Source organism: Phyllobates terribilis, unplaced genomic scaffold (genome assembly GCF_046119375.1).
Source record: "Phyllobates terribilis strain yellow unplaced genomic scaffold, ASM4611937v1 Scaffold_3__8_contigs__length_932513732, whole genome shotgun sequence".
Lineage (NCBI taxonomy): Eukaryota > Metazoa > Chordata > Amphibia > Anura > Dendrobatidae > Phyllobates > Phyllobates terribilis.
The window spans coordinates 1,899,510-2,111,260 of NW_027362763.1; the positions used below are offsets into that span (position 1 = coordinate 1,899,510).

The window sequence follows — 211,751 nt, forward strand, 5'->3', positions numbered from 1 at the left end:
AATGCTGGGTACCTTAAGGATTTTTGGTATAGTGGTGAGAAAACCTGCCTTCCAAGCAGTTGACCTGCGATTGATTCCTGGTCAATGCAATACTTATGTGGGGGTTTTTTTCCTGGCACGTCTTACTTTTTACTAATAATTTCGTATTATTAGTGCAGAAAATGTAAGAAAAAAACTTGGCTTCTGTAAGTGTTGGTGGTATAGTGGTGAGTGTAGCAGCTTCCAAGCAGTTGACCCGGGTTCGATTCCCGGCCAACGCATGAATTGTTTTTCACATTTGGTGATGTTTTTATTCTGTTTTAATTTTTCGTGTTAAGGCTCATGCTCTTCTTTCTTCTTAGAGTTTAGCAACCACGAAAATGAGAAAAAAATTGAAGAGAATATTTCTTAGCTTTTTTTCAACTGTCTCATCTAACTGATCTTCTGCTTTTCAGTTGTTGATTAAACACTTTGTAGGGTTAGTCTCCAATATGAAAGCAATGTCAGGGTTGGCATTGGTGTTATGCTGGTGGGTGTAGTTGCTTTTAAAACAATAGGCCATAGTTTAATTCTTGAAGAACTCATTGTTTTTTTGCATTTGGTGGTGTTTGGACTCTTTTTCACTTTCTGTGCTAAGGCTTATGCTTTTATTTCTTTCTTGGTAACACTTTAGCTACCTTAGTTGGCAAAAAGCAAAGCTAATTGAGAGAATTTGTAGGCAGAGGTGGAAAAGCTACATAACTGATTCCAAAAACTCCTCTGTCTTTAGAGTTACTGTTAAAAATGCCAAAAATGGCAGAGGTCTTTAGGGGTATTTTGGTGCTCGTGCTGACACTTTGTAATCTTTTTGAGCTAAGGCTCATAGTGTACTTTCTTTCTTGGTAAGAGTTTAGTTACCTTATTGGCAAAAAAGTGAAAATAATTGAGAGAATTGTAAGAATTGGTGGAAAAGCTCCATAGCTGATTCACAAGAATTCATCTTTGAGTTTTGGACAATGCTTTGCCTTGTTTTTAAACTTTTTAGTAATTGGCTCTTTCAAGACATATTCAGTCCTCCTTTTTTTAAGTAAAACTTTAGCAGATTTAACAGCCAAAATCCCAAACCAGTCAAGTTGGTTCTTGCATTGGTGGTATAGTGGTGAGCATAGCTGCTTCCCAAGCAGTTAACCCGGGTTCGATTTCCAGCCAATGCAATAATTATGTAGTTTTATATCTGGCATATCATACATTTTACAAGCTATTTTGTAATGTTAGTGCAGAAAATGTAAAAAAAAAAGCTGACCCTGTAAGCATTGGTGGTATAGTGGTGAGCATAGCTGCCTTCCAGGCAGTTGACCCACGTTCAATTCCCGGCCAATACAAAACATCGGTGTTTTTTTTTTCAGGAACGTCATACTTTTTACTAACAATTTTGTAGGGTTAGTGCAGAAAATGTGAAAAAAATGCTGGGTACCTTAAGCATTTTTGGTATAGTGGTGAGCAAACCTGCCTTCCAAGCAGTTGACCTGCGATTGATTCCTGGTCAATGCAATACTTATGTGGGTTTTTTTTTCCTGGCACGTCTTACTTTTTACTAACAATTTCGTATTGTTAGTGCAGAAAATGTAAGAAAAAAACATGGCTTCTGTAAATGTTGGTGGTATAGTGGTGAGAATCGTTGCCTTCCAAGTAGTTGACCCGAGTTCGATTCTCAGCCAACGCATGAATTGTTTTTCACATTTGGTGATGCTTTTAGTCTGTTTTAATTTTTCGTGTTAAGTCTCAGGCTCTTCTTTCTTCTTAGAGTTTAGCAACCACGAAAATGAGAAAAAAATTGAAGAGAATATTTCTTAGCTTTTTTTCAACTGTCTCATCTAACTGATCTTCTGCTCTTCAGTTGTTGATTAAACACTTTGTAGGGTTAGTCTCCAACATGAAAGCAATGTCAGGGTTGGCACTTGTGTTATGCTGGTGGGTGTAGTTGCTTTTAAAACAATAGGCCATAATTTAATTTTTGAAGAACTCATTGTTTTTTTGCATTTGGTGGTGTTTGGACTCTTTTTCACTTTCTGTGCTAAGGCTTATGCTTTTATTTCTTTCTTGGTAACACTTTAGCTACCTTAGTTGGCAAAAAGCAAAGCTAATTGAGAGAATTTGTAGGCAGAGATGGAAAAACTACATAACTGATTCCAAAAACTCCTCTGTCTTTAGAGTTAGTGTTAAAAATGCCAAAAATGGCAGAGGTCTTTAGGGGTATTTTGGTGCTGGTGCTGACTCTTTGTAATCTTTTTGAGCTAAGGCTCATAGTGTACTTTCTTTCTTGGTAAGAGTTTAGTTACCTTATTGGCAAAAAAGTGAAAATAATTTAGAGAAATTTAAGAATTGGTGGAAAAGCTCCATAGCTGATTCACAAGAATTCATCTTTGAGTTTTGGACAATGCTTTGCCTTGTTTTTAAACTTTTTAGTAATTGGCTCTTTCAAGACATATTCAGTCCTCCTTTTTTAAGTAAAACTTTAGCAGATTTAACAGCCAGAATCCCAAACCAGTCAAGTGGGTTCATGCATTGGTGGTATAGTGGTGAGCATAGCTGCTTCCCAAGCAGTTGACCCGGGTTTGATTTCCAGCCAATGCAATACTTATGTAGTTTTATTTCTGGCATATCATACATTTTACAAACTATTTTGTAATGTTAGTGCAGAAAATGTAAAAAAAACAGCTGACCCTGTTAGCATTGGTGGTATAGTGGTGAGCATAGCTGCATTCCAAGCAGTTGATCTGGGTTCAATTCCCGGCCAATACAAAACATCGTTTGTTTTTTTTCAGGCACGTCATACTTTTTACTAACAATTTTGTAGGGTTAGTGCCGAAAATGTGAAAAAAATGCTGGGTACCTTATGCATTTTTGGTATAGTGGTGAGCAAACCTGCCTTCCAAGCAGTTGACCTGCGATTGATTCCTGGTCAATGCAATACTTATGTGGGTTTTTTTTTCCTGGCACGTCTTACTTTTTACTAATAAATTTTGTATTGTTAGTGCAGAAAATGTAAGAAAAAAACATGGCTTCTGTAAGTGTTGGTGGTATAGTGGTGAGCGTAGCTGCCTTCCAAGCAGTTGACCTGGGTTTGATTCCTGGCCAACGCATGAATTGTTTTTCACATTTGGTGATGCTTTTAGTCTGTTTTAATTTTTCGTGTTAAGGCTCATGCTATTCTTTCTTCTTAGAGTTTAGCAACCACGAAAATGAGAAAAAAATTGAAGAGAATATTTCTTAGATTTTTTTCAACTGTCTCATCTAACTGATCTTCTGCTCTTCAGTTGTTGATTAAATACTTTGTACGGTTAGTCTCCAATACGAAAGCAATGTCAGGGTTGGCATTGGTGTTATGCTGGTGGGTGTAGTTGCTTTTAAAACAATAGGCCATAGTTTAATTCTTGAAGAACTCATTGTTTTTTTGCATTTGGTGGTGTTTGAAATCTTTTTCACTTTCTGTGCTAAGGCTTATGCTTTTATTTCTTTCTTGGTAACACTTTAGCTACCTTAGTGGGCAGAAAGCAAAGCTAATTGAGAGAATTTGTAGGCAGAGGTGGAAAAGCTACATAACTGATTTGAAAAACTCCTATGTCTTTAGAATTAGTGCCAAAAATGACAGAGGGCTTTAGGGGGAATTTGGTGCTGCTGTTGACTCTTTGTAATCTGTTTGAGATAAGGCTCATAGTGTACTTTCTTTCTTGGTAAGAGTTTAGTTACCTTATTGGCAAAAAAGTGAAAATAATTGAGAGAATTGTAAGAATTGGTGGAAAAGCTCCATAGCTGATTCACAAGAATTCATCTTTGAGTTTTGGACAATGCTTTGCCTTGTTTTTAAACTTTTTAGTAATTGGCTCTTTCAAGACATATTCAGTCCTCCTTTTTTTAAGTAAAACTTTAGCAGATTTAACAGCCGTAATCCCAAACCAGTCAAGTTGGTTCATGCATTCGTGGTATAGTGGTGAGCATAGCTGCGTCTCAAGCTGTTGACCCGGGTTCAATTCCCGGCCAATGCAATTATTATGTAGTTTTATTTCTGGCATATCATACATTTTACAAACTATTTTGTAATGTTAGTACAGAAAATGTAAAAAAAAAAGCTGATCCTGTAAGCATTGGTGGTATAGTGGTGAGCATAGCTGCCTTCCAAGCGGTTGACCCGGGTTCAATTCCTGGCCTATACAAAACATCGGTGTTTTTTTTTTCAGGCATGTCATAATTTTTACTAACAATTTTGTAGGGTTAGTGCAGAAAATGTGAAAAAAATGCTGGGTACCTTAAGCATTTTTGGTATAGTGGTGAGCAAACCTGCCTTCCAAGCAGTTGACCTGTGATTGATTCCTGGTCAATGCAATACTTATGTGGGGTTTTTTTTCCTGGCACGTCTTACTTTTTACTAATAATTTCGTATTGTTAGTGCAGAAAATGTAAGAAAAAAACATGGCTTCGGTAAATGTTGGTGGTATAGTGGTGAGAATCGCTACCTTCCAAGTAGTTGACCCGAGTTTGATTCTCAGCCAACGCATAAATTGTTTTTCACATTTGGTGATGCTTTAAGTCTGTTTTAATTTTTCGTGTTAAGTCTCAGGCCCTTCTTTCTTCTTAGAGTTTAGCAACCACGAAAATGAGAAAAAAATTGAAGAGAATATTTCTTAGCTTTTTTTCAACTGTCTCATCTAACTGATCTTCTGCTCTTCAGTTGTTGATTAAACATTTTGTAGGGTTACTCTCCAATATGAAAGCAATGTCAGGGTTGGCATTGGTGTTATGCTGGTGGGTGCAGTTGCTTTTAAAACAATAGGCCATAGTTTAATTCTTGAAGAACTCATTGTTTTTTGCATTTTTTGGTGTTTGGACTCTTTTTCACTTTCTGTGCTAAGGCTTATGCTTTTATTTCTTTCTTGGTAACACTTTAGCTACCTTAGTTGGCAAAATGCAAAGCTAATTGAGTGAATTTGTAGGCAGAGGTGGAAAAGCTACATAACTGATTCCAAAAACTCCTCTGTCTTTAGAGTTAGTGTTAAAAATGCCAAAAATGGCAGAGGTCTTTAGGGGTTAATTGGTGCTGGTGCTGACTCTTTGTAATCTTTTTGAGCTAAGGCTCATAGTGTACTTTCTTTCTTGGTAAGAGTTTAGTTACCTTATTGGCAAAAAAGTGAAAATAATTGAGAGAATTGTAAGAATTGGTGGAAAAGCTACATAGCTGATTCACAAGAATTCATCTTTGAGTTTTGGACAATGCTTTGCCTTGTTTTTAAACTTTTTACTAATTGGCTCTTTCAAGACATATTCAGTCCTCCTTTTTTAAGTAAAACTTTAGCAGATTTAACAGCCATAATCCCAAACCAGTCAAGTGGGTTCATGCATTGGTGGTATAGTGGTGAGCATAGCTGTTTCCCAAGCAGTTGACCCGTGTTCGATTCCTGGCCAATGCAATACTTATGTAGTTTTATTTCTAACATATCATACATTTTACAAACTATTTTGTAATGTTAGTGCAGAAAATGTAAAAAAAAAAGCTGGTCCTGTAAGCATTGGTGGTATAGTGGTGAGCATATCTGCCTTCCAAGCAGTTGACCCAGGTTCGATTTCTGGCCAAAGCAAAACATGGGTGTGTTTTTTTTTCAGGCACGTCATAATTTTTACTAACAATTTTGTAGGGTTAGTGCAGAAAATGTGAAAAAAATGCTGGGTACCTTAAGCATTTTTGGTATAGTGGTGAGCAAACCTGCCTTCCAAGCAGTTGACCTGCGATTGATTCCTGGTCAATGCAATGCTTATGTAGTTTTATTTCTAACATATCATACATTTTACAAACTATTTTGTAATGTTAGTGCAGAAAATGTAAAAAAAAAAGCTGGTCCTGTAAGAATTGGTGGTATAGTGGTGAGCATAGCTGCCTTTCAAGCAGTTAACCTGGGTTTGGTTCCGGGCCAATGTAAAACATGGGTGTGTTTTTTTTCCTGGCACGTCTTACTTTTTACTAATAATTTCGTATTGTTAGTGCAGAAAATATAAGAAAAAAACATGGCTTCTGTAAGTGTTGGTGGTATAGTGGTGAGCATAGCTGCCTTCCAAGCAGTTGACCTGGGTTTGATTCCCAGCCACCGCATGAATTGTTTTTCACATTTGGTGATGCTTTTATTCTGTTTTAATTTTTCGTGTTACGTCTCAGGCTCTTCTTTCTTCTTAGAGTTTAGCAACCACGAAAATGAGAAAAAAATTGAAGAGAATATTTCTTAGCTTTTTTTCAACTGTCTCATCTAACTGATCTTCTGCTCTTCAGTTGTTGATTAAACACTTTGTAGGGTTAGTCTCCAGTATGAAAGCAATGTCAGGGTTGGCATTGGTGTTATGCTGGTGGGTGTAGTTGCTTTTAAAACAATAGGCCATAGTTTAATTCTTGAAGAACTCATTGTTTTTTTGCATTTGGTGGTGTTTGGAATCTTTTTCACTTTCTGTGCTAAGGCTTATGCTTTTATTTCTTTCTTGGTAACACTTTAGCTACCTTAGTGGGCAAAAAGCAAAGCTAATTGAGAGAATTTGTAGGCAGAGGTGGAAAAGCTACATAACTGATTCCAAAAACTCCTCTGTCTTTAGAGTTAGTGTTAAAAATGCCAAAAATGGCAGAGGTCTTTAGGGGTTTATTTGGTGCTGCTGTTGACTCTTTGTAATCTTTTTGAGCAAAGGCTCATAGTGTACTTTCTTTCTTGGTAAGAGTTTAGTTACCTTATTGGCAAAAAGGTGAAAATAATTGAGAGAATTGTAAGAATTGGTGGAAAAGCTACATAGCTGATTCACAAGAATTCATCTTTGAGTTTTGGACAATGCTTTGCCTTGTTTTTAAACTTTTTAGTAATTGGCTCTTTCAAGACATATTCAGTCCTCCTTTTTTATAGTAAAACTTTAGCAGATTTAACAGCCAAAAGCCTAAACCAGTCAAGTGGGTTCGTGCATTGGTGGTATAGTGGAGAGCGTAGCTGCTTCCCAAGCAGTTGACCCAGGTTGTATTCCCGGCCAATGCAATACTTATGTAGTTTTATTTCTGGCATATCATACATTTTACAAACTATTTTGTAATGTTAGTGCAGAAAATGTTAAAAAAAAGGAGATCCTGTTAGCATTGGTGGTATAGTGGTGAGCATAGCTGCCTTTCAAGCAGCTGACCAGGGTTCGATTCCAGGCCAATGCCAAACAGGGGTGTGTTTTTTTTTCTGGCACGTCATACTTTTTGCTAACAATTTCGTAGTGTAAGGGCCCCGTCACACTAAGCGATGCAGCAGCGATCCCGACAACGATACGACCTGTCAGGGATCGTTGCTGCATCGCTAATACATCGCTGGTGAGCTGTCAAACAGGCAGGCTCACCAGCGATCAGGGGAGCAGCGATATCGTGGAAAGAATCGTTCCACGATGTCCTGCTCCCGTTACCAGCCTGCTGCAAGCAGGAGCAGGCTGGTAACTATGGTAAACATCGGGTTACTAAGTGCGCGTGTGCCCCTAGTAACCCGATGTTTACCATAGTTACCAGCCAGATCGTTGGTCCCGCTGGTCACACACAGCGATGTGTGCTGGCCAGCGGGAGGCCAACGACCAAAAAATGGTCCAGGACACTTTGCAACGATCAGCGACCTCACAGCAGGGGCCTGATCGTTGCAAAGTGTCACACACAGCGACATCGCTGGTGAGGTCGCTGGTGAGTCACCAAAACCGTGACTCAGCAGCGATATCGCTAGCGATATCGCTATGTGAGACGGGGGCTTTAGTGCAGAAAAGGTAAAACAAAAAAAACGGGTCCCATAAATCTTGGTGGTATAGTGGTGAGCATAGCTGCATTCCATGCAGTTGACCCGTGTTTGATACCCAGCCAATGCAATACTTATGTGGGTTTTTATTCTGGCACGTCGTAATTTTTACTAACAATTTTGTAGGGTTAGTGCAGAAAATGTGAAAAAAATGCTGGGTACCTTAAGCATTTTTGGTATAGTGGTGAGCAAACCTGCCTTCCAAGCAGTTGACCTGCGATTGATTCTTGATCAATGCAATACTTATGTGTGGGTTTTTTCCTGGCACGTCTTACTTTTTACTAATAATTTCATATTGTTAGTGCAGAAAATATAAGAAAAAAACATGTCTTTTGTAAGTGTTGGTGGTATAGTGGTGAGCATAGCTGCCTTCCAAGCAGTTGACCCGTGTTTGATTCCCAGCCACCGCATGAATTGTTTTTCACATTTGGTGATGCTTTTATTCTGTTTTAATTTTTCGTGTTAAGGCTCATGCTATTCTTTCTTCTTAGAGTTTAGCAACCACGAAAATGAGAAAAAAATTGAAGAGAATATTTCTTAGCTTTTTTTCAACTGTCTCATCTAACTGATCTTCTGCTCTTCAGTTGTTGATTAAATACTTTGTAGGGTTAGTCTCCAATATGAAAGCAATGTCAGGGTTGGCATTGGTGTTATGCTGGTGGGTGTAGTTGCTTTTAAAACAATAGGCCATAGTTTAATTCTTGAAGAACTCATTGTTTTTTTGCATTTGGTGGTGTTTGGAATCTTTTTCACTTTCTGTGCTAAGGCTTATGCTTTTATTTCTTTCTTGGTAACACTTTAGCTACCTTAGTGGGCAGAAAGCAAAGCTAATTGAGAGAATTTGTAGGCAGAGATGGAAAAGCTACATAACTGATTCCAAAAACTCCTCTGTCTTTAGAGTTAGTGTTAAAAATGCCAAAAATGGCAGAGGTCTTTAGGGGGAATTTGGTGCTGCTGTTGACTCTTTGTAATCTGTTTGAGCTAAGGCTCATAATGTTCTTTCTTTCTTGGTAAGAGTTTAGTTACCTTATTGGCAAAAAAGTGAAAATAATTGAGAGAATTGTAAGAATTGGTGGAAAAGCTCCATAGCTGATTCACAAGTATTCATCTTTGAGTTTTGGACAATGCTTTGCCTTGTTTTTAAACTTTTTATTAATTGGCTCTTTCAAGACATATTCAGTCCTCCTTTTTTCCAGTAAAACTTTAGCAGATTTAACAGCCAAAAGGCCAAACCAGTCAAGCGGGTTCATGCATTGGTGGTATAATGGTGAGCATAACTGCTTCCCAAGCAGTTGATCCGTGTTTGATTCCCAGCCAATGCAATACTTATGTAGTTTTAATTCTGTCATATCATACATTTTACAAACTATTTTGTAATGTTAGTGCAGAAAATGTAAAAAAAAAGCAGATCCTGTAAGAATTGGTGGTATAGTGGTGAGCATAGTTGCCTTCCAAGCTAGTTGACCTGGGGTCGATTTCCGGCCATTGCATTACATAGGTGTTTTTTTTTTTCTGGCACGTCATACTTTTGCTAACAATTTCGTAGTGTTAGTGCAGAAAAGGTAAAACAAAAAAATTGGGTGCCATAAATCTTCGTGATATTATTATTATTATTATTATTATTTATTATTATAGCGCCATTTATTCCATGGCGCTTTACATGTGATAGGGATATACATAACAAAAGCATTTACATAATCTTAACAAAACGAGTCAGCGACTGGTACAGGAGGAGCAAGGACCCTGCCCGTGAGGGCTCACATTCTAGAAGGGATGGGTGAGGATACAGTAGGTGAGGGTAGAGCTGGTCATGCAGTGGTGTTTACTGCAAGTTGTAGGCTTGTCAGAAGAGGTAGGTCTTCAGGTTCCATTTGAAGGTTTCCACAGTCGGTGAGAGTCTGATATGTTGAAGTAGAGAGTTCCAGAGTAGGGGGGAAGCATGGGAGAAATCTTGTATACAATTGTGGGAGGAGGAGATAAGAGGGGAGTAGAGAAGGAGATCTTGTGAGGATTGGAGGTTGCGTGCAGGTAAGTACCGGGAGACTAGGTCACAGATGTATGGGGGAGACAGGTTGTGGATGGCTTTGTATGCCATGGTTAGGGATTTGAACTGAATTCTCTGGGCAATGGGGAGCCAGTGAAGGGATTGACAGAGAGGAGAGGCCGGGGAATAGTAGGGGGACAGGTGGATTAGTCAAGCAGCAGAGTTTAGGATAGATTGAAGAGGCGCAAGAGAGTTGGAAGGGAGGCCACAGAGCAGGAGGTTGCAGTAGTCGAGGCAGGATATGATGATGGTATGCACTAGTGTTTTTGATGAGGAATGCACGGATCCGGGAGATGTTTTTGAGTTGGAGTCGGCAGGAGGTGGAAAGGGCTTGGATATGTGGCATAGTGGTGAGCATAGCTGCATTACATGCTGTTGACCCATGTTCAATACTCAGCCAATGCAATAGTGATGTGGGTTTTTGTTCTGGCACATCATAATTTTTACTAACAATTTTGTAGGGTTAGTGCAGAAAATGTGAAAAAAATGATGGGTATCTTAAGCATTTTTGGTATAGTGGTGAGCAAACCTGCCTTCCAAGCAGTTGACCTGCGATTGGTTCCTGTCCAATGCAATACTTATGTTTTTTTTTTCCTGGCACGTCTTACTTTTTACTAATAATTTCGTATTGTTAGTGCAGAAAATGTAAGAAAAAAACATGGCTTCTGTAAGTGTTGGTGGTGTAGTGGTGAGCATAGGTGCCTTCCAAGCAGTTGACCCGTGTTCAATACCAAGCCAATGCAATACTTATGTGGGTTTTGTTTCTGGCACGTTATAAATTTTACTAACAATTTCGTAGGGTTAGTGCAGAAAATGTGAAAAAAATGCTGGGTACCTTAAACATTTTTGGTATAGTGGTGAGCAAACCTGCCATCCAAGCAGTTGTCCTGCGATTGACTCCTGGTCAATGCAATACTTATGTGGGTTTTTTTCCTGGCACATCTTACTTTTTACTAATAATTTCATATTGTTAGTGCAGAAAATGTAAGAAAAAAACACGGCTCCTGTAAGTGTTGGTGGTATAGTGGTGAGCATAGCTGCCTTCCAAGCAGTTGACCTGGGTTCGATTCCCGGCCAACGCATGAATTGTTTTTCACATTTGGTGATGCTTTTATTCAGTTTTAACTTTTCGTGTTAAGGCTCATGCTCTTCTTTCTTCTTATAATTTAACAACCACGAAAATGAGAAAAAAATTGAAGAGAATATTTCTTAGCTTTTTTTCAACTGTCTCATCTAACTGATCTTCTGCTCTTCAGTTGTTGATTAAATACTTTGTAGGGTTAGTCTCCAATATGAAAGCAATGTCAGGGTTGGCATTGGTGTTATGCTGGTGGGTGTAGTTGCTTTTAAAACAATAGGCCATAGTTTAATTCTTGAAGAACTCATTGTTTTTTTGCATTTAGTGGTGTTTGGAATCTTTTTCACTTTCTGTGCTAAGGCTTATGCTTTTATTTCTTTCTTGGTAACACTTTAGCTACCTTAGTGGGCAAAAAGCAAAGCTAATTGAGAGAATTTGTAGGCAGAGGTGGAAAAGCTACGTAACTGATTCCAAAAACTCCTCTGTCTTTAGAGTCTTTAGAGTTAGTGTTAAAAATGCAAAAAATGGCAGAGGTCTTTAGGGGTAATTTGGTGCTGGTGTTGACTCTTCGTAATCTTTTTGAGCTAAGGCTCATAGTGTACTTTCTTTCTTGGTAAGAGTTTAGTTACTTTATTGGCAAAAAAGCGAAAATAATTGAGAGAATTTTACTCGAACATGATCCTGGCTGCTGCATACAGGATGAATTGGAGAGGGGCGATCTTAGTTCGAGGGAGACTGATTAGTAGAGAGTAGCAATAGTCTAGATGAAAATGAATTAGATTGACAATAAGAGATTTTTCAGAATCAATGAGAAAAAAGTTTTATTTCTAGAGATGTTTTTAAGGTGTACATGACATGAGCAAGCGAGTGATCAGTTGTATTGGGTAAAAGAAAAATCTGAATCAAATATGTTCCCAAGACAGCGGGCATGTTGCTAGCGATTAATGGTAGAACCAGACTCGGATTTGGCAATATCGGGCATAGATAGTTTAGTGGAGAGAGGAGACACAAGGAGTTCAGTTTTTCTAAGATTCCATTTTAGATAGAGAGAGGACATATTGTTATAGACAGCGGAAATAATCACTGGTATTTTGTAGTAATGCAGGGATGATGTCAAGACACAGAAATGTTACTGAAAACCGAATCTACCTATGATTCTTCCAATAGAGGCAGTATATAAGGCGAGGAAAGGAGGATATAGGACTAATCTTTGAAGATCCCCGGCAGTAAAACAAAGAGGAGAGGAAGAGCAGCCAGCAAAAGATAGAAACTTTCTTGCATAATAATGCCTGCTTTCGTCTCTTGCTAATTGATTAATCATTTAACAATGTTAATTGGTGCTTGATCCTAGCAGATGCTTGCTATATATTTAGATATAGCTTAGGGGTAGCACATGTGCAAAATATTTCTAAGTGCAATATTCTCAAAGTGCATTGCAGTTTAACATGGCAGTTCGACAGGGCAAGGGACAGGTAAGCACTGCCAGATACTCAAGTAGACATGCTTCCATTTCAGTTCTAGTATATTATTTATTTTCCATATTTCTTTGCTTCATCTATGTTCTAACTGATACTTTCATCACATCGATCGCCCTTTTACACATTCTGTGGACTCTCTCCACATCAGTCCCTCTCTTCTCTCCTTTCTTATGTACAATGCCCAGGCCCTACTGAGATTTTGCATTCTCTCCAAACCATCCATTACCACCATACAGTGCACAAAACACTCCCATAAATTACTCAACCACCTGCTCTTTCTCTTTTTTTCTCCGTCTCCTAGTTGCTGGTGACATCTTCCCTAACCCCAGCCCTCCTTCCACTAGTATTTATAACTCTTTCCTGCAGCATATAGATATCCTACTAATCTTATTAACATTCATTGTTCGCTTTTTTCTTTATCATTTATCTATGCCCTCTGGAACTCACAGTCACCGTGCAACAAACTCCCCCTATAGCAACGACTTCTTCCTTTCGCATTACTTTATTCTCATGGCTCTCACTGAAACTTGGATCCAGCAGTCAGACAACACCACAACTGCTGCTCTCTCATATAATTTTCACACATACCCCGACCTGACAGCAGACAAGGTAGAAGTAGTGGTCTGCTCCTTTCATCACAACGTGCTTTACAGATTATCCTCTCTGTACTCTTGCTTATGTTATCTTCCTTACTTAAAATTGCGTAAAAAACATATGGTACTTTGCAGACATTTGGGTCAAAATAATTACTTGTCAAACCATTATCAGGTTACTGTGATGACTGGTGTGGGATACATCCTTTCACACACATAAAATCTATGGGAGACTGCCAACCTTGGCTAACCACTCATTTTTGGTTCATTCCAATCTCAGGGATATTTGAGGAGTTTTTCCTAGAATTGATATTTAGAGAATAGGGATGATGTCCTTTGTCACTTGTATCAGAGTACTCGGCACTCAAAATTATGCACAAAATTGATGCAAATTTTTTTTTTATTTCATTATTTCATGAAGCAATCCAAAGTGAATGTGACGTTTCGTCCTTATACACTCAGGCCTTTATCAAACACTATGACGCAAAAATAAAATAGAATCAAATTAATTATCAATTGTATGATATGCAGTCTATTAAAATGTCATTGCAATCCTTGCAAAATTATTTATCAAAATATATTCATAATAATTTATATTATAATAATTTATCATATCAATGCTGCTCCAATCAATTACATTCCACATAAATAACAAATATATAGTTACCATGACTTTATTGGACGATATCTCTTTAAATCCCTTGGGTTGCAGTTGTGATTCAGACATAAGATGAATGTCCAGCTGGAGAGTAAAGACAAGCAAAGAAAAGACAAGGGGATGGGGGGGGGGGCACAACAGAAATCAGAAAAGGACAGAAAAAAATCTATACATACATATATACATCCATATACAGTACATATGAATCCAGAGAACATTTAGATTTATGGGAATGTCCAAGGTATTTATGGGAATTTCCAAGGGATTTATGGGAATGTCCAAGGGATTTAAACAAGGGACCTCATACCTCCAACTTCTGAGTCATGTTCCCTCCACCACATCTGTACCTTAGGTCGTGTTATACTTAACTGAAACCAGGGATTGATGACCCATCCGACTAGAGTCAATGAAGCAGGTAAATCACGGGGCACATCCTTTCCCCAAAATTTAGATGGAGTCCATTTTCTCATTGTGTATGAAGTTTAGTGTTAATACCTCCCGTGGCTCCAGAGGTAAGGCTAACTGCGGCATAGTCCTTGCAGATACTGGGCTGTGTGTGCAAATCCAACAGTCCTTGAGCTTTTCTCCTTCCATGCTCTTTATAGGAAAAGCATGATGTCAAATAAGTTTGTTGTCCCAGTCCATAGTTAAAACTTTATCCAGAGTCTCTGTAGGGTGCAATAATCCTGCTACTCCCAGCAGGGTGATTGAAAGGACAGTCCTTCTGCCGACTTTTTTGCAATGACTGACATGGATCTAGGTGGGCCTTGCCTCAAGCTACTCTGAGGTGGATGTGGTCAGCTGGGCTCTGAATGGGCTGTCAAATCGTGGATCTAGGCTCTTTCTCACGTGTCTGCGTATGACCACCCAATCACCTGGATTCAACTGATGCACATCTGTATTTGCATTAGGATCGGGAGTGGATGAAAACACATGTTTATGCATCACATCAAGTCTTTTATGCAAGGCCTGGACATAGGCTGTCATAGTACCGTGTTGCATTTGTAGCACCTGTGGCAAGTACAGACCCATCATTGGGACACTTCCAAACAGGACTTCGAAAGGAGACAGCTTTGTCTTTCTATTTTGAGTGTGTCTGACTGAAAAAAGTGCAAGAGGCAAGCGCTCTACCTAGTTCTCTCCTGTGTCTGCCATGGCCTTTTCAATTTTTAGTTTAAGTGTCCTATTTAACCTTTCCACTTTCTCACTGCTTTGTGACTTATATGGGTGTGAAATGATTGATTTACTCCCAGGGCCTGCATAACTTCCTTCATTATTTCTCCAGTGAAGTGTGTTCCCCTGTCACTCTCTATGGTTTCTAGGACGCCATATCTGCAGCTCAGTTCTTTCATCAGTTTGTCTGCAGTCATTTTAGCATTGGCAAATTTTACTGGATAAGCTTCTGGCCAGCCAGAGAAGAGATCTACACATACCAGGACCAGGGGCGGACCTACCGCCAGTGCTGCCGGGGCAGTTGCCCCGGGGCCCGGCGGTGCAAGGGGGCCCTTGCTGGGTTGTTAACTTTCAGCGATCAAATTTTGTGTGTGCTTTCACCTTGATTATGCCAACCTGGACTGGTAACTAGTGTTGAGCCACCCCCGTAGTGTTCGAGTTCGGTTCGGTTCGTTAAACACCCGTGTGTTCGCCGAACTGTTCGTCGAACTGTTCGTCGAACACCTTCGAACACCGTTAAAACCAATGGCAGGCAAACAAAAACACATAGAAACACATAGAAAACACCTTCAAAGGTGTCCAAAAGCTGACAAACTGCTCAGAAGACATAACTAACACATGGAAAAGTGACAAGTACATATAGTCATGCGAAAATAAAAGAGGTGGAGGAGTAAAAGGAGGGGGAGACACAGATATAGGCATGTCATGCCCTTCTAAAATCCAAAAAGTGAGAAGCCGACACGGCCAGTCCGCTCCTGCCCGTGCCACCTCCGTGTCGCCGGGTTTGTGCCAGAGCCGCGGTGAACCCTGACGGCCAGCCCCCCTCTCCCAATACTGGTGCCTGTCCGCTGGTGGGTCGAGCGAGCCCCCCTGTGGTGGAGGCAGCTCTAAGCTTTTTAATTTAAATTGTCTCTCTAATTTGAATGAATACACTTTAAATCCATTTACAAGGATCTATTGGAGGGCAAGTCTCATGCCAGCAGCCGCGGTAATTCCAGCTCCAGTAGCGTCCACTAAAGCTGCTGCAGTTAAAAAGCTTTTATAAGGATCGAGCTCGGCTGTCCACCGCAAGGCATCCTACTGCCAGTCCCAGCCCCTATGCCTTGGGGTGCCTCCTGATGCTCTTCACTAAGTATCCCATGGTCCCGAAGCATTTCCTTTGAAAAAATTAAGTGTCTAAACTACAGGTGGTGTAGCTTGCTTAATAGCCGGGATAATCCGCTGACTAGCAGACACTGCTACTAGGCACAAAGTATTTCCTGGGCTAGATGCAGTTAAAAATTTGTAATTAGATACTCTCGTTGGATGCTGAGAAAGCATTCCATAGAGTCTCCTGGCACGCCATATATGATTCTCTTAAAAAGCTTGGGGTAGGGGTCTAGGGGACCCTTTTATAGCCAAAATCACGGCCCTGTATCGCAATACGTCACCTAGGCTGAAGATAAATGGAACTGTAGCACCCTGAGGGCTCGGTTGCTACAGACGTATTGCACCTCACCCAGAGGTGTGATATCTCACTCTCAGGTAAGGATGGAGTGTGGATCAGGACCCGACACCTGCATGCATTACACCACATTGCCGTGGGGCAGGGCGACCAATATGCCCCTGAGATGGGCACGACAGTCCCTGTCCCTGGCTGGAGTGGGGGGAGGGAACACTGAGGAAGGGGAAGCCTGTAGTGCAGGAGCAGGGAGGAAGCAGTTCCTGGGTGCATTGAGAAGGGAGTATAAAAGGTGGGCACCATCTTAGTTCAGTGCAGAGAAGTCTGAGTAGAAGTGGCAGGGAGCAGGGGCTCTGCATGAGCTCTGCTCCGGAGGCGGGCCTAGTAACAGAGGCCCAGGCCTGGAAGAGGGAGAAGGAAGGAAGAGGAGCGGAGAAGGCTCCAGGAACGAGGAATGAAGGGATCCCAGGGGTGCGGACGGGCGAGTCACCACCGCACGCCCGAATCCACCTGCGTGGAGGGGTCAGGCCAAAGGGGGAGACCGGTCCCCGAACTAGTGGAGGCAGGAAACGACCCTCAGCTAGAAACCGGAGGCTCTGACATTTTATGTGGCGCAGCCCCTCGCTACACCCGCTAGGAAGGCACCACATAGGGTCAGGGAAACTGGCGCCAAGTTTACCAAGAGGAGGCCCGAGGCAGCCGGACAGAAGTGTTGGTAAGAAAGGCCAGACAAAGGACACACAAAGGGGGTCCTGTGAAGTGCTCCAAAGTTATCTGGGAGTTGTCTGAGCCCCTCACCTGGTGAGCACAGTACGACGTGGGCAGCCGTTACCTGCAGACGTGGTCTGGATAATAAGAACTGTGAGTAAAGGCCCTGGACTGCATCACTGACTCCGTGTCGTTACTGCTGCTGCCCTGCACCATCACCCCCATCCTCCGCATACACTTCCCTGAGGCTATACTCCTCCCGTGGGGAGTTATGCTACGCTCTGCTGCACCCACAACACCAGCCTCAGCGGTCTGCCCTGTAGCGGCGGTTCACTCTGACCGCAATCCACGGGTGGCGTAGTCGGACATTTAAACATCAAAACCACATAAATAGTTCCGCCACAGGTTTGACCACCCTGAGCCACGGAACCGGGTCGCCGCCACGAAGACTACAACCACCAGCATCCACCAAAAAGGGTCCGGCTCCGGGTGTCCCAAGGCCCAGGGGGTGCGTCAGAACATTTTCATCACCTTTCACAATCACCAATGGGACAAGGCAGGGATGTCCTCTGTCCCCTCTCTTATACATCCTAGTGACGGAGCACCTGCTCTCATCAATTCGCCATAACCCCAATATTAGGTGGATTGAGGTGGGAGGCACCGAGTACAAGTGCTCTCTATTTGTTGATGATGTCCTAGTATATATCACTCAATCACATATATCCATCCCTGCTGTTATGGCTGAAATAGATCACTTTGTTACATGGTAAAATTTTAAAATCAATGCAGCGAAGTCTGAGGCCCTCGATGTCTCCCTCCCCAAATCCATATAGGATTCCATCCAGTCCAACTTTCCCTTTGCCTGGCCCTCACAGGGTATCAAATACTTAGGAATTCCTATTCATAGAGACCTCTCCCATCTATGTTATCTTAATTTTGGGCCCTTTATTGAACAATTCTATACAGACCACGGTTGGCAAGTTAGAACTGTAAGATTCACTACGTGAACCACTGGTGTTTTGTGGAAAAGCACATGTACACTGCGTTCCAAATTATTATGCAAAAAGTGTTTAGGAGTGATAAGGGAAGAATTTGTTTGTTTGTCAGTTAAACTCATTGATGGTGATGTGTGTCAGGGCTCTTTATATCACTGTAAGCAATTGCAGACACCTGTGCTAATTAGTTTGGCAGGTGTGTCCAATGAAAGGCAAGACTACTTAAGAAGGCTCTCTCACATTATTAAGCAGCCTACATTTTCTGCCAAAATGGGAAAGAAAAAGGATGTGTCGGCTGCTGAGAAGCAACAAATTGTGGAGTGTTTAGGTCAAGGCATGACTACAATCAACATTGTGCGATGATCAGGATGAAGTGTCTTGGCAATCAAGAAGTATGTAGCTGATTCACAGTACACACGTGTGCGTGCTGATAAGGGCAAATTGAGGACTCTTTCCTACAGGCAATTACGTCAGGTTAAAAGAGCAGCGGCAAGAAAGCCTTGTCATAGCAGCAGACAAGTTTTTGAAGCTGCTGGTGCCTCCAACGTCCCCCGAACAACAAGATGCAGGGTCCTTCAGAGGTTTGCAGCTGTGCATACGCCATCCTGTCGACCTCCTCTATCCACTTCACACAAGCAGAAACGGCTCCAGTGGGCCAAACATTACATGAAGACTGATTTCAAAACTGTTTTGTTCACGGATGAGTGCCGTGCAGCGCTCGATGGTCCAGATGGATGGAGTGGAGGATGGCTGGTTGATGGACACCCCACGCAAACACGGCTACAGCGCCAACAAGGAGGAGGTGGAGTAATGTTTTGGGCTGGAATCATGGGGAGAGAGATTGTCGGCCCCTTTAGGATCCCTGAAGGCGCTAAAGATGAGCTCCATAATGTATGTGGATTTTCTCAAACAGCACTTCCTGCCATGGTTCAAGAAGAAGAACCGTGTATTTCACAGCAAGATCATTTTTCTGCATGATAATGCACCATCTCATGCTGCACATAAAACATCTGCATCTCTGGCTGATATGGGCATAAAAGGGGACAAACTTATGGTGTGACCCCCATGCTCCCCTGACCTCTACCCCATTCAGAACCTTTGGAGCATCATTAAAAGGAGTGTCTATGATGGCGGGAGGCAGTTCTCATCTAAGCAACAGATCTGGGAGGGTATTCTGTCCTCATGCAAAACAATTGAAGCAGAAACCTTCCAAAACCTGACAAATTCAATGGACGAGAGAGTTCAGAAGCTCCTTTTGAACAAGGGGTCCTATGTGAAAATGTAACATCACCTACAATAAAGTTTTGAGTTGAAAACTGTTTGAGTTCAGTTTCTAACAACCTGCTAATGCTTATAATTTCAAAAATGACCATTTTTTTGGTCTTTATTAAAATGAAAAGGTTGATCGAAAAGTTTGGGGGATCTAAGAGTGTGGCAACCCAGTAGTCATGATTACTTCGAATTCTGACAATATGAGGGTCATGCTGCAGGTAGTGCAGCAAGAAGGCACTTATGTGTCTTGCGCATCTCGGAGCCCCAAAATTATTTTCCGGGCTAGATGCAGCTAAAAATTATTTTTAATTTTAAATCTGGTGGAGCTTATTATAGATGGCCTAATAGGATCAGTGCTGCACACTGCTACAAAGCCCAAATTATTTTCCAGTCAAGATACAGATAAACATGATTAGTAATTTGAAAGCTTAAAACGGTTGGTAGGGTGATTTTAACCAATCATCAAGCTTTTACTCTCCCCAGGATGACACAGGGGTAGAAAAGTCATTTCGGATCCATGATTTGTTCATCTTTATGAACGTGAGTCTGTCTACATTATCAGTGGAGAGCCGCGTGCGCTTATCTGTCAGCACACCACCAGCAGCGCTGAACACACGTTCAGACAGAACGCTGGCTGCGGGGCATGACAAGATCTCCAAGGCGTAAGTGGCTAGCTCCGGCCATTTATCCAGATTGGAAGCCCAAAAAGAGCAAGGGTCCAGTGACACAGTCGTGGCTTCAATGTTTACTTGGAGATACTCCTGTACCATCGTCTCTAGGCGTTGACTATGTGTCAGACTTCTTGTCTCCTGTGGCCTTGCAAAGGATGGGCTAAAAAAGTGGTGAAATGATTCCGCAAAATTGATGTTACCAGCAGATACTGTGGTTCTGTTACGGTTTGAGTGCTGAACACTTGACGGTCCCACGGTTGGCAAGTTGGAACTGTGAGATTCACTACGTGCACCACTGGTATTTTGTGGAAAAGCACATGTAAGATTCTGCAACAGTCTCTGCTGATACTCCTGCATGCGTGCATCCCTTTCTATGGCAGGAATAATTTCTGCAAATTTACTTTTGTACCGGGGATCTAACAGTGTGGCAACCCAGTAGTCAGGATTATTTCTAATTCTCACAATTCGAGGGTCATGTTGCAGGTAGTGCAGCAAGAAGGCACTCATGTGTGTTGCGCATCCAGGAGCACCAAGTCCCTGTTGTGTTGGTGGCGAGGTAACAATCATGCTTCCTTCCTCTGTCCTCTCCCCCCAACCTCGCACAACAGAAATGTGATCAAGGTCTCCCTCATCTGATGAGTCTTCCATCAGTTCGTCCTCCACTTCTTCCTGGGCTCCTGCACCTTCCTCACTAGTTTGGCTGCTACCATGCGCCCTGGTAAAACCATCTCCCCCACCCTCACATGCCTGCCGCCTTGGTGCTGCCGACCGTCTGAACCTTGCAGATGTTAGCCCTTCCGCATACAACTCCTCCTCCTCTACTTCCTCCACCTCCTCTTGTGCCACCACCTGACTCCGAATTCTGTTTAACATGTGCTCCAACATGTAAATCACCGGAATAGTCATGCTGATAATGGCATCGTCAGCACTAAACATCTTCGTCGCCATTTCAAAACTGTGCAGAAGGGTGCATAGGTCCCTGATCTGAGACCACTCCTCCAGCGTGATTTGCCCCACCTCTGAATCTCGTTGACCCAGGCTATACGTCAGAACGTATTGCACCAGGGCTTGTCGGTGCTGCCACAGTCGCTGCAACATGTGCAGAGTTGAATTCCACCGGGTAGGCACATCGCATATTAGCCGGTGAAGTGGCAGGCCCAACGACTTCTGTAGAGATGTAAGTCGCTGAGCTGCAGGATGCGAATGGCGGACGTGAGCACACAGCGACCGTGCCCTCTGCAGAAGGCCATCTAGTCTGGGATAGTGGGCTAAAAATTGCTGGACAACCAGGTTCAACACGTGAGCCATACAAGGCACGTGTGTGACATTGCCCCGGCGAAGGGCCGCACCCAGGTTTGCAGCATTGTCGCACACGGCCTTCCCTGGTTTCAGGTCCAGTGGAGACAACCATTCATGAAATTGGTTCTCCAGAGCTGACCACAACTCCTCAGCTGTGTGACTCACATTTCCCAGACATTTCAATGTAAAAACCGCCTGATGACGTTGAGCCCTACTGCCAGCATAGTAAGGAGGTGTGCAGGATCCCTTCTGCGCAGTTAGAAAGCTTGTGGCATGACCAGACAGGCTTTGGGTGCAGGTGGAAGACCGAGAGGAGGTTGAGGAGGCAGAAGCAGTGGAGGAACTTTGACATAAAGAGGATTGACGCACAACTCGTGGGGACGGCAAGACTTGGACAGCAGCCCCTTGTCCTGCTGTCACCATAGTTACCCAGTGCCCAGTCAGCGACATGTAACGCCCCTGTCCATGCCTACTCGTCCAAGTGTCTGTGGTGAAATGCACCCTGTCACACACAGAGTTTCTCAAAGAAGCGGTGATGTTGTGTGTGACATGCTGGTGGAGCGCAGGCACACCTTTCTTTGAGAAGTAGTGCCGACTGGGCATCTGGTACTGGGGCACTGCGACGGACATAAGGTCTCGAAAATCCTCTGTGTCCACCAAGCGGAATGGCAGCATTTCTGTAGCCAAGAGCTTGCAGATGGTGAAATTCAACCTCTTAGCTTTCTCATGGCTAGGAGGAAATGGTCTTTTACTTGTCCACATCTGAGGGACCGAGGGCTGGCTATTGTGCTTAGACGGGGTTGATAAGGGTGTCCCCGGCAAACTGCCGGTCTGTGAGGAAGATGCAGGCGGACATGTTAGGTTGCCTTGATCCAAAGGTGGTGCTATCGATGTCGGACAGCGCTCAACACCAGCTGGTGTTACCACCTCCAAAGAAAATGATGACCTGCCAATCACGCTGGCTGTTGCGGGTAAAGAGGTGGCAGGTCTGCGCCCCAAAACAGGTGTGACTGCTGTCCCCCCAGTCACAGAGGATGAAGAGGCTGCGGATGCACAAGATATGGCAGACGGTGGTTGGCCCGGCCGGCTAGGCCGCATTGTAGCACACTGAGCTTCCCACTGCAACTTATGCTTCATGTCCATGTGCCGGTTCATGCATGAAGTACTCAAACTATGTATTTTTTGGCCTCTACTTAGCTTTTGCTGACAAATGTTACAGATAACACGAGTTGGGTCATCTTTATCGATCTGAAAAAATGCCCAGGCTATGCAAGGCTTAGCACCCATGCGACCTGAAGAGCCACCACGACTTGTGGTGAGAGGCAGAGTTGTGTTTGAGGATGCAGTTGTTGACGTGCTTCCAGTACTACGTTTCTGTCCAGGAATGCACAACCTGACCTCGTCGTCACTAGCATCTTCCTCCACCTCCTCTGCTGACCTCATCTCTTGGCTGACTGTGGGTTGACAGTAAGTGGGATCTCCAACCTCATCATCATCACCCTGTGTGTTATCACACCCGTCGTCCTCAGAGCCAACCTGTTCCTGCCCTGACAAAAAACTAAAGTTGTCGCTCCAATCAGGTATTTGAGTCTTATCATCGTCTTCCTCATTGTCTCCACCAACAGGAGTTACAGTTTGGGAATGAGGGTCTACATTATGGTCAGAACCTTCTGCGTCTGGTCCTGGATCCGACTCATAAAGATTCTGGGCATCAGTGCAGATCATTTCCTCGTCTGGATTCACAGAAGCGCTGGAGTCGACCTCTGATTCCCAGGCTACAGTATGAGTAAACAGCTCTGCAGACTCAACCATCTGTTCTACCTCATACTCAGACGGGCAGCTGGAGATTTGGGAGTTGTGAGGAAGCAAGTGCGATTTGGGTGACACCTTTGAGGACTGGAGTATTTGTGATGTTGAAGTTGATGTGGAGGAGAGCCCACTTAAAGGAGCACTTGATATCCGTTGAAGCACCTGCTGTTTTTGTGCCTCATCTGGAATTTGTAGCGATTGGCGTGGCCGTAAGAAAGGGATCTTATCACATTGTCCGCTAAAAGAAGTAGACATTTTAGTTTGGCTGGAAGATGGTCTTTCTTCTGCAGATGTTACTGTTGCTTTAACACCTACCCCACGGACACAACCTTTTTTCCCCTTCCCAACACGCCTATTCCCCTTTCCACCAGCAGCAGGCCTTTTTCCACTCATTTTGGTGGTTAACTAATTCACAACTCTGGAGTTGTTTGCACAAAAAAACAATGGATGGTAACCGAGCAGAGCTGAGTGGCCAAACTGTGGTATTAGGCCAAAACTATTGGCTGGGTTAGATGCAGAAAAAAATTATATTCAATTTGCAACCTGATGGAGGTCAGTATAGATGGACTAATACAACAAGTCCCACACACAGCTAGAAGCCCAATATTTTTTCAGAGGTAGATGCAGAAAAAAATATATTCAGTTTGCAACCTGATGGAGGTCAGTATAGATGGACTAATACAACAAGTCCCACACACAGCTAGAAGCCCAATATTTTTTCAGAGGTAGATGCAGAAAAAAATTATATTCAGTTTGCAACCTGATGGAGGTCAGTATAGATGGACTAATACAACAAGTCCCACACACAGCTAGAAGCCCAATATTTTTTCAGAGGTAGATGCAGAAAAAAATTGTATTCAGTTTGCAACCTGATGGAGGTCAGTATAGATGGATTAATAGAACAAGACCCACACACAGCTAGAAGCCCAATATTTTTTCAGAGGTAGATGCAGAAAAAAATATATTCAGTTTGCAACCTGATGGAGGTCAGTAGAGATGGACTAATACAAGAAGTCCCACACACAGCTAGAAGCCCAAATATTTTTTCAGAGGTACTGTAGATGCAGATAAAAATTATTTTGAATTTGCAACCTGATGGAGGTCAGTATAGATGGACTAATAGAGAAAGTCCGACACACTGCTAGAAGGCCAAATATTTTTTCAGAGGTACTGTAGATGCAGATAAAAATTATTTTTAATTTGCAACCTGATGGAGGTCAGTATAGATGGACTAATAGAGAAAGTCCGACACACTACTAGAAGGCCAAATATTTTTTCAGAGCTAGATGCAGAAAAAAATTATATTCAGTTTGCAACCTGATGGAGGTCAGTATAGATGGACTAATACAACAAGTCCCACACACAGCTAGAAGCCCAAATATTTTTTCAGAGGTACTGTAGATGCAGATAAAAATTATTTTGAATTTGCAACCTGATGGAGGTCAGTATAGATGGACTAATAGAGAAAGTCCGACACACTGCTAGAAGGCCAAATATTTTTTCAGAGCTAAATGCAGAAAAAAATTAGATTCAGTTTGCAACCTCATGGAGGTCAGTATAGATGGACTAATAGAATGATGCTATGCCCAAAAGATTTTACTTCACTAGGTGCAGTAAAAAAATTGGTATTCTATACACAGGTGGTATATCTTGCAACACAGATAGGCTACTCCACTGACTAACACACTCTGCAATAGGCCAAAAAGGATTAGCTTTGCTAGATTCAGCCAAATGCTGTGAAAAAAACTTGCACAGCACTGGCACAGACCTGCCTGGCAAAAACTGATAGGAACTGATGTAACCTAGTCCTGAAAAGGACCTCTTACCCAGTGACTGTCCCCGTCACTAGTCGTGACTGCCTGCCCGCCTTCCCTGGGAGCCACCCGCTTCCTTACAAGGACTGCCCCTTTGCATAGTTGCTCAGAGGTTCCACCTCCCAGACCCGTTACACAGAGATTTTCTTACATCAGCTCGGAAGCCCATTAAAAATGCAGAACTGGTGAAACAATTAATGGAGGCATTGATGTTACCAGTAGAGATGAGCGTTGTTCTACTCGAACTGTTCGCCAATCTCAAATTCGAGCTGTTTTGGGCGGTGTTCGAGCCGTTCGGCGAACACGAACAATTTGAGAAAAATTCGGCTGTTCGAGGTTATGTTCGATAACTGTTCGTGCACCAAAATCATAACTGGATTTTTTCTCAGTAATGATGAAAATTAATGTTAATTCGCAGTTTGAGTGTACAGCGGGGTGGGGGGAGGGGCAGGGGATGGATCTCTGCAGGAACAATGAAGATCTCCATTTTTTTTTCTCTTTCCCGCATTTACAGTGGGGAGGTGCAATCTGTCAGCCTATCAGCAGCGCACACACGGAGCGAAGTGCTTTTTTTCACACAAGCAAGGGCATGTGTCATTGGCAGTGTATGTCACATGTTCTTGCCCTATAAGACCAAGCCATTTTCCCCGTCGCCACCATTTTCTCACTGCTGCAGCTGCGTGTTAGACGGCACCGCTGTTGCTGTGTGCGCTATACCTTGTTAATTTCAAGCCAATTTTCGCACAAATCTACAGATAGCTTGGGAGTAGGGAATAGTTGTGTTTGCAGTCCTTTTAAGGACTAGGTTACAGCATTTCCTACGACTTTTATCAGGCAGGTCTGTGCTCTTAAATAGATAGATTGTGGGAGTAAAGACTAATTGTAATTGCAGTCCTTTTCAGGACTAGGTTACATCAGTTCCTATCAGTTTTTGCCAGGCAGGTCTGTGCCAGTGCTGTGCAAGTTTTTTTCACAGCATTTGGCTGAATCTAGCAAAGCTAATCCTTTTTGGCCTATTGCAGAGTGTGTTAGTCAGTGGAGTAGCCTATCTGTGTTGCAAGATATACCACCTGTGTATAGAATACCATTTTTTTTACTGCACCTAGTGAAGTAAAATCTTTTGGGCATAGCATCATTCTATTAGTCCATCTATACTGACCTCCATCAGGTTGCAAATTGAATATAATTTTTTTCTGCATCTAGCTCTGAAAAAATATTGGGCTTCTAGCTGTGTGTGGGACTTGTTGTATTAGTCCATCTATACTGACCTCCATCAGGTTGCAAACTGAATATAATTTTTTTCTGCATATACCTCTGAAAAAATATTTGGCCTTCTAGCAGTGTGTGGGTCTCATTGTATTAGGCCATCTATACCAAGCTCCACCAGCTTTTCAATTAATAATAATTTTTCGCTGCATCTAGCCCTGAAAATAATTTTTCTTCCCAATAGTGGTAGCAATAGAAATATGGGGCGCGCTCCTGGCTTACAAAAATATACGCTTCATAACAAAAAACACCAGCTTAGCGCACTGCATTAATAAGATGGCATCATCGTCTCTCCCAGTGCTAGGCCTACTACGCAGGCTAGCATTCCTGTGCCTAAAACACAATGTATGGGTCCGCGCTAGCCACTATGCTGAGGGGTCTAAAACTGCTGCTAACGCTTTATAACGATTCAATTGGCAGATTTTCACAGAGCTCTTCCACAATGCCCACCCATCGGGACAACAGTTGCCCACCTTCCCTATGGGATCTAGTGGCGAATAGTTGATGCCATTAATCAGAGCGTCAGTTGCCCCGTCGACGTGGCAAGCATACGGTAAGGCATGGGAAGAGTGGACACGACTAGTAGCAGGCAGACGGGTTGACCAATGTGAGCAAGCCAGATCACAAGTCACCATAGAATTTCTCCACCAGCTAATGATGAGGGGCATATCAGGGGCGTCAGCGCAGCGGTGTCTGACCGGAGTAGCATTTCACTTCCAGCTACTGAATTGGGGAGATGTGACAAAGATTCATCATCAGACAATCCATAAAAGGGTGGAAAAGGGGTCAGCCAAGTCAGGAGTGTAGACGTCCCGTCCCGTGTCACTAAAACTGATTTCTCACATCATATCCCTAACACCATTAACATGACACTCACAATTTGAAGCAACACTACTGTCTACTGCATTTGTGATCACCTTCTTTGGGGCGCTATGCATAAGCGAATTAGTCCCTCAATCCAAAATTAGCACCAGTGGAGGCTTATTACACCAGGACGTAGTCATAGCCAATAATGCAATACGTCTACGCATACACAAATCAAAAATGGTTCCAGCGGGCAGGGGCACTTGGGTACTTCTACAACCCACAAACGGTACACTGAGTCGGGTAACAATAGTAAAACCATATCTAACCATCAGATCACAAAGTAATTTGTTCCTATCACACATTGATGGGACGCCATTAGCAAGATACCAGTTCCAAGCTATATTTAATAAATGCATAACATCGGCAGGGAACCACCCCAAAGATTACGGGACACACTCATTCCGCATAGGCGCGGCCACAGAAGCAGCAAGAGCAGGACTGTCAGAAACGGAAGTTCAGAGGATAGAGAGATGGTGATCCACGTGTTTGGCAAGATACATGAGACCGGACTTGTTATCCTAACGTGGTTTGTTTCTTTTACAGGTGACGCTAAGCCAACAGTGTGGGTGATAGGCCACTCGTATATATATTGGGCAGATTAAAGGGCGAAAGTCCGCCCAGGCGGGAGGAAATTAGAGTTTCATAACACATATTTCAACTGGAGAGGTATTAGAGGCCTGCTATGGCCACAGGTACTAATGGAGGTAATCAAGGTAGGGAGAGAGGCAAGATGTCTGGTCATCTTAGTTATACAGGCCGGGGGAAACAACCTAGGTCATCACAAGAGCGCATAACTAATGGCAATAATGAAACTAGACACTGAGCACTTCAGAGAATTTTTCACAAAACTAGCGATAGTAGGGTCAGAGATTGTGCCGATAGCGGTATGGCAAGGTGCGCGAGACATCACGGCCATCGAACGGACAAGGCGGGTAATAAATATTCGGATGGCAAAATTTAGAAGAGACAGAGGCGGTGTAGTGGTACGACACCGACAACTGGAAGGAGATAAAGCAGGCCTCATACGGCCCGACGGTGTTCACTTAATGGATATTGGACTGGACATATTCCTGTCAGGACTCCAGGACGGAGTGGAACAAGCGTTAAGAGTGATGGGTGGGGGTCAGAGTCCTGCATACGAGTACGCAGGATCCTCCGTGGCCTGGAAATAGAAAGGACATGTTGGAGAGTTACACTTGTTGGCCAAGTTGCCGGAGTGGAGACCCAGGGCATGCTGCAACAAGCTGAATTATTTTAGAAATAAAATGTCTTTCTAATGGAATGAGTATAAAGAGTTAATAAAGCTGTGACCGATCCTCACCCATCCAGTTGTAAGAGTTACATTATTGTATTGTCAAGGAAAGGGGGGTGGTAGGGGGGCTGAGCGTCTGGGTTTGGTTGGGGGTCCCCACAGTCTGCCTAGGCTAGATGCATTTAAAAATTCTTATTAGATACACAGGCGGTGCAGCTTGCTTCGCAGCTGGGCTACTACGCCCAAAGTATTGCCTAGGCTAGATGCAGTTAAAAATTCTACGCTGACTAGCAGACACTGAAGATTTGGAGCAGACCTCTGAGTAAACAGCTCTTCAGACTCAATCATCTGTGTTACCCCAAGCCATAGTGTATGTAGTTTCTTACAGTTAAAATGGGGGGGGAGCGAACCAACCCACCTGGAATTGACGATGCCAACGTCACATAAGACACAGCAAGGGGACTCCAAAAAGAGTTTCCATTTTTTCCCAAAATTGTGGCACAGACACCACTTAACCCTAGAACGCATACCTGGGGCCTCGCAGTCCCGCCCTGTTAATTGTTTTCTATTTTCTGCAAGATTACTTTAGTTAGAATTTTGAAACTCTAGGTATTCTTCATGTATATAGTTGTTTGTCATTTGAGTTTGAGTTATTCAATGTTATTTGCACACGGGCATAAAAGGCCCCAGGTATATGAAAGTGTAGATTTTTATGGTCATGCGTTCTAGGGTTAAGTGGCATTAATTGCCCCACAGTTGCTTAAAACGGTTGGTGAGGTGATATTACCAAATCCTCAAGATTTTAGCCTCCCAAGGATAACACAGGATTAGAAAAGTCCTTGCGAATCCATGATTTGTTCATCTTTATGAACGTGAGTCTGTCTACATTCTCAGTGGACAGCCGCGTGCGCTTATCTGTCAGCACACCATCAGCAGCGCTGAACACACGTTCAGAGAGAACACTGGCTGCAGGGCATGACAAGATCTCCAAGGCGTGAGTGGCGAGCTCCGGCCATTTTTCAAGATTGGAATACCAAAATGAGCAAGGGTCCAGTGACACAGTCATGGCTTCGATGTTCACTTGGAGATACTCCTGCACCATCCTCTCTAGGCATTGACTATGTGTCAGACTTCTTGTCTCCTGTGGCCTTGCAAAGGATGGTCTAAAAAAGTGGTGAAACGATTTCACAAAATTGCTGTTACCAGCAGATACTGTGTTACTGTTACGGTTTGAGTGATGAAGACTCGACAGTCCCGCGGTTGGCAAGTTAGAACTGTGAGATTCACTTCGTGCACCACTGGTGTTTTGTGGAAAAGCACATATAAGATTCTGCAACAGCATCTGCAGATACTCCTGCATGCGTCAATCCCTTTTTATGGCAGGAATTATTTCGGCAAATTTACTTTTGTACCGGGGATCTAAGAGTGTGGCAACCCAGTAGTCGAGATTACTTCGAATTCTGCAATCTGAGGGTCATGTTGCAGGTAGTGCAGCAAGAAGGCACTCATGTGTCTTGCGCATCCAGGAGGACCAAGTCCTTGTTGTGTTGGTAGCGAGGTAAGAATCATGCTTTTTTCCTCTGCCCTCTCCCCCCAACCTCGCACAACAGAAATGTGATCAAGGTCTCCCTCATCTGATGAGTCTTCCATGCCCATCGCCAGTTCATCCTCCACTTCTTCCTCAGCTCCTGCACTTTCCTCAACAGTTTGGCTGCTACCATGCACCCTGTTTAATCCCTCTCCCCCACCCTACCATGCCTGCCTCCTTGGTGCTGCCAACCATCTGGACCTTGGAGATGTTATCCCTTCCGCATACGACTCCTCCTCTACTTCCTCCACCTCCTCTTGTCCGACCACCTGACTCTGAATTCTGTTTAATGTGTGCTCCAGCATGTAAATCACCGGAATAGTTATGCTGATAATGGCATCGTCGTCAGCACTAAACATCTTCGTCGCCATTTCAAAACTGTGCAGAAAGGTGTGTGGCGCCCCTGAGGGTGCAGTCACCACAAAGTTACTGCATCTCACCCAGAGGTGTGGTATCTCACCCTCAGGTAAGGAAGGCGTATGGCTCGGGACCCTAACACCTGCATCCAACACATACCCGCAGTGGGGTTAGGGCGAGATTGCTCCTAAGGGAGAGCACAGTCCCAGGTCCCTAGCTGGTGGGAGGATCCTATGTAGTGGGTGCTTAGGGGAGCAGCTTAGGGGAGCACATGACAGGGCGATTATAAATAGGAAGCCATCTTAGAAAGAGCAAGCCAGTCAGAGGAGGAAAAGTGACAGGAGCAGAGGCTCGGCATGAGCTCTGCTCCGGAGGCGGGCCTAGCCTGGGAGGCCCAGGACTGAAGGAGAGAAGAGAGGAGTGGGAGCAGGAAGGCTCCAGGAACCGAAGGGACCCTAGGGCTACGGGCCGTGCAGAAGGCCACCTGTACTCCCGCTGCTACCAGGAGGTAGAGGGGTCAGGCCAGATAAGGGGAACCGGTCCCTCAACTAGAGGAGAAACAGCAAGGCTCAACTAGAAACCGGAGGCTGCAGCATTTCATGTACTGCAGGCAAAAGTCCACACCAGTCTCACTAAGAAGGTAGCCACATAGGACCCAGGGGACGGAACACAAGTCGCCCGCCAAGGCCCGAGGATACCGGATAGAAGTGTCACTGGGTGTGAGGTGCAGGGAGAAGGCCAGAGAAAGGACACACAGAAGGGGGTCCTGCTAAGTACTCCAGAGCTATCTGGGGGTGGACTGAGCCCCTCACTGAGTACGCACAGCACGACGGGTGAGATAGCTCTGGTACCTGTAATCTGGACTGCAACAACTGTGAGTAAAGATCTTGGGACTGCATCACACGGACTCTGTGTTCATTACTGACTCCCTGCATTACAACCACCATCATCCACCCACACTGCCCTGAAGCTACACTCTTCCTGTGGTGAGTAATAATACCATTGCAGCAAAACCACCAGCTTCAGAGGACTGTTCCGCAGCGGCGGCCCCTTTGGCCGCACTCCACAGGTGGCGTAGTCGGACATTATAAAATCCATATATACAAATTACCGTTGGAATGACCGCCCTGGGTCATGGACTGGGTCACCGCCACAGTGACTACAACCCCCAGCGTCTACCGGCCCGGCTCCGGGTACCCCACGGCCCAGGGGGCGCGTCAACTTCATAGGTCCCTGATCTGAGACCACTCCTGCTGTGTGATTTGCCCCACCTCTGGATCTCGTTGGCCCAGGCTATACGTCAGAAAGTATTGTACCAGGGCTTGTCGGTGCTGCCACAGTCGCTGCAACATGTGCAGAGTTGAATTCCACCGTGTCGGCACATCGCATTTCAGCCGGTGAACTGGCAGGCCCAACGACTTCTGTAGAGATGTAAGTCGCTGAGCTGCGGGATGCGAACGGCGGAAGTGAGCACACAGCGACCGTGCCCTCTGCAGAAGGCCATCTAGTCCGGGATAGTGGGCTAAAAATTTATGGACAACCAGGTTCAACACGTGAGCCATACAAGGCACGTGTGTAACATTGCCCCGGCGAAGGGCCGCACCCAGGTTTGCAGCATTGTCGCACACGGCCTTCCCTGGTTGCAGGTCCAGTGGAGACAACCATTCATGAAACTGGGTCTCCAGAGCTGACCACAAGTCCTCAGCTGTGTGACTCACATTTCCCAGACATTTCAAAGTAAACACTGATGCCGTTGAGCCCTGCTGCCAGCATAGTAAGGAGGTGCGCAGTTAGAAAGCGGGTGGCATTACCAGACAGGCTTTGGGTGCAGGTGGAGGACCGAGAGGAGGTTGAGGAGGCAGAAGCAGTGGAGGAACTTCTAGATAAAGAGGATTGATGTACAACTCGCGGGGACGGCAAGACTTGGACAGCAGCCCCTTGTCCTGCTGTCACCATAGTTACCCAGTGCCCTGTCAGCGACATGTAACGCCCCTGTCCATGCCTACTCGTCCAAGTGTCTGTGGTGAAATGCACCCTGTCGCACACAGAGTTTCTCAAAGAAGCGGTGATGTTGTGTGCGACATGCTGGTGGAGCGCAGGCACACCTTTCTTTGAGAAGTAGTGCCGACTGGGCATCTGGTACTGGGGCACTGCGACGGACATAAGGTCTCAAAAATCCACTGTGTCCTCCAGGTGGAAAGGCAGCATTTCTGTAGCCAACAGCTTGCAGATGGTGAAATTCAACCTCTTAGCTTTCTCATGGCTAGGAGGAAATGGTCTTTTACTTGTCCACATCTGAGGGACCGAGGGCTGGCTGTTGTGCTTTGACGGGGTTGAGTAGGGTGTCCCTGGCAAACTGCCGGTCTGTGAGGAAGATGCAGGCGGACATGTTAGGTTGCCTTGATCCAAAGGTGGTGCTCTCGATGTCAGAGAGCTCTCAACACCAGCTGGTGTTTCCACTTCCCAATGAACTGACGATCTGCCAATCACACTGGCTGTTGCAGGTAAAGAGGTGGCAGGTCTGCGTCCAAAAACATGTGTGACTGCTGTCCCCCCAGTCACAGAGGATGAAGAGGCCGCGGATGCACAAGATGGGGCAGACGGTGGTTGGCCCAGCCTGCTAGGCCGCATTGTAGCACAGTGAGCTTCCCACTGCAACTTATGCTTCATATCCATGTGACGGTACATGCATGAAGTACTCAAACTATGGATTTTTTGGCCTCTACTTAGCTTTTGGTGACAAATATTACAGATAACACGAGTTGGGTCATCCTTATCGATCTGAATAAATGCCCAGGCTATGCAAGGCTTAGAGCCCATGCGACCTGAAGAGCCACTACGACTTGTGGTCAGAGGCGGAGTTGTGGTTGAGGATGCAGTTGTTGACGTGCTTCCAGTACTCCGTCTCTGTCCAGGAAGGCGCAACCTAACCTCGTCGTCAATAGCATCTGTGACGCCCCGCTGCGCTTGGTATCACAGATCCTAGAAATGTGTATTGATGGAATCCTCCACAAGAGGCCCCCATAAACATTCACACATCTCCACCTTCCACCTCAGACTAGCAGAGGGAGCCCGTTAGGGATATAAATAGGGAAGGTGGAGCTAGGCAGTCCAGTTCCTCTGAAGAGTTCCTGCAGTAGAGAAGCCTAAGAGAGGTCAGTCTGCAGTGGAGCTCAGTCTAGTCTAGAGAACTCAGTTAATAGTTCAGCAGTGGAGCACGAGGCTCCTGCTAGCTAGATTCAGGGAGCCCAGATAGAGCTTAAGGTGTGCCAGCGTCATAAGATCGGTGAAGCGCGGCAAGCTGCCGTTAGTGTGTATAGCCTATTGAGGGCCCGAGTAGGCCGAAGGCGAGTGGCGATTTAGTACATAAGGGGCAGAGGAGCTTAACCAGCTCACCCCGAAGCATTTACCGGACACCGGATTCGAGCTTACCGGGATCTCTATGACCCAGTAAGGCATAAAAGGAATCCCTGGAGAACTACAAGTCCCAGGATCGCTAAGGTGCTGATACGTAACAGAGCCAGGAGACGCTTAGGCCCCGCATACTGGGAGCGTGAACTTCAAGAGAAGGCCCTACCACAAGGTCAGCCAGCGCAGGACAGAGACAAAGTTAGGCCTAGCTCCAGGCAGGTCAGAAACTTACTGCGCAGAGGCATGAAACAGGAGGCCCTACACCCGCTCATTGGGGAGTATCCTGATATGCACTCTTCACCCTACAGTGCTCCAGGATGTGCCTGAATTTCCTCCAGTAAAAGGTACTGAAGTGATTACCGTGTCCGTTTCCGTTCTTGCTCTGACCCAGCTGGGTCTCGCCTGTCCTGCATTCCCCCTGCATACGCTGCCCTGAGACCTAGCTCCACCTGTGGGGAGCTATACCATCGAGCTGCCTTATCACGGGCCTCAGTGGACTGCTGCAGCGCTGGTGCTTCTCACCAGATACCACAGGTGGTGTCACAAACTCTTATAAAATTAACAATTATCCACCCTTTTAAAGAGTGACCCCAGGGTACGGGCCAGGGAGCCGACCACCGCGACATCCCAAAGGCCAGGCAAAGGCCCGGGTGACCTCATCGACTGGCTGACTGTGGGTTGACAGTAAGTGGGATCTCCAACCTTGTCATCATCACCCTGTGTGTTATCACACCCGTCGTCCTCAAAGCCAACCTCTTCCTGCCCTGACCGAAAAGTCAAGTTGTCGCTCCAATCAGGTATTTGAGTCTCATCATCGTCTTCATCATTGTCTCCACCAACAGGAGTTACAGTTTGGGAACGAGGGTCTACATTATGCTCAGAACCTTCTTCATCTGGTCCTGGATCGGACTTATAAAGATTCTGGGCATCAGTGCAGATCATTTCCTCGTCTGGATTAACAGAAGCTCTGGAGCAGACCTCCGTTTCCCAGGCTATAGTATGAGTAAACAGCTGTGCAGACTCAACCATCTGTGTTACCCCATACTCAGACGGACAGCTGGAGACTTGGGAGCTGTGAGGAAGCAAGTGCGATTGGGGTGACACCTCTGAGGACTGGAGTATTTGTGATGTTGAAGTTGAGGTGGAGGAGAGCCCACTTGAAGGAGCACTTGATATCCGCTGAAGCACCTGCTGTTTTTGTGCCTCATCTGGAATTTGTAGCGATGGGCGTGTCCGTAACAAAGGGATCGTATCACATTGTCCACGAAAAGAAGTCGACATGTTAGTTTGGCTGGAAGATGGTCTTTCTTCTGCAGATGTTACTCCCCCCCCCACCGCGGGGGGCTCGACCCACCAGCGGACAGGCACCAGTATTAGGAGAGGGGGGCTGGCCGTCAGGGTCCACCGCGACTCTGGCACAAACCCGGCGACACGGAGGTGGCACGGGCAGGAAAGGACTGGCCGTGTCGGCTTCTCACTTTTTGGATTTTAGAAGGGCATGACATGCCTATATCTGTGTCTCCCCCTCCTTTTACTCCTCCACCTCTTTTATTTTCGCATGACTATATGTACTTGTCACTTTTCCATGTGTTAGTTAAGTCTTCTGAGCAGTTTGTCAGCTTTTGGACACCTTTGAAGGTGTTTTCTATGTGTTTCTATGTGTTTTTGTTTGCCTGCCATTGGTTTTAACGGTGTTCGAAGGTGTTCGATGAACAGTTCGACGAACAGTTCGGCGAACACACGGGTGTTCGACAAACCGAACCGAACTCGAACACTACGGGGGTGGATCAACACTACTCACTATGCAAGACCGCAAACTTGTTCATCAGTCCAGTCTGCTAGCCTGGCTTCTTTCCAAGCAGTCTGTCTCTGTTCTGGCTGCTTAGGGCGGCGGCCTGGTCACTTCCTGCTTCTTGTAGCTGCTGTGGGCACACGCATAATGCGTCCTCAGCCTATTGCTGTCAGTCATTGGATATTTAAACCAGCTCCACATACAAACTGGTGCCTGAGCAACTTTAACATTCAGTGTGCTTCTAGACTCTGAATGTGCCAGATCCTGTTCTGTTTTTCCCTGCTTGTCTGCCTTCCTGGAGGCTGTATTTCCAGGCCTGTCTGAACACGCTCCTAGCCAGTTCGTTTCTGCCTCTGGGGGCCGTATACCCAGGCTCGTTCCTGTATTTCGCTGCAGTAACAGTTCCTGTCTGAACTGTCTCCTAACCTGTTACTTGTTTTGTCTCTATGTCCGTTTCCTCCCTTTTTCTGCAGTGTCTGAACCAGCGCTTGGCTATACCTAGGCTCGTTCCTGTATTCTGTTGCAGTAACAGTTCCTGTCTGAACTGTCTCCTAACCTGTTACTTGTTTTGTCTCTATATTCGTTTCTTCCCTTTTGCTGCAGTGTCTGAACCAGCACTTGGCTTTACCTAGGCTCGTTCCTGTATTTCGTTGCAGTAACAGTTCCTGTCTGAACTGTCTCCTAACCTGTTACTTGTTTTGTCTCTATGTCCGTTTCCTCCCTTTTGCTGCAGTGTCTGATCCAGCACTTGGCTTTACCTAGGCTCGTTCCTGTATTTCGTTGCAGTACAGTTCTTGTTAGAACTGTTTCCTGGCCTCTTACTTGTTTTGGCTCTGTGTCCGTTTTCTCTCTTTTTCTGCAGAGTCTGCACCTGCATCTAACTCCTACTCGTTCTCGCTGTACTTCTGTTTGTGAGTTTGGAGTCCACTCGCTACTTCTTTGAAAGTACCTTGTATGTATCTGGTTCTGCCTTTCCTTTCCAGTCTGTTCCGTGTGAACAGAGCCCTGTCCCCTCTGCTCTGTCTTTGCTCACCGCTTTGGCGGTTTATCTCTGCTCTGCCTTACTTACTGCTCTAGCGGTTTCTGCCTGCTCTGCTCAGCCTTGTCCACCACACTTGCGGTTTCGTTCTGCTCAGCCTTGTCCACCGCAACTGCGTTTTCGTTCTGCTCAGCCTTTTCCACCGCACTTGCGGTTTCGCTCTGCTCAGCCCTGTCCACCGCACTTGCGGTTTCGCTCTGCTCATTCCTGTCCACCGCACTTGCGGTTTCGCTCTGCTTAGCCCTGTCCACAGCACTTGCGATTTCGCTCTGCTCAGCCCTGTCCACCGCACTTGCGGATTCGCTCTGCTCAGCCCTGTCCACCGCCCTTGCGGTTTTGCTCTGCTCAGCCCTGTCCACCGCACTTGCGGTTTCGCTCTGCTCTGCCTTGTCCATCGCACTTGCGGTTTCGCTCTGCTCAGCCCTGTCCACCGCACTTGCGGTTTCGCTCTGCTCAGCCCTGTCCACCGCACTTGCGGTTTTGCTCTGCTCAGCCCTGTCCACCGCACTTGCAGTTTCACTCTGCTCAGTCCTGTCCACCGCACTTGCGGTTTTGCTCTGCTCAGCCCTGTCCACCGCACTTGCGGTTTCGCTCTGCTCTGCCTTGTCCATCGCACTTGCGGTTTCGCTCTGCTCAGCCCTGTCCACCGCACTTGCGGTTTCGCTCTGCTCAGCCCTGTCCACCGCACTTGCGGTTTTGCTCTGCTCAGCCCTGTCCACCGCACTTGCAGTTTCACTCTGCTCAGTCCTGTCCACCGCACTTGCGGTTTCGCTCTGCTCAGCCTTGTTCACCGCATCTGTGGTTTCGCTTTACACTGCTTGATTACCGCATCTGCGGCTCTGAACTCGTCTCCTAGTCTATACTGGACCCTGCCCAGCCTGTGCTCTAACCTGCCTGTTCCTGTATTCCCTGGTGTGGGTCAACAGCCGTGTCCGGGGTCTGACCTGGAGTCGCCCCTGGTCCCTCTGCTCGGTTCCTCCCTGGTGCACAGGCGTCGTATGCCGTCGTGCGACCTTGGTCGGATCGGGTAGATACTTAGTTATGCCCCTCCAGGCACTCTCCAGTTGATGGTCCAGTGAGATCACTAAACATGCACACGCCAGCCAGTTCGGGCATGTGCATAACAGTTTGCTCAGGCCATGGTTCCTGTTGAGCCCCACGGCCCTTCGCTCTCTGAGACATTTTGAATCTGTTTCCAGCGAATACGTGCATTAAAAATAAATAAATAAAAATTTTATTTTTTTTTTCTCTAACTATGGCCCAGGCGATGTATGCACTAGTTCAAATGGAGCTTTCTGCACTCGTTCCTGCGGATCCGCCACGGTACTATGGGGATCCTAAACAAAGCTGTGCATTTGTGGAGCAATGCATGCTGGATTTCAAGTTCTACCCTCTCTATTTTCCTACCGATTGGTCTAAAGTGGCATTTATGTTATCCTACCTAGCGGGTGATGACTTGAAATGGGTCACCCCCCTATGGGAAGCATGGGATCCTATAGTCCTTGACCTGCAGGCCTTCCTGGTGGCCTTTCTAATGGTCTTGGACAACCCTAATCCTGGGGACTCTGCTGAAGTTGCCCTTCCCAGTGTCCCGGAGCAGCCCCGATGGGTGATGTGTGTGGGTAGCGCAACAGTTCTCCTGCCCGAAGAAACTGCTGCCCTCCCAGAAACCAGACTGAAGATGGTCCCTGAGCAGGAACTCTCCATCTTTAATGAATCTGGCGATACGTCCATCGAGGCGGAGGATACACCAAAGTCTCTGCACCCCTCTAACCTGGCGGAGGACCTCCAGTTGCCTCCTGAATCCTCCGGGGTGCTACTTGTTAACGAATGGAGAGAGACTTTCCTACACCCTGTACCGGATACCTCGCCCACTACATCCAGTGAGCTTGACCAAGTGTACTCTGAAACAGTGGTTACCCCCGAGTCTCTGCACCCCTCCAACCAGGCAGAGGACCTCCAGTTGCCTCCTGAATCCTTCGGGGTACTGCCTGTTAACGAATGGAGAGAGACTTTCTTACACCCTGTACCGGATACCTCGCCCACTTCTTCCAGTGAATTTGACCAAGTGTACTCCGAAGCAGTGGTTACCCCCGAGTCCCTGCACCCCTCAGGCCAGGCAGAGGATCTCCATTTGTTTCCTGTATTCCCCGGGGTGCTACCTGGTAACAATTGCAGTGAGACTTTCTTACACCCTGTACCTGGTACTGCGCCTACTTCATCTAGTAAGCTTGGCAAAATGTACTTCGAAGCAGTAATGACCCCCGAGTCTCCGCACCCCTCTAACCAGACGGAGGACCTCCAGTTGTCTCCAGAATCTACCGGGGTGTTATCTGATAATAAATGGACAGAGACTTTCCTGTTTGCTGTTCCTGGTACTTCACCCACTTCATCTGTTGCTGAGGATGGCTTGATGGGAGGAAGCATCCTAGTTACCAAGATGATGAGACCAGTTTTGTTTCCTCTAGTGGACAGAAGAGGTAATCCGCTTGAAGAGAAGGATTGGTCTCCCAATTCTCTGTGGAACACTCTTGCAGGCTTAAAGAAGAGGGGGGCGTAAGGGGGGGGGTACTGTAACATACCTGGTGGCAGGCTTGCATGGTGCACCATCTCTCACTATGCAAGACCGCAAACTTGTTCATCAGTCCAATCTGCTAGCCTGGCTTCTTTCCAAGCTGTCTGTCTCTGTTCTGGCTGCTTAGGGCGGCGGCCCGGTCACTTCCTGTTTCTTGTAGCTGCTGTGGGCACACCCCTAATTCGTCCTCAGCCTATTGCTGTCAGTCATTGGATATTTAAACCAGCTCCACATACAAACTGGTGCCTGAGCAACTTTAACAGTCAGTGTGCTTCTAGACTCTGAATGTGCCAGGTCCTGTTCTGTTTTTCCCTGCTTGTCTGCCTTCCTGGAGGCTGTATTTTCAGGCCTGTCTGAACACGCTCCTAGCCTGTTCGTTTCTGCCTCTGGGGGCCATATACCCAGGCTCGTTCCTGTATTTCGCTGCAGTAACAGTTCCTGTCTGAACTGTCTCCTAACCTGTTACTTGTTTTGTCTCTATGTCCGTTTCCTCCCTTTTTCTGCAGTGTCTGAACCAGCGCTTGGCTATACCTAGGCTCGTTCCTGTATTCTGTTGCAGTAACAGTTCCTGTCTGAACTGTCTCCTAACCTGTTACTTGTTTTGTCTCTATGTTTGTTTCTTCCCTTTTGCTGCTGTGTCTGAACCAGCACTTGGCTTTACCTAGGCTCGTTCCTGTATTTCGTGGCAGTAACAGTTCCTGTCTGAACTGTCTCCTAACCTGTTACTTGTTTTGTCTCTATGTCCGTTTCCTCCCTTTTTCTGCAGTGTCTGAACCAGCGCTTGGCTATACCTAGGCTCGTTCCTGTATTCTGTTGCAGTAACAGTTCCTGTCTGAACTGTCTCTTAACCTGTTACTTGTTTTGTCTCTATGTTTGTTTCTTCCCTTTTGCTGCTGTGTCTGAACCAGCACTTGGCTTTACCTAGGCTCGTTCCTGTATTTCGTTGCAGTAACAGTTCCTGTCTGAACTGTCTCCTAACCTGTTACTTGTTTTGTCTCTATGTCCGTTTCCTCCCTTTTGCTGCAGTGTCTGAAGCAGCAATTGGCTTTACCTAGGCTCGTTCCTGTATTTCGTTGCAGTACAGTTCTTGTCTGAACTGTTTCCTGGCCTCTTACTTGTTTTGTCTCTGTGTCCGTTTTCTCTCTTTTTCTGCAGAGTCTGAACCTGCACCTAACTCCTACTCGTTGTCGCTGTACTTCTGTTTGTGAGTTTGGAGTCCACTTTCTACTTCTTTGCAAGTACCTTGTATGTATCTGGTTCTGCCTTTCCTTTCCAGTCTGTTCCGTGTGAACAGAGCCCTGTCCCCTCTGCTCTGTCTTTGCTCACCGCTTTGGCGGTTTATCTCTGCTCTGCCTTACTTACCGCTCTGGTGGTTTCTGCCTGCTCTGCTCAGCCTTGTCCACCGCACTTGCGGTTTCGTTCTGCTCAGCCTTGTCCGCCTCATCTGTGGTTTCGTTCTGCTCAAACTTGTCCACCGCACTTGGGGTTTCGCTCTGCTCAGCCCTGTCCACCGCACTTGCGGTTTCGCTCTGCTCAGCCCTGTCCACCGCACTTGAGGTTTTGCTCTGCTCAGCCCTGTCCACTGCACTTGCGGTTTCGCTCTGCTCAGCCCTGTCCATCGCACTTGCGGTTTCGCTCTGCTCTGCCTTGTCCACCGCACTTGCGGTTTCGCTCTGCTCTGCCTTGTCCACCGCCTCTGCAGTTTCGCTCTGCTCAGCCCTGTCCACCGCACTTGTGGTTTCGCTCTGCTCAGCCTTGTCCACCGCATCTGTGGTTTCGCTCTGCTCAGCTTTGTTCACCGCATCTGCGGTTTCGCTTTACTCTGCTTGATTACCACATCTGCGGCTCTGAACTCGTCTCCTATTCTGTACTGGACCCTACCCAGCCTTTGCTCTAACCTTCCTCTTCCTCTATTCCCCGGTGTGGGTCAACATCCGTGTCCGGGGTCTGACCTGGAGTCGCACCTGGTCCCTCTGCTCGGTTCCTCCCTGGTGCACAGGCGTCGTATGCCGTCGTGCGACCTTGGTCGGATCGGGTAGATACTTAGTTACGCCCCTCCAGGCACTCTCCGGTTCATGGTCCAGTGGGATTACTAAACACGCACACGCCAGTCAGTACGGGCATGTGCATAACTCAGTGATTGGCTGGCCGCACAGTGTCATCAGGTGTATATCAGACCTGGCGCCGCCTTGCTCGTCACAGTCACTCCGGATCAGACAGAGTAGGGAGAGGTGCTGCTGAGCTAAGGAGAGATTTGCTTGTTTTTAGTTAGCGCAGGTGTACCAAACTATATTAGAGACACGTATCCATCTCAACAAACAGTCCTTCTGAGGACTAATCCATCGGCAGAGATATCAGACAGGCAGTGTTTATAGGCAGGCAGGGTATATAGCAGACTGCAGAGCACAAAGGACAAGAGGCTCCATCCCAGTTCTGTCTGCTGCTGCTGTTAGATATTTCTAGACAAAGGCCCAGGTCTCAGGGGCCAGGAATAATTTTTTTGGGATCTTAATCCTCATTATTTGCTTATAAAGCAATCCAGAGAACACAGTTTTTCTGTGCCATTTGCTTGTTGGCACTGCAGAATGCAGCCAGGTCCTTTCCATATTACAGCGCTAGAAATCCAGCTATTTAAAACGGTGTTTTCTCTGTCACACGGATCACATATACGTTTTCAGAAAATGCTGCCATTTCTGGCCTCCATTTAAAAAAAAATGTCAATGTGCCAGTGAAGCGATTGACACCATATTGCTGTTCAAAATAGTTACCTACAGACCAGGTATTTAAAACTGTGTTTTCTCCTTCACACGGATCACATATACGTTTTCAGAAAATACTGCCCTTTCTGACTTCCATTAAAATGAGTTTCAGTGTGTCAGTGAAGCAATTGACACCAGATTGCTGTTCATAATAGTTACCTACAGACCAGGTGTTTAAAACTGTGTTTTCTCCGTCACACGGATCACATATACGTTTTCAGAAAATACTGCCATTTCTGGCCTCCATTAAAATTTTGTTTCAGTGTGCCAGTGAAGCAATTGACACCAGATTGCTGTTCAAAATAGTTACCAACAGTCCAGGTATTTAAAACTGTGCTTTCTCCGTCACACGGATCACATATAAGTTTTCATAAAATACTGCCATTTCTGACCTCCATTAAAAATTTGTTTCAGTGTGTCAGTGAAGCAATTGACACAAGATTGCAAATCAAAATAGTTACCTGCAGGCCAGGTATTTAAAACTGTGTTATCTCCGTCACACGGATCACATATACGTTTTCAAAAAATACTGCCATTTCTGGCCTCCATTGAAGATTTGTTTCAGTGTGCCAGTAAAGCAATTGACACCAGATTGCTGTTCAAAATAGTTGCCTACAGACCAGGTGTTTAAAACTGTGTTTTCTCTGTCACACGGATCACATATACGTTTTCACAAAATACTGCCATTTCTGACCTCCATTAAAAATTTGTTTCAGTGTGTCAGGGAAGCAATTGACACAAGATTGCAAATCAAAATAGTTACCTACAGGCCAGTTATTTAAAACTGTGTTTTCTCTGTCACACGGATCACATATACGTTTTCACAAAATACTGCCATTTCTGACCTCCATTAAAAATTTGTTTCAGTGTGTCAGTGAAGCAATTGACACCAGTTTGCTGTTCAAAATAGTTGCCTACAGGCCAGGTATTTAAAACTGTGGTTTGTCCGTCACACGGATAACATATAGGTTTGCTCCAAATTCAGTCATTTGTTGTGAGCTTGGAATATATTGTCCTCCATTTAAAATTGGCAAGGCACGTGGCAAGGGACGGGGAACTGGACGTGATGGTGATGATGGTGCATGCAGAAGCCGAGGCCGTGGGAAAGATGAAATTGTGCCACAACAAACACCCACATCTTCTTGCTCGACCTTCCTGTCCCAATTAATAGGGGACCGCAGAACACCACTATTGAACACAAAGCAGTGTGAAAAGGTTGTTGGTTGGATAGCAGATAATGCTTCCAGTCACTTAGCCACCACCACCACCTTGTCTTCCACACGGTCAAGTCTCAGTAGCTATGAGTCTGGACCGCATATTCCTTACCCTGATCCTCCTTCCTCCCACCATGCCGAGAGCCCAGAGACAACTGATCCCACAATTGGACACTCTGAAGAGCTGTTCACTTTTCCATTAATAGATTCGGGTCTCTCGCCCGGTCCACTTGAAGTGGGGCAAGAGGAGATCGCATGTAGCAATGCCCAAATATTTGAGCAGCCACGGTCACACATAGACGACGGTGGGAAAGCGTAACAAGAGGTGGATGATGATGAGGCACAATTGCAGAAAGTCAGGAAGAGGACCAGAGTGCGGAAGTGGAAGACGAGGTGGTGGATGATATAGTAACTGACACAACCTAGCAGGAAGACATGCAGAGTGAGGAGAGCAGCACACAGAGGGAGGAAGGCAGAGCACCCCAACAGGCAGGCAGAAGCAGTGTGGTGGCCGCAGAAACAAGGCAGGCAACCGTTCCCCGTAACTCCAGCATGAAGGAAGTTGCTAGTACAACTGTTAGGTCTTCCCGAGTCTGATTGATTTTTAAAGACTCTGCCGATAACCCCAAAAAGGCCATTTGCACCACCTGTCAGGCCAGCATCAGCAGGGGTGGCAAAACGACCAGCCTGACCACCACCAGCATGATCAGGCACAAGGCAGCAAAGCACCCGACTTTGTGGGTCGAACCCCAGGGTCCAGGAACAGTGTCTGCGTGTGGCACCATTGCTTCTTCCTCTGTTGTGCATGCAAGAAAATCCCCTGTCCATGGTGCATGCGAAAATGCATCCTGCCCTACACCTGTCACTGCACACTCTCAAGTAGCAGCATCAGGAAGCACGTCCACGTCCTTGTCCAAGTGCAGCGTTCAGTTGTCCATACCGCAGTCTTTGAAATGCATGTGCAAATACTCAGCCAACGCACCACATGCCACAGTGCTAAATTCCCACATTTCACGACTGCTTGCGCTCGAAATGTTGCCTTTTAGGCTCGTGGAGACGGAAGCATTCCGCAACCTGATGGCGGCAGTCGTCCCTCGGTACTCGGTCCCCAGCCGCCACCATTTCTTTTGGTGTGCCATCCCAGCATTACACAAGCACGTGTCCCAAAACATTAGCTGTGCCCTCAACAACGCAGTTACTGGGAAAGTCCACCTAAGTGCTTGTGGGCAGGGATGGTACATCTCGCTGACGGCACACTGGGTTAACATAGTGGAAGCCGGGACCCAGTTAGACCTTGGGACGGAACACGTCCTCCTGACGCCAAGGATTGTGGGCCCTAGGTCAATCAGGGTTGCCCCCACAGTCTACACCTCCTGCACTTCATCCTCCTCAGCCTCCTCCTCCTCTTCAGCCTCCATCTCCAAAATGACCACATCAGTCACAAGCTGGAAGCACTGCAGCCCTGCCTCGGCCAAGCGGCAACAGGCTGTGCTGAAGCTAATATGCATAGGTGACAAACCGCACAATGCTGAAGAGTTGTGGACAGCTCTGAAAGAGAAGGCAGATCTGTGGCTCACACCACTGAACCTACAGCCAGGCATGGTTGTGTGTGACAATGGCCGGAACCTGGTGGTGGCTCTGAGGCGAGGCGAGCTCACACACGTACCATGCCTGGCCCATATGCTTAACCTCGTTGTTCAGCTGTTTCTCAAATCCTACCAGGAGCTGCCGGATCTGCTTGTTAAAATACGCTGCCTGTGTGTCCATTTTAGAAATTCACCTACAGCTTTCGCTTCCCTTGCCGTGTTTCAGCAGCGTTTGTAGCTTCTGGCTCACAGACTGATATGTGATGTCCCCACGCATTGGAACTCTGCACTGCAGATGTTGGGAAGTATTTGTGAGCAGAAGAGGGCAGTTGTTGCGTACCAGCATCAACAAGGCCGTCAGTATTCAGTTCAGACTCCACACGTAAGACCTCAGGAGTGGACATGGATGTCAGACATATGTACCATCCTCCAAAACTTTGAGGACTCCACCAAGATGGTGAGCGGCGATGATGCCATAATTAGCGTCACCATCCCGATTCTCTGTCTTCTGAAATGCTCTCTGCTCACAATCAAAGAGGATGCATTGCAGGCGGAGCACGATGAGATGGAGTAAGGAACCATGCAGGGTAATTACACACAGCCCAGCCTCATCTCATCCTAACGTGGATTGGGTGACAATGAGGAAGAGGAGGAGGAGGAAGAACAGGAGCTAGTTTCATGCGATATAGACAGTTCTACCTGCACAACTGTCATACAGTCTGTTCAGCGTGGATGGCCAGAGGACAGAGAGGAAGAGGAGGAGGAGAGCATGGTCAGTCTTCCACTTCGTGAGGACACGGAAGTCTTGCCTGTTAGCAGTCTGGCACGCATGGCTGAGTTTATGCTACGCTGCCTTTCCCATGATCCTCGCGCTCTCAAAATTTTGGGTGACAGTCATTACTGGTTGGTGACACTTCTAGACCCACGCTACAAGGAGAACTTTATATCTCTTATTCCTGAGGTTGACAGGTCTACAAAAATGGGGCTGTACCAGAAGGCTCTTGTTGCGAGACTATTAAAAAAATTCCCATCTGAAAACGCTGGTGGCAGAGGGCACAGTTCGTTGGTCAACCAAGGAGTACAGGCGAGAGAGACACAAATGCAATCCAGCAGAGGCAGGGGAACACTGTCAAAGTTCTGGGACAGTTTTCTCAGACCCTCCCATTGCACAGGCCCTGAGGTGCAGGGTACTCTCACAAGGAGTGAAAAGTTTGGGAAGATGCTGAGAGATTACCTTGCCAACTGTACCAACGTCCTCCGTGATTCCTCTATGCCTTTTAATTATTGGGTATTCAAGCTAGATACGTGGTATGAACTGGCTCTCTACGCCTTAGAGGTCCTGGGCTGCCCTGCCGCCAGCGTTTTATCAGAGCGGGTTTTTAGTGCCACTGGTGGAAATATAACTGATAAGCATATCCACCTGTCAACTGAAAATGCTGACAGGCTGACTATTATTAAAATGAACAAGGGCTGGATTGGACCAGACTTCTCAACACCACTGAATGATAGCAGCGTAACCTAAACTCAAATCCAGTGTCATTTTTTGGGAGGTGTGTTCCCATGCACCTCTTCACACACACATGGGTATACGCTTCCTGATTTTGGCTATTTGCTCTTGTCCTCCTCCTTCTCCTCATCCACATCCTCCAGCACCATATCACCAGGGTGATCGTGGTCTGTGATGTAAAACCCACATCATTTTTTTAAAAGGTGTTTATGATGCCTGTAAAAAAAAAATTATACAGTATGTTCATGCACACCCCCCAGGGGTAAATGTTTGTCAGCCCATACACTTACTGCATGGGCATTCCAAGTATACGAGACCTGCTCCTTTCTAATGGGAACATTTTTTTATGAGACCCTCTAAGTCTCTTCCAAGAGGCATTGGAGTGCCTCCCATATTTTGGCTGCCCTTGCATTCACTGAATAGGACAACACTTTGGGAGACCCTCTGTTTTCTAATGGGAGTTTGTCGTTACTGTGGGTCTGCTCTATGTGTCTTTAAATTCGTGGGGTTTTCTTAAAATTGGTCAGCCATTGGACTCACTGCATACCCTGTAACTGTATAGCAGACCCTCTCCTTTCTAATGGGAATTTGTGGTTACTGTGGCCCTGCTCTATGTGTCTTTAAATTCTTAGTGGAGTTTTTCCTAAAATTGGTCAGCCATTGGACTCACTGTATACCCTTTAACTGTTTAGCAGACTTTCTCCTTTCTAATGGGAATTTGTGGTTACTGTGGCCCTGCTCTATGTGTCTTTTAATTCTTTGTGGGGTTTTTCCTAAAATTGGTCAGTCGTTGGACTCACTGCATACCCTTTAACTGTTTAGCAGACTTTCTCCTTTCTAATGGGAATTTGTCATTACTGTGGCCCTGCTCTATGTGTCTTTAAATTCTTACTGGGGTTTTTCCTAAAATTGGTCAGCCGTTGGACTCACTGCATACCCTATAACTGTATAGCAGACCCTCTCCTTTCTAATGGGAATTTGTGGTTACTGTGGCCCTGCTCTATGTGTCTTTAAATTCTTTGTGGGGTTTTTCCTAAAATTGGTCAGTCGTTGGACTCACTGCATACCCTTTAACTGTTTAGCAGACTTTCTCCTTTCTAATGGGAATTTGTCATTACTGTGGCCCTGCTCTATGTGTCTTTAAATTCTTACTGGGGTTTTTCCTAAAATTGGTCAGCCGTTGGACTCACTGCATACCCTATAACTGTATAGCAGACCCTCTCCTTTCTAATGGGAATTTGTCATTACTGTGGCCCTGCTCTTTGTGTCTTTTAATTCTTAGTGGGGTTTTTCTTAAATTTGGTCAGCCATTGGACTCACTGCATACCCTATAACTGTATAGCAGACCCTCTCCTTCCTAATGGGAACATATCATACTTGTTACTGTAGCCCAGCTCAATGTATCTTTAAATTCTTAGTGAGGTTTTTCCTAAATTTGGTCAGCCATTGGACTCACTGCATACCCTATAACTATATAGCAGACTCTCTCCTTTCTAATGGGAATTTGTGGTTACTGCGGTCCTGCTCTATGTGTCTTTAAATTCTTAGTGGTGTTTTTCCTAAAAATTGTCAGCCGTTGGACTCACTGCATATGACGCGCCCCCTGGGCCAGTGCTGTAGTGCGGCGCGCGTGCGCGCGGGGAATACCCGGAGCCGGATCCGATGGGGGTAGTAGTCTTCGTGTGGCGGTGACCCGGTCCATGCCCAGGGTGGTCAAACTAAGTGGCAGTTATTGGTATGATGGTATTAGTGTCCGACTACGCCACCCGTTGAATGCGGCTATGAAGCCGCCGCTGCAGGGCAGTCCGCTGAGGCCGGTGGTACGGATGTGCAGCGTGGATGGTATAACCCCCAACGGGAGGGGTATGGCCTCAGGGCAGAGGATGAGGTTGATGTTGGGAGTGATGGTGTGGATGTCCCAGCACTAATGGTGCGATAAGGAAGCACGGAGACGCGAGGGTACAGTTCAGGGTCTTTACTGATGGTACAAGGCAAATTCCCTCGGGAGTACTGGCTAGTAGTTGGGGCCTGGTTAGTCTGCGAGTAAGCCGGAGTTCCCCTGGCCAGGTGGAGTTGTAGGCCTTCCCGTTAGTCTGTACCCTTCCTGGCTACCCTGCTTTCGGCGGTTACAAGTAGCCCACGTCCCTGGGTATACCGTGTGGTGCTCACCCGTATGGCTGGTGACCTGGGGCCTCCTGTTAGCCTCCGCTCCGGGATGGCGGTGCTGGTCCCTTCGTTGTGACTGAGCCTCCGGGCTTTTATGGCCAGAGGACCTGGAATCCCCTGCCGGATGGATTCTGCTGCTGGGTATATCTTAGTCCCCACAGCCTCGGACTCCTGTGTCCGGTTTTAGTACCTTCTCCCAGGGCGAGCTCTGCACAGCTCCAGCCCCTGGCGCTTCTCCTTGGCTCCTACAGAGCTCCTGATGTCTATCTGTCCCTGTTTCTGCGTGTCCAGACCAGACTCCGTCTCTGTCTGGAACTCCTCTCTCCTAACCCTGCCTCAGCCCCAGTTTATGTAGGGGAAGTTCTTCCCCTCCCAGGACTGGGCAGGAGGTGTGGCATGCTTAGGATTCCTGCCCAGGAGACCTCCCACCTGCTCACAGACGTAATATTGCTATTACTGTGGAAACCAGACCCCTGGGGTGCCACATTCCCCCCTAGTGAAATTTAGTACTCCCGGACTAAACATATTTTTGAAAACATAACAGGGTATAAACAATAACAATTAAATACATGAGATGGTCACGGCGTGTCCGTAACCGGGAAGCAATAAGGGTGTCCATTTCACCAAAGAACAGGGAGCTGTAACCAGGTAGGGGTCTGTACTGCCCCGAGTCTTTAACAGTCTGTAGTTCATTCCTGGGTTACGCTCCAAACATATTTACAACAGAGTTCCGGTTACTCACTGTCCATAACCTGTCAGTCCATATAAAGAAATGTGTAACTGAAAAACATAATTAGCAACGGCTACAACAAAACAGGTAAACGTAAAATAGTTAAAGCAATTACAATTAGCCAACTTAGATTCTCCAACGTACGGGCATCTGGCCTCTGGTAACCCTAGTGGACCTACGGAGCTCACTAACTGGTCCTGCACTACAGGGTGTAGGAGATGTTATGGGCAGGCTGGGCAGCTTTCTGCGCACTCTTTGGCTCACTAAGGGCACGGCAGGCTCACTACTAGCAGAGGGTTGATCCTCCTGTACTGCTGGTGTGGACTCTTCTGCCTCTTGGGCCGGCTGCTCTTCCAGCTCTACTTGTTCTTCTGTAGGCACTTGCGGGGCTGGCTGGAGAAAGGTGAGGACGGGTACCACAACAGCACCGTTTACTTGTGTCCAAGACCGGGGGAAGTCTCCGAGTACAGTCCTGATCATTTCTTCCCTTACCTCTGCGGGTCGAGGGTTTTCTTGATCTTCTTCTTCAGGGTTTTGCAGCTGCTCGGGACACTTCTTCAGGTGGTCTCTGGAGACAACGGCTGTGGTTTCTCCTCCATCCTTACTGATCACGCAAATCTTTGGGTTCTCATGGCTTGATGGCAGTACGGTGTACGGGTCCTTCTCCCACTGGTCGTCCAACTTGTGGAGCCGTCTTTTCCTCTTCAAGACCTGCTCTCCAGGTACCAGGGGAACAGCGGGAGCATACTGATTATAAGCCCTCTCTTGCCTTTCTCTAGCTTGAGACAGACTTCGCTCCACGCTCTCCTGCACTTTCCGTTACTGCTGCTGCCGTCCTGTATCCCAGTCTGCCTCTGGCGAGGTGTCCTCGGGCGTCAGGACTCCCATATCCAGGTCGATAGGCAGCTTACCAGGCCTCGCTCTCATTAGGTAAGCCGGGGTACAGTTGGTAGAACCTACAGGGATGTGGTTGTATAGGTCCACCAGATCAGGCAGCTTCTCAGGCCACAGACTGCGTTCTTCCAGGGGCAATGTTTTCAGGAGGTCTATCACCACCTGGTTCATCTTCTCGCAGAGTCCATTAGTATGTGGGTGATAGGGCGTTGTTCTAATCTTCGTGCAGCCATACAGGTTGCAGAACTCCTGGAAGACTTTCGCTTCAAAGGCTGGCCCTTGGTCTGTCAGCACTTGGTCCGGGTACCCGTGTGGACGGCAGAAGTGCTGCTGGAAGGCTCTAGCTGCTGTTTGAGCCGTTAAGTCCTTGACCGGGACCACCACCAGGAACCGGGAGTAATGATCTACGATTGTGAGGGCGTAGACATACCCAGATCTGCTTGGAGCCAGTTTCACATGGTCCAGGGCTACCAGTTCCAGTGGCTGTCGGGTGATGATGGGCTGCAAGGGAGTCTTCTGGCTGGCACGGTCCTTCCTTCTTAGGTGGCACGGTCCACAGTCTCTGCACCACCTCTCGATGGCTCCTCTCATGCCTACCCAGTAGAACCGTTCACGCAATAAGAACTCCAGCTTCTTCCACCCGAAATGTCCTGCTCCGTTGTGGTACGCCTCCAGAATCATAGCCGCGTCTCGTCTGGGGACCACTACCTGCCAGGTCAACTCATGCGTTCGAGAGTTAACCATTCTCCGGCACAACTTCTCCCTGTAGAGGAACAGCCTACTTTTCTCCTTCCACAGTTGCTTAGTCTCCTCTGGGGCGTCTGGGTCCAGACTGGCATCGGCTTGGGTCAGCATTTCCTTCACCAGACGGACTGCGGGATCACTGTCTTGCGTCTCCGCCCAGTTGTAGTGGGGCAAGGGATTGAACGTCGCGGAGCGCCTGCCCTTCACACGGTGGGAATACAGGGTAATCCAATGACGGTGGAACGCAGGGAGCTCAACTTCTTCCAGATCTTCTGGATCTTCCCCTACGTCCGGTAAGTTCGGCATTCAAGACAGGGCATCCGCGTTGGCATTGGAGCGTCCTGCCCGGTATTTGATGGTGAATATTTGATGGGTTCATGCATTGGTGGTATAGTGGTGAGCATAGCTGCTTTCTAACCAGTTGACCCGGGTTTGATTCCCGGCCAATGCAATACTTATGTAGTTTTATTTCTGGCATATCATACATTTTACAAACTATTTTGTAATGTTAGTGCAGAAAATGTAAAAAAAAAGCTGATCCTGTAAGCATTGGTGGTATAGTGGTGAGCATAACTGCCTTCCAAGCAGTTGACCCAGGTTCGATTCCTGACCAATGCAAAACATGGGTGTGTTTTTTTTTCAGGCACGTCATAATTTTTACTAACAATTTTGTAGGGTTAGTGCAGAAAATGTGAAAAAAATGCTGGGTACCTTAAGCATTTTTGGTATAGTGGTGAGCAAACCTGCCTTCCAAGCAGTTGACCTGCGATTGATTCCTGGTCAATGCAATACTTATGTGGGGGTTTTTTTCCTGGCACGTCTTACGTTTTACTAATAATTTCGTATTGTTAGTGCAGAAAATGTAAGAAAAAAACATGGCTTCTGTAAGTGTTGGTGGTATAGTGGTGAGAATCGCTGCCTTCCAAGTATTTGACCCGAGTTCGATTCTCAGCCAACGTGTGAATTGTTTTTCACATTTGGTGATGCTTTTAGTCTGTTTTAATTTTTCGTGTTAATTCTCAGGCTCTTCTTTCTTCTTAGAGTTTAGCAACCACGAAAATGAGAAAAAAATTGAAGAGAATATTTCTTAGCTTTTTTTCAACTGTCTCATCTAACTGATCTTCTGCTCTTCAGTTGTTGATTAAACACTTTGTAGGGTTAGTCTCCAATACGAAATCAATGTCAGGGTTGGCATTGGTGTTATGCTGGTGGGTGTAGTTGCTTTTAAAACAATAGGCCATAGTTTAATTCTTGAAGAACGCAATGTTTTTTTTGCATTTGGTGGTGTTTGGACTCTTTTTCACTTTCTGTGCTAAGGCTTATGCTTTTATTTCTTTCTTGGTAACACTTTAGCTACCTTAGTTGGCAAAAAGCAAAGCTAATTGAGAGAATTTGTAGGCAGAGGTGGAAAAGCTACATAACTGATTCCAAAAACTCCTCTGTCTTTAGAGTTAGTGTTAAAAATGCCAAAAATGGCAGAGGTCTTTAGGGGTAATTTGGTGCTGGTGCTGACTCTTTGTAATCTTTTTGAGCTAAGGCTCATAGTGTACTTTCTTTCTTGGTAAGAGTTTAGTTACCTTATTGGCAAAAAAGTGAAAATAATTGAGAGAATTGTAAGAATTGGTGGAAAAGCTCCATAGCTGATTCACAAGAATTCATCTTTGAGTTTTGGACAATGCTTTGCCTTGTTTTTAAACTTTTCAGTAATTGGCTCTTTCAAGACATATTCAGTCCTCCTTTTTTAAGTAAAACTTTAGCAGATTTAACAGCCATAATCCCAAACCAGTCAAGTTTGTTCATGCATTGGTGGTATAGTGGTGAGCATAGCTGCTTCCCAAGCAGTTGACCCGGGTTCGATTTCCAGCCAATGCAATACTTATGTAGTTTTATTTCTGGCATATCATACATTTTACAAACTATTTTGTAATGTTAGTGCAGAAAATGTAAAAAAAAAAGCTGACCCTATAAGCATTGGTGGTATAGTGGTGAGCATAGCTGCCTTCCAAACAGTTGACCTGGGTTCAATTCCCGGCCAATACTAAACATTGGTGTTTTTTTTTTCAGGCACGTCATACTTTTTACTAACAATTTTGTAGGGTTAGTGCAGAAAATGTGAAAAAAATGCTGGGTACCTAAAGCATTTTTGGTATAGTGGTGAGCAAACCTGCCTTCCAAGCAGTTGACCTGCGATTAATTCCTGGTCAATGCAATACTTATGTGGGTTTTTTTTTTCAGGCACGTCATACTTTTTACTAACAATTTTGTAGGGTTAGTGCAGAAAATGTGAAAAAAATGCTGGGTACCTTAAGCATTTTTGGTATAGTGGTGAGCAAACCTGCCTTCCAAGCAGTTGACCTGCGATTGATTCCTGGTCAATGCAATACTTATGTGGGGGGTTTTTTCTTGGCACGTCTTACTTTTTACTAATAATTTCGTATTGATAGTGCAGAAAATGTAAGAAAAAAACATGGCTTCTGTAAGTGTTGGTGGTATAGTGGTGAGAATCGCTGCCTTCCAAGTAGTTGACCCGAGTTTGATTCTCAGCCAATGTATGAATTGTTTTTCACATTTGGTGATGCTTTTAGTCTGTTTTAATTTTTCGTGTTAAGTCTCAGGCTCTTCTTTCTTCTTAGAGTTTAGCAACCACGAAAATGAGAAAAAAAATGAAGAGAATATTTCTTAGCTTTTTTTCAACTGTCTCATCTAACTGATCTTCTGCTCTTCAGTTGTTGATTAAACACTTTGTAGGGTTAGTCTCCAATATGAAAGCAATGTCAGGGTTGGCATTGGTGTTATGCTGGTGGGTGTAGTTGCTTTTAAAACAATAGGCCATAGTTTAATTCTTGAAGAACTCATTGTTTTTTTGCATTTGGTGGTGTTTGGACTCTTTTTCACTTTCTGTGCTAAGGCTTATGCTTTTATTTCTTTCTTGGTAACACTTTAGCTACCTTAGTTGGCAAAAAGCAAAGCTAATTGAGAGAATTTGTAGGCAGAGGTGGAAAAGCTACATAACTGATTCCAAAAACTCCCCTGTCTTTAGAGTTAGTGTTAAAAATGCCAAAAATGGCAGAGGTCTTTAGGGGTAATTTGGTGCTGGTGCTGACTCTTTGTAATCTTTTTGAGCTAAGGTTCATAGTGTACTTTCTTTCTTGGTAAGAGTTTAGTTACCTTATTGGCAAAAAAGTGAAGATGATTGAGAGAATTGTAAGAATTGGTGGAAAAGCTCCATAGCTGATTCACAAGAATTCATCTTTGAGTTTTGGACAATGCTTTGCCTTGTTTTTAAACTTTTTAGTAATTGGCTCTTTCAAGACATATTCAGTCCTCCTTTTTTTAAGTAAAACTTTAGCAGATTTAACAGCCATAATCCCAAACCAGTCAAGCTGGTTCATGCATTGGTGGTATAGTGGTGAGCATAGCAGCTTCCCAAGCAGTTGACACGGTTTCGATTCCCAGCCAATGCAGTACTTATGTAGTTTTATTTCTGGCATATCATACATTTTACAAACTATTTTGTAATGTTAGTGCAGAAAATGTAAAAAAAAAAGCTGACCCTGTAAGCATTGGTGGTATAGTGGTGAGCATAGCTGCCTTCCAAGCTGTTGACCCGGGTTCAATTCCCGGCCAATACAAAACATCGGTGTTTTTTTTTTCAGGCACGTCATACTTTTTACTAACAATTTTGAAGGGTTAGTGCAGAAAATTTGAAAAAAATGCTGGGTACCTTAAGCATTTTTGGTATAGTGGTGAGCAAACCTGCCTTCCAAGCAGTTGACCTGCGATTGATTCCTGGTCAATGCAATACTTATGTGGGGTTTTTTTTTTCAGGCACGTCATACTTTTTACTAACAATTTTGTAGGGTTAGTGCAGAAAATGTGAAAAAAATGCTGGGTACCTTAAGCATTTTTGGTATAGTGGTGAGCAAACCTGCCTTCCAAGCAGTTGACCTGCGATTGATTCCTGGTCAATGCAATACTTATGTGGGGGGGTTTTTCTTGGCACGTCTTACTTTTTACTAATAATTTCGTATTGATAGTGCAGAAAATGTAAGAAAAAAACATGGCTTCTGTAAGTGTTGGTGGTATAGTGGTGAGAATCGCTGCCTTCCAAGTAGTTGACCCGAGTTTGATTCTCAGCCAATGTATGAATTGTTTTTCACATTTGGTGATGCTTTTAGTCTGTTTTAATTTTTCGTGATAAGTCTCAGGCTCTTCTTTCTTCTTAGAGTTTAGAAACCACGAAAATGAGAAAAAAAATGAAGAGAATATTTCTTAGCTTTTTTTCAACTGTCTCATCTAACTGATCTTCTGCTCTTCAGTTGTTGATTAAACACTTTGTAGGGTTAGTCTCCAATATGAAAGCAATGTCAGGGTTCGCATTGGTGTTATGCTGGTGGGTGTAGTTGCTTTTAAAACAATAGGCCATAGTTTAATTCTTGAAGAACTCATTGTTTTTTTGCATTTGGTGGTGTTTGGAATCTTTTTCACTTTCTGTGCTAAGGCTTATGCTTTTATTTCTTTCTTGGTAACACTTTAGCTACCTTAGTTGGCAAAAAGCAAAGCTAATTGAGAGAATTTGTAGGCAGAGGTGGAAAAGCTACATAACTGATTCCAAAAACTCCCCTGTCTTTAGAGTTAGTGTTAAAAATGCCAAAAATGGCAGAGGTCTTTAGGGGTAATTTGGTGCTGGTGCTGACTCTTTGTAATCTTTTTGAGCTAAGGCTCATAGTGTACTTTCTTTCTTGGTAAGAGTTTAGTTACCTTATTGGCAAAAAAGTGAAGATGATTGAGAGAATTGTAAGAATTGGTGGAAAAGCTCCATAGTTGATTCACAAGAATTCATCTTTGAGTTTTGGACAATGCTTTGCCTTGTTTTTAAACTTTTTAGTAATTGGCTCTTTCAAGACATATTCAGTCCTCCTTTTTTTAAGTAAAACTTTAGCAGATTTAACAGCCATAATCCCAAACCAGTCAAGTTGGTTCATACATTGGTGGTATAGTGGTGAGCATAGCAGCTTCCCAAGCAGTTGACACGGTTTCGATTCCCAGCCAATGCAATACTTATGTAGTTTTATTTCTGGCATATCATACATTTTACAAACTATTTTGTAATGTTAGTGCAGAAAATGTAAAAAAAAAAGCTGACCCTGTAAGCATTGGTGGTATAGTGGTGAGCATAGCTGTCTTCCAAGCAGTTGACCCGGGTTCAATTCCCGGCCAATACAAAACATCGGTGTTTTTTTTTTTCAGTCACGTCATACTTTTTACTAACAATTTTGAAGGGTTAGTGCAGAAAATGTGAAAAAAACGCTGGGTACCTTAAGCATTTTTGGTACAGTGGTGAGCAAACCTGCCTTCCAAGCAGTTGACCTGCGATTGATTCCTGGTCAATGCAATACTTTTGTGGGGTTTTTTTTCCTGGCACGTCTTACTTTTTACTAATAATTTTGTATTGTTACTGCAGAAAATGTAAGAAAAAAACATGGCTTCTGTAAGTGTTGGTGGTGAAGTGGTGAGCATAGCTGCCTTCCAAGCAGTTGACCCAGGTTCGATTCCTGGCCAACGCAGGAATTGTTTTTAACATTTGGTGATGCTTTTAGTCTGTTTTAATTTTTCGTGTTAAGACTCATGCTCTTCTTTCTTCTTAGAGTTTAGCAACCACGAAAATGAGAAAAAAATTGAAGAGAATATTTCTTAGCTTTTTTTCAACTGTCTCATCTAACTGATCTTCTGCTCTTCAGTTGTTGATTAAATACTTTGTAGGGTTAGTCTCCAATATGAAAGCAATGTCAGGGTTGGCATTGGTGTTATGCTGGTGGGTGTAGTTGCTTTTAAAACAATAGGCCATAGTTTAATTCTTGAAGTACTCATTGTTTTTTTGCATTTGGTGGTGTTTGGACTCTTTTTCACTTTCTGTGCTAAGGCTTATGCTTTTATTTCTTTCTTGGTAACACTTTAGCTACCTTGGTGGGCAGAAAGCAAAGCTAATTGAGAGAATTTGTAGGCAGAGGTGGAAAAGCTACATAACTGATTCCAAAAACTCCTCTGTCTTTAGAGTTAGTGTTAAAAATGCCAAAAATGGCAGAGGTCTTTAGGGGTAATTTGGTGCTGCTGTTGACTCTTTGTAATCTGTTTGAGCTAAGGCTCATAGTGTACTTTCTTTCTTGGTAAGAGTTTAGTTACCTTATTGGCAAAAAAGTGAAAATAATTGAGAGAATTGTAAGAATTGGTGGAAAAGCTCCATAGCTGATTCACAAGAATTCATCTTTGAGTTTTGGACAATGCTTTGCCTTGTTTTTAAACTTTTTAGTAATTGGCTCTTTCAAGACATATTCAGTCCTCCTTTTTTTAAGTAAAACTTTAGCAGATTTAACAGCCATAATCCCAAACCAGACAAGTTGGTTCATGCATTGGTGGTATAGTGGTGGTTATAGTGGTGAGCATAGCTGCTTCCCAAGCAGTTGACCCGGGTTCGATTCCCGGCCAATGCAATACTTATGTAGTTTTATTTCTGGCATATCATACATTTTACAAACTATTTTGTAATGTTAGTGCAGAAAATGTAAAAAAAAAAGCTGACCCTGTAAGCATTGGTGGTATAGTGGTGAGCATAGCTGCCTTCCAAGCAGTTGACCTGGGTTCATTTCCCAGCCAATACAAAACATCGGTGTTTTTATTTTTCAGGCACGTCATACTTTTTACTAACAATTTTGTAGGGTTAGTGCAGAAAATGTGAAAAAAATGCTGGGTACTTTAAGCATTTTTGGTATAGTGGTGAGCAAACCTGCCTTCCAAGCAGTTGGCCAGCGATTGATTCCTGGTCAATGCAATACTTATGTGGGTTTTTTTTTCCTGGCACGTCTTACTTTTTACTAATAATTTCGTATTGTTAGTGCAGAAAATGTAAGAAAAAAACATGGTTTCTGTAAGTGTTGGTGGTATAGTGGTGAGAACTGCTGCCTTCCAAGTAGTTGATCCGAGTTCGATTCTCAGCCAACGCATGAATTGTTTTTCACATTTGGTGATGCTTTTAGTCTGTTTTAATTTTTCGTGTTAAGTCTCAGGCTCTTCTTTCTTCTTAGAGTTTAGCAACCACGAAAATGAGAAAAAAATTGAAGAGAATATTTCTTAGCTTTTTTTCAACTGTCTCATCTAACTGATCTTCTGCTCTTCAGTTGTTGATTAAACACTTTGTAGGGTTAGTCTCCAGTATGAAAGCAATGTCAGGGTTGGCATTGGTGTTATGCTGGTGGGTGTAGTTGGTTTTAAAACAATAGGCCATAGTTTAATTCTTGAAGAACTCATTGTTTTTTTGCATTTGGTGGTGTTTGGACTCTTTTTCACTTTCTGTGCTAAGGCTTATGCTTTTATTTCTTTCTTGGTAACACTTTAGCTACCTTAGTTGGCAAAAAGCAAAGCTAATTGAGAGAATTTGTAGGCATAGGTGGAAAAGCTACATAACTGATTCCAAAAACTCCTCTGTCTTTAGAGTTAGTGTTAAAAATGCCAAAAATGGCAGAGGTCTTTAGGGGTTTTTTGGTGCTGGTGCTGACTCTTTGTAATCTTTTTGAGCTAAGGCTCATAGTGTAATTTCTTTCTTGGTAAGAGTTTAGTTACCTTATTGGCAAAAAGTGAAATTAATTGAGAGAATTGTAAGAATTGGTGGAAAAGCTCCATAGCTGATTCACAAGAATTCATCTTTGAGTTTTGGACAATGCTTTGCCTTGTTTTTAAACTTTTTAGTAATTGGCTCTTTCAAGACATATTCAGTCCTCCTTTTTTTAAGTAAAACTTTAGCAGATTTAACAGCCATAATCCCAAACCAGTCAAGTTGGTTCATGCATTGGTGGTATAGTGGTGAGCATAGCTGCTTCCCAAGCAGTTGACCCGGGTTCGATTCCCGGCCAATGCAATACTTATGTAGTTTTATTTCTGGCATATCATACATTTTACAAACTATTTTGTAATGTTAGTGCAGAAAATGTAAGAAAAAAAGCTGATCCTGTAAGCATTGGTGGTATAGTGGTGAGCATAGCTGCCTTCCAAGCAGTTGACCCAGGTTCGATTTCTGGCTAATGCAAAACATTGGTGTGTTTTTTTTTCAGGCACATCATAATTTTTACTAACAATTTTGTAGGGTTAGTGCAGAAAATGTGAAAAAAATGCTGGGTACCTTAAGCATTTTTGGTATAGTGGTGAGTAAACCTGCCTTCCAAGCAGTTGACCTGCGATTGATTCCTGTTCAGTGCAATACTTATGTGGGGGGTTTTTTCCTGGCACGTCTTACTTTTTACTAATAATTTCGTATTATTAGTGCAGAAAATGTAAGAAAAAAACATGGCTTCTGTAAGTGTTGGTGGTATAGTGGTGAGAATCGCTGCCTTCCAAGTAGTTGACCTGAGTTTGATTCTCAGCCAACGCATGAATTGTTTTTCACATTTGGTGATGCTTTTAGTCTGCTTTAATTTTTTGTGTTAAGTCTCATGCTCTTCTTTCTTCTTAGAGTTTAGCAACCACGAAAATGAGAAAAACATTGAAGAGAATATTTCTTAGATTTTTTTCAACTGTCTCATCTAACTGATCTTCTGCTCTTCAGTTGTTGATTAAATACTTTGTATGGTTTGTCTCCAATATGAAAGCAATGTCAGGGTTGGCATTGGTGTTATGCTGGTGGGTGTAGTTGCTTTTAAAACAATAGGCCATAGTTTAATTCTTAAAGAACTCATTGTTTTTTTGCATTTGGTGGTGTTTGGAATCTTTTTCACTTTCTGTGCTAAGGCTTATGCTTTTATTTCTTTCTTGGTAACACTTTAGCTACCTTAGTGGGCAGAAAGCAAAGCTAATTGAGAGAATTTGTAGGCAGAGGTGGAACAGCTACATAACTGATTCCAAAAACTCCTCTGTCTTTAGAGTTAGTGTTAAAAATGCCAAAAATGGCATTAAGGGGTAATTTGGTGCTGGTGCTGACTCTTTGTAATCTTTTTGAGCTAAGACTCATAGTGTACTTTCTTTCTTGGTAAGAGTTTAGTTACCTTATTGGCAAAAAAGTGAAAATAATTGAGAGAATTGTAAGAATTGGTGGAAAAGCTCCATAGCTGATTCACAAGAATTCATCTTTGAGGTTTGGACAATGCTTTGCCTTGTTTTTAAACTTTTTAGTAATTGGCTCTTTCAAGACATATTCAGTCCTCCTTTTTTAAGTAAAACTTTAGCAGATTTAACAGCCAAAATCCCAAACCAGTCAAGTGGGTTCATTCATTGGTGGTATAGTGGTGAGCATAGCTGCTTCCAAGCAGTTGACCTGGGTTCAATTTCCAGCCAATGCAATACTTATGTAGTTTTATTTCTGGCATATCATACATTTTACAAACTATTTTGTAATGTTAGTGCAGAAAATGTAAAAAAAAAAGCTGACCCTGTAAGCATTGGTGGTATAGTGGTAAGCATTGCTGCCTTCCAAGCAGTTGACCCTCGTTCAATTCCCGGGCAATACAGAACATTGGTGTTTTTTTTTTTCAGGCATGTCATACTTTTTACTAACAATTTTGTAGGGTTAGTGCAGAAAATGTGAAAAAAATGCTGGGTACCTTAAGCATTTTTGGTATAGTGGTGAGCAAACCTGCCTTCCAAGCAGTTGACCTGCGATTGATTCCTGGTCAATGCAATACTTAAGTGGGTTTTTTTTTCCTGGCTCGTCTTACTTTTTACTAATAATTTCGTATTGTTAGTGCAGAAAATGTAAGAAAAAAACATGACTTCTGTAAGTGTTGGTGGTATAGTGGTGAGAATCGCTGCCTTCCAAGTAGTTGACCCGAGTTCGATTCTCAGCCAACGCATGAAATGTTTTTCACATTTGGTGATGCTTTTAGTCTCTTTTAATTTTTCGTGTTAAGTCTCAGGCTCTTCTTTCTTCTTAGAGTTTAGCAACCACGAAAATGAGAAAAAAATTGAAGAGAATATTTCTTAGCTTTTTTTCAACTGTCTCATCTAACTGATCTTCTGCTCTTCAGTTGTTGATTAAATACTTTGTAGGGTTTGTCTCCAATATGAAAGCAATGTCAGGGTTGGCATTGGTGTTATTCTGGTGGGTGTAGTTGCTTTTAAAACAATAGGCCATAGTTTAATTCTTGAAGAACTCATTGTTTTTTTGCATTTGGTGGTGTTTGGACTCTTTTTCACTTTCTGTGCTAAGGCTTATGCTTTTATTTCTTTCTTGGTAACACTTTAGCTACCTTAGTGGGCAAAAAGCAAAGCTAATTGAGAGAATTTGTAGGCAGAGGTGGAAAAGCTACATAACTGATTCCAAAAACTCCTCTGTCTTTAGCGTTAGTGTTAAAAATGCCAAAAATGGCAGAGATCTTTAGGGGGAATTTGGTGCTGCTGTTCACTCTTTGTAATCTGTTTGACCTAAGGCTCATAGTGTACTTTCTTTCTTGGTAAGAGTTTAGTTACCTTATTGGCAAAAAAGTGAAAATAATTGAGAGAATTGTAAGAATTGGCGGAAAAGCTCCATAGCTGATTCACAAGAATTCATCTTTGAGTTTTGGACAATGCTTTGCCTTGTTTTTAAACTTTTTAGTATTTGGCTCTCTCAAGACATATTCAGTCCTCCTTTTTTTTAAGTAAAACTTTAGCAGATTTAACAGACATAGTCCCAAACCAGTCAAGTTGGTTCATGCATTGGTGGTATAGTGGTGAGCATAGCTGCTTCCCAAGCAGTTGACCCGGGTTTGATTCCCAGCCAATGCAATACTTATGTAGTTTTATTTCTGGCATATCATACATTTTACAAACTATTTTGTAATGTTAGTGCAGAAAATGTAAAAAAAAAAGCTGATCCTGTAAGCATTGGTGGTATAGTGGTGAGCATAGCTGCCTTCCAAGCAGTTGACCCGGGTTTGATTACTGGCCAATGTAAAACATGGGTGTGTTTTTTTTTCAGGCACGTCATAATTTTTACTAACAATTTTGAAGAGTTAGTGCAGAAAATGTGAAAAAAATGCTGGGTACCTTAAGCATTTTTGGTATAGTGGTGAGCAAACCTGCCTTCCAAGCAGTTGACCTGCGATTAATTCCTGGTCAATGCAATACTTATGTGGGTTTTTTTTTCCTGGCACGTCTTACTTTTTACTAATAATTTCGTATTGTTAGTGCAGAAAATGTAAGAAAAAAACATGGCTTCTGTAAGTGTTGGTGGTATAGTGGTGAGAATCGCTTCCTTCCAAGTAGTTGACCCGGGTTCGATTCCTGGCCAACGCATGAAAACGCATGAATTGTTTTTCACATTTGGTGATGCTTTTAGTCTCTTTTAATTTTTCGTGTTAAGTCTCAGGCTCTTCTTTCTTCTTAGAGTTTAGCAACCACGAAAATGAGAAAAAAATTGAAGAGAATATTTCTTAGATTTTTTTCAACTGTCTCATCTAACTGATCTTCTGCTCTTCAGTAGAGATGAGCGTTGTTCTACTTTAACTGTTCGCCAATCTCAAATTCGAGCTGTTTTGGGCAGTGTTTGAGCCGTTCGGCGAACACGAACAATTTGAGAAACATTCGGCTGTTCGAGGTTATGTTCGATAACTGTTCGTGCACCAAAATCATAACTGGATTTTTTCTCAGTAATGATGAAAATTAATGTTAATACGCAGTTTGAGTGTACAGCGGGGTGGGGGGAGGGGCAGGGGATGGATCTCTGCAGGAACAATGAAGATCTCCATTTTTTTTTCTCTTTCCCGCATTTGCAGTGGGGAGGTGCAATCTGTCAGCCCATCAGCAGCGCACACACGGAGCGAAGTGCTTTTTTTCACACAAGCAAGGGCATGTGTCATTGGCAGTGTATGTCACATGTCCTTGCCCTATAAGACCAAGCCATTTTCCCCGTCGCCACCATTTTCTCACTGCTGCAGCTGCGTGTTAGACGGCACCGCTCTTGCTGTGTGCGCTATACCTTGTTAATTTCAAGCCAATTTTCACACAAATCTACAGATAGCTTGGGAGTAGGGAATAGTTGTGATTGCAGTCCTTGTAAGGACTAGGTTACAGCATTTCCTACGACTTTTATCAGGCAGGTCTGTGCTCTTAAATAGATAGATTGTGGGAGTAAAGACTAATTGTAATTGGAGTCCTTTTCAGGACTAGGTTACATCAGTTCCTATCAGTTTTTGCCAGGCAGGTCTGTGCCAGTGCTGTGCAAGTTTTTTTCACAGCATTTGGCTGAATCTAGCAAAGCTAATCCTTTTTGGCCTATTGCAGAGTGTGTTAGTCAGTGGAGTAGCCTATCTGTGTTGCAAGATATACCACCTGTGTATAGAATACCAATTTTTTTACTGCACCTAGTGAAGTAAAATCTTTTGGGCATAGCATCATTCTATTAGTCCATCTATACTGACCTCCATCAGGTTGCAAATTGAATATAATTTTTTTCTGCATCTAGCTCTGAAAAAATATTGGGCTTCTAGCTGTGTGTGGGACTTGTTGTATTAGTCCATCTATACTGACCTCCATCAGGTTGCAAACTGCATATATTTTTTTCTTCATCTACCTCTGAAAAAATATTGGGCTTCTAGCTGTGTGTGGGACTTGTTCTATTAATCCATCTATACAGACCTCCATCAGGTTGCAAACTGAATATATTTTTTTCTGCATCTACCTCTGAAAAAATATTGGGCTTCTAGCTGTGTGTGGGACTTGTTCTATTAATCCATCTATACAGACCTCCATCAGGTTGCAAACTGAATATATTTTTTTCTGCATCTACCTCTGAAAAAATATTGGGCTTCTAGCTGTGTGTGGGACTTGTTCTATTAATCCATCTATACAGACCTCCATCAGGTTGCAAACTGAATATATTTTTTTCTGCATCTACCTCTGAAAAAATATTGGGCTTCTAGCTGTGTGTGGGACTTGTTCTATTAATCCATCTATACAGACCTCCATCAGGTTGCAAACTGAATATATTTTTTTCTGCATCTACCTCTGAAAAAATATTGGGCTTCTAGCTGTGTGTGGGACTTGTTCTATTAATCCATCTATACAGACCTCCATCAGGTTGCAAACTGAATATATTTTTTTCTGCATCTACCTCTGAAAAAATATTGGGCTTCTAGCTGTGTGTGGGACTTGTTCTATTAATCCATCTATACAGACCTCCATCAGGTTGCAAACTGAATATATTTTTTTCTGCATCTACCTCTGAAAAAATATTGGGCTTCTAGCTGTGTGTGGGACTTGTTGTATTAGTCCATCTATACTGACCTCCATCAGGTTGCAAACTGAATATATTTTTTTCTGCATCTACCTCTGAAAAAATATTGGGCTTCTAGCTGTGTGTGGGACTTGTTGTATTAGTTCATCTATACTGACCTCCATCAGGTTGCAAACTGAATATATTTTTTTCTGCATCTACCTCGGAAAAAATATTGGGCTTCTAGCTGTGTGTGGGACTTGTTCTATTAATCCATCTATACAGACCTCCATCAGGTTGCAAACTGAATATATTTTTTTCTGCATCTACCTCTGAAAAAATATTGGGCTTCTAGCTGTGTGTGGGACTTGTTCTATTAATCCATCTATACAGACCTCCATCAGGTTGCAAACTGAATATATTTTTTTCTGCATCTACCTCTGAAAAAATATTGGGCTTCTAGCTGTGTGTGGGACTTGTTCTATTAATCCATCTATACAGACCTCCATCAGGTTGCAAACTGAATATATTTTTTTCTGCATCTACCTCTGAAAAAATATTGGGCTTCTAGCTGTGTGTGGGACTTTCTCTATTAGTCCATCTATACTGACCTCCATCAGGTTGCAAATTAAAAATAATTTTTTTCTGCATCTACCTCTGAAAAAATATTGGGCTTCTAGCTGTGTGTGGGACTTTCTCTATTAGTCCATCTATACTGACCTCCATCTGGTTGCAAATTAAAAATAATTTTTATCTGCATCTAGCTCTGAAAAAATATTTGGCCTTCTAGCAGTGTGTGGGACTTTCTCTATTAGTCCATCTATACTGATCTCCATCAGGTTGCAAATTAAAAATAATTTTTTTCTGCATCTACCTCTGAAAAAATATTGGGCTTCTAGCTGTGTGTGGGACTTTCTCTATTAGTCCATCTATACTGACCTCCATCAGGTTGCAAATTAAAAATAATTTTTATCTGCATCTAGCTCTGAAAAAATATTTGGCCTTCTAGCAGTATGTGGGACTTTCTCTATTAGTCCATCTATACTGACCTCCATCAGGTTGCAAATTGAATATAATTTTTTTCTGCATCTAACCCAGCCAATAGTTTTGGCCTAATACCACAGTTTGGCCACTCAGCTCTGCTCGGTTCCCATCCATTGTTTTTTTGTGCAAACAACTCCAGAGTTGTTAATTAGTTAACCACCAAAATGAGTGGAAAAAGGCCTGCTGCTGGTGGAAAGGGGAATAGGCGTGTTGGGAAGGGGAAAAAAGGTTGTGTCCGTGGGGTAGGTGTTAAAGCAACAGTAACATCTGCAGAAGAAAGACCATCTTCCAGCCAAACTAAAATGTCTACTTCTTTTAGCGGACAATGTGATAAGATCCCTTTCTTACGGCCACGCCAATTGCTACAAATTCCAGATGAGGCACAAAAACAGCAGGTGCTTCAACGGATATCAATTGCTCCTTTAAGTGGGCTCTCCTCCACATCAACTTCAACATCACAAATACTCCAGTCCTCAAAGGTGTCACCCCAATCGCACTTGCTTCCTCACAGCTCCCAAATCTCCAGCTGCCCGTCTGAGTATGAGGTAGAACAGATGGTTGAGTCTGCAGAGCTGTTTACTCATACTATAGCCTGGGAATCAGAGGTCGACTCCAGCGCTTCTGTGAATCCAGACGAGGAAATGATCTGCACTGATGCCCAGAATCTTTATGAGTCGGATCCAGGACCAGACGCAGAAGGTTCTGACCATAATGTAGACCCTCATTCCCAAACTGTAACTCCTGTTGGTGGAGACAATGAGGAAGACGATGATAAGACTCAAATACCTGATTGGAGCGACAACTTTAGTTTTTTGTCAGGGCAGGAACAGGTTGGCTCTGAGGACGACGGGTGTGATAACGCACAGATGATGATGAGGTTGGAGATCCCACTTACTGTGAACCCACAGTCAGCCAAGAGATGAGGTCAGCAGAGGAGGTGGAGGAAAATGCTAGTGACGACGAGGTCAGGTTGCGCCTTCCTGGACAGAGACGTAGTACTGGAAGCACGTCAACAACTGCATCCTCAAACACAACTCTGCCTCTCACCACAAGTCGTGGTGGCTCTTCAGGTCGCATGGGTGCTAAGCCTTGCATACCCTGGGCATTTTTTCAGATCGATAAAGATGACCCAACTCGTGTTATCTGTAACATTTGTCAGCAAAAGCTAAGTAGAGGCCAAAAAATACATAGTTTGAGTACTTCATGCATGAACCGGCACATGGACATGAAGCATAAGTTGCAGTGGGAAGCTCAGTGTGCTACAATGCGGCCTAGCCGGCCGGGCCAACCACCGTCTGCCATATCTTGTGCATCCGCGGCCTCTTCATCCTCTGTGACTGGGGGGACAGCAGTCACACCTATTTTGGGGCGCACACCTGCCACCTCTTTACCCGCAACAGCCAGCGTGATTGGCAGGTCATCATTTTCTTTGGAGGTGGTAACACCAGCTGGTGTTGAGCGCTGTCCGACATCGATAGCACCACCTTTGTATCAAGGCAACCTAACATGTCCGCCTGCATCTTCCTCACAGACCGGCAGTTTGCCGGGGACACCCTTATCAACCCCGTCTAAGCACAATAGCCAGCCCTCGGTCCCTCAGATGTGGACAAGTAAAAGACCATTTCCTCCTAGCCATGAGAAAGCTAAGAGGTTGAATTTCACCATCTGCAAGCTCTTGGCTACAGAAATGCTGCCTTTCCGCCTGGTGGACACAGAGGATTTTCGAGACCTTATGTCCGTCGCAGTGCCCCAATACCAGATGCCCAGTCGGCACTACTTCTCAAAGAAAGGTGTGCCTGCGCTCCACCAGCATGTCGCACACAACATCACCGCTTCTTTGAGAAACTCTGTGTGTGACAGGGTGCATTTCACCACAGACACTTGGACGAGTGGGCATGGACAGGGGCGTTACATGTCGCTGACTGGGCACTGGGTAACTATGGTGACAGCAGGACAAGGGGCTGCTGTCCAAGTCTTGCCGTCCCCACGAGTTGTGCGTCAATCCTCTTTATGTCAAAGTTCCTCCACTGCTTCTGCCTCCTCAACCTCCTCTCGGTCTTCCACCTGCACCCAAAGCCTGTCTGGTCATGCCACAAGCTTTCTAACTGCGCAGAAGGGATCCTGCACACCTCCTTACTATGCTGGCAGTAGGGCTCAACGTCATCAGGCGGTTTTTACATTGAAATGTCTGGGAAATGTGAGTCACACAGCTGAGGAGTTGTGGTCAGCTCTGGAGAACCAATTTCATGAATGGTTGTCTCCACTGGACCTGAAACCAGGGAAGGCCGTGTGCGACAATGCTGCAAACCTGGGTGCGGCCCTTCGCCGGGGCAATGTCACACACGTGCCTTGTATGGCTCACGTGTTGAACCTGGTTGTCCAGCAATTTTTAGCCCACTATCCCAGACAAGATGGCCTTCTGCAGAGGGCACGGTCGCTGTGTGCTCACTTCCGCCATTCGCATCCCGCAGCTCAGCGACTTACATCTCTACAGAAGTCATTGGGCCTGCCACTTCACCGGCTAAAATGCGATGTGCCTACCCGGTGGAATTCAACTCTGCACATGTTGCAGCGACTGTGGCAGCACCGACAAGCCCTGGTGCAATACGTTCTGACGTATAGCCTGGGCCAACGAGATCCAGAGGTGGGGCAAATCACGCTGGAGGAGTGGTCTCAGATCAGGGACCTATGCACCCTTCTGCACAGTTTTGAAATGGCGACGAAGATGTTTAGTGCTGACGATGCCATTATCAGCATGACTATTCCGGTGATTTACATGCTGGAGCACATGTTAAACAGAATTCGGAGACAGGTGGTGGCAAAAGAGGAGGTGGAGGAAGTAGAGGAGGAGGAGTTGTATGCGGAAGGGCTAACATCTGCAAGGTCCAGACGGTCGGCAGCACCGAGGCGGCAGGCATGTGAGGGTGGGGGAGATGGTTTTACCAGGGCGCATGGTAGCAGCCAAACTAGTGAGGAAGGTGCAGGAGCCCAGGAAGAAGTGGAGAACGAACTGATGGAAGACTCATCAGATGAGGGAGACCTTGATCACATTTTTGTTGTGCGAGGTTGGGGGGAGAGGACAGAGGAAGGAAGCATGATTGTTACCTCGCCACCAACACAACAGGGACTTGGTGCTCCTGGATGCGCAACACACATGAGTGCCTTCTTGCTGCACTACCTGCAACATGACCCTCGAATTGTGAGAATTAGAAATAATCCTGACTACTGGGTTGCCACACTGTTAGATCCCCGGTACAAAAGTAAATTTGCAGAAATTATTCCTGCCATAGAAAGGGATGCACGCATGCAGGAGTATCAGCAGAGACTGTTGCAGAATCTTACATGTGCTTTTCCACAAAATACCAGTGGTGCACATAGTGAATCTCACAGTTCCAACTTGCCAACCGTGGGACCGTCAAGTGTTCAGCACTCAAACCGTAACAGAACCACAGTATCTGCTGGTAACATCAATTTTGCGGAATCATTTCACCACTTTTTTAGCCCATCCTTTGCAAGGCCACAGGAGACAAGAAGTCTGACACATAGTCAACGCCTAGAGACGATGGTACAGGAGTATCTCCAAGTAAACATTGAAGCCACGACTGTGTCACTGGACCCTTGCTCTTTTTGGGCTTCCAATCTGGATAAATGGCCGGAGCTAGCCACTTACGCCTTGGAGATCTTGTCATGCCCCGCAGCCAGCGTTCTGTCTGAACGTGTGTTCAGCGCTGCTGGTGGTGTGCTGACAGATAAGTGCACGCGGCTCTCCACTGATAATGTAGACAGACTCACGTTCATAAAGATGAACAAATCATGGATCCGAAACGACTTTTCTACCCCTGTGTCATCCTGGGGAGAGTAAAAGCTTGATGATTGGTTAAAATCACCCTACCAACCGTTTTAAGCTTTCAAATTACTAATCATGTTTATCTGTATCTTGGCTGGAAAATAATTTGGGCTTTGTAGCAGTGTGCAGCACTGATCCTATTAGGCCATCTATACTAAAGCTTCACCAGATTTAAAATTAATAATAATTTTTAGCTGCATCTAGCCCGGAAAATAATTTTGGGGCTCCGAGATGCGCAAGACACATAAGTGCCTTCTTGCTGCACTACCTGCAGCATGACCCTCATATTGTCAGAATTCGAAGTAATCATGACTACTGGGTTGCCACACTCTTAGATCCCCCAAACTTTTCGATCAACCTTTTCATTTTAATAAAGACCAAAAAAATGGTCATTTTTGAAATTATAAGCATTAGCAGGTTGTTAGAAACTGAAATCAAACAGTTTTCAACGCAAAACTTTATTCTAGGTGATGTTACATTTTCACATAGGACCCCTTGTTCGAAAGGAGCTTCTGAACTCTCTCGTCCATTGAATTTGTCAGGTTTTGGATGGTTTCTGCTTCAATTGTTTTGCATGAGGACAGAATACCCTCCCAGAGCTGTTGCTTAGATGTGAACTGCCTCCCGCCATCATAGACACTCCTTTTAATGATGCTCCAAAGGTTCTGAATGGGGTAGAGGTCAGGGGAGCATGGGGGTCACACCATAAGTTTGTCCCCTTTTATGCCCATATCAGCCAGAGATGCAGATGTTTTATGTGCAGCATGAGATGGTGCATTATCATGCAGAAAAATGATCTTGCTGTGAAATACACGGTTCTTCTTCTTGAACCATGGCAGGAAGTGCTGTTTGAGAAAAATCCACATACATTATGGAGTTCATCTTTAGCGCCTTCAGGGATCCTAAAGGGGCCGACAATCTCTCTCCCCATGATTCCAGCCCAAAACATTACTCCACCTCCTCCTTGTTGGCGCTGTAGCCGTGTTTGCGTGGGGTGTCCATCAACCAGCCATCCTCCACTCCATCCATCTGGACCATCGAGCGCTGCACGGCACTCATCCGTGAACAAAACAGTTTTGAAATCAGTCTTCATGTAATGTTTGGCCCACTGGAGCCGTTTCTGCTTGTGTGAAGTGGATAGAGGAGGTCGACAGGATGGCGTATGCACAGCTGCAAACCTCTGAAGGACCCTGCATCTTGTTGTTCTGGGGACGTTGGAGGCACAAGCAGCTTCAAAAACTTGTCTTCTGCTATGACAAGGCTTTTTTGCCGCTGCTCTTTCAACCTGACGTAATTGCCTGTAGGAAAGAGTCCTCAATTTGCCCTTATCAGCACGCACACGTGTGTACTGTGAATCAGCTACATACTTCTTGATTGCCAAGACACTTCATCCTGATCATCGCACAATGTTGATTGTAGTCATGCCTTGACCTAAACACTCCACAATTTGTTGCTTCTCAGCAGCCGACACATCCTTTTTCTTTCCCATTTTGGCAGAAAATGTAGGCTGCTTAATAATGTGAGAGAGCCTTCTTAAGTAGTCTTGCCTTTCATTGGACACACCTGCCAAACTAATTAGCACAGGTGTCTGCAATTGCTTACAGTGATATAAAGAGCCCTGACACGCATCACCATCAATGAGTTTAACTGACAAACAAACAAATTCTTCCCTTATCACTCCTAAACACTTTTTGCATAATAATTTGGAACACAGTGTACATGTGCTTTTCCACAAAACACCAGTGGTTCACGTAGTGAATCTTACAGTTCTAACTTGCCAACCGTTGTCTGTATGGAGTTGTTCAATAAAGGGCCCAAAATTAAGATAACATAGATGGGAGAGGTCTCTATGAATAGGAATTCCTAAGTATTTGATACCCTGTGAGGGCCAGGCAAAGGGAAAGTTGGACTGGATGGAATCCTATATGGATTTGGGGAGGGAGACATCGAGGGCCTCAGACTTCGCTGCATTGATTTTAAAATTTGACCATGTAACAAAGTGATCTATTTCAGCCATAACAGCATGGATGGATATATGTGATTGAGTGATATATACTAGGACATCATCAGCAAATAGAGAGCACTTGTACTCGGTGCCTCCCACCTCAATCCACCTAATATTGGGGTTATGGCGAATTGATGAGAGCAGGTGCTCCGTCACTAGGATGTATAAGAGAGGGGACAGAGGACATCCCTGCCTTGTCCCATTGGTGATTGTGAAAGGTGATGAAAATGTTCTGATGCACCCCCTGGGCCTTGGGACACCCGAAGCCGGACCCTTTTTGGTGTATGCTGGTGGTTGTAGTCTTCGTGGCGGCGACCCGGTTCCGTGGCTCAGGGTGGTCAAACCAGTGGCGGAACTATTTATGTGGTTTTGATGTTTAAATGTCCGACTACGCCACCCGTGGATTGCGGTCAGAGTGAACTGCCGCTACAGGGCAGACTGCTGAGGCTGGTGTTGTGGGTGCAGCAGAGCGTAGCATAACTCCCCATGGGAGGAGTATAGCCTCAGGGCAGTGTATGCGGAGGATGGGGGTGATGGTGCAGGGCAGCAGCAGTAACGACACGGAGTCAGTGATGCAGTTCAGGGCCTTTACTCACAGTTCTTATTATCCAGACCACGTCTGCAGGTAACGGCTGCCCACGTCGTACTGTGCTCACCAGGTGAGGGGCTCAGACAACTCCCAGATAACTTTGGAGTGCTTCACAGGACCCCCTTTGTGTGTCCTTTGTCTGGCCTTTCTTACCAACACTTCTGTCCGGCTGCCTCGGGCCTCCTCTTGGTAAACTTGGCGCCAGTTTCCCTGACCCTATGTGGTGCCTTCCTAGCGGGTGTAGCGAGGGGCTGCGCCACATAAAATGTCAGAGCCTCCGGTTTCTAGCTGAGGGTCGTTTCCTGCCTCCACTAGTTCGGGGACCGGTCTCCCCCTTTGGCCTGACCCCTCCACGCAGGTGGATTCGGGCGTGCGGTGGCGACTCGCCCGTCCGCACCACTGGGATCCCTTCATTCCTCGTTCCTGGAGCCTTCTCCGCTCCTCCTCCTTCCTTCTCCCTCTTCCAGGCCTGGGCCTCTGTTACTAGGCCTGCCTCCGGAGCAGAGCTCATGCAGAGCCCCTGCTCCCTTCCACTTCTGCTCAGACTTCTCTGCACTGAACTAAGATGGTGCCCACCTTTTATACTCCCTTCTCAATGCACCCAGGAACTGCTTCCTCCCTGCTCCTGCACTACAGGGTTCCCCTTCCTCAGTGTTCCCTCCCCCCACTCCAGCCAGGGACAGGGACTGTCGTGCCCATCTCAGGGGCATATTGGTCGCCCTGCCCCACGGCAATGTGGTGTAATGCATGCAGGTGTCGGGTCCTGATCCACACTCCATCCTTACCTGAGAGTGAGATATCACACCTCTGGGTGAGGTGCAATACCTCTGTAGCAACCGAGCCCTCAGGGTGCTACAGTTCCATTTATCTTCAGCCTAGGTGACGTATTGTGATACAGGGCCGTGATTTTGGCTATAAAAGGGTCCCCTAGACCCCTACCCCAAGCTTTTTAAGAGAATCATATATGGCGTGCCAGGAGACTCTATGAAATGCTTTCTCAGCATCCAACAAGAGTATCTAATTACAAATTTTTAACTGCATCTAGCCCAGGAAATACTTTGTGCCTAGTAGCAGTGTCTGCTAGTCAGCGGATTATCCCGGCTGTTAAGCAAGCTACACCACCTGTAGTTTGGACACTTAATTTTTTCAAAGGAAATGCTTCGGGACCACGGGATACTCAGTGAAGAGCATCAGGAGGCACCCCAAGGCATAGGGGCTGGGACTGGCAGTAGGATGCCTTGCGGTGGACAGCCGAGCTCGATCCTTATAAAAGCTTTTTAATTGCAGCAGCTTTAGTGGACGCTACTGGAGCTGGAATTACGCGGCTGCTGGCATGAGACTTGCCCTCCAATAGATCCTGGTAATTGGATTTAAAGTGTATTCATTCAAATTAGAGAGACAATTTAAATTAAAAAGCTTAGAGCTGCCTCCACCACAGGGGGGCTCGCTCGACCCACCAGCAGACAGGCACCAGTATTGGGAGAGGGGGGCTGGCCATCAGGGTTCACCGCGGCTCTGGCACAAACCCGGCGACACGGAGGTGGCACGGGCAGGAGCGGACTGGCCGTGTCGGCTTCTCACTTTTTGGATTTTAAAAGGGCATGACATGCCTATATCTGTGTCTCCCCCTCCTTTTACTCCTATACCTCTTGTATTTTCGCATGACTATATGTACTTGTCACTTTTCCATGTGTTTGTTATGTCTTCTGAGCAGTTTGTCAGCTTTTGGACACCTTTGAAGGTGTTTTCTATGTGTTTCTATGTGTTTTTGTTTGCCTGCCATTGGTTTTAATGGTGTTCGAAGGTGTTCGACGAACACACGGGTGTTCGACGAACCGAACCGAACTCGAACACTACGGGGGTGGCTCAACACTACTCTTCAGTTGTTGATTAAACACTTTGTAGGGTTAGTCTCCAATATGAAAGCAATGTCAGGGTTGGCATTGGTGTTATGCTGGTGGGTGTAGTTGCTTTTAAAACAATAGGCCATAGTTTAATTCTTGAAGAACTCATTGTTTTTTTGCATTTGGTGGTGTTTGGAATCTTTTTCACTTTCTGTGCTAAGGCTTATGCTTTTATTTCTTTCTTGGTAACACTTTAGCTACCTTAGTGGGCAGAAAGCAAAGGTAATTGAGAGAATTTGTAGGCAGAGGTGGAAAAGCTACATAACTGATTCCAAAAACTCCTCTGTCTTTAGAGTTAGTGTTAAAAATGCCAAAAATGGCAGAGGTCTTTAGGGGGAATTTGGTGCTGCTGTAGACTCTTTGAAATCTGTTGGAGCTAAGGCTCATAGTGTACTTTCTTTCTTGGTAAGAGTTTAGTTACCTTATTGGCAAAAAAGTGAAAATAATTGAGAGAAATGTAAGAATTGGTGGAAAAGCTACATAGCTGATTCACAAGAATTCATCTTTGAATTTTGGACAATGGTTTGCCTTGTTTTTAAACTTTTTAGTAATTGGCTCTTTCAAGACATATTCAGTCCTCCTTTTTTAAGTAAAACTTTAGCAGATTTAACAGCCAAAATCCCAAACCAGTCAAGTGGGTTCATGCATTGGTGGTATAGTGGTGAGCATAGCTGCTTCCCAAGCAGTAGACCCAGGTTTGATTTCCAGCCAATGCAATACTTATGTAGTTTTATTTCTGGCATATCATACATTTTACAAACTATTTTGTAATGTTAGTGCAGAAAATGTAAAAAAAAAAGCTGACCCTGTAAGCATTGGTGGTATAGTGGTGAGCATAGCTGCCTTCCAAGCAGTTGACCTGGGTTCAATTCCCAGCCAATGCATAACATTGGTGTTTTTTTTTTTCAGGCATGTCATACTTTTTACTAACAATTTTCTAGGGTTAGTGCAGAAAATGTGAAAAAAATGCTGGGTACCTTAAGTATTTTTGGTATAGTGGTGAGCAAACCTGCCTTCCAAGCAGTTGACCTGCGATTGATTCCTGGTCAATGCAATACTTATGTGGGTTTTTTTTTCCTGGCACGTCTTATTTTTACTAATAATTTCGTATTGTTAGTGCAGAAAATGTAAGAAAAAAACATGGTTTCTGTAAGTGTTGGTGGTATAGTGATGAGAATCGCTGCCTTCCAAGTAGTTGACCCGAGTTTGATTCTCAGCCAACGCATGAATTGTTTTTCACATTTGGTGATGCTTTTAGTCTGTTTTAATTTTTCGTGTTAAGTCTCAGGCTCTTCTTTCTTCTTAGAGTTTAGCAACCACGAAAATGAGAAAAAAATTGAAGAGAATATTTCTTAGCTTTTTTTCAACTGTCTCATCTAACTGATCTTCTGCTCTTCAGTTGTTGATTAAACACTTTGTAGGGTTAGTCTCCAATATGAAAGCAATGTCAGGGTTGGCATTGGTGTTATGCTGGTGGGTGTAGTTGCTTTTAAAACAATAGGCCATAGTTTAATTCTTGAAGAACTCATTGTTTTTTTGCATTTGGTGGTGTTTGGACTCTTTTTCACTTTCTGTGCTAAGGCTTATGCTTTTATTTCTTTCTTGGTAACACTTTAGCTACCTTAGTTGGCAAAAAGCAAAGCTAATTGAGAGAATTTGTAGGCAGAGGTGGAAAAGCTACATAACTGATTCCAAAAACTCCTCTGTCTTTAGAGTTAGTGTTAAAAATGCCAAAAATGGCAGAGGTCTTTACGGGTAATTTGTTGCGGGTGCTGACTCTTTGTAATCTTTTTGAGCTAAGGCTCATAGTGTACTTTCTTTCTTGGTAAGAGTTTAGCTACCTTATTGGCAAAAAAGTGAAAATAATTGAGAGAATTGTAAGAATTGGTGGAAAAGCTCCATAGCTGATTCACAAGAATTCATCTTTGAGTTTTGGACAATGGTTTGCCTTGTTTTTAAACTTTTTAGTAATTGGCTCTTTCAAGACATATTCAGTCCTCCATTTTTTAAGTAAAACTTTAGCAGATTTAACAGCTATAATCCCAAACCATTCAAGTTGGTTCATGCATTGGTGGTATAGTGGTGAGCATAGCTGCTTCCCAAGCAGTAGACCCGGGTTTGATTCCCGGCCAATGCAATACTTATGTAGTTTTATTTCTGGCTTATCATACATTTTACAAACTATTTTGTAATGTTAGTGCAGAAAATGTAAAAAAAAAAAGCTGATCCTGTAAGCATTGGTGGTATAGTGGTGAGCATAGCTGCTTTCCAAGCAGTTGACCCGGGTTCGATTCCTGGCCAATGCAAAACATGGGTGTGTTTTTTTTTCAGGCACGTCATAATTTTTACTAACAATTTTGTAGGGTTAGTGCAGAAAATGTGAAAAAAATGCTGGGTACCTTAAGCATTTTTGGTATAGTGGTGAGCAAACCTGCCTTCCAAGCAGTTGACCTGCGATTGATTCCTGGTCAATGCAATACTTATGTGGGTTTTTTTTCCCTGGCACGTCTTACTTTTTACTAATAATTTTGTATTGTTAGTGCAGAAAATGTAAGGAAAAAACATGGCTTCTGTAAGTGTTGGTGTTATCGTGGTGAGCATAGCTGCCTTCCAAGCAGTTGACCCTGGTTCGCTTCCCGGCCAAAGCATGAATTGTTTTTCACATTTGGTGATGCTTTTAGTCTGTTTTAATTTTTCTTGTTAAGGCTCATGCTCTTCTTTCTTCTTAGAGTTTAGCAACCACGAAAATGAGAAAAAAATTGAAGAGAATATTTCTTAGATTTTTTTCAACTGTCTCATCTAACTGATCTTCTGTTCTTCAGTTGTTGATTAAATACTTTGTAGGGTTAGTCTCCAATATGAAAGCAATGTCAGGGTTGGCAATGGTGTTATGCTGGTGGGTGTAGTTGCTTTTAAAACTATAGGCCATAGTTTAATTCTTGAAGAACTCATTGTTTTTTGCATTTGGTGGTGTTTGGAATCTTTTTCACTTTCTGTGCTAAGGCTTATGCTTTTATTTCTTTCTTGGTAACACTTTAGCTACCTTAGTGGGCAGAAAGCAAAGCTAATTGAGAGAATTTGTAGGCAGAGGTGGAAAAGCTACATAACTGATTCCAAAAACTCCTCTGTCTTTAGAGTTAGTGTTAAAAATGCCAAAAATGGCAAAGGTCTTTAGGGGGAATTTGGTGCTGCTGTTGACTCTTTGTAATATGTTTGAGCTAAGGCTCATAGTGTACTTTCTTTCTTGGTAAGAGTTTAGTTACCTTATTGGCAAAAAAGTGAAAATAATTGAGAGAAATGTAAGAATTGGTGGAAAAGCTACATAGCTGATTCACAAGAATTCATCTTTGAGTTTTGGACAATGCTTTGTCTTGTTTTTAAACTTTTTAGTAATTGGCTCTTTCAAGTCCTCCTTTTTTAAGTAAATCTTTAGCACATTTAACAGCCATAATCCCAAACTAGTCAAGTGGGTTCATGCATTGGTGGTATAGTGGTGAGCATAGCTGCTTCCCAAGCAGTTGACCTGGGTTCGATTTCCAGCCAATGCAATACTTATGTAGTTTTATTTCTGGCATACCATACATTTTACAAACTATTTTGTAATGTTAGTGCAGAAAATGTAAAAAAAAACATGGCTTCTGTAAGTGTTGGTGGTATAGTGGTGAGCATAGCTGCCTTCCAAGCAGTTGACCTGGGTTCAATTCCCAGCCAATGCATGAATTGTTTTTCACATTTGGTGATGCGTTTAGTCTGTTTTAATTTTTCGTGTTAAGGATCATGCTCTTCTGTCATCTTAGAGTTTAGCAACCACGAAAATGAGAAAAAAATTGAAGAGTATATTTCTCAGATTTTTTTCAACTGTCTCATCTAACTGATCTTCTGCTCTTCAGTTGTTGATTAAATACTTTGTAGGGTTAGTCTTCAATACGAAAGTATTGTCAGGGTTGGCATTGGTGTTATGCTGGTGGGTGTAGTTGCTTTTAAAACAATAGGCCATAGTTTAATTCTTGAAGAACTCATTGTTTATTTGTATTTGGTGGTGTTTGGACTCTTTTTCACTTTCTGTGCTAAGGCTTATGCTTTTATTTCTTTCTTGGTAACACTTTAGCTACCTTAGTGGGCAGAAAGCAAAGCTAATTGAGAGAATTTGTAGGCAGAGGTGGAAAAGCTACATAACTCATTCCAAAAACTCCTCTGTCTTTAGAGTTAGTGTTAAAAATGCCAAAAATGGCAGAGGTCTTTAGGGGGAATTTGGTGCTGCTGTTGACTCTTTGTAATCTGTTTGAGCTAAGGCTCATAGTGTACTTTCTTTCTTGGTAAGAGTTTAGCTACCTTATTGGCAAAAAAGTGAAAATAATTGAGAGAAATGTAAGAATTGGTGGAAAAGCTATATAGCTGATTCACAAGAATTCATCTTTGAGTTTTGGACAATGCTTTGCCTTGTTTTCAAACTTTTTAGTAATTGGCTCTTTCAAGACATATTCAGTCCTCCTTTTTTAAGTAAAACTTTAGCAGATTTAACAGCCAAAATTCCGATCCAGTCAAGTGGGTTCATGCATTGGTGGTATAGTGGTGAGCATAGCTGCTTCCCAAGCAGTTGACCCGTGTTCGATTTCCAGCCAATGCAATACTTATGTAGCTTTATTTCTGTCATATCATACATTTTACAAACTATTTTGTAATGTTAGTGCAGAAAATGTAAAAAAAAAAGCTGACCCTGTAAGCATTGGTGGTATAGTGGTGAGCATAGCTGCCTTCCAAGCAGTTGACCTGGGTTCAATTCCCAGCCAATACCAAACATCGGTGTTTTTTTTTTTCGGTCACGCCATACTTTTTACTAACAATTTTGTAGGGTTAGTGCAGAAAATGTGAAAAAAATGCTGGGTACCTTAAGCATTTTTGGTATAGTGGTGAGCAAACCTGCCTTCCAAGCAGTTGACCTGCGATTGATTCCTGGTCAATGCAATACTTATGTGGGGGTTTTTTTTCCTGGTACGTCTTACTTTTTACTAATAATTTCGTATTGTTAGTGCAGAAAAAGTAAGAAAAAAACATGGCTGCTGTAAGTGTTGGTGGTATAGTGGTGAGAATCGCTGCCTTCCAAGTAGTTGACCCGAGTTCGATTCTCAGCCAACGCATGAATTGTTTTTCACATTTGGTGATGCTTTTAGTCTGTTTTAATTTTCGTGTTAAGTCTCAGGCTCTTCTTTCTTCTTAGAGTTTAGCAACCACGAAAATGAGAAAAAAATTGAAGAGAATATTTCTTAGCTTTTTTTCAACTGTCTCATCTAACTGATCTTCTGCTCTTCAGTTGTTGATTAAACACTTTGTAGGGTTAGTCTCCAATATGAAAGCAATGTCAGGGTTGGCATTGGTGTTATGCTGGTGGGTGTAGTTGCTTTTAAAACAATAGGCCATAGTTTAATTCTTGAAGAACTCATTGTTTTTTTGCATTTGGTGGTGTTTGGACTCTTTTTCACTTTCTGTGCTAAGGCTTATGCTTTTATTTCTTTCTTGGTAACACTTTAGCTACCTTAGTTGGCAAAAAGCAAAGCTAATTGAGAGAATTTGTAGGCAGAGGTGGAAAAGCTACATAACTGATTCCAAAAACTCCTCTGTCTTTAGAGTTAGTGTTAAAAATGCCAAAAATGGCAGAGGTCTTTAGGGGGAATTTGGTGCTGCTGTTGACTCTTTGTAATCTGTTTGAGCTAAGGCTCATAGTGTACTTTCTTTCTTGGTAAGAGTTTAGTTACCTTATTGGCAAAAAATTGAAAATAATTGAGAGAAATGTAAGAATTGGTGGAATAGCTACATAGCTGATTCACCAGAATTCATCTTTGAGTTTTGGACAATGCTTTGCCTTGTTTTTAAACTTTTTAGTAATTGGCTCTTTCAAGACCTATTCAGTCCTCCTTTTTTAAGTAAAACTTTAGCAGATTTAACAGCCAAAATCCCAAACCAGTCAAGTGGGTTCATGCATTGGTGGTATAGTGGTGAGCATAGCTGCTTCCCAAGCAGTTGACCCGGGTTTGATTTCCAGCCAATGCAGTACTTATGTAGTTTTATTTCTGGCATATCACACATTTTACAAACTATTTTGTAATGTTAGTACAGAAAATGTAAAAAAAAAAGCTGACCCTGTAAGTATTGGTGGTATAGTGGTGAGCATAGCTGCCTTCCAAGCAGTTGACCCGAGTTCGATTCCTGGCCAATGCAAAACATGGGTGTGTTTTTTTTTCAGGCACGTCATAATTTTTACTAACAATTTTGTAGGGTTAGTGCAGAAAATGTGAAAAAAATGCTGGGTACCTTAAGCATTTTTGGTATAGTGGTGAGCAAACCTGCCTTCCAAGCAGTTGACCTGCGATTGATTCCTGGTTAATGCAATACTTATGTGGGTATTTTTTTCCTGGCACGTCTTACTTTTTACTAATAATTTTGTATTGTTAGTGCAGAAAATGTAAGAAAAAAACATGGCTTCTGTAAGTGTTGGTGGTATAGTGGTGAGAATCGCTGCCTTCCAAGTAGTTGACCCGAGTTCGATTCTCAGCCAACACATGAATTGTTTTTCACATTTGGTGATGCTTTTAGTCTGTTTTAATTTTTAGTGTTAAGTCTCAGGCTCTTCTTTCTTCTTAGAGTTTAGCAACCACGAAAATGAGAAAAAAATTGAAGAGAATATTTCTTAGCTTTTTTTCAACTGTCTCATCTAACTGATCTTCTGCTCTTCAGTTGTTGATTAAACACTTTGTAGGGTTAGTCTCCAGTATGAAAGCAATGTCAGGGTTGGCATTGGTGTTATGCTGGTGGGTGTAGTTGCTTTTAAAACAATAGGCCATAGTTTAATTCTTGAAGAACTCATTGTTTTTTTGCATTTTGTGGTGTTTGGACTCTTTTTCACTTTCTGTGCTAAGACTTATGCTTTTATTTCTTTCTTTGTAACACTTTAGCTACCTTAGTTGGCAAAAAGCAAAGCTAATTGAGAGTATTTGTAGGCAGAGGTGGAAAAGCTACAGAACTGATTCCTAAAACTCCTCTGTCTTTAGAGTTAGTGTTAAAAGTGCCAAAAATGGCAGAGGTTTTTAGGGGGAATTTGGTGCTGCTGTTGACTCTTTGTAATCTGTTTGAGCTAAGGCTCATAGTGTACTTTCTTTCTTGGTAAGAGTTTAGTTACCTTATTGGCAAAAAAGTGAAAATAATTGAGAGAAATGTAAGAATTGGTGTAAAAGCTACATAGCTGATTCACAAGAATTCATCTTTGAGTTTTGGACAATGCTTTGCCTTGTTTTTTATCTTTTTAGTAATTGGCTCTTTCAAGACATATTCAGTCCTTCTTTTTTAAGTAAAACTTTAGCAGATTTAACAGCCAAAATCCCAAACCAGTCAAGTGGGTTCATGCATTGGTGGTATAGTGGTGAGCATAGCTGCTTCCCAAGCAGTTGACCCGGGTTCGATTTCCAGTCAATGCAATACTTATGTAGTTTTATTTCTGGCATATCATACATTTTACAAACTATTTTGTAATGTTAGTGCAGAAAATGTAAAAAAAAAAGCTGACCCTGTAAGCATTGGTGGTATAAGGGTGAGCATAGCTGCCTTCCAAGCAGTTGACCTGGGTTCAATTCCCAGCCAATGCTAAACATCGGGTTTTTTTTTTTTTCAGGCACGTCATACTTTTTACTAACAATTTTGTAGGGTTAGTGCAGAAAATGTGAAAAAAATGCTGGGTACCTTAAGCATTTTTGGTATAGTGGTGAGCAAACCTGCCTTCCAAGCAGTTGACCTGCGATTGATTCCTGGTCAATGCAATACTTTTGTGGGGTTTTTTTTCCTGGCACGTCTTACTTTTTACTAATAATTTTGTATTGTTAGTGCAGAAAATGTAAGAAAAAAACATGGCTTCTGTAAGTGTTGGTGGTATAGTGGTGAGCATAGCTGCCTTCCAAGCAGTTGACCCGGGTTCAATTCCCAGCCAATGCATGAATTGTTTTTCACATTTGGTGATGCGTTTAGTCTGTTTTAATTTTTCGTGTTAAGGATCATGCTCTTCTGTCATCTTAGAGTTTAGCAACCACGAAAATGAGAAAAAAATTGAAGAGTATATTTCTTAGATTTTTTTCAACTGTCTCATCTAACTGATCTTCTGCTCTTCAGTTGTTGATTAAATACTTTGTAGGGTTAGTCTTCAATACGAAAGTATTGTCAGGGTTGGCATTGGTGTTATGCTGGTGGGTGTAGTTGCTTTTAAAACAATAGGCCATAGTTTAATTCTTGAAGAACTCATTGTTTATTTGTATTTGGTGGTGTTTGGACTCTTTTTCACTTTCTGTGCTAAGGCTTATGCTTTTATTTCTTTCTTGGTAACACTTTAGCTACCTTAGTGGGCAGAAAGCAAAGCTAATTGAGAGAATTTGTAGGCAGAGGTGGAAAAGCTACATAACTCATTCCAAAAACTCCTCTGTCTTTAGAGTTAGTGTTAAAAATGCCAAAAATGGCAGAGGTCTTTAGGGGGAATTTGGTGCTGCTGTTGACTCTTTGTAATCTGTTTGAGCTAAGGCTCATAGTGTACTTTCTTTCTTGGTAAGAGTTTAGCTACCTTATTGGCAAAAAAGTGAAAATAATTGAGAGAAATGTAAGAATTGGTGGAAAAGCTATATAGCTGATTCACAAGAATTCATCTTTGAGTTTTGGACAATGCTTTGCCTTGTTTTCAAACTTTTTAGTAATTGGCTCTTTCAAGACATATTCAGTCCTTCTTTTTTAAGTAAAACTTTAGCAGATTTAACAGCCAAAATCCCAAACCAGTCAAGTGGGTTCATGCATTGGTGGTATAGTGGTGAGCATAGCTGCTTCCCAAGCAGTTGACCCGGGTTCGATTTCCAGTCAATGCAATACTTATGTAGTTTTATTTCTGGCATATCATACATTTTACAAACTATTTTGTAATGTTAGTGCACAAAATGTAAAAAAAAAAGCTGACCCTGTAAGCATTGGTGGTATAATGGTGAGCATAGCTGCCTTCCAAGCAGTTGACCCGGATTCAATTCCTGGCCAATACAAAACATCATTGTTTTTTTTTTTCAGGCACGTCATACTTTTTACTAACAATTTTGTAGGGTTAGTGCAGAAAATGTGAAAAAAATGCTGGGTACCTTAAGCATTTTTGGTATAGTGGTGAGCAAACCTGCCTTCCAAGCAGTTGACCTGTGATTGATTCCTGGTCAATGCTATACTTATGTGGGGTTTTTTTTCCTGGCACGTCTTACTTTTTACTAATAATTTTGTATTGTTAGTGCAGAAAATGTAAGAAAAAAACATGGCTTCTGTAAGTGTTGGTGGTATAGTGGTGAGAATCGCTGCCTTTCAAGTAGTTGACCCGAGTTCGATTCTCAGCCAACGCATGAATTGTTTTTCACATTTGGTGATGCTTTTAGTCTGTTTTAATTTTTCGTGTTAAGTCTCAGGCTCTTCTTTCTTCTTAGAGTTTAGCAACCACGAAAATGAGAAAAAAATTGAAGAGAATATTTCTTAGCTTTTTTTCAACTGTCTCATCTAACTGATCTTCTGCTCTTCAGTTGTTGATTAAACACTTTGTAGGGTTAGTCTCCAATATGAAAGCAATGTCAGGGTTGGCATTGGTGTTATGCTGGTGGGTGTAGTTGCTTTTAAAACAATAGGCCATAGTTTAATTCTTGAAGAACTCATTGTTTTTTTGCATTTGGTGGTGTTTGGACTCTTTTTCACTTTCTGTGCTAAGGCTTATGCTTTTATTTCTTTCTTGGTAACACTTTAGCTACCTTAGTGGGCAAAAAGCAAAGCTAATTGAGAGAATTTGTAGGCAGAGGTGGAAAAGCTACATAACTGATTCCAAAAACTCCTCTGTCTTTAGAGTTAGTGTTAAAAATGCCAAAAATGGCAGAGGTCTTTAGGGGTAATTTGGTGCTGCTGTTGACTTTTTGTAATCTCTTTGAGCTAAGGCTCATAGTGTACTTTCTTTCTTGGTAAGAGTTTAGTTACCTTATTGGCAAAAAAGTGAAAATAATTGAGAGAAATGTAACAATTGGTGGAAAAGCTACATAGCTGATTCACAAGAATTCATCTTTGAGTTTTGGACAATGCTTTGCCTTGTTTTTAAACTTTTTAGTAATTGGCTCTTTCAAGACATATTCAGTCCTCCTTTTTTTAAGTTAAACATTAGCAGATTTAACAGCCAAAATCCCAAGCCAGTAAAGTGGGTTCATGCATTGGTGGTATAGTGGTGAGCATAGCTGCTTCCCAAGCAGTTGACCCGGGTTCGATTTCCAGCCAATGCAATACTTATGTAGTTTTATTTCTGGCATATCATACATTTTACAAACTATTTTGTAATGTTAGTGCAGAAAATGTAAAAAAAAAAGCTGATCCTGTAAGCATTGGTGGTATAGTGGTGAGCATAGCTGCCTTCCAAGCAATTGACCCGGGTTCGATTCCTGGCCAATGCAAAACATGAGTGTGATTTTTTTTCAGGCACGTCATAATTTTTACTAACAATTTTGTAGGCTTAGTGCAGAAAATGTGAAAAAAATGCTGGGTACCTTAAGCATTTTTGGTATAGTGGTGAGCAAACCTGCCTTCCAAGCAGTTGACCTGCGATTGATTCCTGGTCAATGCAATACTTATGTGGGTTTTTTTTTCCTGGCACGTTTTACATTTTACTAATAATTTTGTATTGTTAGTGCAGAAAATGTAAGAAAAAAACATGGCTTCTGTAAGTGTTGGTGGTATAGTGGTGAGCATAGCTGCCTTCCAAGCAGTTGACCCGGGTTTGATTCCCGGCCAACGCATGAATTGTTTTTCACATTTGGTGATGCTTTTAGTCTGTTTTAATTTTTCGTGTTAAGGCTCATGCTCTTCTTTCTCCTTAGAGTTTAGCAACCACGAAAATGAGAAAAAAATTGAAGAGAATATTTCTTAGATTTTTTTCAACTGTCTCATCTAACTGATCTTCTGCTCTTCAGTTGTTGATTAAATATTTGTAGGGTTAGTCTCCAATACGAAAGCAATGTCAGGGTTGGCATTGGTGTTATGGTGGTGGGTGTACGTGCTTTTAAAACAATAGGCCATAGTTTAATTCTTGAAGAACTCATTGTTTTTTTGCATTTGGTGGTGTTTGGAATCTTTTTCACTTTCTGTGCTAAGGCTTATGCTTTTATTTCTTTCTTGGTAACACTTTAGCTACCTTAGTGGGCAGAAAGCAAAGCTAATTGAGAGAATTTGTAGGCAGAGGTGGAAAAGCTACATAACTGATTCCAAAAACTCCTCTGTCTTTAGAGTTAGTGTTAAAAATGCCAAAAATGGCAGAGGTCTTTAGGGGGAATTTGGTGCTGCTGTTGTCTCTTTGTAATCTGTTTGAGCTAAGGCTCATAGTGTACTTTCTTTCTTGGTAAGAGTTTAGTTACCTTATTGGCAAAAAAGTGAAAATAATTGAGAGAAATGTAAGAATTGGTGGAAAAGCTACATAGCTGATTCACAAGAATTCATCTTTGAGTTTTGGACAATGCTTTGCCTTGTTTTTAAAATTTTTAGTAATTGGCTCTTTCAAGACATATTCAGTCCTCCTTTTTTAAGTAAAACTTTAGCAGATTTAACAGCCAAAATCCCAAACCAGTCAAGTGGGTTCATGCATTGGTGGTATAGTGGTGAGCCTAGCTGCTTCCCTAGCAGTTGACCCGGGTTCGAATTCCAGCCAATGCTATACTTATGTAGTTTTATTTCTGGCATATCATACATTTTACAAACTATTTTGTAATGTTAGTGCAGAAAATGTAAAAAAAAAAAGCTGACCCTGTAAGCATTGGTGGTATAGTGGTGGTATAGTGGTGAGCATAGCTGCCTTCCAAGCAGTTGACCCAGGTTCTATTCCCGGCCAATATAAAACATTGGTGTTTTTTTTTTCAGGCACGTCATACTTTTTACTAACAATTTTGTAGGGTTAGTGCAGAAAATGTGAAAAAAATGCTGGGTACCTTAAGCATTTTTGGTATAGTGGTGAGCAAACCTGCCTTCCAAGCAGTTGACCTGCGATTGATTCCTGGTCAATGCAATACTTTTGTGGGTTTTTTTTTCCTGGCAAGTCTTACTTTTTACTAATAATTTTGTATTGTTAGTGCATAAAATGTAAGAAAAAAACATGGCTTCTGTAAGTGTTGGTGGTATAGTGGTGAGAATCGCTGCCTTCCAAGTAGTTGACCCGAGTTCGATTCTCAGCCAACGCATGAATTGCTTTTCACATTTGGTGATGCTTTTAGTCTGTTTTAGTTTTTCGTGTTCAGTCTCAGGCTCTTCTTTCTTCTTAGAGTTTAGCAACCACGAAAATGAGAAAAAAATTGAAGAGAATATTTCTTAGCTTTTTTTCAACTGTCTCATCTAACAGATCTTCTGCTCTTCAGTTGTTGATTAAACACTTTGTAGGGTTAGTCTCCAATATGAAAGCAATGTCAGGGTTGGCATTGGTGTTATGCTGGTGGGTGTAGTTTCTTTTAAAACAATAGGCAATAGTTTAATTCTTGAAGAACTCATTGTTTTTTTGCATTTGGTGGTGTTTGGACTCTTTTTCACGTTCTGTGCTTAGGCTTATGCTTTTATTTCTTTCTTGGTAACACTTTAGCTACCTTAGTTGGCAAAAAGCAAAGCTAATTGAGAGAATTTGTAGGCAGAGGTGGAAAAGCTACATAACTGATTCCAAAAACTCCTCTGTCTTTAGAGTTAGTGTTAAAAATGCCAAAAATGGCAAAGGTCTTTAGGGGTAATTTGGTGCTGGTGCTGATGCTTTGTAATCTGTTTGAGCTAAGGCTCATAGTGTACTTTCTTTCTTGGTAAGAGTTTAGTTACCTTATTGGCAAAAAAGTGAAAATAATTGAGAGAATTGTAAGAATTGGGGGAAAAGCTATATAGCTGATTCACAAGAATTCATCTTTGAGTTTTGGACAATGCTTTCCCTTGTTTTTAAACTTTTTAGTAATTGGCTCTTTCAAGACATATTCAATCCTCCTTTTTTAAGTAAAACTTTAGCAGATTTAACCGCCAAAATCCCAAACCAGTTAAGTGGGTTCATGCATTGGTGGTATAGTGGTGAGCATAGCTGCTTCCCAAGCAGTCGACCCGGGTTCGATTTCCAGCCAATGCAATACTTATGTAGTTTTATTTCTGGCATATCATACCTTTTACAAACTATTTTGTAATGTTAGTGCAGAAAATGTAAAAAAAAAAAGCTGACCTTGTAAGCATTGGTGGTATAATGGTGAGCATAGCTGCCTTCCAAGCAGTTGACCCGGTTTCAATTCCCGGCCAATACAAAACATCGGTGTTTTATTTTTTCAGGCACATCATACTTTTTACTAACAATTTTGTAGGGTTAGTGCAGAAAATGTGAAAAAAATGCTGGGTACCTTAAGCATTTTTGGTGTAGTGGTGAGCAAACCTGCCTTCCAAGCAGTTGACCTGCGATTGATTCCTGGTCAATGCAATACTTATGCGCGAGTTTTTTTCCTGGCACGTCTTACTTTTTACTAATAATTTTGTATTGTTAGTGCAGAAAATGTAAGAAAAAAACATGGCTTCTGTAAGTGTTGGTGGTATAGTGGTGAGCATAGCTGCCTTCCAAGCATTTGACCAGGGTTCGATTCCTGGCCAACGCATGAATTGTTTTTCACATTTGGTGATGCTTTTAGTCTGTTTTAATTTTTTGTTAAGTCTCATGCTCTTCTTTCTTCTTAGAGTTTAGCAACCACGAAAATGAGAAAAAAATTGAAGAGAATATTTCTTAGATTTTTTTCAACTGTCTCATCTAACTGATCTTCTGCTCTTCAGTTGTTTATTAAATACTTTGTAGGGTTAGTATCCAATACGAAAGCAATGTCAGGGTTGGCATTGGTGTTATGCTGGTGGGTGTAGTTGCTTTTAAAACAATAGGCCATAGTTTAATTCTTGAAGAACTCATTGTTTTTTTGCATTTGGTGGTGTTTGGAATCTTTTTCACTTTCTGTGCTAAGGCTTATGCTTTTATTTCTTTCTTGGTAACACTTTAGCTACCTTAGTGGGCAGAAAGCAAAGCTAATTGAGAGAATTTGTAGGCAGAGGTGGAAAAGCTACATAACTGATTCCAAAAACTCCTCTGTCTTTAGAGTTAGTGTTAAAAATGCCAAAAATAGCAGAGGTCTTTAGGCGGAATTTGGTGCTGCTGTTGACTCTTTGTAATCTGTTGGAGCTAAGGCTCATAGTGTACTTTCTTTCTTGGTAAGAGTTTAGTTACCTTATTGGCAAAAAAGTGAAAATAATTGAGAGAATTGTAAGAATTGGTGGAAAAGCTACATAGCTGATTCACAAGAATTCATCTTTGAGTTTTGGACAATGCTTTGCCTTGTTTTTAAACTTTTTAGTAATTGGCTCTTTCAAGACATATTCAGTCCTCCTTGTTCTAAGTAAAACTTTAGCAGATTTAACGGCCATAATCCCAAACCAGTCAAGTTGGTTCATGCATTGGTGGTATAGTGGTGAGCATATCTGCTTCCCAAGCAGTTGACCCGGGTTTGATTCCTGGCCAATGCAATACTTATGTAGTTTTATTTCTGGCATATCATATATTTTACAAACTATTTTGTAATGTTAGTGCAGAAAATGTAAAAAAAAAAGCTGATCCTGTAAGCATTGGTGGTATAGTGGTGAGCATAGCTGCCTTCCAAGCAGTTGACCCGGGTTCGATTCCTGGCCAATGCAAAACATAGGTGTGTTTTTTTTTCAGGCACGTCATAATTTTTACTAACAATTTTGCAGGGTTAGTGCAGAAAATGTGAAAAAAATGTTGGGTACCTTAAGCATTTTTGGTATAGTGGTGAGCAAACCTGCCTTCCAAGCAGTTGACCTGCGATTGATTCCTGGTCAATGCAATACTTATGTGGGGTTTTTTTTCCTGGCACGTCTTACTTTTTACTAATAATTTCGTATTGTTAGTGCAGAAAATGTAAGAAAAAAACATGGCTTCTGTAAGTGTTGGTGGTATAGTGGTGAGAATCGCTGCCTTCCAAGTAGTTGACCCGAGCTCGATTCTCAGCCAACGCATGAATTGTTTATCACATTTGGTGATGCTTTTAGTCTGTTTTAATTTTTCGTGTTAAGTCTCAGGCTCTTCTTTCTTCTTAGAGTTTAGCAACCACGAAAATGAGAAAAAAATTGAAGAGAATATTTCTTAGCTTTTTTTCAACTGTCTTATCTAACTGATCTTCTGCTCTTCAGTTGTTGATTAAACAGTTTGTAGGGTTAGTCTCCAGTATGAAAGCAATGTCAGGGTTGGCATTGGTGTTATGGTGGTGGGTGTAGTTGCTTTTAAAACAATAGGCCATAGTTTAATTCTTGAAGAACTCATTGTTTTTTTGCATTTGGTGGTGTTTGGACTCTTTTTCACTTTCTGTGCTAAGGCTTATGCTTTTATTTCTTTCTTGCTAACACTTTAGCTACCTTAGTTGGCAAAAAGCAAAGCTAATTGAGAGAATTTGTAGGCAGAGGTGGAAAAGCTACATAACTGATTCCAAAAACTCCTCTGTCTTTAGAGTTAGTGTTAAAAATGCTAAAAATGGCAGAGGTCTTTAGGGGTAATTTGGTGCTGGTGCTGACTCTTTGTAATCTTTTTGAGCTAAGGCTCATAGTGTACTTTCTTTCTTGGTAAGAGTTTAGTTACCTTATTGGCAAAAAAGTGAAAATAATTGAGAGAATTGTAAGAATTGGTGGAAAAGCTCCATAGCTGATTCACAAGAATTCATCTTTGAGTTTTGGACAATGCTTTGCCTTGTTTTTAAACTTTTTAGTAATTGGCTCTTTCAAGACATATTCAGTCCTCCTTTTTTTAAGTAAAACTTTAGCAGATTTAACAGCCATAATCCCAAACTAGTCAAGTGGGTTCATGCATTGGTGGTATAGTGGTGAGCATAGCTGCTTCCCAAGCAGATGACCCGGGTTCGATTCCCGGCCAATGCAGTACTTATGTGGTTTTATTTCTGGCATATCATACATTTTACAAACTATTTTGTAATGTTAGTGCAGAAAATGTAAAAAAAAAAGCTGACCCTGTAAGCATTGGTGGTATAGTGGTGAGCATAGCAGCCTTCCAAGCAGTTGACCCGGGTTCAATTCCCGGCCAATACAAAACATCGATGTTTTTTTTTTTTCAGGCACGTCATACTTTTTACTAACAATTTTGTAGGGTTAGTGCAGAAAATCTGAAAAAAATGCTGGGTACCTTAAGCATTTTTGGTATAGTGGTGAGCAAACCTGCCTTCCAACAGTTGACCTGCGATAGATTCCTGGTCAATGCAATACTTATGTGGGTTTTTTTTTCCTGGCACGTCTTACTTTTTACTAATAATTTTGTATTGTTAGTGCAGAAAATGTAAGAAAAAAACATGGCTTCTGTAAGTGTTGGTGGTATAGTGGTGAGCATATCTGCCTTCCAAGCAGTTGACCTGGGTTCGATTCCCGGCCAACGCATGAATTGTTTTTCACATTTGGTGATGCTTTTAGTCTGTTTTAATTTTTCGTGTTAAGGCTCATGCTCTTCTTTCTTCTTAGAGTTTAGCAACCACGAAAATGAGAAAAAAATTGAAGAGAATATTTCTTAGATTTTTTTCAATTGTCTCATCTAACTGATCTTCTGCTCTTCAGTTGTTGATTAAATACTTTGTAGGGTTAGTCTCCAATACGAAAGCAATGTCAGGGTTGGCATTGGTGTTATGCTGGTGGGTGTAGTTGCTTTTAAAACAATAGGCCATAGTTTAATTCTTGAAGAACTCATTGTTTTTTTCCATTTGGTGGTGTTTGGAATCTTTTTCACTTTCTGTGCTAAGGCTTATGCTTTTATTTCTTTCTTGGTAACACTTTAGCTACCTTAGTGGGCAGAAAGCAAAGCTAATTGAGAGAATTTGTAGGCAGAGGTGGAAAAGCTACATAACTGATTCCAAAAACTCCTCTGTCTTTAGAGTTAGTGTTAAAAATGCCAAAAATGGCAGAGGTTTTTAGGGGGAATTTGGTGCTGCTGTTGACTCTTTGTAATCTGTTTGAGCTAAGGCTCATAGTGTACTTTCTTTCTTGGTAAGAGTTTAGTTACCTTATTGGCAAAAAAGTGAAAATAATTGAGAGAAATGTAAGAATTGGTGGAAAAGCTGCATAGCTGATTCACAAGAATTCATCTTTGAGTTTTGGACAATGCTTTGCCTTGTTTTTAAACTTTTTAGTAATTGGCTCTTTCAAGACATATTCAGTCCTCCTTTTTTTAAGTAAAACTTTAGCAGATTTAACAGCCAAAATCCCAAACCAGTCAAGTGGGTTCATGCATTGGTGGTATAGTGGTGAGCATTGCTGCTTCCCAAGCAGTTGACCCAGGTTCAATTTCCAGCCAATGCAATACTTATGCAGTTTTATTTCTGGCATATCATACATTTTACAAACTATTTTGTAATGTTAGTGCAGAAAATGTAAAAAAAAAAAGCTGACCCTGTAAGCATTGGTGGTATAGTGGTGAGCATAGCTGCCTTCCAAGCAGTTGACCCGGGTTCAATTCCCGGCCAATACAAAACATCGGTGTTTTTTTTTTTCAGGCACGTCATACTTTTTACTAACAATTTTGTAGGTTTAGTGCAGAAAATGTGAAAAAAATGCTGGGTACCTTAAGCATTTTTGGTATAGTGGTGAGCAAACCTGCCTTCCAAGCAGTTGACCTGCGATTGATTCCTGGTCAATGCAATACTTATGTGGGGGTTTTTTTCCTGGCACGTCTTACTTTTTACTAATAATTTCGTATTGTTAGTGCAGAAAATGTAAGAAAAATCATGGCTTCTGTAATTGTTGGTGGTATAGTGGTGAGAATCGCTGCCTTCCAAGTAGTTGACTCGAGCTCGATTCTCAGCCAATGCATGAATTGTTTATCACATTTGGTGATGCTTTTAGTCTGTTTTAATTTTTCGTGTTAAGTCTCAGGCTCTTCTTTCTTCTTAGAGTTTAGCAACCACGAAAATGAGAAAAAAATTGAAGAGAATATTTCTTAGCTTTTTTTCAACTGTCTCATCTAACTGATCTTCTGCTCTTCAGTTGTTGATTAAACACTTTGTAGGGTTAGTCTCCAATACGAAAGCAAAGTCAGGGTTGGCATTGGTGTTATGTTGGTGGGTGTAGTTGCTTTTAAAACAATAGGCCATAGTTTAATTCTTGAAGAACTCATTGTTTTTTTGCATTTGGTGGTGTTTGGACTCTTTTTCACTTTCTGTGCTAAGGCTTATGCTTTTATTTCTTTCTTGGTAAGAGTTTAGTTACCTTATTGGCAAAAAAGTGAAAATAATTGAGAAAAATGTAAGAATTGTTGGAAAAGCTACATAGCTGATTCACAAGAATTCATCTTTGAGTTTTGGACAATGCTTTGCCTTGTTTTTAAACTTTTTAGTAATTGGCTCTTTCAAGACATATTCAGTCCTCCTTTTTTTAAGTAAAACTTTAGCAGATTTAACAGCCAAAATCTCAAGCCAGTCAAGTGGGTTCATGCATTGGTGGTATAGTGGTGAGCATAGCTGCTTCCCAAGCAGTTGACCTGGGTTCGATTCCCGGCCAATGCAATAATTATGTAGCTTTATTTCTGGCATATCATACATTTTACAAGCTATTTTGTAATGTTAGTGCAGAAAATGTAAAAAAAAAAGCTGACCCTGTAAGCATTGGTGGTATAGTGGTGAGCATAGCTGCCTTCCAAATAGTTGACCTGGGTTCATTTCCCGGCCAATACAAAACATCGGTGTTTTTTTTTTTCAGGCACGTTCTACTTTTTACTAACAATTTTGTAGGGTTAGTGCAGAAAATGTGAAAAAAATGCTGGGTACCTTAAGCATTTTTGGTATAGTGGTGAGCAAACCTGCCTTCCAAGCAGTTGACCTGCGATTGATTCCTGGTCAATGCAATACTTATGTGGGTTTTTTTTTCCTGGCACGTCTTACGTTTTACTAATAATTTCGTATTGTTAGTGCAGAAAATGTAAGAAAAAAACATGGCTTCTGTAAGTGTTGGTGGTATAGTGGTGAGAATCGCTGCCTTAAAAGTACTTGACCCGAGTTCGATTCTCAGCCAACGCATGAATTGTTTTTCACATTTGGTGATGCTTTTAGTCTGTTTTAATTTTTCGTGTTAAGTCTCAGGCTCGTCTTTCTTCTTAGAGTTTAGCAACCACGAAAATGAGAAAAAAATTGAAGAGAATATTTCTTAGCTTTTATTCAACTGTCTCATCTAACTGATCTTCTGCTCTTCAGTTGTTGATTAAAAACTTTGTAGGGTTAGACTCCAATACGAAAGCAATGTCAGGGTTGGCATTGGTGTTATGCTGGTGGGTGTAGTTGCTTTTAAAACAAATGGCCATAGTTTAATTCTTGAAGAACTCATTGTTTTTTTGCATTTGGTGGTGTTTGGAATCTTTTTCACTTTCTGTGCTAAGGCTTATGCTTTTATTTCTTTCTTGGTAACACTTTAGCTACCTTAGTTGGCAAAAAGCAAAGCTAATTGAGAGAATTTGTAGGCAGAGGTGGAAAAGCTACATAACTGATTCCAAAAACTCCTCTGTATTTAGAGTTAGTGTTAAAAATGCCAAAAATGGCAGAGGTCTTTAGGGGTAATTTGGTGCTGGTGCTGACTCTTTGTAATCTTTTTGAGCTAAGGCTCATAGTGTACTTTCTTTCTTGGTAAGAGTTTAGTTACCTTATTGGCAAAAAAGTGAAAATAATTGAGAGAATTGTAAGAATTGGTGGAAAAGCTCCATAGCTGATTCACAAGAATTCATCTTTGAGTTTTGGACAATGCTTTGCCTTGTTTTTAAACTTTTTAGTAATTGTCTCTTTCAAGACATATTCAGTCCTCCTTTTTTTAAGTAAAACTTTAGCAGATTTAACAGCCATAATCCCAAACCAGTCAAGTTGTTTCATCCATTGGTGGTATAGTGGTGAGCATAGCTGCTTCCCAAGCAGTTGACCCGGGTTCGATTCCCGGCCAATGCAATACTTATGTAGTTTTATTTCTGGCATATCATACATTTTACAAACTATTTTGTAATGTTAGTGCAGAAAATTTTAAAAAAAAAAGCTGATCCTGTAAGCATTGGTGGTATAGTGGTGAGCATAGCTGCCTTCCAAGCAATTGACCAGGGTTCGATTCCTGGCCAATGCAAAACATGGGTGTGTTTTTTTTTCAGGCACGTCATAATTTTTACTAACAATTTTGTAGGGTTAGTGCAGAAAATGTGAAAAAAATGCTGGGTACCTTAAGCATTTTTGGTATAGTGGTGAGCAAACCTGCCTTCCAAGCAGTTGACCTGCGATTGATTCCTGGTCAATGCAATACTTATGTGGGGTTTTTTTTCCTGGCACGTGTTACTTTTTACTAATAATTTCGTATTGTTAGTGCAGAAAATGTAAGAAAAAAACATGTCTTCTGTAAGTGTTGGTGGTATAATGGTGAGTATAGCTGCCTTCCAAGCAGTTGACCCGAGTTTGATTCCTGGCCAACGCATGAATTGTTTTTCACATTTGGTGATGCTTTTAGTCTGTTTTAATTTTTCGTGTTAAGGCTCATGCTCTTCTTTCTTCTTAGAGTTTAGCAACCACGAAAATGAGAAAAAAATTGAAGAGAATATTTCTTAGATTTTTTTCAACTGTCTCATCTAACTGATCTTCTGCTCTTCAGTTGTTGATTAAAAACTTTGTAGGGTTAGACTCCAATACGAAAGCAATGTCAGGGTTGGCATTGGTGTTATGCTGGTGGGTGTAGTTGCTTTTAAAACAATAGGCCATAGTTTAATTCTTGAAGAACTCATTGTTTTTTTGCATTTGGTGGTGTTTGGAATCTTTTTCACTTTCTGTGCTAAGGCTTATGCTTTTATTTCTTTCTTGGTAACACTTTAGCTACCTTAGTGGGCAGAAAGCAAAGGTAATTGAGAGAATTTGTAGGCAGAGGTGGAAAAGCTACATAACTGATTCCAAAAACTCCTCTGTCTTTAGAGTTAGTGTTAAAAATGCCAAAAATGGCAGAGATCTTTAGGGGTAATTTGGTGCTGCTGTAGACTCTTTGTAATCTGTTGGAGCTAAGGCTCATAGTGTACTTTCTTTCTTGGTAAGAGTTTAGTTACCTTATTGGCAAAAAAGTGAAAATAATTGAGAGAATTGTAAGAATTGGTGGAAAAGCTCCATAGCTGATTCACAAGAATTCATCTTTGAGTTTTGGACAATGCTTTGCCTTGTTTTTAAAGTTTTTAGTAATTGGCTCTTTCAAGACATATTCAGTCCTCCTTTTTTTAAGTAAAACTTTAGCAGATTTAACAGCCATAATCCCAAACCAGTCAAGTTGTTTCATCCATTGGTGGTATAGTGGTGAGCATAGCTGCTTCCCAAGCAGTTGACCCGGGTTCGATTCCCGGCCAATGCAATACTTATGTAGTTTTATTTCTGGCATATCATACATTTTACAAACTATTTTGTAATGTTAGTGCAGAAAATTTAAAAAAAAAAAGCTGATCCTGTAAGCATTGGTGGTATAGTGGTGAGCATAGCTGCCTTCCAAGCAATTGACCAGGGTTCGATTCCTGGCCAATGCAAAACATGGGTGTGTTTTTTTTTCAGGCACGTCATAATTTTTACTAACAATTTTGTAGGGTTAGTGCAGAAAATGTGAAAAAAATGCTGGGTACCTTAAGCATTTTTGGTATAGTGGTGAGCAAACCTGCCTTCCAAGCAGTTGACCTGCGATTGATTCCTGGTCAATGCAATACTTATGTGGGGTTTTTTTTCCTGGCACGTGTTACTTTTTACTAATAATTTCATATTGTTAGTGCAGAAAATGTAAGAAAAAAACATGGCTTCTGTAAGTGTTGGTGGTATAATGGTGAGTATAGCTGCCTTCCAAGCAGTTGACCCGAGTTCGATTCCCGGCCAACGCATGAATTGTTTTTCACATTTGGTGATGCTTTTAGTCTGTTTTAATTTTTCGTGTTAAGGCTCATGCTCTTCTTTCTTCTTAGAGTTTAGCAACCACGAAAATGAGAAAAAAATTGAAGAGAATATTTCTTAGATTTTTTTCAACTGTCTCATCTAACTGATCTTCTGCTCTTCAGTTGTTGATTAAAAACTTTGTAGGGTTAGTCTCCAATACGAAAGCAATGTCAGGGTTGGCATTGGTGTTATGCTGGTGGGTGTAGTTGCTTTTAAAACAATAGGCCATAGTTTAATTCTTGAAGAACTCATTGTTTTTTTGCATTTGGTGGTGTTTGGAATCTTTTTCACTTTCTGTGCTAAGGCTTATGCTTTTATTTCTTTCTTGGTAACACTTTAGCTACCTTAGTGGGCAGAAAGCAAAGGTAATTGAGAGAATTTGTAGGCAGAGGTGGAAAAGCTACATAACTGATTCCAAAAACTCCTCTGTCTTTAGAGTTAGTGTTAAAAATGCCAAAAATGGCAGAGATCTTTAGGGGTAATTTGGTGCTGCTGTAGACTCTTTGTAATCTGTTGGAGCTAAGGCTCATAGTGTACTTTCTTTCTTTGTAAGAGTTTAGTTACCTTATTGGCAAAAAAGTGAAAATAATTGAGAGAATTGTAAGAATTGGTGGAAAAGCTCCATAGCTGATTCACAAGAATTCATCTTTGAGTTTTGGACAATGCTTTGCCTTGTTTTTAAAGTTTTTAGTAATTGGCTCTTTCAAGACATATTCAGTCCTCCTTTTTTTAAGTAACACTTTAGCAGATTTAACAGCCATAATCCCAAACCAGTCAATTGGGTTCATGTATTGGTGGTATAGTGGTGAGCATAGCTACTTCCCAAGCAGTTGACCCGGGTTCGATTCCCGGCCAATGCAATACTTATGTAGTTTTATTTCTGGCATATCATACGTTTTACAAACTATTTTGTAATGTTAGTGCAGAAAATGTAAAAAAAAAAGCTGATACTGTAAGCATTGGTGGTATAATGGTGAGCATAGCTGCCTTCCAAGCAGTTGACCTGGGTTCGATTCCTGGCCAGTGCAAAACATAGGTGTGTTTTTTTTTTAGGCACGTCATAATTTTTACTAACAATTTTGCAGGGTTAGTGCAGAAAATGTGAAAAAAATGCTGGGTACCTTAAGCATTTTTGGTATAGTGGTGAGCAAACCTGCCTTCCAAGCAGTTGACCTGCGATTGATTCCTGGTCAATGCAATACTTATGTGGGTTTTTTTTTCCTGGCACCTCTTACGTTTTACTAATAATTTTGTATTGTTAGTGCAGAAAATGTAAGAAAAAAACATGGCTTCTGTTAGTGTTGGTGGTATAGTGGTGAGCATAGCTGCCTTCCAAGCAGTTGATCCGGGTTCGATTCCCGGCCAACGCATGAATCGTTTTTCACATGTGGTGATGCTTTTAGTCTGTTTTAATTTTTCGTGTTAAGGCTCATGCTCTTCTTTCTTCTTAGAGTTTAGCAACCACGAAAATGAGAAAAAAATTGAAGAGAATATTTCTTAGATTTTTTTCAACTGTCTCATCTAACTGATCTTCTGCTCTTCAGTTGTTGATTAAATACTTTGTAGGGTTAGTCTCCAATACGAAAGCAATGTCAGGGTTGGCATTGGTGTTATGCTGGTGGGTGTAGTTGCTTTTAAAACAATAGGCCGTAGTTTAATTCTTGAAGAACTCATTGTTTTTTTGCATTTGGTGGTGTTTGTACTCTTTTTCACTTTCTGTGCTAAGGCTTATGCTTTTATATCTTTCTTGGTAACACTTTAGCTTCCTTAGTTGGCAAAAAGCAAAGCTAATTGAGAGAATTTGTAGGCAGAGGTGGAAAAGCTACATAACTGATTCCAAAAACTCCTCTGTCTTTAGAGTTAGTGTTAAAAATGCCAAAAAATGGCAGAGGTCTTTAGGGGGAATTTGGTGCTGGTGCTGACTCTTTGTAATCTTTTTGAGCTAAGGCTCATAGTGTACTTTCTTTCTTGGTAAGAGTTTAGTTACCTTATTGGCAAAAAAGTGAAAATAATTGAGAGAATTGTAAGAATTGGTGGAAAAGCTCCATAGCTGATTCACAAGAATTCATCTTTGAGTTTTGGACAATGCTTTGCCTTGTTTTTAAACTTTTTAGTAATTGGCTCTTTCAAGACATATTCAGTCCTCCTTTTTTTAAGTAAAACTTTAGCAGATTTAACAGCCATAATCCCAAACCAGTCAAGTTGGTTCATCCATTGGTTGTGTAGTGGTGAGCATAGCTGCTTTCCAACCAGTTGACCCGGGTTCAATTCCCGGCCAATGCAATACTTATGTAGCTTTATTTCTGGCATATCATACATTTTACAAACTATTTTGTAATGTTAGTGCAGAAAATGTAAGAAAAAAACTGATCCTGTAAGTATTGGTGGTATAGTGGTGAGCATAGCTGCCTTCCAAGCAGTTGACCCGGGTTCGATTCCTGGCCAATGCAAAACTTGGGTGTGATTTTCTTTCAGGCACGTCATAATTTTTACTAACAATTTTGATGGGTTAGTGCAGAAAATGTGAAAAAAATGCTGGGTACCTTAAGCATTTTTGGTATAGTGGTGAGCAAACCTGCCTTCCAAGCAGTTAACCTGCGATTGATTCCTGGTCAATGCAATACTTCTGTGGGTTTTTTTTTCCTGGCACGTCTTACTTTTTACTAATAATTTTGTATTGTTAGTGCAGAAAATGTAAGAAAAAAACATGGCTACTGTAAGTGTTGGTGGTATAGTGGTGAGCATAGCTGCCTTCTAAGCAGTTGACCTGGGTTTGATTCCCAGCCAACGCATGAATTGTTTTTCACATTTGGTGATGCTTTTAGTCTGTTTTAATTTTTCGTATTAAGGCTCATGCTCTTCTGTCATCTTAGAGTTTAGCAACCACGAAAATGAGAAAAAAATTGAAGAGAATATTTCTTAGATTTTTTTCAACTGTCTCATCTAACTGATCTTCTGCTCTTCAGTTGTTGATTAAATACTTTGTAGGGTTAGTCTCCAATACGAAAGCAATGTCAGGGTTGGCATTGGTGTTATGCTGGTGGGTGTAGTTGCTTTTAAAACAATAGGCCATAGTTTAATTCTTGAAGAACTCATAGTTTTTTTGCATTTGGTGGTGTTTGGAATCTTTTTCACTTTCTGTGCTAAGGCTTATGCTTTTATTTCTTTCTTGGTAACACTTTAGCTACGTTAGTGGGCAGAAAGCAAAGCTAATTGAGAGAATTTGTAGGCAGAGGTGGAAAAGCTACATAACTGATTCCAAAAACTCCTCTGTCTTTAGAGTTAGTGTTAAAAATGCCAAAAATGGCAGAGGTCTTTAGGAGGAATTTGGTGCTGCTGTTGACTCTTTGTAATCTGTTTGAGCTAAGGCTCATAGTGTACTTTCTTTCTTGGTAAGAGTTTAGTTACCTTATTGGCAAAAAAGTGAAAATAATTGAGAGAAATGTAAGAATTGGTGGAAAAGCTACATAGCTGATTCACAAGAATTCATCTTTGAGTTTTGGACAATGCTTTGCCTTGTTTTTAAACTTTTTAGTAATTGGCTCTTTCAAGACATATTCAGTCCTCCTTTTTTTAAGTAAAACTTTAGCAGATTTAACAGCCATAATCCCAAACCTGTTAAATTGGTTCATGCATTGGTGGTATAGTGGTGAGCATAGCTGCTTCCCAAGCAGTTGACCTGGGTTCAATTCCCGGCCAATGCAATACTTAAGTAGTTTTATTTCTGGCATATCATACATTTTACAAACTATTTTGTAATGTTAGTGCAGAAAATGTTAAAAAAAAAGCTGATCCGGTATGCATTGGTGGTATAGTGGTGAGCATAGCTGCCTTCCAAGCAGTTGACCCGGGTTTGATTCCTGGCCAATGCAAAACATAGGTGTGTTTTTTTTTCAGGCACGTTATAATTTTTACTAACAATTTTGTAGGGTTAGTGCAGAAAATGTGAAAAAAATGCTGGGTACCTTAAGCATTTTTGGTATAGTGGTGAGCAAACCTGCCTTCCAAGCAGTTGACCTGCGATTGATTCCTGGTCAAGGCAATACTTATGTGGGGTTTTTTTTCCTGGCACGTCTTACTTTTTACTAATAATTTTGTATTGTTAGTGCAGAAAATGTAAGAAAAAAACATGGTTACTGTAAGTGTGGGTGGTATAGTGGTGAGCATAGCTGACCTCCAAGCAGTTGACCCGGGTTCGATTCCCGGCCAACGCATGAATTGTTTCTCACATTTGGTGATGCTTTTAGTCTGTTTTAATTTTTCGTGTTAAGGCTCATGCTCTTCTTTCTTCTTAGAGTTTAGCAACCACGAAAATGAGAAAAAAATTGAAGAGAATATTTCTTAAATTTTTTTCAACTGTCTCATCTAACTGATCTTCTGCTCTTCAGTTGTTGATTAAACACTTTGTAGGGTTAGTCTCCAATATGAAAGCAATGTCAGGGTTGGCATTGGTGTTATGCTGGTGGGTGTAGTTGCTTTTAAAACAATAGGCCATAGTTTAATTCTTGAAGAACTCATTGTTTTTTTGCATTTGGTGGTGTTTGGAATCTTTTTCACTTTCTGTGCTAAGGCTTATGCTTTATTTCTTTCTTGGTAACACTTTAGCTACCTTAGTGGGCAGAAAGCAAAGCTAATTGAGAAAATTTGTAGGCAGAGGTGGAAAAGCTACATAACTGACTCCAAAAACTCCTCTGTCTTTAGAGTTAGTGTTAAAAATGCCAAAAATGGCAGAGGTCTTTAGGGGGAATTTGGTGCTGCTGTTGACTCTTTGTAATCTGTTTGAGCTAAGGCTCATAGTGTACTTTCTTTCTTGGTAAGAGTTTAGTTACCTTATTGGCAAAAAAGTGAAAATAATTGAGAGAAATGTAAGAATTGGTGTAAAACCTACATAGCTGATTCACAAGAATTCATCTTTGAGTTTTGGACAATGCTTTGCCTTGTTTTTAAACTTTTTAGTAATTGGCTCTTTCAAAACATATTCAGTCCTCCTTTTTTAAGTAAAACTTTAGCAGATTTAACAGCCAAAATCCCAAACCAGTCAAGTGGGTTCATGCATTGGTGGTATAGTGGTGAGCATAGCTGCTTCCTAAGCAGGTGACCCGGGTTCGATTTCCAGCCAATGCAATACTTATGTAGTTTATTTCTGGCATATCATACATTTTACAAACTATTTTGTAATGTTAGTGCAGAAAATGTAAAAAAAAAAGCTGACCCTGTAAGCATTGGTGTTATAGTGGTGAGCATAGCTGCCTTCCAAGCAGTTGACCCGGGTATGATTCCTGGCCAATGCAAAACATGGGTGTGTTTTTTTTTCAGGCACGTCATACTTTTTACTAACAATTTTGTAGGGTTAGTGCAGAAAATGTGAAAAAAATGCTGGGTACCTTAAGCATTTTTGGTATAGTGGTGAGCAAACCTGCCTTCCAAGCAGTTGACCTGCGATTGATTCCTGGTCAATGCAATACTTATGTGGGGTTTTTTTTCCTGGCACGTCTTACTTTTTACTAATAATTTTGTATTGTTAGTGCAGAAAATGTAAGAAAAAAACAAGGTTTCTTTAAGTGTTGGTGGTATAGTGGTGAGCATAGCTGCCTTCAAAGCAGTTGACCCGGGTTCGATTCCCGGCCAACGCATGAATTGTTTTTCACATTTGGTGATGTTTTAGTCTGTTTTAATTTTTCGTGTTAAAGCTCATGCTCTTCTTTCTTCTTAGAGTTTAGCAACCACGAAAATGAGAAAAAAATTGAAGAGAATATTTCTTATCTTTTTTCAACTGTCTCATCTAACTGATCTTCTGCTCTTCAGTTGTTGATTAAACACTTTGTAGGGTTAGTCTCCAATATGAAAGCAATGTCAGGGTTGGCATTGGTGTTATGCTGGTGGGTGTAGTTGCTTTTAAAACAATAGGCCATAGTTTAATTCTTGAAGAACTCATTGTTTTTTTGCATTTGGTGGTGTTTGAAATCTTTTTCACTTTCTGTGCTAAGGCTTATGCTTTTATTTCTTTCTTGGTAACACTTTAGCTACCTTAGTTGGCAAAAAGCAAAGCGAATTGAGAGAATTTGTAGGCAGAGGTGGAAAAGCTACATAACTGATTCCAAAAACTCCTCTGTCTTTAGAGTTAGTGTTAAAAATGCCAAAAATGGCAGAGGTCTTTAGGGTTAATTTGGTGCTGGTGCTGACTCTTTGTAATATTTTTGAGCTAAGGCTCATAGTGTACTTTCTTTCTTGGTAAGAGTTTAGTTACCTTATTGGCAAAAAAGTGAAAATAATTGAGAGAATTGTAAGAATTGGTGGAAAAGCTCCATAGCTGATTCACAAGAATTCATCTTTGAGTTTTGGACAATGCTTTGCCTTGTTTTTAAACTTTTTAGTAATTGGCTCTTTCAAGACATATTCAGTCCTCCTTTTTTTAAGTAAAACTTTAGCAGAGTTAACAGCCATAATCCCAAACCAGTCAAGTTGGTTCATGCATTGGTGGTATAGTGGTGAGCATAGCTGCTTCCCAAGCAGTTGACCCGGGTTCGATTCCCGGCCAATGCAATACTCATGTAGTTTTATTTCTGGCATATTATACATTTTACAAACTATTTTGTAATGTTAGTGCAGAAAATGTATAAAAAAAATCTGATCCTGTAAGCATTGGTGGTATAGAGGTGAGCATAGCTGCCTTCCAAGCAGTTGACCCGGGTTCGATTCCTGGCCAATGCAAAACATGGGTGTGTTTTTTTTTCAGGCACGTCATACTTTTTACTAACAATTTTGTAGGGTTAGTGCAGAAAATGTGAAAAAGGTGCTGGGTACCTTAAGCATTTTTGGTATAGTGGTGAGCAAACCTGCCTTCCAAGCAGTTGACCTGCGATTGATTCCTGGTCAATGCAATACCTATGTGGGGTTTTTTTTCCTGGCACGTCTTACTTTTTACTAATAATTTTGTATTGTTAGTGCAGAAAATGTAAGAAAAAAACATGGCTTCTGTAAGTGTTGGTGGTATAGTGGTGAGCATAGCTGCCTTCCACGTAATTGACTCGGGTTCGATTCCTGGCCAACGCATGAATTGTTTTTCACATTTGGTGATGCTTTTAGTCTGTTTTAATTTTTCGTGTTAAGGTTCATGCTCTTCTTTCTTCTTAGAGTTTAGCAACCACGAAAATGAGAAAAAAATTGAAGAGAATATTTCTTAGATTTTTTTCAACTGTCTCATCTAACTGATCTTCTGCTCTTCAGTTCTTGATTAAATACTTTGTAGGGTTTGTCTCCAATATGAAAGCAATGTCAGGGTTGGCATTGGTGTTATGCTGGTGGGTGTAGTTGCTTTTAAAACAATAGGCCATAGTTTAATTCTTGAAGAACTCATTGTTTTTTTGCATTTGGTGGTGTTTGGAATCTTTTTCACTTTCTGTGCTAAGGCTTATGCTTTTATTTCTTTCTTGGTAACACTTTAGCTACCTTAGTGGGCAGAAAGCAAAGCTAATTGAGAGAATTTGTAGGCAGAGGTGGAAAAGCTACATAACTGATTCCAAAAACTCCTCTGTCTTTAGAGTTAGTGTTAAAAATGCCAAAAATGGCAGAGGTCTTTAGGGGGAATTTGGCGCTGCTGTTGACTCTTTGTAATCTGTTTGAGCTAAGGCTCATAGTGTACTTTCTTTCTTGGTAAGAGTTTAATTACCTTATTGGCAAAAAAGTGAAAATAATTGAGAGAAATGTAAGAATTGGTGGAAAAGCTCCATAGCTGATTCACAAGAATTCATCTTTGAGTTTTGGACAATGCTTTGCCTTGTTTTTAAACTTTTTAGTAATTGGCTCTTTCAAGACATATTCAGTCCTCCTTTTTTAAGTAAAACTTTAGCAGATTTAACAGCCAAAATCCCAAACCAGTCAAGTGGGTTCATGCATTGGTGGTATAGTGGTGAGCATAGCTGCTTCCCAAGCAGTTGACCCAGGTTCTATTTCCAGCCAATGCAATACTTATGTAGTTTTATTTCTGGCATATCATACATTTTACAAACTATTTTGTAATGTTAGTGCAGAAAATGTAAAAAAAAAAGTTGACCTTGTAAGCATTGGTGGTGTAGTGGTGAGCATAGCTGCCTTCCAAGCAGTTGACCTGGGTTCAATTCCCGGCCAATACAAAACATCGGTGTTTCTTTTTTTCAGGCACGTCATACTTTTTACTAACAATTTTGTAGGGTTAGTGCAGAAAATGTGAAAAAAATGCTGGGTACCTTAAGCATTTTTGGTATAGTGGTGAGCAAACCTGCCTTCCAAGCAGTTGACCTGCGATTGATTCCTGGTCAATGCAATACTTATGTGGGGTTTTTTTTCCTGGCACGTCTTACTTTTTACTAATAATTTCGTATTGTTAGTGCAGAAAATGTAAGAAAAAAACATGGCTTCTGTAAGTGTTGGTGGTATAGTGGTGAGAATTGCCGCCTTCTAAGTAGTTGACCCGAGTTCGATTCTCAGCCAACGCATGAATTGTTTTTCACATTTGGTGATGCTTTTAGACTGTTTTAATTTTTCGTGTTAAGTCTCAGGCTCTTCTTTCTTCTTAGAGTTTAGTAACCACGAAAATGAGAAAAAAATTGAAGAGAATATTTCTTACCTTTTTTTCAACTGTCTCATCTAACTGATCTTCTGCTCTTCAGTTGTTGATTAAACACTTTGTAGGGTTAGTCTCCAATATGAAAGCAATGTCAGGGTTGGCTTTGGTGTTATGCTGGTGGGTGTAGTTGCTTTTAAAACAATAGGCCATAGTTTAATTCTTGAAGAACTCATTGTTTTTTTGCATTTGGTGGTGTTTGGACTCTTTTTCACTTTCTGTGCTAAGGCTTATGCTTTTATTTCTTTCTTGGTAACACTTTAGCTACCTTAGTTGGCAAAAAGCAAAGCTAATTGAGAGAATTTGTAGGCAGAGGTGGAAAAGCTACATAACTGATTCCAAAAACTCCTCTGTCTTCAGAGTTAGTGTTAAAAATGCCAAAAATGGCAGAGGTCTTTAGGTGTAATTTGGTGCTGGTGCTGACTCTTTGTAATCTTTTTGAGGTAAGGCTCATAGTGTACTTTCTTTCTTGGTAAGAGTTTAGTTACCTTATTGGCAAAAAAGTGAAAATAATTGAGAGAATTGTAAGAATTGGTGGAAAAGCTCCATAGCTGATTCACAAGAATTCATCTTTGAGTTTTGGACAATGCTTTGCCTTGTTTTTAAACTTTTTAGTAATTGGCTCTTTCAAGACATATTCAGTCCTCCTTTTTTTAAGTAAAACTTTAGCAGATTTAACAGCCATAATCCCAAACCAGTCAAGTGGGTTCATGCATTGGTGGTATAGTGGTGAGCATAGCTGCTTTCCAAGCAGTTGACCCGGGTTCGATTCTCAGCCAATGCAATACTTATGTAGTTTTATTTCTGGCATATCATACATTTTACAAACTATTTTGTAATATTAGTGCAGAAAATGTAAAAAAAAAAGCTGATCCTGTAAGCATTGGTGGTATAGTGGTGAGCATAGCTGTCTTCCAGGCATTTGACCCGGGTTCGATTCCTGGCCAATGCAAAACATGGGTGTGTTTTTTTTTCAGGCACGTCATACTTTTTACTAACAATTTTGTAGGGTTAGTGCAGAAAATGTGAAAAAAATGCTGGGTACCTTAAGCATTTTTGGTATAGTGGTGAGCAAACCTGCCTTCCAAGCAGTTGACCTGCGATTGATTTCTGGTCAATGCAATTCCTATGTGGGGTTTTTTTTCCTGGCACGTCTTACTTTTTACTAATAATTTTGTATTGTTAGTGCAGAAAATGTAAGAAAAAAACATGGCTTCTGTAAGTGTTGGTGGTATACTGGTGAGCATATCTGCCTTCCATGTAATTGACCCGGGTTCGATTCCTGGCCAACGCATGAATTGTTTTTCACATTTGGTGATGCTTTTAGTCTGTTTTAATTTTTCGTGTTAAGGTTCATGCTCTTCTTTCTTCTTAGAGTTTAGCAACCACGAAAATGAGAAAAAAATTGAAGAGAATATTTCTTAGCTTTTTTTCAACTGTCTCATCTAACTGATCTTCTGCTCTTCAGTTGTTGATTAAATACTTTGTAGGGTTAGTCTCCAATACGAAAGCAATGTCAGGGTTGGCATTGGTGTTATGCTGGTGGGTGTAGTTGCTTTTAAAACAATAGGCCATAGTTTAATTCTTGAAGAACTCATTGTTTTTTTGCATTTGGTGGTGTTAGGAATCTTTTTCACTTTCTGTGCTAAGGCTTATGCTTTTATTTCTTTCTTGGTAACACTTTAGCTACCTTATTGGGCAGAAAGCAAAGCTAATTGAGAGAATTTGTAGGCAGAGGTGGAAAAGCTACATAACTGATTCCAAAAACTCCTCTTTCTTTAGAGTTAGTGTTAAAAATGCCAAAAATGGCAGAGGTCTTTAGGGGGAATTTGGTGCTGGTGTTGACTCTTTGTAATCTGTTTGAGCTAAGGCTCATAGTGTACTTTCTTTCTTGGTAAGAGTTTAGTTACCTTATTGGCAAAAAAGTGAAAATAATTGAGAGAAATGTAAGAATTGGTGGAAAAGCTACATAGCTGATTCACAAGAATTCATCTTTGAGTTTTGGACAATGCTTTGCCTTGTTTTTAAACTTTTTAGTAATTGGCTCTTTCAAGACATATTCAGTCCTCCTTTTTTTAAGTAAAACTTTAGCAGATTTAACAGCCATAATCCCAAACCAGTCAAGTTGGTCCATGCATTGGTGGTATAGTGGTGAGCATAGCTGCTTCCCAAGCAGTTGACCTGGGTTCGATTCCCGGCCAATGCAATACTTATGTAGTTTTATTTCTGGCATATCATACATTTTACAAACTATTTTGTAATGTTAGTGCAGAAAATGTCAAAAAAAAAGCTGATCCTGTAAGCATTGTTGGTATAGTGTTGAGCATAGCTGCCTTCCAAGCACTTGACCCGGGTTCGATTCCTGGCCAATGCAAAACATGGGTGTGTTTTTTTTTCAGGCACGTCATAATTTTTACTAACAATTTTGTAGGGTTAGTGCAGAAAATGTGAAAGAAATGCTGGGTACCTTAAGCATTTTTGGTATAGTGGTGAGCAAACCTGCCTTCCAAGCAGTTGACCTGCGATTGATTCCTGGTCGATGCAATACTTATGTGGCTTTTTTTTTCCTGGCACGTCTTACTTTTTACTAATAATTTTGTATTGTAAGTGCAGAAAATGTAAGAAAAAACCATGGCTTCTGTAAGTGTTGGTGGTATAGTGGTGAGAGTCGCTGCCTTCCAAGTACTTGACGCGAGTTCGATTCTCAGCCAACGCGTAAATTGTTTTACACATTTGGTGATGCTTTTAGTCTGTTTTAATTTTTCGCGTTAAGTCTCAGGCCCTTCTTTCTTCTTAGAGTTTAGCAACCACGAAAATGAGAAAAAAATTGAAGAGAATATTTCGTAGCTTTTTTTCAACTGTCTCATCTAACTGATCTTCTGCTCTTCAGTTGTTGATTAAACACTTTGTAGGGTTAGTCTCCAATATGAAAGCAATGTCAGGGTTGGCATTGGTGTTATGCTGGTGGGTGTAATTGCTTTTAAAACAATAGGCCATAGTTTAATTCTTGAAGAACTCATTGTTTTTTGCATTTGGTGGTGTTTGGACTCTTTTTCACTTTCTGTGCTAAGGCTTATGCTTTTATTTCTTTCTTGGTAACACTTTAGCTACCTTAGTTGGCAAAAAGCAAAGCTAATTGAGAGAATTTGTAGGCAGAGGTGGAAAAGCTACATAACTGATTTCAAAAACTCCTCTGTCTTTAGAGTTAGTGTTAAAAATGCCAAAAATGGCAGAGATCTTTAGGGGTAATTTGGTGATGGTGCTGACTCTTTGTAATCTTTTTGAGCTAAGGCTCATAGTGTACTTTCGTTCTTGGTAAGAGTTTAGTTACCTTATTGGCAAAAAATTGAAAATAATTGAGAGAATTGTAAGAATTGGTGGAAAAGCTCCATAGCTGATTCACAAGAATTCATCTTTGAGTTTTGGACAATGCTTTGCCTTGTTTTTAAACTTTTTAGTAATTGGCTCTTTCAAGACATATTCAGTCCTCCTTTTTTTAAGTAAAACTTTAGCAGATTTAACAGCCATAATCCCAAACCAGTCAAGTTGGTTCATGCATTGGTGGTATAGTGGTGAGCATAGCTGTTTCCCAAGCAGTTGACCCAGGTTCGATTCCCAGCCAATGCAATACTTATGTAGTTTTATTTCTGGCATATCATACATTTTACAAACTATTTTGTAATGTTAGTGCAGAAAATGTAAAAAAAAAAGCTGATCCTGTAAGTATTGGTGGTATAGTGATGAACATAGCTGTCTTCCAAGCAGTTGACCCGGGTTCAATTACTGGCCAATACAAAACATCGGTGTTTTTTTTTTTTCAGGCACGTCATACTTTTTACTAACAATTTTGTAGGGTTAGTGCAGAAAATGTGAAAAAAATGCTGGGTACCTTAAGCATTTTTGGTATAGTGGTGAGCAAACCTGCCTTCCAAGCAGTTGACCTGCGATTGATTCCTGGTCAATGCAATACTTATGTGGGTTTTTTTTTACTGGCACGTCTTACGTTTTACTAATAATTTCGTATTGTTAGTGCAGAAAATGTAAGAAAAAAACATGGCTTCTGTAAGTGTTGGTGGTATAGTGGTGAGAATCGCTGCCTTCCAAATATTTGACACGAGTTTGATTCTCAGCCAACGCATGAATTGTTTTTCACATTTGGTGATGCTTTTAGTCTGTTTTAATTTTTCGTGTTAAGTCTCAGGCTCTTCTTTCTTCTTAGAGTTTAGCAACCACGAAAATGAGAAAAAAATTGAAGAGAATATTTCTTAGCTTTTTTTCAACTGTCTCATCTAACTGATCTTCTGCTCTTCAGTTGTTGATTAAACACTTTGTAGGGTTAGTCTCCAAAACGAAAGCAATGTCAGGGTTGGCATTGGTGTTATGCTGGTGGGTGTAGTTGCTTTTAAAACAATAGGCCATAGTTTAATTCTTGAAGAACTCATAGTTTTTTTGCATTTGGTGGTGTTTGGAATCTTTTTCACTTTCTGTGCTAAAGCTTATGCTTTTATTTCTTTCTTGGTAAGACTTTAGCTACCTTAGTTGGCAAAAAGCAAAGCTAATTGAGAGAATTTGTAGGCAGAGGTGGAAAAGCTACATAACTGATTCCAAAAACTCCTCTGTCTTTAGAGTTAGTGTTAAAAATGCCAAAAATAGCAGAGGTCTTTAGGGGTAATTTGGTGCTGGTGCTGACTCTTTGTAATCTGTTTGAGCTAAGGCTCATAGTGTACTTTCTTTCTTGGTAAGAGTTTAGATACCTTATTGGCAAAAAAGTGAAAATAATTGAGAGAAATGTAAGAATTGGTGGAAAAGCTACATAGCTGATTCACAAGAATTCATCTTTGAGTTTTGGACAATGCTTTGCCTTGTTTTTAAACTTTTTAGTAATTGGCTCTTTCAAGACATATTCAGTCCTCCTTTTTTAAGTAAAACTTTAGCAGATTTAACAGCCATAATCCCAAACCAGTCAAGTTGGTTCATGCATTGGTGGTATAGTGGTGAGCATAGCTGCTTCCCAAGCAGTTGACCCCGGTTAGATTCCCGGCCAATGCAATACTTAAGTAGTTTTATTTCTGGCATATCATACATTTTACAAACTATTTTGTAATGTTAGTGCAGAAAATGTAAAAAAAAAAGCTGACCCTGTAAGCATTGGTGGTATAGTGGTGAGCAAAGCTTCCTTCCAAGCAGTTGACCCGGGTTCAATTCCCGGCCAACACAAAACATGGGTGTATTTTTTTTTCAGGCACGTCATACTTTTTACTAACAATTTTGTAGGGTTAGTGCAGAAAATGTGAAAAAAAATGCTGGGTACCTTAAGCATTTTTGGTATAGTGGTGAGCAAACCTGCCTTCCAAGCAGTTGACCTGCGATTGATTCCTGGTCAATGCAATACTTATGTGGGTTTTTTTTTACTGGCACGTCTTACTTTTTACTAATAATTTCGTATTGTTAGTGCAGAAAATGTAAGAAAAAAAGATGGATTCTGTAAGTGTTGGTGGTATAGTGGTGAGAATCGCTGCCTTCCAAGTAGTTGACCCGAGTTCGATTCTCAGCCAACGCATGAATTGTTTTTCACATTTGGTGATGCTTTTAGTCTGTTTTAATTTTTCGTGTTAAGTCTCAGGCTCTTCTTTCTTCTTAGAGTTTAGCAACCACGAAAATGAGAAAAAAATTGAAGAGAATATTTCTTAGCTTTTTTTCAACTGTCTCATCTAACTGATCTTCTGCTCTTCAGTTGTTGATTAAACACTTTGTAGGGTTAGTCTCCAATATGAAAGCAATGTCAGGGTTGGCATTGGTGTTATGCTGGTGGGTGTAGTTGCTTTTAAAACAATAGGCCATAGTTTAATTCTTGAAGAACTCATTGTTTTTTTGCATTTGGTGGTGTTTGGACTCTTGTTCACTTTCTCTGCTAAGGCTTATGCTTTTATTTCTTTCTTGGTAACACTTTAGCTACCTTAGTTGGCAAAAAGCAAAGCTAATTGAGAGAATTTGTAGGCAGAGGTGGAAAAGCTACATAACCGATTCCAAAAACTCCTCTGTCTTTAGAGTTAGTGTTAAAAATGCCAAAAATGGCAGAGGTCTTTAGGGGTAATTTGGTGCTGGTGCTGACTCTTTGTAATCTTTTTGAGCTAAGGCTCATAGTGTACTTTCTTTCTTGGTAAGAGTTTAGTTACCTTATTGGCAAAAAAGTGAAAATAATTGAGAGAATTGTAAGAATTGGTGGAAAAGCTCCATAGCTGATTCACAAGAATTCATCTTTGAGTTTTGGACAATGCTTGCCTTGTTTTTAAACTTTTTAGTAATTGGCTCTTTCAAGACATATTCAGTCCTCCTTTTTTAAGTGAAACTTTAGCAGATTTAACAGCCATAGTTCCAAACCAGTCAAGTTGGTTCATGCATTGGTGGTATAGTGGTGAGTTATAGCTGCTTCCCAAGCAGTTGACCTGGGCTCGATTCCCGGCCAATGCAATACTTATGTAGTTTTATTTCTGGCATATCATACATTTTACAAACTATTTTGTAATGTTAGTGCAGAAAATGTAAAAAAAAAAGCTGATCCTGTAAGCATTGGTGGTATAGTAGTGAGCATAGCTGCCTTCCAAGCAGTTGACCCGGGTTCGATTCCTGGGCAATACAAAACATCGGTGTTTTTTTTTTTCAGGCACGTCATACTTTTTACTAACAATTTTGTAGGGTTAGTGCAGTAAATGTGAAAAAAATGCTGGGTACCTTAAGCATTTTTGTATAGTGGTGAGCATAGCTGCCTTCCAAGCAGTTGACCAGGGTTCGATTCCTGGCCAACGCATGAATTGTTTTTAACATTTGGTGATGCTTTTAGTCTGTTTTAATTTTTCGTGTTAAGGCTCATGCTCTTCTTTCTTCTTAGAGTTTAGCAACCACGAAAATGAGAAAAAAATTGAAGAGAATATTTCTTAGCTTTTTTTCAACTGTCTCATCTAACTGATCTTCTGCTCTTCAGTTGTTGATTAAATACTTTATAGGGTTAGTCTCCAATACGAAAACAATGTCAGGGTTGGCATTGGTGTTATGCTGTTTGGTGTAGTTGCTTTTAAAACAATAGGCCATAGTTTAATTCTTGAAGAACTCATTGTTTTTTTGCATTTGGTGGTGTTTGGAATCTTTTTCACTTTCTGTGCTAAGGCTTATGCTTTTATTTCTTTCTTGGTAACACTTTAGCTACCTTAGTGGGCAGAAAGCAAAGCTAATTGAGAGAATTTGTAGGCAGAGGTGGAAAAGCTACATAACTGATTCCAAAAACTCCTCTGTCTTTAGAGTTAGTGTTAAAAATGCCAAAAATGGCAGAGGTCTTTAGGGGTAATTTGGTGCTGGTGCTGACTGTTTGTAATCTTTTTGAGCTAAGGCTCATAGTGTACTTTCTTTCTTGGTAAGAGTTTAGTTACCTTATTAGCAAAAAAGTGAAAATAATTGAGAGAATTGTAATAATTGGTGGAAAAGCTCCATAGCTCATTCACAAGAATTTATCTTTGAGTTTTGGACAATGCTTTTCCTTGTTTCTAAACTTTTTAGTAATTGGCTCTTTCAAGACATATTCAGTCCTCCTTTTTTTAAGTAAAACTTTAGCAGATTTAACAGCCATAATTCCAAACCAGTCAAGTTGGTTCATGCATTGGTGGTATAGTGGTGAGCATAGCTGCTTCCCAAGCAGTTGACCTGGATTCGAATCCCGGCCAATGCAATACTTATGTAGTTTTATTTCTGGCATATCATACATTTTACAAACTATTTTGTAATGTTAGTGCAGAAAATGTAAAAAAAAAAGCTGAACCTGTAAGCATTGGTGGTATAGAGGTGAGCATAGCTGCCTTCCATGCAGTTGACCCGTGTTCAATTCCCAGCCAATACAAAACAACGGTGTTTTTTTTTTTCAGGCAAGTCATACTTTTTACTAACAATTTTGTAGGGTTAGTGCAGAAAATGTGAAAAAAATGCTGGGTACCTTAAGCATTTTTGTTATAGTGGTGAGCAAACCTGCCTTCCAAGCAGTTGACCTGCGATTGATTCCTGGTCAATGCAATACTTATGCGGGGTTTTTTTTCCTGGCACGTCTTACTTTTTACTAATAATTTCGTATTGTTAGTGCAGAAAATGTAAGAAAAAAACATGGCTTCTGTAAGTGTTGGTGGTATAGTGGTGAGAATCGCTGCCTTCCAAGTAGCTGACCCGAATTCGATTCTCAGCCAACGCATGAATATTTTATCACATTTGGTGATGCTTTTAGTCTGTTTTAATTTTTCGTGTTAAGTCTCAGGCTCTTCTTTCTTCTTAGAGTTTAGCAACCACGAAAATGAGAAAAAAATTGAAGAGAATATTTCTTAGCTTTTTTTCAACTGTCTCATCTAACTGATCTTCTGCTCTTCAGTTGTTGATTAAACAGTTTGTAGGGTTAGTCTCCAATATGAAAGCAATGTCAAGGTTGGCATTGGTGTCATGCTGGTGGGTGTAGTTGCTTTTAAAACAATAGGCCTTAGTTTAATTCTTGAAGAACTCATTGTTTTTTTGCATTTGGTGGTGTTTGGACTCTTTTTCACTTTCTGTGCTAAGGCTTATGCTTTTATTTCTTTCTTGGTAACACTTTAGCTACCTTAGTTGGCAAAAAGCAAAGCTAATTGAGAGAATTTGTAGGCAGAGGTGGAAAAGCTACATAACTGATTCCAAAAACTCCTCTGTCTTTAGAGTTAGTGTTAAAAATGCTAAAAATGGCAGAGGTCTTTAGGGGTAATTTGGTGCTGGTGCTGACTCTTTGTAATCTTTTTGAGCTAAGGCTCATAGAGTACTTTCTTTCTTGGTAAGAGTTTAGTTACCTTATTGCAAAAAAAAAGTGAAAATAATTGAGAGAATTGTAAGAATTGGTGGAAAAGCTCCATAGCTGATTCACAAGAATTCATCTTTGAGTTTTGGACAATGCTTTGCCTTGTTTTTAAACTTTTTAGTAATTGGCTCTTTCAAGACATATTCAGTCCTCCTTTTTTAAGTAAAACTTTAGCAGATTTAACAGCCAAAATCCCAAACCAGTCAAGTGGGTTCATGCATTGGTGGTATAGTGGTGAGCATTGCTGCTTCCCAAACAGTTGACCCAGGTTCGATTTCCAGCCAATGCAATACTTATGTAGTTTTATTTCTGGCATATCATACATTTTACAAACTATTTTGTAATGTTAGTGCAGAAAATGTAAAAAAAAAGCTGACTCTATAAGCATTGGTGGTATAGTGGTGAGCATAGCTGCCTTCCAAGCAGTTGACCTGGGTTCAATTCCTGGCCAATACAAAACATCAGTGTTTTTTTTTTTCAGGCACATCATACTTTTTACTAACAATTTTGTAGGGTTAGTGCAGAAAATGTGAAAAAAATGCTGGGTACCTTAAGCATTTTTGGTATAGTGGTGAGCAAACCTGCCTTCCAAGCAGTTGACCTGCGATTGATTCCTGGTCAATGCAATACTTATGTGGGGTTTTTTTTCCTGGCACGTCTTACTTTTTACTAATAATTTCGTATTGTTAGTGCAGAAAATGTAAGAAAAAAACATGGCTTCTGTAAGTGTTGGTGGTATAGTGGTGAGAATCGCTGTCTTCCAAGTAGTTGACCCGAGTTCGATTCTCAGCCAACGCATGAATTGTTTTTCACATTTGGTGATGCTTTTAGTCTGTTTTAATTTTTCGTGTTAAGTCTCAGGCTCTTCTTTCTTCTTAGAGTTTAGCAACCACGAAAATGAGAAAAAAATTGAAGAGAATATTTCTTAGCTTTTTTTCAACTGTCTCATCTAACTGATCTTCTGCTCTTCAGTTGTTGATTAAACACTTTGTAGGGTTAGTCTCCAATACGAAAGCAATGTCAGGGTTGGCATTGGTGTTATGCTGGTGGGTGTAGTTGCTTTTAAAACAATAGGCCATAGTTTAATTCTTGAAGAACTCATTGTTTTTTTGCATTTGGTGGTGTTTGGACTCTTTTTCACTTTCTGTGCTAAGGCTTATGCTTTTATTTCTTTCTTGGTAACACTTTAGCTACCTTAGTTGGCAAAAAGCAAAGCTAATTGAGAGAATTTGTAGGCAGAGGTGGAAAAGCTACATAACTGATTCCAAAAACTCCTCTGTCTTTAGAGTTAGTGTTAAAAATGCCAAAAATGGCAGAGGTCTTTAGGGGTAATTTGGTGCTGGTGCTGACTGTTTGTAATCTTTTTGAGCTAAGGCTCATAGTGTACTTTCTTTCTTGGTAAGAGTTTAGTTACCTTATTAGCAAAAAAGTGAAAATAATTGAGAGAATTGTAATAATTGGTGGAAAAGCTCCATAGCTGATTCACAAGAATTTATCTTTGAGTTTTGGACAATGCTTTTCCTTGTTTCTAAACTTTTTAGTAATTGGCTCTTTCAAGACATATTCAGTCCTCCTTTTTTTAAGTAAAACTTTAGCAGATTTAACAGCCATAATTCCAAACCAGTCAAGCTGGTTCATGCATTGGTGGTATAGTGGTGAGCATAGCTGCTTCCCAAGCAGTTGACCTGGATTCGAATCCCGGCCAATGCAATACTTATGTAGTTTTATTTCTGGCATATCATACATTTTACAAACTATTTTGTAATGTTAGTGCAGAAAATGTAAAAAAAAAAGCTGAACCTGTAAGCATTGGTGGTATAGTGGTGAGCATAGCTGCCTTCCAAGCAGTTGACCCGTGTTCAATTCCCAGCCAATACAAAACATCGGTGTTTTTTTTTTTCAGGCACGTCATACTTTTTACTAACAATTTTGTAGGGTTAGTGCAGAAAATGTGAAAAAAATGCTGGGTATCTTAAGCATTTTTGGTATAGTGGTGAGCAAACCTGCCTTCCAAGCAGTTGACCTGCGATTGATTCCTGGTCAATGCAATACTTATGCGGGGTTTTTTTTCCTGGCACGTCTTACTTTTTACTAATAATTTCGTGTTGTTAGTGCAGAAAATGTAAGAAAAAAACATGCCTTCTGTAAGTGTTGGTGGTATAGTGGTGAGAATCGCTGCCTTCCAAGTAGTTGACCCGAATTCGATTCTCAGCCAGCGCATGAATATTTTATCAAATTTGGTGATGCTTTTAGTCTGTTTTAATTTTTCGTTTTAAGTCTCAGGCTCTTCTTTCTTCTTAGAGTTTAGCAACCACGAAAATGAGAAAAAAATTGAAGAGAATATTTCTTAGCTTTTTTTCAACTGTCTCATCTAACTGATCTTCTGCTCTTCAGTTGTTGATTAAACAGTTTGTAGGGTTAGTCTCCAATATGAAAGCAATGTCAAGGTTGGCATTGGTGTCATGCTGGTGGGTGTAGTTGCTTTTAAAACAATAGGCCTTAGTTTAATTCTTGAAGAACTCATTGTTTTTTTGCATTTGGTGGTGTTTGGACTCTTTTTCACTTTCTGTGCTAAGGCTTATGCTTTTATTTCTTTCTTGGTAACACTTTAGCTACCTTAGTTGGCAAAAAGCAAAGCTAATTGAGAGAATTTGTAGGCAGAGGTGGAAAAGCTACATAACTGATTCCAAAAACTCCTCTGTCTTTAGAGTTAGTGTTAAAAATGCTAAAAATGGCAGAGGTCTTTAGGGGTAATTTGGTGCTGGTGCTGACTCTTTGTAATCTTTTTGAGCTAAGGCTCATAGTGTACTTTCTTTCTTGGTAAGAGTTTAGTTACCTTATTGCAAAAAAAAAGTGAAAATAATTGAGAGAATTGTAAGAATTGGTGGAAAAGCTCCATAGCTGATTCACAAGAATTCATCTTTGAGTTTTGGACAATGCTTTGCCTTGTTTTTAAACTTTTTAGTATTTGGCTCCTTCAAGGCATATTCAGTCCTCCTTTTTTTAAGTAAAACTTTAGCAGATTTAACAGCCATAATCCCAAACCAGTCAAGTTGGTTCATGCATTGGTGGTATAGTGGTGAGCATAGCTGCTTCCCAAGCAGTTGACCCGGGTTCGATTCCCAGCCAATGCAATACTTATGTAGTTTTATTTCTGGCATATCATACATTTTACAAACGATTTTGTAATGTTAGTGCAGAAAATGTAAAAAAAAAAGCTGACCCTGTAAGCATTGGTGGTATAGTGGTGAGCATAGCTGCCTTCCAAGCAGTTGACCTGGGTTCAATTCCCAGCCAATACAAAACATCAGTGTTTTTTTTTTTCAGGCACGTCATACTTTTTACTAACAATTTTGTAGGGTTAGTGCAGAAAATGTGAAAAAAATGCTGGGTACCTTAAGCATTTTTGGTATAGTGGTGAGCAAACCTGCCTTCCAAGCAGTTGACCTGCGATTGATTCCTGGTCAATGCAATACTTATGTGGGTTTTTTTTTCCTGGCACGTCTTACTTTTTACTAATAATTTCGTATTGTTAGTGCAGAAAATGTAAGAAAAAAACATGGCTTCTGTAAGTGTTGGTGGTATAGTGGTGAGAATCGTTGCTTTCCAAGTAGTTGACCCGAGTTTGATTCTCAGCCAACGCATGAATTGATTTTCACATTTGGTGATGCTTTTAGTCTGTTTTAATTTTTCGTGTTAAGTCTCAGGTTCTTCTTTCTTCTTAGAGTTTAGCAACCACGAAAATGAGAAAAAAATTGAAGAGAATATTTCTTAGCTTTTTTTCAACTGTCTCATCTAACTGATCTTCTGCTCTTCAGTTGTTGATTAAACACTTTGTAGGGTTAGTCTCCCATATGAAAGCATTGTCAGGGTTGGCATTGGTGTTATGCTGGTGGGTGTAGTTGCTTTTAAAACAATAGGCCATAGTTTAATTCTTGAAGAGCTCATTGTTTTTTTGCATTTGGTGGTGTTTGGACTCTTTTTCACTTTCTGTGCTAAGGCTTATGCTTTTATTTCTTTCTTGGTAACACGTTAGCTACCTTAGTTGGCAAAAAGCCAAGCTAATTGAGAGAATTTGTAGGCAGAGGTTTAAAAGCTACATAACTGATTCCAAAAACTCCTCTGTCTTTAGAGTTAGTGTTAAAAATGGCAGAGGTCTTTAGGGGTAATTTGGTGCTGGTGCTGACTCTTTGTAATCTTTTTGAGCTAAGGCTCATAGTGTACTTTCTTTCTTGGTAAGAGTTTAGTTACCTTATTGGCAAAAAAGTGAAAATAATTGAGAGAATTGTAAGAATTGGCGGAAAAGCTCCATAGCTGATTCACAAGAATTCATCTTTGAGTTTTGGACAATGCTTTGCCTTGTTTTTAAACTTTTTAGTATTTGGCTCTTTCAAGACATATTCAGTCCTCCTTTTTTTAAGTAAAACTTTAGCAGATTTAACAGCCATAATCCCAAACCAGTCAAGTTGGTTCATGCATTGGTGGTATAGTGGTGAGCATAGCTGCTTCCCAAGCAGTTGGCCCGGGTTCGATTCCCAGCCAATGCAATACTTATGTAGTTTTATTTCTGGCATATCATACATTTTACAAACTATTTTGTAATGTTAGTGCAGAAAATGTAAAAAAAAAAGCTGATCCTGTAAGCATTGGTGGTATAGTGGTGAGCATAGCTGCCTTCCAAGTAGTTGACCCGGGTTTGATTCCTGGCCAATGCAAAACATGAGTGTGTTTTTTTTTCAGGCACGTCATAATTTTTACTAACAATTTTGAAGGGTTAGTGCAGAAAATGTGAAAAAAATGCTGGGTACCTTAAGCATTTTTGGTATAGTGGTGAGCAAACCTGCCTTCCAAGCAGTTGACCTGCGATTAATTCCTGGTCAATGCAATACTTATATGGGTTTTTTTTTCCTGGCACGTCTTACTTTTTACTAATCATTTCGTATTGTTAGTGCAGAAAATGTAAGAAAAAAACATGGCTTCTGTAAGTGTTGGTGGTATAGTGGTGAGAATCGCTGCCTTCCAAGTAATTGACCCGGGTTTGATTCCTGGCCAACGCATGAATTGTTTTTCACATTTGGTGATGCTTTTAGTCTGTTTTAATTATTCGTGTTAAGTGTCAGGCTCTTCTTTCTTCTTAGAGTTTAGCAACCACGAAAATGAGAAAAAAATTGAAGAGAATATTTATTAGATTTTTTTCAACTGTCTCATCTAACTGATCTTCTGCTCTTCAGTAGAGATGAGCGTTGTTCTACTCGAACTGTTCGCCAATCTCAAATTCGAGCTGTTTTGGGCGGTGTTCGAGCCGTTCGGCGAACACGAACAATTTGAGAAAAATTCGGCTGTTCGAGGTTATGTTCGATAACTGTTCGTGCACCAAAATCATAACTGGATTTTTTCTCAGTAATGATGAAAATTAATGTTAATACGCAGTTTGAGTGTACAGCGGGGTGGGGGGAGGGGCAGGGGATGGATCTCTGCAGGAACAATGAAGATCTCCATTTTTTTTTCTCTTTCCCGCATTTGCAGTGGGGAGGTGCAATCTGTCAGCCCATCAGCAGCGCACACACGGAGCGAAGTGCTTTTTTTCACACAAGCAAGGGCATGTGTCATTGGCAGTGTATGTCACATGTCCTTGCCCTATAAGACCAAGCCATTTTCCCCGTCGCCACCATTTTCTCACTGCTGCAGCTGCGTGTTAGACGGCACCGCTGTTGCTGTGTGCACTATACCTTGTTAATTTCAAGCCAATTTTCGCACAAATATACAGATAGCTTGGGAGTAGGGAATAGTTGTGATTGCAGTCCTTTTAAGGACTAGGTTACAGCATTTCCTACGACTTTTATCAGGCAGGTCTGTGCTCTTAAATAGATAGATTGTGGGAGTAAAGACTAATTGTAATTGGAGTCCTTTTCAGGACTAGGTTACATCAGTTCCTATCAGTTTTTGCCAGGCAGGTCTGTGCCAGTGCTGTGCAAGTTTTTTTCACAGCATTTGGCTGAATCTAGCAAAGCTAATCCTTCTTGGCCTATTGCAGAGTGTGTTAGTCAGTGGAGTAGCCTATCTGTGTTGCAAGATATACCACCTGTGTATAGAATACCAATTTTTTTACTGCACCTAGTGAAGTAAAATCTTTTGGGCATAGCATCATTCTATTAGTCCATCTATACTGACCTCCATCAGGTTGCAAATTGAATATAATTTTTTTCTGCATCTAGCTCTGAAAAAATTTTGGGCTTCTAGCTGTGTGTGGGACTTGTTGTATTAGTCCATCTATACTGACCTCCATCAGGTTGCAAACTGCATATATTTTTTTCTTCATCTACCTCTGAAAAAATATTGGGCTTCTAGCTGTGTGTGGGACTTGTTCTATTAATCCATCTATACAGACCTCCATCAGGTTGCAAACTGAATATATTTTTTCTGCATCTACCTCTGAAAAAATATTGGGCTTCTAGCTGTGTGTGGGACTTGTTCTATTAATCCATCTATACAGACCTCCATCAGGTTGCAAACTGAATATATTTTTTTCTGCATCTACCTCTGAAAAAATATTGGGCTTCTAGCTGTGTGTGGGACTTGTTCTATTAATCCATCTATACAGACCTCCATCAGGTTGCAAACTGAATATATTTTTTTCTGCATCTACCTCTGAAAAAATATTGGGCTTCTAGCTGTGTGTGGGACTTGTTCTATTAATCCATCTATACAGACCTCCATCAGGTTGCAAACTGAATATATTTTTTTCTGCATCTACCTCTGAAAAAATATTGGGCTTCTAGCTGTGTGTGGGACTTGTTCTATTAATCCATCTATACAGACCTCCATCAGGTTGCAAACTGAATATATTTTTTTCTGCATCTACCTCTGAAAAAATATTGTTCTTCTAGCTGTGTGTGGGACTTGTTGTATTAGTCCATCTATACTGACCTCCATCAGGTTGCAAACTGAATATATTTTTTTCTGCATCTACCTCTGAAAAAATATTGGGCTTCTAGCTGTGTGTGGGACTTGTTCTATTAATCCATCTATACAGACCTCCGTCAGGTTGCAAACTGAATATATTTTTTTCTGCATCTACCTCTGAAAAAATATTGAGCTTCTAGCTGTGTGTGGGACTTGTTCTATTAATCCATCTATACAGACCTCCATCAGGTTGCAAACTGAATATTTTTTTTTCTGCATCTACCTCTGAAAAAATATTGGGCTTCTAGCTGTGTGTGGGACTTGTTCTATTAATCCATCTATACAGACCTCCATCAGGTTGCAAACTGAATATATTTTTTTCTGCATCTACCTCTGAAAAAATATTGGGCTTCTAGCTGTGTGTGGGACTTGTTCTATTAATCCATCTATACAGACCTCCATCAGGTTGCAAACTGAATATATTTTTTTCTGCATCTACCTCTGAAAAAATATTGGGCTTCTAGCTGTGTGTGGGACTTGTTCTATTAATCCATCTATACAGACCTCCATCAGGTTGCAAACTGAATATATTTTTTTCTGCATCTACCTCTGAAAAAATATTGGGCTTCTAGCTGTGTGTGGGACTTGTTCTATTAATCCATCTATACAGACCTCCATCAGGTTGCAAACTGAATATATTTTTTTCTGCATCTACCTCTGAAAAAATATTGGGCTTCTAGCTGTTTGTGGGACTTTCTCTATTAGTCCATCTATACTGATCTCCATCAGGTTGCAAATTAAAAATAATTTTTTTCTGCATCTACCTCTGAAAAAATATTGGGCTTCTAGCTGTGTGTGGGACTTTCTCTATTAGTCCATCTATACTGACCTCCATCAGGTTGCAAATTAAAAATAATTTTTATCTGCATCTAGCTCTGAAAAAATATTTGGCCTTCTAGCAGTGTGTGGGACTTTCTCTATTAGTCCATCTATACTGATCTCCATCAGGTTGCAAATTAAAAATAATTTTTTTCTGCATCTACCTCTGAAAAAATATTGGGCTTCTAGCTGTGTGTGGGACTTTCTCTATTAGTCCATCTATACTGACCTCCATCAGGTTGCAAATTGAATATAATTTTTTTCTGCATCTAACCCAGCCAATAGTTTTGGCCTAATACCACAGTTTGGCCACTCAGCTCTGCTCGGTTCCCATCCATTGTTTTTTTGTGCAAACAACTCCAGAGTTGTGAATTAGTTAACCACCAAAATGAGTGGAAAAAGGCCTGCTGCTGGTGGAAAGGGGAATAGGCGTGTTGGGAAGGGGAAAAAAGGTTGTGTCCGTGGGGTAGGTGTTAAAGCAACAGTAACATCTGCAGAAGAAAGACCATCTTCCAGCCAAACTAAAATGTCTACTTCTTTTAGCGGACAATGTGATAAGATCCCTTTCTTACGGCCACGCCAATTGCTACAAATTCCAGATGAGGCACAAAAACAGCAGGTGCTTCAACGGATATCAAGTGCTCCTTTAAGTGGGCTCTCCTCCACATCAACTTCAACATCACAAATACTCCAGTCCTCAAAGGTGTCACCCCAATCGCACTTGCTTCCTCACAGCTCCCAAATCTCCAGCTGCCCGTCTGAGTATGAGGTAGAACAGATGGTTGAGTCTGCAGAGCTGTTTACTCATACTATAGCCTGGGAATCAGAGGTCGACTCCAGCGCTTCTGTGAATCCAGACGAGGAAATGATCTGCACTGATGCCCAGAATCTTTATGAGTCAGATCCAGGACCAGACGCAGAAGGTTCTGACCATAATGTAGACCCTCATTCCCAAACTGTAACTCCTGTTGGTGGAGACAATGAGGAAGACGATGATAAGACTCAAATACCTGATTGGAGCGACAACTTTAGTTTTTTGTCAGGGCAGGAACAGGTTGGCTCTGAGGACGACGGGTGTGATAACGCACAGGGTGATGATGATGAGGTTGGAGATCCCACTTACTGTCAACCCACAGTCAGCCAAGAGATGAGGTCAGCAGAGGAGGTGGAGGAAGATGCTAGTGACGACGAGGTCAGGTTGCGCCTTCCTGGACAGAGACGTAGTACTGGAAGCACGTCAACAACTGCATCCTCAAACACAACTCTGCCTCTCACCACAAGTCGTGGTGGCTCTTCAGGTCGCATGGGTGCTAAGCCTTGCATAGCCTGGGCATTTTTTCAGATCGATAAAGATGACCCAACTCGTGTTATCTGTAACATTTGTCAGCAAAAGCTAAGTAGAGGCCAAAAAATACATAGTTTGAGTACTTCATGCATGAACCGGCACATGGACATGAAGCATAAGTTGCAGTGGGAAGCTCAGTGTGCTACAATGCGGCCTAGCCGGCCGGGCCAACCACCGTCTCCCATATCTTGTGCATCCGCGGCCTCTTCATCCTCTGTGACTGGGGGGACAGCAGTCACACCTGTTTTGGGGCGCACACCTGCCACCTCTTTACCCGCAACAGCCAGCGTGATTGGCAGGTCATCATTTTCTTTGGAGGTGGTAACACCAGCTGGTGTTGAGCGCTGTCCGACATCGATAGCACCACCTTTGGATCAAGGCAACCTAACATGTCCGCCTGCATCTTCCTCACAGACCGGCAGTTTGCCGGGGACACCCTTATCAACCCCGTCTAAGCACAATAGCCAGCCCTCGGTCCCTCAGATGTGGACAAGTAAAAGACCATTTCCTCCTAGCCATGAGAAAGCTAAGAGGTTGAATTTCACCATCTGCAAGCTCTTGGCTACAGAAATGCTGCCTTTCCGCCTGGTGGACACAGAGGATTTTCGAGACCTTATGTCCGTCGCAGTGCCCCAGTACCAGATGCCCAGTCGGCACTACTTCTCAAAGAAAGGTGTGCCTGCGCTCCACCAGCATGTCGCACACAACATCACCGCTTCTTTGAGAAACTCTGTGTGTGACAGGGTGCATTTCACCACAGACACTTGGACGAGTAGGCATGGACAGGAGCGTTACATGTCGCTGACTGGGCACTGGGTAACTATGGTGACAGCAGGACAAGGGGCTGCTGTCCAAGTCTTGCCGTCCCCACGAGTTGTGCGTCAATCCTCTTTATGTCAAAGTTCCTCCACTGCTTCTGCCTCCTCAACCTCCTCTCGGTCTTCCACCTGCACCCAAAGCCTGTCTGGTCATGCCACAAGCTTTCTAACTGCGCAGAAGGGATCCTGCACACCTCCTTACTATGCTGGCAGTAGGGCTCAACGTCATCAGGCGGTTTTTACATTGAAATGTCTGGGAAATTTGAGTCACACAGCTGAGGAGTTGTGGTCAGCTCTGGAGAACCAATTTCATGAATGGTTGTCTCCACTGAACCTGAAACAAGGGAAGGCCGTGTGCGACAATGCTGCAAACCTGGGTGCGGGCCTTCGTCTGGGCAATGTCACACACGTGCCTTGTATGGCTCACGTGTTGAACCTGGTTGTCCAGCAATTTTTAGCCCACTATCCCACACTAGATGGCCTTCTGCAGAGGGCACGGTCGCTGTGTGCTCACTTTCGCCGTTCGCAGCCCGCAGCTCAGCGACTTACATCTCTACAGAAGTCGTTGGGCCTGCCACTTCACCGGCTAAAATGCGATGTGCCTACCCGGTGGAATTCAACTCTGCACATGTTGCAGCGACTGTGGCAGCACCGACAAGCCCTGGTGCAATACGTTCTGACGTATAGCCTGGGCCAACGAGATCCAGAGGTGGGGCAAATCACGCTGGAGGAGTGGTCTCAGATCAGGGACCTATGCACCCTTCTGCACAGTTTTGAAATGGCGACGAAGATGTTTAGTGCTGACGATGCCATTATCAGCATGACTATTCCGGTGATTTACATGCTGGAGCACATGTTAAACAGAATTCGGAGTCAGGTGGTGGCACAAGAGGAGGTGGAGGAAGTAGAGGAGGAGGAGTTGTATGCGGAAGGGCTAACATCTGCAAGGTCCAGACGGTCGGCAGCACCAAGGCGGCAGGCATGTGAGGGTGGGGGAGATGGTTTTACCAGGGCGAATAGTAGCAGCCAAACTAGTGAGGAAGGTGCAGGAGCCCAGGAAGAAGTGGAGGACGAACTGATGGAAGACTCATCAGATGAGGGAGACACTTGATCACATTTTTGTTGTGCGAGGTTGGGGGGAGAGGACAGAGGAAGGAAGCATGATTGTTACCTCGCCACCAACACAACAGGGACTTGGTGCTCCTGGATGCTCAACACACATGAGTGCCTTCTTGCTGCACTACCTGCAACATGACCCTCAAATTGTGAGAATTAGAAATAATCCTGACTACTGGGTTGCCACACTGTTAGATCCCCGGTACAAAAGTAAATTTGCAGAAATTATTCCTGCCATAGAAAGGGATGCACGCATGCAGGAGTATCAGCAGAGACTGTTGCAGAATCTTACATGTGCTTTTCCACAAAATACCAGTGGTGCACGTAGTGAATCTCACAGTTCCAACTTGCCAACCGTGGGACCGTCAAGTGTTCAGCACTCAAACTGTAACAGAACCACAGTATCTGCTGGTAACATCAATTTTGCGGAATCATTTCACCACTTTTTTAGCCCATCCTTTGCAAGGCCACAGGAGACAAGAAGTCTGACACATAGTCAACGCCTAGAGACGATGGTACAGGAGTATCTCCAAGTAAACATTGAAGCCACGACTGTGTCACTGGACCCTGGCTCTTTTTGGGCTTCCAATCTGGATAAATGGCCGGAGCTAGCCACTTACGCCTTGGAGATCTTGTCATGCCCCGCAGCCAGCGTTCTGTCTGAACGTGTGTTCAGCGCTGCTGGTGGTGTGCTGACAGATAAGCGCACGCGGCTCTCCACTGATAATGTAGACAGACTCACGTTCATAAAGATGAACAAATCATGGATCCGAAACGACTTTTCTACCCCTGTGTCATCCTGGGGAGAGTAAAAGCTTGATGATTGGTTAAAATCACCCTACCAACCGTTTTAAGCTTTCAAATTACTAATCATGTTTATCTGTATCTTGGCTGGAAAATAATTTGGGCTTTGTAGCAGTGTGCAGCACTGATCCTATTAGGCCATCTATACTAAAGCTTCACCAGATTTAAAATTAATAATAATTTTTAGCTGCATCTAGCCTGGAAAATAATTTTGGGGCTCCGAGATGCGCAAGACACATAAGTGCCTTCTTGCTGCACTACCTGCAGCATGACCCTCATATTGTCAGAATTCGAAGTAATCATGACTACTGGGTTGCCACACTCTTAGATCCCCCAAACTTTTCGATCAACCTTTTCATTTTAATAAAGACCAAAAAAATGGTCATTTTTGAAATTATAAGCATTAGCAGGTTGTTAGAAACTGAAATCAAACAGTTTTCAACTCAAAACTTTATTCTAGGTGATGTTACATTTTCACATAGGACCCCTTGTTCGAAAGGAGCTTCTGAACTCTCTCGTCCATTGAATTTGTCAGGTTTTGGATGGTTTCTGCTTCAATTGTTTTGCATGAGGACAGAATACCCTCCCAGAGCTGTTGCTTAGATGTGAACTGCCTCCCGCCATCATAGACACTCCTTTTAATGATGCTCCAAAGGTTCTGAATGGGGTAGAGGTCAGGGGAGCATGGGGGTCACACCATAAGTTTGTCCCCTTTTATGCCCATATCAGCCAGAGATGCAGATGTTTTATGTGCAGCATGAGATGGTGCATTATCATGCAGAAAAATGATCTTGCTGTGAAATACACGGTTCTTCTTCTTGAACCATGGCAGGAAGTGCTGTTTGAGAAAATCCACATACATTATGGAGTTCATCTTTAGCGCCTTCAGGGATCCTAAAGGGGCCGACAATCTCTCTCCCCATGATTCCAGCCCAAAACATTACTCCACCTCCTCCTTGTTGGCGCTGTAGCCGTGTTTGCGTGGGGTGTCCATCAACCAGCCATCCTCCACTCCATCCATCTGGACCATCGAGCGCTGCACGGCACTCATCCGTGAACAAAACAGTTTTGAAATCAGTCTTCATGTAATGTTTGGCCCACTGGAGCCGTTTCTGCTTGTGTGAAGTGGATAGAGGAGGTCGACAGGATGGCGTATGCACAGCTGCAAACCTCTGAAGGACCCTGCATCTTGTTGTTCGGGGGACGTTGGAGGCACAAGCAGCTTCAAAAACTTGTCTGCTGCTATGACAAGGCATTTTTGCCGCTGCTCTTTCAACCTGATGTAATTGCCTGTAGGAAAGAGTCCTCAATTTGCCCTTATCAGCACGCACACATGTGTACTGTGAATCAGCTACATACTTCTTGATTGCCAAGACACTTCATCCTGATCATCGCACAATGTTGATTGTAGTCATGCCTTGACCTAAACACTCCACAATTTGTTGCTTCTCAGCAGCCGACACATCCTTTTTCTTTTCCATTTTGGCAGAAAATGTAGGCTGCTTAATAATGTAAGAGAGCCTTCTTAAGTAGTCTTGCCTTTCATTGGACACACCTGCCAAACTAATTAGCACAGGTGTCTGCAATTGCTTACAGTGATATAAAGAGCCCTGACACACATCACCATCAATGAGTTTAACTGACAAACAAACAAATTCTTCCCTTATCACTCCTAAACACTTTTTGCATAATAATTTGGAACACAGTGTACATGTGCTTTTCCACAAAACACCAGTGGTTCACGTAGTGAATCTTACAGTTCTAACTTGCCAACCGTGGTCTGTATGGAGTTGTTCAATAAAGGGCCCAAAATTAAGATAACATAGATGGGAGAGGTCTCTATGAATAGGAATTCCTAAGTATTTGATACCCTGTGAGGGCCAGGCAAAGGGAAAGTTGGACTGGATGGAATCCTATATGGAATCCTATATGGATTTGGGGAGGGAGACATCGAGGGCCTCAGACTTCGCTGCATTGATTTTAAAATTTGACCATGTAACAAAGTGATCTATTTCAGCCATAGCAGCATGGATGGATATATGTGATTGAGTGATATATACTAGGACATCATCAGCAAATAGAGAGCACTTGTACTCGGTGCCTCCCACCTCAATCCACCTAATATTGGGGTTATGGCGAATTGATGAGAGCAGGTGCTCCGTCACTAGGATCTATAAGAGAGGGGACAGAGGACATCCCTGCCTTGTCCCATTGGTGATTGTGAAAGGTGATGAAAATGTTCTGATGCACCCCCTGGGCCTTGGGACACCCGAAGCCGGACCCTTTTTGGTGGATGCTGGTGGTTGTAGTCTTCGTGGCGGCGACCCGGTTCCGTGGCTCAGGGTGGTCAAACCAGTGGCGGAACTATTTATGTGGTTTTGATGTTTAAATGTCCGACTACGCCACCCGTGGATTGCGGTCAGAGTGAACTGCCGCTACAGGGCAGACCACTGAGGCTGGTGTTGTGGGTGCAGCAGAGCGTAGCATAACTCCCCACGGGAGGAGTATAGCCTCAGGGCAGTGTATGCGGAGGATGGGGGTGATGGTGCAGGGCAGCAGCAGTAACGACACGGAGTCAGTGATGCAGTTCAGGGCCTTTACTCACAGTTCTTATTATCCAGACCACGTCTGCAGGTAACGGCTGCCCACGTCGTACTGTGCTCACCAGGTGAGGGGCTCAGACAACTCCCAGATAACTTTGGAGCACTTCACAGGACCCCCTTTGTGTGTCCTTTGTCTGGCCTTTCTTACCAACACTTCTGTCCGGCTGCCTCGGGCCTCCTCTTGGTAAACTTGGCGCCAGTTTCCCTGACCCTATGTGGTGCCTTCCTAGCGGGTGTAGAGAGGGGCTGCGCCACATAAAATGTCAGAGCCTCCGGTTTCTAGCTGAGGGTCGTTTCCTGCCTCCACTAGTTCGGGGACCGGTTTCCCCCTTTGGCCTGACCCCTCCATGCAGGTGGATTCGGGCGTGAGGTGGCGACTCGCCCGTCCGCACCCCTGGGATCCCTTCATTCCTCGTTCCTGGAGCCTTCTCCGCTCCTCTTCCTTCCTTCTCCCTCTTCCAGGCCTGGGCCTCTGTTACTCATGCAGAGCCCCTGCTCCCTGCCACTTCTGCTCAGACTTCTCTGCACTGAACTAAGATGGTGCCCACCTTTTATACTCCCTTCTCAATGCACCCAGGAACTGCTTCCTCCCTGCTCCTGCACTACAGGGTTCCCCTTCCTCAGTGCTCCCTCCCCCCACTCCAGCCAGGGACAGGGACTGTCGTGCCCATCTCAGGGGCATATTGGTCGCCCTGCCCCACGGCAATGTGGTGTAATGCATGCAGGTGTCGGGTCCTGATCCACACTCCATCCTTACCTGAGAGTGAGATATCACACCTCTGGGTGAGGTGCAATACCTCTGTAGCAACCGAGCCCTCAGGGTGCTACAGTTCCATTTATCTTCAGCCTAGGTGACGTATTGTGATACAGGGCCGTGATTTTGGCTATAAAATGGTCCCCTAGACCCCTACCCCAAGCTTTTTAAGAGAATCATATATGGCGTGCCAGGAGACTCTATGGAATGCTTTCTCAGCATCCAACGAGAGTATCTAATTACAAATTTTTAACTGCATCTAGCCCAGGAAATACTTTGTGCCTAGTAGCAGTGTCTGCTAGTCAGCAGATTATCCCGGCTGTTAAGCAAGCTACACCACCTGTAGTTTGGACACTTAATTTTTTCAAAGGAAATGCTTCGGGACCACGGGATACTCAGTGAAGAGCATCAGGAGGCACCCCAAGGCATAGGGGATGGGACTGGCAGTAGGGTGCCTTGCGGTGGACAGCCGAGCTCGATCCTTATAAAAGCTTTTTAACTGCAGCAGCTTTAGTGGACGCTACTGGAGCTGGAATTACGCGGCTGCTGGCATTAGACTTGCCCTCCAATAGATCCTTGTAAATGGATTTAAAGTGTATTCATTCAAATTAGAGAGACAATTTAAATTAAAAAGCTTAGAGCTGCCTCCACCACAGGGGGGCTCGCTCGACCCACCAGCGGACAGGCACCAGTATTGGGAGAGGGGGGCTGGCCATCAGGGTTCACCGCGGCTCTGGCACAAACCCGGCGACACGGAGGTGGCACGGGCAGGAGCGGACTGGCCGTGTCGGCTTCTCACTTTTTGGATTTTAGAAGGGCATGACATGCCTATATCTGTGTCTCCCCCTCCTTTTACTCCTCCACCTCTTTTATTTTCGCATGACTATATGTACTTGTCACTTTTCCATGTGTTAGTTATGTCTTCTGAGCAGTTTGTCAGCTTTTGGACACCTTTGAAGGTGTTTTCTATGTGTTTCTATGTGTTTTTGTTTGCCTGCCATTGGTTTTAACGGTGTTCGACGGTGTTCTAAAGTGTTCGACGAACAGTTCGGCGAACACACGGGTGTTCGACGAACCGAACCGAACTCGAACACTATGGGGGTGGCTCAACACTACTCTTCAGTTGTTGATTAAACACTTTGTAGGGTTAGTCTCCAATATGAAAGCAATGTCAGGGTTGGCATTGGTGTTATGCTGGTGGGTGTAGTTGCTTTTAAAACAATAGGCCATAGTTTAATTCTTGAAGAACTCATTGTTTTTTTCCATTTGGTGGTGTTTGGAATCTTTTTCACTTTCTGTGCTAAGGCTTATGCTTTTATTTCTTTCTTGGTAACACTTTAGCTACCTTAGTGGGCAGAAAGCAAAGCTAATTGAGAGAATTTGTAGGCAGAGGTGGAAAAGCTACATAACTGATTCCAAAAACTCCTCTGTCTTTAGAGTTAGTGTTAAAAATGCCAAAAATGGCAGAGGTCTTTAGGGGGAATTTGGTGCTGCTGTTGACTCTTTGTAATCTGTTTGAGCTAAGGCTCATAGTGTACTTTCTTTCTTGGTAAGAGTTTAGTTACCTTATTGTCAAAAAAGTGAAACTAATTGAGAGAATTGTAAGAATTGGTGGAAAAGCTCCATAGTTGATTCACAAGAATTCATCTTTGAGTTTTGGACAATGCTTTGCCTTGTTTTTAAACTTTTTAGTAATTGGCTCTTTCAAGACATATTCAGTCCTCCTTTTTCTAAGTAAAACTTTAGCAGATTTAACGGCCATAATCCCAAACCAGTCAAGTTGGTTCATGCATTGGTGGTATAGTGGTGAGCATAGCTGCTTCCCAAGCAGTTGACCCGGGTTCGATTCCCGGCCAATGCAATACTTATGTAGTTTTATTTCTGGCATATCATACATTTTACAAACTATTTTGTAATGTTAGTGCAGAAAATGTAAAAAAAGCTGATCCTGTAAGCATTGGTGGTATAGTGGTGAGCATAGCTGCCTTCCAAGCAGTTGACCCGGGTTCGATTCCCGGCCAATGCAAAACATGGGTGTGTTTTTTTTTCAGGCACGTCATAATTTTTACTAACAATTTTGTAGGGTTAGTGCAGAAAATGTGAAAAAAATGCTTTGTACCTTAAGCATTTTTGGTATAGTGGTGAGCAAACCTGCCTTCCAAGCAGTTGACCTGCGATTGATTCCTGGTCAATGCAATACTTATGTGGGTTTTTTTTCCTGGCACGTCTTACTTTTTACTAATAATTTTGTATTGTTAGTGCAGAAAATGTAAGAAAAAAACATGGCTTCTGTAAGTGTTGGTGGCATAGTGGTGAGCATAGCTGCCTTCCAAGCAGTTGACCCGGGTTCAATTCCTGGCCAACGCATGAATTGTTTTTCACATTTGGTGATGCTTTTAGTCTGTTTTAATTTTTCGTGTTAAGGCTCATGCTCTTCTTTCTTCTTAGAGTTTAGCAACCACGAAAATGAGAAAAATATTGAAGAGAATATTTCTTAGATTTTTTTCAACTGTCTCATCTAACTGATCTTCTGCTCTTCAGTTGTTGATTAAATACTTTGTAGGGTTAGTCTCCAATACGAAAGCAATGTGAGGGTTGGCATTGGTGTTATGCTGGTGGGTGTAGTTGCTTTTAAAACAATAGGCCATAGTTTAATTCTTGAAGAACTCATTGTTTTTTTCCATTTGGTGGTGTTTGGAATCTTTTTCACTTTCTGTGCTAAGGCTTATGCTTTTATTTCTTTCTTGGTAACACTTTAGCTACCTTAGTGGGCAGAAAGCAAAGCTAATTGAGAGAATTTGTAGGCAGAGGTGGAAAAGCTACATAACTGATTCCAAAAACTCCTCTGTCTTTAGAGTTAGTGTTAAAAATGCCAAAAATGGCAGAGGTCTTTAGGGGGAATTTGGTGCTGCTTTTGACTCTTTGTAATCTGTTTGAGCTAAGGCTCATAGTGTACTTTCTTTCTTGGTAAGAGTTTAGTTACCTTATTGCAAAAAAGTGAAAATAATTGAGAGAATTGTAAGAATTGGTGGAAAAGCTCCATAGCTGATTCACAAGAATTCATCTTTGAGTTTTGGACAATGCTTTGCCTTGTTTTTAAACTTTTTAGTAATTGGCTCTTTCAAGACATATTCAGTCCTCCTTTTTCTAAGTAAAACTTTAGCAGATTTAACGGCCATTATCCCAAACCAGTCAAGTTGGTTCATGCATTGGTGGTATAGTGGTGAGCATAGCTGCTTTCCAAGCAGTTAACCTGGGTTTGATTCCCGGCCAATGCAATAATTATGTAGTTTTATTTCTGGCATATCATACATTTTACAAACTATTTTGTAATGTTAGTGCAGAAAATGTAAAAAAAAAAGCTGATCCTGTAAGCATTGGTGGTATAGTGGTGAGCATAGCTGCCTTCCAAGCAGTTGACCCGGGTTCGATTCCCGGCCAATGCAAAACATGGGTGTGTTTTTTTTTCAGGCACGTCATAATTTTTACTACCAATTTTGTAGGGTTAGTGCAGAAAATGTGAAAAAAATGCTGGGTACCTTAAGCATTTTTGGTATAGTGGTGAGCAAACCTGCCTTCCAAGCAGTTGACCTGCGATTGATTCCTGGTCAATGCAATACTTATGTGGGTTTTTTTTTTCCTGGCACGTCTTACTTTTTACTAATAATTTTGTATTGTTAGTGCAGAAAATGTAAGAAAAAAACATGGCTTCTGTAAGTGTTGGTGGTATAGTGGTGAGCATAGCTGCCTTCCAAGCGGTTGACCCGGGTTCAATTCCTGGCCAATGCATGAATTGTTTTTCACATTTGGTGATGCTCTTAGTCTGTTTTAATTTTTCGTGTTAAGGCTCATGCTCTTCTTTCTTCTTAGAGTTTAGCAACCACGAAAATGAGAAAAAAATTGAAGAGAACATTTCTTAGATTTTTTTCAACTGTCTCATCTAACTGATCTTCTGCTCTTCAGTTGTTGATTAAATACTTTGTAGGGTTAGTCTCCAATACGAAAGCAATGTCAGGGTTGGCATTGGTGTTATGCTGGTAGGTGTAGTTGCTTTTAAAACAATAGGCCATAGTTTAATTCTTGAAGAACTCATTGTTTTTTTCCATTTGGTGGTGTTTGGAATCTTTTTCACTTTCTGTGCTAAGGCTTATGCTTTTATTTCTTTCTTGGTAACACTTTAGCTACCTTAGTAGGCAGAAAGCAAAGCTAATTGAGAGAATTTGTAGGCAGAGGTGGAAAAGCTACATAACTGATTCCAAAAACTCCTCTGTCTTTAGAGTTAGTGTTAAAAATGCCAAAAATGGCAGAGGTCTTTAGGGGGAATTTGGTGCTGCTGTTGACTCTTTGTAATCTGTTTGAGCTAAGGCTCATAGTGTACTTTCTTTCTTGGTAAGAGTTTAGTTACCTTATTGTCAAAAAAGTGAAACTAATTGAGAGAATTGTAAGAATTGGTGGAAAAGCTCCATAGCTGATTCACAAGAATTCATCTTTGAGTTTTGGACAATGCTTTGCCTTGTTTTTAAACTTTTTAGTAATTGGCTCTTTCAAGACATATTCAGTCCTCCTTTTTCTAAGTAAAACTTTAGCAGATTTAACGGCCATAATCCCAAACCAGTCAAGTTGGTTCATGCATTGGTGGTATAGTGGTGAGCATAGCTGCTTCCCAAGCAGTTGACCCAGGTTCGATTCCCGGCCAATGCAATACTTATGTAGTTTTTATTTTTTCCTGGCACGTCTTACTTTTTACTAATAATTTTGTATTGTTAGTGCAGAAAATGTAAGAAAAAAACATGGCTTCTGTAAGTGATGGTGGTATAGTGGTGAGCATAGCTGCCTTCCAAGCAGTTGACCCGGATTCAATTCCTGGCCAACGCATGAATTGTTTTTCACATTTGGTGATGCTTTTAGTCTGTTTTAATTTTTCGTGTTAAGGCTCATGCTCTTCTTTCTTCTTAGAGTTTAGCAACCACGAAAATGAGAAAAATATTGAAGAGAATATTTCTTAGATTTTTTTCAACTGTCTCATCTAACTGATCTTCTGCTCTTCAGTTGTTGATTAAATACTTTGTAGGGTTAGTCTCCAATACGAAAGCAATGTGAGGGTTGGCATTGGTGTTATGCTGGTGGGTGTAGTTGCTTTTAAAACAATAGGCCATAGTTTAATTCTTGAAGAACTCATTGTTTTTTTCCATTTGGTGGTGTTTGGAATCTTTTTCACTTTCTGTGCTAAGGCTTATGCTTTTATTTCTTTCTTGGTAACACTTTAGCTACCTTAGTGGGCAGAAAGCAAAGCTAATTGAGAGAATTTGTAGGCAGAGGTGGAAAAGCTACATAACTGATTCCAAAAACTCCTCTGTCTTTAGAGTTAGTGTTAAAAATGCCAAAAATGGCAGAGGTCTTTAGGGGGAATTTGGTGCTGCTTTTGACTCTTTGTAATCTGTTTGAGCTAAGGCTCATAGTGTACTTTCTTTCTTGGTAAGAGTTTAGTTACCTTATTGCAAAAAAGTGAAAATAATTGAGAGAATTGTAAGAATTGGTGGAAAAGCTCCATAGCTGATTCACAAGAATTCATCTTTGAGTTTTGGACAATGCTTTGCCTTGTTTTTAAACTTTTTAGTAATTGGCTCTTTCAAGACATATTCAGTCCTCCTTTTTCTAAGTAAAACTTTAGCAGATTTAACGGCCATAATCCCAAACCAGTCAAGTTGGTTCATGCATTGGTGGTATAGTGGTGAGCATAGCTGCTTCCCAAGCAGTTAACCTGGGTTTGATTCCCGGCCAATGCAATAATTATGTAGTTTTATTTCTGGCATATCATACATTTTACAAACTATTTTGTAATGTTAGTGCAGAAAATGTAAAAAAAAAAGCTGATCCTGTAAGCATTGGTGGTATAGTGGTGAGCATAGCTGCCTTCCAAGCAGTTGACCCGGGTTCGATTCCCGGCCAATGCAAAACGTGGGTGTGTTTTTTTTTCAGGCACGTCATAATTTTTACTAACAATTTTGTAGGGTTAGTGCAGAAAATGTGAAAAAAATGCTGGGTACCTTAACCATTTTTGGTATAGTGGTGAGCAAACCTGCCTTCCAAGCAGTTGACCTGCGATTGATTCCTGGTCAATGCAATACTTATGTGGGTTTTTTTTTTCCTGGCACGTCTTACTTTTGACTAATAATTTTGTATTGTTAGTGCAGAAAATGTAAGAAAAAAACATGGCTTCTGTAAGTGTTGGTGGTATAGTGATGAGCATAGCTGCCTTCCAAGCAGTTGACCAGGGTTCAATTCCTGGCCAATGCATGAATTGTTTTTCACATTTGGTGATGCTTTTAGTCTGTTTTAATTTTTCGTGTTAAGGCTCATGCTCTTCTTTCTTCTTAGAGTTTAGCAACCACGAAAATGAGAAAAAAATTGAAGAGAATATTTCTTAGATTTTTTTCAACTGTCTCATCTAACTGATCTTCTGCTCTTCAGTTGTTGATTAAATACTTTGTAGGGTTAGTCTCCAATACGAAAGCAATGTCAGGGTTGGCATTGGTGTTATGCTGGTGGGTGTAGTTGCTTTTAAAACAATAGGCCATAGTTTAATTCTTGAAGAACTCATTGTTTTTTTCCATTTGGTGGTGTTTGGAATCTTTTTCACTTTCTGTGCTAAGGCTTATGCTTTTATTTCTTTCTTGGTAACACTTTAGCTACCTTAGTGGGCAGAAAGCAAAGCTAATTGAGAGAATTTGTATGCAGAGGTGGAAAAGCTACATAACTGATTCCAAAAACTCCTCTGTCTTTAGAGTTAGTGTTAAAAATGCCAAAAATGGCAGAGGTCTTTAGGGGGAATTTGGTGCTGCTGTTGACTCTTTGTAATCTGTTTGAGCTAAGGCTCATAGTGTACTTTCTTTCTTGGTAAGAGTTTAGTTACCTTATTGTCAAAAAAGTGAAACTAATTGAGAGAATTGTAAGAATTGGTGGAAAAGCTCCATAGCTGATTCACAAGAATTCATCTTTGAGTTTTGGACAATGCTTTGCCTTGTTTTTAAACTTTTTAGTAATTTGCTCTTTCAAGACATATTCAGTCCTCCTTTTTCTAAGTAAAACTTTAGCAGATTTAACGGCCATAATCCCAAACCAGTCAAGTTGGTTCATGCATTGGTGGTATAGTGGTGAGTCATAGCTGCTTCCCAAGCAGTTGACCCGGGTTCGATTCCCGGCCAATGCAATACTTATGTAGTTTTATTTCTGGCATATCATACATTTTACAAACTATTTTGTAATGTTAGTGCAGAAAATGTAAAAAAAAAAGCTGATCCTGTAAGCATTGGTGGTGTAGTGGTGAGCATAGCTGCCTTCCAAGCAGTTGACCCGGGTTCGATTCCCGGCCAATGCAAAACATGGGTGTGTTTTTTTTTCAGGCACGTCATAATTTTTACTAACAATTTTGTAGGGTTAGTGCAGAAAATGTGAAAAAAATGCTGGGTACCTTAAGCATTTTTGGTATAGTGGTGAGCAAACCTGCCTTCCAAGCAGTTGACCTGCGATTGATTCCTGGTCAATGCAATACTTATGTGGGTTTTTTTTTTCCTGGCACGTCTTACTTTTTACTAATAATTTTGTATTGTTAGTGCAGAAAATGTAAGAAAAAAACATGGCTTCTGTAAGTGTTGGTGGTATAGTGGTGAGCATAGCTGCCTTCCAAGTAGTTGAACCGAGTTCGATTCTCAGCCAACGCATGAATTATTTTTCATATTTAGTGATGCTTTTAGTCTGTTTTAATTTTTCGTGTTAAGGCTCATGCTCTTCTTTCTTCTTAGAGTTTAGCAACCACGAAAATGAGAAAAAAATTGAAGAGAATATTTCTTAGATTTTTTTCAACTGTCTCATCTAACTGATCTTCTGCTCTTCAGTTGTTGATTAAATACTTTGTAGGGTTAGTCTCCAATACGAAAGCAATGTCAGGGTTGGCATTGGTGTTATGCTGGTGGGTGTAGTTGCTTTTAAAACAATAGGCCATAGTTTAATTCTTGAAGAACTCATTGTTTTTTTGCATTTGGTGGTGTTTGGAATCTTTTTCACTTTCTGTGCTAAGGCATATGCTTTTATTTCTTTCTTGGTAACACTTTAGCTACCTTAGTGGGCAGAAAGCAAAGCTAATTGAGAGAATTTGTAGGCAGCGGTGGAAAAGCTACATAACTGATTCCAAAAACTCCTCTGTCTTTAGAGTTAGTGTTAAAAATGCCAAAAATGGCAGAGGTCTTTAGGGGGAATTTGGTGCTGCTTTTGACTCTTTGTAATCTGTTTGAGCTAAGGCTCATAGTGTACTTTCTTTCTTGGTAAGAGTTTAGATACCTTATTGCAAAAAAGTGAAAATAACTGAGAGAATTGTAAGAATTGGTGGAAAAGCTACATAGCTGATTCACAAGAATTCATCTTTGAGTTTTGGACAATGCTTTGCCTTGTTTTTAAACTTTTTCGTAATTGGCTCTTTCAAGACATATTCAGTCCTCCTTTTTCTAAGTAAAACTTTAGCAGATTTAACAGCCATAATCCCAAACCAGTCAAGTTGGTTCTTGCATTGGTGGTATAGTGGTGAGCATAGCTGCTTCCCAAGCAGTTGACCCGGATTCTATTCCCGGCCAATGCAATACTTATGTAGTTTTATTTCTGGCATATCATACATTTTACAAACTATTTTGTAATGTTAGTGCAGAAAATGTAAAAAAAAAGCTGATCCTGTAAGCATTGGTGGTATAGTGGTGAGCATAGCTGCTTCCCAAGCAGTTGACCCGGGTTCGATTTCCAGCCAACGCAATACTTATGTAGTTTTATTTCTGGCATATCATACATTTTACAAACTATTTTGTAATGTTAGTGCAGAAAATGTAAAAAAAAAAGCTGACCATGTAAGCATTGGTGGTATAGTGGTGAGCATAGCTGCCTTCCAAGCAGTTGACCCGGGTTCAATTCCCTGCCTATAAAAAACATGTGTGTTTTTTTTTTTCAGGCACGTCATACTTTTTACTAACAATTTTGTAGGGTTAGTGCAAAAAATGTGAAAAAAATGCTGGGTACCTTAAGCATTTTTGGTATAGTGGTGAGCAAACCTTCCCTCCAAGCAGTTGACCTGCGATTGATTCCTGGTCAATGCAATACTTATGTGGGGGTTTTTTTCCTGGCACGTCTTACTTTTTACTAATAATTTCGTATTGTTAGTGCAGAAAATGTAAGAAAAAAACATGGCTTCTGTAAGTGTTGGTGGTATAGTGGTGAGCATAGCTGCCTTCCAAGTAGTTGATCCAAGTTTGATTCTCAGCCAACGCTTGAATTGTTTTTCACATTTGGTGATGCTTTTAGTCTGTTTTAATTTTTCGTGTTAAGTCTCAGGCTCTTCTTTCTTCTTAGAGTTTAGCAACCACGAAAATGAGAAAAAAATTGAAGAGAATATTTCTTAGCTTTTTTTCAACTGTCTCATCTAACTGATCTTCTGCTCTTCAGTTGTTGATTAAACACTTTGTAAGGTTAGTCTCCAATATAAAAGCAATGTCAGGGTTGGCATTGGTGTTATGCTGGTGGGTGTAGTTGCTTTTAAAACAATAGGCCATAGTTTAATTCTTGAAGAACTCATTGTTTTTTTGCATTTGGTGGTGTTTGGACTCTTTTTCACTTTCTGTGCTAAGGCTTATACTTTTATTTCTTTCTTGGTAACACTTTAGCTACCTTAGTGGGCAGAAAGCAAAGCTAATTGAGAGAATTTGTAGGCAGAGGTGGAAAAGCTACATAACTGATTCCAAAAACTCCTCTGTCTTTAGAGTTAGTGTTAAAAATGCCAAAAATGGCAGAGGTCTTTAGGGGTAATTTGGTGCTGGTGCAGACTCTTTGTAATCTTTTTGAGCTAAGGATCATAGTGTACTTTCTTTCTTGGTAAGAGTTTAGTTACCTTATTGGTAAAAAAGTGAAAATAATTGAGAGAATTGTAAGAATTGGTGGAAAAGCTCCATAGCTGATTCACAAGAATTCATCTCTGAGTTTTGGACAATGCTTTGCCTTGTTTTTAAACTTTTTAGTAATTGGCTCTTTCAAGACATATTCAGTTCTCCTTTTTTTAAGTAAAACTTTAGTAGATTTAACAGCCATAATCCCAAATCCCTCAAGTTTGTTCATGCATTGGTGGTATAGTGGAGAGCATAGTTGCTTCCCAAGCAGTTAACCTGGGTTCGATTCCCGGCCAATGCAATACATATGTAGTTTTATTTCTGGCATATCATACATTTTACAAACTATTTTGTAATGTTAGTGCAGAAAATGTAAAAAAAAAAGCTGATCCTGTAAGCATTGGTGGTATAGTGGTGAGCATAGCTGCCTTCCAAGCAGTTGACCCGGGTTCGATTCCTGGCCAATGCAAAACATGGGTGTGTTTTTTTTTCAGGCACGTCATAATTTTTACTAACAATTTTGTAGGGTTAGTGCAGAAAATGTGAAAAAAATGCTGGGTACCTTAAGCATTTTTGGTATAGTGGTGAGCAAACCTGCCTTCCAAGCAGTTGACCTGCGATTGATTCCTGGTCAATGCAATACTTATGTGGGTTTTTTTTTCCTGGCACGTCTTACTTTTTACTAATAATTTTGTATTGTTAGTGCAGAAAATGTAAGAAAAAAACATGACTTCTGAAAGTGTTGGTGGTATAGTGGTCAGCATATCTGCCTTGCAAGCATTTGACCCGGGTTCAATTCCCTGCCAACGCATGAATTGTTTTTCACATTTGGTGATGCTTTTAGTCTGTTTTAATTTTTCGTGTTAAGGCTCATGCTCCTCTTTCTTCTTAGAGTTTAGCAACCACGAAAATGAGAAAAAAATTGAAGAGAATATTTCTTAGATTTTTTTCAACTGTCTCATCTAACTGATCTTCTGCTGTTCAGTTGTTGATTAAATACTTTGTAGGGTTAGTCTCCAATACGAAAGCAATGTCAGGGTTGGCATTGGTGTTATGCTGGTGGGTGTAGTTGCTTTTTAAACAATAGGCCATAGTTTAATTCTTGAAGAACTCATTGTTTTTTGCATTTGGTGGTGTTTGGAATCTTTTTCACTTTCTGTGCTAAGGCTTATGCTTTAATTTCTTTCTTGGTAACACTTTAGCTACCTTAGTGGGCAGAAAGCAAAGCTAATTGAGAGAATTTGTAGGCAGAGGTGGAAAAGCTACATAACTGATTCCAAAAACTCCTCTGTCTTTAGAGTTAGTGTTAAAAATGCCAAAAATGGCAGAGGTCTTTAGGGGGAATTTGGTGCTGCTGTTGACTCTTTGTAATCTGTTTGAGCTAAGGCTCATAGTGTACTTTCTTTCTTGGTAAGAGTTTAGTTATCTTATTGGCAAAAAAGTGAAAATAATTGAGAGAAATGTAAGAATTGGTGGAAAAGCTCCATAGCTGATTCACAAGAATTCATCTTTGAGTTTTGGACAATGCTTTGCCTTGTTTTTAAACTTTTTAGTAATTGGCTCTTTCAAGACATATTCAGTCCTCCTTTTTTAAGTAAAACTTTAGCAGATTTAACAGCCAAAATCCCAAACCAGTCAAGTGGGTTCATGCATTGGTGGTATAGTGGTGAGCATAGCTGCTTCCTAACCAGTTGACCCGGGTTTGATTCCCGGCCATTGCAATACTTATGTAGATTTATTTCTGGCATATCATACATTTTACAAACTATTTTGTAATGTTAGTGCAGAAAATGTAAAAAAAAAAGCTGGTCTTGTAAGCATTGGTGGTATAGTGGTGAGCATAGCTGCCTTCCAAGCAGTTGACTCGGGTTTAATTCCCTGCCAATACAAAACATCGGTGTTTTTTTTTTCAGGCACGTCATACTTTTTACTAACAATTTTGTAGGGTTAGTGCAGAAAATGTGAAAAAAATGCTGGGTACCTTAAGCATTTTTGGTATAGTGGTGAGCAAACCTGCCCTCCAAGCAGTTGACCTGCGATTGATTCCTGGTCAATGCAATACTTATGTGGGGGTTTTTTTCCTGGCACGTCTTACTTTTTACTAATAATTTCGTATTGCTAGTGCAGAAAATGTAAGAAAAAAACATGGCTTCTGTAAGTGTTGGTGGTATAGTGGTGAGAATCGCTGCTTTCCAAGTAGTTGATCCAAGTTCGATTCTCAGCCAACGCATGAATTGTTTTTCACATTTGGTGATGCTTTTAGTCTGTTTTAATTTTTCGTGTTAAGTCTCAGGCTCTTCTTTCTTCTTAGAGTTTAGCAACCACGAAAATGAGAAAAAATTTGAAGAGAATATTTCTTAGCTTTTTTTCAACTGTCTCATCTAACTGATCTTCTGCTCTTCAGTTGTTGATTAAACACTTTGTAAGGTTAGTCTCCAATATAAAAGCAATGTCAGGGTTGGCATTGGTGTTATGCTGGTGGGTGTAGTTGCTTTTAAAACAATAGGCCATAGTTTAATTCTTGAAGAACTCATTGTTTTTTTGCATTTGGTGGTGTTTGGAATCTTTTTCACTTTCTGTGCTAAGGCTTATGCTTTGATTTCTTTCTTGGTAACACTTTAGCTAACTTAGTGGGCAGAAAGCAAAGCTAATTGAGAGAATTTGTAGGCAGAGGTGGAAAAGCTACATAACTGATTCCAAAATCTACTCTGTCTTTAGAGTTAGTGTTAAAAATGCCAAAAATGGCAGAGGTCTTTAGGGGTAATTTGGTGCTGGTGCTGACTCTTTGTAATCTTTTTGAGCTAAGGCTCATAGTGTACTTTCTTTCTTGGTAAGAGTTTAGTTACCTTATTGGCAAAAAAGTGAAAATAATTGAGAGAATTGTAAGAATTGGTGGAAAAGCTCCATAGCTGATTCACAAGAATTCATCTTTGAGTTTTGGAAAATGCTTTGCCTTGTTTTTAAACTTTTTAGTAATTGGCTCTTTCAAGACATATTCAGTCCTCCTTTTTTTAAGTAAAACTTTAGCAGATTTAACAGCCATAATCCCAAACCAGTCAAGTTGGTTCATGCATTGGTGGTATAGTGGTGAGCATAGCTGCTTCCCAAGCAGTTGACCTGGGTTCGATTCCCGGCCAATGCAATACTTATGTAGTTTTATTTCTGGCATAACATACATTTTACAAACTATTTTGTAATGTTAGTGCAGAAAATGTAAAAAAAAAGCTGATCCTGTAAGCATTGGTGGTATAGTGGTGAGCATAGCTGCCTTCCAAGCAGTTGACCCGGGTTCAATTCCCAGCCAATACGAAACATCGGTGGTTTTTTTTTTCAGGCACGTCATACTTTTTACTAACAATTTTGTAGGGTTAGTGCAGAAAATGTGAAAAAAATGCTGGGTACCTTAAGCATTTTTGGTATAGTGGTGAGCAAACCTGCCTTCCAAGCAGTTGACCTGCGATTGATTCCTGGTCAATGCAATACTTATGTGGGGGTTTTTTTCCTGGCACGTCTTACTTTTTACTAATAATTTCGTATTGTTAGTGCAGAAAATGTAAGAAAAAAACATGGCTTCTGTAAGTGTTGGTGGTATAGTGGTGAGCATAGCTGCCTTCCAAGTAGTTGACCCGAGTTTGATTCTCAGCCAACGCATGAATTGTCTTTCACATTTGGTGATGCTTTTAGTCTGTTTTAATTTTTCGTGTTAAGGCACATGCTCTTCTTTCTTCTTAGAGTTTAGCAACCACGAAAATGAGAAAAAAATTGAAGAGAATATTTCTTAGATTTTTTTCAACTGTCTCATCTAACTGATCTTCTGCTCTTCAGTTGTTGATTAAATACTTTGTAGGGTTAGTCTCCAATACGAAAGCAATGTCAGGGTTGGCATTGGTGTTATGCTGGTGGGTGTAGTTGCTTTTAAAACAATAGGCCATAGTTTAATTCTTTAAGAACTCATTGTTTTTTTGCATTTGGTGGTGTTTGGACTCTTTTTCACTTTCTGTGTTAAGGCTTATGCTTTTATTTCTTTCTTGGTAACACTTTAGCTACCTTAGTTGGCAAAAAGCAAAGCTAATTGAGAGAATTTGTAGGCAGAGGTGGAAAAGCTACATAACTGATTCCAAAAACTCCTCTGTCTTTAGAGTTAGTGTTAAAAATGCCAAAAATGGCAGAGGTCTTTAGGGGTAATTTGGTGCTGGTGCTGACTCTTTGTAATCTTTTTGAGCTAAGGCTCATAGTGTACTTTCTTTCTTGGTAAGAGTTTAGTTACCTTATTGGCAAAAAAGTGAAAATAATTGAGAGAATTGCAAGAATTGGTGGAAAAGCTCCATAGCTGATTCACAAGAATTTATCTTTGAGTTTTGGACAATGCTTTGCCTTGTTTTTAAACTTTTCAGTAATTGGCTCTTTCAAGACATATTCAGTCCTCCTTTTTTTAAGTAAAACTTTAGCAGATTTAACAGCCATAATCCCAAACCAGTCAAGTTGGTTCATGCTTTGGTGGTATTGTGGTGAGCATAGCTGCTTCCCAAGCAGTTGACCTGGGTTTGATTTCCAGCCAATGCAATACTTATGTAGCTTTATTTCTGGCATATCATACATTTTACAAACCATTTTGTAATGTTAATGCAGAAAATGTAAAAAAAAAAACTGACCCTATAAGCATTGGTGGTATAGTGGTGAGCATAGCTGCCTTCCAAGCAGTTGACCTGGGTTCAATTCCCGGCCAATACTAAACATTGGTGTTTTTTTTTTCAGGCACGTCATACTTTTTACTAACAATTTTGTAGGGTTAGTGCAGAAAATGTGAAAAAAATGCTGGGTACCTTAAGCATTTTTGGTATAGTGGTGAGCAAACCTGCCTTCCAAGCAGTTGACCTGCGATTGATTCTTGGTCAATGCAATACTTATGTGGGTTTTTTTTTCCTGGCACGTCTTACTTTTTACTAATAATTTCGTATTGATAGTGCAGAAAATGTAAGAAAAAAACATGGCTTCTGTAAGTGTTGGTGGTATAGTGGTGAGAATCGCTGCCTTCCAAGTAGTTGACCCGAGTTTGATTCTCAGCCAATGTATGAATTGTTTTTCACATTTGGTGATGCTTTTAGTCTGTTTTAATTTTTCGTGTTAAGTCTCAGGCTCTTCTTTCTTCTTAGAGTTTAGCAACCACGAAAATGAGAAAAAAAATGAAGAGAATATTTCTTAGCTTTTTTTCAACTGTCTCATCTAACTGATCTTCTGCTCTTCAGTTGTTGATTAAACACTTTGTAGGGTTAGTCTCCAATATGAAAGCAATGTCAGGGTTGGCATTGGTGTTATGCTGGTGGGTGTAGTTGCTTTTAAAACAATAGGCCATAGTTTAATTCTTGAAGAACTCATTGTTTTTTTGCATTTGGTGGTGTTTGGACTCTTTTTCACTTTCTGTGCTAAGGCTTATGCTTTTATTTCTTTCTTGGTAACACTTTAGCTACCTTAGTTAGCAAAAAGCAAAGCTAATTGAGAGAATTTGTAGGCAGAGATGGAAAAGCTACATAACTGATTCCAAAAACTCCTCTGTCTTTAGAGTTAGTGTTAAAAATGCCAAAAATGGCTGAGGTCTTTAGGGGTAATTTGATGCTGGTGCTGACTCTTTGTAATCTTTTTGAGCTAAGGCTCATAGTGTACTTTCTTCCTTGGTAAGAGTTTAGTTACCTTATTGGCAAAAAAGTGAAAATAATTGAGAGAATTGTAAGAATTGGTGGAAAAGCTCCATAGCTGATTCACAAGAATTCATCTTTGAGTTTTGGACAATGGTTTGCCTTGTTTTTAAACTTTTTAGTAATTGGCTCTTTCAAGACATATTCAGTCCTCCTTTTTTTAAGTAAAACTTTAGCAGATTTAACAGCCATAATCCCAAACCAGTCAAGCTGGTTCATGCATTGGTGGTATAGTGGTGAGCATAGTTGCTTCCCAAGCAGTTGACCCGGGTTCGATTCCCGGCCAATGGAATACTTATGTAGTTTTATTTCTGGCATATCATACATTTTACAAACTATTTTGTAATGTTAGTGCAGAAAATGTAAAAAAAAAAGCTGATCCTGTAAGTATTGGTGGTATAGTGGTGAGCATAGCTGCCTTCCAAGCAGTTGACCCAGGTTCGATTCCTGGCCAATGCAAAACATAGGTGTGTTTTTTTTTCAGGCACGTCATAATTTTTACTAACAATTTTGTAGGGTTAGTGCAGAAAATGTGAAAAAAATGCTGGGTACCTTAAGCATTTTTGGTATAGTGGTGAGCAAACCTGCCTTCCAAGCAGTTGACCTGCGATTGATTCCTTGTCAATGCAATACTTATGTGGGTTTTTTTTTCCTGGCACGTCTTACTTTTTACTAATAATTTTGTATTGTTAGTGCAGAAAATGTAAGAAAAAAACATGGCTTCTGTAAGTGTTGGTGGTATAGTGGTGAGCATAGCTGCCTTCCAAGCAGTTGACCCGGGTTCAATTCCCGGCCAACGTATGAATTGTTTTTCACATTTGGTGATGCTTTTAGTCTGTGTTAATTTTTCGTGTTATGGCTCATGCTCTTCTTTCTTCTTGGAGTTTAGCAACCACGAAAATGAGAAAAAATTGAAGAGAATATTTCTTAGCTTTTTTTCAACTGTCTCATCTAACTGATCTTCTGCTCTTCAGTTGTTGATTAAACACTTTGTAGGGTTAGTCTCCAATACGAAATCAATGTCAGGGTTGGCATTGGTGTTATGCTGGTGGGTGTAGTTGCTTTTAAAACAATAGGCCATAGTTTAATTCTTGAAGAACTCAATGTTTTTTTGCATTTGGTGGTGTTTGGACTCTTTTTCACTTTCTGTGCTAAGGCTTATGCTTTTATTTCTTTCTTGGTAACACTTTAACTACCTTAGTTGGCAAAAAGCAAAGCTAATTGAGAGAATTTGTAGGCAGAGGTGGAAAAGCTACATAACTGATTCCAAAAACTCCTCTGTCTTTAGAGTTAGTGTTAAAAATGCCAAAAATGGCAGAGGTCTTTAGGGGTAATTTGGTGCTGGTTCTGACTCTTTGTAATCTTTTTGAGCTAAGGCTCATAGTGTACTTTCTTTCTTGGTAAGAGTTTAGTTACCTTATTGGCAAAAAAGTGAAAATAATTGAGAGAATTGCAAGAATTGGTGGAAAAGCTCCATAGCTGATTCACAAGAATTCATCTTTGAGTTTTGGACAATGCTTTGCCTTGTTTTTAAACTTTTCAGCAATTGGCTCTTTCAAGACATATTCAGTCCTCCATTTTTTAAGTAAAACTTTAGCAGATTTAACAGCCATAATCCCAAACCAGTCAAGTTGGTTCATGCTTTGGTGGTATTGTGGTGAGCATAGCTGCTTCCCAAGCAGTTGACCTGGGTTTGATTTCCAGCCAATGCAATACTTATGTAGCTTTATTTCTGGCATATCATACATTTTACAAACTATTTTGTAATGGTAATGCAGAAAATGTAAAAAAAAAAGCTGACCCTATAAGCATTGGTGGTATAGTGGTGAGCATAGCTGCCTTCCAAGCAGTTGACCTGGGTTCAATTCCCGGCCAATACTAAACATTGGTGTTTTTTTTTTCAGGCACGTCATACTTTTTACTAACAATTTTGTAGGGTTAGTGCAAAAAATGTGAAAAAAATGCTGGGTACCTTAAGCATTTTTGGTATAGTGGTGAGCAAACCTGCCTTCCAAGCAGTTGACCTGCGATTGATTCTTGGTCAATGCAATACTTATGTGGGGGGTTTTTTCTTGGCACGTCTTACTTTTTACTAATAATTTCATATTGATAGTGCAGAAAATGTAAGAAAAAAACATGGCTTCTGTAAGTGTTGGTGGTATAGTGGTGAGAATCGCTGCCTTCCAAGTAGTTGACCCGAGTTTGATTCTCAGCCAATGTATGAATTGTTTTTCACATTTGGTGATGCTTTTAGTCTGTTTTAATTTTTCGTGTTAAGTCTCAGGCTCTTCTTTCTTCTTAGAGTTTAGCAACCACGAAAATGAGAAAAAAAATGAAGAGAATATTTCTTAGCTTTTTTTCAACTGTCTCATCTAACTGATCTTCTGCTCTTCAGTTGTTGATTAAACACTTTGTAGGGTTAGTCTCCAATATGAAAGCAATGTCAGGGTTGGCATTGGTGTTATGCTGGTGGGTGTAGTTGCTTTTAAAACAATAGGCCATAGTTTAATTCTTGAAGAACTCATTGTTTTTTTGCATTTGGTGGTGTTTGGACTCTTTTTCACTTTCTGTGCTAAGGCTTATGCTTTTATTTCTTTCTTGGTAACACTTTAGCTACCTTAGTTAGCAAAAAGCAAAGCTAATTGAGAGAATTTGTAGGCAGAGATGGAAAAGCTACATAACTGATTCCAAAAACTCCTCTGTCTTTAGAGTTAGTGTTAAAAATGCCAAAAATGGCTGAGGTCTTTAGGGGTAATTTGGTGCTGGTTCTGACTCTTTGTAATCTTTTTGAGCTAAGGCTCATAGTGTACTTTCTTTCTTGGTAAGAGTTTAGTTACCTTATTGGCAAAAAAGTGAAAATAATTGAGAGAATTGCATGAATTGGTGGAAAAGCTCCATAGCTGATTCACAAGAATTCATCTTTGAGTTTTGGACAATGCTTTGCCTTGTTTTTAAACTTTTCAGTAATTGGCTCTTTCAAGACATATTCAGTCCTCCCTTTTTTTAAGTAAAACTTTAGCAGATTTAACAGCCATAATCCCAAACCAGTCAAGTTGGTTCATACTTTGGTGGTATTGTGGTGAGCAAAGCTGCTTCCCAAGCAGTTGACCTGGGTTTGATTTCCAGCCAATGCAATACTTATGTAGCTTTATTTCTGGCATATCATACATTTTACAAACTATTTTGTAATGTTAATGCAGAAAAAGTAAAAAAAAAAGCTGACCCTGTAAGCATTGGTGGTATAGTGGTGAGCATAGCTGCCTTCCAAGCAGTTGACCTGGGTTCAATTCCCGGCCAATACTAAACATTGGTGTTTTTTTTTTCAGGCACGTCATACTTTTTACTAACAATTTTGTAGGGTTAGTGCAGAAAATGTGAAAAAAATGCTGGGTACCTTAAGCATTTTTTGTATAGTGGTGAGCAAACCTGCCTTCCAAGCAGTTGACCTGCGATTGATTCCTGGTCAATGCAATACTTATGTGGGGGGTTTTTTCTTGGCACGTCTTACTTTTTACTAATAATTTTGTATTGATAGTGCAGAAAATGTAAGAAAAAAACATGGCTTCTGTAAGTGTTGGTGGTATAGTGGTGAGAATCGCTGCCTTCCAAGTAGTTGACCTGAGTTTGATTCTCAGCGAATGTATGAATTGTTTTTCACATTTGGTGATGCTTTTAGTCTGTTTTAATTTTTCGTGATAAGTCTCAGGCTCTTCTTTCTTCTTAGAGTTTAGAAACCACGAAAATGAGAAAAAAAATGAAGAGAATATTTCTTAGCTTTTTTTCAACTGTCTCATCTAACTGATCTTCTGCTCTTCAGTTGTTGATTAAACACTTTGTAGGGTTAGTCTCCAATATGAAAGCAATGTCAGGGTTGGCATTGGTGTTATGCTGGTGGGTGTAGTTGCTTTTAAAACAATAGGCCATAGTTTAATTCTTGAAGAACTCATTGTTTTTTTGCATTTGGTGGTGTTTGGACTCTTTTTCACTTTCTGTGCTAAGGCTTATGCTTTTATTTCTTTCTTGGTAACACTTTAGCTACCTTAGTTGGCAAAAAGCAAAGCTAATTGAGAGAATTTGTAGGCAGAGGTGGAAAAGCTACATAACTGATTCCAAAAACTCCCCTGTCTTTAGAGTTAGTGTTAAAAATGCCAAAAATGGCTGAGGTCTTTAGGGGTAATTTGGTGCTGGTTCTGACTCTTTGTAATCTTTTTGAGCTAAGGCTCATAGTGTACTTTCTTTCTTGGTAAGAGTTTAGTTACCTTATTGGCAAAAAAGTGAAAATAATTGAGAGAATTGCATGAATTGGTGGAAAAGCTCCATAGCTGATTCACAAGAATTCATCTTTGAGTTTTGGACAATGCTTTGCCTTGTTTTTAAACTTTTCAGTAATTGGCTCTTTCAAGACATATTCAGTCCTCCCTTTTTTTAAGTAAAACTTTAGCAGATTTAACAGCCATAATCCCAAACCAGTCAAGTTGGTTCATGCTTTGGTGGTATTGTGGTGAGCAAAGCTGCTTCCCAAGCAGTTGACCTGGGTTTGATTTCCAGCCAATGCAATACTTATGTAGCTTTATTTCTGGCATATCATACATTTTACAAACTATTTTGTAATGTTAATGCAGAAAAAGTAAAAAAAAAAGCTGACCCTGTAAGCATTGGTGGTATAGTGGTGAGCATAGCTGCCTTCCAAGCAGTTGACCTGGGTTCAATTCCCGGCCAATACTAAACATTGGTGTTTTTTTTTTTCAGGCACGTCATACTTTTTACTAACAATTTTGTAGGGTTAGTGCAGAAAATGTGAAAAAAATGCTGGGTACCTTAAGCATTTTTTGTATAGTGGTGAGCAAACCTGCCTTCCAAGCAGTTGACCTGCGATTGATTCCTGGTCAATGCAATACTTATGTGGGGGGTTTTTTCTTGGCACGTCTTACTTTTTACTAATAATTTTGTATTGATAGTGCAGAAAATGTAAGAAAAAAACATGGCTTCTGTAAGTGTTGGTGGTATAGTGGTGAGAATCGCTGCCTTCCAAGTAGTTGACCTGAGTTTGATTCTCAGCGAATGTATGAATTGTTTTTCACATTTGGTGATGCTTTTAGTCTGTTTTAATTTTTCGTGATAAGTCTCAGGCTCTTCTTTCTTCTTAGAGTTTAGAAACCACGAAAATGAGAAAAAAAATGAAGAGAATATTTCTTAGCTTTTTTTCAACTGTCTCATCTAACTGATCTTCTGCTCTTCAGTTGCTGATTAAACACTTTGTAGGGTTAGTCTCCAATATGAAAGCAATGTCAGGGTTGGCATTGGTGTTATGCTGGTGGGTGTAGTTGCTTTTAAAACAATAGGCCATAGTTTAATTCTTGAAGAACTCATTGTTTTTTTGCATTTGGTGGTGTTTGGACTCTTTTTCACTTTCTGTGCTAAGGCTTATGCTTTTATTTCTTTCTTGGTAACACTTTAGCTACCTTAGTTGGCAAAAAGCAAAGCTAATTGAGAGAATTTGTAGGCAGAGGTGGAAAAGCTACATAACTGATTCCAAAAACTCCCCTGTCTTTAGAGTTAGTGTTAAAAATGCCAAAAATGGCAGAGGTCTTTAGGGGTAATTTGGTGCTGGTGCTGACTCTTTGTAATCTTTTTGAGCTAAGGCTCATAGTGTACTTTCTTTCTTGGTAAGAGTTTAGTTACCTTATTGGCAAAAAAGTGAAGATGATTGAGAGAATTGTAAGAATTGGTGGAAAAGCTCCATAGCTGATTCACAAGAATTCATCTTTGAGTTTTGGACAATGCTTTGCCTTGTTTTTAAACTTTTTAGTAATTGGCTCTTTCAAGACATATTCAGTCCTCCTTTTTTTAAGTAAAACTTTAGCAGATTTAACAGCCATAATCCCAAACCAGTCAAGTTGGTTCATGCATTGGTGGTATAGTGGTGAGCAAAGCTGCTTCCCAAGCAGTTGACCTGGGTTTGATTTCCAGCCAATGCAATACTTATGTAGCTTTATTTCTGGCATATCATACATTTTACAAACTATTTTGTAATGTTAATGCAGAAAAAGTAAAAAAAAAAGCTGACCCTATAAGCATTGGTGGTATAGTGGTGAGCATAGCTGCCTTCCAAGCAGTTGACCTGGGTTCAATTCCCGGCCAATACTAAACATTGGTGTTTTTTTTTTCAGGCACGTCATACTTTTTACTAACAATTTTGTAGGGTTAGTGCAGAAAATGTGAAAAAAATGCTGGGTACCTTAAGCATTTTTTGTATAGTGGTGAGCAAACCTGCCTTCCAAGCAGTTGACCTGCGATTGATTCCTGGTCAATGCAATACTTATGTGGGGGGTTTTTTCTTGGCACGTCTTACTTTTTACTAATAATTTTGTATTGATAGTGCAGAAAATGTAAGAAAAAAACATGGCTTCTGTAAGTGTTGGTGGTATAGTGGTGAGAATCGCTGCCTTCCAAGTAGTTGACCTGAGTTTGATTCTCAGCGAATGTATGAATTGTTTTTCACATTTGGTGATGCTTTTAGTCTGTTTTAATTTTTCGTGATAAGTCTCAGGCTCTTCTTTCTTCTTAGAGTTTAGAAACCACGAAAATGAGAAAAAAAATGAAGAGAATATTTCTTAGCTTTTTTTCAACTGTCTCATCTAACTGATCTTCTGCTCTTCAGTTGTTGATTAAACACTTTGTAGGGTTAGTCTCCAATATGAAAGCAATGTCAGGGTTGGCATTGGTGTTATGCTGGTGGGTGTAGTTGCTTTTAAAACAATAGGCCATAGTTTAATTCTTGAAGAACTCATTGTTTTTTTGCATTTGGTGGTGTTTGGACTCTTTTTCACTTTCTGTGCTAAGGCTTATGCTTTTATTTCTTTCTTGGTAACACTTTAGCTACCTTAGTTGGCAAAAAGCAAAGCTAATTGAGAGAATTTGTAGGCAGAGGTGGAAAAGCTACATAACTGATTCCAAAAACTCCCCTGTCTTTAGAGTTAGTGTTAAAAATGCCAAAAATGGCAGAGGTCTTTAGGGGTAATTTGGTGCTGGTGCTGACTCTTTGTAATCTTTTTGAGCTAAGGCTCATAGTGTACTTTCTTTCTTGGTAAGAGTTTAGTTACCTTATTGGCAAAAAAGTGAAGATGATTGAGAGAATTGTAAGAATTGGTGGAAAAGCTCCATAGCTGATTCACAAGAATTCATCTTTGAGTTTTGGACAATGCTTTGCCTTGTTTTTAAACTTTTTAGTAATTGGCTCTTTCAAGACATATTCAGTCCTCCTTTTTTTAAGTAAAACTTTAGCAGATTTAACAGCCATAATCCCAAACCAGTCAAGTTGGTTCATGCATTTTTGGTATAGTGGTGAGCATAGCAGCTTCCCAAGCAGTTGACACGGTTTCGATTCCCAGCCAATGCAATACTTATGTAGTTTTATTTCTGGCATATTATACATTTTACAAACTATTTTGTAATGTTAGTGCAGAAAATGTAAAAAAAATAGCTGACCCTGTAAGCATTGGTGGTATAGTGGTGAGCATAGCTGCCTTCCAAGCAGTTGACCCGGGTTCAATTCCCGGCCAATACAAAACATCGGTGTTTTTTTTTTTCAGTCACGTCATACTTTTTACTAACAATTTTGAAGGGTTAGTGCAGAAAATTTGAAAAAAATGCTGGGTACCTTAAGCATTTTTGGTATAGTGGTGAGCAAACCTGCCTTCCAAGCAGTTGACCTGCGATTGATTCCTGGTCAATGCAATACTTATGTGGGTTTTTTTTTTTCAGGCACGTCATACTTTTTACTAACAATTTTGTAGGGTTAGTGCAGAAAATGTGAAAAAAACGCTGGGTACCTTAAGCATTTTTGGTATAGTGGTGAGCAAACCTGCCTTCCAAGCAGTTGACCTGCGATTGATTCCTGGTCAATGCAATGCTTATGTGGGGGGTTTTTTCTTGGCACGTCTTACTTATTACTAATAATTTCGTATTGATAGTGCAGAAAATGTAAGAAAAAAACATGGCTTCTGTAAGTGTTGGTGGTATAGTGGTGAGAATCGTTGCCTTCCAAGTAGTTGACCTGAGTATGATTCTCAGCCAATGTATGAATTGTTTTTCACATTTGGTGATGCTTTTAGTCTGTTTTAATTTTTCGTGTTAAGTCTCAGGCTCTTCTTTCTTCTTAGAGTTTAGCAACCACGAAAATGAGAAAAAAAATGAAGAGAATATTTCTTCGCCTTTTTTCAACTGTCTCATCTAACTGATCTTCTGCTCTTCAGTTGTTGATTAAATACTTTGTAGGGTTAGTCTCCAATACGAAAGCAATGTCAGGGTTGGCATTGGTGTTATGCTGGTGGGTGTAGTTGCTTTTAAAACAATAGGCCATAGTTTAATTCTTGAAGAACTCATTGTTTTTTTGCATTTGGTGGTGTTTGGACTCTTTTTCACTTTCTGTGCTAAGGCTTATGCTTTTATTTCTTTCTTGGTAACACTTTAGCTACCTTAGTTGGCAAAAAGCAAAGCTAATTGAGAGAATTTGTAGGCAGAGGTGGAAAAGCTACATAACTGATTCCAAAAACTCCCCTGTCTTTAGAGTTAGTGTTAAAAATGCCAAATATGGCAGAGGTCTTTAGGGGTAATTTGGTGCTGGTGCTGACTCTTTGTAATCTTTTTGAGCTAAGTCTCATAGTGTACTTTCTTTCTTGGTAAGAGTTTAGTTATCTTATTGGCAAAAAAGTGAAGATGATTGAGAGAATTGTAAGAATTGGTGGAAAAGCTCCATAGCTGACTCACAAGAATTCATCTTTGAGTTTTGGACAATGCTTTGCCTTGTTTTTAAACTTTTTAGTAATTGGCTCTTTCAAGACATATTCAGTCCTCCTTTTTTTAAGTAAAACTTTAGCAGATTTAACAGCCATAATCCCAAACCAGTCAAGTTGGTTCATGCATTGTTGGTATAGTGGTGAGCATAGCAGCTTCCCAAGCAGTTGACACGGTTTCGATTCCCAGCCAATGCAATACTTATGTAGTTTTATTTCTGGTATATCATACATTTTACAAACTATTTTGTAATGTTAGTGCAGAAAATGTAAAAAAAAAAGCTGACCCTGTAAGCATTGGTGGTATAGTGGTGAGCATAGCTGCCTTCCAAGCAGTTGACCCGGGTTCAATTCCCGGCCAATACAAAATAGGGTGTGTTTTTTTCAGGCACGTCATACTTTTTACTAACAATTTTGAAGGGTTAGTGCAGAAAATGTGAAAAAAATGCTGGGTACCTTAAGCATTTTTGGTATAGTGGTGAGCAAACCTGCCTTCCAAGCAGTTGACCTGCGATTGATTCCTGGTCAATGCAATACTTATGTGGGGGTTTTTTTCCTGGCACGTCTTACTTTTTACTAATAATTTCGTATTGTTAGTGCAGAAAATGTAAGAAAAAAACATGGCTTCTGTAAGTGTTGGTGGTATAGTGGTGAGAACTGCTGCCTTCCAAGTAGTTGACCCAAGTTCGATTCTCAGCTAACGCATGAATTGTTTTTCACATTTGGTGATGCTTTTAGTCTGTTTTAATTTTTCGTGTTAATTCTTAGGCTCTTCTTTCTTCTTAGAGTTTAGCAACCACGAAAATTAGAAAAAAATTGAAGAGAATATTTCTTAGCTTTTTTTCAACTGTCTCATCTAACTGATCTTCTGCTCTTCAGTTGTTGATTAAACACTTTGTAGGGTTAGTCTCCAATATGAAAGCAATGTTAGGGTTGGCATTGGTGTTATGCTGGTGGGTGTAGTTGGTTTTAAAACAATAGGCCATAGTTTAATTCTTGAAGAACTCATTGTTTTTTTGCATTTGGTGGTGTTTGGACTCTTTTTCACTTTCTGTGCTAAGGCTTATGCTTTTATTTCTTTCTTGGTAACACTTTAGCTACCTTAGTTGGCAAAAAGCAAAGCTAATTGAGAGAATTTGTAGGCATAGGTGGAAAAGCTACATAACTGATTCCAAAAACTCCTCTGTCTTTAGAGTTAGTGTTAAAAATGCCAAAAATGGCATTAAGGGGTAATTTGGTGCTGGTGCTGACTCTTTGTAATCTTTTTGAGCTAAGACTCATAGTGTACTTTCTTTCTTGGTAAGAGTTTAGTTACCTTATTGGCAAAAAAGTGAAAATAATTGAGAGAATTGTAAGAATTGGTGGAAAAGCTCCATAGCTGATTCACAAGAATTCATCTTTGAGGTTTGGACAATGCTTTGCCTTGTTTTTAAACTTTTTAGTAATTGGCTCTTTCAAGACATATTCAGTCCTCCTTTTTTAAGTAAAACTTTAGCAGATTTAACAGCCAAAATCCCAAACCAGTCAAGTGGGTTCATTCATTGGTGGTATAGTGGTGGAAAAGCTCCATAGATGATTCACAAGAATTCATCTTTGAGGTTTGGACAATGCTTTGCCTTGTTTTTAAACTTTTTAGTAATTGGCTCTTTCAAGACATATTCAGTCCTCCTTTTTTAAGTAAAACTTTAGCAGATTTAACAGCCAAAATCCCAAACCAGTCAAGTGGGTTCATTCATTGGTGGTATAGTGGTGAGCATAGTTGCTTCCCAAGCAGTTGACCCGTGTTCGATTTCCAGCCAATGCAATACTTATGTAGTTTTATTTCTGGCATATCATACATTTTACAAACTATTTTGTAATGTTAGTTCAGAAAATGTAAAAAAAAAAGCTGACCCTGTAAGCATTGGTGGTATAGTGGTGAGCATTGCTGCCTTCCAAGCAGTTGACCCTGGTTCAATTCCCGGGCAATACAAAACATTGGTGTTTTTTTTTTTCAGGCATGTCATACTTTTTACTAACAATTTTGTAGGGTTAGTGCAGAAAATGTGAAAAAAATGCTGGGTACCTTAAGCATTTTTGGTATAGTGGTGAGCAAACCTGCCTTCCAAGCAGTTGACCTGCGATTGATTCCTGGTCAATGCAATACTTATGTGGGTTTTTTTTTCCTGGCTCGTCTTACTTTTTACTAATAATTTCGTATTGTTAGTGCAGAAAATGTAAGAAAAAAACATGGCTTCGGTAAGTGTTGGTGGTATAGTGGTGAGAATCGCTGCCTTCCAAGTAGTTGACCCGAGTTCGATTCTCAGCCAACGCATGAAATGTTTTTCACATTTGGTGATGCTTTTAGTCTCTTTTAATTTTTCGTGTTAAGTCTCAGGCTCTTCTTTCTTCTTAGAGTTTAGCAACCACGAAAATGAGAAAAAAATTGAAGAGAATATTTCTTAGCTTTTTTTCAACTGTCTCATCTAACTGATCTTCTGCTCTTCAGTTGTTGATTAAATACTTTGTAGGGTTTGTCTCCAATATGAAAGCAATGTCAGGGTTGGCATTGGTGTTATGCTGGTGGGTGTAGTTGCTTTTAAAACAATAGGCCATAGTTTAATTCTTGAAGAACTCATTGTTTTTTTGCATTTGGTGGTGTTTGGACTCTTTTTCACTTTCTGTGCTAAGGCTTATGCTTTTATTTCTTTCTTGGTAACACTTTAGCTACCTTAGTGGGCAAAAAGCAAAGCTAATTGAGAGAATTTGTAGGCAGAGGTGGAAAATCTACATAACTGATTCCAAAAACTCCTCTGTCTTTAGCGTTAGTGTTAAAAATGCCAAAAATGGCAGAGATCTTTAGGGGGAATTTGGTGCTGCTGTTCACTCTTTGTAATCTGTTTGACCTAAGGCTCATAGTGTACTTTCTTTCTTGGTAAGAGTTTAGTTACCTTATTGGCAAAAAAGTGAAAATAATTGAGAGAATTGTAAGAATTGGCGGAAAAGCTCCATAGCTGATTCACAAGAATTCATCTTTGAGTTTTGGACAATGCTTTGCCTTGTTTTTAAACTTTTTAGTATTTGGCTCTTTCAAGACATATTCAGTCCTCCGTTTTTTTAAGTAAAACTTTAGCAGATTTAACAGACATGATCCCAAACCAGTCAAGCTGGTTCATGCATTGGTGGTATAGTGGTGAGCATAGCTGCTTCCCAAGCAGTTGACCCGGGTTTGATTCCCAGCCAATGCAATTCTTATGTAGTTTTATTTCTGGCATATCATACATTTTACAAACTATTTTGTAATGTTAGTGCAGAAAATGTAAAAAAAAAAGCTGATCCTGTAAGCATTGGTGGTATAGTGGTGAGCATAGCTGCCTTCCAAGCAGTTGACCCGGGTTTGATTACTGGCCAATGTAAAACATGGGTGTGTTTTTTTTTCAGGCACGTCATAATTTTTACTAACAATTTTGAAGGGTTAGTGCAGAAAATGTGAAAAAAATGCTGGGTACCTTAAGCATTTTTGGTATAGTGGTGAGCAAACCTGCCTTCCAAGCAGTTGACCTGCGATTAATTCCTGGTCAATGCAATACTTATGTGGGTTTTTTTTTCCTGGCACGTCTTACTTTTTACTAATAATTTCGTATTGTTAGTGCAGAAAATGTAAGAAAAAAACATGGCTTCTGTAAGTGTTGGTGGTATAGTGGTGAGAATCGCTTCCTTCCAAGTAGTTGACCCGGGTTTGATTCCTGGCCAACGCATGAAAACGCATGAATTGTTTTTCACATTTGGTGATGCTTTTAGTCTCTTTTAATTTTTCGTGTTAAGTCTCAGGCTCTTCTTTCTTCTTAGAATTTAGCAACCACGAAAATGAGAAAAAAATTGAAGAGAATATTTCTTAGATTTTTTTCAACTGTCTCATCTAACTGATCTTCTGCTCTTCAGTAGAGATGAGCGTTGTTCTACTCGAACTGTTCGTCAATCTCAAATTCGAGCTGTTTTGGGCAGTGTTTGAGCCGTTCGGCGAACACGAACAATTTGAGAAAAATTCGGCTGTTCGAGGTTATGTTCGATAACTGTTCGTGCACCAAAATCATAACTGGATTTTTTCTCAGTAATGATGAAAATTAATGTTAATACGCAGTTTGAGTGTACAGCGGGGTGGGGGGAGGGGCAGGGGATGGATCTCTGCAGGAACAATGAAGATCTCCATTTTTTTTTCTCTTTCCCGCATTTGCAGTGGGGAGGTGCAATCTGTCAGCCCATCAGCAGCGCATACACGGAGCGAAGTGCTTTTTTTCACACAAGCAAGGGCATGTGTCATTGGCAGTGTATGTCACATGTCCTTGCCCTATAAGACCAAGCCATTTTCCCCGTCGCCACCATTTTCTCACTGCTGCAGCTGCGTGTTAGACGGCACCGCTCTTGCTGTGTGCGCTATACCTTGTTAATTTCAAGCCAATTTTCGCACAAATCTACAGATAGCTTGGGAGTAGGGAATAGTTGTGATTGCAGTCCTTGTAAGGACTAGGTTACAGCATTTCCTACGACTTTTATCAGGCAGGTCTGTGCTCTTAAATAGATAGATTGTGGGAGTAAAGACTAATTGTAATTGGAGTCCTTTTCAGGACTAGGTTACATCAGTTCCTATCAGTTTTTGCCAGGCAGGTCTGTGCCAGTGCTGTACAAGTTTTTTTCACAGCATTTGGCTGAATCTAGCAAAGCTAATCCTTTTTGGCCTATTACAGAGTGTGTTAGTCAGTGGAGTAGCCTATCTGTATTGCAAGATATACCACCTGTGTATAGAATACCAATTTTTTTACTGCACCTAGTGAAGTAAAATCTTTTGGGCATAGCATCATTCTATTAGTCCATCTATACTGACCTCCATCAGGTTGCAAATTGAATATAATTTTTTTCTGCATCTAGCTCTGAAAAAATATTGGGCTTCTAGCTGTGTGTGGGACTTGTTGTATTAGTCCATCTATACTGACCTCCATCAGGTTGCAAACTGCATATATTTTTTTCTTCATCTACCTCTGAAAAAATATTGGGCTTCTAGCTGTGTGTGGGACTTGTTCTATTAATCCATCTATACAGACCTCCATCAGGTTGCAAACTGAATATATTTTTTTCTGCATCTACCTCTGAAAAAATATTTGGCTTCTAGCTGTGTGTGGGACTTGTTCTATTAATCCATCTATACAGACCTCCATCAGGTTGCAAACTGAATATATTTTTTTCTGCATCTACCTCTGAAAAAATATTGGGCTTCTAGCTGTGTGTGGGACTTGTTCTATTAATCCATCTATACAGACCTCCATCAGGTTGCAAACTGAATATATTTTTTTCTGCATCTACCTCTGAAAAAATATTGGGCTTCTAGCTGTGTGTGGGACTTGTTCTATTAATCCATCTATACAGACCTCCATCAGGTTGCAAACTGAATATATTTTTTTCTGCATCTACCTCTGAAAAAATATTGGGCTTCTAGCTGTGTGTGGGACTTGTTCTATTAATCCATCTATACAGACCTCCATCAGGTTGCAAACTGAATATATTTTTTTCTGCATCTACCTCTGAAAAAATATTGGGCTTCTAGCTGTGTGTGGGACTTGTTCTATTAATCCATCTATACAGACCTCCATCAGGTTGCAAACTGAATATATTTTTTTCTGCATCTACCTCTGAAAAAATATTGGGCTTCTAGCTGTGTGTGGGACTTGTTCTATTAATCCATCTATACAGACCTCCATCAGGTTGCAAACTGAATATATTTTTTTCTGCATCTACCTCTGAAAAAATATTGGGCTTCTAGCTGTGTGTGGGACTTGTTGTATTAGTCCATCTATACTGACCTCCATCAGGTTGCAAACTGAATATATTTTTTTCTGCATCTACCTCTGAAAAAATATTGGGCTTCTAGCTGTGTGTGGGACTTGTTGTATTAGTCCATCTATACTGACCTCCATCAGGTTGCAAACTGAATATATTTTTTTCTGCATCTACCTCTGAAAAAATATTGGGCTTCTAGCTGTGTGTGGGACTTGTTCTATTAATCCATCTATACAGACCTCCATCAGGTTGCAAACTGAATATATTTTTTTCTGCATCTACCTCTGAAAAAATATTGGGCTTCTAGCTGTGTGTGGGACTTGTTCTATTAATCCATCTATACAGACCTCCATCAGGTTGCAAACTGAATATATTTTTTTCTGCATCTACCTCTGAAAAAATATTGGGCTTCTAGCTGTGTGTGGGACTTTCTCTATTAGTCCATCTATACTGACCTCCATCAGGTTGCAAATTAAAAATAATTTTTTTCTGCATCTACCTCTGAAAAAATATTGGGCTTCTAGCTGTGTGTGGGACTTTCTCTATTAGTCCATCTATACTGACCTCCATCAGGTTGCAAATTAAAAATAATTTTTATCTGCATCTAGCTCTGAAAAAATATTTGGCCTTCTAGCAGTGTGTGGGACTTTCTCTATTAGTCCATCTATACTGATCTCCATCAGGTTGCAAATTAAAAATAATTTTTTTCTGCATCTACCTCTGAAAAAATATTGGGCTTCTAGCTGTGTGTGGGACTTTCTCTATTAGTCCATCTATACTGACCTCCATCAGGTTGCAAATTAAAAATAATTTTTATCTGCATCTAGCTCTGAAAAAATATTTGGCCTTCTAGCAGTATGTGGGACTTTCTCTATTAGTCCATCTATACTGACCTCCATCAGGTTGCAAATTGAATATAATTTTTTTCTGCATCTAACCCAGCCAATAGTTTTGGCCTAATACCACAGTTTGGCCACTCAGCTCTGCTCGGTTCCCATCCATTGTTTTTTTGTGCAAACAACTCCAGAGTTGTTAATTAGTTAACCACCAAAATGAGTGGAAAAAGGCCTGCTGCTGGTGGAAAGGGGAATAGGCGTGTTGGGAAGGGGAAAAAAGGTTGTGTCCGTGGGGTAGGTGTTAAAGCAACAGTAACATCTGCAGAAGAAAGACCATCTTCCAGCCAAACTAAAATGTCTACTTCTTTTAGCGGACAATGTGATAAGATCCCTTTCTTACGGCCACGCCAATTGCTACAAATTCCAGATGAGGCACAAAAACAGCAGGTGCTTCAACGGATATCAATTGCTCCTTTAAGTGGGCTCTCCTCCACATCAACTTCAACATCACAAATACTCCAGTCCTCAAAGGTGTCACCCCAATCGCACTTGCTTCCTCACAGCTCCCAAATCTCCAGCTGCCCGTCTGAGTATGAGGTAGAACAGATGGTTGAGTCTGCAGAGCTGTTTACTCATACTATAGCCTGGGAATCAGAGGTCGACTCCAGCGCTTCTGTGAATCCAGACGAGGAAATGATCTGCACTGATGCCCAGAATCTTTATGAGTCGGATCCAGGACCAGACGCAGAAGGTTCTGACCATAATGTAGACCCTCATTCCCAAACTGTAACTCCTGTTGGTGGAGACAATGAGGAAGACGATGATAAGACTCAAATACCTGATTGGAGCGACAACTTTAGTTTTTTGTCAGGGCAGGAACAGGTTGGCTCTGAGGACGACGGGTGTGATAACGCACAGGGTGATGATGATGAGGTTGGAGATCCCACTTACTGTCAACCCACAGTCAGCCAAGAGATGAGGTCAGCAGAGGAGGTGGAGGAAGATGCTAGTGACGACGAGGTCAGGTTGCGCCTTCCTGGACAGAGACGTAGTACTGGAAGCACGTCAACAACTGCATCCTCAAACACAACTCTGCCTCTCACCACAAGTCGTGGTGGCTCTTCAGGTCGCATGGGTGCTAAGCCTTGCATACCCTGGGCATTTTTTCAGATCGATAAAGATGACCCAACTCGTGTTATCTGTAACATTTGTCAGCAAAAGCTAAGTAGAGGCCAAAAAATACATAGTTTGAGTACTTCATGCATGAACCGGCACATGGACATGAAGCATAAGTTGCAGTGGGAAGCTCAGTGTGCTACAATGCGGCCTAGCCGGCCGGGCCAACCACCGTCTGCCATATCTTGTGCATCCGCGGCCTCTTCATCCTCTGTGACTGGGGGGACAGCAGTCACACCTATTTTGGGGCGCACACCTGCCACCTCTTTACCCGCAACAGCCAGCGTGATTGGCAGGTCATCATTTTCTTTGGAGGTGGTAACACCAGCTGGTGTTGAGCGCTGTCCGACATCGATAGCACCACCTTTGTATCAAGGCAACCTAACATGTCCGCCTGCATCTTCCTCACAGACCGGCAGTTTGCCGGGGACACCCTTATCAACCCCGTCTAAGCACAATAGCCAGCCCTCGGTCCCTCAGATGTGGACAAGTAAAAGACCATTTCCTCCTAGCCATGAGAAAGCTAAGAGGTTGAATTTCACCATCTGCAAGCTCTTGGCTACAGAAATGCTGCCTTTCCGCCTGGTGGACACAGAGGATTTTCGAGACCTTATGTCCGTCGCAGTGCCCCAATACCAGATGCCCAGTCGGCACTACTTCTCAAAGAAAGGTGTGCCTGCGCTCCACCAGCATGTCGCACACAACATCACCGCTTCTTTGAGAAACTCTGTGTGTGACAGGGTGCATTTCACCACAGACACTTGGACGAGTAGGCATGGACAGGGGCGTTACATGTCGCTGACTGGGCACTGGGTAACTATGGTGACAGCAGGACAAGGGGCTGCTGTCCAAGTCTTGCCGTCCCCACGAGTTGTGCGTCAATCCTCTTTATGTCAAAGTTCCTCCACTGCTTCTGCCTCCTCAACCTCCTCTCGGTCTTCCACCTGCACCCAAAGCCTGTCTGGTCATGCCACAAGCTTTCTAACTGCGCAGAAGGGATCCTGCACACCTCCTTACTATGCTGGCAGTAGGGCTCAACGTCATCAGGCGGTTTTTACATTGAAATGTCTGGGAAATGTGAGTCACACAGCTGAGGAGTTGTGGTCAGCTCTGGAGAACCAATTTCATGAATGGTTGTCTCCACTGGACCTGAAACCAGGGAAGGCTGTGTGCGACAATGCTGCAAACCTGGGTGCGGCCCTTCGCCGGGGCAATGTCACACACGTGCCTTGTATGGCTCACGTGTTGAACCTGGTTGTCCAGCAATTTTTAGCCCACTATCCCAGACTAGATGGCCTTCTGCAGAGGGCACGGTCGCTGTGTGCTCACTTCCGCCATTCGCATCCCGCAGCTCAGCGACTTACATCTCTACAGAAGTCGTTGGGCCTGCCACTTCACCGGCTAAAATGCGATGTGCCTACCCGGTGGAATTCAACTCTGCACATGTTGCAGCGACTGTGGCAGCACCGACAAGCCCTGGTGCAATACGTTCTGACGTATAGCCTGGGCCAACGAGATCCAGAGGTGGGGCAAATCACGCTGGAGGAGTGGTCTCAGATCAGGGACCTATGCACCCTTCTGCACAGTTTTGAAATGGCGACGAAGATGTTTAGTGCTGACGATGCCATTATCAGCATGACTATTCCGGTGATTTACATGCTGGAGCACATGTTAAACAGAATTCGGAGACAGGTGGTGGCAAAAGAGGAGGTGGAGGAAGTAGAGGAGGAGGAGTTGTATGCGGAAGGGCTAACATCTGCAAGGTCCAGACGGTCGGCAGCACCGAGGCGGCAGGCATGTGAGGGTGGGGGAGATGGTTTTACCAGGGCACATGGTAGCAGCCAAACTAGTGAGGAAGGTGCAGGAGCCCAGGAAGAAGTGGAGAACGAACTGATGGAAGACTCATCAGATGAGGGAGACCTTGATCACATTTTTGTTGTGCGAGGTTGGGGGGAGAGGACAGAGGAAGGAAGCATGATTGTTACCTCGCCACCAACACAACAGGGACTTGGTGCTCCTGGATGCGCAACACACATGAGTGCCTTCTTGCTGCACTACCTGCAACATGACCCTCGAATTGTGAGAATTAGAAATAATCCTGACTACTGGGTTGCCACACTGTTAGATCCCCGGTACAAAAGTAAATTTGCAGAAATTATTCCTGCCATAGAAAGGGATGCACGCATGCAGGAGTATCAGCAGAGACTGTTGCAGAATCTTACATGTGCTTTTCCACAAAATACCAGTGGTGCACGTAGTGAATCTCACAGTTCCAACTTGCCAACCGTGGGACCGTCAAGTGTTCAGCACTCAAACCGTAACAGAACCACAGTATCTGCTGGTAACATCAATTTTGCGGAATCATTTCACCACTTTTTTAGCCCATCCTTTGCAAGGCCACAGGAGACAAGAAGTCTGACACATAGTCAACGCCTAGAGACGATGGTACAGGAGTATCTCCAAGTAAACATTGAAGCCACGACTGTGTCACTGGACCCTTGCTCTTTTTGGGCTTCCAATCTGGATAAATGGCCGGAGCTAGCCACTTACGCCTTGGAGATCTTGTCATGCCCCGCAGCCAGCGTTCTGTCTGAACGTGTGTTCAGCGCTGCTGGTGGTGTGCTGACAGATAAGTGCACGCGGCTCTCCACTGATAATGTAGACAGACTCACGTTCATAAAGATGAACAAATCATGGATCCGAAACGACTTTTCTACCCCTGTGTCATCCTGGGGAGAGTAAAAGCTTGATGATTGGTTAAAATCACCCTACCAACCGTTTTAAGCTTTCAAATTACTAATCATGTTTATCTGTATCTTGGCTGGAAAATAATTTGGGCTTTGTAGCAGTGTGCAGCACTGATCCTATTAGGCCATCTATACTAAAGCTTCACCAGATTTAAAATTAATAATAATTTTTAGCTGCATCTAGCCCGGAAAATAATTTTGGGGCTCCGAGATGCGCAAGACACATAAGTGCCTTCTTGCTGCACTACCTGCAGCATGACCCTCATATTGTCAGAATTCGAAGTAATCATGACTACTGGGTTGCCACACTCTTAGATCCCCCAAACTTTTCGATCAACCTTTTCATTTTAATAAAGACCAAAAAAATGGTCATTTTTGAAATTATAAGCATTAGCAGGTTGTTAGAAACTGAAATCAAACAGTTTTCAACTCAAAACTTTATTCTAGGTGATGTTACATTTTCACATAGGACCCCTTGTTCGAAAGGAGCTTCTGAACTCTCTCGTCCATTGAATTTGTCAGGTTTTGGATGGTTTCTGCTTCAATTGTTTTGCATGAGGACAGAATACCCTCCCAGAGCTGTTGCTTAGATGTGAACTGCCTCCCGCCATCATAGACACTCCTTTTAATGATGCTCCAAAGGTTCTGAATGGGGTAGAGGTCAGGGGAGCATGGGGGTCACACCATAAGTTTGTCCCCTTTTATGCCCATATCAGCCAGAGATGCAGATGTTTTATGTGCAGCATGAGATGGTGCATTATCATGCAGAAAAATGATCTTGCTGTGAAATACACGGTTCTTCTTCTTGAACCATGGCAGGAAGTGCTGTTTGAGAAAAATCCACATACATTATGGAGTTCATCTTTAGCGCCTTCAGGGATCCTAAAGGGGCCGACAATCTCTCTTCCCATGATTCCAGCCCAAAACATTACTCCACCTCCTCCTTCTTGGCGCTGTAGCCGTGTTTGCGTGGGGTGTCCATCAACCAGCCATCCTCCACTCCATCCATCTGGACCATCGAGCGCTGCACGGCACTCATCCGTGAACAAAACAGTTTTGAAATCAGTCTTCATGTAATGTTTGGCCCACTGGAGCCGTTTCTGCTTGTGTGAAGTGGATAGAGGAGGTCGACAGGATGGCGTATGCACAGCTGCAAACCTCTGAAGGACCCTGCATCTTGTTGTTCTGGGGACGTTGGAGGCACAAGCAGCTTCAAAAACTTGTCTGCTGCTATGACAAGGCTTTTTTGCCGCTGCTCTTTCACCTGACGTAATTGCCTGTAGGAAAGAGTCCTCAATTTGCCCTTATCAGCACGCACACGTGTGTACTGTGAATCAGCTACATACTTCTTGATTGCCAAGACACTTCATCCTGATCATCGCACAATGTTGATTGTAGTCATGCCTTGACCTAAACACTCCACAATTTGTTGCTTCTCAGCAGCCGACACATCCTTTTTCTTTCCCATTTTGGCAGAAAATGTAGGCTGCTTAATAATGTGAGAGAGCCTTCTTAAGTAGTCTTGCCTTTCATTGGACACACCTGCCAAACTAATTAGCACAGGTGTCTGCAATTGCTTACAGTGATATAAAGAGCCCTGACACGCATCACCATCAATGAGTTTAACTGACAAACAAACAAATTCTTCCCTTATCACTCCTAAACACTTTTTGCATAATAATTTGGAACACAGTGTACATGTGCTTTTCCACAAAACACCAGTGGTTCACGTAGTGAATCTTACAGTTCTAACTTGCCAACCGTGGTCTGTATGGAGTTGTTCAATAAAGGGCCCAAAATTAAGATAACATAGATGGGAGAGGTCTCTATGAATAGGAATTCCTAAGTATTTGATACCCTGTGAGGGCCAGGCAAAGGGAAAGTTGGACTGGATGGAATCCTATATGGATTTGGGGAGGGAGACATCGAGGGCCTCAGACTTCTCTGCATTGATTTTAAAATTTGACCATGTAACAAAGTGATCTATTTCAGCCATAACAGCATGGATGGATATATGTGATTGAGTGATATATACTAGGACATCATCAGCAAATAGAGAGCACTTGTACTCGGTGCCTCCCACCTCAATCCACCTAATATTGGGGTTATGGCGAATTGATGAGAGCAGGTGCTCCGTCACTAGGATGTATAAGAGAGGGGACAGAGGACATCCCTGCCTTGTCCCATTGGTGATTGTGAAAGGTGATGAAAATGTTCTGATGCACCCCCTGGGCCTTGGGACACCCGAAGCCGGACCCTTTTTGGTGGATGCTGGTGGTTGTAGTCTTCGTGGCGGCGACCCGGTTCCGTGGCTCAGGGTGGTCAAACCAGTGGCGGAACTATTTATGTGGTTTTGATGTTTAAATGTCCGACTACGCCACCCGTGGATTGCGGTCAGAGTGAACTGCCGCTACAGGGCAGACTGCTGAGGCTGGTGTTGTGGGTGCAGCAGAGCGTAGCATAACTCCCCACGGGAGGAGTATAGCCTCAGGGCAGTGTATGCGGAGGATGGGGGTGATGGTGCAGGGCAGCAGCAGTAATGACACGGAGTCAGTGATGCAGTTCAGGGCCTTTACTCACAGTTCTTATTATCCAGACCACGTCTGCAGGTAACGGCTGCCCACGTCGTACTGTGCTCACCAGGTGAGGGGCTCAGACAACTCCCAGATAACTTTGGAGCGCTTCACAGGACCCCCTTTGTGTGTCCTTTGTCTGGCCTTTCTTACCAACACTTCTGTCCGGCTGCCTCGGGCCTCCTCTTGGTAAACTTGGCGCCAGTTTCCCTGACCCTATGTGGTGCCTTCCTAGCGGGTGTAGCGAGGGGCTGCGCCACATAAAATGTCAGAGCCTCCGGTTTCTAGCTGAGGGTCGTTTCCTGCCTCCACTAGTTCGGGGACCGGTCTCCCCCTTTGGCCTGACCCCTCCACGCAGGTGGATTCGGGCGTGCGGTGGCGACTCGCCCGTCCGCACCACTGGGATCCCTTCATTCCTCGTTCCTGGAGCCTTCTCCGCTTCTCCTCCTTCCTTCTCCCTCTTCCAGGCCTGGGCCTCTGTTACTAGGCCCGCCTCCGGAGCAGAGCTCATGCAGAGCCCCTGCTCCCTGCCACTTCTGCTCAGACTTCTCTGCACTGAACTAAGATGGTGCCCACCTTTTATACTCCCTTCTCAATGCACCCAGGAACTGCTTCCTCCCTGCTCCTGCACTACAGGGTTCCCCTTCCTCAGTGTTCCCTCCCCCCACTCCAGCCAGGGACAGGGACTGTCGTGCCCATCTCAGGGGCATATTGGTCGCCCTGCCCCACGGCATTATGGTGTAATGCATGCAGGTGTCGGGTCCTGATCCACACTCCATCCTTACCTGAGAGTGAGATATCACACCTCTGGGTGAGGTGCAATACCTCTGTAGCAACCGAGCCCTCAGGGTGCTACAGTTCCATTTATCTTCAGCCTAGGTGACGTATTGTGATACAGGGCCGTGATTTTGGCTATAAAAGGGTCCCCTAGACCCCTACCCCAAGCTTTTTAAGAGAATCATATATGGCGTGCCAGGAGACTCTATGGAATGCTTTCTCAGCATCCAACGAGAGTATCTAATTACAAATTTTTAACTGCATCTAGCCCAGGAAATACTTTGTGCCTAGTAGCAGTGTCTGCTAGTCAGCGGATTATCCCGGCTGTTAAGCAAGCTACACCACCTGTAGTTTGGACACTTAATTTTTTCAAAGGAAATGCTTCGGGACCACGGGATACTCAGTGAAGAGCATCAGGAGGCACCCCAAGGCATAGGGGCTGGGACTGGCAGTAGGATGCCTTGCGGTGGACAGCCGAGCTCGATCCTTATAAAAGCTTTTTAACTGCAGCAGCTTTAGTGGACGCTACTGGAGCTGGAATTACGCGGCTGCTGGCATGAGACTTGCCCTCCAATAGATCCTGGTAAATGGATTTAAAGTGTATTCATTCAAATTAGAGAGACAATTTAAATTAAAAAGCTTAGAGCTGCCTCCACCACAGGGGGGCTCGCTCGACCCACCAGCAGACAGGCACCAGTATTGGGAGAGGGGGGCTGGCCATCAGGGTTCACCGCGGCTCTGGCACAAACCCGGCGACACGGAGGTGGCACGGGCAGGAGCGGACTGGCCGTGTCGGCTTCTCACTTTTTGGATTTTAGAAGGGCATGACATGCCTATATCTGTGTCTCCCCCTCCTTTTACTCCTCCACCTCTTGTATTTTCGCATGACTATATGTACTTGTCACTTTTCCATGTGTTTGTTATGTCTTCTGAGCAGTTTGTCAGCTTTTGGACACCTTTGAAGGTGTTTTCTATGTGTTTCTATGTGTTTTTGTTTGCCTGCCATTGGTTTTAATGGTGTTCGAAGGTGTTCGACGAACAGTTCGGCGAACACACGGGTGTTCGACGAACCGAACCGAACTCGAACACTACGGGGGTGGCTCAACACTACTCTTCAGTTGTTGATTAAACACTTTGTAGGGTTAGTCTCCAATATGAAAGCAATGTCAGGGTTGGCATTGGTGTTATGCTGGTGGGTGTAGTTGCTTTTAAAACAATAGGCCATAGTTTAATTCTTGAAGAACTCATTGTTTTTTTGCATTTGGTGGTGTTTGGACTCTTTTTCACTTTCTGTGCTAAGGCTTATGCTTTTATTTCTTTCTTGGTAACACTTTAGCTACCTTAGTTGGCAAAAAGCAAAGCTAATTGAGAGAATTTGTAGGCAGAGGTGGAAAAGCTACATAACTGATTCCAAAAACTCCTCTGTCTTTAGAGTTAGTGTTAAAAATGCCAAAAATGGCAGAGGTCTTTAGGGGTAATTTGGTGCTGGTGCTGACCCTTTGTAGTCTTTTTGAGCTAAGGCTCATAGTGTACTTTCTTTCTTGGTAAGAGTTTAGTTACCTTATTGGCAAAAAAGTGAAAATAATTGAGAGAATTGTAAGAATTGGTGGAAAAGCTCCATAGCTGATTCACAAGAATTCATCTTTGAGTTTTGGACAATGCTTTGCCTTGTTTTTAAACTTTTTAGTAATTGGCTCTTTCAAGACATATTCAGTCCTACTTTTTTAAGTAAAAGTTTAGCAGATTTAACAGCCATAATCCCAAACCAGTCAAGTTGGTTCATGCATTGGTGGTATAGTGGTGAGCATAGCTGCTTCCCAAGCAGTTGACCCGGGTTCGATTCGCGGCCAATGCAATACTTATATAGTTTTATTTCTGGCATATCATACATTTTACAAACTATTTTGTAATGTTAGTGCAGAAAATGTACAAAAAAAAGCTGACCCTGTAAGCATTGGTGGTATAGTGGTGAGCATAGCTGCCTCCCAAGCAGTTGACCCGGGTTCGATTCCCGGCCAATACAAAACACCGGTGTTTTTTTTTTTCAGGCACGTCATACTTTTTACTAACAATTTTGTAGGGTTAGTGCAGAAAATGTGAAAAAAATGCTGGGTACCTTATGCATTTTTGGTATAGTGGTGAGCAAACCTGCCTTCCAAGCAGTTGACCTGCGATTGATTCCTGGTCAATACAATACTTATGTGGGTTTTTTTTTCCTGGCACGTCTTACTTTTTACTAATAATTTCGTATTGTTAGTGCAGAAAATGTAAGAAAAAAACATGGCTTCTGTAAGTGTTGGTGGTATAGTGGTGGGAATCGCTGCCTTCCAAGTAGTTGACCCGAGTTCGATTCTCAGCTAACGCATGAATTGTTTTTCACATTTAGTGATGCTTTTAGTCTGTTTTAATTTTTCGTGTTAAGTCTCAGGCTCTTCTTTCTTCTTAGAGTTTAGCAACCACGAAAATGAGAAAAAAATTGAAGAGAATATTTCTTAGCTTTTTTTCAACTGTCTCATCTAACTGATCTTCTGCTCTTCAGTTGTTGATTAAACACTTTGTAGGGTTAGTCTCCAATACAAAAGCAATGTCAGGGTTGGCATTGGTGTTATACTGGTGGGTGTAGTTGCTTTTAAAACAATAGGCCATAGTTTAATTCTTGAAGAACTCATTGTTTTTTTGCATTTGGTGGTGTTTGGACTCTTTTTCACTTTCTGTGCTAAGGCTTATGCTTTTATTTCTTTCTTGGTAACACTTTTGCTACCTTAGTTGGCAGAAAGCAAAGCTAATTGAGAGAATTTGTAGGCAGAAGTGGAAAAGCTACATAACTGATTCCAAAAACTCCTCTGTCTTTAGAGTTAGTGTTAAAAATGCCAAAAATGGCAGAGGTCTTTAGGGGTAATTTGGTGCTGGTGCTGACACTTTGTAATCTTTTTGAGCTAAGGCTCATAGTGTACTTTCTTTCTTGGTAAGAGTTTAGTTACCTTATTGGCAAAAAAGTGAAAATAATTGAGAGAATTGTAAGAATTGGTGGAAAAGCTCCATAGCTGATTCACAAGAATTCATCTTTGAGTTTTGGACAATGCTTTGCCTTGTTTTTAAACTTTTTAGTAATTGGCTCTTTCAAGACATACTCAGTCCTCCTTTTTTAAGTAAAACTTTAGCAGATTTAACAGCCAAAATCCCAAACCAGTCAAGTGGGTTCATGCATTGGTGGTATAGTGGTGAGCATAACTGCTTCCCAAGCAGTTGACCCGGGTTTGATTTCCAGCCAATGCAATACTTATGTAGTTTTATTTCTGGCATATCATACATTTTACAAACTATTTTGTAATGTTAGTGCAGAAAATGTAAAAAAAAAAGCTGACCCTGTAAGCATTGGTGGTATAGTGGTGAGCATAGCTGCCTTCCAAGCAGTTGATCTGGGTTCAATTCCCGGCCAATACATAACATGGTTGTTTTTTTTTTTTCAGGCACGTCATAATTTTTACTAACAATTTTGTAGGGTTAGTGCAGAAAATGTGAAAAAAATGCTGGGTACCTTAAGCATTTTTGGTATAGTGGTGAGCAAACCTGCCTTCCAAGCAGTTGACCTGCGATTGATTCCTGGCCAATGCAATACTTATGTGGATTTTTTTTTTCCTGGCACGTCTTACTTTTTACTAATAATTTTGTATTGTTAGTGCAGAAAATGTAAGAAAAAAACATGGCTTCTGTAAGTGTTGGTGGTATAGTGGTGAGCATAGCTGCCTTCCAAGCTGTTGACCCAGGTTCAATTCCTGGCCAACGCATGAATTGTTTTTCACATTTGGTGATGCTTTTAGTCTGTTTTAATTTTTCGTGTTAAGGCTCATGCTCTTCTTTCTTCTTAGAGTTGAGCAACCACGAAAATGAGAAAAAAATTGAAGAGAATATTTCTTAGATTTTTTTCAACTGTCTCATCTAACTGATCTTCTGCTCTTCAGTTGTTGATTAAATACTTTGTAGGGTTAGTCTCCAATACGAAAGCAATGTCAGGGTTGGCATTGGTGTTATGCTGGTGGGTGTAGTTGCTTTTAAAACAATAGGCCATAGTTTAATTCTTGAAGAACTCATTGTTTTTTTTCCATTTGGTGGTGTTTGGAATCTTTTTCACTTTCTGTGCTAAGGCTTATGCTTTTATTTCTTTCTTGGTAACACTTTAGCTACCTTAGTGGGCAGAAAGCAAAGCTAATTGAGAGAATTTGTAGGCAGAGGTGGAAAAGCTACATAACTGATTCCAAAAACTCCTCTGTCTTTAGAGTTAGTGTTAAAAATGCCAAAAATGGCAGAGGTCTTTAGGGGGAATTTGGTGCTGCTGTTGACTCTTTGTAATCTGTTTGAGCTAAGGCTCATAGTGTACTTTCTTTCTTGGTAAGAGTTTAGTTACCTTATTGTCAAAAAAGTGAAACTAATTGAGAGAATTGTAAGAATTGGTGGAAAAGCTCCATAGCTGATTCACAAGAATTAATCTTTGAGTTTTGGACAAAGCTTTTCCTTCTTTTTAAACTTTTAGTAATTGGCTTTTTCAAGACATATTCAGTCCTCCTTTTTTTAAGTAAAACTTTAGCAGATTTAACAGCCATAATCCCAAACCAGTCAAGTTGGTTCATGCATTGGTGGTAAAGTGGTGAGCATAGCTGCTTCCCAAGCAGTTGACCCGGATTCTATTCCCGGCCAATGCAATACTTATGTAGTTTTATTTCTGGCATATCATACATTTTGCAAACTATTTTGTAATGTTAGTGCAGAAAATGTAAAAAAAAAGCTGATCCTGTAAGCATTGGTGGTATAGTGGTGAGCATAGCTGCCTTCCAAGCAGTTGACCCGGGTTCGATTCCTGGCCAATGCAAAACATGGGTGTGTTTTTTATTCAGGCACGTCATAATGTTTACTAACAATTTTGTAGGGTTAGTGCAGAAAATGTGAAAAAAATGTTGGGTACCTTAAGCATTTTTGGTATAGTGGTGAGCAAACCTGCCTTCCAAGCAGTTGACCTGCGATTGATTCCTGGTCAATGCAATACTTATGTGGGTTTTTTTTTTCCTGGCACGTCTTACTTTTTACTAATAATTTTGTATTGTTAGTGCAGAAAATGTAAGAAAAAAACATGGCTTCTGTAAGTGTTGGTGGTATAGTGGTTAGAATAGCTGCCTTCCAAGCTGTTGACCCGGGTTTGATTCCCGGCCAATGCATGAATTGTTTTTCACATTTGGTGATGCTTTTAGTCTGTTTTAATTTTTCGTGTTAAGGCTCATGCTCTTCTTTCTTCTTAGAGTTTAGCAACCACGAAAATGAGAAAAAAATTGAAGAGAATATTTCTTAGATTTTTTTCAACTGTCTCATTTAACTGATCTTCTGCTTTTGAGTTGTTGATTAAATACTTTGTAGGGTTAGTCTCCAATACGAAAGCAATGTCAGGGTTGGCATTGGTGTTATGCTGGTGGGTGTAGTTGCTTTTAAAACAATAGGCCATAGTTTAATTCTTGAAGAACTCATTGTTTTTTTCCATTTGGTGGTGTTTGGAATCTTTTTCACTTTCTGTGCTAAGGCTTATGCTTTTATTTCTTTCTTGGTAACACTTTAGCTACCTTAGTGGGCAGAAAGCAAAGCTAATTGAGAGAATTTGTAGGCAGAGGTGGAAAAGCTACATAACTGATTCCAAAAACTCCTCTGTCTTTAGAGTTAGTGTTAAAATTGCCAAAAATGGCAGAGGTCTTTAGGGGGAATTTGGTGCTGCTGTTGACTCATTGTAATCTGTTTGAGCTAAGGCTCATAGTGTACTTTCTTTCTTGGTAAGAGTTTAGTTACCTTATTGTCAAAAAAGTGAAACTAATTGAGAGAATTGTAAGAATTGGTGGAAAAGCTCCATAGATGATTCACAAGAATTCATCTTTGAGTTTTGGACAAAGCTTTTCCTTGTTTTTAAACTTTTTAGTAATTGGCTCTTTCAAGACATATTCAGTCCTCCTTTTTTTTAAGTTAAACTTTAGCAGATTTAACAGCCATAATCCCAAACCAGTCAAGTTGGTTCATGCATTGGTGGTATAGTGGTGAGCATAGCTGCTTCCCAAGCAGTTGACCCGGATTCTATTCCCGGCCAATGCAATACTTATGTAATTTTATTTCTGGCATATCATACATTTTACAAACTATTTTGTAATGTTAGTGCAGAAAATGTATAAAAAAAGCTGATCCTGTAAGCATTGGTGGTATAGTGGTGAGCATATCTGCCTTCCAAGCAGTTGACCCGGGTTCGATTCCCGGCCAATGCAAAACATGGGTGTGTTTTTTATTCAGGCACGTCATAATTTTTACTAACAATTTTGTAGGGTTAGTGCAGAAAATGTGAAAAAAATGCTGGGTACCTTAAGCATTTTTGGTATAGTGGTGAGCAAACCTGCCTTCCAAGCAGTTGACCTGCGATTGATTCCTGGTCAATGCAATACTTATGTGGGTTTTTTTTTTCCTGGTACGTCTTACTTTTTACTAATAATTTTGTATTGTTAGTGCAGAAAATGTAAGAAAAAAACATGGCTTCTGTAAGTGTTGTTGGTATAGTGGTGAGCATAGCTGCCTTCCAAACAGTTGACCCGGGTTCAATTCCTGGCCAACGCATGAATTGTTTTTCACATTTGGTGATGCTTTTAGTCTGTTTTAATTTTTCGTGTTAAGGCTCATGCTCTTCTTTCTTCTTAGAGTTTAGCAACCACGAAAATGAGAAAAAAATTGAAGAGAATATTTCTTAGATTTTTTTCAACTGTCTCATCTAACTGATCTTCTGCTCTTCAGTTGTTGATTAAATACTTTGTAGGGTTAGTTTCCAATACGAAAGCAATGTCAGGGTTGGCATTGTTGTTATGCTGGTGGGTGTAGTTGCTTTTAAAACAGTAGGCCATAGTTTAATTCTTGAAGAACTCATTGTTTTTTTCCATTTGGTGGTGTTTGGAATCTTTTTCACTTTCTGTGCTAAGGCTTATGCTTTTATTTCTTTCTTGGTAACACTTTAGCTACCTTAGTGGGCAGAAAGCAAAGCTAATTGAGAGAATTTGTAGGCAGAGGTGGAAAAGCTACATAACTGATTCCAAAAACTCCTCTGTCTTTAGAGTTAGTGTTAAAAATGCCAAAAATGGCAGAGGTCTTTAGGGGGAATTTGGTGCTGCTGTTGACTCTTTGTAATCTGTTTGAGCTAAGGCTCATAGTGTACTTTCTTTCTTGGTAAGAGTTTAGTTACCTTATTGCAAAAAAGTGAAACTAATTAAGAGAATTGTAAGAATTGGTGGAAAAGCTCCATAGCTGATTCACAAGAATTCATCTTTGAGTTTTGGACAATGCTTTGCCTTGTTTTTAAACTTTTTAGTAATTGGCTCTTTCAAGACATATTCAGTCCTCCTTTTTCTAAGTAAAACTTTAGCAGATTTAACGGCCATAATCCCAAACCAGTCAAGTTGGTTCATGCATTGGTGGTATAGTGGTGAGCATAGCTGCTTCCCAAGCAGTTGACCCGGGTTCGATTCCCGGCCAATGCAATACTTATGTAGTTTTATTTCTGGCATATCATACATTTTACAAACTATTTTGTAATGTTAGTGCAGAAAATGTAAAAAAAAAAGCTGATCCTGTAAGCATTGGTGGTATAGTGGTGAGCATAGCTGCCTTCCAAGCAGTTGACCCGGGTTCGATTCCCGGCCAATGCAAAACATGGGTGTGTTTTTTTTTTCAGGCACGTCATAATTTTTACTAACAATTTTGTAGGGTTAGTGCAAAAAATGTGAAAAAAATGCTGGGTACCTTAAGCATTTTTGGTATAGTGGTGAGCAAACCTGCCTTCCAAGCAGTTGACCTGCGATTGATTCCTGGTCAATGCAATACTTATGTGGGTTTTTTTTTTCCTGGCACGTCTTACTTTTTACTAATAATTTTGTATTGTTAGTGCAGAAAATGTAAGAAAAAAACATGGCTTCTGTAAGTGTTGGTGGTATAGTGGTGAGCATAGCTGCCTTCCAAGCTGTTGACCCAGGTTCGATTCCTGGCCAACGCATGAATTGTTTTTCACATTTGGTGATGCTTTTAGTCTGTTTTAATTTTTCGTGTTAAGGCTCATGCTCTTCTTTCTTCTTAGAGTTTAGCAACCACGAAAATGAGAAAAAAATTGAAGAGAATATTTCTTAAATTTTTTTCAACTGTCTCATCTAACTGATCTTCTGCTCTTCAGTTGTTGTTTAAATACTTTGTAGGGTTAGTCTCCAATACGAAAGCAATGTCAGGGTGGGCATTGGTGTTATGCTGGTGGGTGTAGTTGCTTTTAAAACAATAGGCTATAGTTTAATTCTTGAAGAACTCATTGTTTTTTTGCATTTGGTGGTGTTTGGAATCTTTTTCACTTTCTGTGCTAAGGCTTATGCTTTTATTTCTTTCTTGGTAACACTTTAGCTACCTTAGTGGGCAGAAAGCAAAGCTAATTGAGAGAATTTGTAGGCAGAGGTGGAAAAGCTACATAACTGATTCCAAAAACTCCTCTGTCTTTAGAGTTAGTGTTAAAAATGCCAAAAATGGCAGAGGTGTTTAGGGGGAATTTGGTGCTGCTGTTGACTCTTTGTAATCTGTTTGAGCTGAGGCTCATAGTGTACTTTCTTTCTTGGTAAGAGTTTAGTTACCTTATTGTCAAAAAAGTGAAACTAATTGAGAGAATTGTAAGAATTGGTGGAAAAGCTCCATAGCTGATTCACAAGAATTCATCTTTGAGTTTTGGACAATGCTTTGCCTTGTTTTTAAACTTTTTAGTAATTGGCTCTTTCAAGACATATTCAGTCCTCCTTTTTCTAAGTAAAACTTTAGCAGATTTAACGGCCATAATCCCAAACCAGTCAAGTTGGTTCATGCATTGGTGGTATAGTGGTGAGCATAGCTGCTTCCCAAGCAGTTGACCCGGGTTCGATTCCCGGCCAATGCAATACTTATGTAGTTTTATTTCTGGCATATCATACATTTTACAAACTATTTTGTAATGTTAGTGCAGAAAATGTAAAAAAAAAAGCTGATCCTGTAAGCATTGGTGGTATAGTGGTGAGCATAGCTGCCTTCCAAGCAGTTGACCTGGGTTCTATTCCCGGCCAATGCAAAACATGGGTGTGTTTTTTTTTCAGGCACGTCATAATTTTTACTAACAATTTTGTAGGGTTAGTGCAGAAAATGTGAAAAAAATGCTGGGTACCTTAAGCATTTTTGGTATAGTGGTGAGCAAACCTGCCTTCCAAGCAGTTGACCTGCGATTGATTCCTGGTCAATGCAATACTTATGTGGGTTTTTTTTTCCTGGCACGTCTTACTTTTTACTAATAATTTTGTATTGTTAGTGCAGAAAATGTAAGAAAAAAACATGGCTTCTGTAAGTGTTGGTGGTATAGTGGTGAGCATAGCTGCCTTCCAAACAGTTGACCCGGGTTCAAATCCTGGCCAACGCATGAATTGTTTTTCACATTTGGTGATGCTTTTAGTCTGTTTTAATTTTTCGGGTTAAGGCTCATGCTCTTCTTTCCTCTTAGAGTTTAGCAACCACGAAAATGAGAAAAAAATTGAAGAGAATATTTCTTAGATTTTTTTCAACTGTCTCATCTAACTGATCTTCTGCTTTTCAGTTGTTGATTAAATACTTTGTAGGGTTAGTCTCCAATACGAAAGCAATGTCAGGGTTGGCATTGGTGTTATGCTGGTGGGTGTAGTTGCTTTTAAAACAATAGGCCATAGTTTAATTCTTGAAGAACTCATTGTTTTTTTCCATTTGGTGGTGTTTGGAATCTTTTTCACTTTCTGTGCTAAGGCTTATGCTTTTATTTCTTTCTTGGTAACACTTTAGCTACCTTAGTGGGCAGAAAGCAAAGCTAATTGAGAGAATTTGTAGGCAGAGGTGGAAAAGCTACATAACTGATTCCAAAAACTCCTCTGTCTTTAGAGTTAGTGTTAAAATTGCCAAAAATGGCAGAGGTCTTTAGGGGGAATTTGGTGCTGCTGTTGACTCATTGTAATCTGTTTGAGCTAAGGCTCATAGTGTACTTTCTTTCTTGGTAAGAGTTTAGTTACCTTATTGTCAAAAAAGTGAAACTAATTGAGAGAATTGTAAGAATTGGTGGAAAAGCTCCATAGATGATTCACAAGAATTCATCTTTGAGTTTTGGACAAAGCTTTTCCTTGTTTTTAAACTTTTTAGTAATTGGCTCTTTCAAGACATATTCAGTCCTCCTTTTTTTTAAGTTAAACTTTAGCAGATTTAACAGCCATAATCCCAAACCAGTCAAGTTGGTTCATGCATTGGTGGTATAGTGGTGAGCATAGCTGCTTCCCAAGCAGTTGACCCGGATTCTATTCCCGGCCAATGCAATACTTATGTAATTTTATCTCTGGCATATCATACATTTTACAAACTATTTTGTAATGTTAGTGCAGAAAATGTATAAAAAAAGCTGATCCTGTAAGCATTGGTGGTATAGTGGTGAGCATATCTGCCTTCCAAGCAGTTGACCCGGGTTCGATTCCCGGCCAATGCAAAACATGGGTGTGTTTTTTATTCAGGCACGTCATAATTTTTACTAACAATTTTGTAGGGTTAGTGCAGAAAATGTGAAAAAAATGCTGGGTACCTTAAGCATTTTTGGTATAGTGGTGAGCAAACCTGCCTTCCAAGCAGTTGACCTGCGATTGATTCCTGGTCAATGCAATACTTATGTGGGTTTTTTTTTTCCTGGCACGTCTTACTTTTTACTAATAATTTTGTATTGTTAGTGCAGAAAATGTAAGAAAAAAACATGGCTTCTGTAAGTGTTGGTGGTATAGTGGTGAGCATAGCTGCCTTCCAAGTAGTTGAACTGAGTTCGATTCTCAGCCAACGCATGAATTCTTTTTCATATTTAGTGATGCTTTTAGTCTGTTTTAATTTTTCGTGTTAAGGCTCATGCTCTTCTTTCTTCTTAGAGTTTAGCAACCACGAAAATGAGAAAAAAATTGAAGAGAATATTTCTTAGATTTTTTTCAACTGTCTCATCTAACTGATCTTCTGCTCTTCAGTTGTTGATTAAATACTTTGTAGGGTTAGTCTCCAATACGAAAGCAATGTGAGGGTTGGCATTGGTGTTATGCTGGTGGGTGTAGTTGCTTTTAAAACAATAGGCCATAGTTTAATTCTTGAAGAACTCATTGTTTTTTTGCATTTGGTGGTGTTTGGAATCTTTTTCACTTTCTGTGCTAAGGCTTATGCTTTTATTTCTATCTTGGTAACACTTTAGCTACCTTAGTGGGCAGAAAGCAAAGCTAATTGAGAGAATTTGTAGGCAGAGGTGGAAAAGCTACATAACTGATTCCAAAAACTCCTGTCTTTAGAGTTAGTGTTAAAAATGCCAAAAATGGCAGAGGTCTTTAGGGGGAATTTGGTGCTGCTTTTGACTCTTTGTAATCTGTTTGAGCTAAGGCTCATAGTGTACTTTCTTTCTTGGTAAGAGTTTAGTTACCTTATTGCAAAAAAGTGAAAATAATTGAGAGAATTGTAAGAATTGGTGGAAAAGCTCCATAGCTGATTCACAAGAATTCATCTTTGAGTTTTGGACAATGCTTTGCCTTGTTTTTAAACTTTTTAGTAATTGGCTCTTTCAAGACATATTCAGTCCTCCTTTTTCTAAGTAAAACTTTAGCAGATTTAACGGCCATAATCCCAAACCAGTCAAGTTGGTTCATGCATTGGTGGTATAGTGGTGAGCATAGCTGCTTCCCAAGCAGTTGACCCGGGTTCTATTCCCGGCCAATGCAATACTTATGTAGTTTTATTTCTGGCATATCATACATTTTACAAACTATTTTGTAATGATAGTGCAGAAAATGTAAAAAAAAAAGCTGATCCTGTAAGCATTGGTGGTATAGTGGTGAGCATAGCTGCCTTCCAAGCAGTTGACCCGGGTTCGATTCCCGGCCAATGCAAAACATGGGTGTGTTTTTTTTTCAGGCACGTCATAATTTTTACTAACAATTTTGTAGGGTTAGTGCAGAAAATGTGAAAAAAATGCTGGGTACCTTAAGCATTTTTGGTATAGTGGTGAGCAAACCTGCCTTCCAAGCAGTTGACCTGCAATTGATTCCTGGTCAATGCAATACTTATGTGGGTTTTTTTTTTCCTGGCATGTCTTACTTTTTACTAATAATTTTGTATTGTTAGTGCAGAAAATGTAAGAAAAAAACATGGCTTCTGTAAGTGTTGGTGGTATAGTGGTGAGCATAGCTGCCTTCCAAGCTGTTGGCCCGGGTTCGATTCCTGGCCAACGCCTGAATTGTTTTTCACATTTGGTGATGCTTTTAGTCTGTTTTAATTTTTCGTGTTAAGGCTCATGCTCTTCTTTCTTCTTAGAGTTTAGCAACCACGAAAATGAGAAAAAAATTGAAGAGAATATTTCTTAGATTTTTTTCAACTGTCTCATCTAACTGATCTTCTGCTTTTCAGTTGTTGATTAAATACTTTGTAGGGTTAGTCTCCAATACGAAAGCAATGTCAGGGTTGGCATTGGTGTTATGCTGGTGGGTGTAGTTGCTTTTAAAACAATAGGCCATAGTTTAATTCTTGAAGAACTCATTGTTTTTTTCCATTTGGTGGTGTTTGGAATCTTTTTCACTTTCTGTGCTAAGGCTTATGCTTTTATTTCTTTCTTGGTAACACTTTAGCTACCTTAGTGGGCAGAAAGCAAAGCTAATTGAGAGAATTTGTAGGCAGAGGTGGAAAAGCTACATAACTGATTCCAAAAACTCCTCTGTCTTTAGAGTTAGTGTTAAAAATGCCAAAAATGGCAGAGGTGTTTAGGGGGAATTTGGTGCTGCTGTTCACTCTTTGTAATCTGTTTGAGCTAAGGCTCATAGTGTACTTTCTTTCTTGGTAAGAGTTTAGTTACCTTATTGTCAAAAAAGTGAAACTAATTGAGAGAATTGTAAGAATTGGTGGAAAAGCTCCATAGCTGATTCACAAGAATTCATCTCTGAGTTTTGGACAATGCTTTGCCTTGTTTTTAAACTTTTTAGTAATTGGCTCTTTCAAGACATATTCAGTCCTCCTTTTTCTAAGTAAAACTTTAGCAGATTTAACGGCCATAATCCCAAACCAGTCAAGTTGGTTCATGCATTGGTGGTATAGTGGTGAGCATAGCTGCTTCCCAAGCAGTTGACCCGGGTTCGATTCCCGGCCAATGCAATACTTAAGAAGTTTTATTTCTGGCATATCATACATTTTACAAACTATTTTGTAATGTTAGTGCAGAAAATGTAAAAAAAAAAGCTGATCCTGTAAGCATTGGTGGTATAGTGGTGAGCATGTCTGCCTTCCAAGCAGTTGACCCGGGTTCGATTCCTGGCCAATGCAAAACATAGGTGTGTTTTTTTTTCAGGCACGTCATAATTTTTACTAACAATTTTGCAGGGTTAGTGCAGAAAATGTGAAAAAAATGCTGGGTACCTTAAGCATTTTTGGTATAGTGGTGAGCAAACCTGCCTTCCAAGCAGTTGACCTGCGATTGATTCCTGGTCAATGCAATACTTATGTGGGTTTTTTTTTCCTGGCACGTCTTACTTTTTACTAATAATTTTGTATTGTTAGTGCAGAAAATGTAAGAAAAAAACATGGCTTCTGTAAGTGTTGGTGGTATAGTGGTGAGCATAGCTGCCTTCCAAGCTGTTGACCCGGGTACGATTCCTGGCCAACGCATGAATTGTTTTTCCCATTTAGTGATGCTTTTAGTCTGTTTTAATTTTTCGTGTTAAGGCTCATGCTCTTCTTTCTTCTTAGAGTTTAGCAACCACGAAAATGAGAAAAAAATTGAAGAGAATATTTCTTAGATTTTTTTCAACTGTCTCATCTAACTGATCTTCTGCTCTTCAGTTGTTGATTAAATACTTTGTAGGGTTAGTCTCCAATACGAAAGCAATGTGAGGGTTGGCATTGGTGTTATGCTGGTGGGTGTAGTTGCTTTTAAAACAATAGGCCATAGTTTAATTCTTGAAGAACTCATTGTTTTTTTGCATTTGGTGGTGTTTGGAATCTTTTTCACTTTCTGTGCTAAGGCTTATGCTTTTATTTCTTTCTTGGTAACACTTTAGCTACCTTAGTGGGCAGAAAGCAAAGCTAATTGAGAGAATTTGTAGGCAGAGGTGGAAAAGCTACATAACTGATTCCAAAAACTCCTCTGTCTTTAGAGTTAGTGTTAAAAATGCCAAAAATGGCAGAGGTCTTTAGGGGGAATTTGGTGCTGCTTTTGACTCTTTGTAATCTGTTTGAGCTAAGGCTCATAGTGTACTTTCTTTCTTGGCAAGAGTTTAGTTACCTTATTGCAAAAAAGTGAAAATAATTGAGAGAATTGTAAGAATTGGTGGAAAAGCTCCATAGCTGATTCACAAGAATTCATCTTTGAGTTTTGGACAATGCTTTGCCTTGTTTTTAAACTTTTTAGTAATTGGCTCTTTCAAGACATATTTAGTCCTCCTTTTTCTAAGTAAAACTTTAGCAGATTTAACGGCCATAATCCCAAACCAGTCAAGTTGGTTCCTGCATTGGTGGTATAGTGGTGAGCATAGCTGCTTCCCAAGCAGTTGACCCGGGTTCGATTCCCGGCCAATGCAATACTTATGTAGTTTTATTTCTGGCATATCATACATTTTACAAACTATTTTGTAATGTTAGTGCAGAAAATGTAAAAAAAAAAGCTGATCCTGTAAGCATTGGTGGTATAGTGGTGAGCATAGCTGCCTTCCAAGCAGTTGACCCGGGTTCGATTCCCGGCCAATGCAAAACATGGGTGTGTTTTTTTTTCAGGCACGTCATAATTTTTACTAACAATTTTGTAGGGTTAGTGCAGAAAATGTGAAAAAAATGCTGGGTACCTTAAGCATTTTTGGTATAGTGGTGAGCAAACCTGCCTTCCAAGCAGTTGACCTGCGATTGATTCCTGGTCAATGCAATACTTATGTGGGTTTTTTTGTCCTGGCACGTCTTACTTTTTACTAATAATTTTGTATTGTTAGTGCAGAAAATGTAAGAAAAAAACATGGCTTCTGTAAGTGTTGGTGGTATAGTGGTGAGCATAGCTGCCTTCCAAGCTGTTGACCCGGGTTCGATTCCTGGCCAATGCATGAATTGTTTTTCACATTTGGTGATGCTTTTAGTCTGTTTTAATTTTTCGTGTTAAGGCTCATGCTCTTCTTTCTTCTTAGAGTTTAGCAACCACGAAAATGAGAAAAAAATTGAAGAGAATATTTCTTAGATTTTTTTCAACTGTCTCATCTAACTGATCTTCTGTTCTTCAGTTGTTGATTAAACACTTTGTAGGGTTAGTCTCCAATATGAAAGCAATGTCAGGGTTGGCATTGGTGTTATGCTGGTGGGTGTAGTTGCTTTTAAAACAATAGGCCATAGTTTAATTCTTGAAGAACTCATTGTTTTTTTGCATTTGGTGGTGTTTGGACTCTTTTTCACTTTTTGTGCTAAGGCTTATGCTTTTATTTCTTTCTTGGTAACACTTTAGCTACCTTAGTTGGCAAAAAGCAAAGCTAATTGAGAGAATTTGTAGGCATAGGTGGAAAAGCTACATAACTGATTCCAAAAACTCCTCTGTCTTTAGAGTTAGTGTTAAAAATGCCAAAAATGGCAGAGTTCTTTAGGGGGAATTTGGTGCTGGTGCTGACTCTTTGTAATCTGTTTGAGCTAAGGCTCATAGTGTACTTTCTTTCTTGGTAAGAGTTTAGTTACCTTATTGTCAAAAAAGTGAAACTAATTGAGAGAATTGTAAGAATTGGTGGAAAAGCTCCATAGCTGATTCACAAGAATTCATCTCTGAGTTTTGGACAATGCTTTGCCTTGTTTTTAAACTTTTTAGTAATTGGCTCTTTCAAGACATATTCAGTCCTCCTTTTTCTAAGGAAAACTTTAGCAGATTTAACGGCCATAATCCCAAACCAGTCAAGTTGGTTCATGCATTGGTGGTATAGTGGTGAGCATATCTGCTTCCCAAGCAGTTGACCCGGGTTCGATTCCCGGCCAATGCAATACTTATGTAGTTTTATTTCTGGCATATCATACATTTTACAAACAATTTTGTAATGTTAGTGCAGAAAATGTAAAAAAAAAGCTGATCCTGTAAGCATTGGTGGTATAGTGGTGAGCATAGCTGCCTTCCAAGCTGTTGACCCAGGTTCAATAACTGGCCAATGCATGAATTTTTTTTCACATTTGGTGATGCTTTTAGTCTGTTTTAATTTTTCGTGTTAAGGCTCATGCTCTTCTTTCTTCTTAGAGTTTAGAACATCGGTGTTTTTTTTTTTTCAGGCACGTCAAACTTTTTACTAACAATTTTGTAGGGTTAGTGCAGAAAATGTGAAAAAAATGCTCGGTACCTTAAGCATTTTTGGTATAGTGGTGAGCAAACCTGCCTTCCAAGCAGTTGACCTGCGATTGATTCCTGGTCAATGCAATACTTATGTGTTTTTTTTTTTCCTGGCACGTCTTACTTTTTACTAATAATTTCGCATTGTTAGTGCAGAAAATGTAAGAAAAAAACATGGCTTCTGTAAGTGTTGGTGGTATAGTGGTGAGAATCGCTGCCTTCCAAGTAGTTGACCCGCGTTTGATTCCCGGCCAACGCATGAATTGTTTTTCACATTTGGTGATGCTTTTAGTCTGTTTTAATTTTTCGTGTTAAGTCTCAGGCTCTTCTCTCTTCTTTGAGTTTAGCAACCACGAAAATGAGAAAAAAATTGAAGAGAATATTTCTTAGATTTTTTTCAACTGTCTCATCTAACTGATCTTCTGTTCTTCAGTTGTTGATTAAACACTTTGTAGGGTTAGTCTCCAATATGAAAGCAATGTCAGGGTTGGCATTGGTGTTATGCTGGTGGGTGTAGTTGCTTTTAAAACAATAGGCCATAGTTTAATTCTTGAAGAACTCATTGTTTTTTTGCATTTGGTGGTGTTTGGACTCTTTTTCACTTTTTGTGCTAAGGCTTATGCTTTTATTTCTTTCTTGGTAACACTTTAGCTACCTTAGTGGGCAGAAAGCAAAGCTAATTGAGAGAATTTGTAGGCAGAGGTGGAAAAGCTACATAACTGATTCCAAAAACTCCTCTGTCTTTAGAGTTAGTGTTAAAAATGCCAAAAATGGCAGAGGTCTTTAGGGGGAATTTGGTGCTGCTTTTGACTCTTTGTAATCTGTTTGAGCTAAGGCTCATAGTGTACTTTCTTTCTTGGTAAGAGTTTAGTTACCTTATTGCAAAAAAGTGAAAATAATTGAGAGAATTGTAAGAATTCGTGGAAAAGCTCCATAGCTGATTCACAAGAATTCATCTTTGAGTTTTGGACAATGCTTTGCCTTGTTTTTAAACTTTTTAGTAATTGGCTCTTTCAAGACATATTTAGTCCTCCTTTTTCTAAGTAAAACTTTAGCAGATTTAACGGCCATAATCCCAAACCAGTCGAGTTGGTTCCTGCATTGGTGGTATAGTGGTGAGCATAGCTGCTTCCCAAGCAGTTGACCCGGGTTCGATTCCCGGCCAATGCAATACTTATGTAGTTTTATTTCTGGCATATCATACATTTTACAAACTATTTTGTAATGTTAGTGCAGAAAATGTAAAAAAAAAAGCTGATCCTGTAAGCATTGGTGGTACAGTGGTGAGCATAGCTGCCTTCCAAGCAGTTGACCCGGGTTCGATTCCCGGCCAATGCAAAACATGGGTGTGTTTTTTTTTCAGGCACGTCATAATTTTTACTAACAATTTTGTAGGGTTAGTGCAGAAAATGTGAAAAAAATGCTGGGTACCTTAAGCATTTTTGGTATAGTGGTGAGCAAACCTGCCTTCCAAGCAGTTGACCTGCGATTGATTCCTGGTCAATGCAATACTTATGTGGGTTTTTTTGTCCTGGCACGTCTTACTTTTTACTAATAATTTTGTATTGTTAGTGCAGAAAATGTAAGAAAAAAACATGGCTTCTGTAAGTGTTGGTGGTATAGTGGTGAGCATAGCTGCCTTCCAAGCTGTTGACCCGGGTTCGATTCCTGGCCAATGCATGAATTGTTTTTCACATTTGGTGATGCTTTTAGTCTGTTTTAATTTTTCGTGTTAAGGCTCATGCTCTTCTTTCTTCTTAGAGTTTAGCAACCACGAAAATGAGAAAAAAATTGAAGAGAATATTTCTTAGATTTTTTTCAACTGTCTCATCTAACTGATCTTCTGCTCTTCAGTTGTTGATTAAATACTTTGTAGGGTTAGTCTCCAATACGAAAGCAATGTCAGGGTTGGCATTGGTGTTATGCTGGTGGGTGTAGTTGCTTTTAAAACAATAGGCCATAGTTTAATTCTTGAAGAACTCATTGTTTTTTTCCATTTGGTGGTGTTTGGAATCTTTTTCACTTTCTGTGCTAAGGCTTATGCTTTTATTTCTTTCTTGGTAACACTTTAGCTACCTTAGTGGGCAGAAAGCAAAGCTAATTGAGAGAATTTGTAGGCAGAGGTGGAAAAGCTACATAACTGATTCCAAAAACTCCTCTGTCTTTAGAGTTAGTGTTAAAAATGCCAAAAATGGCAGAGGTCTTTAGGGGGAATTTGGTGCTGCTGTTGACTCTTTGTAATCTGTTTGAGCTAAGGCTCATAGTGTACTTTCTTTCTTGGTAAGAGTTTAGTTACCTTATTGGCAAAAAAGTGAAAATAATTGAGAGAAATGTAAGAATTGGTGGAAAAGCTCCATAGCTGATTCACAAGAATTCATCTTTGAGTTTTGGACAATGCTTTGCCTTGTTTTTAAACTTTTTAGTAATTGGCTCTTTCAAGACATATTCAGTCCTACTTTTTTAAGTAAAATTTTAGCAGATTTAACAGCCAAAATCCCAAACCAGTCAAGTGGGTTCATGCATTGGTGGTATAGTGGTGAGCATAGCTGCTTCCTAACCAGTTGACCCGGGTTTGATTCCCGGCCAATGCAATACTTATGTAGTTTTATTTCTGGCATATCATACATTTTACAAACTATTTTGTAATGTTAGTGCAGAAAATGTAAAAAAAAAAAGCTGACCCTGTAAGCATTGGTGGTATAGTGGTGAGCATAGCTGCCTTCCAAGCAGTTGACCCGGGTTCAATTCCCGGCCAATACAAAACATCGGTGTTTTTTTTTTTTCAGGCACGTCAAACTTTTTACTAACAATTTTGTAGGGTTAGTGCAGAAAATGTGAAAAAAATGCTCGGTACCTTAAGCATTTTTGGTATAGTGGTGAGCAAACCTGCCTTCCAAGCAGTTGACCTGCGATTGATTCCTGGTCAATGCAATACTTATGTGTTTTTTTTTTTCCTGGCACGTCTTACTTTTTACTAATAATTTCGCATTGTTAGTGCAGAAAATGTAAGAAAAAAACATGGCTTCTGTAAGTGTTGGTGGTATAGTGGTGAGAATCGCTGCCTTCCAAGTAGTTGACCCGCGTTTGATTCCCGGCCAACGCATGAATTGTTTTTCACATTTGGTGATGCTTTTAGTCTGTTTTAATTTTTCGTGTTAAGTCTCAGGCTCTTCTCTCTTCTTTGAGTTTAGCAACCACGAAAATGAGAAAAAAATTGAAGAGAATATTTCTTAGATTTTTTTCAACTGTCTCATCTAACTGATCTTCTGTTCTTCAGTTGTTGATTAAACACTTTGTAGGGTTAGTCTCCAATATGAAAGCAATGTCAGGGTTGGCATTGGTGTTATGCTGGTGGGTGTAGTTGCTTTTAAAACAATAGGCCATAGTTTAATTCTTGAAGAACTCATTGTTTTTTTGCATTTGGTGGTGTTTGGACTCTTTTTCACTTTTTGTGCTAAGGCTTATGCTTTTATTTCTTTCTTGGTAACACTTTAGCTACCTTAGTTGGCAAAAAGCAAAGCTAATTGAGAGAATTTGTAGGCATAGGTGGAAAAGCTACATAACTGATTCCAAAAACTCCTCTGTCTTTAGAGTTAGTGTTAAAAATGCCAAAAATGGCAGAGTTCTTTAGGGGGAATTTGGTGCTGGTGCTGACTCTTTGTAATCTGTTTGAGCTAAGGCTCATAGTGTACTTTCTTTCTTGGTAAGAGTTTAGTTACCTTATTGTCAAAAAAGTGAAACTAATTGAGAGAATTGTAAGAATTGGTGGAAAAGCTCCATAGCTGATTCACAAGAATTCATCTCTGAGTTTTGGACAATGCTTTGCCTTGTTTTTAAACTTTTTAGTAATTGGCTCTTTCAAGACATATTCAGTCCTCCTTTTTCTAAGTAAAACGTTAGCAGATTTAACGGCCATAATCCCAAACCAGTCAAGTTGGTTCCTGCATTGGTGGTATAGTGGTGAGCATATCTGCTTCCCAAGCAGTTGACCCGGGTTTGATTCCCGGCCAATGCAATACTTATGTAGTTTTATTTCTGGCATATCATACATTTTACAAACTATTTTGTAATGTTAGTGCAGAAAATGTAAAAAAAAAGCTGATCCTGTAAGCATTGGTGGTATAGTGGTGAGCATAGCTGCCTTCCAAGCTGTTGACCCAGGTTTGATAACTGGCCAATGCATGAATTGTTTTTCACATTTGGTGATGCTTTTAGTCTGTTTTAATTTTTCGTGTTAAGGTTCATGCTCTTCTTTCTTCTTAGAGTTTAGCAACCACGAAAATGAGAAAAAAATTGAAGAGAATATTTCTTAGATTTTTTTCAACTGTCTCATCTAACTGATCTTCTGCTCTTCAGTTGTTGATTAAATACTTTGTAGGGTTAGTCTCCAATACGAAAGCAATGTCAGGGTTGGCATTGGTGTTATGCTGGTGGGTGTAGTTGCTTTTAAAACAATAGGCCATAGTTTAATTCTTGAAGAACTCATTGTTTTTTTCCATTTGGTGGTGTTTGGAATCTTTTTCACTTTCTGTGCTAAGGCTTATGCTTTTATTTCTTTCTTGGTAACACTTTAGCTACCTTAGTGGGCAGAAAGCAAAGCTAATTGAGAGAATTTGTAGGCAGAGGTGGAAAAGCTGCATAACTGATTCCAAAAACTCCTTTGTCTTTAGAGTTAGTGTTAAAAATGCCAAAAATGGCAGAGGTCTTTAGGGGGAATTTGGTGCTGCTGTTGACTCTTTGTAATTTGTTTGAGCTAAGGCTCATAGTGTACTTTCTTTCTTGGTAAGAGTTTAGTGACCTTATTGGCAAAAAAGTGAAAATAATTGAGAGAAATGTAAGAATTGGTGGAAAAGCTCCATAGCTGATTCACAAGAATTCATCTTTGAGTTTTGGACAATGCTTTGCCTTGTTTTTAAACTTTTTAGTAATTGGCTCTTTCAAGACATATTCAGTCCTCCTTTTTTAAGTAAAACTTTAGCAGATTTAACAGCCAAAATCCCAAACCAGTCAAGTGGGTTCATGCATTGGTGGTATAGTGGTGAGCATAGCTGCTTCTTAACCAGTTGACCCGGGTTTGATTCCCGGCCAATGCAATACTTATGTAGTTTTATTTCTGGCATATCATACATTTTACAAACTATTTTGTAATGTTAGTGCAGAAAATGTAAAAAAAAAAAGCTGACCCTGTAAGCATTGGTGGTATAGTGGTGAGCATAGCTGCCTTCCAAGCAGTTGACCCGGGTTCAATTCCCAGCCAATATAAAACATCGGTGTTTTTTTTTTTTCAGGCACGTCAAACTTTTTACTAACAATTTTGTAGGGTTAGTGCAGAAAATGTGAAAAAAATGCTCGGTACCTTAAGCATTTTTGGTATAGTGGTGAGCAAACCTGCCTTCCAAGCAGTTGACCTGCGATTGATTCCTGGTCAATGCAATACTTATGTGGTTTTTTTTTTCCTGGCACGTCTTACTTTTTACTAATAATTTCGCATTGTTAGTGCAGAAAATGTAAGAAAAAAACATGGCTTCTGTAAGTGTTGGTGGTATAGTGGTGAGCATAGCTGCCTTCCAAGCTGTTGACCCGGGTTCGATTCCTGGCCAACGCATGAATTGTTTTTCACATTTAGTGATGCTTTTAGTCTGTTTTAATTTTTCGTGTTAAGGCTCATGCTCTTCTTTCTTCTTAGAGTTTAGCAACCACGAAAATGAGAAAAAAATTGAAGAGAATATTTCTTAGATTTTTTTCAACTGTCTCATCTAACTGATCTTCTGTTCTTCAGTTGTTGATTAAATACTTTGTAGGGTTAGTCTCCAATACGAAATCAATGTGAGGGTTGGCATTGGTGTTATGCTGGTGGGTGTAGTTGCTTTTAAAACAATAGGCCATAGTTTAATTCTTGAAGAACTCATTGTTTTTTTGCATTTGGTGGTGTTTGGAATCTTTTTCACTTTCTGTGCTAAGGTTTATGCTTTTATTTCTTTCTTGGTAACACTTTAGCTACCTTAGTGGGCAGAAAGCAAAGCTAATTGAGAGAATTTGTAGGCAGAGGTGGAAAAGCTACATAACTGATTCCAAAAACTCCTCTGTCTTTAGAGTTAGTGTTAAAAATGCCAAAAATGGCAGAGGTCTTTAGGGGGAATTTGGTGCTGCTTTTGACTCTTTGTAATCTGTTTGAGCTAAGGCTCATAGTGTACTTTCTTTCTTGGTAAGAGTTTAGTTACCTTATTGCAAAAAAGTGAAAATAATTGAGAGAATTGTAAGAATTGGTGGAAAAGCTCCATAGCTGATTCACAAGAATTCATCTCTGAGTTTTGGACAATGTTTTGCCTTGTTTTTAAACTTTTTAGTAATTGGCTCTTTCAAGACATATTCAGTCCTCCTTTTTCTAAGTAAAACTTTAGCAGATTTAACGGCCATAATCCCAAACCAGTCAAGTTGGTTCATGCATTTGTGGTATAGTGGTGAGCATAGCTGCTTCCCAAGCAGTTGACCCGGGTTTGATTCCCGGCCAATGCAATACTTATGTAGTTTTATTTCTGGCATATCATACATTTTACAAACTATTTTGTAATGTTAGTGCAGAAAATGTAAAAAAAAAATCTCATCCTGTAAGCATTGGTGGTATAGTGGTGAGCATAGCTGCCTTCCAAGCAGTTGACCCGGGTTCGATTCCTGGCCAATGCAAAACATAGGTGTGTTTTTTTTTCAGGCACGTCATAATTTTTACTAACAATTTTGCAGGGTTAGTGCAGAAAATGTGAAAAAAATGCTGGGTACCTTAAGCATTTTTGGTATAGTGGTGAGCAAACCTGCCTTCCAAGCAGTTGACCTGCGATTGATTCCTGGTCAATGCAATACTTATGTGGGTTTTTTTGTCCTGGCACGTCTTACTTTTTACTAATAATTTTGTATTGTTAGTGCAGAAAATGTAAGAAAAAAACATGGCTTCTGTACGTGTTGGTGGTATAGTGGTGAGCATAGCTGCCTTCCAAGCTGTTGACCCAGGTTCGATAACTGGCCAATGCATGAATTGTTTTTCACATTTGGTGATGCTTTTAGTCTGTTTTAATTTTTCGTGTTAAGGCTCATGCTCTTCTTTCTTCTTAGAGTTTAGCAACCACGAAAATGAGAAAAAAATTGAAGAGAATATTTCTTAGATTTTTTTCAACTGTCTCATCTAACTGATCTTCTGCTCTTCAGTTGTTGATTAAATACTTTGTAGGGTTAGTCTCCAATACGAAATCAATGTCAGGGTTGGCATTGGTGTTATGCTGGTGGGTGTAGTTGCTTTTAAAACAATAGGCCATAGTTTAATTCTTGAAGAACTCATTGTTTTTTTCCATTTGGTGGTGTTTGGAATCTTTTTCACTTTCTGTGCTAAGGCTTATGCTTTTATTTCTTTCTTGGTAACACTTTAGCTACCTTAGTGGGCAGAAAGCAAAGCTAATTGAGAGAATTTGTAGGCAGAGGTGGAAAAGCTGCATAACTGATTCCAAAAACTCCTTTGTCTTTAGAGTTAGTGTTAAAAATGCCAAAAATGGCAGAGGTCTTTAGGGGGAATTTGGTGCTGCTGTTGACTCTTTGTAATTTGTTTGAGCTAAGGCTCATAGTGTACTTTCTTTCTTGGTAAGAGTTTAGTGACCTTATTGGCAAAAAAGTGAAAATAATTGAGAGAAATGTAAGAATTGGTGGAAAAGCTCCATAGCTGATTCACAAGAATTCATCTTTGAGTTTTGGACAATGCTTTGCCTTGTTTTTAAACTTTTTAGTAATTGGCTCTTTCAAGACATATTCAGTCCTCCTTTTTTAAGTAAAACTTTAGCAGATTTAACAGCCAAAATCTCAAACCAGTCAAGTGGGTTCATGCATTGGTGGTATAGTGGTGAGCATAGCTGCTTCTTAACCAGTTGACCCGGGTTTGATTCCCGGCCAATGCAATACTTATGTAGTTTTATTTCTGGCATATCATACATTTTACAAACTATTTTGTAATGTTAGTGCAGAAAATGTAAAAAAAAAAAGCTGACCCTGTAAGCATTGGTGGTATAGTGGTGAGCACAGCTGCCTTCCAAGCAGTTGACCCGGGTTCAATTCCCAGCCAATATAAAACATCGGTGTTTTTTTTTTTTCAGGCACGTCAAACTTTTTACTAACAATTTTGTAGGGTTAGTGCAGAAAATGTGAAAAAAATGCTCGGTACCTTAAGCATTTTTGGTATAGTGGTGAGCAAACCTGCCTTCCAAGCAGTTGACCTGCGATTGATTCCTGGTCAATGCAATACTTATGTGGTTTTTTTTTTCCTGGCACGTCTTACTTTTTACTAATAATTTCGCATTGTTAGTGCAGAAAATGTAAGAAAAAAACATGGCTTCTGTAAGTGTTGGTGGTATAGTGGTGAGCATAGCTGCCTTCCAAGCTGTTGACCCGGGTTCGATTCCTGGCCAACACATGAATTGTTTTTCACATTTAGTGATGCTTTTAGTCTGTTTTAATTTTTCGTGTTAAGGCTCATGCTCTTCTTTCTTCTTAGAGTTTAGCAACCACGAAAATGAGAAAAAAATTGAAGAGAATATTTCTTAGATTTTTTTCAACTGTCTCATCTAACTGATCTTCTGTTCTTCAGTTGTTGATTAAATACTTTGTAGGGTTAGTCTCCAATACGAAATCAATGTGAGGGTTGGCATTGGTGTTATGCTGGTGGGTGTAGTTGCTTTTAAAACAATAGGCCATAGTTTAATTCTTGAAGAACTCATTGTTTTTTTGCATTTGGTGGTGTTTGGAATCTTTTTCACTTTCTGTGCTAAGGTTTATGCTTTTATTTCTTTCTTGGTAACACTTTAGCTACCTTAGTGGGCAGAAAGCAAAGCTAATTGAGAGAATTTGTAGGCAGAGGTGGAAAAGCTACATAACTGATTCCAAAAACTCCTCTGTCTTTAGAGTTAGTGTTAAAAATGCCAAAAATGGCAGAGGTCTTTAGGGGGAATTTGGTGCTGCTTTTGACTCTTTGTAATCTGTTTGAGCTAAGGCTCATAGTGTACTTTCTTTCTTGGTAAGAGTTTAGTTACCTTATTGCAAAAAAGTGAAAATAATTGAGAGAATTGTAAGAATTGGTGGAAAAGCTCCATAGCTGATTCACAAGAATTCATCTCTGAGTTTTGGACAATGTTTTGCCTTGTTTTTAAACTTTTTAGTAATTGGCTCTTTCAAGACATATTCAGTCCTCCTTTTTCTAAGTAAAACTTTAGCAGATTTAACGGCCATAATCCCAAACCAGTCAAGTTGGTTCATGCATTTGTGGTATAGTGGTGAGCATAGCTGCTTCCCAAGCAGTTGACCCGGGTTCGATTCCCGGCCAATGCAATACTTATGTAGTTTTATTTCTGGCATATCATACATTTTACAAACTAATTTGTAATGTTAGTGCAGAAAATGTAAAAAAAAAATCTCATCCTTTAAGCATTGGTGGTATAGTGGTGAGCATAGCTGCCTTCCAAGCAGTTGACCCGGGTTCGATTCCTGGCCAATGCAAAACATAGGTGTGTTTTTTTTTCAGGCACGTCATAATTTTTACTAACAATTTTGCAGGGTTAGTGCAGAAAATGTGAAAAAAATGCTGGGTACCTTAAGCATTTTTGGTATAGTGGTGAGCAAACCTGCCTTCCAAGCAGTTGACCTGCGATTGATTCCTGGTCAATGCAATACTTATGTGGGTTTTTTTGTCCTGGCACGTCTTACTTTTTACTAATAATTTTGTATTGTTAGTGCAGAAAATGTAAGAAAAAAACATGGCTTCTGTAAGTGTTGGTGGTATAGTGGTGAGCATAGCTGCCTTCCAAGCTGTTGACCCGGGTTCGATTCCTGGCCAATGCATGAATTGTTTTTCACATTTGGTGATGCTTTTAGTCTGTTTTAATTTTTCGTGTTAAGGCTCATGCTCTTCTTTCTTCTTAGAGTTTAGCAACCACGAAAATGAGAAAAAAATTGAAGAGAATATTTCTTAGATTTTTTCCAACTGTCTCATCTAACTGATCTTCTGCTCTTCAGTTGTTGATTAAATACTTTGTAGGGTTAGTCTCCAATACGAAAGGAATGTCAGGGTTGGCATTGGTGTTATGCTGGTGGGTGTAGTTGCTTTTAAAACAATAGGCCATAGTTTAATTCTTGAAGAACTCATTGTTTTTTTCCATTTGGTGGTGTTTGGAATCTTTTTCACTTTCTGTGCTAAGGCTTATGCTTTTATTTCTTTCTTGGTAACACTTTAGCTACCTTAGTGGGCAGAAAGCAAAGCTAATTGAGAGAATTTGTAGGCAGAGGTGGAAAAGCTACATAACTGATTCCAAAAACTCCTCTGTCTTTAGAGTTAGTGTTAAAAATGCCAAAAATGGCAGAGGTCTTTAGGGGGAATTTGGTGCTGCTGTTGACTCTTTGTAATCTGTTTGAGCTAAGGCTCATAGTGTACTTTCTTTCTTGGTAAGAGTTTAGTTACCTTATTGGCAAAAAAGTGAAAATAATTGAGAGAAATGTAAGAATTGGTGGAAAAGCTCCATGGCTGATTCACAAGAATTCATCTTTGAGTTTTGGACAATGCTTTTCCTTGTTTTTAAACTTTTTAGTAATTGGCTCTTTCAAGACATATTCAGTTCTCCTTTTTTAAGTAAAACTTTAGCAGATTTAACAGCCAAAATCCCAAACCAGTCAAGTGGGTTCATGCTTTGGTGGTATAGTGGTGAGCATAGCTGCTTCGTAACCAGTTGACCCGGGTTTGATTCCCTGCCAATGCAATACTTATGTAGTTTTATTTCTGGCATATCATACATTTTACAAACTATTTTGTAATGTTAGTGCAGAAAATGTAAAAAAAAAAAGCTGACTCTGTAAGCATTGGTGGTATAGTGGTGAGCATAGCTGCCTTCCAAGCAGTTGACCTGGGTTCAATTCCCGGCCAATACAAAACATTGGTGTTTTTTTTTTTTCAGGCACGTCATACTTTTTACTAACAATTTTGTAGGGTTAGTGCAGAAAATGTGAAAAAAATGCTCGGTACCTTAAGCATTTTTGGTATAGTGGTGAGCAAACCTGCCTTCCAAGCAGTTGACCTGCGATTGATTCCTGGTCAATGCAATACTTATGTGGTTTTTTTTTTCCTGGCACGTCTTACTTTTTACTAATAATTTCGCATTGTTAGTGCAGAAAATGTAAGAAAAAAACATGGCTTCTGTAGGTGTTGGTGGTATAGTGGTGAGAATCGCTGCCTTCCAAGTAATTGACCCGCGTTTGATTCCCGGCCAACGCATGAGTTGTTTTTCACATTTGGTGATGCTTTTAGTCTGTTTTAATTTTTCGTGTTAAGTCTCAGGCTCTTCTTTCTTCTTTGAGTTTAGCAACCACGAAAATGAGAAAAAAATTGAAGAGAATATTTCTTAGATTTTTTTCAACTGTCTCATCTAACTGATCTTCTGTTCTTCAGTTGTTGATTAAACACTTTGTATGGTTAGTCTCCAATATGAAAGCAATGTCAGGGTTGGCATTGGTGTTATGCTGGTGGGTGTAGTTGCTTTTAAAACAATAGGCCATAGTTTAATTCTTGAAGAACTCATTGTTTTTTTGCATTTGGTGGTGTTTGGACTCTTTTTCACTTTTTGTGCTAAGGCTTATGCTTTTATTTCTTTCTTGGTAACACTTTAGCTACCTTAGTTGGCAAAAAGCAAAGCTAATTGAGAGAATTTGTAGGCATAGGTGGAAAAGCTACATAACTGATTCCAAAAACTCCTCTGTTTTTAGAGTTAGTGTTAAAAATGCCAAAAATGGCAGAGTTCTTTAGGGGTAATTTGGTGCTGGTGCTGACTCTTTGTAATCGTTTTTAGCTAAGGCTCATAGTGTACTTTCTTTCTTGGTAAGAGTTTAGTTACCTTATTGTCAAAAAAGTGAAACTAATTGAGAGAATTGTAAGAATTGGTGGAAAAGCTCCATAGCTGATTCACAAGAATTCATCTTTGAGTTTTGGACAAAGCTTTTCCTTGTTTTTAAACTTTTTAGTAATTGGCTCTTTCAAGACATATTCAGTCCTCCTTTCTTTAAGTAAAACTTTAGCAGATTTAACAGCCATAATCCCAAACCAGTCAAGTTGGTTCATGCATTGGTGGTATAGTGGTGAGCATAGCTGCTTCCCAAGCAGTTGACCCGGATTCTATTCCCGGCTAATGCAATACTTATGTAGTTTTATTTCTGGCATATCATACATTTTACAAACTATTTTGTAATGTTAGTGCAGAAAATGTAAAAAAAAAGCTGATCCTGTAAGCATTGGTGGTATAGTTGTGAGCATAGCTGCCTTCCAAGCAGTTGACCCGGGTTCGATTCCCGGCCAATGCAAAACAGGGGTGTGTTTTTTATTCAGGCACGTCATAATTTTTACTAACAATTTTGTAGGGTTAGTGCAGAAAATGTGAAAAAAATGCTGGGTACCTTAAGCATTTTTGGTATAGTGGTGAGCAAACCTGCCTTCCAAGCAGTTGACCTGCGATTGATTCCTGGTCAATGCAATACTTATGTGGGTTTTTTTTTTCCTGGCACGTCTTACTTTTTACTAATAATTTCGTATTGTTAGTGCAGAAAATGTAAGAAAAAAACATGGCTTCTGTAAGTGTTGGTGGTATAGTGGTGAGAATCGCTGCCTTCCAAGTAATTGACCCGAGCTCGATTCTCAGCCAACGCATGAATTGTTTATCACATTTGGTGATGCTTTTAGTCTGTTTTAATTTTTCGTGTTAAGTCTCAGGCTCTTCTTTCTTCTTAGAGTTTAGCAACCACGAAAATGAGAAAAAAATTGAAGAGAATATTTCTTAGCTTTTTTTCAACTGTCTTATCTAACTGATCTTCTGCTCTTCAGTTGTTGATTAAACAGTTTGTAGGGTTAGTCTCCAGTATGAAAGCAATGTCAGGGTTGGCATTGGTGTTATGCTGGTGGGTGTAGTTGCTTTTAAAACAATAGGCCATAGTTTAATTCTTGAAGAACTCATTGTTTTTTTGCATTTGGTGGTGTTTGGACTCTTTTTCACATTCTGTGCTAAGGCTTATGCTTTTATTTCTTTCTTGGTAACACTTTAGCTACCTTAGTTGGCAAAAAGCAAAGCTAATTGAGAGAATTTGTAGGCAGAGGTGGAAAAGCTACATAACTGATTCCAAAAACTCCTCTGTCTTTAGAGTTAGTGTTAAAAATGCCAAAAATGGCAGAGGTCTTTAGGGGGAATTTGGTGCTGCTGTTGACTTTTTGTAATCTGTTTGAGCTAAGGCTCATAGTGTACTTTCTTTCTTGGTAAGAGTTTAGTTACCTTATTGGCAAAAAAGTGAAAATAATTGAGAAAAATGTAAGAATTGTTGGAAAAGCTACATAGCTGATTCACAAGGATTCATCTTTGAGTTTTGGACAATGCTTTGCCTTGTTTTTAAACTTTTTAGTAATTGGCTCTTTCAAGACATATTCAGTCCTCCTTTTTTTAAGTAAAACTTTAGCAGATTTAACAGCCAAAATCTCAAGCCAGTTAAGTGGGTTCATGCATTGGTGGTATAGTGGTGAGCATAGCTGCTTCCCAAGCAGTTGACCCAGGTTCGATTTCCAGCCAATGCAATACTTATGTAGTTTTTTTTCTGGCATATCATACATTTTACAAACTATTTTGTAATGTTAGTGCAGAAAATGTAAAAAAAAAAGCTGACCCTGTAAGCATTGGTGGTATAGTGGTGAGCATAGCTGCCTTCCAAGCAGTTGACCCGGGTTCGATTCTTGGCCAATGCAAAACATGGGTGTGTTTTTTTTTCAGGCAAGTCATAATTTTTACTAACAATTTTGTAGGGTTAGTGCAGAAAATGTGAAAAAAATGCTGGGTACCTTAAGCATTTTTGGTATAGTGGTGAGCAAACCTGCCTTCCAAGCAGTTGACCTGCGATTGATTCCTGGTCAATGCAATACTTATGTGGGTTTTTTTTTCCTGGCACGTCTTACTTTTTACTAATAATTTTGTATTGTTAGTGCAGAAAATGTAAGAAAAAAACATGGCTTCTGTAAGTGTTGGTGGTATAGTGGTGAGAATCGCTGCCTTCCAAGTAGTTGACCCGAGTTTGATTCTCAGCCAACGCATGAATTGTTTTTCACATTTAGTGATGCTTTTAGTCTGTTTTAATTTTTCGTGTTAAGTCTCAGGCTCTTCTTTCTTCTTAGAGTTTAGCAACCACGAAAATGAGAAAAAAATTGAAGAGAATATTTCTTAGCTTTTTTTCAACTGTCTCATCTAACTGATCTTCTGCTCTTCAGTTGTTGATTAAACACTTTGTAGGGTTAGTCTCCAATATGAAAGCAATGTCAGGGTTGGCATTGGTGTTATGCTGGTGGGTGTAGTTGCTTTTAAAACAATAGGCCATAGTTTAATTCTTGAAGAACTCATTGTTTTTTTGCATTTGGTGGTGTTTGGACTCTTTTTCACTTTCTGTGCTAAGGCTTATGCTTTTATTTCTTTCTTGGTAACACTTTAGCTACCTTAGTTGGCAGAAAGCAAAGCTAATTGAGAGAATTTGTAGGCAGAGGTGGAAAAGCTACATAACTGATTCCAAAAACTCCTCTGTCTTTAGAGTTAGTGTTAAAAATGCCAAAAATGGCAGAGGTCTTTAGGGGTAATTTGGTGCTGGTGCTGACTCTTTGTAATCTTTTTGAGCTAAGGCTCATAGTGTACTTTCTTTCTTGGTAAGAGTTTAGTTACCTTATTGGCAAAAAAGTGAAAATAATTGAGAGAAATGTAAGAATTGGTGGAAAAGCTACATAGCTGATTCACAAGAATTCATCTTTGAGTTTTGGACAATGCTTTTCCTTGTTTTTAAAATTTTTAGTAATTGGCTCTTTCAAGACATATTCAGTCCTCCTTTTTTAAGTAAAACTTTAGCAGATTTAACAGCCATAATCTCAAACCAGTCAAGTTGGTTCATGCATTGGTGGTATAGTGGTGAGCATAGCTGCTTCCCAAGCAGTTGACCCGGGTTCGATTTCCAGCCAATGCAATACTTATGTAGTTTTATTTCTGGCATATCATACATTTTACAAACTATTTTGTAATGTTAGTGCAGAAAATGTAAAAAAAAAAGCTGACCCTGTAAGCATTGGTGGTATAGTGGTGAGCATAGCTGCCTTCCAAGCAGTTGACCCAGGTTCAATTCCCGGCCAATACAGAACATCGGTGTGTTTTTTTTTCAGGCAAGTCATAATTTTTACTAACAATTTTGTAGGGTTAGTGCAGAAAATGTGAAAAAAATGCTGGGTACCTTAAGCATTTTTGGTATAGTGGTGAGCAAACCTGCCTTCCAAGCAGTTGACCTGCGATTGATTCCTGGTCAATGCAATACTTATGTGGGTTTTTTTTTCCTGGCACGTCTTACGTTTTACTAATAATTTCGTATTGTTAGTGCAGAAAATGTAAGAAAAAATTATGGCTTCTGTAAGTGTTGGTGATGTAGTGGTGAGAATCACTGCCTTCCAAGTAGTTTGACCTGAGTTCAATTCTCAGCCAACGCATGAATTGTTTTTCACATTTGGTGATGCTTTTAGTCTGTTTTAATTTTTCGTGTTAAGTCTCAGGCTCGTCTTTCTTCTTAGAGTTTAGCAACCACGAAAATGAGAAAAAAATTGAAGAGAATATTTCTTAGCTTTTATTCAACTGTCTCATCTAACTGATCTTCTGCTCTTCAGTTGTTGATTAAAAACTTTGTATGGTTAGTCTCCAATATGAAAGCAATGTCAGGGTTGGCATTGGTGTTATGCTGGTGGGTGTAGTTGCTTTTAAAACAAATGGCCATAGTTTAATTCTTGAAGAACTCATTGTTTTTTTGCATTTGGTGGTGTTTGGTCTCTTTTTCACTTTCTGTGCTAAGGCTTATGCTTTTATTTCTTTCTTGGTAACACTTTAGCTACCTTAGTTGGCAAAAAGCAAAGCTAATTGAGAGAATTTGTAGGCAGAGGTGGAAAAGCTACATAACTGATTCCAAAAACTCCTCTGTATTTAGAGTTAGTGTTAAAAATGCCAAAAATGGCAGAGGTCTTTAGGGGTAATTTGGTGCTGGTGCTGACTCTTTGTAATCTTTTTGAGCTAAGGCTCATAGTGTACTTTCTTTCTTGGTAAGAGTTTAGTTACCTTATTGGCAAAAAAGTGAAAATAATTGAGAGAATTGTAAGAATTGGTGGAAAAGCTCCATAGCTGATTCACAAGAATTCATCTTTGAGTTTTGGACAATGCTTTGCCTTGTTTTTAAACTTTTTAGTAATTGGCTCTTTCAAGACATATTCAGTCCTCCTTTTTTTTAAGTAAAACTTTAGCAGATTTAACAGCCATAATCCCAAACCAGTCAAGCTGTTTCATCCATTGGTGGTATAGTGGTGAGCATAGCTGCTTCCCAAGCAATTGACCCGGGTTCGATTCCCGGCCAATGCAATACTTATGTAGTTTTATTTCTGGCATATCATACATTTTACAAACTATTTTGTAATGTTAGTGCAGAAAATTTTAAAAAAAAAGCTGATCCTGTAAGCATTGGTGGTATAGTGGTGAGCATAGCTGCCTTCCAAGCAATTGACCAGGGTTCGATTCCTGGCCAATGCAAAACATGGGTGTGTTTTTTTTTCAGGCACGTCATAATTTTTACTAACAATTTTGTAGGGTTAGTGCAGAAAATGTGAAAAAAATGCTGGGTACCTTAAGCATTTTTGGTATAGTGGTGAGCAAACCTGCCTTCCAAGCAGTTGACCTGCGATTGATTCCTGGTCAATGCAATACTTATGTGGGGTTTTTTTTCCTGGCACGTGTTACTTTTTACTAATAATTTCGTATTGTTAGTGCAGAAAATGTAAGAAAAAAACATGTCTTCTGTAAGTGTTGGTGGTATAATGGTGAGTATAGCTGCCTTCTAAGCAGTTGACCCGAGTTCGATTCCCGGCCAACGCATGAATTGTTTTTCACATTTGGTGATGCTTTTAGTCTGTTTTAATTTTTCGTGTTAAGGCTCATGCTCTTCTTTCTTCTTAGAGTTTAGCAACCACGAAAATGAGAAAAAAATTGAAGAGAATATTTCTTAGATTTTTTTCAACTGTCTCATCTAACTGATCTTCTGCTCTTCAGTTGTTGATTAAAAACTTTGTAGGGTTAGACTCCAATACGAAAGCAATGTCAGGGTTGGCATTGGTGTTATGCTGGTGGGTGTAGTTGCTTTTAAAACAATAGGCCATAGTTTAATTCTTGAAGAACTCATTGTTTTTTTGCATTTGGTGGTGTTTGGAATCTTTTTCACTTTCTGTGCTAAGGCTTATGCTTTTATTTCTTTCTTGGTAACACTTTAGCTACCTTAGTGGGCAGAAAGCAAAGGTAATTGAGAGAATTTGTAGGCAGAGGTGGAAAAGCTACATAACTGATTCCAAAAACTCCTCTGTCTTTAGAGTTAGTGTTAAAAATGCCAAAAATGGCAGAGATCTTTAGGGGGAATTTGGTGCTGCTGTAGACTCTTTGTAATATGTTTGAGCTAAGGCTCATAGTGTACTTTCTTTCTTGGTAAGAGTTTAGTTACCTTATTGGCAAAAAAGTGAAAATAATTGAGAGAATTGTAAAAATTGGTGGAAAAGCTCCATAGCTGATTCACAAGAATTCATCTTTGAGTTTTGGACAATGCTTTGCCTTGTTTTTAAACTTTTTAGTAATTGGCTCTTTCAAGACATATTCAGTCCTCCTTTTTTTAAGTAACACTTTAGCAGATTTAACAGCCATAATCCCAAACCAGTCAATTGGGTTCATGTATTGGTGGTATAGCGGTGAGCATAGCTACTTCCCAAGCAGTTGACCCGGGTTCGATTCCCGGCCAATGCAATACTTATGTAGTTTTATTTCTGGCATATCATACATTTTACAAACTATTTTGTAATGTTAGTGCAGAAAATGTAAAAAAAAAAGCTGATCCTGTAAGAATTGGTGGTATAGTGGTGAGCATAGCAGCCTTCCAAGCAGTTGACCTGGGTTCGATTCCTGGCCAGTGCAAAACATAGGTGTGTTTTTTTTTAGGCACGTCATAATTTTTACTAACAATTTTGCAGGGTTAGTGCAGAAAATGTGAAAAAAATGCTGGGTACCTTAAGCATTTTTGGTATAGTGGTGAGCAAACCTGCCTTCCAAGCAGTTGACCTGCGATTGATTCCTGGTCAATGCAATACTTATGTGGGGTTTTTTTTCCTGGCACCTCTTACGTTTTACTAATAATTTTGTATTGTTAGTGCAGAAAATGTAAGAAAAAAACATGGCTTCTGTAAGTGTTGGTGGTATAGTGGTGAGCATATCTGCCTTCCAAGCAGTTGATCCGGGTTCGATTCCCGGCCAACGCATGAATTGTTTTTCACATTTGGTGATGCTTTTAGTCTGTTTTAATTTTTCGTGTTAAGTCTCAGGCTCTTCTTTCTTCTTAGAGTTTAGCAACCACGAAAATGAGAAAAAAATTTAAGAGAATATTTCTTAGATTTTTTTCAACTGTCTCATCTAACTGATCTTCTGCTCTTCAGTTGTTGATTAAACACTTTGTAGAGTTAGTCTCCAATACGAAAGCAATGTCAGGGTTGGCATTGGTGTTATGCTGGTGGGTGTAGTTGCTTTTAAAACAATAGGCCATAGTTTAATTCTTGAAGAACTCATTGTTTTTTTGCATTTGGTGGTGTTTGGAATCTTTTTCACTTTCTGTGCTAAGGCTTATGCTTTTATTTCTTTCTTGGTAACACTTTAGCTACCTTAGTTGGCAAAAAGCAAAGCTAATTGAGAGAATTTGTAGGCAGAGGTGGAAAAGCTACATAACTGATTCCAAAAACTCCTCTGTCTTTAGAGTTAGTGTTAAAAATGCCAAAAATGGCAGAGGTCTTTAGGGGGAATTTGGTGCTGCTGTTGACTTTTTGTAATCTGTTTGAGCTAAGGCTCATAGTGTACTTTCTTTCTTGGTAAGAGTTTAGTTACCTTATTGGCAAAAAAGTGAAAATAATTGAGAAAAATGTAAGAATTGTTGGAAAAGCTACATAGCTGATTCACAAGAATTCATCTTTGAGTTTTGGACAATGCTTTGCCTTGTTTTTAAACTTATTAGTAATTGGCTCTTTCAAGACATATTCAGTCCTCCTTTTTTTAAGTAAAACTTTAGCAGATTTAACAGCCAAAATCTCAAGCCAGTCAAGTGGGTTCATGCATTGGTGGTATAGTGGTGAGCATAGCTGCTTCCCAAGCAGTTGACCCGGGTTCGATTTCCAGCCAATGCAATGCTTATGTAGTTTTATTTCTGGCATATCATACATTTTACAAACTATTTTGTAATGTTAGTGCAGAAAATGTAAAAAAAAAAGCTGATCCTGTAAGCATTGGTGGTATAATGGTGAGCATAGCTGCCTTCCAAGCAGTTGACCCGGGTTCGATTCTTGGCCAATGCAAAACATGGGTGTGTTTTTTTTTCAGGCAAGTAATAATTTTTACTAACAATTTTGTAGGGTTAGTGCAGAAAATGTGAAAAAAATGCTGGGTACCTTAAGCATTTTTGGTATAGTGGTGAGCAAACCTGCCTTCCAAGCAGTTGACCTGCGATTGATTCCTGGTCAATGCAATACTTATGTGGGTTTTTTTTTCCTGGCACGTCTTACTTTTTACTAATAATTTTGTATTGTTAGTGCAGAAAATGTAAGAAAAAAACATGGCTTCTGTAAGTGTTGGTGGTATAGTGGTGAGAATCGCTGCTTTCCAAGTAGTTGACTCGAGTTTGATTCTCAGCCAACGCATGAATTGTTTTTCACATTTGCTGATGCTTTTAGTCTGTTTTAATTTTTCGTGTTAAGTCTCAGGCTCTTCTTTCTTCTTAGAGTTTAGCAACCACGAAAATGAGAAAAAAATTGAAGAGAATATTTCTTAGCTTTTTTTCAACTGTCTCATCTAACTGATCTTCTGCTCTTCAGTTGTTGATTAAACACTTTGTAGGGTTAGTCTCCAATATGAAAGCAATGTCAGGGTTGGCATTGGTGTTATGCTGGTGGGTGTAGTTGCTTTTAAAACAATAGGCCATAGTTTAATTCTTGAAGAACTCATTGTTTTTTTGCATTTGGTGGTGTTTGGACTCTTTTTCACTTTCTGTGCTAAGGCTTATGCTTTTATTTCTTTCTTGGTAACACTTTAGCTACCTTAGTTGGCAGAAAGCAAAGCTAATTGAGAGAATTTGTAGGCAGAGGTGGAAAAGCTACATAACTGATTCCAAAAACTCCTCTGTCTTTAGAGTTAGTGTTAAAAATGCCAAAAATGGCAGAGGTCTTTAGGGGTAATTTGGTGCTGGTGCTGACTCTTTGTAATCTTTTTGAGCTAAGGCTCATAGTGTACTTTCTTTCTTGGTAAGAGTTTAGTTACCTTATTGGCAAAAAAGTGAAAATAATTGAGAGAATTGTAAGAATTGGTGGAAAAGCTCCATAGCTGATTCACAAGAATTCATCTTTGAGTTTTGGACAATGCTTTGCCTTGTTTTTAAACTTTTTAGTAATTGGCTCTTTCAAGACATATTCAGTCCTCCTTTTTTAAGTAAAACTTTAGCAGATTTAACAGCCAAAATCCCAAACCAGTCAAGTGGGTTCATGCATTGGTGGTATAGTGGTGAGCATAGCTGCTTCCCAAGCAGTTGACCCGGGTTCGATTCCCGGCCAATGCAATACTTATGTAGTTTTATTTCTGGCATATCATACATTTTACAAACTATTTTGTAATGTTAGTGCAGAAAATGTAAAAAAAAAAGGTGACCCTGTAAGCATTGGTGGTATAGTGGTGAGCATAGCTGCCTTCCAAGCAGTTGACCTGGGTTGAATTCCCAGCCAATACAAAACATCGGTGTTTTTTTTTTTCAGGCACGTCATACTTTTTACTAACAATTTTGTAGGGTTAGTGCAGAAAATGTGAAAAAAATGCTGGGTACCTTAAGCATTTTTGGTATAGTGGTGAGCAAACCTGCCTTCCAAGCAGTTGACCTGCGATTGATTCCTGGTCAATGCAATACTTATGTGGGTTTTTTTTTCCTGGCACGTCTTACTTTTTACTAATAATTTCGTATTGTTAGTACAGAAAATGTAAGAAAAAAACATGGCTTCTGTAAGTGTTGGTGGTATAGTGGTGAGAATCGTTGCTTTCCAAGTAGTTGACCCGAGTTTGATTCTCAGCCAAGGCATGAATTGATTTTCACATTTGGTGATGCTTTTAGTCTGTTTTAATTTTTCGTGTTAAGTCTCAGGTTCTTCTTTCTTCTTAGAGTTTAGCAACCACGAAAATGAGAAAAAAATTGAAGAGAATATTTCGTAGCTTTTTTTCAACTGTCTCATCTAACTGATGTTCTGCTCTTCAGTTGTTGATTAAACACTTTGTAGGGTTAGTCTCCCATATGAAAGCATTGTCAGGGTTGGCATTGGTGTTATGCTGGTGGGTGTAGTTGCTTTTAAAACAATAGGCCATAGTTTAATTCTTGAAGAACTCATTGTTTTTTTGCATTTGGTGGTGTTTGGAATCTTTTTCACTTTCTGTGCTAAGGCTTATGCTTTTATTTCTTTCTTGGTAACACTTTAGCTACCTTAGTTGGCAAAAAGCAAAGCTAATTGAGAGAATTTGTAGGCAGAGGTGGAAAAGCTACATAACTGATTCCAAAAACTCCTCTGTCTTTAGAGTTAGTGTTAAAAATGGCAGAGGTCTTTAGGGGTAATTTGGTGCTGGTGCTGACTCTTTGTAATCTTTTTGAGCTAAGGCTCATAGTGTACTTTCTTTCTTGGTAAGAGTTTAGTTACCTTATTGGCAAAAAAGTGAAAATAATTGAGAGAATTGTAAGAATTGGCGGAAAAGCTCCATAGCTGATTCACAAAAATTCATCTTTGAGTTTTGGACAATGCTTTGCCTTGTTTTTAAACTTTTTAGTATTTGGCTCTTTCAAGACATATTCAGTCCTCCTTTTTTTAAGTAAAACTTTAGCAGAGTTAACAGCCATAATCCCAAACCAGTCAAGTTGGTTCATGCATTGGTGGTATAGTGGTGAGCATAGCTGCTTCCCAAGCAGTTGGCCAGGGGTCGATTCCCAGCCAATGCAATACTTATGTAGTTTTATTTCTGGCATATCATACATTTTACAAACTATTTTGTAATGTTAGTGCAGAAAATGTAAAAAAAAAAGCTGATCCTGTAAGCATTGGTGGTATAGTGGTGAGCATAGCTGCCTTCCAAGCAGTTGACCCGGTTTGATTCCTGGCCAATGCTAAACATGGGTGTGTTTTTTTTTCAGGCACGTCATAATTTTTACTAACAATTTTGAAGGGTTAGTGCAGAAAATGTGAAAAAAATGCTGGGTACCTTAAGCATTTTTGGTATAGTGGTGAGCAAACCTGCCTTCCAAGCAGTTGACCTGCGATTAATTCCTGGTCAATGCAATACTTATATGGGTTTTTTTTTCCTGGCACGTCTTACTTTTTACTAATAATTTCGTATTGTTAGTGCAGAAAATGTGCGAAAAAAACATGGCTTCTGTAAGTGTTGGTGGTATAGTGGTGAGAATCGCTGCCTTCCAAGTAATTGACCCGGGTTTGATTCCTGACCAACGCATGAGTTGTTTTTCACATTTGGTGATGCTTTTAGTCTGTTTTAATTATTCGTGTTAAGTCTCAGGCTCTTCTTTCTTCTTAGAGTTTAGCAACCACGAAAATGAGAAAAAAATTGAAGAGAATATTTCTTAGATTTTTTTCAACTGTCTCATCTAACTGATCTTCTGCTCTTCAGTAGAGATGAGCGTTGTTCTACTCGAAATGTTCGCCAATCTCAAATTCGAGCTGTTTTGGGCGGTGTTCGAGCCGTTTGGCGAACACGAACAATTTGAGAAAAATTCGGCTGTTCGAGGTTATGTTCGATAACTGTTCGTGCACCAAAATCATAACTGGATTTTTTCTCAGTAATGATGAAAATTAATGTTAATACGCAGTTTGAGTGTACAGCGGGGTGGGGGGAGGGGCAGGGGATGGATCTCTGCAGGAACAATGAAGATCTCCATTTTTTTTTCTCTTTCCCGCATTTGCAGTGGGGAGGTGCAATCTGTCAGCCCATCAGCAGCGCACACACGGAGCGAAGTGCTTTTTTTCACACAAGCAAGGGCATGTGTCATTGGCAGTGTATGTCACATGTCCTTGCCCTATAAGACCAAGCCATTTTCCCCGTCGCCACCATTTTCTCACTGCTGCAGCTGCGTGTTAGACGGCACCGCTGTTGCTGTGTGCACTATACCTTGTTAATTTCAAGCCAATTTTCGCACAAATATACAGATAGCTTGGGAGTAGGGAATAGTTGTGATTGCAGTCCTTTTAAGGACTAGGTTACAGCATTTCCTACGACTTTTATCAGGCAGGTCTGTGCTCTTAAATAGATAGATTGTGGGAGTAAAGACTAATTGTAATTGGAGTCCTTTTCAGGACTAGGTTACATCAGTTCCTATCAGTTTTTGCCAGGCAGGTCTGTGCCAGTGCTGTGCAAGTTTTTTTCACAGCATTTGGCTGAATCTAGCAAAGCTAATCCTTCTTGGCCTATTGCAGAGTGTGTTAGTCAGTGGAGTAGCCTATCTGTGTTGCAAGATATACCAACTGTGTATAGAATACCAATTTTTTTACTGCACCTAGTGAAGTAAAATCTTTTGGGCATAGCATCATTCTATTAGTCCATCTATACTGACCTCCATCAGGTTGCAAATTGAATATAATTTTTTTCTGCATCTAGCTCTGAAAAAATATTGGGCTTCTAGCTGTGTGTGGGACTTGTTGTATTAGTCCATCTATACTGACCTCCATCAGGTTGCAAACTGCATATATTTTTTTCTTCATCTACCTCTGAAAAAATTTGGGCTTCTAGCTGTGTGTGGGACTTGTTCTATTAATCCATCTATACAGACCTCCATCAGGTTGCAAACTGAATATATTTTTTCTGCATCTATCTCTGAAAAAATATTGGGCTTCTAGCTGTGTGTGGGACTTGTTCTATTAATCCATCTATACAGACCTCCATCAGGTTGCAAACTGAATATATTTTTTTCTGCATCTACCTCTGAAAAAATATTGGGCTTCTAGCTGTGTGTGGGACTTGTTCTATTAATCCATCTATACAGACTTCCATCAGGTTGCAAACTGAATATATTTTTTTCTGCACCTACCTCTGAAAAAATATTGGGCTTCTAGCTGTGTGTGGGACTTGTTCTATTAATCCATCTATACAGACCTCCATCAGGTTGCAAACTGAATATATTTTTTTCTGCATCTACCTCTGAAAAAATATTGGGCTTCTAGCTGTGTGTGGGACTTGTTCTATTAATCCATCTATACAGACCTCCATCAGGTTGCAAACTGAATATATTTTTTCTGCATCTACCTCTGAAAAAATATTGGGCTTCTAGCTGTGTGTGGGACTTGTTGTATTAGTCCATCTATACTGACCACCACCAGGTTGCAAACTGAATATATTTTTTTCTGCATCTACCTCTGAAAAAATATTGGGCTTCTAGCTGTGTGTGGGACTTGTTCTATTAATCCATCTATACAGACCTCCATCAGGTTGCAAACTGAATATATTTTTTTCTGCATCTACCTCTGAAAAAATATTGGGCTTCTAGCTGTGTGTGAGACTTGTTCTATTAATCCATCTATACAGACCTCCATCAGGTTGCAAACTGAATATATTTTTTTCTGCATCTACCTCTGAAAAAATATTGGGCTTCTAGCTGTGTGTGGGACTTGTTCTATTAATCCATCTATACAGACCTTCATCAGGTTGCAAACTGAATATATTTTTTTCTGCATCTACCTCTGAAAAAATATTGGGCTTCTAGCTGTGTGTGGGACTTGTTCTATTAATCCATCTATACAGACCTCCATCAGGTTGCAAACTGAATATATTTTTTTCTGCATCTACCTCTGAAAAAATATTTGGCTTCTAGCTGTGTGTGGGACTTGTTCTATTAATCCATCTATACAGACCTCCATCAGGTTGCAAACTGAATATATTTTTTTCTGCATCTACCTCTGAAAAAATATTGGGCTTCTAGCTGTGTGTGGGACTTGTTCTATTAATCCATCTATACAGACCTCCATCAGGTTGCAAACTGAATATATTTTTTTCTGCATCTACCTCTGAAAAAATATTGGGCTTCTAGCTGTGTGTGGGACTTGTTGTATTAGTCCATCTATACTGACCTCCATCAGGTTGCAAACTGAATATATTTTTTTCTGCATCTACCTCTGAAAAAATATTGGGCTTCTAGCTGTGTGTGGGACTTGTTCTATTAATCCATCTATACAGACCTCCATCAGGTTGCAAACTGAATATATTTTTTTCTGCATCTACCTCTGAAAAAATATTGGGCTTCTAGCTGTGTGTGGGACTTGTTCTATTAATCCATCTATACAGACCTCCATCAGGTTGCAAACTGAATATATTTTTTTCTGCATCTACCTCTGAAAAAATATTGGGCTTCTAGCTGTGTGTGGGACTTGTTCTATTAATCCATCTATACAGACCTCCATCAGGTTGCAAACTGAATATTTTTTTTTCTGCATCTACCTCTGAAAAAATATTGGGCTTCTAGCTGTGTGTGGGACTTGTTCTATTAATCCATCTATACAGACCTCCATCAGGTTGCAAACTGAATATATTTTTTTCTGCATCTACCTCTGAAAAAATATTGGGCTTCTAGCTGTGTGTGGGACTTGTTCTATTAATCCATCTATACAGACCTCCATCAGGTTGCAAACTGAATATATTTTTTTCTGCATCTACCTCTGAAAAAATATTGGGCTTCTAGCTGTGTGTGGGACTTGTTCTATTAATCCATCTATACAGACCTCCATCAGGTTGCAAACTGAATATATTTTTTTCTGCATCTACCTCTGAAAAAATATTGGGCTTCTAGCTGTGTGTGGGACTTGTTCTATTAATCCATCTATACAGACCTCCATCAGGTTGCAAACTGAATATATTTTTTTCTGCATCTACCTCTGAAAAAATATTGGGCTTCTAGCTGTGTGTGGGACTTTCTCTATTAGTCCATCTATACTGACCTCCATCAGGTTGCAAATTAAAAATAATTTTTATCTGCATCTAGCTCTGAAAAAATATTTGGCCTTCTAGCAGTGTGTGGGACTTTCTCTATTAGTCCATCTATACTGACCTCCATCAGGTTGCAAATTGAATATAATTTTTTTCTGCATCTAACCCAGCCAATAGTTTTGGCCTAATACCACAGTTTGGCCACTCAGCTCTGCTCGGTTCCCATCCATTGTTTTTTTGTGCAAACAACTCCAGAGTTGTGAATTAGTTAACCACCAAAATGAGTGGAAAAAGGCCTGCTGCTGGTGGAAAGGGGAATAGGCGTGTTGGGAAGGGGAAAAAAGGTTGTGTCCGTGGGGTAGGTGTTAAAGCAACAGTAACATCTGCAGAAGAAAGACCATCTTCCAGCCAAACTAAAATGTCTACTTCTTTTAGCGGACAATGTGATAAGATCCCTTTCTTACGGCCACGCCAATTGCTACAAATTCCAGATGAGGCACAAAAACAGCAGGTGCTTCAACGGATATCAAGTGCTCCTTTAAGTGGGCTCTCCTCCACATCAACTTCAACATCACAAATACTCCAGTCCTCAAAGGTGTCACCCCAATCGCACTTGCTTCCTCACAGCTCCCAAATCTCCAGCTGCCCGTCTGAGTATGAGGTAGAACAGATGGTTGAGTCTGCAGAGCTGTTTACTCATACTATAGCCTGGGAATCAGAGGTCGACTCCAGCGCTTCTGTGAATCCAGACGAGGAAATGATCTGCACTGATGCCCAGAATCTTTATGAGTCGGATCCAGGACCAGACGCAGAAGGTTCTGACCATAATGTAGACCCTCATTCCCAAACTGTAACTCCTGTTGGTGGAGACAATGAGGAAGACGATGATAAGACTCAAATACCTGATTGGAGCGACAACTTTAGTTTTTTGTCAGGGCAGGAACAGGTTGGCTCTGAGGACGACGGGTGTGATAACGCACAGGGTGATGATGATGAGGTTGGAGATCCCACTTACTGTCAACCCACAGTCAGCCAAGAGATGAGGTCAGCAGAGGAGGTGGAGGAAGATGCTAGTGACGACGAGGTCAGGTTGCGCCTTCCTATACAGAGACGTAGTACTGGAAGCACGTCAACAACTGCATCCTCAAACACAACTCTGCCTCTCACCACAAGTCGTGGTGGCTCTTCAGGTCGCATGGGTGCTAAGCCTTGCATAGCCTGGGCATTTTTTCAGATCGATAAAGATGACCCAACTCGTGTTATCTGTAACATTTGTCAGCAAAAGCTAAGTAGAGGCCAAAAAATACATAGTTTGAGTACTTCATGCATGAACCGGCACATGGACATGAAGCATAAGTTGCAGTGGGAAGCTCAGTGTGCTACAATGCGGCCTAGCCGGCCGGGCCAACCACCGTCTCCCATATCTTGTGCATCCGCGGCCTCTTCATCCTCTGTGACTGGGGGGACAGCAGTCACACCTGTTTTGGGGCGCACACCTGCCACCTCTTTACCCGCAACAGCCAGCGTGATTGGCAGGTCATCATTTTCTTTGGAGGTGGTAACACCAGCTGGTGTTGAGCGCTGTCCGACATCGATAGCACCACCTTTGGATCAAGGCAACCTAACATGTCCGCCTGCATCTTCCTCACAGACCGGCAGTTTGCCGGGGACACCCTTATCAACCCCGTCTAAGCACAATAGCCAGCCCTCGGTCCCTCAGATGTGGACAAGTAAAAGACCATTTCCTCCTAGCCATGAGAAAGCTAAGAGGTTGAATTTCACCATCTGCAAGCTCTTGGCTACAGAAATGCTGCCTTTCCGCCTGGTGGACACAGAGGATTTTCGAGACCTTATGTCCGTCGCAGTGCCCCAGTACCAGATGCCCAGTCGGCACTACTTCTCAAAGAAAGGTGTGCCTGCGCTCCACCAGCATGTCGCACACAACATCACCGCTTCTTTGAGAAACTCTGTGTGTGACAGGGTGCATTTCACCACAGACACTTGGACGAGTAGGCATGGACAGGAGCGTTACATGTCGCTGACTGGTCACTGGGTAACTATGGTGACAGCAGGACAAGGGGCTGCTGTCCAAGTCTTGCCGTCCCCACGAGTTGTGCGTCAATCCTCTTTATGTCAAAGTTCCTCCACTGCTTCTGCCTCCTCAACCTCCTCTCGGTCTTCCACCTGCACCCAAAGCCTGTCTGGTCATGCCACAAGCTTTCTAACTGCGCAGAAGGGATCCTGCACACCTCCTTACTATGCTGGCAGTAGGGCTCAACGTCATCAGGCGGTTTTTACATTGAAATGTCTGGGAAATTTGAGTCACACAGCTGAGGAGTTGTGGTCAGCTCTGGAGAACCAATTTCATGAATGGTTGTCTCCACTGGACCTGAAACAAGGGAAGGCCGTGTGCGACAATGCTGCAAACCTGGGTGCGGCCCTTCGTCTGGGCAATGTCACACACGTGCCTTGTATGGCTCACGTGTTGAACCTGGTTGTCCAGCAATTTTTAGCCCACTATCCCAGACTAGATGGCCTTCTGCAGAGGGCACGGTCGCTGTGTGCTCACTTTCGCCGTTCGCAGCCCGCAGCTCAGCGACTTACATCAATACAGAAGTCGTTGGGCCTGCCACTTCACCGGCTAAAATGCGATGTGCCTACCCGGTGGAATTCAACTCTGCACATGTTGCAGCGACTGTGGCAGCACCGACAAGCCCTGGTGCAATACGTTCTGACGTATAGCCTGGGCCAACGAGATCCAGAGGTGGGGGAAATCACGCTGGAGGAGTGGTCTCAGATCAGGGACCTATGCACCCTTCTGCACAGTTTTGAAATGGCGACGAAGATGTTTAGTGCTGACGATGCCATTATCAGCATGACTATTCCGGTGATTTACATGCTGGAGCACATGTTAAACAGAATTCGGAGTCAGGTGGTGGCACAAGAGGAGGTGGAGGAAGTAGAGGAGGAGGAGTTGTATGCGGAAGGGCTAACATCTGCAAGGTCCAGACGGTCGG

At 40.9% G+C, this 211,751-nt stretch overlaps 66 non-coding genes across 66 annotated transcripts; all 66 read left to right on the forward strand.

Moving 5' to 3' along the window:
• The first annotated feature begins 10,847 nt into the window (after positions 1-10,847).
• On the forward strand, positions 10,848-10,919 carry TRNAG-UCC (transfer RNA glycine (anticodon UCC)). The gene has a single exon. It is a non-coding gene; the product is annotated as a tRNA-Gly (tRNA).
• A 40,033-nt stretch (positions 10,920-50,952) lies between these two features.
• Positions 50,953-51,024, forward strand: TRNAR-UCU (transfer RNA arginine (anticodon UCU)). The gene has a single exon. It is a non-coding gene; the product is annotated as a tRNA-Arg (tRNA).
• Positions 51,025-56,980: 5,956 nt separating this feature from the next.
• TRNAG-CCC (transfer RNA glycine (anticodon CCC)) lies at positions 56,981-57,064 on the forward strand. The gene has a single exon. It is a non-coding gene; the product is annotated as a tRNA-Gly (tRNA).
• A 1,349-nt stretch (positions 57,065-58,413) lies between these two features.
• Positions 58,414-58,485, forward strand: TRNAG-CCC (transfer RNA glycine (anticodon CCC)). Its single transcript has one exon. It is a non-coding gene; the product is annotated as a tRNA-Gly (tRNA).
• Positions 58,486-73,951: 15,466 nt separating this feature from the next.
• On the forward strand, positions 73,952-74,023 carry TRNAG-UCC (transfer RNA glycine (anticodon UCC)). The gene has a single exon. It is a non-coding gene; the product is annotated as a tRNA-Gly (tRNA).
• A 1,181-nt stretch (positions 74,024-75,204) lies between these two features.
• On the forward strand, positions 75,205-75,276 carry TRNAG-CCC (transfer RNA glycine (anticodon CCC)). Its single transcript has one exon. It is a non-coding gene; the product is annotated as a tRNA-Gly (tRNA).
• Positions 75,277-75,373: 97 nt separating this feature from the next.
• TRNAG-UCC (transfer RNA glycine (anticodon UCC)) lies at positions 75,374-75,445 on the forward strand. Its single transcript has one exon. It is a non-coding gene; the product is annotated as a tRNA-Gly (tRNA).
• Positions 75,446-76,615: 1,170 nt separating this feature from the next.
• Positions 76,616-76,687, forward strand: TRNAG-CCC (transfer RNA glycine (anticodon CCC)). The gene has a single exon. It is a non-coding gene; the product is annotated as a tRNA-Gly (tRNA).
• A 96-nt stretch (positions 76,688-76,783) lies between these two features.
• On the forward strand, positions 76,784-76,855 carry TRNAG-UCC (transfer RNA glycine (anticodon UCC)). The gene has a single exon. It is a non-coding gene; the product is annotated as a tRNA-Gly (tRNA).
• A 10,966-nt stretch (positions 76,856-87,821) lies between these two features.
• TRNAG-UCC (transfer RNA glycine (anticodon UCC)) lies at positions 87,822-87,893 on the forward strand. The gene has a single exon. It is a non-coding gene; the product is annotated as a tRNA-Gly (tRNA).
• Positions 87,894-89,075: 1,182 nt separating this feature from the next.
• TRNAG-CCC (transfer RNA glycine (anticodon CCC)) lies at positions 89,076-89,147 on the forward strand. Its single transcript has one exon. It is a non-coding gene; the product is annotated as a tRNA-Gly (tRNA).
• A 1,519-nt stretch (positions 89,148-90,666) lies between these two features.
• TRNAG-UCC (transfer RNA glycine (anticodon UCC)) lies at positions 90,667-90,738 on the forward strand. The gene has a single exon. It is a non-coding gene; the product is annotated as a tRNA-Gly (tRNA).
• Positions 90,739-91,699: 961 nt separating this feature from the next.
• TRNAG-CCC (transfer RNA glycine (anticodon CCC)) lies at positions 91,700-91,771 on the forward strand. The gene has a single exon. It is a non-coding gene; the product is annotated as a tRNA-Gly (tRNA).
• A 1,350-nt stretch (positions 91,772-93,121) lies between these two features.
• Positions 93,122-93,193, forward strand: TRNAG-CCC (transfer RNA glycine (anticodon CCC)). The gene has a single exon. It is a non-coding gene; the product is annotated as a tRNA-Gly (tRNA).
• Positions 93,194-94,544: 1,351 nt separating this feature from the next.
• TRNAG-CCC (transfer RNA glycine (anticodon CCC)) lies at positions 94,545-94,616 on the forward strand. The gene has a single exon. It is a non-coding gene; the product is annotated as a tRNA-Gly (tRNA).
• A 1,351-nt stretch (positions 94,617-95,967) lies between these two features.
• TRNAG-CCC (transfer RNA glycine (anticodon CCC)) lies at positions 95,968-96,039 on the forward strand. Its single transcript has one exon. It is a non-coding gene; the product is annotated as a tRNA-Gly (tRNA).
• A 438-nt stretch (positions 96,040-96,477) lies between these two features.
• On the forward strand, positions 96,478-96,549 carry TRNAG-UCC (transfer RNA glycine (anticodon UCC)). The gene has a single exon. It is a non-coding gene; the product is annotated as a tRNA-Gly (tRNA).
• Positions 96,550-97,899: 1,350 nt separating this feature from the next.
• TRNAR-UCU (transfer RNA arginine (anticodon UCU)) lies at positions 97,900-97,971 on the forward strand. The gene has a single exon. It is a non-coding gene; the product is annotated as a tRNA-Arg (tRNA).
• An 840-nt stretch (positions 97,972-98,811) lies between these two features.
• Positions 98,812-98,883, forward strand: TRNAG-CCC (transfer RNA glycine (anticodon CCC)). The gene has a single exon. It is a non-coding gene; the product is annotated as a tRNA-Gly (tRNA).
• Positions 98,884-101,650: 2,767 nt separating this feature from the next.
• Positions 101,651-101,722, forward strand: TRNAG-CCC (transfer RNA glycine (anticodon CCC)). Its single transcript has one exon. It is a non-coding gene; the product is annotated as a tRNA-Gly (tRNA).
• A 1,517-nt stretch (positions 101,723-103,239) lies between these two features.
• Positions 103,240-103,311, forward strand: TRNAG-UCC (transfer RNA glycine (anticodon UCC)). The gene has a single exon. It is a non-coding gene; the product is annotated as a tRNA-Gly (tRNA).
• A 2,604-nt stretch (positions 103,312-105,915) lies between these two features.
• Positions 105,916-105,987, forward strand: TRNAG-CCC (transfer RNA glycine (anticodon CCC)). Its single transcript has one exon. It is a non-coding gene; the product is annotated as a tRNA-Gly (tRNA).
• A 5,442-nt stretch (positions 105,988-111,429) lies between these two features.
• TRNAG-CCC (transfer RNA glycine (anticodon CCC)) lies at positions 111,430-111,501 on the forward strand. The gene has a single exon. It is a non-coding gene; the product is annotated as a tRNA-Gly (tRNA).
• Positions 111,502-114,273: 2,772 nt separating this feature from the next.
• On the forward strand, positions 114,274-114,345 carry TRNAG-CCC (transfer RNA glycine (anticodon CCC)). Its single transcript has one exon. It is a non-coding gene; the product is annotated as a tRNA-Gly (tRNA).
• Positions 114,346-115,697: 1,352 nt separating this feature from the next.
• Positions 115,698-115,769, forward strand: TRNAG-CCC (transfer RNA glycine (anticodon CCC)). Its single transcript has one exon. It is a non-coding gene; the product is annotated as a tRNA-Gly (tRNA).
• A 96-nt stretch (positions 115,770-115,865) lies between these two features.
• On the forward strand, positions 115,866-115,937 carry TRNAG-UCC (transfer RNA glycine (anticodon UCC)). The gene has a single exon. It is a non-coding gene; the product is annotated as a tRNA-Gly (tRNA).
• A 1,173-nt stretch (positions 115,938-117,110) lies between these two features.
• On the forward strand, positions 117,111-117,182 carry TRNAG-CCC (transfer RNA glycine (anticodon CCC)). The gene has a single exon. It is a non-coding gene; the product is annotated as a tRNA-Gly (tRNA).
• Positions 117,183-129,646: 12,464 nt separating this feature from the next.
• On the forward strand, positions 129,647-129,718 carry TRNAG-CCC (transfer RNA glycine (anticodon CCC)). Its single transcript has one exon. It is a non-coding gene; the product is annotated as a tRNA-Gly (tRNA).
• A 93-nt stretch (positions 129,719-129,811) lies between these two features.
• Positions 129,812-129,883, forward strand: TRNAG-UCC (transfer RNA glycine (anticodon UCC)). The gene has a single exon. It is a non-coding gene; the product is annotated as a tRNA-Gly (tRNA).
• A 1,348-nt stretch (positions 129,884-131,231) lies between these two features.
• On the forward strand, positions 131,232-131,303 carry TRNAG-UCC (transfer RNA glycine (anticodon UCC)). Its single transcript has one exon. It is a non-coding gene; the product is annotated as a tRNA-Gly (tRNA).
• A 1,183-nt stretch (positions 131,304-132,486) lies between these two features.
• TRNAG-CCC (transfer RNA glycine (anticodon CCC)) lies at positions 132,487-132,558 on the forward strand. Its single transcript has one exon. It is a non-coding gene; the product is annotated as a tRNA-Gly (tRNA).
• A 1,013-nt stretch (positions 132,559-133,571) lies between these two features.
• Positions 133,572-133,643, forward strand: TRNAG-CCC (transfer RNA glycine (anticodon CCC)). The gene has a single exon. It is a non-coding gene; the product is annotated as a tRNA-Gly (tRNA).
• Positions 133,644-133,739: 96 nt separating this feature from the next.
• Positions 133,740-133,811, forward strand: TRNAG-UCC (transfer RNA glycine (anticodon UCC)). The gene has a single exon. It is a non-coding gene; the product is annotated as a tRNA-Gly (tRNA).
• A 1,183-nt stretch (positions 133,812-134,994) lies between these two features.
• TRNAG-CCC (transfer RNA glycine (anticodon CCC)) lies at positions 134,995-135,067 on the forward strand. Its single transcript has one exon. It is a non-coding gene; the product is annotated as a tRNA-Gly (tRNA).
• Positions 135,068-135,163: 96 nt separating this feature from the next.
• Positions 135,164-135,235, forward strand: TRNAG-UCC (transfer RNA glycine (anticodon UCC)). Its single transcript has one exon. It is a non-coding gene; the product is annotated as a tRNA-Gly (tRNA).
• Positions 135,236-138,174: 2,939 nt separating this feature from the next.
• On the forward strand, positions 138,175-138,246 carry TRNAG-UCC (transfer RNA glycine (anticodon UCC)). The gene has a single exon. It is a non-coding gene; the product is annotated as a tRNA-Gly (tRNA).
• Positions 138,247-140,847: 2,601 nt separating this feature from the next.
• TRNAG-CCC (transfer RNA glycine (anticodon CCC)) lies at positions 140,848-140,919 on the forward strand. The gene has a single exon. It is a non-coding gene; the product is annotated as a tRNA-Gly (tRNA).
• Positions 140,920-143,857: 2,938 nt separating this feature from the next.
• Positions 143,858-143,929, forward strand: TRNAG-UCC (transfer RNA glycine (anticodon UCC)). Its single transcript has one exon. It is a non-coding gene; the product is annotated as a tRNA-Gly (tRNA).
• A 7,036-nt stretch (positions 143,930-150,965) lies between these two features.
• On the forward strand, positions 150,966-151,037 carry TRNAG-UCC (transfer RNA glycine (anticodon UCC)). The gene has a single exon. It is a non-coding gene; the product is annotated as a tRNA-Gly (tRNA).
• Positions 151,038-152,559: 1,522 nt separating this feature from the next.
• Positions 152,560-152,631, forward strand: TRNAG-UCC (transfer RNA glycine (anticodon UCC)). Its single transcript has one exon. It is a non-coding gene; the product is annotated as a tRNA-Gly (tRNA).
• Positions 152,632-167,968: 15,337 nt separating this feature from the next.
• TRNAG-CCC (transfer RNA glycine (anticodon CCC)) lies at positions 167,969-168,040 on the forward strand. Its single transcript has one exon. It is a non-coding gene; the product is annotated as a tRNA-Gly (tRNA).
• A 96-nt stretch (positions 168,041-168,136) lies between these two features.
• Positions 168,137-168,208, forward strand: TRNAG-CCC (transfer RNA glycine (anticodon CCC)). The gene has a single exon. It is a non-coding gene; the product is annotated as a tRNA-Gly (tRNA).
• A 2,772-nt stretch (positions 168,209-170,980) lies between these two features.
• TRNAG-UCC (transfer RNA glycine (anticodon UCC)) lies at positions 170,981-171,052 on the forward strand. Its single transcript has one exon. It is a non-coding gene; the product is annotated as a tRNA-Gly (tRNA).
• Positions 171,053-172,403: 1,351 nt separating this feature from the next.
• TRNAG-UCC (transfer RNA glycine (anticodon UCC)) lies at positions 172,404-172,475 on the forward strand. Its single transcript has one exon. It is a non-coding gene; the product is annotated as a tRNA-Gly (tRNA).
• Positions 172,476-173,657: 1,182 nt separating this feature from the next.
• On the forward strand, positions 173,658-173,729 carry TRNAG-CCC (transfer RNA glycine (anticodon CCC)). The gene has a single exon. It is a non-coding gene; the product is annotated as a tRNA-Gly (tRNA).
• Positions 173,730-173,825: 96 nt separating this feature from the next.
• On the forward strand, positions 173,826-173,897 carry TRNAG-UCC (transfer RNA glycine (anticodon UCC)). The gene has a single exon. It is a non-coding gene; the product is annotated as a tRNA-Gly (tRNA).
• A 1,184-nt stretch (positions 173,898-175,081) lies between these two features.
• On the forward strand, positions 175,082-175,153 carry TRNAG-CCC (transfer RNA glycine (anticodon CCC)). Its single transcript has one exon. It is a non-coding gene; the product is annotated as a tRNA-Gly (tRNA).
• Positions 175,154-176,671: 1,518 nt separating this feature from the next.
• On the forward strand, positions 176,672-176,743 carry TRNAG-UCC (transfer RNA glycine (anticodon UCC)). Its single transcript has one exon. It is a non-coding gene; the product is annotated as a tRNA-Gly (tRNA).
• Positions 176,744-177,923: 1,180 nt separating this feature from the next.
• Positions 177,924-177,995, forward strand: TRNAG-CCC (transfer RNA glycine (anticodon CCC)). Its single transcript has one exon. It is a non-coding gene; the product is annotated as a tRNA-Gly (tRNA).
• A 96-nt stretch (positions 177,996-178,091) lies between these two features.
• On the forward strand, positions 178,092-178,163 carry TRNAG-UCC (transfer RNA glycine (anticodon UCC)). Its single transcript has one exon. It is a non-coding gene; the product is annotated as a tRNA-Gly (tRNA).
• A 1,183-nt stretch (positions 178,164-179,346) lies between these two features.
• Positions 179,347-179,418, forward strand: TRNAG-CCC (transfer RNA glycine (anticodon CCC)). The gene has a single exon. It is a non-coding gene; the product is annotated as a tRNA-Gly (tRNA).
• A 1,349-nt stretch (positions 179,419-180,767) lies between these two features.
• Positions 180,768-180,839, forward strand: TRNAG-CCC (transfer RNA glycine (anticodon CCC)). Its single transcript has one exon. It is a non-coding gene; the product is annotated as a tRNA-Gly (tRNA).
• Positions 180,840-180,935: 96 nt separating this feature from the next.
• TRNAG-UCC (transfer RNA glycine (anticodon UCC)) lies at positions 180,936-181,007 on the forward strand. Its single transcript has one exon. It is a non-coding gene; the product is annotated as a tRNA-Gly (tRNA).
• A 1,182-nt stretch (positions 181,008-182,189) lies between these two features.
• On the forward strand, positions 182,190-182,261 carry TRNAG-CCC (transfer RNA glycine (anticodon CCC)). The gene has a single exon. It is a non-coding gene; the product is annotated as a tRNA-Gly (tRNA).
• A 1,436-nt stretch (positions 182,262-183,697) lies between these two features.
• TRNAG-CCC (transfer RNA glycine (anticodon CCC)) lies at positions 183,698-183,769 on the forward strand. The gene has a single exon. It is a non-coding gene; the product is annotated as a tRNA-Gly (tRNA).
• Positions 183,770-183,865: 96 nt separating this feature from the next.
• Positions 183,866-183,937, forward strand: TRNAG-UCC (transfer RNA glycine (anticodon UCC)). Its single transcript has one exon. It is a non-coding gene; the product is annotated as a tRNA-Gly (tRNA).
• Positions 183,938-185,118: 1,181 nt separating this feature from the next.
• TRNAR-CCU (transfer RNA arginine (anticodon CCU)) lies at positions 185,119-185,190 on the forward strand. The gene has a single exon. It is a non-coding gene; the product is annotated as a tRNA-Arg (tRNA).
• Positions 185,191-185,287: 97 nt separating this feature from the next.
• On the forward strand, positions 185,288-185,359 carry TRNAG-UCC (transfer RNA glycine (anticodon UCC)). Its single transcript has one exon. It is a non-coding gene; the product is annotated as a tRNA-Gly (tRNA).
• Positions 185,360-186,542: 1,183 nt separating this feature from the next.
• TRNAG-CCC (transfer RNA glycine (anticodon CCC)) lies at positions 186,543-186,614 on the forward strand. Its single transcript has one exon. It is a non-coding gene; the product is annotated as a tRNA-Gly (tRNA).
• A 2,597-nt stretch (positions 186,615-189,211) lies between these two features.
• Positions 189,212-189,283, forward strand: TRNAG-UCC (transfer RNA glycine (anticodon UCC)). The gene has a single exon. It is a non-coding gene; the product is annotated as a tRNA-Gly (tRNA).
• Positions 189,284-191,887: 2,604 nt separating this feature from the next.
• On the forward strand, positions 191,888-191,959 carry TRNAG-CCC (transfer RNA glycine (anticodon CCC)). Its single transcript has one exon. It is a non-coding gene; the product is annotated as a tRNA-Gly (tRNA).
• A 96-nt stretch (positions 191,960-192,055) lies between these two features.
• TRNAG-UCC (transfer RNA glycine (anticodon UCC)) lies at positions 192,056-192,127 on the forward strand. Its single transcript has one exon. It is a non-coding gene; the product is annotated as a tRNA-Gly (tRNA).
• A 1,350-nt stretch (positions 192,128-193,477) lies between these two features.
• On the forward strand, positions 193,478-193,549 carry TRNAG-UCC (transfer RNA glycine (anticodon UCC)). Its single transcript has one exon. It is a non-coding gene; the product is annotated as a tRNA-Gly (tRNA).
• Positions 193,550-194,899: 1,350 nt separating this feature from the next.
• Positions 194,900-194,971, forward strand: TRNAG-UCC (transfer RNA glycine (anticodon UCC)). Its single transcript has one exon. It is a non-coding gene; the product is annotated as a tRNA-Gly (tRNA).
• Positions 194,972-199,509: 4,538 nt separating this feature from the next.
• Positions 199,510-199,581, forward strand: TRNAR-UCU (transfer RNA arginine (anticodon UCU)). Its single transcript has one exon. It is a non-coding gene; the product is annotated as a tRNA-Arg (tRNA).
• Positions 199,582-203,263: 3,682 nt separating this feature from the next.
• TRNAG-CCC (transfer RNA glycine (anticodon CCC)) lies at positions 203,264-203,335 on the forward strand. Its single transcript has one exon. It is a non-coding gene; the product is annotated as a tRNA-Gly (tRNA).
• Positions 203,336-211,751: the final 8,416 nt, after the last annotated feature.